This window comes from Procambarus clarkii, chromosome 52 (genome assembly GCF_040958095.1).
Source record: "Procambarus clarkii isolate CNS0578487 chromosome 52, FALCON_Pclarkii_2.0, whole genome shotgun sequence".
Classification (NCBI taxonomy): domain Eukaryota; kingdom Metazoa; phylum Arthropoda; class Malacostraca; order Decapoda; family Cambaridae; genus Procambarus; species Procambarus clarkii.
Window position 1 is genome coordinate 2,261,729 of NC_091201.1, and position 277,500 is coordinate 2,539,228.

The 277,500-nt window shown below is 42.8% G+C and overlaps 8 protein-coding genes across 18 annotated transcripts in view; 4 read left to right on the top strand and 4 right to left on the bottom strand.

Annotated features, from left to right (window-relative positions):
• The window catches only part of LOC138352023 (collagen alpha-2(IV) chain-like), an 8,870-nt gene extending 7,612 nt beyond the window's left edge, over positions 1–1,258 (bottom strand). Inside the window, exon 1 of the mRNA XM_069304194.1 lies at positions 1,168–1,258. Coding sequence (XP_069160295.1) covers positions 1,168–1,258 — 91 coding nt within the window. The remainder of the gene's footprint in view (positions 1–1,167) is intronic.
• A 14,093-nt stretch (positions 1,259–15,351) lies between these two features.
• On the top strand, positions 15,352–15,927 carry LOC138352024 (uncharacterized protein PF3D7_1120000-like). Its single transcript, XM_069304195.1, has 2 exons — positions 15,352–15,501; positions 15,544–15,927. Exons 1-2 carry the CDS (start codon positions 15,352–15,354, stop codon positions 15,925–15,927), a joined length of 534 nt encoding a protein of 177 aa, XP_069160296.1.
• A 15,315-nt stretch (positions 15,928–31,242) lies between these two features.
• On the top strand, positions 31,243–122,313 carry LOC123763782 (spatacsin). 4 transcript variants are annotated; one of them, XM_069304259.1, is made up of 30 exons: positions 31,247–31,524; positions 32,565–32,719; positions 33,329–33,535; positions 36,136–36,324; positions 37,207–37,347; positions 41,157–41,308; positions 42,090–42,213; positions 47,045–47,229; positions 51,767–51,850; positions 54,106–54,189; positions 58,157–58,354; positions 59,507–59,688; positions 62,318–62,451; positions 64,679–65,894; positions 71,801–71,971; positions 73,765–73,909; positions 74,154–76,925; positions 79,499–79,562; positions 79,780–79,869; positions 80,391–80,500; positions 84,165–84,306; positions 87,765–87,929; positions 91,589–91,731; positions 103,036–103,257; positions 103,829–103,929; positions 107,386–107,447; positions 108,664–108,794; positions 109,787–109,941; positions 113,760–113,921; positions 115,705–122,313. In XM_069304259.1, exons 1-30 carry the CDS (start codon positions 31,325–31,327, stop codon positions 115,901–115,903), a joined length of 8,085 nt encoding a protein of 2,694 aa, XP_069160360.1. In that variant the 5' UTR covers positions 31,247–31,324; the 3' UTR covers positions 115,904–122,313. The 4 variants fall into 4 exon arrangements, with proteins under 4 accessions (XP_069160362.1, XP_069160361.1, XP_069160360.1 ...); XM_069304258.1 differs by having other exon boundaries at positions 31,248–31,524; positions 79,499–79,634; XM_069304260.1 differs by lacking the exons at positions 109,787–109,941; positions 115,705–122,313 and having other exon boundaries at positions 31,245–31,524; positions 79,499–79,634.
• LOC123763715 (regulator of microtubule dynamics protein 1) lies at positions 121,966–138,193 on the bottom strand. Of its 5 annotated transcripts, XM_045751015.2 has the most exons (8): positions 138,042–138,188; positions 134,921–135,231; positions 133,459–133,626; positions 132,524–132,775; positions 132,317–132,372; positions 126,915–127,052; positions 125,027–125,205; positions 121,966–123,836 (listed from the first exon to the last, which is right to left on the bottom strand). In XM_045751015.2, the coding sequence occupies exons 2-7, from the start codon at positions 135,086–135,088 to the stop codon at positions 125,052–125,054; spliced, it is 936 nt and encodes a 311-aa protein (XP_045606971.2). In that variant the 5' UTR covers positions 135,089–135,231; positions 138,042–138,188; the 3' UTR covers positions 121,966–123,836; positions 125,027–125,051. The 5 variants fall into 5 exon arrangements, with proteins under 5 accessions (XP_045606971.2, XP_045606973.2, XP_045606970.2 ...); XM_045751017.2 differs by having other exon boundaries at positions 121,966–125,205; positions 138,053–138,193; XM_045751014.2 differs by having other exon boundaries at positions 121,966–125,205.
• A 1,519-nt stretch (positions 138,194–139,712) lies between these two features.
• On the top strand, positions 139,713–152,898 carry Stoml2 (stomatin like 2). Its single transcript, XM_045751013.2, has 8 exons — positions 139,713–139,887; positions 140,616–140,705; positions 142,879–143,026; positions 145,694–145,814; positions 148,561–148,688; positions 149,670–149,779; positions 149,970–150,102; positions 152,342–152,898. Exons 1-8 carry the CDS (start codon positions 139,828–139,830, stop codon positions 152,590–152,592), a joined length of 1,041 nt encoding a protein of 346 aa, XP_045606969.1. The 5' UTR covers positions 139,713–139,827; the 3' UTR covers positions 152,593–152,898.
• An 8,196-nt stretch (positions 152,899–161,094) lies between these two features.
• On the bottom strand, positions 161,095–181,288 carry LOC138352025 (uncharacterized). Its single transcript, XM_069304197.1, has 4 exons — positions 181,136–181,288; positions 180,195–180,367; positions 171,590–171,716; positions 161,095–162,809 (listed from the first exon to the last, which is right to left on the bottom strand). Exons 1-4 carry the CDS (start codon positions 181,286–181,288, stop codon positions 162,738–162,740), a joined length of 525 nt encoding a protein of 174 aa, XP_069160298.1. The 3' UTR covers positions 161,095–162,737.
• Positions 180,228–267,094, bottom strand: LOC123763713 (kinesin-like protein KIF20B). The gene is made up of 32 exons (XM_045751009.2): positions 266,901–267,094; positions 265,604–265,687; positions 265,338–265,488; positions 261,713–261,819; positions 261,391–261,545; positions 257,953–258,167; positions 255,538–255,637; positions 254,141–254,350; positions 251,315–251,498; positions 250,151–250,279; positions 247,531–247,723; positions 245,909–246,063; positions 245,205–245,271; positions 243,145–243,284; positions 238,513–238,687; positions 235,624–235,809; positions 234,797–234,916; positions 232,788–232,898; positions 231,405–231,530; positions 230,803–230,900; positions 229,606–229,891; positions 228,132–229,308; positions 220,161–220,261; positions 218,106–218,249; positions 217,350–217,460; positions 211,374–211,491; positions 205,124–205,259; positions 197,831–197,954; positions 195,891–195,989; positions 194,140–194,238; positions 185,060–185,223; positions 180,228–180,367 (listed from the first exon to the last, which is right to left on the bottom strand). The coding sequence occupies exons 2-31, from the start codon at positions 265,651–265,653 to the stop codon at positions 185,146–185,148; spliced, it is 5,145 nt and encodes a 1,714-aa protein (XP_045606965.2). The 5' UTR covers positions 265,654–265,687; positions 266,901–267,094; the 3' UTR covers positions 180,228–180,367; positions 185,060–185,145.
• A 109-nt stretch (positions 267,095–267,203) lies between these two features.
• Positions 267,204–277,500, top strand: part of Ipp (inositol polyphosphate 1-phosphatase) — a 42,583-nt gene continuing 32,286 nt past the window's right edge. The window contains exons 1-3 of one of the 4 annotated variants that reach the window (XM_069304263.1): positions 267,232–267,253; positions 276,197–276,362; positions 276,975–277,198. In XM_069304263.1, coding sequence (XP_069160364.1) covers positions 276,995–277,198 — 204 coding nt within the window. In that variant the 5' untranslated portion in view covers positions 267,232–267,253; positions 276,197–276,362; positions 276,975–276,994. Of the gene's footprint in view, positions 267,271–274,547; positions 276,363–276,974; positions 277,199–277,500 lie in introns of those variants that run through there. The other 3 variants (XM_045751007.2, XM_045751008.2, XM_045751006.2) reach the window with 3 other exon arrangements.

Consider the following 277,500-nt stretch of genomic DNA (forward strand, 5'->3'; position numbering starts at 1 on the left):
CTCTCTCTCTCTCTCTCTCTCTCTCTCTCTCTCTCTCTCCCTCTGGAATAGTTACAATAAACAAGTCAACAAGCTGTGTGAGTGTTGGCTCACACACATTAGTGAGCAATGTTGTCCCAGCGATAGTCATGTATTTTCATAGCCGTGTGTACATGGTGGGTGGGAGTATATTATATACACCAAGTATGACGAGGTGTAGTGAGGGGTTACACATGTGGGCTGGAGCAGCGGGTGTAGCATAAGCTGACACCGTAATCTTGTTCTCCTGGAAGGTTGAAGGTGGGTGTTAATAGTCGTATGGGTGTGTTTGATATGGTGTGCTTCAGCTAGGTCTAATAGTCTATTGTGTCTATCGATTATTTTGGCGTTTTTGATAAGGATGTCTTTTGGGATGGTCAGCCTGTTGTGTAGAAACAATATGATCTTGAGGGCGCCTTCTTGTTCGTGAAGTGTCACTCGCCCCGAAAGAGATGTTGTCGTCTTGTCTATATATTGAGATCGTTGGGGCTTATAGTCTCAAAGTGGGGATGGAAAGGCATAGATGACATTAGTCTCTTTCAAGGCATCTAGTGTGTTGTTGGGGGAGTTGTTAACGAGCAAGTTCAGGGAGAGCATTCAGGGCTCTTCTGTTTTCTGAGCTGTTGAATATATGTTCCTATACAAGAGAGTCACAGGTGAGACAGCTTCCGTAATGTTAGAAGAGTCTGGAACGATATAATTGGCACAAACCTGACCAGGTGCTGTTAGTGTTGTCAAATTAAACCAATTGCTGTCTAAATATAGTAGTTGTAACTAAACGGAATAATTATTTTTGAGAGTTCATGAAGCCGACGCAGTATACAAGGTGATGCAAAAGTGTTAATATTATCCTAAATTATGATTGGTTGATGGATGCATTGTGCAATAAGACTTGTAGGAAGATGATCTGATTGGCTCGTTCCAATACTGAGTTATAAGACTGACCGGGTAATATGACCAAGTTGTTGATGGATACACTGAATGGTAAGATTTATAACTTACCTTCTGCTCAGTGGCTATACTGAGAGTCGACACTGAGCCTCACCCCTCCTGGAGCTCTGAGTGTCTGCTGTGCTCTGAATGCTGTACTCTGAGTGCTGTACTCTGAGTGTCTGCTGTACTCTGAGTGCTGTACTCTGAGTGCTGTACTCTGAGTGCTGTACTCTGAGTGTCTGCTGTATGGTGCACTGCGCTCACTGATTGCCGGAGAATGCTGATTCTTATTCTTTACAATCCCCATCAGAGCGACGTTGCTATACCCCTCCTCCCCATCTCCTCTACCCCCCCCCCCCCCGTTCTCCTGATGGGCCACACCGTACAGAATACGGCGTGCTAACCCAAGCAAACATTTTTCTCTTTTTCAAAACGTTTTAAAAACATTTCATTATGTTAATCACATTTTAAACTACGTTTTATACACGTTTTTTTGAGAATTTAAAAAATGATTAAAAAAAGTGAGTTCATAACGTTTTAAAAAACGTGTTTTATTAATGTTATGATATAGCATTTTAGAGCAAAGGTTTATAAAACATTAATACTAATTATTAATTATTGGAATTATTAGGTATAATTATCTTTATTTTAGAGAGACAAACAGACAGAAAGAGACAGAAAGAGAGAGGACAGAAACAAAGGAAGGCAAAGAGAGAGACAAAGAGAGAGAGAGAGAGAGAGAGAGAGAGAGAGAGAGAGACAGAGAGACAGAGAGACAGAGAGACAGAGAGACAGAGAGACAGAGAGACAGAGAGACAGACAGACAGACAGACAGACAGACAGACAGACAGAGAGGTAATTATTTAATCTAAAGTTTCACAACCATAGAGGGAGTCACATATATATATATATATATATATATATATATATATATATATATATATATATATATATATATATATATATATATATATATATATATATATATATATATATATATAGGGGGGTACCACCACTGGTGCATTTATAGGGACCCACAGCCTCAGAGAAGGGAACACAGAGCACTCAGGGAAAAACTTGACATTTAACTCTGAATACGAAAGAGTGTTCACTTCTCCTACCACCCCCTTTTTTTTTTTTTTTTTATTTATTATGATGTACACTTTATTATGCAAGGTTATACAGTTACATATCTGATTTTATACAAAAAATAAACATTAAGAGGACACAAGAAAAAGTTCGCTTCCTAGAGGCTGTAGATTTCCTCGAACTCCTCCCACGCCGGGCAGGAACCGAGGACGCAGCGGGCATTTCCCCTCTGGATCGCGACACTGAGGCGCTGAAAGAGAAAACTTGCTGCTCTAGGGTCTCTTGTGGTGTCAATGAGCTTGGAACCAAGATCCTTAAGAAACCTTCTTGCACTCTCACCCCATGGGCCTAGGGTCTCAGACCCTATTGGAACGAAATTGTACCTTTGATCTAATTGCCTGTACTTGACTGACTTTTGTTTTTCTCTGTGTGTTGCTGCGGCTCCCGCCGTGCCGGCAGAGAGGGTGATGTATGTCGTTGCCAGGGTGGATACGCAAGTATAGTCCCATGCTAACTGCCTGCCACCCTTCCACGGACGCAGTGTGATTCCGTCTGGTCGGCCGGCAAAGCTAACAGAGTCACGGTTCAGTAGGTTGCGGGGCTCTCTCTCCGCTGGACACTGAGCAGAGGCAAGGCTTCTTTTAATGATGTCGTTGACTTCGTCGTGTCTAGTGTGCCAACCACCCGATTTTCCACAGTGCAGGCCATGCAATCCATATTCGTCAGCATCTGCCTCGCCGCAAATACACCTGTGAACAGTGTGGATAGGGGCAGCTAGGCGGAGAGCGACTGTGGATAGGGGCAGCTAGGCGGATATATATATATATATATATATATATATATATATATATATATTATTAAATATGACCGAAAAAGTAAGATTAATAATTCTAACACGAATTTTCTCAATCTTTCGCACATTTCTTTTCACTGTTGGAGGTAAATAAAAAATCAATTCTCCAAAATTCATTTTTATTTCTAGTCTGACGCGACACGAGCGCGTTTAGTAAAACTTATTACATTTTCAAAGACTTTAGTTCACAAATACACAACTGAATAGAACTTACGCATCTCCGATTTTATATCTACATTTGAGTGAGGTGGGAGGGGTATATATATATATATATATATATATATATATATATATATATATATATATATATATATATATATATATATATATATATATATATATATATATATATATATATATATATACATGGAGGATGGAACAGTGTCCGCATCTTGCATATGTCACTACTGCTCGGCTTCCGTTGAGTTATAACAGTCCCTGGAAGCTTACACGGTCTGCAGATGTAGACTTGACCAAGTGTAAACTGTGACACCAACACTCCCGCCACACCTGCCATCACCCTCTGATGGGTGTCAACAGGTATAGAGATGACTCTTGTCTTCAGTGTTCAGAAGACGCTTCCATCTTGAGGTACGGCTATCACTAAGCTTCAAGAAATTTTGGCCTAGAATCCAATGTTTGCATTATGTGTGTTGTGTATGGGGTGGGTGTACTGGGTGGGTGTATGGGGTGGGGGCACAGGGTGGGTGTACTGGGTGGGTGTTCTGGGTGGGTGTACTAGGTGGGTGTATGGAGTGGGTGTACTGGGTGGGTGTATGGGGTGGGTGTATGGGGTTGGTGTACTGGGTGGGTGTACTGGGTGGGTGTATGGGGTGGGTGTACTGGGTGGGTGTAAGGGAGTTGCCACCACTGGAAGAGTTTGAGATTACCAGCGGGGAAGTAAGGAAGTGTTTACTAGAGTTGGATGTGACAAAGGCTATAGGCCCAGATGGAATCTCCCCTTGGATACTAAAGGAAGGAGAAGCAGCACTGTGCCTGCCACTCTCCATAGTGTATAACAAATCACTGGCAACAGGGGAACTGCCAGAAATTTGGAAAGCAGCTAACGTAGTCTCGATATACAAGAAAGGGGATAGACAGGAGGCACTGAACTACAGACCAGTGTCCGTAGCCTGCATACCATGCAAGCTGATGGAGAAGATTGTGCGAAGAAAGCTAGTGGAACATCTGGAGCGAAAGAACTTTGTAACACAGCATCAACATGGGTTCAGGGATGGCAGGTCCTGCCTCACAGGGTTACTTGAATTCTACGACCAGGCAACAAAAATAAGGCAAGAAAGAGAAGGGTGGGCAGACTGCATATTTTTGGATTGCCAGAAAGCCTTTGACACAGTGCCCACAAGAGGCTAGTGAAAAAGCTGGAGATGCAGGCAGGAGTGAACGGGAAGGTACTCCATTGGATACAGGAGTACCTAAGCAACAGGAGACAACGAGTCTGTGTGAGGGGTGAGGTCTCAGATTGGCGAGGCGTTACAAGTGGAGTCCCGCAGGGGTCAGTCCTTGGACCTATACTGTTTCTGATATATGTAAATGCAACCTGCTCTCGCACAAGACAGTACATATATAACTAACTTCTTATATTCAGTATTTCGCTTATTAATAACTACGTATGTGGTATATTCCAAGTTATATTTTGTTTTCAAGCTACAAACTCTTCCTACCAAGTTGCTATACACCAGTTTTAATATTAGGAATTTATTTTTCAGTTTTATTAAACAATAGAGAATTTATTCAAAATTTGACAATATCCTGAGTTACTTTACAATTTATTTAAATATTTTAGTTTTGTTTTACTATTTTTATAAAACTGTAATATCAATATAGGTATAGGTTAAGTACTAATTGTAATTAAGAAGCAATAAGATGCTTATCTTAACATACTAAGAAGGTTAGGTTAGGTTGGTATTTTCTATTCAGTTTTTCAAGGTAAACTCAAATATTCACAGTAAATTAGTATGTCACATATGCACTTATTAATAAGCCAAATATTGACTATAAACAAGTGCAAGAACAGGTTGCTAAATGATCTCCCAGAAGGTATAGAATCGTTTCTCTCATTTGTTTGCTGATGATGCACAAATTATGAGAAGAATCAAGACGGATGAAGATAGACAGAGACTACAGGATGACCTGGATAAACTGGAGGAATGGTCTAGAAAATGGCTACTAAAGTTCAATTCAGGAAAGTGTAATGTAATGAAATTAGGCGAAGGGAGCAGGAGGCTGAACACAAGGTCCCATCTGGGAGGTGAAATCCTGCAAGAGTCAAATAGAGAGAAAGATCTGGGGATTGATATCACACCGAACCTGTCCCCAGAGGCCCACATCAAAATGATATCATCAGCGGCATGTGCTAGGTTGGCCAACATAAGAACTGCCTTTAGAAACTTGTGTAATGAATCGTTCAGGACCTTATATACCACTTATGTCAGACCAATCCTGGAATATGTAGCTCCAGCCTGGAGTCCATATCTAGCTAAACACAAGACAGAGTTAGAGAAGATTCAGAGGTATGCCACCAGACTGGTCCCGGAACTGAGTGGTATGAGCTACGAGGAAAGGCTAAAGGAGCTGAACCTCACGTCCCTGGAAAACAGAAGAGTAAGGGGAGACATGATAACCACCTACAAAATATTCAGAGGAATTGACAATGTGGAAAAAGACAAACTCTTTAGCACGGGTGGAACACAAACAAGGGGACACAGATATAAACTTAGTGCCTAAACGGGCCACAGAGACGTTAGAAAGAATTGCTTCAGTGTCAGAGTAGTTAACGGATGGAATGCATTAGGCAGTGATGTGGTGGAGGCTGACTCCATACACAGTTTCAAATGTAGATATGATAGAGCCCAGTAGGCTCAGGAACCTGCACACCAGTTGATTGACAGTTGAGAGGCGGGACCAGAGAGCCAGAGCTCAACCCCCGCCAGCACAACAAGGTGAGACACCAGCAATAAGTGGGAAGACAGCCCCGTTAGTTAGGTCGGTCGCCAGCAGGTCAAGCCAACGTGTACCAGAGGTCAGGCTGACGACCCTCAGGCCACCAGAGGTCAACCAGTCATGACGTAGGCAAATTTGAAAGTCTTGGAGGGGTCGCTGACCTTCCGTGAGACCCCATGATGGAATTCGTGATCAAAGCGATTGTGATGCGATGCTTATTATCATCTTCATATTTGGCTAACGTTAGCAAGTGTTTATGGCGGAGAATTGTGACATTTTTGGCAACTTGCCATACGAGGCAGCTCCTATTGGTCCATACGAGGCAGCTCCTATTGGTCCATACGAGGCAGCTCCTATTGGTCCATACGAGGCAGCTCCTATTGGTCCATACGAGGCAGCTCCTATTGGTCCATACGAGGCAGCTCCTATTGGTCCATACGAGGCAGCTCCTATTGGTCCATACGAGGCAGCTCCTATTGGTCCATACGAGGCAGCTCCTATTGGTCCATACGAGGCAGCTCCTATTGGTCCATACGAGGCAGCTCCTATTGGTCCATACGAGGCAGCTCCTATTGGTCCATACGAGGCAGCTCCTATTGGTCCATACGAGGCAGCTCCTATTGGTCCATACGAGGCAGCTCCTATTGGTCCTGTTACGAACCCAAGGTCATCGTCGGAGCACGGAGCAGCGACGTCAACGCCATCTGTGAGTCCGCTCCCGAAACCCCCCCACAACCTGGACAACGCCATCTAGGGGCGACAGGAATATACCGGCAAGAGGCGCTAGATCCTAGTCCTAGTCGGCTCGAGAGGTTGCCGGTGCTGACCTCTGGTGAGGTGACGCTTAGACAATGAGCGCCATCTATGGAGCAAAAAGGTGTACGTTTGTGGCTAAGCCAGTAAGTGATGTTTCCTAGTGGTCCCATGTAGTATCCCAGTGTACTGATGACGTGTCTGTATTCACAGAGTCAACGTAGGACTCCTGTGATGTACGAGGAGTCAGTCTACCCCAGGCAGCCAAGGTCTCTACATCAGTCTGCTTCACAGAACCACCACCAGTCACCAGGTAAGACACCACCAGTCACCAGGTAAGACACCACCACAGTCACCAGCCAAGCACCAATACAGTCACCAGGTAAGGCACCAGGATAGTCACCAGGACAGGGTTAACACCGTCACGACAACTTTCTCCCGTTAAACAGCGACTTTCTCCTCAGAGAAGAAAGAAAACGGGATGTGAAGGGTGAACATTGAGAGGGAAGAATATTATTGTGTTGTTTTTATGGTGCGGACGTCAACACTTAGTTGTGTTCCAGGGTGTTGTCTTCTGTGTTACCTCTCGGTACATGGCTCCTATTGGTCCATACGAGGCAGCTCCTATTGGTCCATACGAGGCAGCTCCTATTGGTCCATACGAGGCAGCTGCTATTGGTCCATACGAGGCAGCTGCTATTGGTCCATACGAGGCAGCTGCTATTGGTCCATACGAGGCAGCTCCTCTTGGTCCATACGAGGCAGCTCCTCTTGGTCCATACGAGGCAGCTCCTATTGGTCCATACGAGGCAGCTCCTATTGGTCCATACGAGGCAGCTCCTATTGGTCCATACGAGGCAGCTGCTATTGGTCCATACGAGGCAGCTCCTCTTGGTCCATACGAGGCAGCTCCTATTGGTCCATACGAGGCAGCTGCTATTGGTCCATACGAGGCAGCTCCTATTGGTCCATACGAGGCAGCTCCTATTGGTCCATACGAGGCAGCTCCTATTGGTCCATACGAGGCAGCTGCTATTGGTCCATACGAGGCAGCTCCTCTTGGTCCATACGAGGCAGCTCCTATTGGTCCATACGAGGCAGCTCCTATTGGTCCATACGAGGCAGCTGTCTCTATCTCTCCTTCAATATCACTGTTACCTTAGCAGCATGTCAGCGTACTGAAAACAGAATCTCTTTTTATTTATTGTAGCTGTCCAAAGGCACAACTGATGTAACCACTTAGGTGTACTAATGTGACCTTATCTCACCAGGAGGATGGTGCAGGCGAGCACAGAGCCTCCAGGCCCCACAAGAGCACACCTGTCCTCTCTACAGCATGGAACACTCTCTCTGTCTGTAGGAGTAACATTCCTCCAAGTCACCAGCTGACATATCTGGCCCAATACGCTGTTCAATCATGTCCCCTGGAGCCGGATAAGGAGGAAGGGGGGGGGGGTTGTGGTCTGAAGTCAAGGCCTTACTACTGGAGTAGTGCGGATGGTTCTCTAATATAAGAACTGCCTGTTGGAATCTGAACAGAGTCGTTAAAGATAATTTGTGCCAGAACCATTCTGAAATATGAGACAAGGCCAGAGGTACTAGGCCTACCAAGTGCTGGAACCAATCCCTGGCACGATTGGGAGGGATTGTGAAGGTCGGCCTCCTAATCTAACCTAATTATGCATACAAAACTAATCATTTTTTTTATGTATAGGTAGGTTAGGTGGGTTGCTTAGGTTGGGGCGTTTCTGGTTATAATAATAATAATAATAATTTTTATTTAGGTAAAGGTACATACATAAAGAGATTTTACAAAGTTTGTTGGCTTTATAGATAGAGCTAGTACATACAATGCCTAAAGCCACTATTACGCAAAGCGTTTCGGGCAGGAAAAAACACTAATGACTAAAGCTTAAAACTAATGGGTAAAAAGAAAAAAATGCGTTGAGTACAAATAAAAATAGAGGTAAAAGAGGGGGGAACATTGTTGAAAAAAACAGCACAAATACAATTACAAATTATTACAGAAAATTACATTAAAACAGCGTTGATTTGAAAAACAAAAACAAAAAAACATACATGGGTTGACAATAGAAGGGTAAGGTAGGTTACAGGGAATTTATTAGGTATAGCTTCGTTTTTAACTTAAACTGGTTGAGAGAGGTACAGTCTTTAACATGGTTGGGAAGGTCATTCCACATTCTGGGCCCCTTGATTTGTAGAGCATTTCTAGTTTGATTAAGTTTTTTTTTTTTTTTTTTTTTTTTTTTATTTTTATAAAAGAATACACAATGTACAAAACAGACACCCGCCGAAAGAACAAGTTAAGAACATACACAGGACAACAGAACAAAGGAAGTAAAACACGGATACACTAAACATACCCAACAAAAACCAAGAAATAAAACACATGACACAAGGCACAAAAAAAAGAGAACCCAGAAACGGGGACAGTATTTACCACAAAAAACAGAACATGACATAAATAGCACACAATAGAAATAACATAAAACATAGGCACATCCACACAACCTTAAGTACAGAAATACAAAAGGAGAACGCACATACAAGCCCAGCCCAACAACCCAAAACACAGGTGCATAAAAGTACAGAACAACAGGCCTCCGAAACCCCTAAGAGGCAAAATTACAAAACTACATTAAACAAAAAACATGGAAATACAGAACATTGAAAGTCAAACAGAAATAACTGAGTACATTTCTTGTTTCTTACTCCGTTTCCTCATGCATAATTAAAGACATAATACAAAGGCAGAACACAAAACACAAATCAAGAAAGAACATAAATAATACATAAATAGCACAAGGCAAAGTACATGGCACATAAAAAGAGAAATAACAATCAGTAATGGCAAAAAGAACACCCATAACACAGGAACAGTAGTACATGAAAAGGGGGGGGGGAGGACAAAACATAAACCCGGGCACCCCCCCCCCCCCCACACAGAAAATCACAAAAGACAGAAGAGGCACGCTCCAAAGACATAGGAGCATACAAGCATACATACCATAAAGAACAAAAATGCACAAACCATAAAACCCATACAAGGCAAACAAAAAGGCCCACGCAGGAGCCAGGGAAAACATAAAAAACCACACCCACACACAAGCACACCCAAACGAACACACCCACGGGAGCAACCACAACAGAAACAAAACAACCACACACACACACACACCATCCAACAGGCCCAACTGGACCCCAAGATCATTTAAACCACGAACATGCAAAGACGCACAGACAACAGAGGGTGCCATCGGGAGAACCTCAGGACACCCCCAACCCAACGCGTCCCCCAGGGGACACAACCGCACCCGCAGCGGGAGCCACATCCACACCACCAGGCTCAACCCCCTGCCGCACCCTGGAAGACGACCGGCCAGGAACCGCCTTCAAAATCACAGGGGAGACACCATACGAAGAGGGCGCCCCAGGCGTCGAGGACACCATCCACAGTTTTTCCCCTGCCTCCGCCGCCCCGAGCCCGACACCACGCTCAATGCCCCGCTCATCCCCAGATCCCGCTTCCGAAGGGGGAGGAGGAACCACTGGAGAAGCGGAGGGAGGAGCACCAGCCAAAGGCACACCACCCGAAGCCTCGATCCTCTTCCCAGGGGGGCCCCTGCTGTGCGACCGATCCCTCGGAGCGCGCTTTCGTCGAGGAACAGAAGAGCCCAATGCAACCACAGGAGGCACAGCACAAGCGACAGCAGGCGGCTGCGCCACGGCACCAGCATCAGGAACACCGCTAGGCTGGCCGTCAGGAGACACAGTAACAACACCGCCCCTGGCCTCGGGAAGCACACTGGCCACTGCACACGGGTCGCCCGCCGGCACCACACCACACACGTCGGATTTCAAGGAGACACTTGGGTCGCGATGTACCTCCGCCGCCACCAGCAGAGGCGCACCCGAAGCAGGAGCCGCGAGAGCATCAGAGTCAACAGACAGAGCAGAGGACCCAGCAGCAGACGGAGAGGTAGGGACAGCTGGGGACGACGCCTCCAGAGGCACACCCACAGAGCCCGGGCCCACTGGGGGCGCCCCAGCCTCCGGCAGAAGTGGAAAATCATCCGCATGGAAAACTGATGGGTCCTCCGGGCGAGGGGCACGGCAAGCTGCAGCGAAATGGCCTACCTCACCACACCGGAAACAGGAGCGAGTCTGCCCCTGGTAGAACACACGCACATAAAACCCACACACAGCCACCCGAGAGGGAATAGCCCCAGAGAGCCGCATGCGCAAAGTACGGGCACCCATACGGAGCCCCTTCAGGCGCCCACTAAGCAGACAGGCATGACGCTGCCCCACCACCTCACCATACCGACGGAACGCGGCGGACAGCTCATCCTCAGGAAACTGCACCGGCGCACCATGAACGCTCACATACGTCAGGGGGCCCCACGGATCGGAGACCTCCACCGTCACAGCAGAACCTGGAAGTACATGCGTCCGTGTACCCCATCGACGCACAAACAGCTGATACACCTGCGCCGAGGAGAACGTCACCGCCACCCGGGTAGGGGAAAGTTTCTCAACACCGTAGAGATCTTGGTACTCCACACGCATGACGTCCATAAGGGCAACCTCCACCAAGGGCCAGTCAACGGGGGCCGAGAAATCAAGTCGGGCGGTGTCGACCCGGCGAACACGGCCACCACTAGTCGACGCCATGACACCCGCCAGGCCCCGGCCAATGGCCGCACCACACCGTCAACAAGACGACCACCACGCAGCAGTTACAGGTCAACACTGACAGCCCGGGCCGAACGTCCTGGTTTGATTAAGTCGTACTCTAGGAATATCAAAACTGTATTTATTTCTGGTGTGGTGCTCATGGGTTCTGTTACAACCTTCTATGAAGCTTTTGAGATCAGGATTGGCATTACAATTTAGCGTTTTATATATGTATAGTACACATGAGAGGTTAGGTTACCCTGGCTGGCTGGCTGTTTTTTTTTTTTATTAAAGGGCCTCGTTAGTCACTGGACATAGTGCCTAGAATGGTATGACTTTGCTAACAACCCCGCAACGGGTCGAACCATTGCTGGCGGTCCGGGTTGTGTCTACTCCTGTGTCTACTCTTGTGTCTACTCCTGTGTCTACTCCTGTGTCTACTCTTGTCCATGTGTATTTCGAAAACTACAGGTCAGTTTGGCCAAACTCTGATCAATCCCCGTGTTCACTAACTTACATATTCTCGGTATAAAGAGTCATAATATAAAAGTCCAAATATGTGTAATCACCATGAATGCCGCTCTCAAATAACGCCCAAGAGTCATATTTCAGAGAGGCATCGTAGTCTGAAAACTGCAGCTCAGTTTGATATTACCAATCCCAGTCTTGACTAATTTGCATGTTTGCGGTGTAAAAAGTCGTAATTGAAAACTCCAAATATGTGCAGCGAGCCAGAATTCCACTCAAAAATAACATTCAAGAGTCATATTTCTGTCATCGTCACTAACAGCTGATAACTCTCTTGTTAAACACTCCATGGATGACCAAACTCACATTTCAGACATCAGACTTGTTAATTTTCCCTAATAGGAGCTAATCCTACTTAAGGAGGGGCAGGAGGGGGGGGGGGCAACCCCAACTACCCCTATAACACTCACCATATAATTATTATTCATCACGGAATCTTGCATATGGCTAACAGCAACAGTCTGGTCATCTGGCGAGTATACCAGTTGCTGCTGGTGTTGATGATGATTTGGTTGATTTGATGGTTTGGGGAGCCGTCGACCGAGCGGACAGCATGCTGGACTTGTGATCCTGTGGTCCCGAGTTCGATCCCAGGCGCCGGCGAGAAACAATGGGCAGAGTTTCTTTCACCCTATGCCCCTGTTACCTAGCAGTAAAATAGGTACCTGGGTGTTAGTCAGCTGTCACGGGCTGCTTCCTGGGGGTGGAGGCCTGGTCGAGGACCGGGCCGCGGGGACACTAAAGCCCCGAAATCATCTCAAGATAACCTGAAGATAGTCTACTTAGGGGGGCTGCTGGCATCAGAGTTAGGATTAAATCCACGTTCAGGTCTTTCTTGTTTCCTGAGTGATGGGTCCAGTCTTCCCTTCATCCTATACTGCTGCACTGGTCTTCGCTCTCCTCTTCCAATGCTCATAACTTTACACTTGGCTGGGTTAAATTCTAGCGGCCATTTTTGAGACCATTTCTGGCGTATGTCCAAATCAGTTTGCAATGTATCACAATCTATTTGTCCTGACTCTTCTCGTCACTTTTGCATTATCTACCAACATTGATATGAAGGGACCAATTTCCTCTTATCAGGTTGTTGGCATACATGAGAAACAGGATGGGCCGTAGCGCCAACCCTTGTGGTACTCCTCTTGTAGCGCCTCTACACGCTGATGTCTCTGCTCTCACTGTAACACTTTGCTTCCTGCCTGAGAGGTACTCTCTGACCCACCTTAAGGCCCGGTACACCAGCCTGCCTCTCTAGTTTGAGTAGGAACAGAATTAAATGCTTTCTGACTAGAGGAATATGCTCTTCACACTCTCAACAAAGACTTCACACTAGACAAGTAAAAACTACAAAAAAAAATATAAAAAAATCCCCGACAAAGACATTGAGAGGAAGAGTTAAGTAAATAATAAATAATATGTGTTTTACGGTGAGAGTGAGGCAGGTCCTGGGAGCATGTAAGATGTCTGAGGCATCTGGTGGCCGCCATATTGTTCCCAGTAGGCTCGTATACCTCCAAATGTTGTCTTCTTATTCCGCCGCTAGATGGCGGCCGCCGCCACTCACAGCCCGCCAAAATTAGTAAACAGAAGGTGCTCTTGTTTCTGGTTTTATGGCGCATGGGATCAATGTTGGAGTAGTTTGTCGTGCAGCAGCGCTAATACGACCCGCTGGTCGTGTAGGTTATGGTGGGAGTCGTGCAGCAGCGCTAATACGACCCTCTGGTCGTGTAGGTCATGGTGGGAGTCGTGCAGCAGCGCTAATACGACCCTCTGGTCGTGTAGGTTATGGTGGGAGTCGTGCAGCAGCGCTAATACGACCCTCTGGTCGTGTAGGTTATGGTGGGAGTCGTGCAGCAGCGCTAATACGACCCTCTGGTCGTGTAGGTTATGGCGGGAGTCGTGCAGCAGCGCTAATACGACCCTCTGGTCGTGTAGGTTATGGTGGGAGTCGTGCAGCAGCGCTTAATAGTATGGTGGTGGTGTAGCATGGTGGGTGTGTAGCATGGTGGTGGTGTAGCATGGTGGTGGTGTAGCATGGTGGGGGTGTAGCATGGTGGGGGTGTAGCATGGTGGGGGTGTAGCATGGTGGGGGTGTAGCGTGGTGGGGGTGTAGCGTGGTGGGGGTGTAGCGTGGTGGGGGTGTAGCATGGTGGGGGTGTAGCGTGGTGGGGGTGTAGCGTGGTGGGGGTGTAGCGTGGTGGGGGTGTAGCGTGGTGGGGGTGTAGCATGGTGGGGGTGTAGCGTGGTGGTGGTGTAGCGTGGTGGTGGTGTAGCGTGGTGGGGGTGTAGCGTGGTGGTGGTGTAGCGTGGTGGGGGTGTAGCGTGGTGGGGGTGTAGCGTGGTGGGGGTGTAGCATGGTGGTGGTGTAGCGTGGTGGTGGTGTAGCGTGGTGGGGGTGTAGCATGGTGGTGGTGTAGCATGGTGGGGGTGTAGCATGGTGGGGGTTTAGCGTGGTGGTGGTGTAGCGTGGTGGGGGTGTAGCATGGTGGTGGTGTAGCGTGGTGGTGGTGTAGCATGGTGGGGGTGTAGCATGGTGGGGGTGTAGCATGGTGGGGGTGTAGCGTGGTGGGGGTGTAGCGTGGTGGGGGTGTAGCGTGGTGGTGGTGTAGCGTGGTGGTGGTGTAGCGTGGTGGGGGTGTAGCGTGGTGGGGGTGTAGCATGGTGGGGGTGTAGCGTGGTGGGGGTGTCGCATGGTGGGGGTGTAGCGTGGTGGTGGTGTAGCGTGGTGGGGGTGTAGCGTGGTGGGGGTGTAGCGTGGTGGGGGTGTAGCATGGTGGGGGTGTAGCATGGTGGGGGTGTAGCATGGTGGGGGTGTAGCATGGTGGGGGTGTAGCGTGGTGGGGGTGTCGCATGGTGGGGGTGTAGCGTGGTGGTGGTGTAGCGTGGTGGGGGTGTAGCGTGGTGGGGGTGTAGCATGGTGGGGGTGTAGCATGGTGGGGGTGTAGCGTGGTGGTGGTGTAGCATGGTGGGGGTGTAGCATGGTGGTGGTGTAGCATGGTGGGGGTGTAGCATGGTGGTGGTGTAGCATGGTGGGGGTGTAGCATGGTGGTGGTGTAGCGTGGTGGTGGTGTAGCGTGGTGGGGGTGTAGCGTCTCTGCAGATGATAGCTTTGCATGACACATTATAACAATGCGTCAGGAGGATCACGCAACCTTCACCCTGTGAGAGAGAAATACTAGAGCGAGATAAAGATAAGAGAGAAACTGAGAGAAAGAGAGAGAGAGAGAGAGAGAGGGAGAGAGCAAAAATGGAGTGCTATACAGACAGAGACAGATAAACAGACGAAAACAGAGACACAGACCCGTGCTCATGAGCACCAGGAGGCAGGGGTCACGCTGCACCAAGCGCCAATTACCTCAGTGTTGGGAACAGGTTGAGGGCTGTTAGTGGTGCCTCAGGGAACATAAAGGTATTGACAAGCGTAAAACTAAATAACATTCAAGAAATAAGTAAAAGCGAGAGAAAATGCTATGTTGGAAATGTTATAGGTCCGCAACAAAAGATGGTCAATAACAAAGATGGCCGCCTCCACGGGGAAGGTAAACACACCAGCTGATGAGTGTTTTGAAGGCTCCTCAGCACAAGGTGTAAGGAAGGAAGGTGTTCTTGACAGGTTAGAGATTATTGGGGACAGCCTTAAGAAGTATGAAGAAAAGGTCCTTAAATTAGTACAGGAAAATTAAGCTTTCAGGGATGAATCAATTTTCTAGCAAGGTAGGAAAATTTCCACCTTAACTGACAAGGTGAAGATACACGAGGAACAAGTCAAGGAACTATTGCATGAAAATGAGGCATGGAAAGTGAAGAATGGTAAATTTGAAGATATAAACAAGAAAATAGATTCATATAGTGAACAACTCCAAGGGAGCCTGAGGACTAACGTAGCGTCAGGCAAAGATCTTCAACTGGAAACTTCATGGAGAACTAACATAGAGGAGGCTAATAAAGAGCTAGAAAAGTATAAAGAAGAAATAAAAGAGACATATGCACAAGTTGTAAAAGAGAAAGAGACGATTAAGGAATTGTGGAAGTCAAAACCAGAAATGACAAACAAGAAGCGGATCTCAGGCCAGCAGTTAGGCAAGAACTGGTAACCAACAGTAAACTAGTACAAAACAGTGTACATGGAAGTAAGTCCATAATAATGTTCGGGTGTTTAGAGAAGGAAATTTCATCTCGGGTGGACCGAGCAGCAGAAGAGATGAAAATCATAGAGAAAATAGTAGCTTTAGGAGATGGCCTAAATTCAGAAGAAAATGTCAGAAATTTTAGAATAGGAAAATATGAGAACGACAAGAACCGCCCCTTAAGGGTGACATTTAATGGGGTGAAACACATGGCAGAAGTGATAAAAAAGTGCCAGGAAATTGCAATGTGACGAGGATGGCAAACTTTGGTCAATAAGACAAGACCTCTAAGAGGACAGAGAAAAGCTGAAAATGATCCTCATTGAAGCGAAACGTCTAAATATCGATAGAAATGAAGAAGAAAGATTTATTCTACAAAGTGTTAGGGACTGGAAAGCTAGTGAAAAGGGGCTAGCAGAAGGGGGAGTAAATGGAACATGTTCCTGAAAATTGTATATACCAACATAGATGGAGTTAGATGAATAACGTTGGAGTTGAAGGATATAATTCAGCTTAAGGTCCCAGATATTGTCGCATTATCAGAGACGAAAAGTCAAGAAAATATTTTAAATGAGGTCATATACCCAAGGAGTTTATATACCCACCATATACCCATATACCCATATACCCACACAGTTTGGAGACGTGACAGGACAACTAGGAAGGTGGGAGGAGTTGCTGTGCTGGTGAAAGAACACCTGAAGGTAAGAGATTTAATAATAAAAACCATCGAGAAGTTGGCATAATGGCACTGCAGGTCTGGAATCAGGATGATAGGGGGATAATTGTAAATGCCTACAGCCCACCAGCACGCAACACATGGACAAGGGAAGAGCTGGATGACACATGAGAAGGCCTCATAATGGTCATGAGAGAGATTATGGTACGAGTTAACAAAGATAAATCCCGATTGTTGGTACTGGAAGACTTTAACTTTAAGGCAATAGACTGGGAGGCCCACGAGGCAAGAACAGACGACATTTGGACAGGCAGATTCCTAAACCTCATTCTGGAGACATTTATGTAACAACACGTCAAGCAGGAGAGGGAGAGAGAGAGAGAGAGACAGAGGGAGAGAGAGAGAGAGCCTAGAACCAGGACCTGAGGAAGAGTGACGTCAGTGGTGCAGTAAAGATCATGGAGGTATAATGAGGACAACACTGCAGGTGACTATCTCAGGTGTGGTGGGGAGCCTCGCCCCCCCTGATCAATGTTCCCCCTCACCTGGCGCTCCCCCGGGGCCATCACCACACCTGTCCTTCCTCCCCCCGGGGCCATCACCACACCTGTCCTTCCTCCCCCCGGGGCCATCACCACACCTGTCCTTCCTCCCCCCGGGGCCATCACCACACCTGTCCTTCCTCCTCCCGGGGCCATCACCACACCTGTCCTTCCTCCCCCCGGGGCCATCACCACACCTGTCCTTCCTCCCCCCGGGGCCATCACCACACCTGTCCTTCCTCCCCCCGGGGCCATCACCACACCTGTCCTCTTCCCCGGGGCCATCACCACACCTGTCCTTCCTCCCCCCGGGGCCATCACCACACCTGTCCTCTCCCCCGGGGCCATCACCACACCTGTCCTTCCTCCCCCCGGGGCCATCACCACACCTGTCCTCTTCCCCGGGGCCATCACCACACCTGTCCATCCTCCCCCCGGGGCCATCACCACACCTGTCCTTCCTCCCCCCGGGGCCATCACCACACCTGTCCTCTCCCCCGGGGCCATCACCACACCTGTCCTTCCTCCCCCCGGGGCCATCACCACACCTGTCCTCTCCCCCGGGGCCATCACCACACCTGTCCTTCCTCCCCCCGGGGCCATCACCACACCTGTCCTCTTCCCCGGGGCCATCACCACACCTGTCCTTCCTCCCCCCGGGGCCATCACCACACCTGTCCTTCCTCCCCCCGGGGCCATCACCACACCTATCCTCCATCCCCCCGGGGCCATCACCACACCTGTCCTCTCCCCGGGGCCATCACCACACCTGTCCTCTCCCCCGGGGCCCTCACCACACCTGTCCTTCCTCCCCCAGGCCATCACCACACCTGTCCTCTTCCCCGGGGCCATCACCACACCTGTCCTCTCCCCGGGGCCATCACCACACCTGTCCTCCATCCCCCCGGGGCCATCACCACACCTGTCCTCTCCCCGGGGCCATCACCACACCTGTCCTCCATCCCCCGGGGCCATCACCACACCTGCCCTCTCCCCGGGGCCATCACCACACCTGTCCTCCCCCCGGGGCCATCACCACACCTGTCCTTCCTCCCCCCGGGGCCATCACCACACCTGTCCTTCCTCCCCCCGGGGCCATCACCACACCTGTCCTCTTCCCCGGGGCCATCACCACACCTGTCCTCTCCCCGGGGCCATCACCACACCTGTCCTCTCCCCCGGGGCCATCACCACACCTGTCCTCTCCCCGGGGCCATCACCACACCTGTCCTCTCCCCCGGGGCCATCACCACACCTGTCCTCTCCCCGGGGCCATCACCACACCTGTCCTCTCCCCCGGGGCCATCACCACACCTGTCCTCTCCCCGGGGCCATCACCACACCTGTCCTCTCCCCCGGGGCCATCACCACACCTGTCCTCTCCCCGGGGCCATCACCACACCTGTCCTCTTCCCCAGGGCCATCACCACACCTGTCCTCTCCCCCGGGGCCCTCACCACACCTGTCCTCCCCCCCCCGGGGCCATCACCACACCTGTCCTCTCCCCGGGGCCATCACCACACCTGTCCTCTCCCCCAGGGCCATCACCACACCTGTCCTCTCCCCGGGGCCATCACCACACCTGTCCTCTCCCCCGGGGCCATCACCACACTTGTCCTGCTCCCGGGGCCCTCACCACACCTGTCCTCTCCCCCGGGGCCCTCACCACACCTGTCCTCCCCCCCCCCGGGGCCATCACCACACCTGTCCTCTCCCCGGGGCCCTCACCACACCTGTCCTCGCCCCCCGGGGCCCTCACCACACCTGTCCTCTCCCCGGGGCCATCACCACACCTGTCCTTTCCCCCAGGGCCATCACCACACCTGTCCTCTCCCCCAGGGCCATCACCACACCTGTCCTCTCCCCGGGGCCATCACCACACCTGTCCTCGCCCCCCGGGGCCCTCACCACACCTGTCCTCTCCCCCGGGGCCCTCACCACACCTGTCCTCCCCCCCCGGGGCCCTCACCACACCTGTCCTTCCTCCCCCCGGGGCCATCACCACACCTGTCCTCTCCCCGGGGACATCACCACACCTGTCCTTTCTCCCCCCGGGGCCATCACCACACCTGTCCTCTCCCCGGGGCCATCACCACACCTGTCCTTCCTCCCCCCGGGGCCATCACCACACCTGTCCTTCCTCCCCCGGGGCCATCACCACACCTGTCCTTCCTCCCCCCGGGGCCATCACCACACCTGTCCTTCCTCCCCCCGGGGCCATCACCACACCTGTCCTTTCTCCCCCCGGGGCCATCACCACACCTGTCCTCTCCCTGGGGCCATCACCACACCTGTCCTTCCTCCCCCCGGGGCCATCACCACACCTGTCCTTCCTCCCCCCGGGGCCATCACCACACCTGTCCTTCCTCCCCCCGGGGCCATCACCACACCTGTCCTTCCTCCCCCCCCGGGCCATCACCACACCTGTCCTCTCCCCCAGGGCCATCACCACACCTGTCCTCTCCCCGGGGCCATCACCACACCTGTCCTCGCCCCCCGGGGCCCTCACCACACCTGTCCTCTCCCCCGGGGCCCTCACCACACCTGTCCTCCCCCCCGGGGCCCTCACCACACCTGTCCTTCCTCCCCCCGGGGCCATCACCACACCTGTCCTCTCCCCGGGGACATCACCACACCTGTCCTTTCTCCCCCCCGGGGCCATCACCACACCTGTCCTCTCCCCGGGGCCATCACCACACCTGTCCTTCCTCCCCCCGGGGCCATCACCACACCTGTCCTTCCTCCCCCCGGGGCCATCACCACACCTGTCCTTCCTCCCCCCGGGGCCATCACCACACCTGTCCTTCCTCCCCCCGGGGCCATCACCACACCTGTCCTTCCTCCCCCCGGGGCCATCACCACACCTGTCCTTCCTCCCCCCGGGGCCATCACCACACCTGTCCTTCCTCCTCCCGGGGCCATCACCACACCTGTCCTTCCTCCCCCCGGGGCCATCACCACACCTGTCCTCTCCCCCGGGGCCATCACCACACCTGTCCTTCCACCCCGGGGCCATTACCACACCTGTCCTCTCCCCGGGGCCATCACCACACCTGTCCTTCCTCCCCCCGGGGCCATCACCACACCTGTCCTCTTCCCCGGGGCCATCACCACACCTGTCCTCTTCCCCGGGGCCATCACCACACCTGTCCTCTCCCCGGGGCCATCACCACACCTGTCCTTCCTCCCCCCGGGGCCATCACCACACCTGTCCTCTCCCCGGGGCCATCACCACACCTGTCCTCTCCCCGGGGCCATCACCACACCTGTCCTTCCTCCCCCGGGGCCATCACCACACCTGTCCTCTTCCCCGGGGCCATCACCACACCTGTCCTTCCTCCCCCCGGGGCCATCACCACACCTGTCCTTCCTCCCCCCGGGGCCATCACCACACCTGTCCTCTCCCCGGGGCCATCACACCTGTCCTTCCTCCCCCCGGGGCCATCACCACACCTGTCCTCTCCCCGGGGCCATCACCACACCTGTCCTTCCTCCCCCCGGGGTCATCACCACACCTGTCCTCTCCCCGGGGCCATCACCACACCTGTCCTCTCCCCCAGGGCCATCACCACACCTGTCCTTCCCCCGGGGCCATCACCACACCTCTCCTCTCCCCCGGGGCCATCACCACACCTGTCCTTCCTCCCCCCGGGGCCATCACCACACCTGTCCTCTCTCCCAGGGCATCACCACACCTGTCCTCTCCCCCCGGGGCCCTCACCACACCTGTCCTCTCCCCCAGGGCTATCACCACACCTGTCCTCTCCCCCAGGGCCATCACCACACCTGTCCTCTCCCCCAGGGCCATCACCACACCTGTCCTCTCCCCCAGGGCCATCACCACACCTGTCCTCTCCCCCAGGGCCATCACCACACCTGTCCTCTCCCCCTAAGGCCGTCACCACACCTGTCCTCTCCCCCAGGGCCATCACCACACCTGTCCACATTAGGAGACAGACGGAGGGAGACACACCAGACACTAGGGGACAGTCACACCGGACACTAGGGGACAGACGGAGGGACAGTCACACAGGACACTAGGGGACAGGCGGAGGGACAAACACACCAGACACTAGGGGACAGACGGAGGGACAGTCACACCAGACACTAGGGGATAGTCACACCAGACACTAGGGGACAGGCGGAGGGACAGACACACCGGACACTAGGGGACAGGCGGAGGGACAGACACACAGGACACTAGGGGACAGACGGAGGGACAGTCACACCAGACACTAGGGGACAGACGGAGGGACAGTCACACCAGACACTAGGGGATAGTCACACCAGACACTAGGGGACAGGCGGAGGGACAGACACATCGGACACTAGGGGACAGACGGAGGGACAGTCACACCGGACACTAGGGGACAGGCGGAGGGACAGACACACCGGACACTAGGGGACAGACGGAGGGACAGTCACACCGGACACTAGGGGACAGGCGGAGGGACAGACACACCGGACACTAGGGGACAGACGGAGGGACAGTCACACCGGACACTAGGGGACAGGCGGAGGGACAGACACACAGGACACTAGGGGACAGACGGAGGGACAGTCACACCAGACACTAGGGGACAGGCGGAGGGACAGTCACACAGGATACTAGGGGACAGGCGGAGGGACAGTCACACCGGACACTAGGGGACAGGCGGAGGGACAGACACACAGGACACTAGGGGACAGGCGGAGGGACAGTCACACCGGACACTAGGGGACAGGCGGAGGGACAGACACACAGGACACTAGGGGACAGGCGGAGGGACAGTCACACCGGACACTAGGGGACAGGCGGAGGGACAGACACACAGGACACTAGGGGACAGGCGGAGGGACAGTCACACCGGACACTAGGGGACAGGCGGAGGGACAGACACACAGGACACTAGGGGACAGGCGGAGGGACAGTCACACCGGACACTAGGGGACAGGCGGAGGGACAGACACACAGGACACTAGTGGACAGGCGGAGGGACAGTCACACCAGACACTAGGGGACAGACGGAGGGACAGACACTAGGGGACAGGCGGAGGGACAGACACACCGGACACTAGGGGACAGGCGGAGGGACAGACACACAGGACACTAGGGGACAGGCGGAGGGACAGTCACACCGGACACTAGGGGACATGCGGAGGGACAGACACACAGGACACTAGGGGACAGGCGGAGGGACAGACACACCGGACACTAGGGGACAGACGGAGGGACAGTCACACAGGACACTAGGGGACAGACGGAAGGACAGTCACACAGGATACTAGGGGACAGGCGGAGGGACAGTCACACCGGACACTAGGGGACAGGCGGAGGGACAGACACACCAGACACTAGGGGACAGGCGGAGGGACAGTCACACCAGACACTAGGGGACAGACGGAGGGACAGTCACACCAGACACTAGGGGATAGTCACACCAGACACTAGGGGACAGGCGGAGGGACAGACACACCGGACACTAGGGGACAGACGGAGGGACAGTCACACAGGACACTAGGGGACAGACGGAGGGACAGACACACCAGACACTAGGGGACAGACGGAGGGACAGACACACAGGACACTAGGGGACAGACGGAGGGACAGTCACACAGGACACTAGGGGACAGACGGAGGGACAGTCACACAGGACACTAGGGGACAGGCGGAGGGACAGACACACCGGACACTAGGGGACAGACGGAGGGACAGTCACACAGGACACTAGGGGACAGACGGAGGGACAGTCACACCGGACACTAGGGGACAGGCGGAGGGACAGACACACAGGACACTAGGGGACAGGCGGAGGGACAGTCACACCAGACACATAAACACCTACAAAAGGTTTTAAACAATAAATATCACGCCAAGATCTGCTAAATGTTTGACAGCCTAAATAAATATTTGACTCGTAAATTGCTGATTGTCAAAGATCACCTTTAGTTCTGATATCCGGACGTCTCCTTTAAAGCCAACCTTGTCCCGGAAACCCTTTAATATCAAGGTTTCAATACCGTCCCCTTTAACGTGGCTTCCGCTTTAAGGAAACCTTCCTTGCGTCTCCCTTTAGTCTACCCTAAAGTTTACAGAGAACGGCACTGCCAGTTTGGTTTTTAATACTACGGAACAATATTTGTTTATCTTTCTCCCAGGTGTACCATGGTACCTCACCCAGGTGCACCATGGTACCTCTTCCAGGTGTACCATGGTACCTCACCCAGGTGCACCATGGTACCTCTTCCAGGTGTACCATGGTACCTCACCCAGGTGCACCATGGTACCTCTTCCAGGTGTACCATGGTACCTCACCCAGGTGTACCATGATACCTCTCCCAGGTGTACCATGGTACCTCACCCAGGTGCACCATGGTACCTCTTCCAGGTGTACCATGGTACCTCTTCCAGGTGTACCATGGTACCTCTTCCAGGTGTACCATGGTACCTCACCCAGGTGTACCATGGTACCTCACCCAGGTGCACCATGGTACCTCTTCCAGGTATACCATGGTACCTCACCCAGGTGCACCATGGTACCTCTTCCAGGTGTACCATGGTACCTCACCCAGGTGCACCATGGTACCTCACCCAGGTGTACCATGGTACCTCACCCAGGTGCACCATGGTACCTCACCCAGGTGTACCATGGTACCTCACCCAGGTGCACCATGGTACCTCACCCAGGTGCACCATGGTACCTCACCCAGGTGCACCATGGTACCTCTCCCAGGTGCACCATGGTACCTCACCCAGGTGCACCATGGTACCTCACCCAGGTGTACCATGGTACCTCACCCAGGTGCACCATGGTACCTCACCCAGGTGTACCATGGTACCTCACCCAGGTGCACCATGGTACCTCACCCAGGTGCACCATGGTACCTCACCCAGGTGCACCATGGTACCTCTCCCAGGTGTACCATGGTACCTCACCCAGGTGCACCATGGTACCTCTTCCAGGTGTACCATGGTACCTCACCCAGGTGTACCATGGTACCTTCCTCCCAGGTGCACCATGGTACCTCACCCAGGTGTACCATGGTACCTTCCTCCCAGGTGCACCATGGTACCTCTCTCCCAGGTATACCATGGTACCTCACCCAGGTGTACCATGGTACCTCTCCCAGGTGTACCATGGTACCTCACCCAGGTGCACCATGGTACCTCTTCCAGGTGTACTATGGTACCTCACCCAGGTGTACCATGGTACCTCACCCAGGTGCACCATGGTACCTCTTCCAGGTGTACCATGGTACCTCACCCAGGTGTACCATGGTACCTTCCTCCCAGGTGCACCATGGTACCTCTCTCCCAGGTATACCATGGTACCTCACCCAGGTGTACCATGGTACCTTCCTCCCAGGTTCACCATGGCACCTCTCCCCCAGGTGCACCATGGTACCTCACCCAGGTGCACCATGGTACCTCTTCCAGGTGTACCATGGTACCTCACCCAGGTGTACCATGGTACCTTCCTCCCAGGTGCACCATGGTACTTCTCTCCCAGGTATACCATGGTACCTCACCCAGGTGTACCATGGTACCTCTCTCCCAGGTTCACCATGGCACCTCTCCCCCAGGTGCACCATGGTACCTCTCCCCCAGGTGCACCATGGTACCTTTCTCCCAGGTGCACTATGGTACCTCTTTCAGGTGCACCATGGTACCTCTCACCCAGGTGCACCATGGTACCTCTCACCTAGGTGCACCATGGTACCTCTCACCCAGGTGTACCATGGTACCTCTCACCCAGGTGTACCATGGTACCTCTCTCCCAGGTGTACCATGGTACCTCTCTCCCAGGTGTACCATGGTACCTCTCCCAGGTGCACCATGGTACCTCTCACCCAGGTGTACCATGGTACCTCTCCCAGGTGCACCATGGTACCTCTCTCCCAGGTGCACCATGGTACCTCTCTCCCAGGTACACCATGGTACCTCTCACCCAGGTGCACCATGGTACCTCTCACCCAGGTGCACCATGGTACCTCTCCCCCAGGTGCACCATGGTACCTCTCACCCAGGTGTACCACCAGGCCCACCTATCCCCCCCCCACCAGGCCCACCAATCCCCCGCCCCACAACACAGTCACTAGAGACTGTGTGACTATCAAAACTGCAGGTGACAGAGGGAGTCAATGACCCGGCTCATGGTGGGACTCATGGCCCACCTGTCACATATCTCTCATAATCTGTCATAAAACTTGCAGTTGATGGTTCATGGCCGCAGGAACCGCTCTCTGTGATGCCTAAACTGTCCTACCAGGTTGTTGGTGGCTCTGGGGCATGTAACTGTCATCACTGTTAGTGGTGGTGGTTGATAGTCAAGAGGTGGTGCCCAAGAGCCGGAGCTCAACCCCTGAGAGCACGATAGGGTGGCTACACACACACCTTCCGGGACAACCTTCACGTATCTCTATCGCTTTTTCCGCTCCACAAGTTCCAGCAATACGCGAAAGTCTTCCAATAACCTCCCAACTTCACCTGGGCCTCATCTGCATATCCGCGTCTGACTCGTCACCTGATGCTTCCCGTTAACCCGAGGCAGCTTCATCTTTACCTTCTAATCCCCATTATATTTCCACCAGTTATTGCCCTCCTTCCAAACTTGATCTATTGCTTCTTCGCAGATAATACAATATTTCCCTCCACTGTTGTTCCTCCATGCGGTGCTAGGATATATTTCCCTCCACTGTTGTTCCTCCATGCGGTGCTAGGATATATTTCCCTCCACTGTTGTTCCTCCATGCGGTGCTAGGATATATTTCCCTCCACTGTTGTTCCTCCATGCGGTGCTAGGATATATTTCCCTCCACTGTTGTTCCTCCATGCGGTGCTAGGATATATTTCCCTCCACTGTTGTTCCTCCATGAGGTGCTAGGATATATTTCCCTCCACTGTTGTTCCTCCATGCGGTGCTAGGATATATTTCCCTCCACTGTTGTTCCTTCATGCGGTGCTAGGATATATTTCCCTCCACTGTTGTTCCTCCATGAGGTGGTAGGGTATATATCCCTCCACTGTTGTTCCTCCATGCGGTGCTAGGATATATTTCCCTCCACTGCTATTCCTCCATGTGGTGCTAGGATATATTTCCCTCCACTGCTATTCCTCCATGTGGTGCTAGGATATATTTCCCTCCACTGCTATTCCTCCATGTGGTGCTAGGATATATTTCCCTCCACTGCTGTTCCTCCATGAGGTGGTAGGGTATATATCCCTCCACTGTTGTTCCTCCATGAGGTGCTAGGATATATTTCCCTCCACTGTTGTTCCTCCATGCCGCCTGTGGGAGGGTGGTGGTAAATATGCAGTTGTGACACTCATGTTGTAACACCGTGGGGGAGGGGAGTGGGGGGAGTGGCAGGGAGTTATTACCGCCATAAGCCTCGTTACCGGGCCAATGTTTGGCCACTTTATTGGTGGGTTTCACCTTATGTGTGTGTGTGCTGACCTAGCTGTGACAACGGCGCGTCAGAGCCCACTCCTAGCCCTTCATACCTGTGTGTACTCACCTATTTGTGCTTGCGGGGGTTGAGCTCTGGCTCTTTGGTCCCGTCTCTCAACTGTCAATCAACTGATGAACAGGTTCCTGAGCCTACTGGGCTCTATCATATCTACATTATAAACTGTGTATGGAGTCAGCCTCCACCACATCACTGCCTAATGCATTCCATCCGTTAACTACTCTTGACACTGAAAAAGTTCCTTCTAACGTCTCTGTAGCTCATGTGGGTACTCAGTTTCCACCTGTGTCCCCTTGTTCGCGTCCCACCAGTGTTGAATAGTTTATCCTTGTTTACCCGGTCGATTCCTCTAAGGATTTTGTAGGGTGTGATCCTGTCTCCCTTACTCTTCTATCTTCCAGTGTCGTAAGGTGCATTTCCCGCAGCCTTTCCTCGTAACTCATGCCTCTTAGTTCTGGGACTAGTCTAGTGGCATACCTTTGGACTTTTTCCAGCTTCGTCTTGTGCTTGACAATGTACGGGCTCCATGCTGGGGCCGCATACTCCAGGATTGGTCTTACATATGTGGTGTACAAGATTCTGAATGATTCCTTACACAGGTTCCTGAACGCTGTTCTGATGTTAGCCAGCCTCGCATATGCCGCAGACGTTATTCTTTTTATGTGGGCTTCAGGAGACAGGTTTGGTGTGATATCAACTCCTAGATCTTTCTCTCTGTTCGTTTCATTAAGTACTTCATCTCCTATTCTGTATCCTGTGTCTGGCCTCCTGTTTCTGTGTGTGTGTGTCCTGTGGGTGGGTGGGTGTGTGTGTGTGTGTGTGTGTGTGTGTGTGTGTGTGTGTGTGTGTGTGTGTGTGTGTGTGTGTGCGTGTGTGTGTGTAATTACCTAAGTGTAGTTACAGGATGAGAGCTACGCTCGTAGTGTCCCGTCTTCCCAGCACTCTTTCTCATATAACGCTTTGAAACTACTGACGGTCTTGGCTTCCACCACCTTCTCCCCTAACTTGTTCCAACCGTCTACCACTCTGTTTACAAAAGTGAATTTTCTTATATTTCTTCGACATCTGTGTTTAGCTAGTTTATATCTATGACCTCTTGTTCTTAAAGTTCAGGTCTCAGGAATTCTTCCCTATCAATTTTATCGATTCCTGTTACTATTTTGTATGTAGTGATCATATCACCTCTTTTTCTTCTGTCTTCTAGTTTTGGCATATTTAATGCCTCTAACCTCTCCTCGTAGCTCTTGCCCTTCAGTTCTGGGAGCCACTTAGTAGCATGTCTTTGCACCTTTTCCAGTTTGTTGATATGCTTCTTAAGATATGGGCAAATTGTATATGTGGTAATCATGTCTCCCCTAACTCCTCTGCCTGCTTATAATTGCAGTTATAGTCCTACTTTACAGTGACTGTGTATTGTGGTGGTAAGTTTGGAGAGGATCCAAGTATTGTGGTGGTAAGTTTGGAGAGGATCCAAGTATTGTGGTGGTAAGTTTGGAGAGGATCCAAGTATTGTGGTGGTAAGTTTGGAGAGGATCCAAGTATTGTGGTGGTAAGTTTGGAGAGGATCCAAGTATTGTGGTGGTAAGTTTGGAGAGGATCCAAGTATTGTGGTGGTAAGTTTGGAGAGGATCCAAGTATTGTGGTGGTAAGTTTGGAGAGGATCCAAGTATTGTGGTGGTAAGTTTGGAGAGGATCCAAGTATTGTGGTGGTAAGTTTGGAGAGGATCCAAGTATTGTGGTGGTAAGTTTGGAGAGGATCCAAGTATTGTGGTGGTAAGTTTGGAGAGGATCCAAGTATTGTGGTGGTAAGTTTGGAGAGGATCCAAGTATTGTGGTGGTAAGTTTGGAGAGGATCCAAGTATTGTGGTGGTAAGTTTGGAGAGGATCCAAGTATTGTGGTGGTAAGTTTGGAGAGGATCCAAGTATTGTGGTGGTAAGTTTGGAGAGGATCCAAGTATTGTGGTGGTAAGTTTGGAGAGGATCCAAGTATTGTGGTGGTAAGTTTGGAGAGGATCCAAGTATTGTGGTGGTAAGTTTGGAGAGGATCCAAGTATTGTGGTGGTAAGTTTGGAGAGGATCCAAGTATTGTGGTGGTAAGTTTGGAGAGGATCCAAGTATTGTGGTGGTAAGTTTGGAGAGGATCCAAGTATTGTGGTGGTAAGTTTGGAGAGGATCCAAGTATTGTGGTGGTAAGTTTGGAGAGGATCCAAGTATTGTGGTGGTAAGTTTGGAGAGGATCCAAGTATTGTGGTGGTAAGTTTGGAGAGGATCCAAGTATTGTGGTGGTAAGTTTGGAGAGGATCCAAGTATTGTGGTGGTAAGTTTGGAGAGGATCCAAGTATTGTGGTGGTAAGTTTGGAGAGGATCCAAGTATTGTGGTGGTAAGTTTGGAGAGGATCCAAGTATTGTGGTGGTAAGTTTGGAGAGGATCCAAGTATTGTGGTGGTAAGTTTGGAAAGGATCCAAGTATTGTGTGTGTGTGTGGGGGGGGGGTAAGAAAGGCCGTAAACTCAACTTCCGTGATAAGTTTCGGGCTGCTTCAGTCTGTTGTTTGTTGGTGTTTAGCCCTGTCTTAGCCGCGGGGTTGTGGAGGTAGAGTAAATGTCCAGAGGTAGTGCCAGGGACGTCATGTCATCACAACAGTAATGTGAGACTTGAACAGTGCGTGTAGACCTGTTGTGGTGGTGCTGGTGAGGCACGAGACCCGACGTGTACACTACACCTTGTGTGTGGGAGCTGTGTCCCTGGGGGGCGGGCTGCAGTTGTTGCACCTGCCCCCCCCCCCTGGGGGCCAGTTTCACGAAGCAGTTACGCAAGTACTTACGAACCTGTACATCTTTCTTCAATCTCTGACGGCTTTGGTTACATTTATTAAACAGTTTACGAGTATGGAAACTTGCCAATCAACTGTTGTTATTGTTATAAACAGCCTCCTGGTGCTTCGGAGCTCATTACCAGTATAATAATTATAAACAAAGCCGCCAAAGATTGAGAAAAGATGTACAGGCTCGTAAGTGCTTGCGTTTAATAAAACTGAGAGGAAAAGTTAGTGCCTTGAAAAAAATATGGCTTAGAATGTCACATATATACTTATTTAAAAGCGAAATAGTGACTATAAGCATAAGGCACATATGTGACTATAGTCATATATGTGCTGTCTTGTGCGAGAGCTGGCTGTAACCACGGGAGTATATAGTAGTTATTTCCACTGCCTTTATTTGTATTTATTTATTTATATATGCAAGAGTTCTTTCATTCTTGTACAGCCAGCAGCACGCATAGTGTTTCTGGCCGGTCCTTAATCCTAATGTTCCCTGGAACACGACCCGCCATATGGGTTAACAACCAGGTACCCATTAACTGCTGGGTGAACAGGGGCGTATAGTTAAGGATTGGTGCCCAGTCAATCCTCCCCGGCCAGGATACGAACCCCGGTTAAAGCGTCCCACAATTTAAGAAGCAGATGAGAAGCAACAGGGGCGGCGGTCACTCTTCGTATTAAATGACAAACAGTTGGAGAGGCGGGGCCCAGGAGCTGAAGCTGGGTCCAATATAATGTGGCAGGTAGCTAGTGTTAGGAAGACTAAGCCCCCGCCGCCACTCGTCTAGCCATCAACACGTTATATACAGTAATTACTCTATACACTCCATATATAACCATCGTACGCACATAATGGAACCTTACATTGTATTGTCCATATCCGCGGCACATTGTAATATATTAATTTAATTGTATATACTAATTCTGAGACATGTAAAGAAAATTATAAAATGCAGAGATGACAAAAAAATAAACTCATCTAACACTCAAACCGCAACTATAATAATAATAATAATAATAATAATAATAATAATAATAATAATAATAATAATAATAATTTATTTAGGAACAGTACATACATAGTTGCAGAGTTACAGTACAAACATTGTGTTAGATTTATAGCTAGAGGTAGTACATACAGTACCTAAAGCCACTAGTACGCCAGTACAATCTCCAGTCATGGACGGGAGACATCTCCCGTCACGCAGGATGCAGTCGCACCTCCACAGATCTCCAGTACCAGCTCTTGATACTGGTAATGGCTCAAAAGGGCCACCACTTACGGGCTATTCATGCCCGTGCCACCTTTTGGGTGGCTTAATCTTCATCAATCAATTCATCAATCACTAGTACGCATAGCGTGTCGGGCAAGGAGAGGGGGGAAAAAACACTTAGACTAAAACTTAATAGTAATTGAGCTTAAAGTATAAATTGTGCTGAATGAAAAAAAAATAATAAAATAAAAAAAAACGGGGGGAACATGGTAGAAAATAGCCAATATACAAGTTGGTCAACAAACAGATTTTTTTTTTTAATAGTAAGACATGGGTTGAGATTTAGAAGTAAAGTAGGTTACATGGAGTTAATCTACCTTACTTCTGAATGTCAACCCATGTCTTACTATTTAAAAAAAAAAATTCTGTTTGTTCCAACTGTATTGGAATAAGAAATTATACGTTTATTTCAGGCAAATCAACAATCCTCAAGAGCAATGGGGGGACCTCTGACAAACTGCCGGCTTCCTGTCCCGGTCGAGGCCACTAGAGAGATAGTGGTCTTCAGGTAAACTGAGGTAAAGTAGGTGAGAGTGCGGCACCACTGTAGGACAGGTGGCAGCAACGCACGGAGTCAGCTGACCAGGGGTAAACAAACATGGCGGGCCACAGTAACGTCAACAAACTGGTCTTGGTGAAGAAGCTGCCTGACATTGTCGCTCATGTCCAGCATGTCCTCAGAACAGACTTGGAAGTTAACAATAAAGGCTTCTCTATCCTGCTGGATGACGGGAGGTTAATAATAACAGTGTGGGTGAACAAGAAGGTCACCTCCAAGGTTCTCCCGGACGTGTCAGGGTGAGTGACGGTAAAGTGACACGCCCACTCTCAGATAAACATATAGGTTTACTCATACAAAACAGTATTTAGAATTGTAAATTAGTACATATAGATTTAGTTTTTATTGTATATTTGTGGTGACTTATTCTCGGCGTTATGGTAATGTATAGTATTATAACATTTATACTAACAACTATTAGTTAGTCACTGTGGTGTAGTGGTAAGACACTCGCCTGGTGTTCCGCGAGCGCTTTGTCATGGGTTCGTATCCTGACCGGGGAGGATTTACTGGGCGCAAATCCTTAACTGTAGCCTCTGTTTAACTCAACAGTAAAATGGGTACTTGGTTGTAACAACGATTCTTCGTGGGGATCGTATTCCAGGGACCTGCCCGAAACGCTACGCGTACTAGTGGCTGTACAAGAATGTAACAACTCTTGTATATATCTCAAAAAAATATACAAAATGAATATTCATAGGTTATATCACATCATATACATTATACATGAGGATTGAACCCAGGATCCCCAATTGTGAGTCGAGAACAAAGATTACTGTACTACAGGAGAGTTGTTACAATAAATACTATAGTATTTTAAAACTTTAAATAACAGTAAACACAATTAGCTGATTTATGATGAAAGCTATATGAAAGATTTACGGTGTTTGGTGTCTCAGATACATAAATAACTGCATAATGTCAATTGGGTACTTTTCTTTATCTTCTTATCTTCAATTTGTTAAAGATATTACAATATATTATTGCATTTGGATGGTTATTCTATAATTCAGGACCCTTTACTTACATGGTTTTTATGCTTGGTTAAGTCAGACTATTAGAACATGGAACATATATTTGTTTCTCGTGTCATATCTGATTAATTAAGACCTTTCGTCTCGTGTATAATCCGTTTGTTACCACTCACTGAATGAGTATCGAGTGCATTATAAACTAGCCACTGTTAGCAGCAATAGTCAAATAATTATATATTTTAAATTGTTCCACATATTGTTCGAACAGGAGAATTATTATACTAAAATAAGGGAATTGTCTACAGTGCATGCTGGCAACGTGGATGTGAGAGTGAAGTAATTATTACCTGCCAAAATGGAAGCCTGATCCGGTATTCTGTGCACTTTGATACCGGTCTATCCTGCTCACTTCAGTTATCTGCTCCATCTCTTCTCTCCCTCATCAGGGAGAAAGACTCAAGTAAGCTTTCCTGAACATTTTAGTTAATCCATAATGCACAATAAGGCACAAAAGGCTCGAGCTTGTTACGTCATAGTTTTTGCAATAGCTTTGTGTTATACACATATTTCTGTGGTTTATAATAAATCATTGAACAGTATAACTATCCAACATTGTACAATATAACTATTTTACATTGTACACTACACTTTCTTACATGAAACATATGTTTTATCACTGCCATAGTATAGTTACTATGTACTGTACTTGTGTCTACTGTAAAAAGTAGTTAAATGATAGTCATTGATGGTTTGTCATTGGAGGGGGTGGGGTGACCTTTATAAATGGGTAGCTTAATTGTAGCAAAGGTTATCTTTTGTACACACCTAGATGTGTTTGCACTACAAGTTCCATTGAATCTTTAGACTTCAAATAATGTTACTTGGGTATCTTCATTCACTTTGTGCACATATTGCCTCATTTCAAATTAATCACTTCAAAATTCCTTTATACTGTATTAATCCATACAATGTTTAAAACTTTTACTGTCAAATTGATTATCTGCATCCCAGGTTATCTTGAATCCATGAATACTTGATAATCTTTTAACTAATTTTTGATCATATACAGGCATACGCTCAATTCGTAGCCCAAGAGTATGGGGCCACACAGAGTACTTCATTCTACTACAGCCTCAAAGTGATCGTCTAGTGCTTCTTGCCACCAATGCTGGAGGCCGCCCCTCAACACAAGGGGTTCTTCGCACTCCACCTCTTCGTACAGCACATCTCTACAAAAATATGATCTTGGCACAGCCTATAACTGGGACTGATTTATGTATCCTTTTCATTAATTGCTTTCTATTTTTATATGTCACTTCTTTTGGCTGGTAATATATTATAATACTGTAATACATTACATGTTGAAAGTAGTAATTTTAAGTATTTTTCAACTTACAGTGATGCTTTTATATTATGACGGACATAACAATATGGCATAATAGTGGATTTTATTTATATTAATTACATACATTTAGTGCATGATACAATGGAAAATTTGTAGGTTAGAAATACAGTATACAGTACATTACATAAACGCACAAATACGCAGAACATTTCAGTCATAAAAATATAATCAGGAGATTATTTGAAAGTTTAAAGGGATAATAACTTAAATGAGAAGTATGAGAAGCAAGTTCACATTTTTTCATTATTAAAGAGATTTAGCAAATGATTTACAATTTTTAAGTGACATTTAGAAACGGCAGTTTTTAATAATACAAATATAGTAACTAGTGTTCACAATAACGGCAAAATACAGGTTGATATGTAGGGTGAGAAAATGTGAGCAAAATTGGTTACATAATGTTAATTAAGTATTTCTTAGTTTCTCTTCTAAACTGGTTGAGAGAAGTGCAGCTTTTAATCACAATTGGGAGGTCATTACACAGTTTAGGATCACTAATTTGCAAGCCACTTCTGTTTTGGTAGCCATTTCCGTTTTGGAATATCAAATATATTTGTTTCACATATGGTGCCTTAGGGTTCTGTTATAGCCCTCTAAGAAGCGTTTAAGATCGGGATTAGTACTGCAATTCAAAGTTTAATAGTTATAGAGTACACTTTTGTGTGTGCACAGTGAATTTATATTTTAACATATTCAGGGATTTCAGTAAAGGTGCTGAATAATGTTCCCAAGGGGTACATTATTGTACTTATAAATATATTTATGACAACTATTCTAGTCTTCTTGCTTTTGCTGATCAGGTTTTGAGGTATTGGTCTATGTACCAGTAGTGTCTGACACCCAATCCCTTAAGTCTCAGTTTGAGAGAGTTAATGTACCTAAGGGGCCACTATCTCTAGCATCCTTGGTGGGGGGACATGAATCTGATGGCTTGTCAAAGTTTTTCCCCATTATTCAGGATATTTTGGTAGCTGAATTTTAAACTGAAGTACTGTTTTGGCATTTATGGCTTTGGCAGATAGGCAGCTCTATAGTTTTATTACCCAATGGGTCAAAATGCATATCTTGTTTTCTTTTCTGGTTTTCAGTATATTAGTCATGAGACCCTCAACTCTTCTTGATATGAGAGTTGACTTAGTTCTGGGATAATTTTTGTTGCTCTGTGTTGAACTTTTTCCAAAACAGATATGTCTTTCTGAAGCTGAGGTCTTCAACCTTGGATACAGTAGTCCAGATGCGGGTTACCTTGCGATGATTTCAGGGGTCAACGTCCCTGCGGCCCGGTCCCTGGCAAGGCCTCCTGGTTGCTGGACTGGTCAACCAGGCTATTGGATGCAGCTGCTGGCAGCCTGACATAAATCACAGCCTGGTTGGTCAGGTATCCTTTGGAGGTGTTTATCCAGTTCTCTCTTCAACACTGTCAAGGGTCGGCCAGTTATGTCCCTTATCTGTAGTGGAAGCGTGTTGAACAGTCTTGGGCTTCTGATGTTGATAGAGTTCTCTTTCAGCGTACATATTGCACCTCTATATGTGCAGGGATTCTTTTTCAACGGGGGGTGTTCTGCACATCCTGCCATGCCTTCTGGTCTCATTTGATGTTATATCTGGATGCAGATTTAGGATCAGCCTGTCTAATATTTTCCATGTGTAAAATTATTATGTATCTTTTCTGTCTGCACTCTAGAGAATAGAGATTTAGGCATTTTAGTTTATCCCAATAGTTTAGATGCAAGTGCACCAGAGTTGTGCAGCTGAATAGCCACTTTCCTTTTCATGAAGTAAAAGGTTCAATTGATTATTCCTAAAGTTTGTTTGGATTTTTGTTACTGTAGCTCTTACTTTTTTTTTTTTTTTGAGATATATACAAGAGTTGTTACATTCTTGTTACTTATTGAGCAACATAAAATAACTAGTGGTTCATAACTTGTAGGCCCTTTTCATCTTTTCATCATCAATATTTTGCTTGTTCATGTTGTTTATATATATGATATGATGTATATTGCTATACCCTACATGTAAGGTCTTTCATTTTCAATACTGTACTGAAAAGCATTTGCAGTAGTCAGGGCATAGTAGGATGGCCTGCTTCTCCTGGCCCTAGTGTGCTCTATCGCTGGCACCTGGTGCCAGGCAGCATGCTCAGTGGTTCAGAAGGTTGGAGTGATTCTTGGCATTATTGTCTCCAAGAAATGTTTGAAGATAATTTTGCAAGAGTTGAGGTATGTTTAGCACCCTACCTCATTTATAGCTGGAACAAGATCCTGGCAGATTGATGATGTCCTGACAGGCCTAGTATACAAGACTAGGGAAGCTGTCATTGGGCTGCTCAGTAAGAGGAGGGTAATTTCACTCGGTGCTACATTCTTTATCACACTTGTGGTGCCATTGGCCTCTGCTTTAAACTTACCACCCAGGGTTTTGAATGGTGAGAGAGCTTGCAGCAAGATTTTTTCCTTAACATATTGTGTTAGATGAGTATGATACAAAGACCTGCAAGCTTATAGAAGTTGTCAGTCTTGGCTTACAAAGGACAGGATCAGAGATGAGAGAATGGAGTTCCCTTTCCTGTTCCTCAACTGGAGACACTGTTGCAATGGCAGACTCTGAAAGACGTCTTTATGTAACAAATTTTAGGCATCGAACATTTCTTGGGAGAAAAGGTGAGAATTACTGGTATTTATTATTATAAGGAGAAAGCACTAAATGAAGGATATTAAAGGATATGATGACAGAGTGAAGGAACAATGCCCAATCACTTAGATCATCTGGTATTGATTGCCAACCAGGCAAGAAATCAGGCCACTGCCTTGTGAAGCTCTCATGAGGCCATTGCCTTATGAAGCTCTCATGAGGCCATTGCCTTATGAAGCTCTCATGAGGCCATTGCCTTATGAGGCTCTCATGAGGCCATTGCCTCATCTATGTGGATAGACAAAGAGAGAAACTAAACTCTAACCACAAAATGTTTCATTGCCAAATTGCTGTGGAGAGCAGGCAATATGAAGTACTTCATATTGCCTGCTCTAGTACTGTACAATATGTACAGTACTATACTTTTATGTTGGAAAATAATAAAACTGTGAGAGTATACTTCTCTGGAAGGTGGACCATTTCATCCTGTGTAACTTCCCTGGCTAAGCCACTACAAGTAGTAGATATCAAACCAAGTAAATGTAGCATAGATTCTTATTTTAGACTGAATTAATACTGAATTAATTGGCTTAAATTGTGCAGAATACACCTTTTGCATGAGGCATATTATAAAGTGCCGTGGTTTGTGCAGTAGGCTCATGATCAGTTGGTCCTGGGTTTGTTTTCAAAGAGAGAAACCTCAGAGAATTTTTACTTGCACCTAATGCATCTTCACCTAGCAGTAAATAGATACATGAGAGTTAGTAGACAGCACTGTTGTGGGTCATGTCCTGGAAAAGGCCAGTCGTTAGCTAGGAGGGACCTCGGCAACCTTAATTGGCTTTCATGTCCCTGACAATAGAAACCAAATGTAGACAAAGATAAAAATATTTGTGCATGATAACTTACAGGTGGAGTGATCAGGAGCAGAGTGACTCTTCACCAGGTTATATGGCCCACAAGTCTTCAGCCATCAAGAATTGTGGAGCTTACCATAGGATTGTCCGATACTATCCTCACTGTCTTCTGTCGAACTGATGATGGAGACACAGGTACATCTATCTTAATTTTTTTGTTTAAACTGTAATGTAATTCTTAATAGTATATTTAATTACAGTACACTAAAAATTGTATAATAAGGGGGAACCTAAACTTGGTCTCTGATATTCACTTCCCATTCTCTTCCACTCCATTATCCTATCTCTCTCCTTCCCTTCTATATACTGCTTCTTCCTATCCTCTTCCTCCTATTGTTGCTGCCCCTTTCTCATCTTATTTACTTCCCTTCACCTTCCCATGACTTTCATACCCCTCCCCCCCCACAGTCACCAGTCCTTCTCCCTTTCCCTTTAGATTTTTACTGTACAGTATATTTGAACTCTGTTTTAATTCTTACTATTTAGGATGAAAACCCACATTTGTGTATTTGTGAAATTTATGTAAAGAATTTACACCAAGTCTAATGCACTCTTCTGAGTGCTTTGTTAAGGTCTGAGTACAGTATATGATTAGGATGAGACTTACATCGCAACATCTAATCTCAATTGATTAGCTGCTAAGGTGTAAGTCTCGTCCTAATCACATACTGTACTTAGAACTTAACAAAGCACTCAGAGAAGTGCATTAGACTTGGTGTAAATTTTTTACATAAATTTTACAAATACACAAGTGTGGGTTTTTATCCTTTGTTATTATGTCTGTGAGAAGACTTTGCCATTACTTATTATTATTATTAATTATTATTGTTATTATTGAGAAAATCAACAAGAGCGCTTAGGCGACTCGAACCCACAACTAGCAGATTGCCAGCCTCAACCTCTACCACTGTACCACCCTGACCTGTTACAATATATACAACCTGAGATTCTGCTGAATCGACAGAACGTCTGGAGGCTTCTCCTGAAGCCATACCAAGTTTTATGTTTAACCCCCAGGCACCCATTGTTGGTAAAGTAGGTCAACACCAAATGTCCCAACATCAATTACACAGAGAAATCACACAAACATAGTAAATATCTATGAGAAAATCAACTGGACCTGAACATATACAAGTCAGGATGGTACAGTGGTGGAGGTTGCAACTAGCATTATGCTAGTTATGGGGTTCAAGTCACCTAAGAGCTCCAGTCCATTTCCTCATTGATATATATATATCACATTAGTGTGATTTCTCTGCGTAATAATAATAATTTATTATTTATTATTATTATTATTATTATTTTTGAGAAAATCCATAGGCCATGTGCTTGGTCGGCCCATATGTGTATCAACAAACACGAGCACCGAGGCAAATTTTGAGCACCAATTCAAATTTTTCAAAGAAATTGAGCTCGAGAACCGAAAAAATAAAAAACAGGAGCATTCAAAAACCGAGGTTCCACTGCACAGCACTGCACCAATAATAATACTAATAATAATAAATAAATGGTAATCTACAGAGTAATCACACTAACATAACTGCATCAATGAGAAAATCCAAAGGACCCGTGACGAGGATTCAAACCTATGTGCTGTGTGTTCCCAAGCACACACTCTACACGACTAGCCCATGACATGGTCTAGTCATGGTCCTGGTCTAGTTGACCTCAGTTTTCGAATGCCTGTTTTCGAATGCTCCTGTTTTCAATTTTTTTGGTTCTCGAGTTCAATTTCTTTGAAAAATTTAAATCGGTGCTCAAAATTTGCCTCAGTGCTCGTATTTGTTGATATATGTATAGGTCGACTGCGTATGTGGCGCGCTTCAGTTTGCCAGTGTCTCTCGCCTAGTGATGACCACGCTTGAATTCTTTGTGAAGAATTTCATTGTTTTTGTGCCTTTTTGGTTTCTGAACATAAAAGTTCTTATTATATATCACACCATGGGTTCCAAGAAAGTCAGTGGTAAAGTTCAACCCAAGAAAATAGTTGAGGATGACGATAAAGGAAAAACAAGAGATTATTCATTGTGAGACAATATGATGTCTCACTATAGACGTATTAAAACATAGGGTAAAAAAGTGTCTATTGACAGATGAACAAATCCACAAGAGCTGTGACGAGGGTTCGAACCTACTTCCAAGAGTATCCCAGATGCTGCTTTAATCGATTGTGCTACGACATGGTTAAAAGAATTGCAACCAGAAGTTCTACTGCTCTTGTGGATTTGTTCATTTGTTGCATCACGTTATTGTGTTTTCTGTGTGTAGTGTAGTGTCTTTCTTAGTAAGACACGCAAGCAATGAGCCACAACCTGGTCCTAGTGGTATGCCTGCAAAACATAAGAGAGTACATACCCCAGAAATGTCGTCACTGCTGTTATAATGGAAGGGGACTCCCCCTTCCAAACACTAACACCTCTCCTCCTTCCCCCTTCCTCACTGTCTTCCATACACCAACAAGAGTCCTCAATAAAGGTAAGGTAACTATGAATATTATTTTGTATAAAATGTATTTTTTAGTTAATATTGTTTGGGGCGTGGAACGAATTAATTCAATATACATTGTGGGAAAATTCGTTTCGGTTTTAGAATTTTTGGTTTTCGAATCGTCTCTGGGAACGGATTAAATTTGAAAACTGAGGTACCATTATTATTTTTGACAAGTGATTAGTTACTTTAAGATTGCAAGTTAGAACTACAACATTTTTTGTACAGTTAACTGTAGCAAGGGTTTTTGATTTGTTCAAGTGACTGTATTGTTTGGTCACCAGACTGTTGGCACAATACAGTCTACAGTTGTGAACTTGATAGATAGTGAGTGTGATAGATAGAGTGAACTTGATAGATAGTGATAGTTGTGAGTGATAGAAGCATCAGAATTACTCTGTACATGCAAAGGGAACATCAAAGTGTTAGTCACATATTGCACCTTTTATTTGGTAGTTTGTTCTTGAGGGAGGGTCTTCTAGAGAAGCAAAATAGGCTATTTTCAATTTTTGAACTGTATAGAATACACAGACTAGCCACATCTTTTCTGTGTTGGAGAGACTACATGTATAGTACTGGGTCAAGTACATTAACTTTGCTTCTCAATAGATGGCAGATCTATCTTAAATTTTGTGTAACAACTTAAACCTGCAGTAAATCCTCCTCCTGGCCGGGGAGGATTTACTGGGCGCAAATCCTTAACTGTAGCCTCTGTTTAACTCAACAGTAAAATGAGTACTTGGTTGTAAAAACGATTCTTCGTGGCGGGGATCGTAATCCAGGGACCTGCCCGAAACGCTACGCGTACTAGTGGCTGTACTAGAATGTATCAACTTGTATATATCTCAAAAAAAAGTAACCCAAAATTAGTGGCAAGTACTCCATTCTAGATCTGATTTAGGAGTTGCAGTGTTAACACTCCTTAGCCTCTAGGCAAGATGCGCTACCCTTTATAAACAAGCTAGTTTCTTAGCATATTTGGTTGTAATGTTTGTCACATATTCTGTGAAGGACAAATTTTCATAAATTGCCACTTCTAATGATATAATTGAGGGATTGTACATCAATGTTTTCTTGTCTAGACTCATGACAGGATGACTTATTTAATGATGACCAAACCACAACTCAGAAGATGGAGAAGCAATGATGTTTCGGTCCGTCCAGGACCATAATCAAGTCTTGTGATAACTTTATCATCACACAACTTGATAACGTCCCAAAATGGTGTCACTTCTCCATCTCCTGAGTTGTTGTTTGGTCATCATTTCTTCAACTATGTTATTGTGATTCATTGTCTGCACAGCATTTATCTAGTGCTTCCATGAGATAGCTATCAGACATGTGGATATCTACAAATTGAAAGGGTGAGTAAGGTAAAGAATGATATGTGCATAAATATATCTTATAATTTTAAAGATTAAAAAAAAATTGTTTGGTTCCATGTTGACCTCTTCCAGAGACACAACACTACCTCAGTTTTGATGTGAGTTCAAGTAGCATCAGTTGCCACCACAAATTTGCTGAGCAGACTACAATCATTCCTGGCATAATTCATAACCTGCCTGACCTTTTTCTTGTTCCTGATGGTGTTGCAATGTTAATGGATGAGGTAAGCTATTAATTGAACAAATATTAATGCTCTGTAGCATGATAAATATTTTGATGTTCTTAATGCAAGTAGTCGGGCCTCCACTTCCCACTCCTTCAGCTCGACCAAAGCAGAGAAGCAATGCAAATTAAGGATCCCAAATTGTGGAATCACTTCCCAAATGTGACTAAAACATAGATCTCTTAACCAGTTTAAGAGAGACTTAAGAAATATCTAACATCATATAACAAATTCACTTGCATTTCCTCATCCTAAATAAGCCAATATTGTGTTTTTGTTGTAAATATTAAATACTATACCTGTTCTGTTGATAAAACTATAGCATTTATAATCAAGTAGTCTATGCCTTTCTTCATTAAGTATCACTTGTTAAATTTCTTGATTAGTCCACATGTGTTAGCTTGCTTCTTGCTTAGTATTAAGTGTTTACCCCTATTAAACCTATAAATTAATTGAATTTAATTACCTTAAGTCATGCCTGAAATACTTTGCATATTAGTGGCTTTATTAAGTGTACAAACTCTGTAACAATCAATTAACCACTGTATCATGATGATCTTTATATGTTTTAAATAAAAATAATAATAATAATAATAATAATTAATAATACAGTATTGCGTGTGATGGCACCAGTTCTATTGATTGTGCAGTTTATATAAGACATTCCTGTATAGATATTTTAAGTATTTTCCTCTTTGCTCTCCTGTTTCGTTCGAGGTGACTACTCTGCACCTGCGAAAGTATAGGACTGATCGGTGATGAAGATTTTGTTTTCTTACAGGAGGCATCAATTAGTAGCCTGGATTCAGAGTTTGACATTGGTGAGTTGCTGGGAGCCATGTGTGAAGGTCTTGATGAGCAGAATATGGCTAAAATATCAGAAGTTAAAGTGATGGTGGAGCAAGGTTAGTAAAGCTTTACTGTATATAACCTCTGCTTGCTAGTGGTAATATTGTTGAGCATGTAAATATGTAAGATATGTAATTATTAGATGCAAGTACTAATACCTTAATGAATGAAGAAATTATCACCCGGTAAATTGTTGAGAGCTATATTTAGAAAGACATTAACTCTGTTATATGTTAACATTAATGTTAATGTTAACATATAATGTTAACATTAACTTTATATTTAGAAAGACGGAGGCTGTCACAGCAAGGCTGTGACAGCCTCTGCAAGGATAGCCTCTGTGATAGCCTCTTAATAGCCTCTTGATACTCATACATTGACTCTTCACCTTGTAAGTTACAAAAACCTTCAAATTCGGAATGTAAATTTTTTTTAAGTGTTGTGGTTTCATCGAAGCATTATGCGTGTTAGTGCCTTTAGTAAGAATGTGCCAATTAATGACCAAAATCTATTACTGTATTAATTAATACAATTATGTTAATATAATATAATTGTTAATGTGTTAATTCCATTGTATCTTCTATTTATTTAAATATACAAGAAGGTACAATGGGTTGTATACAATCACCTTCTGTGGTTGATTGTTCAATAAATCACTGAATTATACATTTTAACAGATCTCTAACCCTGTCCATGGAGAACAGAAGAAAATGTATACCTATATGCTGGTTACCATTGTAAATGTGTGGCCATGTTTGTGGTAGAAAATAATAATAATAATAATAATACTGTAATAATAAAAGACCTTCTAGTACATTCTCGCACAGCCACTAAGGTAATGAAGATAGGTGTAGGGAGCAGGAGGCCAGATACAAGGTATCATCTGGGAGAGGAAATTCTTCAGGAGTCAGAGAAGGAAAAAGACTTGGGGGTTGATATCACGCCAGACCTGTCTCCTGCAGCACATATCAAGCGGATAACATCAGCGGCATATGCCAGGCTGGCCAACATACGAACGGCATTCAGAAACTTGTGTAAAGAATCATTCAGAACTTTGTATACCACATATGTCAGGCCAATCCTGGAGTATGCAGCCCCAGCATGGAGTCCATATCTAGTCAAGGATAAGACTAAACTGGAAAAGGTTCAAAGGTTTGCCACCAGACTAGTACCCGAGCTGAGAGGTATGAGCTACGAGGAGAGACTACGGGAATTAAACCTCACTTCGCTGGAAGACAGAAGAGTTAGGGGGGACATGATCACCACATTCAAGATTCTGAAGGGGATTGATAGGGTAGATAAAGACAGTCTATTTAACACAAGGGGAACACGCACAAGGGGACACAGGTGGAAACTGAGTGCCCAAATGAGCCACAGAGATATTAGAAAGAACTTTTTTAGTGTCAGAGTGGTTGACAAATGGAATGCATTAGGGGGTGATGTGGTGGAGGCTCACTCCATACACAGTTTCAAGTGTAGATATGACAGAGCCCGATAGGCTCAGGAATCTGTACACCTGTTGATTGACGGTTGAGAGGCGGGACCAAAGAGCCAGAGCTCAACCCCCGCAAACACAACTAGGTGAGTACAACTAGGTGAGTACTAACACACACACAATTTCTGACTAGTCTTAGAGCTCAAGCAAAATTTGCAGTGAAATTTAATTAGTAAATTTTAAACAAAGAAATGTATCTAGTGATTGAGGTATACGATGAAAAATTTAAGTAATTTGAGAGTTAACGTAATTACTATACATGTATATAATATAACTTTACTAAGGTAAGGTGCTGCTGATAAGAATTTATATTGATGGAATTATTTCTGAATACAGTACTGTAGTACTAAAAAGAACATTTTTCAGGATAAATGTTTGTGAAAGGTATCAGAGGATACAAATATGGGGGAATGATAGTTCACAGCCACTATGTGCTTTACACTATAAACAAAAAGCTATTGTGAACGATTCTACAGTGTATGAAGAGGTGAAAATGATTTACTTGAACTTCACAAGTGGCTAGTTGACTAGCATATTCGATTTAGTGTAGATAATACATGATTTCCACATGGAATGTAATAATGCTTATCACAGTTAACAATTTTGAAAATAAAGTAGACTCCCATATCTGTGTGGCATGATTTTGCATATTATATTTCTGTGAAAATCTTGATTTCATCCCCGAAAAATTCATGAAAATTTTGGCCAAAACTAAGAATTCTTTGCAGCGGAATGTGAGCAGACTTATTTTGCTAAATACCTGTACTATGTGAGCTGGCTGTCAGGGGGCCTGACGGCTGAGTGGACACCGCTCGGGATTCATAGTCCTTAGGTTCCGGGTTCGATCCCCAGCAGAGGCGGAAACAGATGGGCAAAGTTTCTTTCACCCTGATGTCCCTGTTCACCAAGTCATAAGTAGGTACCTGGGAGCTAGACAGCTGCTACAGGCTGCTTCCTGGGGGTGTGTAACATAAAGGAGGCCTGGTCGAGGACTGGGTTGCAGGGACGCTAAGCCCTGAAAACATCTCGATATAACCTCAAGATAATAGAAGCTCACTTATCTGGACTACTGTATATTGGAAGGCCTTCCCACCGGATAAGTCAGACATCCAGTGGAGATAAGCAAAATTCCTATCCAAGGAATCCAAAAACTAACATTCACGTTTTTTGTAACACAACCAAAATAATTTGAATTTCCACACATGCACACCCAATATAATTAAAAAAATATACCAGTACTGTAATTTAAAACAGAAATTTCCAACTTACCTTATTGTAGTTCATCATCTTGATTGATATTGTACATCTGGAAATCAATAGTTCTTGAAAATTTACGTAACCTCACAACACTGCTGTACAGTACATGAGTTTGGCAAGGTCAGTTTTGACTGCCAGCTGCTGAAGCATCACTGGTTGAGGCTCTTGGCTTTCTGGTGAGGCTTCACTTTTATTCTTCACAACATTGTGCCTCGGTTTAATCCTGGAAATCCAACTGCCACTTGCCCTGAAATCAGGTATTCCAAGGCTGGCTGCAAACCTGCTTCCAGCATTTCTTATTTCTGCACCGCAAATTGTCACACGCACAGTGGGGTGCTGTGCAAGCACAGCCTCACCCAACTGAGCATAGTGTGCAGGCTTCAAAGTTTTCTATTAAACCCTCAACTAGTACAAACTCTCTCACACTCACTAGTAACTATGTATTTCATGTAGTCACCTATATGTTTCCTTATATATAGAGACAGTACTGGTGCCTATACCAAAATCCTTGGCAACACTTACAGCCAGCCGGCCATTTTCACACAATTCTATAACACACAACTTATCTTCAATGGTTAGCACAATCTTCTTCTTAACACCTCCAGAATGATTATTGCTGCTACCAGACTTGGCAAAAAAAAATGATCAAAGTTACTATGAAAACAAGAAAGTTATTTTAGAAAATGTTTCACTATTTTGTATATATCATTTTTATTCAGGTAAAAATACATTATTATTACTGTATTATTACTACTGTAATAGCACGGCACTGTGATATAACATGAGGGTTGAGAGTGCATGGCCTGTTTAGCTTGACCAGGCCTGGACTGGTCCACTTGTCGTAGGTAGGCACATTACATACGCCACCAGGCAGAAAAAGATCTCAAAATTTTAGCAGTTAACTACAGTCTTCAGCGTGTACACATAGTTTTAAGAAATTTGTATTTGTTATAATATTAGATAATATTTCTTTAACTTTTTACTGTAATGAGTTTTTCTAAAATAATTCTGGCCTATTCTATACAATATAGATCATTGTCCCATCCACATGCCTCTCATTCCTTAAACAGTCCCTCCCAACTCTTCCCTCTCTCCCGACACTCCCTACTTCGAAATCACCCTCCTAACGCCTTGATCCACTGCTGTACAGGATTAATATGGTATGGCCTGTTCCCTGTCTGCGGTATCCGACAAAATCTCCGGTTATCTAGACTGTTATCTGGGCGAAGTTTTGCCGGAAAAATATCTGGACACAATTTTGGCCGGATAACCCAAATATCCAGATTAGCAGAATTTGGATAAGTGAGCTCATACAGTATTGTATGGGTGGCTTTCATATAATGGGTGGCATTCTTAATAGGAACTTAATATTTTTACAGCACTTATGATAAAATCAGTTGGAGAAATGTGTGGGCTTTGATCCTGTGTTCAAGAGAATATAAGATGCATGCTTTAACCCACTCGGCCACGAAAGGACAAAAGCTATTCAACCCAGAACTACAGGGTCCTACAGCTGTTGCCACAACCAGGTTTTACAAACAGCCCGCCTACACTCTGGCATGTGGGTAATGGAGTTCATCAAACCCCTCTTCCTCACTTCAGAACACAAAGAAATCACAATGGTGTGATACATCAATGAAAAAATCAGTTGGAGCAATGTGGGGATTGTTTATTATTATTATTAGTTCATTCTCACACCGCGGACCCCACGCATGTGAGGCTGAAGCTCTATCGAGGGCAGATAGAGCTCTATCAAGCACGGGCAGACGTAGACAGGGCGGACATGTGGGGGTCTGCGGTTCGAGTCTCCTAGAGCCCAGGTAAATGAAATGTTTTTCATGGAAATGTGGATGATAAATTATTATTTATTATCATTATTGTAATTATTATCATTATCATCATTATCATTATCATCATTATCATCATTATCATCATTATCTTCAATATTATTCAAACTTGTGGAACAATCTGCCTGTTGATACTACTGAAGCAAAGATGACAATGCTGTATTTTAAAATACAAGTGGAAAAGCTTACTAAATAATATGGGCGCCCTGCACCTGTCAAACTACTTTAAGATTTAGAAATTGAAATGCTGCTTTTGTGCAAATTCTGAAGTAACTATGTATTCTGTAGGTTTGAGTGTGTTCCTGGCATCATGTAACCACCAAGAGGGTTGGGTCGGGCTGGCAGAGACAAACGCAAAGCAGTATGGTCAGCTCGCAGATTTACTTCTTGGCTACATTCCCCGTTATGCTCAGCAAGAAGAGTCATATGCCACTGCACTGTCTCTTAAATATCTTGCCAAGCATCACTTTACAGTAAGCCAGTAATTTGATAAGTGTGGTAACATTTGCATGTACACATTTATATACAAGTGCATGTTGAGTATATCATCCATCTACATGTATATATACACATGAGCTTGGTTTCTGCAAACATGTACAGGCATAGTAGCATTCCCATATTCAGCTTAAACCCATTTTCCCTATGTTGGGGAAAGGAAGCCTGGAGAGAAGGGAATTAGGGAACCACAGCCCCAAACCCTACACTCCCAGAGGAGAGGGAACTGGTGAACTCTCCACAAGCAGTTCAGCAGCCCCAGTGAGAGGAGCATCACCTCCACCTTCCACTCAATAGAAGTCCTACCTGCCCCAAACCTTACCAGTCCCCCCACTAAATGCCCACCCAGTCCACCCTCCCCCACTCTCCAAGTTTTCCCTTCTCCCCCCCGCCCCACTCCCAAGTCCTCTCTTCTCTCCCACCCCCTAAAGCCCTCCATTCTTCTCCCCAAAACCCTTCCTTCTTCCCCACCCCACAAAACCCTTCCTTCTTCCCCACCCCACAAAGCCCTCCTTTCTCCCCCACCCCCCAAAGCCCTCTCTTCTCCCCGCCCCCAAAAGCCCTCCCTTCTCCCCCATCCCCCAAAGCCCTCCCTTCTTCCCCATCCCCCAAAGCCCTCCCTTCTTCCCCATCCCCCAAAGCCCTCCCTTCTTCCCCATCCCCCAAAGCCCTCCCTTCTTCCCCATCCCCCAAAGCCCTCCCTTCTTCCCCATCCCCCAAAGCCCTCCCTTCTCCCCCATCCCCCAAAGCCCTCCCTTCTCCCCCATCCCCCAAAGCCCTCCCTTCTCCCCCATCCCCCAAAACCCTCCCTTCTCCCCCATCCCCCAAAGCCCTCCCTTCTCTTCTCCCCCATCCCCCAAAGCCCTCCCTTCTCTCCTACCCCTCCCCAAAGCCCTCCCATCTCTCCCACCCTCCAAAGCCCTCCCTTCTCCTCACCCCCCCCAAGCCATCCCTTCTCCTCACCCCCCCCCCCCCCCCCAAGCCATCCCTTCTCCCCCACCCCCTTGAACCATGCCCCACCACAACATCCTCTGAACCCGTGTTAAGTATCGCACAGCATATCAACCCCACCTATGCGTCCCAGTCCATGGAGCAACTGTCTGCACCAAAGGAACAGCCAGCATGAGTAACTGAGGATGGAGAGACAAAAATAAGCTTGAAAGTGCTGTACATAAACATAGATGGGATTACAAACAAAATAAGAGCTTGTAGAAAGAACACAAAAGAAAACCCCGATATAATAGCACTCGCAGAAACAAAACTCTTAGGCATCATAACAAATTCAGTGTTTCCACAGGACTACTATTCAGTAAGGAAAGAGAGGGAGGGAAGAGGAGGAGGAGTGGCTCGGCTGATAAGGCAGGCATAGAATTTCAAAGTGATGGACATCTCAGGATGTGATGATTTCAGAGACTATAGAGCAGGCACTATGACAATGGTAGGACCAAGGATAATGGCAGTAGTAATATATAACACCCTGTTAAATGACAGAAAACCCAGACAGGAGTATGACAGGAACAACATGGCAACTAATAACATAATAGAGAGCGGCTTTTATTGCTTGCAGGAAGAAATCTAAACTGTTGATCATGGATGACTTCAACCCTGAAAAGATAGACTGGGAAAATAGAGAACCACATGGACAGAAACATGGAGAGCTAAACTATTAGACATGACAACAAGAAACTTTCTATGCCAACATGTGAAGGGGCCCAACTAGAATGAAAGGGAATGATGAACCAGCCAGACCTGATCTGATATTCACCTGGAACAAGTCAGACATAAAGGAAGTCAAATTAGCACTCCCATAGGCATGAGTGACTACAGTGTCCTAACATTTGAGTATCTGGTGGAAGTAGCATTAACCCATCCAAGGAATGGACCGAAAGGTAAAAGGCTGGAATACCGAAGGGGAAACTATAAGATTAGAAGATTTCTAACAGGAATACCATGGAAGACAGAACTCGGTGGAAAGTCTGCACAAGGCATGATGGACTACATCATCCAGAAGTGTCAGGAGGCAGAAAACAGGTACTCAATAAGATTCCAGGAAGTCTTTACAATACAGTAAGGGAAAAGACTGAACTAAGAGGGGCGGCAATAAACCAAGCAGTCTTGGAAGATATTGAAATTACCAGAGATAAGGTTAGGAGGTATCTGCATGATATAGAAGTGACTATAGAACAAATAGAGATATTCTATCTCTATATATCTGACTCTATCTATAGAGAGAGAGAGGGTTCTATCTCAAATAGACACTAATTAACAAATAGAATACTTCTGTATGTATATAAGTGACTGAGGTTGTTGGACCTGATGGAATCTCACCATGTATGCTAAAAGAGGGGGAGGGGGGAAGTAGAAGCACTTTGCATGCCACAGTCTATGATATATAACAAGTCACTGGAAATGGGAGCCCTACCAGAGAGTTGGATGCCAGCTAATGTAGTACCAATCTACAAAAGGGGATAGGCAGGAGGCCCTGAACTACAGGCTGGTGGCCTTAACTTCTATACCATGCAAGATGATGGAGAAGATCATGAGAAAAAGCCTGGTAGCACATCTGGAGAGAAGCGACTTTGTAACATGTCACCAGCATGGGTTCATGGAAGGCAGGTCGTGTCTCACATGTTTAATAAAATTCTATGACCAAGCAACAAGCATTAACCACTGAACTGCTCTGCCTCCAAATACTGTATGGCAACCTCCTGGTGCGCAGGAAATAAATTCTTCCCCAAAAATTATTTTCTCTTCTTATATTGTTAAAATGGGAAACATCTGATCATGGGAAACTACCAAAAAAATATTGTATGTGACATACTTTAGCTGCAATAGAGCTGGGAAGTTCATCGTTTTTTTTAAAGGCTGAAAAAAAGGCATATGCCTTTTTCAAAGGCGTATGCAAGGCTGGCGAACATAAGAACTGCCTTCAGAAACTTGTGTAAGGAGTCATTCAGAATCTTGTATACCTCATATGTCAGACCAATACTGTAATATGAGACCCAAGCATGGTGTTCACATCTAGTCGGACACTAAACGAAGTCAGAAAAGGTTCAGAGGTATGCCACCAGGCTAGTCCCCGAGCTGAGGGGAATGAGCTATGAGGAAAGATTACTGGAACTGAACCTCATGCCATTTTAAGACAGAAGAGTTAGGGTAGACATGATCACTACCTACAAAATTTTCAGAGGAATTGACAGGGTAGATAAAAATAAACTGTTTGACATGGGTGGTATGCGAACAAGGGGACACAGGTGGAAACTGAGTACCCAAATGAGCCACAGGGACGTTAGAAAGAACTTTATCAGTGTCAGAGTAGTTAACGGATGGAATGCATTAGGCAGTGATGTGCTGGAAGCAGACTCTATACACAGTTTCAAGTGTAGATATGATAGAGCCCAGGGGCCAGATTCACGAAGCAGTTACACAAGAACTTACGAACGTGTACATCTTTTCTCAATCTTTGGTGGCTTTGTTTACATTTATTAAACAGTTTACATGCATGAAAACTTCCCAATCAACTGTTGTTATTGTTATAAACAGCCTCCTGGTGATTCAGAGCTCATTAACTGTCTAATAATTGTAAACAAAGCCGCCAAAGACTGAGAAAAGATGTACATGTTCGTAAGTACTTGTGTAACTGCTTCGTGAATCTGGCCCCAGTAGGCTTGGGAATCTGTATCAGTTGATTAACAGTTGAGAAGGGGGGATCAAAGAGCCAGAGCTGAACCCCCATAAGCACAACAAGGTGAGTACAACAACTAAGTAGGTATAAATTGCCATCCACACTTCCGTGGAAATAAACATTCCATTTAACTGGGCTGTATGGATCTTGAACCGTGGACCCCACGCATGTGAGGCCGAGAGCGTCGGCCTCATTGATAGAGAGTCGGTCTCACACGCACGGGGTCCACGGTTCGAGACCAGCCCAGGTAAATGGAACTAGGTGAGCACTTTACAGACAACTGGAGGATTCACAGAAAACAAGGCCTTTAAATTGCCAGAAGAGTACAAACTTGTCTTTTAAGCTAGTTTGGAACATGGGAGTATTAAGATGCCTATTTTGAGGGCTACTTCAAAGTTCAAGCCTGAGAGGGAGAGGGTGCAAACACTTGGGGTTTGTAAGTATGACATCATAATATAATTATGCCCTGAATTATGGGTAAATGATAGGGGAGTGTAGGTAGATGTATTACATAGGTTAGTAATGATACTGTACCTGTAAAGTGAACATTCACTTAGATCAAAATCCAAGACCCACATGAATTACAGGGATATCAGAAAGAACTTCATTGTTAGATTTGTAAATAAGTGGAATTGATTAGACAGTGGTTAATGTTAACCCAATACACAATTTTAAATGCAAATATGAAAAGAAAGAAATGCATGAGAACTAAGTTATTGCATTGAACTACAAAGATACAAATGAACATAAGATAATAAGAGGTTGAGTTACAAATGGATGAGGGTTGCATTTCCAATTTATAATTGTTAAATGTGATTTTTCTGTTTCAGAATGTACTAGAAGAGATGAGTAATGTTCTCCAGTACATCGACTGTGACAGCATATCTCAAATGGTATTACAGATGACAGAACAGGTGAGAAATATATTCTTAAGGATGTTGCATAAATTTGACTTTACTGTATCTGTTGAATAATGAAGATTATAGGAGTTTGGAGGGGGGGTGTAAAGTGTTGAGCTACTTTACTCTTCACCCGAGTGCTTGGGGGGTCTTACATAAAACTTGAACTGGCTTCAGGAGAGACCTCCAGACTTCCTGTGATTTCAGTAGAAATCTGGTTGTATGACTTTTAACAAGTCAGTGATAGTACAGTAGTAGAGTATGTGGCTGGCAATGCCTTGGTCACAAGTTCGCATCACCTCACAGCCCAGTGAGTCCCAGAAAATCCCGGTAGATTTTCTCAATGATGTATATCACGTTAGTGTGATTTTGTGTGTATTCCCATTATTTTTTTATCTTTGAGTGACCATCTCTGGTGGCCATTATTTTTTTATCTTTGAGTGACCATCTCTGGTGGCCATTATTTTTTTATCTTTGAGTGACCATCTCTGGTGGCCATTATTTTTTTATCTTTGAGTGACCATCTCTGGTGGCCTTACTGATGACAGGAAGCTTGTGAAAAGTCCCTTCATTATTCCTGAAGATTTTTTCCTGCTGCATTTACAGCTTTGTTGGGTAGGCAGTTCCATAAGCTTACCCTTTTGGCAGAAAACAGCATCATCATTCCTTACTCTGGCCTAACAGAACACAACATACTCTGATTATCCATTTCTACCAAATTTACTCAAGATTTATCATGCTTATGTATCACCTGTGTTTTGTTGATTTTGTAATATTAGTACATGTATCCTCTGTTTCTAAATGTAGCAGTCATTGAGGTAATGAAGAGGGAGTTGTGGAGGCTAATAAGAGGGCTAGTTCAGAAATAGAGCATCAAGTGTAATGAAATGCCTCTTTCAGGGTAGCACCTCAGTTGCTCCCCCATTTCTGCCTTGTGTTCCCAAACTTCTCTATACCGTATCAACAGATTTTTCTTTGTCTCTGGAGTGGTGTCCACCTTACTCCTGAACCTAAGAAACAGATGACTTCTAGCTTATGTTAACAGGCCGAGAGCTTTCCCTTCTCACTGCTCATGGTAAGCCTTACCTACTAGTTTTCCCTGGAACCATGACCTGCCAATCGATTAACAACCAGGTACCCAATTACTGCTGGGTGATCAGAGGATTGTGAAAAGTTAAGGATTGACACCCAGACAATCCTCCCTGGCCAGGATAAATTGCTTGAACGTCAATCCTTAGCTGTTTGTCTCTGTTCACCTAGCAGTAACTGGGTACCTGGCTGTTAATTTTATTTATTATTTTTATTTATTTATATATACAAGAGTTCTTACATTCTTGTACAGCCACTAGCATGCATAACATTTCAGGCAAGTCTTTAATCCTAGTTTTCACACACACACATCCCCAGGAATCAGCCCGTAGCAGCTGTCTAACTCCTAGGTACCTATTTACTGCTAGGTGAACAGGTGCATTAGGGTGAAAGAAACTGTCCATTTGTTTCCACCTCCACCTGGGATCGAATCCAGACCCTTACGACTACGAACCCAAAGCACTGTCCACTCAGCCATCAGGCCCCAGATTGGCAGATTTATCGATTGGCAGGTCGTGTTTCGAAGAAACTAGTGGGTAAAGCTTACCAGGAGCTATGGGAAAGGAAAGCTCCCAGCCTGCTATCAGGAATCAGAAGGTGTCCATTCCTATACTCACCTGTGCGTAAAAAAAAAAAAATTAAACTGCCTCTAGATGGAGGCCTGAGGGAGGCTTGTATTTATTTGGCAATTCAGTGGTACTGATTATTACTGTTTTTTATTTATCTGCATTTTAGCAGATGGTTCATCTTGGTAGTGAGTTGATTTTAGATTCTTACATTCTCCCTTCTCCATTAATGGGGCAAGACAGTTTGTAAAGGTCTTTGGTCCTGGTGGGTTGAAAGTCACTAGGAGTCTGGCATATTCAAGTGTCTTAAATGTGCCAGTGACAAGCTATTGGGAGACTACTGAGGGCATGCCCAAAGGTATTTTGATTACACTTAGTGATCTATTTGTACCGAGTCAGTTTGATTAGTTGAGAATTCCTTGAAAATCCAGACCCCCTTATCCTGATGTAGTTTTGTCTGGTGGCAAAATTGTTTCAGATTTTTCAGATTTCTTCAGTATTGAAGTCTGTATTTTAAAAATACTGCACTGTACTGTATGTTAGTTTTTGACTGAATTTGCATCAATATTCATGTGCAGTTCTTTCGTAAAATTTAATAGTGTATACATTTTTCAGGTGTCATTTTACCTACACAGTGTAGAGCAGGTGCAGTTGCCACAAGCAGGAATCAACAGTGATGAACTTGTTCAACAACATGCAGTAAGTTTTGGAGTATTGACTTTACTAATTCAAGTATAGGTTAGAAAAACATATGAATGAGTTTGGATGATACAGATGAGGGCTGTCACATGGGTCAATAGGCCTTCTGCAGTTTACTTTATTCTTGTGTTCTTTTTCATTGACATTTCTTTTATTCAATAGTTTTTTATTTTTGGCTAAGGTAAATTAGCATTTTGTCTTCAATGGTAAAAGTCAATGATGTGTTGTTATCATGTTTAGAATTCTTTCTCTCCCTAACCCTCTTTCTTTCCTCTGCCATTTCACATTATCTTATTCCTCTTCCTTTCCCCAGCTTCTTCCATTCCATTTTGGTCTCTTTACCCTCTGGCTCTGTCTCTTCATGTCTCTTTCCGACATGCCACGTTCTCTTTTGTTCCCGGAAGTGAACGTGTCCCAGTTACTTGCTGCTGCTGCTGGTGAAACCTTTTAACTGCTGAATTAGGGTTTTGTTATAGTGTGGCTTCTTCCATGCATCAGCACCAAAGGTCTGATGTGTGTAGTCTCCTGGTCAAGGTCTGGTGGTGCCTATATCTTGGGCTGTGGCACTTCCTTTGATGTCAGCTGCTGCTTCTTGGCAGCAGCAATCCTGTTCCATACTTTGAAGGGGAAAGCCCATCCTGGCTTTTACCATGGGCCCTTTCATGGTACACTCTCTCTTGATAATGGGATGAGGGGATGGATGGCCCAGTTTTCTCAGGCTTTGTCTCCCAATACCTGGAAATTCCAGGTGGTGTTCAGAAGCCTTCGGTGTTGGTGGTCCTCCCCAAATCTTTCTGGTGTAGTAGGTCCTGGCTTAGCCATCTGCTCTGCACCTCTGTTGGGTCCTCACTGACGTTGTTGGATGTGGTTGTGGTTGAGATGACCCTGTCCTTATGGTGGGCATCACGCTTATTAGGAGTTTCTGCGAAGGACTTGTTGGAACCACATTTCATTCTTGACCTCTTGGCTCTGAATCTCTTTATTTTCTGTCACTGTTCCACATGAGCACCCTTCGTAAGGTTTGTTTGGTTCTATTGTCAGGTATCTGGCTGGTGTTCTTGGACTACCTGGGGGGACAAGTCAATTGACAAACCATCTTCACCTAGAGTTCAGGGACTAGCTGGGATTTTGTTTCGGGCATCCATTGTTTCTTTCCAGGCCTTTCCTGTCCAACTACTTGGGCTGGATGGTAGAGTGACGGTCTTGCTTCATGCAGGTCGGCATTCAATCCCTGACCGATTAAGTGGCTGGACACCATTCCATTTCCCCGTCCCATCCTAAATCCTTATCCTGACCCCTTCCAAGTGCTATATAGTCATAATGGCTTGGCACTTTTCCTTGATAATTCCCTCCTTCCAGGCCTTTTCTATGGGCTAGTCCTGACACCTGGTAATTTTCCCATTGCTGGCACATGTTGTGGTTACTCGCCTTACTCTTCAGGTGTTTTCGCATCTTGGCATACCTTGATTGCAGACTAGTTTGGTTTTTTACTTATTGGGAATCAATTTCTTCCCAGTTCTTAGAGTTTCAGGTTTCTTATTGACTGGTGAGCATACAGTTTGGTTCCATCACTTTTTCTGGCCAAGCAGGACTTGGTTTGGAATGTTTGGATAGTTGTTCCTTTTTTCCTTGTGCTGGTAAGTCAGCTATGCCTGGGGTCTTGCATCTCTCTGGCAGTGTGGAGTCTGTAGAATATTTGCAGTCTTTTGGGTGTCTGTGCAGTGGTCTGTGCTTTGCTTGCCTGGTTTCTCCACTGGGAAGTATTTGGCTGTTTGTACTCTTCCAATTTGTCTTGGGTCGTCTGTTCTGCTGTTAGTTGGACCATTGAGTGTGGTCCCCTTGGGAGTCAATGAGGGCTTCTCTGACTCCACTTTCCTCTTTTTTTTTTTTTTTTTTTTTTTTTTTTTTTTTTTTTTTTTTTTTTTTTTTTTTTTTTTTTTTTTTTTTTTTTTTTTTTTATATAGATATATACAAGAGTTGTTACATTCTTGTACAGCCACTAGTACGCATAGCGTTTCGGGCAGGTCCCTGGAATACGATCCCTGCCGAGAAGAATCATTATTACAACCAAGTACACATTTTGCTGTTGCGTTAAACAGAGGCTACAGTTAAGGATTTGCGCCCAGTAAATCCTCCCCGGCCAGGATACGAACCCATGACAAAGCGCTCGCGGAACGCCAGGTGAGTGTCTTACCACTACACCACGGAGACTGTAAAAGAGACTCTTCTAGCCTTTGGGACCATGGCATCCTCCCCCTCCTAAACTCGTGCTTTTCACCGATGTTTCAGCTCCCGTTGGGACTGCGTTCTTCACGTTTGCTTTTCTGGTCAAGGATGTTGGCTGCATCATCTACAGTGAGCTCCCATCTCAGTTTGTGTAGTGACAGCAGTTTGGTTTGCACTGCAGGGCTTTTTTTTTCTGAGGGACTTCACAGTTCCTGGGATCCCTCTGTTCTTCAGTGGTTCCTTGTCTCCCTTTGGTCATTCTCTTAACCTGTGGCATTGTCCTCTGCAGGTAGCCCAGCTTTTGGCATTTTGGAGTTTTGTTATATAAGCTTTTCCTTGTGGGGGGGGGGGCCTCTCTCCTTATTGCCTGTCTTGGTACTTGGTTCTTGGTTCATCGCCAATGCATCCTTCTGTTGGGTGTGTGCATCTTTTGGCTGCCTGCAGGTTTATGGTACTGGTTACCAATGTTTTTGTACTCACTGCCCTCTTTTCTAATACTCAAAAGACCTGTGGCCTCCTGCCACACATCAAACATAATGTGTTCAATTGCCTCCATCCTGACAGTGTTCTAAGGAGAGCTAAATCTTAACTGACCCAGTGGTTGGTCCCAACCAGTTGGGAACTGACGGTTTATGGGTTGTAGGGCATTCACAGTTAGCACGTTTCTCCTTGGCTAGTTTTGCTGTTTTTGTTTTGTTTTTTTATCCTCTCTTCCCTCCCCCCCCAACCCCAATGTTTAAACGGCTTCTCACATTCTTTTCTAAGGTAATGCCATGTCAGTGGGGTTGTTCTTTTGGCTTTTTAGTGGCTGGCCCTGCTATGGTTGTGGGTCTTTAGGCTCATTGTCTCATCCCATGCATCCTTCTGATGTTCTGCCTTTCCCAGCTTGGGTGTGGTGGTGCCTTCTCTTCTTGGTTTTCAGGTTTGGTCTCTCCTCTTCCCTGTTTTTCCCATTGTCTATGACCTTCCTTCAACTCCAGTGAGCTCCTTATCCTTTGGCCCTTTATATTCTTTAGATCATGTTATTGTATTTTCCTTATGTAATCTTCATATTTGGCTTTCCCTGTCTCTTCTGATTGTGTTCTGCTCAGTTTTGTCTCTTCAGGTTCAGCTTCCTTCTTCTCTTCTGGCAAAGAATGTGCCTTTGGCTGTTTGTGAGGTTTTGTGGTTGCCTGGTTTCTCCAGCCAGCTGTTCATTGTTCTGTGATGACAGTGTAATTACCTAAGTGTGTGTGTTACTCTTTGCATGCCCTTCGTAGATTTAAGGTGGCCATGGTGTTTGTTGGCCTCTCTCTTTGTCTCTCTCTCATGGGGTTTGGATGGCTGTGATGTTGGTAGGTTAGCTGACCCTGCTGTGTAATCTGATTGACATCTGGTTGTGATAGATAGTTGTTAAGTAGTTTGCATTGCTTTTATTAACTATCCTTGTGTTGCCAATTATCAGTATGGTGAGATTAATTTCTACTCTTAATAGCTCCCAACCCATGGATTTCATGGAGAGACCATTTTAAAGATTATTTGTCATGATTGGGCTCAGTCGACAAATGGCAGGTGTGTGAGCATTGCATTGAGTGGACTATGGCTAAAGAAAAAACTCGGGGGTCTGCTCTGAAAGGGGCATTTTGGTACTTTTTACACGTTATTTACTAATGCCTGTATTTTAATCTAAAAAGTATTATTTACCTGGAAATCATTTGTGTTCTACTGTGTAAATGCTATACACTACTGTTTCTTTAATTAGAACTGGGGTGATAAACCACTGAAGGAAATTATAGAAGATGCCTTGACCCGTGGGTGTGTGAAGTCTGCAGAAGGTTATCTTCAGCTGAAACCCTGGGTGTATGGCACAGTGTCCACAACTTGTGTTATTGCCACTTGCATCGCTATTGCAAGAGAGAAAACATCTGAAGATGCTCGACTCAAATTTATGTTAAATATTGTAAGTTTCCACTTCCACTTTAAGTGGGCTTTATAGTTATAAATTTTGTAGAATAACTTTTGAGACTTGAAAATATATATTGTTAACAATGAGACAAAGGTAAAGTGAATAGATGTTTAACCTTTTGTTACAAACTTTAACTGTACAGGGTTTAGATTTAGTTAAATTCCAGAGAGTGAGCTGTCTCGAGCTGAGACCTGACCCAGAGTGTGAATACCCAATGAAAGGATCATTTTGTAACTTGGGTTTGTTTTTTCATAATAATTAAGATGCAGGTGAGAAGGGGTTGAAAGTGGCCCATCCTAATAACAACTGACCTGAAACAGCTCCATTTAGTAGTCACTTCCCTGTTTGGGAATTAAATGCACAATATTTTCCATAACTCTCAACTGATAACATTTAAGCTTTTCTGGAAATAATTTTCCTTTACTTCCAGTGTTAAAACTGCACTTCTCAAAATTATTCATGCATTTGAAATCTAATTATACCATGAAAGGTTATGTTGTTGTTACCTGAGGGGGCGATGATGATCGAGGGATCGGATGCGCCCCAATAAAAGATTAATGAGTGAAATTGAAGGATACAGTGACCCTCAACATTTGAAAATGAATACTCTACACACAAATTTGGAATGTGCATTGACAGCACTTGGTGGGAGAGGACATAAATGTGACCGGAGAAACATGACTCTTATGATGAATCAGCTAACGTGCAGTGAATAATGATAAAAAGACTTTGTTGTTTGGAAGACATCAACAGGATTAAGAAGCATTATTGTGTTGGAACCTTCACATTAGTATTGCAGTGTTCTTACTGGTATAGGCACCTTTATTGAATTGGAACCTTCACATTAGTATTGTAGTGTTCTTATCAGTATAGGCACTGTTATTGTATTGGAACCTTCACATTAGTATTGTAGTGTTCTTATCAGTATAGGCACTGTTATTGTATTGGAACCTTCACATTAGTATTGTAGTGTTCTTATCAGTATAGGCACCGTTATTGTATTGGAACCTTCACATTAGTATTGTAGTGTTCTTATCAGTATAGGCATCTTTATTGTGTTGGAACCTTCACATTTTGTGGTGAAGTAGGTCTCCAGTTATGAGAAGTGATGCAACAGGTTGTTAAATGTTGTTTATTCATTTACAGGATAGTGGCTACAATGAAGTATTGAGACAGATGCTGAACTCGAGTGATGATCAGTTTGAGGTGTTGTTTCTAGGAAGAGTGCTAGACATTAGAGGCCTACTGAGTGATGTTGAAACCCTGGCAGTCAAGCTGGTGGTGACCATACATAAAACACTGCCAGATCTTCTTACACTTCCCCCTCAGTAAGTAGCGCCTCAGTGAGTAGTTCCTCGATGAGCCTATGAATAGTGCCTTGGTGATTTATGCCTCGTTGAGTATTGCCTCAGTAGTTCATAAGTGAGTAGTTCCTCAGAGATTAGTAATGCTGTGATTAGTGCCTGTGTGAGTTTGTGAGTCGAAGTATGTTTGAGAGTTAGTCGCAATTCAGGGTAGGGTAGATTATGGTATGGTAAGGTAGAGTTAGGGTAGATTATGGTATGGTAAGGTAGAGTACATTTAGTAACATGGGGTTAATGTGTACAAGGTTAGATTAGGTTGGGGTAAGTTAGTTGAAGATGGGTTCTTATGGTGTCATATTTTGTATTTTTACATCTGAGATTTGATTACAGTGGTCTTCTTTGGTGTGCCAGTAATACACTGTTGAATATGTGAGTGTGTGGTTTATGAGTTTTTCAGTCAGTGCCAGGTCATTGGGAGGTTTGTACAGCTGGGGGGGTTTGTACAGCTGGGGGTTTCTTACTCTTGGTACCAGTGGTTGGAGTTTGTGGCAAGGCAGCTTGGGGAGTGACTTTCGTGAGGTGTACTAAGGAGTCATTTAGGAATTTTTCCATCATCAGTTCAAATGATGTGTATCCAGCAATGGTAGCTGTGTTAGGGCAGATTTCATTGTCTGTAGATGTCGATGGGGTGTCTGTTGGGTCAGCCTCAGGAATGGGTTAGATTGCTTGTCCAAAGAATTTAGTTAGGAGTTGGTCCAGCATCTTCTAGTGCATTTTCAATGTGAGTGACAAGAGCGTCAACAAGATCGGGACTCAGTTGTACATTTTTGTGGAAGAGGATTGGACTCTGGGGGTGTAGGATTGTCAGTGACAGACATATCAGGAACAGGTACGAGCAAAGGTTGTGGTTGAGCGTGAGGTAGTGGTTGGCGTTGGACTGAGTTAGGTTGTTTTAATGCACTACTGTATTGCAGATTGGTGGTAGGGAAAACCTTAGTTTTTGCTGCTATGTATGGAGTATATTGTTTGAATGTAATGTCATGATTGCCACCACAGTTTGAGCAGGTGAGTATATCTGATGCACAGTCTTGTGTGTAATGGGTATCAGAGCATTTCCCACATTTAATGTCATTGGTGCAGCCTTTTCAGGTATGGTTGAAATCTTTACATATGAAGCACTGAGTGGGACGGGGTACGTACACCTCTAGTTTATGGAGGAAGCCGTTAAACCAAACCTGATCAGGGGGAAAGTAGTCTAGAAAAGTAAGCAGGGCAGTGCCTGTATCACTCAGTTCTCAGTTTGTTCTTCGCATTCATTTTTTCACTCCGAAGATTGGAATGCCATCTGCCTTAAGTTGTGCCTTGATGTCCTCTGCACTAATGTCTACAACATGTCGGATTACATGTTTCGCTAATCGGTTACCTAGTGGTTTGTAGCATTTGACTTTGTATCTACAGATGTCAGTAACGCCTGAAAGCTCTAGTTCCTTGCTGTGTTTGTGGTCCACTGCGATTAAGTTCCTATGTTAGGTCTAATATCATGTACTTTGGTCTTAAATATACAGTGTTGGGAATGGCATGTGTCCTGCTATTTCCTAAAACACTTTTATCTTCGTCATCAAAAGCAATGATGAAAGCTTGCAAACCAGGAGAACTTATCCTACCTTGGTTGAGCAGTAGATGTTGATACTCAGGCCACATGGGGTCGTGGTGGTCTCTGTTTACCTCTGTATGATGGCAGCATTGTGCCTCTAATCTGTTTGCCTAACTGGGATGTTTACTGTCCAGGAAAACTTCCTTTGGATTCTCCTCTAAGACCGTGTGCCCATCTCGATATAAATGTGTGCCATAGCCATGGTAGAGCGACCATGGCTACCATCCCATTCCAAATCTTTATCCTCATCCCTCCATTCCAAATCTTTATCCTCATCCCTTCCAAGTGCTATATAATTGTAATGATTTGGCACTTTCTCCTGATAATTCCCTTCTCTTCCCCCATTCCGTCCTGTTTGTCCCAACCTACCCTATGCTTCTCCTAGGGCACGTTGGGTTAAAAGTAAGGTAGGATCACTGACTGTCGCCTCCTGAACTACACAGCCAGAGCTTTCACCTAGTTACAGTTTGGAGTAGCAACCAGGCAGCCAACTATTTATTCAAATTTATTGGTGTCTTTAAAACTGGGTTTAAAGGTTTCAGTTTAGGCAAAACCACTGCAGATTTGACACTTGTCAAATCTTGTCGAGTGATAACGTCTCAGTCAGGTACATTGTAGAGGATATGAATATACAGATAAAGCAAACAAAATATATTAACAAATAGTAACAAGCTCTAGCTCATAACCAAGAGGTTATCCTTGCCTGATATAGATTGTACAATGATTGTAGTACAATGCAGATGATGAGTCACAATAATGTGGCTGAATAAATGATGACCAAACCACAACTTAGAAGATGGAAAAACGATGAAGTTTTGGTCCGTCCTGGACCATTATCGAGTCGTTCACACGTTTGATAATGGTCCAGAATGGACCGAAACTTCATTTCTCCATCTTCAGAAATGTGGTGTAGTCACTGTAGTACAGTACATGTATTTCACATGTTGTAACTTGTCATTAGAAAGTAACATATTACTAGTACTTTCCCTATTTCAATAGGAGGTGGACAGAACTGGTGGCTATGGGTGATGCTTCTTCAGTCGTGTCGGCTCCAGTGACAGTGGGACAAGTGACGCAATGGACACCACTGGCCATAATGCTGATTCTCACTGATCTTTATGCTTATACTGGAGGTCAGCTACTATCCTTATGTAGGCCTACTAGTGCTAGTACTGCATGTATATAATATGTTCAGCAGTGGAGCATTTATTTACATGCCAAATCTTAATCTTTTTAACTTTCTCTTCTGAGTTAATGTTATTGTACTTGCTGTTGGTTATGAATTATATTTTATATTGTTCCTCTCTCTTTTTTTCTGAGCTGATTCTTCCCCATCCTGTGAAAGAAAGCAAGAAATGAGGTTTATGATTCATTTATGTACTGGCATAACTATTTCAAATACAGTACTTAAGATGGAATTACATTGTGGTATGGTAATGGGTAGTTATAGCTGATTTTGAATTTACATAAATGAAAGAGGCATTTTCAGTAGAAATATCTTTCTTCTATCTTTTATCAGATTTTTGTTCAGTATATTGAATGCCTCATCGTTTAGGCTTAAAATCGATAACACCTCTGCTTTATCACATAGTAGTAGTTTCAGAGCATTATATGACTGAGTACTGGGAAGATGGGACACTATGAGCATAGCTCTCATCCTGTAAAAACACTTAGGAAATTACACACACACTCACACACACACACACACACACGCATGCACACAGGGAAAGGGAAGGTACTCCATTGGATAAGAGAGTACCTAAGCATCAGAAGACAGCGAGTCACTGTGAGGGGTGAGGTCTCAGATTGGCGAAACGTCACCAGTGGAGTCCCGCAGGGTTAAGTCCTTGGACCTATACTGTTTCTTATATATGTAAATGATCTCCCAGAGGGTATAGAATCGTTCCTCTCATTGTTTGCTGATGATGCAAAAATTATGAGGAGGATTAAAACAGAGGTAGATAGTAGGAGGGTACAAGATGACCTAGACAGACTGAATGAATGGTCCAACAAATGACTACTAAAGTTCAACCCAAGTAAATGCAAGGTAATGAAACCAGGCGGTGGAAACAGGAAGCCAGACACAGGATACAGAGTATTAGATGAAGTACTTCATGAAACGGATAGAGAGAAACATCTAGGAGTTGATATCACACCAAACCTGTCTCCTGAAGAGCACATAAAAATAATTACATCTGCTGCATATACGAGGCTGGTTAACATCAGAACAGCCTTCAGGAACCTGTGTAAGGAATCATTCAGAACCTTGTATACCTCATATGTAAGACCTGGAGTATGCGACCCCAGCATGGAGCCCATACCTTGTCAAGCACAAAACAAGGCTGGAAAAAGTTCAGAGGTATGCCACTAGGCTAGTCCCAGAACTAAGAGGCATGAGTTACAAGGAAAGGCTGTGTGAAATGCACCTCACGACACAGGAAGACAAAAGAGTAAGGGGAGACATGATCACTACCTACAAAATTCTCAGAGGAATTGACTGGGTAGATAAGGATAAACTGTTTAACATGGGTGGTACGCAAACAAGGGGACACAGGTGAAGACTGAGTACCCAAATGAGCCACAGAGGCGTCAGAAAGAACTTTTTCAGTGTAAGAGTAGTTAACAGGTAGAATGCATTAGGCAGTGATGTAGTGGAGGCTGACTCCATACACAGTTTCAAATGTAGATACGATAAAGCCCAGTAGGCTCAGGAATCTGTACATCAGTTGATTGATGGTTGAGAGGCAGGACCAAAGAGCCAGAGCTCAACCCCCACAAGCACAACTAGGTGAGTACACATGCACGCATGCACACACACACACACACACACACACACACACACACACACACACACACACACACACACACACACACACACACACACACACACACACACACACACACACACACACACACACACACACACACACACACACACACACACACACACACACACACACACACACACACACACACACACACACACACACACACACACACACACACACACACACACACACACACACACACACACACACACACACACACACACACACACACACACACACACACACACACACACACACACACACACACACACACACACACACACACACACACACACACACACACACACACACACACACACACACACACACACACACACACACACACACACACACACACACACACACACACACACACACACACACACACACACACACACACACACACACACACACACACACACACACACACACACACACACACACACACACACACACACACACACACATGCACACACACACACACATGCACACACAGACAGAGTTAATTAACTAATCTATACCAATTTTACAGATGCAGAAATTCTGGAAAATGTGGATACTAATGTAATGTGGCAGTATCTTCTCTATCAACATGACCTGAATAACCTCAAAAGATGGATCTTCAAAGAATTTTGTGGGCAAGAAATGGAAGTACATGAAAGAGATCATGTGCAAAATGAAGAGCTTTTATGGTTAGATCTCAATGTTAGGTTACCAAAAAGTCTGCAAGCAAGGTCTTCTGTTCCAGAAAATAGAGCATCTGATAAAAATGAGAAATATGAGAATATTTCAGATTCAAAATACTCAGGTCTCACTATGCTGAGTGGACCACTGTATGCCAGTGATGTGGAGTCTTCTGTTAAATCTCATGATTCAATTGAGTCTTCATCTTTAGGCGCTGGTGATGAAGATTCCTGGAGTGTGCAGAGCTTTGAGGCTCATGATCGCAGGGATACGGTATGGTCAACACAACTTTTTAAACCTATAACACAAACTATGATAGATCTGGTTGCAGATGCCAAAGAGCCATTTGTGGAATTGGTGCTGAATGTTTTAGCCAGATGTAGAGTCTTCATGACCAGTGAAAAAAATAGAGCTGAGCTACTCTTGAAAAGGCTGCTTGTGTCTGGAGCTCTAGAAATGGTAGCCGATTTCATGGGTAATCATTCCTGCCAGATCTCGGACAGTGACATACATACAGTACTCATGGAGTTCTTTGGTGCCCATGATCTTCTGTTACCAGCTTATGATCATGTTAAAGACTTCTCCTTAGATGCCTCTGATGGCAAGGCTATGGAAAAACTAAGGCTGCCCTCTTGGGCAAGTACTATTGTTCCCTTTATGAAGCTTCTCAAGACAAAATCTAAGGAAGTTATTTATGATCTATGTTTAAAAAATCTTGCATCCTTGAGTGACAATTGTAAAAATCCTCAGGAGCTTCAGTTTCCAGCTTTTCTCACCATGCTGTTTGCTCCTACACAAAAATTACAAGATTTTATTAATTTTGATATAAACAGTGAACCTAATGTTGAAGCAAATGAGATACATTCATTTTGCATGATCCTTGATAAGCATAATCTAACACCAAAGCAAGTAGCCAAGGGTGTTGTACAGAATTTCCCTTATCTTCAGAAGATGTTTGCAGAGCCACAAAGTGGTACATCAATAGACGTTACCATGTATGACCTCCTCTCGGGTACTGTTTCCTTTGACCTCAGCAGAATGTTTGCATTTCAAAAAAATAACAGGTATGTTATTTTATTAATTTTTATATAAATTTTCAGTCTTGCTATAAATTTAATATTTTTATGTAGTATTACTTTAATTAATTGTCCTTATGTTCACTCATTGATTTTGCTTCACAAGCTTATTGATTATTGTCTAATTAACTTATTAAAACTGTGTTTCCCTTCCAAATTAATAGCATAAAATTCACTCATATACAATGCACTCAAGGTTCCCATGACATCTCTCCACACACACCAGGTGTGAGAATATATTCTCTCTCCCTTCTCTATATCAAATTTGACATTGCCTTAAGTGCAAAGGTTGTGCACCTCAGGAGCAACTGAGTGGATTTCTTCTCAGGGTGCACTACATGTGCACAGTCCTTAACTGTGCAATGTTTGTAGTTTGAGTGACAAGACTCCTTTCATTTCCAGCAGTCAAATGTTGGAAATGAAATGACATATCATGATAGTTGAGACAAGGATGCTTGTGCGAGGCCTGGAGCCAAAAGCAAAGAGCTTGAATTAGGCTGGGGGTAGAGAGCTCAAAGGGCAAGAGCATAGAGCTTGAATGTGAGCGGGCTTGGTGAGCTTGAATGCGGGACAAGAGCGGGTAGCTCTAATGTGGGGCAAGAGGGGGGTTAGCTCGAATGCGGGACAAGAGCGGGTAGCTCGAATGCGGGACAAGAGGGGGGTTAGCTTGAATGCGGGACAAGAGCGGGTAGCTCAAATGCGGGACAAGAGGGGGGTTAGCTCGAATGCGGGACAAGAGCGGATAGCTTGAGTATAGCCGGAATTGCTGTCTGCTCTGTAGCAAGGCTACAGCATCTTGTGAGATAATTAGAACTAGACTCATCGAGTGTTATACAGTATTGTTGCTGGTGATTGTCGATAGTGTTGGAGAAGATCCGCAGTATATCCAGAGCATTTGTCTCTGGACCACTATTGGAGTTAGACTGCTGATTCCACGTTCGTGGCTGCTTATATTCCATACTTCACCTGACCACGTGTTGGACAGAGTGTATCTGGCAGGTTAAGCATCTTGTTGGTTACTTTTGGCTGTCCTAAATGTTTCCTGGAAACCTTGGGAACAAGTATCAATTGTAATTAGTGCACAAAAGATTATTGGAGAGTGTTTGTCATAGAACTGCTTGGAATGTTGAAATCTTAGGGATAAGTTATATAGAATTAACAGGCACATCTAATTACCTGCAATGGACTTTTGAAAACTTTGGAGCAACTATATTACTGTACTCTTAATATAATTGTTACAACTGCTTTATTATGCATTTGGGACAGTCATGTCTGTTATCCATGGGTAGGGAATGACATGAGCATTCAACTGATTTCAACCTGATCTGCTCCTTGGGTAACTCAATGTGGGGCTATTGCAAGTGCAAGATGCAATTGCAGGTCTCCATATGAACCCAGTCATTACACATTACACAGGGTACAAACTCCTTAAAAAAAAATTGACAACTTGCCCTCTCTGTGGGACAGGGAAAAAACATTGGGATTTAAGATCCACTCACTATTGAAGTGAACCATCCTTTAACATTTATAACACAGTCACAAAATACTCTTCCTCCCTCCAAATTTTTTGGCAGCACTGACATTGCCAAACAAAACTTGAAAACCACTAAACAAGATACTTAAAACCTTCTCTCCACCACAACCACCACCACCACCACCACCACCACCACAAGGTGGCAGCTCAGGCAAACCAGGTAACTGGTGAGGTGGTCCCTTTACTCTTTGGCATTGCATGCTATGATACTTGCCAATGGTTCTTATTTTCTTATCACATAAGTTTTCTAGATTACCATTGGACTTAAGTATCCATGTGAAAGGTGCCTTTTTACTATTGAAAGATTAGATGAATATGTGTGCTAGTTATTCAAGTGCACTTCCTTAAAGCCTGGCCTAAAGCACTCAAGCCTGGCCTCGGGCCGGGCTTGCGGAGTAGAACAACTCCCAGAACCCCATCAACCAGGTGCATAGCTAGCTTTGACTTCTACCTCAGGTTAAAATTCCTGGTACAGAGCACCACTTGGTTTCCGAACCCCTTGGGGACGAGACCCGTCGGTTAACATGTAAGTTCGTATACGAGAAATAGAGGGGAAAAAATAAACTAGAAATGTAAAAAGAAATTTTTCAGAAAAATTTATGAAAAAACTCTAGGGAAAAAAATCGTCAGGTTCATGGCGTAAATGCGACCGTGTTTTGTTTGTACTCATCAATAAGTGAAGTCCTGATCCGCTTTATAAAAGTCCTTAATTGTTCCTAACTGATTATTAAGACGTCTGGCAAACATCCTCTGGATGTTTCCTGCCAGCCTGCAGGAACATCCTGCCTAAAATATACGATGATGTACTGTACATTTAAGAAACAAATCTGGGTCACAGGTCTGTGGAGTGTGGTTAGGCTTACGGAGTCAGCCGGTCCCTCCCCCACCACCGACACACCTCCCCCTCTCCCCCCACCACCGACACACCTCCCCCTCTCCCCCCACCACCGACACACCTCCCCTTCTCCCCCCACCACCGACACACCACCCCCACCCCCCACCCCAAACCCATACACACACACACACACACACACACTCTCAAAGGTCACGTGGTTCACGGTTCACTTCAACACCCATATATCGCTTCCTGCCTGCCTGCCTGCCTCCTTCCCAGCCTGCCTCCTTCCCAGCCTGCCTCCTTCCCAGCCTGCCTCCTTCCCAGCCTGCCAGCCTGCCTCCTTCCCTGCCTACCAGCCTGCCTCCTTCCCTGCCTGCCAGCCTGCCTCCTTCCCAGCCTGCCTCCTTCCCAGCCTGCCTCCTTCCCAGCCTGCCTCCTTCCCAGCCTGCCTGCCTGCCTGCCTCCTTCCCAGCCTGCCAGCCTGCTTCCTTCCCAGCCTGCCTCCTTCCCAGCCTGCCAGCCTGCTTCCTTCCCAGCCTGCCTCCTTCCCAGCCTGCCTGCCTGCCTCCTTCCCAGCCTGCCAGCCTGCTTCCTTCCCAGCCTGCCTCCTTCCCAGCCTGCCAGCCTGCTTCCTTCCCAGCCTGCCTCCTTCCCAGCCTGCCAGCCTGCTTCCTTCCCAGCCTGCCTCCTTCCCAGCCTGCCAGCCTGCTTCCTTCCCAGCCTGCCTCCTTCCCAGCCTGCCAGCCTGCTTCCTTCCCAGCCTGCCTCCTTCCCAGCCTGCCTCCTTCCCAGCCTGCCTCCTTCCCAGCCTGCCTCCTTCCCAGCCTGCCTCCTTCCCAGCCTGCCAGCCTGCTTCCTTCCCAGCCTGCCTCCTTCCCAGCCTGCCAGCCTGCCTCCTTCCCAGCCTGCCAGCCTGCCTCCTTCCCAGCCTGCCAGCCTGCTTCCTTCCCAGCCTGTCTCCTTCCCAGCCTGCCAGCCTGCCTCCTTCCCTGCCTGCCAGTCTGCCTCCTTCCCAGCCTGCCTCCTTCCCAGCCTGCCTGCCTGCCTCCTTCCCAGCCTGCCTCCTTCCCAGCCTGCCTCCTTCCCAGCCTGCCTCCTTCCCAGCCTGCCAGCCTGCCTCCTTCCCTGCCTACCAGCCTGCCTCCTTCCCTGCCTGCCAGCCTGCCTCCTTCCCAGCCTGCCTCCTTCCCAGCCTGCCTCCTTCCCAGCCTGCCTGCCTGCCTGCCTCCTTCCCAGCCTGCCAGCCTGCTTCCTTCCCAGCCTGCCTCCTTCCCAGCCTGCCAGCCTGCTTCCTTCCCAGCCTGCCTCCTTCCCAGCCTGCCTGCCTGCCTCCTTCCCAGCCTGCCAGCCTGCTTCCTTCCCAGCCTGCCTCCTTCCCAGCCTGCCAGCCTGCTTCCTTCCCAGCCTGCCTCCTTCCCAGCCTGCCAGCCTGCTTCCTTCCCAGCCTGCCTCCTTCCCAGCCTGCCAGCCTGCTTCCTTCCCAGCCTGCCTCCTTCCCAGCCTGCCAGCCTGCTTCCTTCCCAGCCTGCCTCCTTCCCAGCCTGCCTCCTTCCCAGCCTGCCTCCTTCCCAGCCTGCCAGCCTGCTTCCTTCCCAGCCTGCCTCCTTCCCAGCCTGCCAGCCTGCCTCCTTCCCAGCCTGCCAGCCTGCCTCCTTCCCAGCCTGCCAGCCTGCTTCCTTCCCAGCCTGTCTCCTTCCCAGCCTGCCAGCCTGCCTCCTTCCCTGCCTGCCAGTCTGCCTCCTTCCCAGCCTGCCTCCTTCCCAGCCTGCCTGCCTGCCTCCTTCCCAGCCTGCCTCCTTCCCAGCCTGCCTCCTTCCCAGCCTGCCTCCTTCCCAGCCTGCCTCCTTCCCAGCCTGCCAGCCTGCTTCCTTTCCAGCCAGCCTGCCTCCCTCCCTGCCATCATGCTAACGGGTAGTGTTAGGCTTATCTTCGGGAATGAGCCGGTCTCACCCCCACCACCAACAAACCACCCGCCCCCTACATCCCATCTCTCAAGGTCACGCGGTTCAACCGCGTGACTACCACTCACTCCCTGCCTGCAAGCTAGCCTGCCTGCCTGCCTGCCTGCCTGCCTGCCTGCCTGCCTGCCTGCCTGCCTGCCTGTCTGCCTGCCTGTGCCTGCCTGCCTGTGCCTGCCAGCCTGCCTGCCTGTGCCTGCCAGCCTGCCTTTCCCTCCCTAATTCTCACTACTTCCATCCCTTCCTGCCTACCTCCTAGCATCTCTCCCTACCTCCCCCTCCCTCTTAGCATCTCTCCCTACCTCCTAACATCTCTCCCTACCTCCCCCCCTCTCTCACTAATTCTCCCCCCCCCTCATTCATACTGCCTCCCACCTAAGCTCCATCGTCCATCCACCCACCACTGACGCAATGCGTGCATTTGGAGCCAACATGGTGCACAGATGTTTCTTGATTGTGCAGATATGTAAAACAAAAGCACAGAATGAACATTCCAGCCTTATGGCAATTCAAAATAATAGGAATAATAGGCCGTGAATCTGTGAAGTCACAGTGGGCAAACTGGACCATCGCCCACCCACCACCACAAGCCGGCGTGACGCTTGGCGGACCCCTTCCTACCCGAACTTTGTTCGGGTAGCATGACTCCCCAACCCCAATCGGGAAACTGGAAGTTTCGGATAACTAAAGTTCGGAAACCAAGTGGTGCTCTGTATACTGTATGTGTTGATATCAAAAACTATTTAACACTAGAGGTATCTTCTCTGAGAATTTTGTGTTCTTCACTTGGGCTGATATTTTGAGTTGGCCCTGTCCCAAGTAATGTGTAATGTGTGGTAATGCTGTTGTTCCATCACAAGTGAGAGTTGAAATACTGCACTGCTTGCCGGGATGTTACTCGAGAGTCATGTTAAATGATAGATTCGTTATTTTCTGGAGCTCTTTACACCTTTTTCATCTGTTTGGAATAAAGTTTACTGTCCAGCAGCCATATATCCATTCTATTGTTTGTTGTTTCCTTCCAAGTTTCATTAGGTGTGAATGAACCACCTACACACCTACCTACTGTATTTCCAACACCCTCTCTAGACACCCACTTCCAACACCCACTCCAAACACCCCACACACTGATGCTCACACCGACATCCAGAACTTTTCATTCATTTATACAACATAAAATAATGGCGAATATTCCCCAACAAATTGTTGATTTTCCCCCCTTAGATTTTCTAGATGACTTGCAACTTATCTGGACACAACCAGTTATTCATTCAATCTAGATCCCAAGGCATCCGGAAGCATGTAGTCCTCTGGTACTAGTACAGTAGTGTGGAAAATTCATACATTTTTTTTTTTAAGAAGAAATAATTAATAACAGTAAATTATAATTGGTGGGTCTACAAGATTGTTACATAAAAAAAAAAAATTACTTATCCTATGCTGTTAATATTTATATAAGTAACGGTTAAATGTATTTTACCAATGGGTACTGTAGTAAATTATCAGTTGTGTGGTATTGTCATCGTATACCACATGGAACTACAGTATTTGTAATATTTGGCAGGTATGGTTATGATGTGAATGCTGAAATTGTTAGCTTTACCAATGAAGAGTTGGTGAAGAAACATGGTATTCTGCATTCTTTGGAATACTTGTACTACCTAAGAGAATGTCGACCCACCTACGCATGTGCAGCAATTCTTGCAAGTGTTTGTGTCAACAGAAACAAAAAAAGGTAACCATTCTCTCCTTCCTTTAGTTTATATACCAGTAACAGCAGCAGCAGCAATTGTAGTAGCAGTAGTACCTGATTTACCCGAGGGCCACTCACCCTAGTGGCCTTGACGAGGACAGGAAGCCGGTAGCTTGTCGAAGGTCCTCCCCATTTACCTTGATGATCTTGGCAGTATTAGCAGCAGCGGTAGTAGTAGTAGATGCAGGACTGATGAACATTGTTCTGATAATTATACAATTTTAGTAAACATTAGCATATCTTGTAGGTGTTATTTAGAGCAGGTGTAACACATGAAAATAATAGTTCAGCCATTTTTGTTTGGTAGAAATATTATGGAATCCCAATATCTAAATTTGTTTTCTAGATTCTCAGGTTATCTGGACATAGAAATATCTGATTGTCCTTCCCCATTAACATTATGGACATCCAGTTATGCATGTCCAATGACATTAATAGGGAAGTCTTATTGCCACATGGAAAACAAGCCTATCCAAGCCATCTTAGCTTAATACTTAGTGAATACTTAAGAAATATAATGTGTTTGCAATGTAGTGCTTTGTTTTTAGATTGTGTTAGATTTTTTTAGATTTTTTTTATTGTTATGTAGTACCTGTTCTGCAAAGGATGCAAAGCATATCATCCTCAAGAGGATTCTCCAACAGAATATAAAACCTACGCAACCTAACCCTATGTGACCTTACCTTCCCTTACATAATCCAAATCAACCTAACCTAACCCAACCCAACCTAACACAACCTAATCTAATTTTATTTTATTTATATAGACATTCTTGTAAAGCCACTAGCACGCATAGCATTTTGGGCAGGTCCTTAATCTTAATTTTTCCTGGAATACGACCCACCAAATTCTTTAACAACCAGGGTACCCATTCACTACTTGGTGAGCAGAGGCATACAGTTAAGGATTGGCACCCAGTCAATCCTCTCCGGTCAGGATACGAACCCAGGCCAAATCACTAGTGAAGCGCCGGGCGAGTGTCTTACCAATGCACCACTGGGACTAATGATATATACTGTTTTGGCAAGCTTTGTAAAACTGTCTTCTGTCCCGTTTGACCATACTTCCCTGCTAACTCTTGAATTTTGTTGTTGAATACAGTACTGGTAGACTATATTTACACAGTACTAGTACAGTACAGTATATCAATATTCAGTAAAACATTCATTTAGGAATTAAAATTTTCATTTTTTTTACTCTAATTCACATATTTTATTACAGTATGTTGTGGTTAATTTAAATTTTGGCTTTGGTTATACAGGTGTAAAAGGTTGTGTTGTCTGAGCCAGGTGCTTGGACTCATGGTGGCTGTAGCAGTGAGGTTACTTCAAAAGTCATTTCAAAAGAGCTGTTGCCACTATTAATAAAACTTTCTTTGCGGGCTTTGTTTGAGAACAATAAAAGTATTCGTGGTTTAGTGTGAGAAGAATCTCATCTTGACCCTTAGGATGCTAATAATGCTTATAAGACTTTTTCAGTAGTCAGACATACTGTACTTTGCTAACTATGCCTATAAGCATTGAGTGGCAGTGAGCTAAATTTTGTTCTGTTTATGAATTTTTGAAATCAACAGGTATACACATCTGCGATTGCTATAACTTCAAAATATGTGCATATGGAAAGACATCTCCCTAAGTGTAAAATTACATTTTATTCTGTAGTCTAAGGCTTAAATAATTAAATTTTATGATAAGGAAAATTTAAAGCATTACAAACTTACTTAAACAACAAGGCCTTTTTTTCTCATTTAATTTGTTTTGTTCTTTGCTACATAGGATTGACGAAGTGAAGAATAAAGTGTATGGATTTGCTCTCAGTAGCTGGCCTAACCGTGCTGTGTGTTGTGCGTGCATTTCTGTACTCCTCATGACTAACCTTGAGGCCGACCCTCTCCGGATAGTCTTAACGGCTGCATTCTTCGTACGTTTTTCACACTACAGTTTTTTTTATTTTTATAATGATTATTTTAAAATACAGTACTGTATATGAAAATATACTGATAGTCTTTGTTTATATTTATTTGGACAGTACCATTTATTTAATGTATGGTAATTATGACTGAAATGTGCATTATGATGTGTATGTTACATATTGTCTATTCCATAAATATTCATATATAGCATAAGGTATAGTTTTGTAGTTTTATTTACACGTTTTTCCACAGATCTACGATGTACGAATTGCTTGGTGTGTAAAGCTAACATCAGAGAAGCGAAAGGGACACGAGACACTCATTGAAATGGAAATCAGAAGTATTCTTCAGCAAGTTTGCATAATAGAAACTAGATCTGAGGCTGCAGCAGCTTTATTGGAAATGCTTGAAAATTGTGTAATTTTGTCTGTTACAAATAATGTAGTAAATATACGTGGAACAGTTGGCCCAGGGGAACTATTTGAGTTGTCACTTCCACTGAACACAGTCGTGGATATGATGGGCAACATTTTCTCACAGGAAATTCCCCAGAAACACATGCATATTTTAATGGAAGGTATGAGATTGTGCGTTGAACTGTGTTTGCTCTATGGCCTCCCATGGCCAGTAAAGCTTCTGACCAAATTGGTAGAGTCAAACCAGTGGTTGCTCTTCCTTGTCATAGTACAGGTATTTAATTGCCCAAAGAATGAAGTGTTAAAAGTGGCAGAGTCTTTCCAAAGTACAGCATTAAAAGAACACATGATGTTTGCCCTTACTCATATGTACTACTATCGTGAATCCCATCAATCAAGAGACAGAACAAAAGCAGAACATAGTAAAAGATCAACCTTGTATTCAAAAATTGGAATTCACAGTAGAGAGGGTTCACAGTCTCCAGTGCAGAGTGGTGATGAAAAGCAATGTAGCTCTAGTCCAAGTGATGGTGAAATGTCCATTATTGATGATGCTCTATCGTGTACTACAGCAGAAACCTCTTTTGATGTAGGAGTTGATGCCTGGTTATCATATATGCCTAAAGATCTGTATTCTATATTATTAACGTGTCATCAGAGGGAAAATCCTGCAAATGAGTTAGTGACAGCGGCGGTAGCATTAAGCACTCCAGTATTAGCTGTATTTTCTGCTTGTTATGAGAAGCACAACCCATCTCTCTGCCTGTCTGTGTGGCTATACACACAGCTCTCACAGAGTGCCCAACACACTTTGCACCACCAACTAGCAGCAACTCAAGTTCACCAAGCAGCCAACATTGAAAATATAGAGAATAAGAGAGTTTATCCTCCAAGGAGAAATTGCTGCCGAGCTTGTGATGTCTGCGTGTTGCAGTGTAGACTTGAAGAACAAAAATGGTTTCTTCTGTCTCATGTTTCAGAAGGATCGCTTGATGTTCCCATTGAAGGTCTTAAGGTATTTGATCCACATTCACCCCTTCTTCCTCTTCTTACAGCTATCAAAGAAGTGAAGGAAATGTGTAATAAAGAAAAAATAGCTGAATTGCTCTCTGCCTCTGCTTCTGCTGTAAATGATTCACAGATAGCACAAGATATATCAAGTGTCAAGAGAGAGTGGATCATGGCGACAACTCTTGATGTTATTGGTACGGCACTTGATACCTTCATTGTGAATAGCCATTTGCAATATCAACTACTTTCTGTTCTCACGACTGTCAGTCAACTGCCTCCATTTTGCAGCCATTCTGTAAACTGGAGTTTGGTAAGCCAGATCTGCAAAATATTAGGAGTAGTTAAGCATCAAGTAATTTTCAAAGAACTACTTTGGAGTTTTGAAACTGGAGAAGTAAATGAAATAACCGAGAGGATAGTGACAAGTTTATGCCATGAAAGGTGCTTTACCGAAGCCCTTCACATGTGTCAGTTAACGGGTCTTCCTGTATTTACTATTGTTTGTGCGCAGCTAAGAGCAGAGTTTGACAAGAATACATCAAATATCATCAAAGATTTTTTGTCATTTAAAGAATTTATGTGCAGAAGCCAAAATAAACTACACCAAGAATCTGTGCCTCCAAAACATGCAGCAGCATTTTTTATAGCCATAAGTAAAGAGCTTCCATCAGCTACCATAAAGTATCTCTGCCTGCAGCATGCCTTGATGTGGTCTTACAAAACCCATGAAAATACTGCTTTCAACCGCCTTAAATCATTTGATAACAGCACGAATATATCTTGGGAATTACAGACTGCAGAATCTTCAATTGCAGTTTTATCAAAGCTTGAATATGAAATGTGGCAAGCATGTGTTAAAGCTTTTCATTGCAAAGAGGAAGGATTTTGTAGCCTTACAATTACACCACCAAGTTCTCTGGGCAACTGGCCATGGGAAGGGGAAGATGGGACAAGTCCACTGGACTTGGGTCTTATAATGAAGTCAGCTGGTCTTGCACATCCTTTTTTAACAAAATCTCATGTTGAAATATACAGTTTATCTTCAAATCATAATATAGAGGATAAAGAAACAAGCCACAAAGATCAATTTTTGAATGATGAAATGAACCAATTCGGTAACTTTGGCCAGAATTTACATACTGAAAGAAAGACTGAAGAGGTGGCTCACTCTGAGATGGTGCAGTGTGAACCATCTTTTTACACAGAACAAAACAATGAGATTCAGTGTGACCAGTTAAGTGTTGAACAAAATAAAGAGAAAATGCACACTAAACTAACTTCTCATGATGAAGAAGAAGATGAAAGGATGGTGGATGAAAAAGCAAGTGGTAGTGAACTAGACACGGTGAATATAGAGTATAAAGAAGCATGTTTGAGGGGACCTCAGAAAGTGATGATGGGTCGAGAAGCAGCACACATGGTAGAACCAAGCAAAGACAGAATGGAACATGAAGAGAAAAAGCAAGAAACTAGGCAAGATGGTCAAAAGGATCAAGCTAAATGGCAAACCATTCAGTTCTTGGTGAACCTTTGTGTAAACAAGGAGATGCTTGTTACTGCGTGTCGGATACTTAGGCTTCTAAAAGTAACCAACAAGGTTTGGCACTACAGTATTTATTTAAATGCATAATATACATAAATATGTGTCATTACTCTATTTCTCACTTCATGGCACGAGGAAGCATAGGCTCAGAGAAAAAAGGTGAGTAATATGGTGTAGTGAAAGAAGAAATAGATTTTAAAATTTTAAAATGTTACTTATCTATTTATTATTTCATTCACACTATATTGAATCATGGATAAACAAGTGCACATGTGTACACTATCAGTCATCCACAATGACAATCCACCGTTTCAAAAGACCTGATGTGCTTACCGATCAGTGATTACAGGGGGAAGTACTGTATAGTTCTTTATGCCCTGACTCCTAGCCATCATGCCTAGTGTTCTAAATGCCCCTCTCAACATTAACATTTTCGTTACTGTATATTTCTTTTTAAAGTAGTGGATGGAATCTCTTACAATAAACTCATCCTTCAATGCATTCCACCTGTACAGGGAATGAGAACTTCCTTGCATCTCTTCCACCTAGTTGCATGTCTAGCCTCTACGCATGTCCCCCTTGTTCCACCTCTTTCTAATTTAAATAAGCTTCTTTTATCTGCTTTATCTATTCCCCTCAATATCTTGTATGTAGTTATCATATCTCCCCCCCCCTGTTTCTTGTCTCCTATAAGGTTGTGTGGGTGAGTTCTCTCAACCTGTCCTAATAGCTGAGGCCTCTTAATTAAGGTAATCTAGTTGCTAACCTCTGAACTTTCTCAAATTTGTTTATTCTTCAAAAAGTATGGGTTCTATGCTGGAGCTACGTACTCAGGTAATGGTTTCACTTAGGCATTGTGTATGAACTCGAAAGTCTCCTTGTTTATATTCTTAAATGACATTGTCTTGTCTGCTAACCTTCCCTATGCCAGTGATATTATCCTCTTCACATTGGCTTCTGGTATTAGTGTTGGAATAATGTTTACTCCCATGTCTTTTCCTTTTATTGTTTCTTGTAATTGCATTCCCCATATGGTGTCATTAAATATAGGTCTCTTGACTCCTTTACCCATTGGTTACAAATGGGTATTTGTTACTTGTTATTCATGTGGGTTTCGTTTTAGTTCCTGGAAGTGGTCGAGTAGGGGAGGGGCTTCACCTGGGGCATCAGGTGTCACCACTTTCACCAAAACAGTCGGGTGAACTAGATACTTTTACTCTTAGTCTTGGCATGTGCATTTCACCTTGCTAGTTCTCAGTGGCCTACCTTGAGGTTACCTTGAGGTGCTTCCAGGGCTTAGCGTCCCCGCGGCCCGGTCGTCGACCAGGCCTCCTGGTTGCCGGACTGATCAACCAGGCTGTTGGACGCGGCTGCTTGCAGCCTGACGTATGAGTCACAGCCTGGTTTCACAGTGGCCCATTAAATTAGATTTTATTTTGTGAGTTTTCCTTCGGATTGTTTTCTCTGCATAAGTGGTTTTCCAATCTTTAATATTAACTGTGGGAAACAAATCTTGGAAATAATGGGGTTGAAGTTCTGGGGCACAATTTTCCCCAGGCCTGTGAAGCTCCATCCAGATCACATCCCTGCATCCCAGCAAGAGCATTTTCAGTGCTTGCCCCAGTCTGGCAATCGGTAGGTTTCCCTACACAAGCCCCTTTATGGTATGCCTGGTGATGGAGTGGGGTGGGGGGGACATCTGAGCACCTTTTGGCATGCTTGGACCCAAGATGTTTGGGAATATCATGCTGTATCTCATGGTCATTGGTGGGTGTAGTCCTCCCTATCTTTGGTGTCTTAGGGTCCTTCTCTGCCATCTGCTCCACTCTGCTGCTAAATCATTCACATTTTGCTGGACTAGTGGGGGTGATGAAGGTGACATAGTCCTTGCAGCAGGTGACTCATCTGTTCCCCTCATTCCCATGTAATATATACCAGGTCCTTGCTTTATTCTCGACTTATCAGATCTCAACAGGTAGCTTGATTCCTTGACCAACTTCATTGTTCCAGGTTTGCCAGGTACTCTTGCATGGTTCTTGGCTCATTTCCTTAAATTTTTATTGATGGTAATTGGCATGTTCTCATCCATCCAGCATTTTAAAATTGGTTTGGGTTCCTGATGTTTAGGTTGAAACTAGCACTTAAGATGCTCATCCTCCATAGTCACTGATATATATTTGCTACTGAATCGCTGAGTGCTTAATACGAATCTGCATGTTTTTGAAAATTATTTAAGTGGAAAATTTAGTATCTGATCTCCTCAAAGCTGTTTTACAAAAGAATCTAACATGAGTAAACAATTTATTCATGTTTTAATGAATGTTATACTCGTTACAGTAATACAGTAATGAGTTGCTCTCCACTTGTTGACAGGATGAACTACTGTTTGACAGTGATTGATGTGAAGTTGTTTACTAATTATAAAACTGTTATCAAATGAATGATAATATCATAATCTTTTAAGAATCTGCATTTTTAATTGATGCTCTTTAATGCTTGAATAAATTACTGATTTAAATTGTTTCTATTGATGTAATACTTACTAAAAGTGTTAACCTGAAAAACTACCTGAAAAATTAACCTAATATAACCTTACCTAATTTAGTTTGTACGCTGTATGATTTCAGAATGTACAATCGCTGTTGCTGTTGCTTGGAATGGCTGACGGCAGCAAGGTGCTAAGATTGGAAGGTGAGGAGGCTGTTAAAGGGGTGTTAAGCAGAACATCAATAGTTCAAAATGCAACAACACAGGAGCACAAACGTATGTTATATATGTTGCGTTGAGACATTACTGAATAGATTATTATATCTATATACAATATATATATATATATATAATGAAAGAGGGGGGGGGGAGATGGAGCATGCCTTTGCTTTTCAATCATATCATGCATTTCATTTTTCAGGTAGAAGTACCATTAGTAGGAGCTTCAATACGATATCACTTGAGAAAGAACTTGGCGTGCAAACTTCAGCCATGGTCAAAGTTGCCTCAGGTAATGTACTTTGTGCTGCTATTAACCCTTAAACTGTGCAAAACGTATATGATGTGTGACATTGAAGGGGGTATAATTCAAAAAATATTTGAATTATGTAAAAATTACTTTAAAATGTTAAAACAAATCTTCAACTTATTGGCTTCAACTTTGTGAAACTTTCATCAAAATATTTTTTAGAAATTGATTTTAGACGAATATTTAAAAAAAAAAACGTTTTGTTGATAAAGAGAACAGCTTCTATTAACTGGAACTGATGAATAATGCAATAATAAAGAGATGCAAGCACCTGTCCGACGCACAAAGAAGAAGAAAAGTAGTAAGAAGTGTCCGCAAAGTGGATATGCAGCTGGTGCCTTTATAGTTCCTTCTATATATATATTTCATACATGTTTTTTTTCATTTAAATTTATCATTATCCTAAATATATCAATTTGTATAATTCTTTTGATACTTTAATTTGCCCTATTTATGTTCATTTGTTTTTATAATTTATTGATATACAGTATTTTGATTTACAGAACTGACAATGGGCAAGAAAACTGCTGAGCGAATTATTATTCTCTACAAAGTTGCAGCTTCTTTGGATCTGTCGTATCTTTATCTTGTCCATCATTCTAATCCTATAACAGTGAGTGCAGAGTGCAACATGTATATTCTTTTATCAGTACTTCAGACATAACTCACATCCTAATCTATAACAGTGAGTGTTTCTGGGAGGGACAATCAGTCACTCTCTGAGTTTAGATACTGGTACTGCAGAACCTTGCCTAATTACACCAGGCCTCTTGAGACCTGTCTTTGCCGACGAGACGCCAGGACCAGAATCTGGCTTTCTCTCTGAGGCAATGGGAGCTTGGGAGTCAAATATCTATCTAATACTGAGAAAGCCAATCAAACAGGTTAGGCATAAAAGGATTGCTTGTTAGAAATTAAGAACATAAGAATAAAGGTAACTGCAGAAGGCCTATTGGCCCATATGAGGCAGCTCCTATTTATAACCACACAATCCCACTCCTATACATGTCCAACGAATGCTTCAAAACAATCAAGAGACCCCACCTCCACCACGTTACGTGGTAATTAGTTCCACAAATCAACAACCCTGTTACCGAACCAGTATTTACCAAAGTCTTTCCCTAAATCTAAACTTATTAAATTTATACCCATTGTTTCATGTTCTGTCTTGTGTTGATACTTTTAGTGCCCTAATAATATCCCCCTTTGTTATGTCCATTCATCCACTTGAACACCCTCTATCATGTCACCCCTAATTCTTCGCCTTTCTAGAGAATGTAATTTAAGTTTTGTCAATCTTTCTTCATATGACAGGTTTCTAATTTATGGGATTAACTTTATCATCCAATGCTAGATGTGTTCTAGAGAATTTATATCCATTCTATAGTACGGCGACCAAAACTGAACTGCATAATCTAAATGGAGCCTAACCAAGACAAGTTATAGCTAAAAATTAGTAACACTGACATAAACAAGTCGATTGTTGATGCAGTTTGAAGGAACCCATTAGGGTTCCTTCAAACTAGGGATCCAGCTCAGGAAGCCACCAAGGAACCCACTAGGCAGGTAACTCTGGCAGCCACCAAGGAACCCACTAGGCAGGTAACTCTGGCAGCCACCAAGGAACCCACTAGGCAGGTAACTCTGGCAGCCACCAAGGAACCCACTAGGCAGGTAACTCTGGCATCCACCAAGGAACCCACTAGGTGGGTAACTCTGGCAGCCACCAAGGAACCCACTAGGTGGGTAACTCTGGCAGCCACCAAGGAACCCACTAGGTGGGTAACTCTGGCAGCCACCAAGGAACCCACTAGGTGGGTAACTCTGGCAGCCACCAAGGAACCCACTAGGTGGGTAACTCTGGCAGCCACCAAGGATCCCACTAGGAGGGTAACTCGGGAAGCCACAGATGGTCCCACTAGAAAGAGGCACTTTGTTACATTCATCGGTGGATTTTGTCTTATTTTGGTCACAGAAATACCCTTGCCAATTCTTGAGACTAGTGGATGGACAAATAAGTATGAATATCTTGAGAATATAAGCCTTTTCACCAGGTCTCTTCTTCAGGCTGTGATCATAGGAAGAGCTCCAATTACCTGTTCTCGGGATGTCACCAAGGATTACACGTTATTATGAAGCTTGTTCTCCTGCGATATACGTAGTAACTCTTGTGACTTGCCTCATAAATGAGCCTACACCTGTTTATGTTCAATTACAGCATTTAGAGTAATTACATCAGCTGTGCTTACACCTAATCTTGTAGCCCTAATAGATGTAGCTGGCCACACTGTGTTACTGTGGGATAGAGCCTTTACCTCCCTTTACCTTTGTGGTTACACCTAGATTGTGCTGCAGGGCGGCTATCCTGGGACATGTTCTAGATTTTCACAAAGGATTTCATATTTTTGAAAATTTGCCCTTCTGTGGTGTTTACTTTTGTGACTGACTCCAGGATTGACCCCACACCTGTTAAAGCTAACTTCCAACAGAGTGAAAACACTGTATTCACTCCACCAGTACTGTATACCTCAATGTTGCTGAGTCTTGCCAGCTATCCATACAGCAAGGTTTAGCCTTCTTCACAATAGACAGAGCTCCCAGGATGTATCTATTTCCACTTAACCCTATATCATGCTCCTCTAGCTAGTTAAGCCTACCCAGTGGACATCCATGATAAATTAAGGTATGATCATCGACTGGGGTTTATTTACCCGTCTGTCAACCAGATGGTCAACTCGTTGTTTGATATAGGTGGGTTGTTTGTCTTTGGATGAGCAGGAGTTCTCACAAAGAGTCATCCTGGAACAGTAAATGTGAAGGTCATTCTGGCTAAGGTACGAAGGCCCTGGAGACTGCACAGCTTCCAAAGAGGAGCAACTGAGTAGCTTAGGCTCAGAAAAAAACATTTAGAGCCCCAAAACTATATTTCATGGGAACCAACTGGAAAAAAAAATACATAGCCAATGAATTAAAATGGAAAATAGCGTAAAAATGATCATTATAATAATACAGTATTGTAATGGAATTTGTGGCATTGGTTTATAAAGATTTATAGTGCATTATAGAGTAGGCAACATAGAGGACACGGCAAACCTCCAGTCAGATGTAGATCAGGTCTTTCTATGGGCTACAGAAAATAATATGGTGTTTAACGAAGATAAGTTCCAGCTCATGCGCTATGGAAAAAATGAAAATATAAAAACGGAAACCACGTACAAAACTCAGGCAAATCATAACATAGAACAAAAAGGCAATGTAAAGGATCTGGGTGTACTCATGTCAGAAGACCTTACCTTTAAAGAACACAATAAAGTAGCCGTCACAACTGCAAGAAAAATGACAGGTTGGATAACAAGCCAACACAAGCTTTTCACACTAGAGATGCTATACCGATGATGATACTTTTCAAAATGCTTGTGCTCTCTAGAGTGGAGTACTGCTGCACAATGACAGCCCCTTTCAAAGCTGGAGAAATTGCTGACCTGGAGAGCGTGCAGAGATCCTTTACTGCTAGAATCCACTCAGTAAAACATCTAAACTATTGGGACCGACTAAAGAGCCTAAATCTGTACTCCCTTGAGCACAGGCGGGAGAGATACATAATAATTTACACATGGAAAATATTAGAGGGGCTGGTCCCAAACCTGCACACAGAAATAACATCACATGAGACCAGAAGACATGGCAGGATGTGCAGAATACCCCCGTTGAAAAGCAGAGGTGCAACAGGTACTCTGAGAGAGAACTCTATCAACATCAGAGGCCCGAGACTGTTCAACACGCTTTTCCGCTACACATAAGGGGCATAACTGGCAATCCCCTCAAAGTGTTCAAGAGAGAACTGGATAAGCACCTCCAAAGGATACCTGATTAACCAGGCTGTGACTCATACGTCAGGCTGCGAGCAGCCGCGTCCAACAGCCTGGTTGATCAGTCCGGCAACCAGGAGGCCTGGTCGACGACCGGGCCGCGGGGACGCTAAGCCCCGGAAGCACCTCAAGGTAACCTCACGGTCAAGGTAACCCAGCATTTTTCCTGTTCTGCTCATTGTAAATACAGGATAAGCTATTCTGAAACATTTTTCTCTGATCCTCATACATATTATGTCATTCTGTTTCTCTCCAAAAATTCATACATTAGAGAGATATTATGTGAGGCTGTTCATCCCATTCAAAAGTAGATGCCATTTAAACAATTTTACTGTACATGTATGGTTAAAATTGTGAAGCACAGAAGTTGTCAATAATTGTGATTAAAATTTCTACATTTCTTTACAGCTTGTATCTATGGTACTGCGTTTAAGACGAAGTGGGGTTGTCCAGCTGGCTCGTGAATTAATTCATGCTTTTCCTGTGCCTCAAAGTGCTGTTTTGAATTTTTTGTGTGAAGAAGCAGTGGCTACTATTACTGCTGGGCCTGGTATGTGTTAGTGTGAAGCAATAGTGGCTACTGTTGGGTTTGGTATGTGTTGGTTGTGAGATTATCCCTTTTTAGAGGTGAATAGGTTACAAGAAACCTCAGTCAGGAAAGTACTGAACTAGCATCAAACATATGCTGAGGGCAGATTATACTTTAATGACTGACCAGGGATGCATAGAGCAGCTGCAGGAGTCCAAATCCTTGGCACTCCCTATCCACTAGGTCGTGGAGCTTCTGGGACCTCAGAAGGAGGTCGTCAGAGTAGCTCAAACGGTCCTCACAACAAATTAGTATTTATATTTGATGTGTGTGGCCATGAATGCAGTTCAAATCCAAGTAATCCAGGCAATGTAAAAAGGATCATGTTAAAAATTACAAATAATGGCAAAGTCAATACTGGGTACAATGGGTCTGAAGGTGTGAACGTAAAGACACTTGTACTTAACAATTAGCTTATTCATAAAACTTAATACTAACGGTACATGGCAAGAACAATCTGACGTTACGTTAATGTCGGACGTGGTGCTTGACAAGGCTAAACTAGCCAGAACATTTGCTTCCGGTTCGGACTGCTCGCAGTAATGCTGACCCTGTCTACACTTAACAATAGTGGACAACCACTCCAGACGCAATGGCAGCTTGACGTGACTGTGGCAAGTAGCAATAACATACAATGAAAGACAATGGGCCACGTTGGTGCCAGATGTGAATCTGGGATCAATGAGGGGTGATTATAGATGCAACAATGCACGGCCCATATTGGTGCCAAATGTGAGATCCGTAACCAGCGTGGGGCGATTGATGACTGAATAACAACAACTGACAGACTTGTCACTGAGACGAGTCTTCCGTGCAACACTCAATTGATTACGTTACTTTACTCAGTAAATATATTTACATTATTATGTCACCAAGACATGCAATCAAAACAAATGTCAGTGAAATCAACAGTGGCTACGGGTAATTAGCAATCCCTGAGTAATCGTACCAAGATCTGTCAAAGCCTGACAGCTCACTTAATTCACGAAGAATTTACGTTAAAGCTCGGCGTCACTAAGACTGCTTGACTAACAGCGATCAGTCAATACGATTACTGATCACCACGTATTAAATCAATTGATAATCAATCACTTTAATGAATACAATGACGTATCAAGTACAAAACAATTAACACACGGATATCTCAAATGATATGGAACACGAAGTTACACTGACGTCTCAAGATACTGAACACAAGTTTAACTGAACACTGAGTATACTGATATCTCAAGTTAATGAACATGAAGTTAACTGACTTTAAGATACTGAACACAAAGTTACACTGACGTCTTGAGATTTATAGAACGCAAGTATACTGACGACACTGAGTCAACACAACATGGTAATGATAATATTGTACACACCAATAAGGGTCACTGAGACCAACAACAATACACTAAACCAAAGTACACCCGGTCACAGAGACCACATAACATAGTAAAACACAACACACCACACTGACACACTCACGTGTCAATAAATCAATAAACACAAAGTAAAATAATCTTACTTGGACTTACAGCATGTCCTCTGGAAATAAAGACAGAACGGCATAGACATGGGTTAACACACAGTGATGGTATATATTGAAACCACGCTAACCATGGTAGACACAGTAAAATACACACATCACAATGACAACTAAATGTGTAAAAACTGAATGTGTAAGTTGACAATCACACTGAAGATCTAGCTACAGTATTCACACAGAAAAGCTATAGCAAGTCTTTACCTATCATGCTTCCCTGGGGGAATCGAACTCGGTCCCATAGGGGAACTAGTGAGAGCGAACACCAGACGGCTAAATTAAATTCAACACAAGGAATTTGCACAACAACAGAAGATACAGAGAAAATAATGTTTGAGTACTCACGTTAATTTATACCGGTATGACACACCCATAAGCAATCAATCACACTAGCCCCAGCTGTTGATTGAAGCACGAGCCAAGGATGACGGAGTGAGGTGGAGGTTTGAGGTGGGACACTGCGCTAAGAGGCAGTCAGGCTGGACAGTGAGGCGGGGCTAGCCTCAAGGTGGCAAGATGAGGTGGCCGCGCGCTCATCACTAAAGGAGAGAATGGCTAAACTCCCACACCAATAAAATGGGAGAGTGCGCGCTCAGTACAGTATAAACACCAGTTTAAACACAAGCATGATATATTGCTGAAGGCTGAATGTAAGCATGCTGGCACAGATTATGTATCTATATATGTATGAATAGGGTGCCACGAGGGACGCCGGGAACACAATGGCGAGGACGGGAAATAATCTAAGTCCACATTTACAATATCGAAGATTTACACACGATCATCACTCAAACACACAGAATCGCTTCCTGATTCTTATTTCTCACAGTTACGGAGTAATGAAATGACAGATTGCTCTAGGTGAAGCCGATGATCTGTGATCACTTTGAAGCAGTCAAGTGGCACCTGCGGGTAGCACATGTAACGGCTATGACTTCATAATCTTCCTTTTCTTTACCACAAGTGGTGTTCCTTCGTAGCGGGATTCTGTGACTACAACGGGGAACAGCGTAGGGTCGATTTAGGCTGGCTGGAGGTTGATATAAATGGGAAAACCAAGGTCTTGGCCAGGACTTGATTTCCCACGTCGTGACAGCACAGCTCTTCAACACAGAATGTCGCCTAAGGCAGGAAATCTTGGGGCCGCAGCTCTCCTGGTGCCAGGAATTTGACCAATCAGGTTCGAGCATCAGCGGAGGCCTCGTGCAGCTACCAATTGGAGGAAAGCCGGCAGGAGACGCTGATGACATTACATCACCGGCAAAGGGGGAACCGTGGGTACTTGAAATGGTACCCCCTCACCTCCTCTCTCTCTCTCCCTGTTGCCAGGGGGCCAGAGTTACAGAATTCAGGGAAAACCTATAACTATTCACACAGAATACTTACGGCAACAAGAGTTACTTCTTTGGAATGCTGAAGGCATCCCCATTCCTTCTACTACCTAACAGATGTAAGCTAGCTGAGAAGTGGGCAAAAATCCAACTCCTCATATTGGTGTGAAACAGCAATGGCTACTATTGCATCTGGAATGTGTTAGTGTGAAGTAGTAATGGCTACTGTTGGGCCTGGTATGTGTTAGTGTGAAGCAGTAATGGTTACTGTTGGGCCTGGTATGTGTTAGTGTGAAGCAGTAATGGCTACTGTTGGGCCTGGTATGTGTTAGTGTGAAGCAGTAATGGCTACTGTTGGGCCTGGTATGTGTTAGTGTGAAGCAGTAATGGCTACTGTTGGGTGTGGTATGTGTTAGTGTGAAGCAGCAGTGGCTACTGTTGGGTGTGGTATGTGTTAGTGTGAAACAACAATGGCTACTGTTGGGCCTGGTATGTGTTAGTGTGAAACAATGGCAGCTTCACATTATAATTTCCTAATTGATTTGAAATCTTGCTACCAGGTACGTCAGGGACAATCAAGAGAGATCGCCTGTTGCTTTGGGATGAGCTGGAAGCACAGTGGCAAGAGCTGCTTACTCTGTGTGATGATCCTACACTCTTGGGTAATCAGTTACTAGAGATTGGTCAGCGGATGGGCTCATCGCACCCGGACCAAATGGAGAAAGGTCTCTACAGTTACTTTTTTCGTAATGTTCACTAATTGTTAGGAGATACAGTACAAGTCAATGGTTAGATATTAATTTTTCTTTTAACGTATGTTTTGATCATTCTGGTTTGTATATTTTCAGCTTAACCCTAGCTTTCTAGCCATAAACTTAAATCTCTTCATATTGCAGTGGACTTATGTTGGTTGAGGCTTGGTTTGTCTATGCTAGCCAGAGGCTTAGGGCCTGGGGAATATCTATGCAAAAAATAAGTAAATAAATAAATTAATGATCACACTCTTTGTCTGGTGGCAACCTTATTTCATTATCTCCAAGTCTCTAAGCAGATTGAGGCTACATTTCTCCTTCTTAACACTTTGGTGCACCCCGCTCGCCACCCCTCAACTGTGCGATATGGGACCCAGGGTGTCACGGGAGTGCGCGTAAAATCTGAAAAGTGTATACTCTCTTCAACTTTGTCACCTTAATTCTCGTCCTACGAGATTAAGTTTGGTATCATTGTGTTCGCAATAGAATTCTCTACAGCACTAAATGCATATAAACTGCAAAAGCTCGGCTAATTACCCGCAGCAAACAGAGAAAGTGCGAACGAGTTACCCAGGAGCGCGCAAATGCGATAAAATGTTTTCACTATTTTCACTCTGGTCACCTCAATTTTTATCCTAGGTCTTTCATTTTGGTCTCAATGGGTTCGCAATAGAATTCTCTAGAGGAACATTAGCATATCAAATAAAAAACCTGGTCACGCTCCAACCGCCGACGAGTTGAAGACGGGCCACGCGTTAGCCGCGAGTGAGTGCTCAGCCGCCTTCCACCTACACTCCCAATTCCCGCCCTTTTCAAGTCTTTCTTTCGCAATTTTCTTCTTGGAAGGGCCTTGTTCATGATCACTATCCATCGTGGAGTAAGCGTAGATAGTTTCTAAAGCCGCAGTAAGAAATATAGCCACGGAAAATAGGCGAAATGTTCACACGTTTGAGATGCGAGGGGAGGCGACATTGGTCACAACAGTGGAGCGAAAGCAATGGGCCCACGGCATGTGCCAAGCCGCCTGAGGGCCACGAGGCTCAACAAGGAAAATGGGAAGACATCGGCGCGCATTTTAAAACTAGTCCCAAAAAAATTGGATTAAAACCTGATTTTTGGAGATTATTTAAAGTGGATGACGCAATGCTGCGTCATCCCCGGAATTACCGCCAGTAAACGGATGACGCAATGCTACGTCATGCCCGGGCGAAAGTGTTAATTCTATTTGCATGGTTACCTTTACAACATTTCTGCTGCTTCACAGAGGTGCAAGTTACATCAGCTATAGATGTACCCCCAGGTGCGTGGTCTTTGAAAGTTCGTCACTCCCGAGGCATTTTTCTGTTCTGATGGGTATTTAGGAGGCAACAGATTTGATGAGGAAAGTGATATTTAATAATAATATACAGTAAAAGAAAGACTGTCAGGAAACCGTCTAGTTCATCAAGCACATATTGGAGAGCTAACAGGACTGCAAAAAGTTTGTGGTTGATCAACAGATAAGTAAGCCATCTATAGATAATAATACTCTTGACCTGATCTTCACAAATAGTGAAGAAGTAATCAGGGATATTATGATTACAAATACGTTGCGTTCTGGAATTATTTTCTTTGCCTCCCCCTCCTTTCCTTACAAGTGCATATCCAGGTTCCAGTGGATCCTGCAGATTTGTATCTCCTTGTCTTTTTCTGGCTGCAGTACGAGTGGATCTGCTTCAGCTCCTGCTTTAAGGCTGGGTCCTCGTTCACTGAGTTGTTTGTGCCTCGTTTGTGGTTGTTCTGGGTCTCCTCCCTGACTGGTGTTTAAAAGTCCAGATCTCCTCCTGGCTAACAGACATTACTCTGTCCCATTTGTTTTTGGCACATTTTCTGTGGGGAGCCTCTTCTGCTCCATGGAGCTATCAGGCTAATATGCAATTCATTAGACGAGGGCATTAGTCAAAGGAGTTCAGCCTACTGGGGACTACGAGCCAGAACCTGGCCCCCCCCCTCAGACCAGGCATAGGGAGCAATGGCCCTGGAACCCTCCCCTCCCCCCCCCCCATCATGGTTGGAGGGGTTTTCCTTATCTATGCTGGGGTTAAGCACCCAGAAAGGTGGGCATAACAAAACAGACCTCAAATGTTAAGAAAATTGCAACCGAAAACCAAACAGAGAGGCAGAACTCCCTCCAATCCCAATTAAACAAGCAAGCAAGCAAACGTCACACTCCACTGCTGTGCCGCTTGTCCGCGCAGCACCCCCAATCCCCCATGGGAGGGCGAGGGGAAGTCCTGGACCCCCACACTGGTGACCCAGCCATTTCAGTAATCATTTCACCTGATTACCATTATGGTGATCAGGTGGCTTCATTGATAGTGTCCGACCTGAGAGCTTCATTTAGGCGATAGTATGAAGTCTTTTGCCATTCTTTCTCCCATTTTCTCTCTCTTCGTAACTTGTCTTTTATTTCTGATCGGGTTATCTTGTCCTTTCTTTCTTTCTTGGCTTTTTCAGGACCGTCATTTGATGCCGAATACTGTCGCCTTATATTGTGCCTCTCTGGCGGAGCCGCTCTAGTTTGCGATCGGGGTGGATGTCACTTCTACTCTGTTTTGTAAGCTTTCTTGTGCTTTGTTTATTTGTGTACCTTGGCCTTGGTGGTCGGGGACACGCTTTGGGTTGATCTAGTTTTCCTTGTTTCCTGTTCCAGGGCTCGGGTCTTCCAGGGTGTCTGCAGGGTTATTAAGTCTAGCTAGCCTGTGGACTATCCTCGTCCTCATGACGTCCTCGCTGCTTTGGCTGCCGTCTTAGGCAACATGTTTTGGGCTGACATTCAGGCGTGGGGATTTTGGAGGTCGAACAGAGTCCTGGCCATCTGTTACCTGGTCAATATTCCTGGTCTTAGTTGTTCGTGTGTGGCTTTGGGTCACAGGTTGCAGTCAGTTGTCTTGACTTCAAATTGAGGAGTGAGTGGCGGCTGCCTCCCAGATAAGTCCCTCTGTTACTTGTCTTTGGGTTAGGTAGCTCGGCTCCCCACAGAAAACCAGCATTGAATGTAATGAAACACCATTTTCTGGGTGAACCCCAGAGGCTCGCTGGCACCTTCCATCCCTCTGGTTGGCATTTTTTGCATTATTTTGATGCTCAGCCTCTGAACTGGTGGTATGAGTAGCCAGCATGGGAAGGGAAGGGCTGTGCGGACAAGCGGTGCGGCAGTAGGATGTGACGTTTGCTTGTTTGCTTGCTTTTTGGGTTGGGGAGTTCTGCCTCTCTGTTCGGTCTTCGGTTACAATTTTTCTTACCATGTGGAGTCTGTTTTGTTATGCCTACCTTTCTGGGTGCTAACCCCGATCAATGACAGACATGAAATGCCCCAAAGTACAAGGGGGTTTTCATAGGCCATTGCTCCCTTTGCCTCTCTGAGGGGGGCCAGGTTCTGGCTCGTGGTCCCCAGAAGGCTGAACTCCAATTGACTGATGCCCCCCAACTAATATATCACACATCATCCTGATAGCTCCAGAGAGCCTCCAGGGTTCAACCAGAAAATGGCGTTTCATTACATTCAATGCTGTTTTTTTCTAATTTATCCATACATTTATTAATCTATAAATTATTTAAAAGATAAAATAATAATTCCTTTATATTTGCAGTACATAGCATGAGTGTTGAACTGGTGATCCGAGCTCATGACTGTTATACTGGAGCGTCCAACATGGAGGGAATCGGTACAGTGTTAAGGACAGCATTGTCTCTCACCACCTCACTCATACAACACTCACAGTGGTCACTTATGGTAAATTAATAATCATTTTAAATTATGTCATTTTTAATTGTATTAATGATTAGAGCATAGTTTTCTTTTAACAGATAAAAATAATAAAAGATGTACAATTAATCCTCACAATATAAATTAAATGGTAGTCATAGTGTCTGAGAAAGGCTACTCGGTTGCTCTCCCGAGTCATGACCATGGCTTCACTCGAGACATTGCCAGTATGGCAGGCCCTGCGCTAATTTAAACCCACACCATGAAATGTAACTTTTCAGATGGTTTTGTCCCATAGTCCAGGGGCAAGAGGCACAGTGGAGAGCATACGTCAGACTACCAATGAGAAAAACTGTTCACTATGATAACAAAAAACACAACAAACCACTCAGCACCTGTCTTCTTAGAATGATCACTGGAACCTCTGGAATAGATAATAATTCTAAAACAGTCTAACTATTAACTATTCACCTAGATCAACCACCACCAGGTGGCAGCACTAGCCAGTACAACCTGGTTGAGAGAGATAACTGTCCTCACTTTGTGCCTGGCATCCACCAGCGAAATATGCTGCTCTGTAGAGCTCGATACTCATGAACTTTGCATTATTCTGGACCCGTCTGTTCTCATTTGGCATATTCCTTTTCCCAAATTCCAGATGACCACCTTGTCCCAGGTTTGTCAGGTGGTTTTGAGTGGGGTTCATGGGTTTGCTACTCAGGTTGTGGTAGATGACAGCTTATTTGTCAACTCCTTGTTCCAAGGACTACCTCACTCATGTCATCCAGAAGGTTATCAGCCTAGCCATTCAGTGATTTATCCCCTGATTTGCAGAAGCTTGCTGCTGTGTCAGTTTTCTTTGTCGATATGTCCATGGCTAATATTCTGGGCCCCCCCAGGCTTCTGGCACTTTATTAGGGTATTGGCCTCTTTCTGCTTGGTAGGTGTTACTCATTTTTGTCTTCCTTAGCCAATGGATGAGTATTTATGACTATTGTGTTGGCTTCAGTATGATTATGTCCAATGTGTTTAACAGCAACTTCTGTGCTGTTAAATCTCGGTTGTAAACTTAATTAGTTTGTAGCTCTGCACTGTTTCTTTTTGGACATTTCTGCAGTGCTGACATTTCATGACACAGTGCTGCAGGTCCTGATAGTGCAGCTACTGTATTATGGTCATTGTACATCTTCTGCATTGGTCTGTGTTGAGACATCCTGGCCGACAGTCTGTCCTGTTTCCATCCATTTTCCAAGGAATAGACTGTCAATGCTGATTCCTTTCTCTGGCTTTGCCGGACATTCGGGTGGCAGAACATGAATCTCTTTGCGTTGGCATGGTCTTGCCGTCTGGCCCTTTATGTGGCACCGTTCCATGACTACGAGGCCTTTGCAGTCGACGCATTTTGGCTGGACTTGTCGAGACAGGGTGGGGGGGGGGGTCTCTCTTTGCCTCTCCCCAGGTCCTGCTATTGCTTGGAGTGCTGATGTGTTCTGGCTCCTTTATGGCCAGCCCAACCTTGATTTTGTTGCATTGCTTGCTCCTCTGCCTCTTTCAGAGAGTCCGGCAAGTGACATACATTGCTGGTTTGGCCATCTCTTCTGCTCTACATGTATGGAGTTTTTGATGCATATTTATCATCTGTATGGTGATCAGGAGACTAGTTAAATGGTGTCTCACCTGTGGTCTTCTTTTGCAGGTGAAGTTAAGTCTCTTGGGGATCTTTTTGCCGTTTTTCTATCGCTTCATCATTGCTCTTCGGTTTCCAAGTGGGTTGTTCTGTTCTTTCTTTCTTGGCTGTTTCTTGATTCACATCTTATGCCGAATACTGTTGCTTCATATTATGCGATGCTGGCGGAGCCACTCCAGCTTGCGTTCAGGGTTGATGCCTGTTTGGCCTCATTTTATACGCTTTCTCACACTGTTTCATATCCGGCCTGCTTATGTGCCACCTGAGCCAGCAGCCAGCATTGTCTCTTGACTGGGTACTTTCTTTTCTTCTTTCTGTCCCATTTACAGTGACCCCTTCAGTCTGGGACTGTATTTTTAAGGCTGTTATTTTTATTGATTTTCCTCCGGTTGTTGGGTGGGTGAGTTTCATTCTCTTCTCCGATGCCGGGGGTTTTGTGCTTTTGGCCCTGGTTATTACCTAAGTGCAATTAATGGTAGGCAAAGAATGAGTCAGGCTTCCAGAGGGTTTCTTTGGTTGGTTCAGCCAGTGGCGCATCATACGCTTTGTCTAGTGGCAGCTTTATGCCGCTACCTTCATGCCACCAGTTCTGCTTCGGTTGACTCATTTTGGGCTGATCCGGTTTCCCTGGTTTCCTGTTCCAGGGCTCGTATTTCTCAGGTCACCTGCAGTGTCATTAAGTCTAGCCAGCCTGCGGTCTACACTCATGCTGCCCATGATGTCTGGAAGTATACCACTCTGACAACTGTGTTTGTGAATGTTTTGGGATGATATTCGGGCATGGGGGTTTTGGTGGTTGAACAGGCTCTTGGCGGCCAGGTACCTTGTGTGGGATTTCCCAGCAGGTCTTTATTTATATTAAGATTACAGTAGTTATAATTGAATGGACGGTAAAGAGTGGACTGTATGATTGATTTATATACCTCTTGGGTGTTGCCACTTACACAACCTTGGGGGGTTGATTTAATATGGCTAAATCCTCCATATATTCTTATGTAATCATGGGATTAGTAAATCATGGTAATTAATAAATTTTTATAGAGTTAGTAGACTACAACTATCAATGAATAAGTTTAGAGGGCTTATCTATCGAGTAGGTTTCGAGTTTCCTGCCCAAAACGCTGCGCGTGCTAGTGGCTTTACAAGACTGTAATTACCATAATTGTATCCTCACATTCCTTATGTACATTCTTGTATATGCATAAATAAATAAATAAATAAATAGGTATGCGTATGAAATGTCAGGGGGAACTTCTCGAGAGTCAGTCAAAATTATAGCCTGGTTAGTTGTGTCGAGCCCAAGTGAAACCCATAAGTTGAAGCGGCTTCCTCCCGGCTGACTATCTGCACTCTGCAAAAAACATACAACGTAATTCCTGCAGTGCTAATATTTTCCCAGTTAATCTCAAGTGAATGGAATAACTTCCTGTTTGGGCCTAAACTTACTCTGGATGTATAAGATCTCCTGTGGCGTAATGGCCTGCTAATTCTAATACAGTACAGGTAAATATGGCCATAAATCCCAATAAATAACTGACCGGACACAATTTTCCTTGTCTTGTGAAGCTGGCAGCAAAGTCTGGGAGCCGTGGTATGTCGGATGACTCAAATATTGGATGATGCTAATTGGCTTGCTCCAGCAGGGATCAGATCGAGCTCGTGTTGTCGTGAGACTCTGTGCACAAGTGACGCATCCTCCTTCCTCGATCGTGGTGAACGTCCAGGAAATTAGCCACACTATTTAATTTATCTCGTTCACTAGCAAGACAGTATTGACGTCATTTTACACCCTAATATTATACTACATCAAAGTTCAGAGAACAATTTTACATTGTTCATAACACTGGATCGAAAGGTTTTTCATGATTTAAAGCACATTTAAGAAATGCTGAATACATGACTTTATTATTATTCTGCCTATGAATCAACATGTCACGGATGTGGAAATTTACCTTGAGACGGAAGTACACTTTAATTCTTGCCAAATTCAATTACTGTAATTTCAACTCTAAATAACAACTGTAAATGAAAGTAAATTGCAAACTGGTTTTAATAAGAATTAGATAAAGGTCTCATCACCGCGTGAGATGTGGTGGGTGACGCAATAGCCCACCATCAATACTAGGAAACTTTTGGCACTTCCTCACTAAAAATTAATATTGTTAGTAAACTTAATTTCCTAACACAACACATTTATCGTGCTGTGCTAGGGGTTAATGCAGTACTTTGTGTGTCAGAAATTTCCGACACTTGTGAACGTTCTTGGCCCTCAGCGATCCTGTGTTACCTTGGGACAAGTGTCGTGGCCGAGTGTCTTGTCCTCATTTTGATACTTACAGTGCTGCCTCCTTACTGGTAAGTGCCCTTTTCTTTTCATTCTCTGTGGGTTGTTACCTTCAGGAAGCCTCAAGAGGCTCCCCACAGAACACCAGTGTTGAATGGAATGAAATGCCAATTTCTGGGTGAACCCTGGAGACTCCCTGACACCGCCACTTCCCCAGGGAGTTGGTGTGTTCCAGCATCATAAGAAATGAGAGTGGAGCAGGCTGGCTGACCAATTCCGTCTCCCTCCTTTTTCCAAAGAGGGAGGGGAAGAAGTGGGCAAACAGGCTCGTGCTACTTTTGACAACATTTTGGTTATTTGTTTTCATTGTTGGAGGAGTTTTCTGCAGGAAGCCCCTTCAGTTCTCGAGCTATCCTGGCTGATGTGACCGTATTAGACCCTGGCATCAGTCCAGCGAATGGAGTTCTAGGCCTACCGGGGACCACAAGCCAGAATCTGGCCCCCTCAGAGAGGCACAAGGAGCAATGGTCTATAGAAACCCCTATGTGGTTGGAAGCATTTTATGTCTGCCATCGGCCGAGTCAAGCACCCAGAAAGGTAGGCACCTCAAAACAAACCCCCTATCTGGTAAAATATTGCTACTGAAAGCTGAACTGTTGGACAGAACTCCACAAACGATAAACGAACAAACGGGCATGACGTTACAACTGTCACCACGCCGCTGTCTACACAGCTCCCGCCTCTCCGGGAGGGAGAAGGGGGAGCCCCAAACCCCCGCACCGGCTATCCAACCCATCAGTTCTGTGGCTGATGTGAGACCTGGTAGTCGTGCGACTCCGACTCCAGACAGTACTCTATTCAGTGCTGTACCTTGTGGTGTGGTCCTGTCCTGTGGTGGTGTGCGAGCCAGAAGTAATTTCACCAGTACGCGGACTGCATGTGCCTAGGGTTACTCTCCCTAGGTGCCCCTGTAAGTACTGCCCCTTGTGGCTTGTGGTTCTCTTCCACAAGTTGCTTGGGGGCTACTTCTGCTGAGGTCTTTTAATGATCGGTAATTGCCTGCCCTTGGAGTCAGCTGTGGTGTTTCTTGCATCTCTGCCTCTGGGTAGGTGGTGGTTTCGTTATTGGTAAGGGTGCGAAGTATTGTGCAGCTGTTCTTCATCGGATATAGCGACCAGCTCTGTTCTACCTAGGTACATTGTACTCATATGGGGTTTTGCATTTTGTTTTTGTTTTTCTGCCTGATGGAGGGTCTGCCCTTAGTGTTGTTGCCACTTGTATATATTGTAGTCTTGGTGGTCCTCCACTAGGTTTCTATGTGTGTGTACACATCCCCGGGGTTCAGCTAGTAGTTGTTTGCTTGGTATTTTGGGGTGCCAGTTAACAGTACCTTGCCTGGGGCTTTCCTTAGCAGATGTCAAAGGGGCCCTGGAAAACCCCACTGGGGCTCAAGTGGTCTGATGGATGCATCCTCTGGGTCCCATCTCGCTTCGTGCGAGTTTGAAGGTTGCCCTGTCCCCTTGTCTCTGGGGTGACAATCAACTGTTTTACCTCTGTCATGCTGCCTGTTGCGTCGGGGACACATTCGACCCAGAGTCCTGTGTGTAATTACCTAAGTGTAATTACCTAAGTGTAGTTACAGGATGAGAGCTACGCTCGTGGTGTCCCGTCTTCCCAGCACTCTTTGTCATATAACGCTGTGCTGGGAAGATGGGACACCACGAGCGTAGCTCTCATCCTGTAACTACACTTAGGTAATTACTCACAGGACTCTGGGTCGAATGTGTCCCCGACCCAACAGGCAGCATGACGGAGTGGTGTTGCTTGCTTGTTCTCCAGATCAGCCAGTCCACTGATATTGATCTTAGAGTGCAGGCAGCTTCGGCATTGCATGCACGTTATAGGTTGCTGCAGTACGCTAGGTTGGTTGTTCACCCGGATGCCACGAGACTGCCCAGTTTTGGTTATAGGAACCCGGACTTGGAAGTGTTAGTCACTTCAACTTTGGTTTCATCCGCTCCCCTGGGTCCTTTCCCCTCCCCTCTTCCCCCCCTGCTTCCGGCTTCAAAGCGTCTGAGAGTTTTGGATTCTGGGCTGGGTTTAGTTGGTAGCGAGACTTGGGCAGTTTCGGGGGATGCCCCCTTCCGGTGTGACGATGGAAGCATTTGAGTCCGTTCTTCCGGCAGGTGCTTCTGGGTCTGACCAGTGGGCCCCCTTTCAGTTCAGCTTTTCCGGCGGCTTCTACCATTTCTTTTGAGGCAGAGGGGTTTGGAGGACGACTCGGGTCCTGATGTAGAGGTTCCCTGGGCTGGGGAGGGGTTGACTTGGGGGGCCTGGGGGGCTTTGGCCCCGTTTGGTCCCTCCTGGGTTTTGGTACCCTCTGAACGGGGCTTGTTTTTGCATGGAGTGGAGTTTTTTTATCCCCACTCCTTGCACGAGTTTGATATGACTTCGACCCCTCCCTGGGTTCTTCAGTTCCGGACAGGTCGTGCCAGGGCTTGGGGTTCCACCTGTCATGGTAGGATAGTGGTGCCAGTTTTGGAGCCAGCACAGCCTTCGGAACCAGTGACGAGTGGTCGATGCGGTGATCGCTCTGCTCGTAAGTCGGTTTCTCATAAAGGGCATCGGCCCCTTCGCGGTTCGTCCCATTGATGGGGCAATTGTGGGGGGGAGGGTTATGCTGTTTGCTCCTGTCTGGACCCTCGATTCATGGGAGTTTCAAGTAGTTTCTTGTGGCCTGCAGTAGCGTTGGGTGGTCCCTCCTCTTTCAGGGGGTTCGAGGCTGGCAGGGCAGGCTTCTTATCCTGTGTTCTGTCAGGTCATCTTGGAATAGATTCGCTTGGGCTTGGTTGAAACGACCTCGTCCCTCAGGTGGGTTTCCCGCCTGTTTCCAGTTCCAAACTGGGACTGCGCGGACCTGTCGTTCATGATGGATTTGTCTCGTCTGAATCCCTGGGTCCATTGCCCCTCCTTTCATATGACTACTCTGTCCCAGGCCTGTCTTCTATTGGAGCTGGGGGCTTGGATGGTGTCCCTGGACCTCCGGTATGCTCATTGGCACCTCCCAATTCATCCGGGGTTCAGGAACTGGCTCGGATTTGTTGTGGGGCGTCAGGGTTACCGCTTTTGTTGCTTTCCATTCTGCTTGAGTCTGGCACCATGAGTATTTACATGCCTTACCCAAGTCGTGGTGGCCCGTTTGTGTGCCTTAGGGGGTTCAGGTTCTCGCCTACCTCAATGACTATCTGGTGTGGGCTCCCAGCCAGTGCATGTATCTGCTCACCAGGGATTTGGTTCTTTCTCAGCTTGCCGGGTTCGGGTGCCTGGTGAACTGGAGGACATCCCATCTGGGTCCCTTTCAGGTTCAGTCTTGGCTTGGTCTTGTGTGGGACTCTCGGATCCCTTCCTTGTCTCTCCCTCCGGTGGCTCTGCTGCAGCTGCAGTCCAACCTTCGCATGTTTCTGGGGGCTCCTGGGTCACGAGGCAGTTGCTCGAGGGTTTGTGCAGGAGTCTGAACTTTGCTGTGATGGTCTACCTGCCAGGTCGGGTTTGGCTTCGTTGGCTGTTCTGGTTCCTTCGGGGACGTCCCTTCCATTTCTCTTGCGATCGCTGGGATCAGCCGCAAGGTGCCTTACGTTGCCTGCTGCATTGCCAGCTTCCTCTGAGAGTTTTTCAGGGTTCAGTGCCTTGGTGCCTACCTGAGCCTTGCTCGATGTATTCATGAACGCGTCGTCTCTTGGCTGGGGCTTTGTGACCAATGATCACCTGGCCGGCCAGGGACGGTGGGGTCCCGTTCTTCCGTCAGGCCCACAGAACAATGTGGGAGTTCGCAGCAGTGTGGCGGGCGCTTCAGAGGGTTCGGGTCACTCTTGGATCGATAATCCGGTTCCATTCGAACTGGTCCCCGGTGGTTCATTGTCTGAACTGTGGGGGTTTGATGTGGTCCTTGGCTCTTTGGGGTTGGTTCTTCCGTGTGACTCTTCTGCTGAGTTTTTGGGGTTTGGCTTTCCTGGTCGTTCACATTCAGGGAGTGTCCAACGTCCTGGTGGACGGCCTGTCTTGGTTCATTCCCATGTTCACAGAATGGACAGTCAATGCCAACTCCTTTAGTTGGCTCTACCGGATATACAGGCTCCCGGAGGTGAACCTCTTCGAGTTGGCATCGTCGAGGCATTTCCCAGTATATGTGGCACTCTTACCCGACTGTGAGGCCGTCAGGATCCATGCCTTCAGGCTGGACTGGTCGACATAGGATTTCCTGTACCTCTTTCCCTGCGGTTCTGCTGTCGCTCATGGTCTTAGATCGCTTGGAGACTTACCAAGGAAGAGTAGTCCTCTTGGCCCCTTGGTTTCAGGTGCGGCTTGCTTGGTGTCCGAACCTGGGGTCTTCCCGCAGCTCCGCCTCTTTCAGCAGATCGGGCCAGTCTGTTACATGGCTGGTTCGATCTTCTCCTTGAGTCTTTGCATTTGGTCTTTCTGACGCGGGTCTATCACCATTTGTATGGTGAGCAGGTGGCTTCATTGATGGTGTTTCACCTGCGTGTCTTGTCTTGGCAGCATTATGAAGTTTCTTGTCATTCCTCTCATTATTTCTTGTCCCTTCGTAAGGTTTCATCTGTTTCGGATTGGGTTATCTTGTCCTTTCTGTGTTGGTTGTTTCGGGACTCATCTTATGCCGAATACTATTGCCTCATATCGTGCGGCGCTGGCAGAGCTGCTGCAGCTTGCGTTCATGGTGGATGTTACTTTTGCCCCATTCCTCAAGCTGCTTCTTTGTTTCACCTCTGGCCTGCTCATGCGTCGCCTGAGCCGTCCTGGTTGTTGGACCAGGTGCCCTCTTTTCTATCTTCTTCTCAGTTTGTTGTGGCCCCCTTTGGTTCAAGATTGTTTTGTGAAGGCTCTTTTCCTGTTGGCATTGGTCACTGGGGATCGGGTTGAGGAGCGTCATGCTCTCCTCCGGTGTAGGGGTTTCTGCTCTTTTGGTGTTGGTGGTGGGTTTGTTCTTTTGCAGCCATCTCCTTTTATGGCGAAGAATAAGATCCTTACCTTGAGGTGTTTTCGGGGCTTAGCGTCCCCGCGGCCCGGTCATCAACCAGGTCTCCTTGGTCTCATTCCGAAACTCATTCTTGGTCTCGAAGAATGAGGTCTTTGGGTGGTTGATGCTTGGTTGATTTGGCTGGGGTGCATCATTTGTTATGTCCAGTTGCGGCTCTTCAGTGTTACCTGCATGCCAAGGACCCGGTGGCCAGGGCGTGCTTTGGGTTGACTCGGTTTTCCTTCTTCCCTGTTCCAGGGCTTGGGTCTCCCAGGTTGTCCACAGGGTTACTATTTGGTCCAGTCAGCCTGCAGCCTATCCTCGTGCCCATGACGTACGTAAGTTTGCTGCTTAGCTGCAGTCTTCGGTAACATGTCTTGGGCTGACATTTGGGCACGGGAATTTTAGAGGTCGAACAGGGTCCTGGCCGCTTGCTACTTTGTCAATGTTCCTGGCCCTAGTCGGGCATGTACTCACCTAGTTGTGTTTGTGGGGGTTGAGCTCTGGCTCTTTGGTCCCGCCTCTCAACCGTCAATCAACAGGTGTACAGATTCCTGAGCCTATCGGGCTCTGTCATATCTACACTTGAAACTGTGTATGGAGTCAGCCTCCACCACATCACCCCCTAATGCATTCCATTTGTCAACCACTCTGACACTAAAAAAGTTCTTTCTAATATCTTTGTGGCTCATTTGGGCACTCAGTTTCCACCTGTGTCCCCTTGTGCGTGTTCCCCTTGTGTTAAATAAGACTGTCTTTATCTACCCTATCAATCCCCTTCAGAATCTTGAATGTGGTGATCATGTCCCCCCTAACTCTTCTGTCTTCCAGCGAAGTGAGGTTTAATTCCCGTAGTCTCTCCTCGTAGCTCATACCTCTCAGCTCGGGTACTAGTCTGGTGGCAAACCTTTGAACCTTTTCCAGTTTAGTCTTATCCTTGACTAGATATGGACTCCATGCTGGGGCTGCATACTCCAGGATTGGCCTGACATATGTGGTATACAAAGTTCTGAATGATTCTTTACACAAGTTTCTGAATGCCGTTCGTATGTTGGCCAGCCTGGCATATGCCGCTGATGTTATCCGCTTGATATGTGCTGCAGGAGACAGGTCTGGCGTGATATCAACCCCCAAGTCTTTTTCCTTCTCTGACTCCTGAAGAATTTCCTCTCCCAGATGATACCTTGTATCTGGCCTCCTGCTCCCTACACCTATCTTCATTACATTACATTTGGTTGGGTTAAACTCTAACAACCATTTGTTCAACCATTCCTTCAGCTTGTCTAGGTCTTCTTGAAGCCTCAAACAGTCCTCTTCTGTTTTAATCCTTCTCATAATTTTAGCATCGTCCGCAAACATTGAGAGAAATGAATCGATACCCTCCGGGAGATCATTTGCATATATCAGAAACAAGATAGGACCGAGTACAGAGCCCTGTGGGACTCCACTGGTGACTTCACGCCAATCGGAGGTCTCACCCCTCACCGTAACTCTCTGCTTCCTATTGCTTAGATACTCCCTTATCCACTGGAGCACCTTACCAGCTACACCTGCCTGTCTCTCCAGCTTATGTACCAGCCTCTTATGCGGTACTGTGTCAAAGGCTTTCCGACAATCCAAGAAAATGCAGTCCGCCCAGCCCTCTCTTTCTTGCTTAATCTGTGTCACCTGATCGTAGAATTCTATCAAGCCTGTAAGGCAAGATTTACCCTCCCTGAATCCATGTGTCACACTGGGTTGGCGGTTGCAGCCAGTTGTCTCGACTTCGAGTTGAGGAGCGAGTGGCGATCGCCTGTATTGTTTTTATCTTTGGTTAAGTAGCTCCAGGGAGCTGAAAGGGCTTCCCCCAGAAAGCCAGCGTTGAATGTAATGACACACTATTTTCTGTGTGGGACCTGGAGGCTTCCCGGCAACCTTCCCTCCAACCGGTTGGCACTTTTCATGGGTTTTTGGCATCCAGCTTCAGAACTAATGGGTTGGATAGCTAGCGCAGGAGGGTCTGGGGCTGCTCCTTCCCCCTCCCGGGGAGGGGGGAGCTGTGCAGACAGCAGTGCAGTGACGGTTGTAACATCATGCTCATTTGTTCGTTTATCATTTGGGGACTTCTGTCCAACAGTTCGGCTTTCAGTGGCAATATTTTTAACCAGATAGGATTTGTTTTAGGGTGCCAACTTTGCGACTGATGGCACCTGGTAGTATGGCACTGAATCAGTGATAATAGCTTCAGGGATCCTCCGGGGCTTGCCCAGAAACTGGCGTTTCATTATATTCAACACTGGTTTTTGTATTTTTAAAAACAATTGTTACATGTTTACACTTTTCCAGGTGCGCCTTCTGATAGGGGTGGGACGATATATTGAGATGTCGTATATCATTGATGCTCTCAGAGAAAATGATCAATTTGAGCATTTACTGGGTCGTGATTCTGACCCTAGAGGAAAGGAAACAGGATTGGACCGAGCCCTTGTGCATTACCTGCATTCCAGACACCCTCTAGATAAAGATACACTCAAGCTTGTTGCACTTCATTTCCTTCTTTATTCTGAGGTATGATTTTGCTTTAAAAACAACACACACACACATTGGTTAAGTAGATGAGAATGTAGATGATTTTACTTAGTTGAACCCCAGATTCACGATTCAACTGGACTGCATAGTGCAAGACAGTTACAATGATGATGATTTGTCCACACAATATAATATATCCAGTGTATATTTTATTTTGTATAAATAAATATTTTTGTTATTTTTTACACATCACTAGTTGACATTTACTATGCAGTTTGCAAGCTAAGATGACACATTTTTTCTACAGTTATACTAATACTGTACAGATAATAATTATTTGTATTATTTAATATCATTAATAATAATAATAATAATAATAATAATAATGTGTATCAATAATGTGTAATACATGTAATGTTAGAATTCTATTGATATAATAATATATACATTTTTACAAAGAAAAACTTGCATGTGATGTAGGGGTAACATTCATGAACTTAGCAAGTTTTTTCTTACCTGAGAGTCCCTCGATTATTTTTCTTAGCTGGACCCATAAGATCAGAACGAGGATGGACATGCTTATCTCTGAGCTGAAACTTGTATATTTCAGGTTGCTGAAATGTGGGTTGAAGATGCTGAGAAAGCTGTAGAGCAAGTATTGGAGGCCACTGTTGATTTAGGGGTCTCATGCACTGCCGCCATCACTCTTAGGTCTGTTGTCTCTTGTTTTACCACCAGCTGTGGTTGGAAATTCATATGCATGACTTCTATCATGTGAGCTTCACATATCCTAAACTATGACTCCATACAGCATTATTAAGGAATTTGTGAGTGTAGCTCTAGATCCATAACAGACAAAGAGAGTACCCACATTCAGTAGGGCTCCACTGGTGATCGAGGCCAACTGCTCCGCTACCGTTTCAAAACAGAAGTTTGTGCAGTTATGCTAACCCATACAATTATATTTTTTATATATAAATACAGTGGTACCTCCATTTACGAATTTAATCCGTTCCCAGAGACAGTTCGTAACCCAAAAATTCATGAATCAAAGCGAATTTCCCCTATAAGAAATAATGTAAATAGAATTAATCCGTTCCACACTCCCAAAAATATTAACTTCAAAGTAAATTTTATATCTAATTCATCAAATCTTTAGTACTAAAGTATGTACAAGTTATTGCTTACCTATATTGATTGACCCTTGTTGGTGTATACCACTTATACCTGCATACCACTAAGCCCTGCTTGTGGCTCACTGTTTTTTCTCAGTAAAAATCTATCCATAGAGGATTGCTTTTCCCTATGTTGTAACACTCGGCTGTAGTGAGGCATCACAGTGTCATTAAAAAGGTTAATGCAACGGCCTACTTCAGCTTGCTTTGGGCGAGTCGTTTCAACAAAAGTTTGCATTTCTTCCCACAGTCTATACCACTTCCTAATTGTTGAGGAAGGGACATTCTGTACTGCCTCCTCCTCCCCTGAAGACATTTCCTCAGCTGCCTCTTGTTGCTGCTCATTGTGAAGGGCTAGGAATTTTTCGGTGATCAGTTCTCGGCTGTGTTCCTCCGCCAACTCACAACATATAATACTCACAACACTATGAATGCCACTTCTTTTTCTAAATTTCTTAAACCATCCCCTGCTCGCCTTAAACTCTTTTGTATCTGCATCACTCGTTCCAGGGGTTTTCTTTAAAAGGTCATCATGCAATTGCCTTGCTTTCTTACAAATGATAGCCTCTGAAATGCTATCACCTCCTAACTCCTTGTTGTGTATCCAAACTAATAACATCTTTTCAACATCCTCAAGTGTTTGTGTTCTTTGTTTCGTGATTATTGATGTCTTTTGCCACTTTAGCACTCGTAATGTCCTTTTTCTTAGCAATTACAGTGCATATCATTGACATAGATTTGTTGTACTGCCTAGCTAGTTTAACAACTCGTATACCGTTTTCATGTTTGCGAATGATCTCTTGTTTTTCCTCTATGGTCATCCTCACATGTGTTTTCTTGGATTGAACCTAACCACTGGCTTTCTTGTGACCCATGGCGAGATATATAATAACTGATATGTTCAAAACCCCAAAATCCGAAAAATATTGAAATTCTTTACAAGGGGTTAAAGCGCGATTGTCACTAGGCAAGAGGCACTGGTAAACTGAGGCGCGGTCGCTGTGCCACCATGTGCTAGGTCAGCCATACGCGTATCAACAAACTTCGTTTCTTGAGGCAAAGTTCGTAACCCAATTCGGATTTTACAAAAAAATTGGGCTCGTAACCCGAAAAGTTCGTAAAGAGGGGCATTCGTAAGCCTAGGTGTCATTGTACTATATTTGATTAAAAAATACCCAGTTTCATTAATATAAAGTTTCATTTTTGCTCACAAGTGGGTAAATAAATTACAGAATCAGGCTTTTTGAGAAATTAAATGGTATTTTGTGAACAAGATACTCAGATGCTCCCTAAGTCAGAATCACTAAATGTCCAGTTGAAGAGGATAAAGAAAAAGTACACTACCTGTGCAGTTGAGAGGCGGGCCGAAAGAGCAGAGCTCTTTCTGCACGAGCACATGCAAATTTCTCTAACATCAAAACTGCCTTCAGGAACCTGTGTAAGGAATCATTCAGAACCTTGTATACCACATATGTAAGACCAGTCCTGGAGTATGCGACCCCAGCATGTAGCCTGTACCTTGTCAAGCACAAGATGAAGCTGGAAAAAGTTCAGAGGTATGCCACTAGGCTAGTCCCAGAACTAAAAGGCATGAGTTACGAGGAAAGGCTGCATGAAATGCACCTCATGACACTGGAAGACAGAAGAGTAAGGGGAGACATGATCACTACCTACAAAATTCTCAGAGGAATTGACAGGCTAGATAAAGATAAACTGTTTAACACGGGTGGTACGCGAACAAGGGGACACAGGTGGAAACTGAGTACCCAAATGAGCCACAGGGACGTTAGAAAGAACTTTTTCAGTTGTTACATAGTTGTTACATTCTTGTACAGCCACTAGTACGTGTAGCGTTTCGGGCAAGTCCTTAATCCTAAGGGTCCCTGGAATACGATTCCCTGCCACGAAGAATCGTTTTTTCATCCAAGTACACATTTTACTGTTGTGTTAAACAGAGGCTACAGTTAAGGAATTGCGCCCAGTAAATCCTCCCCGGCCAGGATACGAACCCATGACTTAGCGCTCGCGGAACGCCAGGCGAGTGTCTTACCACTACACCACGGAGACTGCCTCTCCGTGGGCAGTCAGAGTAGTTAGCAGATGGATCAGAGTAGTAGGCAGATGGATCTATTCCAGTAGTTATCCATACACAGTTTCAAATGTAGGTAAGATAGAGCCCAGTAGGCTCAGGAATCTGTAAACCAGTTGATTGACAGCTGAGAAGCGGAACCAAAGAGCCAGAGCTCAACCCCTTGCAATCACAACTAGGTGAGTAAATATATACATACATAACATTCATGCATATATACATATATATATACTGTACATGTATATACATATATATATACTGTACATGTATATACATATATATATACTGTACATGTATATACATATATATATACTGTACATGTACATACATATATATATACTGTACATGTATATACATATATATATATACTGTACATGTATATACATATATATATACTGTACATGTATATACATATATATATACTGTACATGTATATACATATATATACTGTACATGTATATACTGTACATATATATATACTGTACATGTATATACATATATATACACATGTGTAAATCATGAAAATTAACACGTGATGAAAAATGTGACAGTGTCAGACCACAGAGGAAGAATTGAAACAGGAATTTCCTTAAGTACTTTCGTATATTAATACATCTTCAGAAGGAATGAAGATTCTTTCTGAAGATGTATTAATATACGAAAGTACTTAAGGAAATTCCTGTTTCAATTCTTCCTCTGTGGTCTGACACTGTCACATATATATACATATATATATACAAAAAGGTACAATAGGTTTTGCACATTCTGGTGATTAATTAGTACATTCCTGCAAAGCCACTAACACTTGTAGTGTTTCATTTACTTAGAAAAACACTTGAGGTATCATACCATTGGGATTTGTTTGATTTAATTTACTGTTGATTTTATTTGTTCCTCATCCAGGTCTGGTCCTGCTAAGGTTTATGTACAGGAAGAAACATCAAGAAAACACTCTTTAGTTAAAGGTAAGAAACTTTTTTTTTCTGGGCTTTTGCATTCAGCTGCCCCCCTAAGGGAAAATCTGCTATGTTGTCTGCACAAGAATCGTGGACAATCAATCAGGTGACAATTTGGGCACTGGTGCCTGGAGAACTTTCAGCGTGCTTTTGGGTCAATAGATAGGTTCAATCCGGCCCAGAATGACTTGACAGAAACCATGTAAGAATTGACTTTATGAAAACTTGTGATTGTCAAAATAATGCCTCCACCTAATACTTCACTCTCTGCTTGGAAATCTGATGACATAAACCAAGCTGTCACCAGATGGCATGTCACTACAATACAGTCCACAGTCCCCTACTCTTCATATTCTTCCTTGTGAAGAGTATGAAGACTTTTATCTTCAAAACATTTTGCTAGGTGTAGCTGGCAGGCAATGCTAAAAATCATCATGGGGTCAGAATGTGACCCTCTTGAATTCTGGTGACCCTGACCAGTTTGTTTGTTTTCCATTCCATAGACCATCCCTCCTGTAAAGTTGGGTGAAGCTAACACCCAAACATCTGGCCTCCAACCCTGGACAGACACATACACACACACACACACACATTCTCTCGTGTAGAGGTGCAAAAAATAATGGCAATTGAAATTTTGGGTTTAGGGGGAAGCTTTGTTTCTTGTTAACAAGCATATTTAGAACACACTACATACATACAAACAGGAGGCAATTGATGTTATTGTTCTTAAGTGTCAAGACAAATATGAACTGTAACAGGTTCATTGAATGAACATAAAAGTATTAGGACTAACAATGCAGTGTTATGGGTTGAACAACATGACCAGATTCGGGTCCATGTCTCTGGTAGGTGTTTGTGATTCACTAGAGCCTGGTCTGATGCTTAAGGTTTGGAAGGTTCCGCTTAGACCCACCAAGGGGCCCACCATAAAAAAAAAAGTCTCTCAATACATTTAACACTGAATTTTTTTTTTTATTTTTTTTTTTCATACAGGGCTGGAAATCTCACACTGTATTTCTGGCAAATCTTAAAACTAACAGCTGGCCAAGTCTTAAAATGAACATATATATTTTTTTTATTATTTAATAAAGTTGAGCTTTCATGAGAATTACTAATATATAGAAAAGTTGCTGAGAATCTTAAGTGTTTAATAGAGTGGAGTATGAGTTTGAGTTCATCATTAACTGTGATTTATATAGGTAAATTTTACTTTTTTATTTGACAGGAACTCAAAGCTCAGTTGCTGGTTTCCAAGGTACTGATGAGTTTGAGCCAGAGTATTTGTATAATGCAAACACAGAGCTGCTTACCCAGGCAATGCATAGCTATGCACATGCTGCTCAATATTATATGCAGGTTAGTAAATACAAAAGACAGAAATAATCTTTGGTGAAGCTTCAATGTTTATGCTATAGTACTGTACATGTATATCCATGTATCATTGTGTTCAATATGCTTGACATTATTTATTACTAACTGTTTATAGTAAACATGATAAACTTTTTATACTGTTATAACGGTACAGAATTGTAAGGAATGGGTACGAGAGCTTGAAATAGTTGAAGGTTTGTGTAAGGATAGAGAATCTTGGAGAGGGTGGGGGGGGGGGTATACTGTAGTACCAATTTATATCCAATTACAAAAGTGGCCACACAATTACACTGGTCATTAGAACTAGCACATCTATAGTACATGAAGAACAAAACAGAATAGAAATAAAGCTTTCAGTAGCAATATCTTAACCAGAATAGGGATTTGTTCTGGGTGCCTGACCCGGTCGATGGCAGACATAGAATGCTTCCAACCACACGGGGGTTTCTATAGGCCATTGCTCCTTGTGTTTATGAGGGGGCCAGAGACACAAGAAGTTTTGGCTCGTGGTCCCCGGTAGGCCTAGAACTCCATGTGCATTGACTGATGCCAGAGTCTAATATATTTATATCAGCCCAGTTAGCTCTGGGGGAAGTCTCCTGGTCTCACCCAGAAAATGGCATTTCATTACATTCAATGCTGGTTATTTTTGCATGGTAGCAAGTTGGCCTCTCTGTGATAGTTTGAGTTAGATTGACCACTCTGTTCCCTAAGCATGTGCACAGAGTGGTCATGGTAGGTTATCAGGTCATTAGAGCCTGACAGGCATGAAGTGTGTGTGTGGACCTATATAAGTCCTTGGCTGAAAGATGCAACCTAGAGTCTTGCTGAGAAAAGTGTGTGTCATTTCACTCAACACCCTATTTTGATGTGTGTATGTTCAGAGATACTGTACTAGGATAGGTGATTGAGCATACCTATCTTGATCACCCATTCTAATATAATTTAACCACATCTACTTTTTATTAATGCACCAGGACCAACAACTGGCTACAGCTGTCGAGTACAGTCGTCAAGCTGAGCTTGTGGCCTTACAGATTGCATATGCTAGAAGAAGCACTTCAAGTTCCTCTCTGAGGCTCCTCAGGCTGACTCCTGTAGCAGTCAAATATATCACTACAAACCTTTTAAGGTTAGCTTTAAATACCAATAAAGTTTCATTAACAGCTGGCCTTGACAGCTAGCCATTATGGTTTTGTCCTGGTAATTTGAGTTATTACAACTTTCAGTTGACATGACAATCAGGACACTAATTCTGCTCAATGTTTTGGTTACTAATCATTTTTTAGCACATTCATTTTATTACCATGTATTTAGTACTTTGCATAATTTTGAGGTGGTGATACACCTTATTAACAGATTTAGTATTTTATTGTTAGTTTTTATGCAATGGTGTTTATTTCATGATATATTTATAATAATAGTATTTCCTACTTAACCAGTTTTCATAGTAGATAGCAGCACTGATGGCTCCATACATGCTCATCACTTTTCGAAGTCCTTCTTTATTAATTATATCATATACTGTTCCTAGGTCCATAAATGTCATGCACATTTTGCATTCTTTTTCAAGTGCATTGTCCATGAGCTGTCTCAAGGCAAATACCATAACTACATATGCTCTTACACTACACACTCCCACTTGACTCGCTATCCCGCGCTTTCTGCAAACTTATCCGTACCATTTCTTTTTCTCCACATTTAATCACTTCCTGCATATACAGCATCTTATCAATACCTCCATCTTCCTAGATTGTCTCACTGATGTATTCATCTCTTCCAGATGCTGTATATCTGCTTTCATGCTCTTCTCATACCATCATCACCACCTTTTATTATAATACTATTCTCTCCACCTTCTTATCATAATCACTTCACCATATGGCATTCTACCATGTCTGTCTCAACATTCCCAAGTACCTTTCCACTAGTCTCCCTGCTGCATTTCCCTATTTCTTTCTATATCTGCTTTTTGTTTTAGAAATTGTTTTAATTTTTATCCCTATATGCATTCTAATTTGCTTTCATTTATTTTATTTATCATTCACATACCTTTTACTCTCATCATATTACTTTTTCTTTCTACTTTGTTCACTTTGCATCTATAAAATCTATTTTTCTTTTTTTATGAACTGTTCTCTGCATTTCCTCATCCCATTAAGCAGTTGCTCTCATTATTCTACCAGTTTATGCAACACCACACATTCTTAAGCAAACATTTCTTGTATACATCCCACCTGACACTAATGTTCATTTGTTCATAATATTTTTCCTCAATTTCACTATCGACTCCTTCTTTTGTATTTATCTACAAGTTCTGTCTCCCTCAGCTTCTCAACTTTTAATGTTTTACTTCTGGGAAAACTTTTCTGGATTCTCACTCAAACCGAAAGGATTCCTCACCAATATCTCAGGAATCATAATAGATGTCCCTAGGCAAGGCCAATTAGCTCTTATCAGAAGCAGAGGCTGGGAGGAAGTTTGAGTAGATGCCAGCAGAACAAACTAAACCCATTTCCCAGTAGGGGGAAACAGGGAAAGTTCCAGATTGAGCACACAAGTCTGCTTCACAACGCAGGGCTCCCCAAGCCTCTCACGGGCCACTCAGTGAAGCTAATTTATTTATTTATTTATTTTTTGTTTTTTTTTAGATATATACAAGAATTGTTACAGTCTTGTACAGCCACTAGTACGCGTAGAGTTTCAGGCAGGTCCCTGGAAAACGATCCCCACCGCGAAGAATGTTACAATCGTTTTTCGTTTTCTGAGTTACCTGTTGGGTTATAACTCTCATAAACGATAAGAGGCTCACCTCCCACAGCATAAGCCATAGATGAAGACTGCAAAAGCTTGTATTATAAGGCACATACATGGAGAGGTAGAAGAAGCCTGATTGGCCACCACCCAGGAGGATGGCTCAGTCAACACAGGTGTCCAGTGACAACACATGCTGCCTACACATGGATGAAAAACCCTCGAGCCAAGCATGCAAAGTTGATTAGTGACCCTTATGGTCCCCTCTTATAGTGGTCCTGGTGTTTGAAAGACCTGTGCAAGTCCAGAGGCCTGGTAGTTTTGAGGCCATCTCCTTGATACCTGAGTCAATGCACTGGGAGGTTACCGAGGCTTCCCAGGAAATGTAATGGCTAAAATAGAAACGGTGGAGACATTACTAAATGGCTCCGAAACCTAAAAGAAAGAGAACTATGAGGAAAGGCTGAAGGCACTAAATACTGTATATCAGAACTGGTAGAAGAAAAATGGGTGGTTTGAATATTACGTACAAATTTGAGAGGTATTGACCAAATTTATAAGGAGCATATTTTTAATACCTGCAACCTAAACAACATAGATATACATTCAAATTGCAAAAACAAGGATACAGAAAAACTCGAGTTAATTCTGTCTTGAAAACAGTGGTAGATGAGTTAAATAAATTAAATGAGAAGGTAGTATAAGCCAAGACCATTGGAAGCTTCCAGACTCTTAAAACAAAGATTTTAGGGATGACAGAACACTATGAGTTTAGCTCTCATCCAGTAACTACACTTGGCTAGTTAGACACTTATCTCACTCAACATAAGCCCAACCACTCGGGCTAGACGGAAGAGCGACGGTCTCGCTTCATGCAGGTCGACGTTCAATCTCCGACCGTCCAAGTGGTTGGGCACCATTCCCTCCCCCCATCCCATCCTAAATCCTTATCCTCATCCCTTCCAAGTGCTATATACTATAGTCGTAATGACTTGGCACTTTCTCCTCATAGTTCTTAACTCGACATAATAGTTGACACAATACCCAAGAACAATACCAATGCTGAATTAATGTTATCAACATTTGGAACTTTTGTTCAGCATGGAACCGATGCCACTCATGGATATTGTGCCCACTGGCATTATCTTCATACACAACAACACTCCCGTATTTATATGCTTCATGCTCGTACTTATTCACAAATCAAAATCTTGTATTATACTATGCCTTCACTTGCCCCATACACATTTGTCTGCAGCAATATAACTCTCACAGAATACTTATTAACACCTATTGGTAGTCCATCTTCTCCCCGTGTTCTGAACTGTAAATGTTCTGGGCTCCCTGAGCTACTCTTGGGCAATTTAGCAATGCTAAAAATGTTTACAATCATTTTATGTTTTCTAACATAAAATTGTTGGGTTGTAACCATAAATTTTGAGTCAAAATGTTTGCAAATGGATTCTCTAGGGAATAGATGAAAATTAAAAGTGTCTTTATAGTATATTATGCACAATAACTATGAATATTTATGAATAACAATCAGATAATACATTTTAGTCATCGAAAAGTTTACTATCGGAGAACAGATGACACATTTCAGTCACCAGAAAGTTTACTAATTGGAGAACAGATGAGACATTTTATCATCTTCAGAATGCAAGTGTTATTAACAGCCTTTCACTCTTTCCATACTAACCTTCTGTAGCTTAGGTAAGTAATTATCACAAGCTATATAACCAGGATGGCTATGTAGCACTGTCTGCAGTGCAAAATATTAAACTAGCATCGTATCAAACTTTCAGCAATTTTTAAATTTTATATTAATGCAGATGCTGCTGCTATAAAACTCAATGACATTCTCATATTCTCACTTGGCAACTTCATTCAGCCTTCTTATCAAGTCTTATGCATCTTAGATGCTTCATGCTCTTCTTGACACCTCACAAGTGCATCCCTACTGACAAACTTTTTGTACACGTGTCTACAGGATCGTGGCTCTCATTTTCTCGTTCATGAAAACATCCTTTCGTGCATTCATCCATATAAACCTCTCACAGTAAAGTACTTGTCTATACTGACTGTTACACATCCATATACAGTATTCTGAAACACTCTTAATGTCGTGAGAAAAACATTCCTTAACATTGTGTTACCTGTACTGTAACAAATCTCACTAGTGTTTACATACTGCAGGGTGACTGAAGCTCAGCTGGTGGGACGTGCCTATAGCTCCCCTGTGGATTGGAGTGTAGCGCTCTACCAGCAATATGTCAATAATGGTGATGAATCTTACCTTACTGAATATCTGGCCACATTTAAGCTCTCCCCTGAAGTTATGCTTGATGTGGTGAAGAAGTAAGTACAGTAATGTAAAGTCAGTTTATTTTTACAGTATTAAGTTTACAAAGTTTTCCTACTCTTTCACACTAGGGAAAATAATATACAGGAACATTTCATCTCTAATCTGTAGCACTGATGCATTTGTTAACTTGAGAAACTCAGCCTTATTAGCAAGCATTGATACTTTAGTCCCCTCCAGACATTCCTGTTACCGTCAGGGATTAAAAGCTAATTGAGAACAGATGAAATATTCTCCAAAGAATTCCATACCTAACTTGGCTCCGAGTCATCACAGCCTGGCACTGGGAAGGAATAATTTAGGAAAGCAATGAAGGTTTCCATGAGAGGTATATACATGTTCAAGTGAAAATGTAAGCAAAACACATGGCAATAGAAAAACAATTTTTGGGGAAAAAAAAGGACTTGAAGAGAATTCATAATACTTTACCTTACAGTAATACTGGATTGTAAAGACTACAAAGTTTACTGGGCGGGAGTCCTCCAATGGCTTCCTGAAGCTATCTGACTGAGATTGATCTATTGTAATGGGTCACGTCTTGGCAGGAGTTGGGTTTGGCCTGCCGGGGACCTGAGCCAGAGCCTGGCTTTATTCACAGTGGTGCAGGCAGTGAGTGACATTCCATCACCCCACTGGGAAAAGCATCCAGAAAGTCAGCCAAGCTTTACAGACAACTGCAAGCTTCACAGAAAACAAAACCTTGAAACCAAACAACTCTACAAACAATTCAAGATGTAACAATAGATTCACTCAAAACTAACTTGAACACATTAATACCAATAGGTAGCATCAGGCAGCCATGCCCTGACCCACAGCTGGCTGCCTGATCTGTTCTGTTGCTGTTGTGGTGGTTACTAATACCTTTAGTGCTCCACATCCATCAGCTCATGGTGAGCCTCTCTGCTTTAAGCCAAGTTCTGCCCATCCTTGCACTTCATCATGTGGGAGCTGTTTGCTTCCACACAACATTTTGGTGAATTTAATTTAACTATTTGAATAGTAAATGGAATTTACTTAACCCCTAACTGTCCACCCCTAAATTAGGTCGCTTTCCATGATGTGCACAAAAAATCTTAAAATCTTTTTCCTTTCTATGTCGTAAAACATTGGTTTCTGATATCGGGAAAATACAGTTCAACAAAAATATAATTTTAATTTGGCTATAGTGAGGTGAAAAAATATTGATGACCTCATATTCTGATAAATTATTTCCAAGTCAATTGTTTATGATGGATTTCTCATCACTAATGTCTTCCTGGCTCATTAAAGTAGTTGAAATTTTGCATGTCATCAGTGGCTCCCAGCACGTGCAGTCAGTCAGTGGATGGTGATGCTCCTGACATGGTGCCTATAGTTTTACTATTTTACTATGGCCCAGGATGGAAACAAGGTTTTCCGGATTTTTTATCCAAAATGGCAAACATTTGACAGAGGTCTCTAGTGTTGAGTGATGTCCACATAGAATATCTAAGACTTGAATATTACAAACCACATCTAGTCTTCCACAGGCAAATGGCATAGCAGCCCCTATCACTTGATGGTGATGGGAGCAGTTTAAGGGTTAAGACAAAGTAGCCAAAACAAAGGCAAGTAAACATTAAATGGCATCAGTGTGGGGACTTGCATATATGAAGAGCTTTGATAGCAACAACATATGATGTGGGAACTCTAGAAGTTCCCAGGTCAGTAATTCCTCTCTGCTTCACAAGATGATTGAAATACTGTACAGAAACTTGGCATTTCCAGTTTTTTGCCACTGTCATCAATGTTCTTTTCCAGATTGGAGCACGATGGCATCACTAAAGACCGTCGGGCAAGAGTTGCCTCCATGCTGTCCCACGTTGAAGAATCTGATATAGTTTATCGAGTAGCTAGTCAACTGGGTCTTAAGGACACGATAGATAAGTGCTTGGCCTCGGCATGTGCACCATACCTTAAAGATAATATCTTTGTTAAGGGATGTACTTCAGGTGATTGAAAAGAATAGTAAACAAGCCCCTTACAATATGGGGAAATACAATTAGAGCAATACACTGTGTGTGTTGGATAATACAGTACTAGAATGATTTATCTGCTTCACACACATGCCTTTCATAATGGTACAATAAATTTGTCATGTCTTACATTGCTTTGATATAAGTAATGAAGAAGTACTGTACATAGTACTTCATGATAATGTACCTATTAACCAAAATAGGTAATGAATATGAAAACAAAAAATATATAGCAACCTTTCCAAAGATTATTTTATCTGATTAAAACAGACCTCGTAGGCAGGTATGCAGCTTCCTTTTGAACTTTTCATCATATAGTACTATAAGGTATTTAGAATTTGCTAGTTTTTCCTGTAAGGGTAGTCAATATTCTTCTAGCATCCATAAGCATTAGGATTATAGTGCCTTATTAAAGCCTATTGTAATGAGGGTGTGAAACAATAATAATTGGAAATGTGGCTTTATATTCTTGGAAATGAATTATTCAAAGAATGTTTGTGCCATATTGCTTCAAAATTAAATTACATTTTATGCACATTTTACAGACTGAGTATGTATGTGATTTTAGTAGTTTGAGTATCTAAGAACAGTACTGTACAATATACTAATTATAGCAGGATCCTGATTGTATACATAGATGATATACCAAAGATCTTGTGAAGGATCAAATTGCATAAAATAATGTTAAGAACATTACATTCCTGATCAATAAATTTTGGTACATAAAATCAAAATACAGTGCACAGTACTATAATGTCTGTAGCATAAAATTAAGTAATGTATGAATGCTTGTACACACTAAAACACATTAATTAGTATGGTTGAAAAATATAATGTGAGGCTGCCACAGTTTATGCACTGGTACCCCAGGACAGTGCTATCTCACTGGGAGCACAAACCAATCTTGCCCCCACAAGGAGGCGGCAGAAACAAATGGCAAACAAAACTCAAGAACTATACTATTATATCCTATGCCATATTCCGCAATAGGTACACTGAGAGAGAACTCGATCAACATCAAATGACCAAGACTTTTCAACATGTTTCCCTTACACATATGGGGCATAACTGACCGACCTCTAGCAGTGTTCAAAAGTGGACTCAATAAGGACCTTCACGGGATACCTGATCAACCAGGCTGTGACTCATATATCAGGCTGTGAGCAGCCACATCGAACAGCCTGATTGATCAGACCAGCAAACCTGGAAGCCTGGTCAGAGACCGGGCCACGGGAACATTGAACCTCAGAATCAACAAGTAGTTTAACTTTTATTTCGGTATTAATTTTGAGCCATGTTTTGGCTTGTTTAGTGGAGTTTTCCTGTGTATACTGACTTATGACGCCTTCAGTTCTCTTGCCTCTGCGGGCAGGATTTTGATCTTTGCTTTCAGTACATGATGATATCGAGATACTGGCAAGATTGTATTGGCTCTGGAATACTAATGCATAAGTTTCAGAGAGTCACTGAGGGGCCCCCAAATAGGGTGGAAACGAGTGAAAACTTTCTAATATTTTTAGGGCACCTTGGTTTCCATGGCTCGAATCTGTGACCTCTTGTTCGTGAAGTGCTGGTTTTAGGAATTCCTCTGTCAATTTGGTCGATTCCTGTTAGTATCTTGTAAGTGGTGATCATATCTCCTCTTTTTCTACTATCTTCTAGTTTTGGCATGTTTAATGCCTCCAGTCTCTCCTCATAACTCTTGTTTTTCAGTTCCGGAAGCCATTTTGTAGCATGCTGTTGCACCTTTTCCAGTTTATTTGTGCTTCTTGATATATGGGCACCATACAACTGCTGCACATTCCAATTTTGGTCTCAAAAAAGTTCATAAACAGTTTCTTTAGTATTTCACCATCCATATAATTAAAAGCAAGTCTGAAGTTGGAAAGCGATGCATATGCTCTTCTCACAATGTTCTTTGTGTTCCTCTGGTGACGGCTTACTATCCAAAACCACCCCCTAGGTCTCGTTCTTTATTAGAGTTCTGTAATTCCTTTCCACATATTTTGTAAGTTGTGTGTGGTCTATTTTCTCCAATTTCACATTCTATAACATGGCATTTATTCACATTGAATTCCATTTGCCATTTATTGCTCCAAGCACTTATTTTATCTAGATGAATTTGAAGTGCATTACAATTGTCTACATCTCCCATCTTCCCCAGTATCTTAGCATCATCTGCGAACATGTTCAAATAATTCTGTATTCCTTCTGGTAGATCAATTTGAAGGGCATTACAATCGTCTACATCTCCTATCTTTCCCCAGTATCTTAGCATCGTAGGTTACCTTGAGGTTACCTTGAGGTGTTTTCAGGGCTTAGCGTCCCTGTGGCCCGGTCGTCAACCAGGCCTCCTGGTTGCTGGATGCAGCCTGATGTATGAGTCACAGCCTGGTTAATCAGGATATCCTTTGGAGGTGTTTATCAAGTTCTCTCTTGAACACTGCTAGACATCGACCAGTTATGCCCCTTATGTGTAATGGAAGCGTGTTGAATAGTCTCGGGCCTCTGATGTTGATAGAGTTCTCTCTCAGAGTACCAATTGCACCTCTGCTTTTCAAAATCATCTACAAACATGTTCATATAATTTTGTATTCCTTCTAGTAGAGCATTTATGTAGGCGATGAATATTATTGGTGCAAGAACTGAACCCTGTGGTACTCCGCTAGTAATACTCTTTCAGTTAGATACATTCTCTGATCACTGCCCTCATCTGTCTCCCCTCCAGCCTGTTCCAGTTTCCAGAGCAGTCTCTTGAGTGGGACTCTATCAAAAGCCTTTTTTAGGTCCAGATAGATACAGTCAATGCAAACACCTCTTTCCTGTAGTATTTCTGCGGCTCTATCATAAAAACTAAGATGATTTATTACACGGGATCTTCCTGTTCAAAAACCATACTGACAGTCCGTTATTATGTTATTACTCTCCAGGTGTTCAACCCATTTGGCTTTCTATTTTTTTCTAGTGTTTTGACTACAACAGCTTGTTAACCCTTAAACTGTGCAACACTTCATATGACGCGTTGAGTAACTGACGTGAAAGTGCACACCACTTCATATGATTTAAACGACCCGCGGGGTAAAGGGGGCCCCCCATACGCTGAAGCCCACCCGTATACGGGCTTCAGCTCCTAGTCCACGGTATGCAATGATTCATCACCATGGTGCCGCTTTTTCGTCTCACAGGACAGCAGGTGTACTTGTGTGGAGTGAATGGTGACGATCTTGTTCCACTAATTCCTGCCTTTGACAATAAAGATGTTGGGATTACAGACCTTTTCCCTGAGACTGGTGAGGACATGTGTGAAATAGACTTTTTTACTGCATATTTTGATGAGCCGCACATGGAACATATTATTCAGTAAACGAACATTCATGCAGTTCATCTCATTGAACATGAGTTAAGATTTTTCACGATTAAAGCATTGAAAAAACACTACTGTAGGTGAAATGTATTTTTTGCACTATGTATGTTGATGAAACACTGTTCCAACACCTTTGTTCGAGAAATATATGTCTTGAGACAGGTTTCAAGTACTCCTCAGGTGTCTTCATTTGCAAGTAATGAAGACCAGACACAGGATGATAACTTTGGTGTGTGAGGCATGTTCTGAATGAACTGTTTGGAAAGTTCAGAGATTTCTACGTACCAGCACAGAAGCTGGTGATTGACGAATCCCTTATGCTTTTCAAAGGACGTGTTGCCTTCAGGCAGTATATTCCCTCCAAACGCAACAGATTTGGATTGAAATTGTTTGTTCTCTGTGACTGTAATTACCTAAGTGTAGTTGGAGGATAAGAGCTATGCTCGTGGTGTCCCGTCTTCCCAGCACTCTTTTGTCATATGAGTGCTGGGAAGACGGGACACCACGAGTGTAGCTCTCATCCTGTAACTACACTTAGGTAATTACATTTAGGTAATTACAGTCACAATTTCACATCAGACTGTGAAACGGGGATTGTGTTACACATGATTCTGTGTTCTGCTAGCAATGTAGACATTCCCAGTAATGACCAACATGGTTTCTCAGGTAGTGTGGTGAAGACAATAATGGCACCATGGCTGAACAAAGGTCACATTTTTAACACAGATAACTATTATACAAGTCCCTTGCTAACTAGGTTCTTGCTTGAAAATAAAACTGAAGTGTGTGTGGCACAGTAAAGGCAAGAAAGGAAATGCCAGTGTTTGACAATAATATTAAAGTAGGTGACTGCCAGCTAAGAAAAAGTGATCAAATACTCTCAGTGCGGTGGAAAGACAGGTGAGACGTGAACATGTTGACAACCTTTCACGATGGTACAATGCTGCACAGTGGCAAGGTGAACCGAGCAACGAAACTACCAATATATAAACCAGATTGTGTTCTGGACTAGAATATCAATATGCGTTTAGGTTGATAAATGTGACGTGATGGTGGGCGCTGTCGAGTGTGTACGGAAAACATTGAAGTGGACGAAAAAAAGTTTTTCCATCTTACTGACGTAACCATGCTGAACAGTTTCAATATGTATCCGGTGAAAACAGGTCGTAAACCAACTTTCCGTATGTTTAGTTTTACAGTTGTGATACGGTTACTAACAACGTTTGTCAAAGACATTCCTTCCATACAAAGATCCATTCAGAACCCAGTATTGCACTATGCACCACTTACAGGGAGTGCTTTCAAGTACACAGACTAAAATATTTGCCACTAGCTGGAAAGCGTGCAATAGGCCAATGTGAGTGCATAGTTTGTAAAGCCCACACAAACGAGACCACAGAAATGTAAACAGGTGCAAACATGGTGTGAAGCATTTGCCGTCTCTTTGTATGCTGTCAACTGCTTCAACGACTACCACTGTGTCAAGGACCTCTAAATGTCCAATAATGGTGTAAAAACCTGTAAATATTGATCGAGTGTGTGTGCATATATATTGATGAAAAATCTGAATACATATTATATATGGTGTAATAGAAAACATTTGTGTGCGCATAATTGTGACACTTATATGGAAGAGTATATTGAGTGTATACAAGTCAAGCTCCGTTATATGCAACACAATTAGTGAAAAAAAAATTGTGGTAAAATACGCCTAGACACTGTAAATAATGCAGCGAAAATAAATTTGTGGCAACTCTGGCTGCTTGAAAACCGCGCACGACACCTCCGGGACGCACATAGCATGAGTGAGCATGTCGAGTATGACGTCATCGCTCATCTTCTCGGCTCACTTATGTCATTGGTAAATACAATTAAAAAATTTTTTTCATTGTCAGGGAACACAAATTAAGTTTTATAAGAGCAATTTTTTTTCTTTTTTTTTTTTTTTTTTTTGCTTGTGGGTGTTGAAGGCCAAATAGCCCAGAGCAGTTTAGGGGTTAATGATACAGGTCTATAATGAAGAGGTTCCTCTCAACCACCATTTTTATTGATTGGTACTATGTTTTTTCCATGTAATGTATCTGCTAAGATTCCTCTGCACAAGCTGGTATATTAATTGGAGTGGAATGCTCAGCTTGGTTGCACATTCTCACAGCACCCAAGGTAAAACTCCATCCTTTTTCACAATTTCTATTGAACCAATCCTGTTTCCTGGTCCTGCATCTCTGGGTGTGAATTTGTTCCTTAATTATGTATTTTGCAAAATTTGGCTTACATCTCATTTACTTCCTTGCCTAGTAACACGTCTGTTCAATTAAACTCAGTGTGTGTGTTTCACAATTGTTTTGTGCACACATTCCAGGCTTATTGATCACACCACAAACCAGGTAACTGATAGCTAGTATGGGGGGTACAGTATTTCATGAAATCTAATTTTGTATTGGCTAGCAATGATCCTACTTTAATGAATTTCCATACTCGTTACTGGCAGCTTGCCTCACAAACTCCTACGATTGAGGAATTAACTCCACAAATTATTTGTAATGATCTCTATTTTCCTCACATGAGATTGTCACTGAAATATTATTGTATAAAATCAGGAACTTTCTGTATATTACTATGAATTCACACTAGAAAGAAGTATGATTTGTTATACGAGTCGGTATATAATAAGCAGCCGTGTTAAATATTTAAAGATTTATTTTCCACATAGTTTTACAAATATATATATATATATATTAGAGTATATCAGAGTTCAAAATTATTTACAATGGCAGTTATACTGTACATAGAAAGTAATCACATTTGTGCGAGTAGCATTTCTGTGTCGACCAGATTTGTATATACTATACATTTCTGAATACGCTTCAGTATATAGATAGGCATATTTATTGATACATTTTGGAGTATTACTTTTAAGAAATTATTTACAAAAGTTTGATTGATGTGAATTTAAAAACCATTTACATTTTTTTTACCAATTTATATTTCTCAAACTATACTTTTAAATAAACACATTTAATGTTGGTATATTGTACTATATTTTACCGGTAAATTAAGTAATCAATTATATACTGAATTGGCAGCTATAAATTGTTGGGCCTATAAATCAACCTGTCCTCTTAAAAGTAACGTTGCTTTTGGCCGTTTTCCTGTATGGCCGAAAGTGGACGTAATTTGAAAATGAAAATAAATTTGAGATTGAGTAAATATTGAGAAAAATAAAATTTCAACAACAGTTAGTTAAGCGTCCTCTGATAGGTTAGGTGGGCAGGAAATTCTGAAAGTTTCAAAAACGTTATGAAAAACGTTAATTGAACGTTTCCTCTCCTAACCTTTTTGAGTAAGCCAGACAACTCAAACAGAAAACGGGACAGTACGTCACTTTCGTGAGCCGATTTCATTTCAAATTACGTCCACTTTTGGCCATAGCCGCGCATACAAGCCCAGAGCGACGTTATTTTTAAGAGGACGGGTTGGTTTAATACAGCATGCAGGTGTGTCTTATCATACACATTTATGCAACTTAAGAACAAAGTGGAAAAATCGATCTTAAATATGACAATTTCCTCATCATTCATACTACAGTGGAACCTCGAGTGACAAGTGACTCCAGTTATGAGCATTTCGAGTAACAAGTGAGCCACTCACAGAAAATTTGTCTCGATTAACGAGCCATCGTTAATGTGCTTCCTAGCGTTCCTGCTGATTCTCAGACGCCTCCGACGACAGTGTTGTTTTTGTTTCGCAAGACGAGCGTTTCACACGAATAGCTCGGTGCCAGAACAGATTAAATTCCCTAATCGAGGCGCCACTGTATATCCATCTTCCAGATAATATTGGTTATAGTGCAATTACCACATAACACATTATATACCATCCATCCATGCTTCCTCTCTCACACCCTGGCCTTCCTACTTCTAATTACACTTATCATTAATTCAAGCTGGCCAAACCATCTCTGCAAACTCATCAGTTACATTATTTGCCATTTTTGTAGTATGTTTTCCTGTCCTCTGAACACAACAAATGGTGTTGATTATGTCTACTGCTCTAGCTTGTTGTACATGCAGTGCCCACACTGTATACAAGAGTTACCATTCAACCAATCCCCACACTTAATACACCACAGTTTTGATACTAACTACCACACCATCAAGTTTCCTGTGCTTTAGTGAAATTATAAGCACTGCCATGTTCATTACTCTGAGGTAGCATTAATATTTGCCTCAAAAGGCTAGGCTGGTTGCCTAGGTTGAAACAATCCAACTAATTTATTCCACAAATCTACAACCCTATCCATAATCACATTTTGTAAACAAGCTCTTAATGTATTGAATACAGTATGCTGGTAATGTCTAAGAAATTGGCTCGTATTCGATTTTCTTATTACAGCACGTTGATGTGATTTCATTGTGCATCAATTTACGGGTACTTAATGTGAGACTAATATATTAACTAGATCCCCTAAACATGATGTTGGACTTAGCTCTCACAACTGAAGCCTGGCCCCAGGCTGGGCTTGGGGAGTGGAATAATTTCCAGATGTCACTCTGAAGGAAAAGAAGAAACATGCAAATAAATTCTAATGGGTTTGACTTAGTACATTAGTGTTGTACATACAAGTGAGAGTGTAAATAGAAAAGCATCAAGCTCAAAGTCTTTAAATTTTTGTTTTTTATCCATTCAAAACAATTTTTCATGAAATGTTTTATTAATCACCCGAGAAGTCAATAGTCCGGATAAATTTTTATCAGATATTACCTGTTTTTATATAATTGTTTGCCTTGTATACATGTGTTTATTGTTTGAGCTTAAAATTGAACACTCTCCTATACGTAGGTACAGTATGTAATTGTGATTTTTAGTATTTCACACGTACTTTTAAAATAGTTTAATCTTAATATTGATCATTCAGCATTTTGTTAAAGGCCATACAACCGTAACACTACAGGGTGTCTCACTAAACTGTATATACACTTAAGTAACATTGGAGTAACATTGGCCTAATATTGGATCAACATCAGCAATAGTGATCAAATGATACTCCACAGTCCTGGACTTCATGATTCCTAATTCACTTCATACATTTCTGAAAAATTTTAGGCAAATGGTGTCATGTTTATATTATACATTAACACTTTCAATACCCGATGCTGGTACATCCATCAAAAAACAAAACTACACAGTGAGCGGCATGATGCAAACGGCGTCAATAATTTAAAAATTTGTAAAAATTTCATTTATTGTCCAAATACTATGGGACTTGTTTTAAAATGCACGCCAACATCTTCCCATTCTCTTTAGACCCCACGTGGCATCCACATGGAGTGAATAATGACTTGACAAAGAAGAAAAGGCGTTTTTACATGACACTGTTCTTTATCTTTTGGTATTGGTTACGTTTTTCTAATATTTGTTCTTGTATGCAAATATTCATTTAGAGCATTCTATTACGAACAATTTGATACCAAATTGAACGATGTAGCATGACAATTGAGGTCAGACAGCTGAAAGAGAGCATAAACATTTGTGGGTGGTGGCGAGATCATGCTCATCATTCTGCCTACCTTGTGGTGCACGGCAGGTCACCCACCGGGCCACCAATAGTGTTAATAAAATATACAACTTCTATATTTACGGTATAGACCAATGATATTTAGAAGGCAAGATTTAGCGTTATTAAAATGTGTACCATTTTTTTTTTTTTTTTAGCCCCTCCCCACATTCGTTGGTTTCTTACTTTCACTGGCTATTATATAGAAAAATCAGAGCCCACGAAGAATAGTGACTGCTTCTGCTACTGCTTCTTTATCGTCTTCAGTTTTTATTGGGTAGTTTGTAGTACGTAGGATATATTCTTTAGCTTCTGCATTTTGCCCAAGCATCTGATAGCACTTGCCAATCATCAGTAAGTTCTTACTGTAAATTTAAGACAGGAAATTTTAAATATACAAAAATATATAACATTTATATATAATAAAAATGAACAAATATCCCATGATGGTGTTCATTATAGACATGTGGATATTAGAGGTTGTAGTATAAGGTATTGGTTAACCAACAACACTTTCTATGCTCATAAAGTAGAGCAAGTTGATTCTCCAAGAGATTAAACAAGACAATACAATACTGTGAGCCATGACCAATACCTCTAAATTTATAACACTTGTGAATATTTAGCAATTACACAACTATCATTAATTTGCATAAGGAATGAACTGAAATGTAAATATAGTTTAAACCTTAAAAGGGCTGAATATTCTGGTCTAGGTTACTACAGTGTGCAATTCATAAAATTCTTTGCAGACAAGTTAAAAATATTGTTAACAGAAAAATTGTTATACAGTGATGGCTTGGCACTCAAACAGCTCCAAACACAAAGGGAAGAAATACACTCGGTAGTTGACCATCTTCTCTGCACCTGACTGTATAAACACGTCACAACACGGGGAAGCTGAGGAGTTGTCTTCAGAGAAGGGAAGGATGTTCCTAACTATGGCAACCAATGTTATAAACCTGCTGAGTGAGATTGTTTTTGCCTCACTTCAGAAACATTTTAAAATGCAAGCCAAAAACAAATATCACTGGACAAGGGACTCCCCTGCCCCCTAGAATAATATTCTCTCCTCGCCACCTTCCACACATGCCATCAACTCTCCTAAGTATAGTACAAGCAAAGTGAGAATAAATTGGCATTTATTTTAAATATTGATTGTGTTTACGTTTTCTGTATGATTTATGCATGCTAGGCTTATAAACTGGCATAAAGGCATTTTTACTTGAATTTAATAGGTGTATTTTTTGGGGTCTGCAGCAGATTAATCCAGTTGGAATTATTCCTCATGGGAAAAAATTATTCAGTATTCGAACAGATCGAGACTCGAAAAGCGTTCTTGAACAAATTAAGTTTGAGTCCCAAGGTATCACTGTAGCTTCCTTAAATACAGTGTAAAAATTTCAACGTGTGTCAACCTTAGAATTTAAGTTTATGAAATTGACATAAAGAGTTTATGTTATTATGCTAACTTTCTTGTAATTATTTTGTTCATTCATGAACTATAAACTTTATAACTTTAATAGGTACTGTAGTAATAATAGAGATGTCAAATCTTGGTAATTACAGGGACTAATAAACATAACTTTGATCAAAAGCATCATGTGATGAGTCGTCCTCAACACCGAGCAAAAATCCAAATTAAGTCATAGATGTAAAGCAGCATTTCTCAACCATGGCTTTGCAGAAACCCAAGCTAACTAGGGGTCCCATAAGAGATGGTAATAAATAAGCTAATTCTAATCATATGTAAATATATTTTGAGTTATTTTTGTTTAATTTTTCTCATTTAATCAGCATCAAGAGCAAGGACAGAAATAATAATCATTCAGTTGTTAATGAAATCTGTGTGTGTCTTATGTACAACCTGCAATTATTTCAAGGCAATATTGCACCCTGTTGACAATGGCAGAAGTAAAGCATTGCTAAGGGTATCCCTTTGATTACTATATTATGCTGATTTTTTTTTTTTTTTTTTTTTAAGTACATGGGGTACAAGTTCTAAAGAAGCATAAAGTGAGCATTAGCTATGCTTGTAAACTTTCTTTTCAGCAGACACCAGCTTGAGATTTACCTGTAAAAACTGGGTGCCACTTGTTCTGCATGAAGAAAATACTTTAGTGCCTCTTCATACGTGCCTTCTGGAGGTGTTGCAAACACCACTGAAGCAATCTTCCGCTGGTACCACGGGATGTTAGCAATGCTATAGTACCTAATTCAAAGACAAAAAAGTTTGAAATTAAGGCATACAATATTTTTTTGAGTGTCCCTTTTGCTACATAATAAAAGGTCACATCACTTGCAAAGTTCTGGCCTACCGGGGACCAATGCCAAAATCTGGTGCCCCTCACATAGGAACGGGAAGCAGGTGATAATCTGCCACCCTAATGAAAAAAGCCTCCAGAAAGTCAGTGAGACTTTCAACCTGTCCTCAGACAAAGTCCATTCCATCCAGTGGTCAACCCCCAAAGACACATTCATCAATATTAACATGCTGTTTATTCAAAATAGTAATTTTTCTCAAATCTAAGTTAATATTGTTATATAGTATTAGCATATTTAGGCATTGGTTAGGTTAGGTGTTTAGGTTCTGTTGGCGATTATTTGTATTACGTGGGTGAAGCATTTACAGCGTTGTGGTTTGAACAAAAGTTGCCAGGGAAGCACTTGTTCCGGAAGTGTTCGGACATCATCAGTTGCGAGTCGTGTAGAAGCTGTTTTTCATTTATAAACGGGGTTTATAAATTTATAAACAGTCTACATTTATAATATTTATAAACATTTATAAACAGTCGATTAAGGCAGCGTCTGGGATGCTCTCGGACGCAGGTTCGAATCCTCATCACGGCCCTTGTGGATTTGTTCATTTATAAATGGGGTTTGGCGGGTGCATGGAATGGACTTTGGCCTTTGTTTATGAGGATGGGCTGAAGACTTTACAGACAACTTAAGGTGTAACAGAAATCAATGTGTCGAAATTGCCAAATAATTCCGCAAATGATTTATACAAAACAAGGGATTCACTTAAACTAGCTTGAAAGTCGTTAGCACCGATTACAACCACCAGATGCCCGGCCCCAGTCCTCAAATGTACTCGGCACTTCAGTTGTGTTGGTGATGTTGCATCTACTGGTACAGCTTGTTTTGCTACCAGTCTGTCAGATCATGAGCAGCACTTGCTGCTTCAAGCTAAGTGCTGGGAGCTGGGGTACATCATTTGTTATGTTTGGTGGTGGCCCTTCCTTGCTCCCTGCATGCCACTGCCTCAGTGGCCATCTTGTTGGTTATCCCTGTTTCGTTGTTTCCCTATTTAAAGCCACACATTTCTTAGATCGACTGCACTCATTAAGTCAAGCCAGCTTGCTCTTGGGCCCCATGATGTTCACAAATATGCAGCTTTAGCCTAAATCTTTCCTAACACGTCTTGGGTTGATATTCGGCCTCGGAGGTTTTGGTATTCTAACAGGGTTCTGGTGGCCCGGTATTTAGTCAAGTATTCCTGGTCCTCAGATGTTTCAGAGTGGGGGTTGGGGGGAAGGGTGGAACAGAGGCAGGGTGAACCACGCCCATAAAGGAAGGAAGAGGCAGTGCACATGGAACCAAGGTGGAATCCACCATTATCTCTTATTCTGGGTCCTTAAACATCTTATAGACCAGCTCCAGTGCATCCAATCGAGCAAAGAACTACAACACACTCAACATGGGCAAACCTATCATGCAAGGCAGCTACGTCTTGATATGCTTCCCCTCAGAAGCAGGATTAGATAAAATAGAGGCCCCCAGGGGCACAAATACTGTACCACAGGACTCAGGGTCATAGGTGTTACTGACCCAACAGGCAGCAGGCAGATGGAATGATAATGGTAACATAAAAACGGTGATGAACATCTCGCATACAGCAAGTGCAGGTTTGACGGGCTGATCAATAAGAAGCATGTCAAAATACCACAGGTGAATTACCAGGGCCTGAAAGCATCTAGCCAAACAAGACACTCATGCAATGGGATGCTCACCAGAAGAATAGTCATCCCACAGCCACAAATACAGGGCTGTGCTGGGTGGCTACAGTGTACTATATGAACAAGCTCATGAACTCTAGTGCACCCCATCCCAATTAAATATAAATGTGTGCTCATGAGGTACTTGCCTCACTGTGTGAGGTGATTGACCTACATTAGATCTGAGTGACTGTAACTTCAATCATTAATCTGGTGAGTGAGAAAGAGCCTAAACAGAGGCACCAAAGACACTCTGAAATACCCAAGGTAAGGCTTCCACCCTTGGTGGCCTGGCACCCAAAAGGGGTCCACACCCAAACAAACAAAGAGAAGTAACTGTCAGTGTAGGTTAAGTGCTAGCGAGCATCCAGGGAAGCAAACTGAACCTCTTGTAATGACTGGTATATAATGTTTAGCTTTTGTTATTATTAATGTAAATGTTTCTCTTAGTTAAAATATCAGTTTGTTTTGTGAATACAGAGAACATATACGGCACGCATAGACGCAATAAAGCACCTAAATTATTGGGATCGTCTCAAAGCCCTCCAAATGTACTCACTAGAAAGAAGACGAGAGAGATATCAAATAATATACACCTGGAAGATACTGGAGGGCCAAGTACCAAATCTACACAGTAAAATAACAACGTACTGGAGTGAACGATATGGAAGAAAATGTAGAATAGAACCAGTGAAGAGCAGAGGTGCCATAGGCACAATCAGAGAACACTGTATAAACATCAGAGGTCCGCGGTTGTTCAACGTCCTCCCAGCAAGCATAAGAAATATTGCCGGAACAACCGTGGACATTTTCAAGAGGAAACTAGATTTATTCCTCCAAGGAGTGCCGGACCAGCCGGGCTGTGGTGGGTATGTGAGCCTGCAGGCTGCTCCAAGCAACAGCCTGGTGGACCAAACTCTCACAAGTCAAGCCTGGCCTCGGGCCGGGCTTAGGGAGTAGAAGAACTCCCAGAACCCCATCAACCAGGTATCAACCAGGTAACCAGGTAACCGCTCGTTTTCATGAGGGTAGCGTCCCTGCACTCCACGAGGAGAGAGACGGCTGAGACTCCACACACGCACACGGTGTGTGGTGTGCTAGTGAGGCACTCGCCTCACTGTGCGAGATTATTGGCTTCCATTAGATCCGAGTGACTGGAACCTTTAATCGTTAATCTGGCGAGTGAGAAATTATTCCTTGTTAGTGTATTGTCCCATTTCCTGTGTTTTAATAAATGTAATGCATGCACTTTGATTGTTAAGTTCTACCAATTCAAAAGTATGGTACCGCCCCACGTGGTTACTCGTGTCTGAAGTGTTTACAAATGCATATTGGTTCTACATTCCTGTTTTAAAGTACCATGTCTATACTGTAAATATGAAAACCTATGGCCTATGAAATGGCGATGACCTATGAACCCCCCTCCCCCTTGTACTTTGAGGCATTCCATGTCTGCCATCAACCGGGGTTGGGGTTGGCACCCAGAAAGGTAGGCATAACATAACAAACCCCACTTGGTAAGAAAATGCGACTGAAAACCGAACAGGGAGGCAGACCTCACCCTACAACTTAAGGAAACAAGCAAATGTCACACCTCACCCCCATGCCGCCTGTTCACGCTAAGACTTCTCCACCCCCCCCCCCAAGACGGCTACCCAAGCCATCCAGTTCGGAGGCTGAGCCTCAAAAAGGAAATGGAACCGCCGACCGGAGGGAGGGAGGGTTGCCAGGGAGCCTCTGGGGCTCGCCCAGAAAATGGCGTTTCATTACACTCAAAGCTGATTTTCTGTGGGGAGCCCCTAAGGCTCCCATCACCAAAGTGAAGGAATTTGGGACTTACCAGGGAGGTGGACGCCACTCGCTCCTCAACTTTAAGTTGAGACAACTGACTGCAACCTGCGACCCAAAGCCATACATGGATGACTAGGACCAAGAATGTTGATGAGATAATGTGCAGCCAGGACCCTGTTTGACCTCCTAAATCCCCACACCCAAATGTCAGCAACTGTCAACCGGCAGTCAAAGCAACACACTTATGAACGTTGTGGGCACGAGGATAGGTCGCAGGCTGGGTAGACTTAATGATGCTGCGGATAATCTGGAAGACCCGAGCCCTAGAACAGGAAACAAGGAAAACTGGATCAACCCAAAGCGCATCCCCAGCCACAGAAGCCGAGGCGCGCAAGTAATGGCGAAGAGCCGCAACCAATACCACATGATGCACCCCCGGCCTGACCAACCAAGCATCAATGACCCAAGGACCCCCCTCCAGAAAGCTGCCATCTCATTCTTCGCTAGAAAAGGAGAAGGTTGCAACTGAACAAACCGACCACCAGGACTGAAAAAGCAGAAACCCCTGCGCTGAAGGAGAGCATGAAGCTCACCAACCCGACCCCCAGAGGTCAATGCCAACAGAAAGAAGGACATGGAAAAATAATCTTGAACCGAAGAGAAGACAGCACCCTGTCCAAGGACCAAGACGGCTCAAGGCAGCACATGAGCAGGACGGAGGTGAACCAAAACATGAGAAAGCTTACGAAATGGGGCCAAAATGACATCCACCTCAAATGCAAGCAGGAGCGGCTCCGCCAGTGCCACACGATACGAGGCGACAGTATTTAGCATCAAATTACGGTCCTGAAAAGGCCAAGACAACCTACGAAGAGAGAGAAAATGGCGGAAAGAACGCCAGGAAACTTCGAGCTTCGTCTCGCCGACAATATGAAGGTTGGACACCATCAATAAAGCCACCTGATCACCATACAAATGGTGATAAGACACGTCAAAAAGGTAATTTTCTTACCAAGTGGGGTTTGTTTTGTTTTCCATATCTTTCTGGGTGACAACCCTGGTCAATAGCAGACATGGAATGTCCCCAACCACAGGGAGGGGGGGGGGGTGTCTATAGGCCATTGCTCTCTTTGCCTCTGAGGGGGCCAGGTACTGGCTTGTGGTCCCAGGTAGGCTGAACTCCATTGATTAAAGCCCTGGTCTAATGTATCACATATTAGCCTGATAGCTTCAGGGAGCCGTAGGGGCTCCCCACAGAAAACATTGAATGTAATGAAATGACAATTTCTGAGTGAGCCTTAGTGTCTCCCTGAAACTATACCCTGAGAAGGTTCCCATCTGCTAGGTCATATCAGCTGTGGAGCTCTTAGGGCTACTGGGGACCTTACCCCCCTTGGACACAGAAAGTGACACTAGTTCCAGATCTACACACACAAGTAACACCACATGAGACCAACAGGCATGGTAGGATGTGCAAAATAGCCCTCAATTATGAATTAACTTCAGAGAAAGAAAAATGTTTTAGAGATAATAGTGTTCAAAAGAGCCTCAAGACAGAAGTCAGCAATGGTGGAAGGCTTATGATAAATGAGCAGGAGATCATCTTGAGTTACACAGCCATGATGCAGCACCAACTCTTCACATACTGTCAACATATTGATTTCAAACAAAATTCAACAGCACTTACCAAAACCCTAGCAGGTACCATGATGTTCCATCTGATGGATTTAACTCACAAGCTTTCTGTAAAGATGTAAAACAAATATAGCTAGACATGTCATTGCTTCTGAAACTCCACACAGTTCACAATATAATTGACAAATTCAAAACGGTGCTCTGTTCCAGCTTTACGTTCCAGAGAAAATAGCAAGTTAAAGGAATGTATACACTTTACCATCATGTGATTCTTCACATTGTATGACTGGGATATTCTAGCCTTGTTCCCTTCATATCCATACACATAGTCAATAAGGATTGCCATCCACTTGTGCACAGCAAAATTCTCTGGGTTGATTGCCAGAGCTGCTTCTACGTAGTCCAGAGCTTCACGATAAAGCACCTTCCTCTCGGCTTCGGTCTTGGTAGATTTTGCTTTCTCATATGTTGCTCGACCCAGTCTCCAGAGGATCTCATCATTTTTTATGTCCTGATAAATCCAAATTGAAATATGAACACAGGAAGATTTTTTGTAATAAAATATGACAATAATAATAATGTATAAACATTTTGCCAAAAATATCAGCCAGAAAAATTAGATAGTGTACTGCTGCATCCTGCAGCCTCCTGCGTGTATGTGTAATGATCCTGTGTGTAATGAAGTAGGAGCGAAGAGGGAGAACGGCCTATTGACATAGCTCGAGTGCATTGGGGAAGTTGTGTAAAACCTTGGTTTGTGCCTCAGAGAGGCTGCAGGATCCAGTAAGTTCAGTAGAACTTCGGTTTCAACTCCTTTTGACCATGTCGTAGCTCAGTCGATTATGGCAGCATCTGGGATGCTCTTGGACACAGGTTCGAATCCTCGTCACGGCCCTTGTGGATTTGTTCATTCAGATTTTAAAGTAGACAGTATATCACACATTTTTTAAAGAAGCTATGTTTAGTGGTGCCAAAAGCAGACTTTGCATGGTTCTTATAAATATAGGGAATGGTTAGCTGCAGTGAAACAGTTGCAGGATCTTTGAGTCCTTTGCTACTGCAAACAAACTTTGGAGCAAGGACCATCCAACTACGGTTTAAGGACAGAAAATGAGTCAAGAAAATAAAACTGGCTAATTCTTCTTACCACTATGGGTGCAGTTCACTAATCAAAGAACCAGATCATTAACTTACCTTGTATACAATGAGAAGGTTATAGATATCCTCGTACTGCATCAGTTCATAAAGTCTGTCAGCTTCAGCCCCCAATCTTTCTGGAGAAGGCACTGCAGCTGTAATGCTTGGGAAATCAATTGCCAGAAATCCAACCAGAAGACCTCCAGTTAATCTTAATAATCCTGGCTGATGTAAAAAAGAAAAAGAAAAAAACATTTACTTGCAACCAAACTTAGAGAAGCATTTAAACTTAATATCATATACCATTACAAGTTGGATCGTATTAAACAAAGATAGAATTTTGAGTGTACAACATGTTTCTAACGATCATTTTTATGCTCCCTAAGGTATAGTATACGATCATCTCTCTGTTGTGTTGTTGACTGTGCAACCAAATGTGACATATGGCACCTGCACCACAGAGATCTTTTCAAACATTTCTGCAGGGGTCATATATGGTGCAAGGAGTCACTCTCAATGAGAGATATAGCTCTGGAGAAAGTGCAACACTGGGCAACAAAAATCATTCCAGAGCGCGAGAGAGAGAGGATCTTGCATCTCAGGAACGGTTGAGGGCCACAGGGCTAACAACACTGCAAACCAGGCATGACAGCAGATCTCATTGAAACTTTTAAATAGACAGAGTTTTAAACAAACTCAAGTTTGGTTAAACTTTAAACACAAGTTTAAAACACTATCATACAAAACGTTTTAAACAAACTTTTTCATCAGACTGAGAACATATTTTTTCACCCACAGGATTATAAACCCATGGAACTGCCTTCCTGACAAAACCATAAATGCAAGACTTTTTTTTTTCAAAATCAAACTGGAAGAGATTATCAAGGCAAATGGGTGGGGGGGAGGAAGGGGGACTTTTGACAAGCCACCAACTTCCTGTCCTCGTCGAGGCAACTAGTGATAGTGGCCCTCGGGTAAATTTCTGTATAAATTCAGAGCATTTACAAAAAGAAATATTGTTTCTTTGCATGCAGGCCCTGCCTAGCACCTCTATATCACTAAAGGATTGTACAGTATTTGTTTTTAATCATTGTAATGTAAAGGTCTAAGGATTTAAAATGTATGTGTGTAATTTGTGGCCTTTGACTTAAAAGATTAGTGTTGAAATGGCCCATAGTGTTATTATACAGTAAATACATTAATGACAAATTATTCATCCAATAAATCTTATTAACAAGTGCTTTCAAATGATGCTACTTATAGAAACATACAATGAATAGCATAAACTGTACTCTGCATTAAAATTTGATGGAGTGCGTGTTCACCAAGAATTTATTAATTAATTAATCAGACAATTCTCCAATTACAGTACTTCTGAAAAGGCGTTACAATCTTTGTGATATAGTCCACTCTCCAAGAGTCATGAAACCATAAAGTTATGTTATTTTACATCAAAATCTAACAGAGAAAATACATAATATTTTGTGCAATACTATTTATTAAGTGAATGACATCTTACCTTCTTGACTAATAAGAGTGTTGATGCTTGAGACACTAAGTAAGATCCTCGTACAGCCCTCCAGGCATCAGCAGTAGTTCTCTCACAAGGTTTCTTAACATATTTTAATGTTTTGGCAAATTTAAGTAAAGAGCAGTTTTGAAACACTTTTAAAGATATCTGTGCCATTTGGGCTAAAATATTCCAAAAGCAGAAAGAAAACTGAGAATAATTTTTATTACACTAAATTGAAAATATTATATGCTAGTCTCTCTTCTCATTGACAGCTAGACCACTGAATTCTTGAGCAATCACTATATTTACTTCAAGCCCTGAAAAGTAAATAAAATCCAGTTTCAACAACAAAATAAAACATATGAACAATTGCAATGAATGCTTGATATATGAAAGATAAATTGAGTCAATATGATGCCCTTTAGACCTTTCTCCACTACCATATAACTTTGGCCTTATGGCCTACCTGGCTACATTTTTGTATAAACTAAGGAACACGGCATGAATGATTTATCAGTGGATATATATTAAAATATTCTATGTATGCAAGCAGTTGAAGTGGGTATCAGATCGAGTATTCCCATCAAACAAGCCTTACTTCTTGGACATTTTTAACGAGTTAGGTTTGGACATGTTGGGCCAGGTAAGCCAAGGATATATTTGGTTAGGTATAGGCTAGGATAAATTAAATTAAGTTTGGATATGTTATATTAGTGTGGTTAATTTGGCTTGGAACATAATTGGAAAAATATACAACTTGTCCTGAAACTGCTATAGTGATAAAGGATATCAATAATTTCCGTGTAATGCCTTAATGGAGTTCACTTCGTACACAAGATGGTTTGCCAGCTTTTTTTTATTTATTAAACCTACTTAAACTATCCCAACTACTTTAGTTTTAATTGATCATTTATAATCATTTAAAAATTAATTATTTAATTACACACTGCTCAGAAAACATCACTTGGACATGTCCATGAATACTTCAGCCATATTTGCACACAAAAATGCAAAGAAGTGATGTCTTCTGAGCAGTGTGTAATTAAATAATAACTGTACATTTTTTATTTTTTTATTTATATATATATATATTGTACAAGAGTTCTTACATTTCTTGCAAAGCCACTAGCATGCATAGCATTTCGGACAGGTCCTTAATCCTATTTTTTTATAGAATACAACCGGCCAAATGGTTCAACAACCAGGTACCCATTCACTGCTGGGTGAACAGAGGCTACAGTTAAGGATTGGTGCCCGGACAATCCTCCCCGGCCAGGATACGAACCCAGGCCAAAGCTCTTGTGAAATGCCGGGCGAGTGCTTTACCCTTGCGCCACGGGGACAGCAGTTATGGGACTGCATAACTAACATGAGTTCATGTTGGTGTCATGATAGCACAGTTGCCCAGCACCTAGAGAGCAATTTCATTTGGGTACAAGCCCTAGCCAGGAAGAATCAACTGGACACCAATCTTTAATATAAAGGAACCTCAGGTGACGAGCAGCCCCATCTACGAGCATTTCAGGTAACAAGCGAGCCACTCGCTGAACATTTGTCTCGATTGACGAGCTTCCGCTTAGTTAATGAGAAAGCCACATGGTGCTTCCTAGCGTTCCTGCTGGTTCTCAGATGCTTCCGACGACAGTGTTGTTGTCGTTTCGCAAGACGAGCATTTCACATGACGAGCTCACAGATTAAATTCGTTAACCGAAGCACCACTGAATATGTATTTAATTATTTTATTTATATACAATAAGGTACAGTGGGTTGTGAAAGTACTGTACATACATTGGGACTGAGTGTTACATTCTTGCAAAGTCACCAACACACATAGCATTTTGAGCAAAACATACAGCATAATTGATTGTAGTGTTGAATAATTACATCGTGTTTCAAAGTGGTGTCGGTTAAATAATGTATTGTGATTGTGGTGTCCATAAAATAATGTACAGTATTGTGATTGTGGTGTCCATAAAATAATGTATTGTGATTGTGGTGTTAAGATAATTAGTGCATGTCTGATTTTGCTGTTGGTAAATAATGCATATTTAATTGTGGTTGGATAATTAGAGTATGTCTGATTGTAGTGTCATAATTAGATTGTCTGATTGTGATGTGGGATAAGTGGAGAATATCTGATTGCAGTATGGAATAATTCAAGTACAATATGTCTTTGGTTTTGGTTAAATAAAGTACTGTACTGTATTTTAAATGAAATGTCTAATCAAATCCAAATTCAAATATTTATTCAGATAAAAGTACATACATAAGAGACGAGTTACAAATCGTGATGTCGTTAAATAAAGTACGTATCTGAATTACCAGTGAAATCGTTCGGTGTGAGATGCAGGTTAAATAAGACGTGTTGCCTCCCGACAGCTTCGTTACTTATTTATTTCATTATTTATATACAAGAAGGTACATTGGGGGTTAACAGATAACATAGAATTTAAGTTGAATTATATTGTTAGGTACGTACAATCTGCGGGCGTCTCCCACCAGTGCCTGCAGGAAACTGAAATAAGTTTATTGAGGTATAAATGCACTCAAAGAGATGAGACAGCTCCAGCTATTCTTACTCCGTTCATTACAACGTGTTCATATACAGTGAGTGAGTGGGTTAACATGCAGTGTGTTAAGGGTGCCAGCAGTACAGTCGGATGTGTTAAGGGTGCCAGCAGTACAGTCGGATGTGTTAAGGATGCCAGCAGTACAGTCGGGTGCCTTCTTGACGCACAATCGAGAATTCCGGGTTCGAATCCCAGGCAGGACAGAAATGGTTGGGCACATTTCCTCACACTTAATATCTCTGTTCCACCTAGCAGCGAGTAGGTCCTCAGGAGTTAGTCAACTTTTTGTGGGGTTGGCATCCTGGATAGGGACTGATTCAGCCTGGAGGGATGGGGGGGGGCCTCGATAAAAGCCAAACGTGTATAAATACACTCTGGCATCCCGTTCCTTGACACAATGAATCATTATAAATATTGTGCGGTGACAAGACACTTGAGAGTTTGTTATCTCCTCCAAGGAGCCCCGAGGGAGCATGCACACTCCAGGCCCAGAGACACCTCAAGACGGTACACGACCAGAGCCGCACATTCACTCCCAACATCTACCAACTACTCACGCCCGCACCACCTCTTATGATCACTTAATCTTCCTTCACCAGTCACTGAGAGGGAGCATCAGGGAGTGTAAGGTCGTGTGGCGGTGCTGTTGTCACTGGTGGCGTCGGACACTCGCATACACTCCGCGTCACCACTCAAACGTTTTCTTTGGTTACTGACCCTTTTTTTTTTTTTTTAATTGAGGTAAGCTTCTATATCTATTTTCATACAATTGTGTATTTACCTGAGGACCACTAGAACTCTAGTGGCCTCAATAAGGACAGGAAGCCGGCAGCTTGTTAAAGGTCCCTTTATTTGTCTTGATTTATTTATTTATTTATTTATTCATATATATACCAGAAGTTACATTGGGTTGTGATAGTACATAATATCGATGCTCTTAAATTCTTGCAAACCCACTAAGAGGCACAGCGTTTCGGGCAGGTTCTTTAATAAACAGATTAAAGGTAAGATTCTTAATAGCTACATTGTAGCAAAATTTGAGTTCAACATAATAACTACAATATAATTTTAAAATTGACAGGGTTTTGGCATTTACGACTTCAGCGGGTAGGCCGTATCTTTTTTTTCAGTCCTACATTGCGGCTTGTTGAGCTTGAAACTGGATAATTAGTTTTAAACTGGTAACAGAAACTACTATCCAGATAACAGAAACTGTTATCTGGATCAATATCCTTCACGTTGTTCAACATTTTAAGTTTCGATGAGATCAGTCCTGTCATATCTGGTTCCAAGTGTTGTTAGCCCTGAGGCCCTCAACCGTTCCTGGTATGAGAGTTGACTTAGCTCTGGAATAATTTGTATTGCCCGGTCATGAACTTTCTCCAGAGCAGCTGTGTCCTACTGTAGAGGGTCTCCATGCTTGGATACAGTAATCCAGGTGGGGGTATACTAGAGATTTACTCAGTAGGACACAGCAGCTCTGGAAAAAAGTTTATCACGGACAACAACAATCATTCCAGAGTTAAGAAACCACTATAGTCTCTGTGTTTTATGAGCCAAATACGTACACGTTAACACACGTTACAAACCCATGGAACCGCTTACCCGCCAAAGGCGTAAATGCCAAAAACTGCTCAATCTTCAGATCCAGCTCGATAAAATCATTAAGACAAAGGGGGGGGACTGTTCCAAGCCGCTGCTTCCTGTCCCTGTATTCACCTAGTTGTATTCACCTAGTTGTGTTTGCGGGGATTGAGCTTTGCTCTTTCGGCCCGCCTCTCAACTGTCAATCAACGGTTTACTAACTACTTCTTTTTCCCCCCACACCACACACACACACTCACCCCAGGAAGCAGGCCGTGACAGCTGACTAACTCCCAGGTACCTATTTACTGCTAGGTAACAGGGGCATTCAGGGTGGAAGAAACTTTGCCCATTTGTTTCTGCCTCGTGCGGGAATCGAACCCGCGCCACAAAATTACGAGTCCTGCGCGCTATCCACCAGGCTACGAGGCCCCCAAAAGGCCTGTGGAGGACATTGTTGTTTTCAGACAAATTAAATTCATGAAATGCAGAGCTACAAGTTTAGTAATTTTTTCAATCCCTAGATGGCGCGAGTAAAGGACTATCACATGGCACTAGAAATATTAAATATTAGAGTGGGTGAAGCGGGAGAGTGTCGCGTCTGGGGTGGTTGTGGCTTGTTGTGGGGGGGGGGGGATGGGGTATGGGGGTGTGGGGGGGCTGCTGGGATGACAACATAGTGGCTCAGGAGCCTGGTGGTGGTGGTGGCGGCGCTGGCTACAACACACACACACGAGGGTGTAATATACCACGGCAGCCATGACTACCATGTTGGCCACTGCGCTGAGAGGAGCGGCGCGCCCCGCCAGGACCTTCCTGGTGATAACACCTTCTTCATGAGTTGTGTAGTGGGGGCGCTGGCCCCTCTGGGGTCGTGTGTGGTCGGGGACGCTGGCCCCCCTGGGGACTTGTGGGGGTGTTGTCCCACACTCCTGGCCCTGCCACTTTTTATTTGGGCTTAAATGCATTAACGTCTGTTCTTCTCCCACTAACCTCTACCACATTCCTCCCTCAGTCCTCTCCCGTGTTTCTCCCTCGCTCTTATAACCCAGTTCACTGCATGTCTGCTCTATCATTACTCGCTTAATCTTCCAGCTTTCCTTTAAGCTGGTAGGTGCTTTAGGGCGCCTGACTGCCGAGTGGACAGCACTTCGGATTCGTAGTCCTGAGGTTCCGGGTTCGATCCCCGGTGGAGGCGGAGACAAATGGGCAAAAAGTTTCTTTCACCCTGATGCCCTTGTTACCTAGTCGTAAATAGGTACCTGGGAGTGAGACAGCTGTCACGGGCTGCTTCCTGGAGGTGGAGGCCTGGTCGAGGACCGGGCCACGGGGATGCTAAGCCCTGAAATGACATCAAGATAACCTTTTCTTACCCATGAAACCCTATCTAACCCATTTTTAAACACTAAATAATGTATACATTGCAGTAGTATTATTAATAGTGATTAAGATACACTAGTCATTACTCAAAATGTTTACACCATATGATAAGAAGTTCCTGATTTCAAAATTTATAATACATACTGACTCTGGCTTTTCCTTTACAGACGGCCCGAGGTCGCCCAGCACTGGATGCCGCTCGGTGGCGGTCGCACCTGCCCTTGAACACTGTAGTGTTGTTTGTGCCTCAGCAAGAGGTGTGTATTAAAGATCATTTTAATATTTAACATTGATGTAATTACCTAAGTGTAGTTACAGGATGAGAGCTACGCTCGTGGTGTCCCGTCTTCCCACCACTCTTTGTCATATAACGCTTTGAAACTACTGACTGTCTTGGCCTCCACCACCTTCTCACCTAACTTGTTCCAACCGTCTACCACTCTGTTTGCGAAAGTGAATTTTCTTATATTTCTTCGGCATCTGTGTTTAGCTAGTTTATATCTATGACCTCTTGTTCTTAAAGTGCCAGGTCTCGGGAAATCTTCCCTATCGATTTTATCAATTCCTGTTATTATTTTGTATATAGTTATCATATCACCTCTTTTTCTTCTGTCTTCTAGTTTTGGCATATTTAATGCCTCTAACCTCTCCTCGTAGCTCTTGCCCTTCAGTTCTGTGAGCCACTTAGTAGCATGTCTTTGCACCTTTTCCAGTTTGTTGATGTGCTTCTTAAGATATGGGCACCACACAACAGCTGCATATTCTAGCTTTGGCCTAACAAAAGTTGTGAACAATTTCTTTAGTATATCGCCATCCATGTGAATGAAGCATGATTTTTGTACTTGTAACTAGGTTGAAATTCTGTTGATTTTCACTGGATTATTATTACTGTATTATTATTATTATTTTTTTTTTTTTTTGGATGTCCCACATGGTCCCTAAATCAATATCTTTTTGACCCTTTTGTTAGGATCTTGTACAGTCTGATCTTGGTCAAGATAGGTCAAGATTGGTCAAGATTATGCACGTTTGCTGCCTATTCAAGACTCCTATGTATTATAGATGACACACACATTGAAGAATACTTGATCCAATCCAAACTGTAGCTAGTATTTCTTTTAAACAAATCTGAAAGTTGCATATTGCCTATATGTTCCTTTTGAGTTTCTCAGCCTCTAGCCTTGTTCCTTGGGACAAAGGACCTATTCTGTGACTGTGAAAGATGCTGTATTTTCCACCATTATTTATGCTAAATTCCTCCTCCTTCCTGCCCAACTCTCCTTGAGGCTACCTTGAGGTACTTCCGGGGCTTAGTGTCCCCGCGGCCCGGTCGTCGACCAGGCCTCCTGGTTGCTGGACTGATCAACCAGGCTGTTAGACGCGGCTGCTCGCAGCCTGACGTATGAGTCACAGCACTGCACTCTCACCCGAGTGCATTTTTCCAGATTCCCAGTTTGATTCATCCCTGCCTTGCAGGGTTTCTTTGTACTGTTTGGCCTTGACACAAGCTTGGAGTGTTTCTCAATCTCCAAGTTATTGTTTCTCCTACCAATCCACAACCAAGCATCCAAAATAGTCCTGGGGTTAAGTATTTAGTTTGATTCTGCATTTGCTTTCTTGATTGTGGTACAAGGTTATGGCTGCCTGGCTAACAGACAATACATTGTTTTTGCTAGGGAAGTTACAGAATGTTTGTTACAATTAATTGTTAGGATGTTTTGAGTTCTGTGCTCTTGTGAAGGTCCTCTTTGATACTGTGAATAGGGCTCTGTCTTGGTATTATTTCATGAGTGTTTCTTGATGAGTTGAGCTCCTTCTCTCCCAGACAAGAGGGAGAGATGAGGCCGAATGAGTTCACGCTAGTTTTGAGAGACTCGATTGTTTACATAGTTGGGGAGTTCATTAGGTGGGTTCTGAGGGTTTGGTTTCACTTGAACCCAGCACTGGTTTGTTTTGACTCCCTGACCTTCTGGATGCCTTCCCTGGTAAGGTGACAAATGTCACTCCTCCCTGCAACTCTGTGAAGGGAGGTCAGGTTCTGGCTGTGGTCCCCAGTAGGTCTAAGAACTTGATGGTTGGTGTATAGTTTCACTGGATTTCAGGGAGCCACAAGGGGCTCCATGAGAAATGCTTGATTCTTCAGATTCCCTTTACCGATTCCAATAAATTGTCCCATCACTAGTACAATATTTATATATATATTTTTAAATTGGCAGAGACTGCATGCATTTTTAGTATTGTATATACTGTATTATCTTTGTTAAATATCTTCCTTTTTTTTTTTTTTTTTTAACTTTCTCACATTGCTTTTATCTTCTTTGGGTAAATGCCTGATTACTTTATTGAAATAGGAAGTGAATAAATTATGATCTTCAAATACGTGCCAAATTATTGGCAATAAATGTTGTTCCTTTTTCTTGTTGATCACAGGCTTGGGTGGTTGAGAGGATGGGCAAATTCCACAGAGTGTTGGACCCTGGCATAAACCTGTTGATACCCATATTAGATAAAGTGAAGTATGTACAGAGCTTGAAGGAAATAGCAATTGATGTTCCAAAGCAAGCAGCGATAACTTCGGGTATGTGTTTTGTTTATTACCTGTCTTTATTGGCTGTATCGCCTTACTATAGTAAATGAAGTGAGCCAGACACAGCTGCCCTTTAACTCAATAATGAGGGCATTCTCAAATGGGAGTTTTATGTGAATATATATAAGTATTCGATGCTGCTAGTGTCCCTTTATTAATCGCCATAGAGTATCAATATTACTGGTTTTCCATAGTTGGGGACAGGAAGCCTGTTAGGAACATGAAGATTTCCCCCAAGCCAACTACTGACCTCTTCAGGATGCAACCCACAACAGTTGCCTAACTTCCAGGTACCTCTTTACTGCTAGATGAGCAGGCATCATTTGAGGGGGAAAAAAAAAGCGAACGTGTCCTGTGGGAATTGTACCCAGAACCTTTCGGCTGTGGCCCGACAGCAACGACTGCTGCATCATAGGATCCTATGCTACATGTGTCCCCTCCATTAATTACTGATACTCTATACCTACCATACGATCTCAAAGATAATACAGTGGTACCTTGGTTTTTGAATGCCTCTTTTAGAATTTTTGTTCTTGAGCTCGAGTTTGTTGATACACATGTGGGCCAACCGAATACGTGGCATGCATCAGTTTACCAGTGTCTCGCCTAGTGATGACCACGCTTGAATTCTTTAAGAATTTCATAATTTTTGTTTTTTTTGGTTTCTGAACATAAAAGTTCTTGTATATCATGCCATGGGAACCAAGGAAGTCAGTGGTAAAGTTTAACCTAAGAAAATAGTTGAGGGTGACGGATAGAGGAAAAACACGATCATTCAGAGACAATGTGATGTCTCATTACAGACACGTGTTAAAACATAGGGGGAAAACAAGTGTCTATAGACAGATTCTTAGTAAGACAAGCGAGCAGCGAGCCACAACCAGGTCCTGGTGGTATGCCTGCAAAACGTAAGAGAGGTGTCATCACTGAAATATCATCACTGTTGTTATAATGGAAGGGGACTTCCCTTCCCAACACTCACACTCCTCCCTGCAAACACACAACGTAACGGTCCCCTATGATTCCCTTATTACAACTTAAACAAGATGTAACAACTTTATTACAACTTTTTAAGACGTATTAGAATGTTGTTACAACATGTGTCAAAACTTGTTCAGTCGTTGTAGCAATGTCAAAGTATCGTCGTGTTTCACAGGCTCCATCCCCCTTTTCTCACTATGTTCCATATGCCAACAAGTCCTTAATAAAGGTAAGATATACTTGTATGTGACACAATCGACTTGAGAATGGTCCAGGACGGACCGAAACGTCGTCGTCCCTTCAATTTCTAGTGTGTGGTCTGGTCAACATACTTCAGCCACGTTATTGTGACTCATCGCCTGCATATACTTGTACATACTGTAGTACAAACTATAAGTAGTATATATAAAATGTATTTTTAAGTTAATATTTTTGGGGGTGTGGAATGGATTAATTCAATCTATATTACAGTATTTCTTATGGGAAAAATTTATTTTGGTTTTCGAACCCTCTCTACGAATGGACTAAATTCGAAAACGAAGGTACCACTGTACAGTATTATGTATTAACTTCCTACCTGCTTATACAGTACTGTCATTTTGAAAGCCTTATCCTTTAAGACAAATCAAATTGAAGTTCATAGTGATATGAAGCACCAAATTATGAAATACCTGTATATATATATATATATATATATAGTTTTCTTGCCTGTGCTAGAGTTCCACTATTATATATATATCAACCTATGCTCTATCTTGCCAATATCAGGCCTGACTTCATCTACGGTTTCTGTTTATCAGTCTAATGTTGCCGCCAGTGTTAGGAGGAAGTTCTATTCAGAGAAACGTTTATAAATTTGTTTCCAGATGTGATTTTTCCTACTCATTTACAGGTACAGTACTTTATACTACCATACTGTACTGTGCTAGTGTTTCTTACTTACTCTTCCTTCATTCTGTCCTCCTTGAAACAGACCTCTATATTTTACAGTACAGTATTGGTGTACAATGTAATCCTGGTTGAGCATAACATGGTTCAATGAACATCTTTTTCAAGAGAAATATAGCTGAAATGCCCCTTTTAAAGCAGTGCCTTGGTAGCTCCCTATTTCCTTCCCTTTGTTTCTTACCAAATTGAGTTGTAACATAATGCGAGTAGTAAAATAGTTGCAGACTTGCCAAGCCCAATTGAAAATACACACCACCGAACTGTCTGCCCCTGGAAGAGGGGGCAAGACACTTTCAAATGGCACTTGTTTTGGCACTTGGTTTCCTAGGTGATAGGAGTCTCTAGAGCCTGGTGAGCCCGGAGTCTACTAGGGGCTACAAGATTGAGCTCTGCCGAGCGTCCGACGCATTACTCGTAAAGGGGAATTTACCTTTACTTGATGCTTTAATTTTTGTTTGTACCTTTTTGTTTAATTCCCATTTTTGTCAGGGTTTTTATTGAAAGTGTTAGTCACCTCAAAAGTGCTTCATATAATAGATTAGGCATTGTATGTGCTTTTTGTATTATTTTAAGTCTCATGAAATTTTTTTGTTTACTTGTTTTTAAATTATTGTATATTATTGGATAAAAAATGCTATGATAGCAATCAGCTGGCAGTAGCAAATAGTTTATAATATTTTAATGTGAAAGAGAAATACGGCATGAGTTAATTAAGTAATTTTATTTTAGATAATGTTACCCTGAGTATTGATGGCGTCCTCTACTTACGAATCCTTGACCCATACCGAGCAAGTTACGGAGTAGAAGATCCAGAGTTTGCCATTACTCAGCTTGCCCAAACTACTATGAGGTAGGCTTTTATTGCAAGATATTCTTCCATGTGTGCTTTTATTTAAACAAGAATTAAGTTTACAAAACCTGAATAATTTGCAATTCTATTATACGTTCCTGTTGTAAATTTTAAGAATGAATGTCCCAGCAGTCTTGATCAATTAGGCTGTTCGATGCAGCGGCTCGCAGCCTGATGAACGAGTCACAGCCTGATTGATCAGGCTGTGATCAGTCAGAAAATAGGACAGTACAGTATGTCAATTTCGCGAGCTGCTACCATTTTCTAATAGTGTACGACAGTTTTTGTCGTTAGGTAAAGTTTACGTCAAACTACAAATGTTCTATTTGGAGGATGGGTTGGATCATTTGCATATGACAATGTAGTGATTAATATGAAAGTGTATGCAAATTTATTTAGAGGAAATAAGTGTGTGAAGAGGCTGCAATGTAATCTATGGCTAGTCGTTTTAATTTGTATTAAAGTTTCCACGAGTTGTTTTTTGATGTAAACATCATTTATTGAGCCCATCCAGGGGCCTGACAGCTAAGGGGACAGGGCTCGGGATTCGTATTACAAAGATTCCGGGTTTGATCCCCGGTGGAGGCGGAAACAAACGGGCAGAGTTTCTTTCACCCTGATGCCTCTGTTACCTAGCAGTAAATAGGTACCTGGGAGTTACAGCTGCTATGGGCTGCTTCCTTGGGGGGGGGGGTGACAAAAAGGAGGCCTGGTCGAGGACCGGGCCATGGGGACGCTAAGCCCTGAAATCATCTAGAGATAACCTCTCGAGAGATCCTCACAGCAAATCCATTACCTTGAGAAACCACACCCCCATACACCTTAAACCCCCTGGATAGTTATCTAGATATTTGTGATGGTCTGAAAGTATATTACAGTTCTAGCAATAGTCTACATGTAAACTAGCAGATGAACCTTTGGCCTGAACGGAGATTATTCTCAAGTTATAACTTTGTGTTATAAATTGTTGGCTTAAAATATCAAAAGTATTTGCTGAAAATGTTTTCTTTTAAGAATTCCATTTACTGTAACCGGAATTCATGGGAACGCTGAAATGGTTTTCTAATTCCATATTTCACGGTGTCAGTGATACACTACATTAACATAACCAAATGTAATGAAACCTAACCAAACCCTAACGTAAAGTAACCTTAACCTAACTCTAACCATGGATAGAGAGTAGATATTAGAACTAATTTTGTAGTTTTGTAGTATCATAACTGGGACTACTGTAATTATGTAGTATCCATTCCCTTGAGCATATTTCCTCCTGTCCTCTGGGGGAAAATACATTATATATTTCAATAATTGAATTTCTCTGATTCTATAAGAAGAATTGGGTAATTTAGAATGTAGAAAAGTATGAAAAGTCGGTTTGGATAAGTTTTCATGGAGAGAGAGGTGAAAACCAGGTGCAAATCAGTATTGCCATCTCAACCATTTTTATATAACCCCTGCGCTGCTCAGCATATTAAATTTGACACCTGTGGTGCAACCTGTCCTCTTAAAAGAACGTCACTTTTGGCCATTTACCCGCATGGCCGAATATGGACGTAATTTGAAAATGGAAAAAATAAAAATAAATTTGGGATTTTTTTTTTTCAACAGTATGTTAAGGGTCCTCTGATAGGTTAGGTGGGCAGGAAATTCTCAAAGTTTCAAAATGGTATGAAGAACATTAAAGGAAAGTTTCCTCTTCTAAGCTCGCCGAGTACGCCGGATGACTCGAACAGAAAACGGAACAGTACTGTCACTTTTGTGAGTCGATTTCATTTCAAATTACGTCCAAATTTGGCCATAGCCGCGCATACGAGCGAAAAGTGACGTTATTTTTAAGAGGACGGGTTGTGTGGTGTGCCCAAAAAAGTTGTCCTGAATTTTTTTTTTCCATGTCATTGTTAATTATCATTCAGGAAGTACAAAAATCAAATTACTGTAACAAGTTGCTATCTCTTGTGAGTTGTAGTGACCCTGAGAATGTGACTTTTACTGTAGAAAAAGAAATTGTATGTAAATGAGTTTTAATATTTTCTTCTCATTGGTTTGAATATATAAACATGTGCAGAATATCTAAAGACATTTCATATTTAGTTTCGTATAATATCCACAGAAAAAATCTAATGATTTAAGAAAATATTAGAACACTAATCATTAAAAAAAATACCCTTTAATTCCAAAAACACCTTTGGGGTTTATGTGACTGATCCTGATTAGTTTTATTTTGGTTAATTAAGACTCTTGGATACATTTGCTCCAGTTTCATATAATAAAAAAAAATTCTAGTATACAGCTGACACACTCTGAACAAAATTGGAAAAGTGCTAATTTGTCTAAAAACCTGTACACTTTTTTGTTAACAAAAATTTCAGTTGCTTGAGTGTGGGTTGATGTGTATAGAAGTGGGTGTGCAAGGTTCACACAATTTAGTTACTGTTTTGGTGTACATCACCCAAATGCCACACATTGATCTCTTGACACCTCATATTGAGCGTTTTTCACTTTTTGGATTAAATTATTGCATCATTTCAATTATTGTGCACTGTATTTGTAGCTGAAAAGTGGTAGAAATACTTGGCAAATAATGTTCAGAGGTGTTTCATTGACAGGAGTAAACAATACTTTAAGAGCACTTTGGAATACATTTGTTTTCCCATAGAAAGATGTTTGCTCTGTAAAAGTTTCCCAGGAACACAGTCCTTGTGCAGATTAAAGTTTCCTGTATATTAGAAAATAATTTTATTTTCAGGTCTGAACTTGGTAAGATCTCTCTGGATTATGTCTTCAGAGAGAGAGAGAACCTGAACATGAATATTGTTGAGGTAATAAACAAGGCCTCCGAGGCCTGGGGGATTACCTGCCTTCGTTATGAAATACGTAAGTAGAGTTTGGCTTGTTACACAGGTTGTCTAGGCTTTCACAGAGATGGCTGGTGGCCACACTTGGAAAAATATACTGTAGTATCTTATCTTGAGGTAATCTTGATGATTTCGGGGCTTTTAGTGTCCCCGCGGCCCGGTCCTCGACCTGGCTTCCACCCCCATGAAGCAGCCTGTGACAGCTGACTAACACCCAGGTACCTATTTTACTGCTAGGTAACATGAGCATAGGGTGAAAGAAACTCTGCCCATTGTTTCTCGCCAGCGCCCGGGATCGAACCCGGGACCACAGGATCACAAGTCCAGCGTGCTGTCCGCTCGGCCGACCGGCTCCCATTATATTTTTACATTTTATATTTTTACATTTTATTAGTGGTACTCAGATGCTCCTGAGCTATTTCCACTGTTAATAAAGGTAAAGAAGTGGCCCCAAGTCTCTTCTCATAGTGTTTTCCAAGCAAAATGGTTTGCATATATTAATGCAGAAACATTATTGCTGAATTAGATATGGGAGCTGGATTCTACATTAGTTGAATAGGTTTACTGACATGGTAAATCAGTGGTTGCTTTGTGGTTCATGAAGGCCAATAAAATTCTTAATACAAAATTCAAATTAGTAGTAGAGGAAATTGTACATAGCTCATGTACAATATCCCTGAAGTAATTTTCATAAGTTGGTGTGGGAATGTATGGCTGTAGATATGTAAGTGTGGGTACATGTGTACAACTGGTACTTACCTTGATAAGAGTATTTCCTTCACTTTGGGTCTAATTTACTGTACATTAAATACATTTATTTGTAATATTGCAAATACAGTTTTCAATTGTTATAAGTATTCTAGAATTGACACACTGTTGTGTGGTTTTGAGTTGTTTTTCAGGGTGAATACTCGGTATGAATTTGGGTTAAAAATAAGTAGTTAATTTTTTTATAACTAGAATATTTTAATTTCAATTGACAGTTTATATTACTTTCCAGGTGACATTAAATTACCACAGCGTGTACAAGATGCAATGCAGATGCAGGTTGAGGCTGAGAGAAGAAAACGAGCAACAATTCTTGAATCTGAGGGAGTGAGAGAAGCAGAGGTAAAGCACTCATAACATACTTGTTTTGTGGGACGGCTTCACCATTGGCCCCCTGTAGCTAATCACTTGAAAACCTCTACCCTGTGTTGTCACAGCTAAATATACATAATTACATTGGTGTAATTACTAAAACAAATGAAAAATAATTTTTAATACTTCAAATATTAAGAGTATGTACTGTGATTTTCAGATTAATGTTGCCGAGGGAAAACGACAATCCCGAATTCTTGCATCAGAAGCAGACAAGATTGAACAGGTCAACAGTGCCAAAGGTCAAGCTGAAGGACTTAATCTTCTCTGTGAAGCATTAATTCATAAACAAGGTAAAGATTAAATTAACCAAAAAGAATGTTTTTAAATTAATTTTTGTACTGTGTATATTTCCCTCTTATTCTAGGGGTGGGTACCCAGCTGCACCCTGGTATCTCTTCCCTGTCCCCCTAGATCAACTGGTTTCATATCCACCACAATCTTAATTTTTCTTAAGATTAAAATCTTTAATTTTTAAGACTTAATTTTTCTCTCCCCCCCCCCCCCCTCCTCACACTATCATATTTAGCTGCTAATTTATCAAGAATTATTAATGAAATGCTAAGAAATCTTAAGCATGATTCGTATTTATAGTGAAGGACTTGGCCAGCCATCTTTGACAAATTGATGGCATCACTATTCCCCCCCCCCCCCCCCCTCTCTCTCTCATAATAGGACCAACCCCATCCATCCTGTGTTCCATACCCCCAAACCATTCCCCTGCAAGGTTGGGGGTGGGCTACATAATGTTTGAGGCCAACCTCCATTCACTCAAACATTCCCTATATTATTTACCAGCATGACCCGATCAACCAGGCTGATTTATATGTCCGGCTGCGAGCAGCTGCATCCAACAGCCTGGTTGACCAGTTGAGCAACCAGGAGGCTTGGTCAGGAACGGGGCCATGGGGACGTTGCAAGGTAACCGCAAGATATGGCAGCAAATTTAAAGATTGCATAGCAAGTTATTTCTGGCAACACCTCAGTAGGATACTGACGTACACCAGACTCAACTCCAGACACAGTACATACAACTGTACAGATACACTACAGGCACCTTACTAGAGATATGGGAAAAATAATGAAAAGAACTACATATAGACACTGTATATGATTAGTAGAAAGTCATCATTCCATTTCCAACTTTAAAGGGAAGGGGCATCATTATGGAAGAAACAGTATAGAAGTACTGTATTGAGAAAGGGGCAAGTAAGGCTCCATTCTTAAAATGTTCCACACTAGACACTGTATCATAACAGAATAAACACAGCTACACTCCAACAAAACATCCACAACAACACCACATTATTACTCCATAAAGCTAGGAGTAAAGTGCTTTTCATATGTCATTTATGCTAAATATATGTCGGTCACTTTCTCTTTAAACTTGGTCTTTCTATTCCCTACCATTGGTGTATGTTTATATATTTACATGCATGAAAAGATATAATGGGTTATATTATTACAAGTTTTGGTCTTGGCTTTCCGAGAATATATAAATTAGATGCAATGCATTTTGGTTGAGCTTTGAAACGAAGACATCACAGTTTGAAAGTTATAACTTTGCTGTAATCATCATGGGGTGGTGATCTATATAATCATCATGGGGTAAAAAAAAAAAAAAAAATATTTAAAATGCATGTTTTATTTTTATTATACTGTATATACACAAAGATGTGTTCTATGATTTTGGAAAGGAAAAAGAAAGGCAATATTGATGGAGCAGAATCCTTACTAGAAGAAAACTAGTTTGTTAAATTTGTTAGGTACATATAAATGGGGAAGGTCCAAATATGTTGCCTAGTATCCAGTAGTTAATGGGAGAGGTTGTATCATTAATGACCACACATTAGCGTCTTATCTTGAAATGATCAAATTATAGTTCAGCGGGGCTTCAAATTATGTAGTGCTGAAATTTAAGTGGGAGGTAGTGAAGGTTTCTCTAAATTAAGAGAGGTATTTGGGAATTATTTTAGCTCCTGCAGCACCATATCTTCTTGAGGTTATCTTGATGATTTTGGGGCTTTAGTGTCCCTGCGGCCCGGTCCTCGACCAGGCCTCCACTCCTAGGAAGCAGCCCGTGACAGCTGGCTAACACCCAGGTACCTATTTTACTGCTAGGTAACAGGGGCATAGGATGAAAGAAACTGCCCATTGTTTCTCGCCGGCGCCCGGGATCGAACCGGGGACCACAGGATCACAAGTCCAGCGTGCTGTCCGCTCGGCCGACTGGCTCCTTCACTCGAACATCCTTCACGAGCAGTGTTTGAATGAACACCCAGACCCTTGGCGAATCGAATACCCTTATTATATATTTAGCATTACTGTATATCCACTACTACAGTATTGTCTGATCCTAGACAGTATTGTGGTGTATTTTCACACGAATAATTTTTTTTTTTTTTTTTTTTTTGTAGCTGGAAGACTACCAAGTTATCGAGACTATATAGATTATTTATGTGTTCATGACTTGCACGCTGTGTATCATTATGAATGGGAACACAACTACAACAAATGTTTTGTTTATTCCAGGTCTAAATGCAGCCTCCCTCTCTCTAGCCCAAGCATACATTGCTGCATTCCAGAACTTGGCCAGCAAGAATAATACTCTCATATTACCATCTAATGTAGCAGATGTCACTGGAGTAGTTGGGTCTGCTGTCAGTGTCTATCAGACATTGGCAAAGTCTTTAAAAGTTAATGCCAGTAGCAATGTTAATGCTAGTAGCAATGTAGAGCCAGAAGCTCAGGTTAAGCATTATGAGGAAAACGAAGAAAAATAGAAAATTACTGTATTGGAGATATTTACTGTTGTAAATGTCTCATATTGATTGTATTCCTATAAATATTATGCCTCCATAAGAGTGAATGATATAAAACTATACAAGAAAGAATAATGGATGAGACATTGTAAATGATGGTAATATCTCATGAATCATTCATGTACAATTCTGAGATCCAGGATAGGTTAACTTTCTTTACTATACCAGGGATACCATAGAATGGGTGAGCCAGGTTAAGTTTATTATTGGTTATACTGAAATATTTCAAGAAAACCCTTGTTAACTATCAATAAAGGATGTGCAGAACCTTGTACTTAATACAAGAAACCTAAACCAATCAAACTAAACTAATGGTGATATCTTATACAAAAGTCTACCCAGTTATTCAAACCTCCATCCTTACCTACTGGCAGGCTTGTTGGTCTTCTGTAACTGATAACAAACTGCGTACTCTTAAGAGTTGTGTGTCCTCGTGGCCGTCCTCCTACCACCGTAACCGGCAATGGGAAACGGCTCTGGTGAGGTTGCATATTGGCTATACACGCTTAACTCACGGTCTCTTAATGGAGCGCCGCCCTGCTCCTTATTGTCTAAATTGCATGTCCTGGATTCCGGGACGAGCGTGTGTCTTGTTTTCTGGCCATCCCCTGCAGTCGCTTGTCCCTCGATAGAATTCTTGGTGAATCGGATTCTTTTGATATTGTTCACCTTATGCGTTTCTGTTCTCATATTGGCATCCTTGGTGATATTTAGTGCCCTCATTATTCTGCACATTTGATGGTGCTACATAGCCTTCCCGGTTTGGTGCCTTTTGATAATTAATTACTTGTATAAAAGTGTATTGGCATCCTTAGTGATATTTAGTGCCTTTTTAAATATCCCACACATTTGATGGTGCTATGTAGAAGGCTTGGTGCCTTCTTTTAGTAATTGCTTATAGAAAAGTGATCAGGGCAGTCTACAACCAAATGATCCTTGCTTATATTCTTAATGTGCCCAAACAGCTTTTCATGATTATGCTCATTCTTCGTCCTTCTTTGTTGCTTTATGGTCGCCGCCCTTGTGTACAAGGATTCCGCTAAGCTTTTGGGGTTAATCTTCGACACTCGTTTGTCTTGGTCACCCTATATCCCTTACATCCGCGTTGAATGCTCTAAGGCCCTTACCCTCCTTCAGGTATTGTCCCATACTTCTTGGGGAGCGGATAGGCGCGCACTCCTCACTTTACAATACTCTCTCATCCTGTCTAAACTCTTATGGTTGCCCTGCTTACTCGTCTGTTTCTCCTCCTACTCTTCGTCTTGATGCTTTGCACTATACTGGGTTGTGCCTCAGTTCTGGTGCCTTTCGTTCGTCTCCCTGTCCTCAGCTTGTATGTTGACACTGGCTTCCTATCTCTCTACGATCGCCATGATCGCTACTGTCTTTGCTATCTTGCGTGGTCCTGGCAACATCCTTCCTCTTGCCTCTGTCGTGCTTTAACTTTTACCCCCCCTGTGGTTCCTGTTCCTCTTACCACCTCTCTTTCTGTCCAGTTATCTCACTTACAGGATTCTTTTAGTATTTCTAATATTTCTCATGTTCCTTCCTTGCCCCCATGGGGAGTCCCCTTCCGAAATTTTGTGCATCCTTAACTCGCATCACTAAAGCTTTTACCCCTCCTACAGTTCTGGAACACCTTTTCCTTGAGCACTTTTCTTCACACTCCCGCTCCGTTTTCATCTTCACCAATGGATCTAAGTCTGCAGACGGTGTAGGCTACTCTGTTGTTTTTCCTGACAGCACTTGTATGTGTTACCTACCTCCGGAGATTAGCATCTTCACAGCGGAACTTTATGCTATTATCTCTGCTCTTCGTCTCCTGCTTTCTCGTTGTCATTGACTCGTAGTGCCCTCATGGCTCTCAGGTCCCATGGCTCTCCGGCCCATCCAGTGGTTGTCGAGATTCAGCATTGGTTGTTTCTTATTTCCAGTAAATTTAAGTCAGTTGAGTTTTGCTGGGTTCCCAGCCATATTGGTGTGTCTTTAAATGAGCGTGCGGAATGCTGCCGCTAGGGAAGCTGTCCTCTCTTGTCCCATTTCCCGTAAAAATATTCCTTATTCAGACTTTTACCCAGTTATTCATTTGTCCATCCTTACCCGTTGGCAGGATTGCTGATCTTCTGTTACTGGTAACAAACTGCGTACTCTTAAGAGTAGTGTGTCCTCATGGCCGTCCTCCTACTATCATAACTGGCAATGGGAAACAGCTCTGGGGCCAGATTCACGAAAGCACTTGCGCAAGCACTTACGAACGTGTACATCTTTCCTCAATCTTTGACGACTTTGGTTACATTCATTAAACAGTTCACAAGCATGAAAACTTCCCATTCAACTGTTGTTTTTGTTATAAACAGGCTCCTGGTGCTTCGGAGCTCATTAACTGTTTAATAATTGGAAACAAAGCCGCCAAAGATTGAGAAAAGATGTACAGGTTCGTAAGTGTTTGTGTAAGTGCTTTTGTGAATTTGGCCCCTGGCGAGGTTGCGTATTGGCCATACACGCTTAACTCACGGTCGCTTAATGGAGCGCTGCCCTGCTCCTTATTGTTCAAATTGCATTGTCCCTCTTACGGTCGTGCATATCCTTGTTGAATGTCCTGACTTCAAGGATGAGTGTGTCTTGTTATTCTGACCGTCCCTCGTGGTCACTTGTCCCTCGATAGAATTCTTGGTGAATCGGATACTTTTGATATTGTTCGCTTTATGCGTTTCTTTTCTCGTATTGGCATCCTTGGTGATATTTAGCGCCCTCTGATTATTCCACATATTTGATGGTGCTACATAGCCTTCCCGGTTTGGTGCCTTGTTTTGATAATTACTTACACCAAATCTTTACCTGCAGGTAATCATGAAAGTATCTGTTCACCTTGTGGTAAATAGGCACGTGGGAGTTAAGATAGGTGTAACCCACAACACTGAGGAAGGTCAGTCATTGGCTTAAGGTTTTCAACTGGGGATCCAGCCCGTCCTCGCATACAAAGATCATCCAGTCGCCAAAGCCCCCGTTTATGAATGAAAAATGGTTTACACACGACTCTCAACTGATGACGTCCGAACACTTCTGGAACAAGTGCTTCGCTGATGTCCTCTGTTCGAACCACAATTCTATAAATGCTTCACCCACATACTTCAAATATTTGCCAAGAGAACCTAAACACCTAACAACCTATGCCTAACTATACTGTACATATAATTTTGATGTTTAATATTAATTTATGAGAACAAACCAATTTTTAATACACAGTATGTTAATTGATCAATACGTCTGGTGCTTTAAACAGCATAGTGTGAGGATGGGCTGGGGATTCTGAAAACTTTCCTTGGGTTCAGTGGGGGAAAAATACTATATACCACCTGCTCTCATCAACAAAGGCCAAATGCTCATTAATCCCACCACCAAACCCCCATTTATGAAAGAGGGTTTACACACGACTCGCTGATGCCGTTTGAACATTTCTGTGACGACCTCTTAAAATAGCACCACTTAAATGCTTCACCCACATGACAAATACAAATAATCAACAGATCCTAAATATACAAAGAACTATAATATGAATATATAAATGAGAACAAACCTATTTTTAACACAGTATAGTATAATGGGTGAATGCATCTTAGGGCAGGACCCCTGCTTTGAGCCTGGCCTGAGAACAGGTTGCTGTATAGCAAAGAGAAAATTAAAATAATTTTGTGATATAGAACTGAAATACAATAAGCAGGTAGTCGGACATCAATCAGATGGCAACACAGTAGCGGGCTAAGGGCAATAAGGGACCAAACCCAACAGTCACGGTAGCAGCATAAGAGGTGGAACTGGAGAAATCAGAACAGGCCCCAAAGCTACTCGCAGTCCAGTGGAAAAACCACACAAAGTACTGGCACCCACACAATCTGAGCAGCAACTGCAAAGTCACCTGGGACTGCCACAATACCAGCAGGTGGCAGCACTGCAGATGAAGCAGTCACCGTAGGATAGAAAAGTGATGCCAAGAGCGAGTTTCACAAGAGGCCCAGCCAAGTCCTGACCTGGGACGGAACTAACTAGGACTTCTGCCGGATCACCAGGAACCTGAACCCAATGAGCTGTGGAAAGAACCAGATTCCTGGCTAGCAGATATGCAAGCTGAGTGAGAGGCCCACCTAGCCAGTCATCAAAGTAGGCCAGAACATGACCCCCTAACAAACGAAGACGAGTCACCACATCCCAGGCCAAACTGGCAAATTCACTGGGAGTCAGATTAAAGCAAAGGGAAAGAAACCCATAAGCGGTAATTACACCCCATAATAAAACAACCAATCCCTGAACCCTGGACAAATAGGACCATGCCAGTACAGCCCATCCTCCAAACAAAGACCCAAAAGTGATTCCATGCACCCGCCAAAACCCTGTTTATGAATGAAAAACGGTTTACACACGACTCACAGCCGATTTCGTTCGAACACTTCTGGAACAAGTGCTTCACTGACAAATTTTGTTCGAACCACAACGCTATAAATGCTTCACCAACGTACTACAAATACAAATAATCGCCAACAGAACCTAAACACCTAACCTATGCCTATATAAGCACAATATATTAATACAGTATATTATAATATTAATTTTATATTTGAGAAAATTTGTTTTGAATGAACAGTATGTAAAAATTAATGAATGCGTCTGTGGGGTCGACCACTGGATGTAATGGACTTGAGCCGAGGACGGGTTGGCCAGTATGCATCCCAGAAGTTCAGGGAAACCAACTGAATGTGTCACTAATACGAGGTGAATCTGGGCTAGAACCTAGTGATCAGTCAGCAAATGGGGCAAGGGATGAACTGGTTCTATCTTGACAGGTCATAGATGAACCAGAGCTCCACCAAATCCTGTTTTGGACCCAGGAAGAGACAGGATATCCATCAAAGTGACATGGTCATTTTGACATCGGAAGCAACCCACCCAGAAATGACCTAACAAGGGCAAGGTAAAAAGAGGTCTGCCCCAAAAGGGACAAGGGGCTGACCAACTCTACTGCAGACCATAAGAAATCCAAAAATTCCACAAATCATGGGACCTCCCCCCTCAACCCAACCCCCCCTGCATAGTTATCTAGATATTTGTGATTGTCTGTAAGCATATTATAATTCCAGTAATAGTCTACATGTAAACTGGCAAATGAGAATAATCTGTTTACAACAATGGTTCAAGTTATAACTTTAATGTAATATAAATTGTTGATTTAAAATAAGAATTTTCTTGTTTTCTTCCCAAGAAATTTGGTTTTCTGAAAAATGGAATTTGAGGGGGCACAAATAGTTTTCAATTTCCATAATTTACATTATTGTCAATAATACATTGTATTAATGTAACCAATAAAATTAATCTAACCTAACAACCATGAATAGAGAGTAGCACAAATTATGTAGTCATCCCCATCTATTCCCTTGAGCAAATCTTCTCCCTGAAGACAGATTGCCCAACCACACTGCCATGTCAAAGGGGTGAACCACAACAAGCATGAGCCCTCTGCAAAGTATGAGCACGGTGCTAACTATCAGAAGACAACAGTAGATTTATCAGAATATGAAATATCAAAACATTTGGCCCATGTAAGTGGGCCAAACAAATCCTGGAACACAGGTGTGCAAGGGAATAGGGCGAGACTGAGTAGGCTCACAACACTGCACCCCTATGGCAGAGAGGGGGAGGGGGTATAAGATACCATTGTAACAAACAACTAATCACCATATGTGACACCGAAGATGAGTTTCAAGGTACAGGAGAGGATCAAGAGGAATCGCCAGACTGGGCCGACAAAACCAGGAGCCAAAAATATAAGTGTATTAAGGTCGGAAATCATAAATGGTGAATATAAAGAATATGCTTGCCTGGAGTCAAGGAACACCACTTAGTACGGCAGTGAGGGAGGCCAAGTGCAGTTTAGTGTACAATGTCCCAAGCGGTTATCTCCCCGTTTAACATGGCAATCCTATTTGGATTGTACCTAGATCAGGTTCTGAGTTCTATTTCCCAGGGAGTAGCTGTGATAACATGGTCCAACAGGCTGTTGCTTGGAGCGGTCCACATATACACAATAGCCTAGTTGGTCCAGTACTTTTTGCAGAAAACTGTCCAGTTGTTCTTGAAAACTTACATAGCCTTCCCGGCTTGGTGCCTTCTTTGATAATTATTTACTTATTTCCACTTTTGTTCCGGCAATATTTCTTATACTAGCTGGGAGGATATTGAACAACCGTGGACCTCTGAGTGTGCCTCAATCACCTCCACTCTTCACTCTGTTTTTTCTGCATTTTCTTCCACATCGTTCATTCCGGTATGTTGTAACTTTACTGTGTAAATTTAGGACCTGTCCCTTCAGTATTTTCCATGTACACTATACAATATTGTTGCCTCTTATCATATCCTTTCTAGAGTAAATTTAAGAGCTTTGAGATGATCCCAATAATTTGTGCACTTTATCATGTCCATGCATACCACGTGTTCCTTTACTTCTAGCCTACACTATATTTGCTTAGTTATGCTCCCTAAACATTAAGTCTTCAGACATCATTATTCCCAGATCCTTTACATGTTGCTTTTCTATTATGGGCAGATTTAATTGTACTTTAAGGTTTTAATTTTTACCTTAACAAAAATTTTTACTGATAAACATGTTATTTTCTGCTGCCCAACTGAAAACTTTATTAATATCAGCTTTAAGTTTTTCAATGTCTTCTGTAGAAGTAATTCTCATGGTGATTTTTGAGTCATCTGCAAAATGACAAAGTTGTGATTTGTATTTTTCTCTTATCTGATATTGAGAATAAGGAAAAGCAGTGGTGCAAGGACTGTGTCCCGAGGTACAGAACCTTTAACTGTACACGGACTTGATTTTATAGATTGATCATTACTCTATTTGACAGAATTTGATATCCATTGCCCTACATAACCTGTTATCCCTACCCATTTTAAGGACTTCTAGTACAGGCATACCTCAGTTTAAGAGATTAATTGGTTCCTGGAGACGCCTCGTATTCCGAAAACTCGCATTCCGAAGCTAATTTCCCCATAAGAAATAAAGGGAAATGAATTAATCCGTTCCTGACTACCCCAAAAACCCCACATCAAACTAAATTTTTATACCTAATTCATCTAAATAAACCTACAAAACTATGTTCAAGCTATTACTTACCTTGCTGTTGAATGCTGTAGGCGTATGGAAGATGGTGAGGAGGTGGGAGGAAGAGAGGAGTTACTGTTTGGAAGGGGAGTCCCCTTCCATTATCACATCAGGCAGTGAGGACTTCACTGGTATGCACACTCTGGCACATTTTGCCTGCATACCACTAGGACTTGCTTGTTTTACTAAGAATTTGTCTAATGACACTTGTTTTTCCCTACATTTTAAGCACTTATCTGTAGTAAGAAATCACATTATCATTTAAAAGGTCAATGCAACTGGCCTGCTACAGCTTTATCTGGGTGAGTTTCTTCAACAAAACTTTGCAGTTCTTCCCATACTTCACACATTTTCTTAATCAAGAAGGGACATCCTCTACTGCCTCTACTCACAGCTATTTTCTTAGGTTGAACCTTACCAATGGCTTTCTTGAGACCCATGGCAAGATATATAATGACAACTTTTATGCTCAAATGGCCAAAAAACCGATAAAAAACTGTAAATCCTTGTGAAGAATTCAGGTGGGATAGTCACTGGACACGAGACACTGGTAAACTGAGGAGCGATCGCCATGCCACCACGCGCCAGTCGGCCTGTACACGTATCGACAAACTCGCGTCCCGAGGTAACCCTCGCCTTCCGAGACATATTTTTGGAGTAAATCCTGCTCGTCTTCCGAAAAACTCGCATACAGGGACACTCGCATTCCGAGGTACCACTGTATATTCTCGTGTCGTCCAGGGTCGAGTGCATGGGCATATTGTCAATTTCTGTTTCAATATCTGCAGATTTCATGTTGATATCAGTTATGTTTTCAAGGGTTTGGTTATCATGCATAAAGAAGCTGTCCACTAACATTCTGTTTATTGGAGTGCTAAACATGTCCTCGTATTGCTTTTCTAAGTTTTCACTAATTTCTTTGTCATTCTCTTTGTATGACCCTTCACTTGTAAGTTTGGTCCAATATGGACAGGTTTTTTATTTCAATTTCACACATGTGAAGAAGTATTTTGAACTTCTGTGCAGAAAGAAAATTAATGTTACTATATATAGCTTACTGGTAAGCAAGTGAATATATAAGTATGGTATATGCCAATTCTATCCATGGTTCAAAAAGTATGATAGTGAACTAAATTAGCAAAACATTTAAAGGCACCAGATACCTAACGATAAGAGAGTGGGACGTAAAACCCAACTTCTCCCCCGTGGAGACCTTGATAGACAAAAACAGGAAACTTTCATTCATTTGCAGCATTTCAAACAAAAATTTTTAGGCTTTATTTTAGGTTTTAAAAACAAACTTTTGTAAACATACAAACATTTATTAAAAAAATTAAATAAAATGTACTTCATAAATACCTTGTACTTTCATTGGGTACATAACGTCTCTATCATAGGACAAAAAATGAGCATTGAATGTAATAAAATAATTTTGTGAATGTAAACTCAACAGCTCACCAGACCTTTGGCACTGGAACAGCAAGGCCACACCACCACTATCAGCTCCTAAGGTACAGTATTCTCACACCCTACCAGCAACTACAACAAATCTGGCTCCCTGAAAGAGGGAAGCCAGATTGTATTACCCATATTTGGCTCATGTGGATCAAATATTGACCTTTCAACCAAAGTAAACTGCTAACAAAGTCCAAGGAGCTGTACAGTAAAACAAGCAACTGCTATATGAGACAGAAATGAACAGTGCCAATATTTGCTACCCCAGGCATCCACCAGATGGCAACTTGGTCACTCTAGTCCCATCCAGCCACCCCAGACAAAGCCTAGAGTCCAAGAGACAGCTTGGGCACCCATACCAGCTCCAGAGCAAACAGCCTGGCACCAAGGCACAAGATCAGGGACTTTATATACCGAGTCTTGATCAGGAAGTGAAGTTGGTAACTGACTGCTGCTGCTACCTGGTGGTGGCCGGTGCAAGTTGAGATGATGTTTGTTTACTACTGGACATTATCAGTTTATTTTTACGTGTTACCATCTGGTGTCTTTCATTTCATTCATTTCCCATAGAGCAGTAGCTTGTTTCCTTGTATTTCCTTGTTTTATAGTATTGGCTTTCTGAGCAACTTGTTTGATTATGTGATTGATCTCCACATGCCACCCTTACCTCTTGGACCAGAATTTGGCTACCACCTCGTATTAGCCAAATTCTGGTCTTGATTCTCAGGACAAAGCTCTGGTCAGTTATTAAGGGAGTCAGCACAGAAAAAAATATGCATCTTGCATGACAAAGGTATTTGTAACATCCATTTCATACATCTACACAAGACCCCCAAAATCAGGAATTTAACATATCTTACATCTAAAAATATATTTCATATAACCTAATATTATGTTTAATTAGGTAAATTTAGTAATTACATTATGTGCATTAAATGGTGAAACAAACATTGCACTTATTACAAAAAATCTCATAATAATATATTACTCGATTACCTGTATATATTATCCCCGATACCACATACATGACCAATTGGATTGCTCATATTTATGAATACTTGAAATAAGTCTAACACCGAGATGTTTAAATTACTTTTACCCTAGTCGATCATTTCTGGACTATACCTATAAACCACTCGTAGGCATTATACTTTCAAGGCGTTTCAAGCATCGTATTATGCTGTGAAATAGTGTTCATATACACTAATTCCTTACATGTATGCATGTGTAAATCACAAAGAAATTATCATGATAACTAATGTGAAACATGTAACCACAAATAAAAATAAACCATGAAATACTTTGAACACTTTCATTTTCATTTCAATGCATCTAAAGATGTATTGAATGAACGCGAAATAACTCGAGAATTTCGTGTTTCATTTTCCTTCATGGTCATACATTTTAACACGTGTACACACACACACACACACACACATTGTATATACAGTATAAAGAAAAGATATATGGAAGAGTATTTAACATTTATTTATTTATTTTTGTTTCTCAACTGCCGCCTTACAATACTATGTGGACTGTCAACTGCTGTAGGAGGTTCAGCCTGGGAAGCAAACAATTGAATGTCAAATAATGTCTATACTTGTATACTGGGAACTGTACTAATACACATGTACAGTACCAGGTACTGTATAGTACTTGTATGAATATACTGTAAATGCAACAAAACATGCATGAAAATAATAATAAATGTGGTCACAATGGCAAGGAGAGCCAGAGGAAAGATCTTAATATTTAGGTATTTTAACCACCAGAAATAAACTGGCCAACAGAGGATCCTCACAGGGGAGATGAAACATGGAGAGAGTAAGATTTGTGGACACTACACACAAACACTTCCTGTAGCAGCATATCTAGGACTTAACAAAAGAGGTAAACACCAGCTGCCTTAGACCTGGTGTTTACCCGAGATGAAGATGATGTTGAAAACTTAAACTCTGAGGTACCTCTAGTATCCACCGACTACTGTGTTATAATGTTTGATTACATTACAGAACTGAGAAAGCGAGTTGGAAACGGGACAAGGCCCAACAGAGGATACGAGAGTACTTCAGGAAGGTTAGGGATTATCTACAAGAGGTTCAATGGGAGACTGAAATAGAAGAAAAGTCACCAAATGAGATGATGGAACTCATGAAACAGAAACACAAAGAAACAACAGATCACTTCATATCTTTCAAGAGGGAAATGGACAAAAGAAGAATGGGTAACCCGTGGTTCAACAATGAGGAAAAGAAAAAAAATATGAAAAAAGCAGATATGGGTACAGAGGTAAATAGGACAGCAATGAAGAAGGTCAGGAATGATTACACAAAAATAAGAAGGGCAGCAGAACTGCAGCTTGAGAATGACATTGCAGCAAAACAAAGAGCCAACCTAAACTGATACACAGTCATAAACGAATGTAAACAAAAGTACGAGACCATATGATTAGGACTGCAGGGACAAGGCAACACACTTTTGGAGAATGACCAAAAATGTGTGAAGAACACAAGGGGTTCCAGGTCTTCAAACCAGAAACAGACTGGTGTCAAAGTAGGGGTGACAACAGAACCAGAAACAATAGAAGAATTGTAGTTAATGTAGCAGGGATAAAAAGATACCTGGAGAAATTGGATGTGATAAAAGCAGCAGAACCAGACGTACTGGTTTGGTAGTATCACCATGGGTACTGAGAGAAGCTGCAGGGATGTTGTGTTACCCGTTAACTATTGTGTTCAACAATACACTGGAGATGGGTAAGAGCTACCAGAAATCTAGATAAAGGCAAAGTACCAATATTCAAGAATGGAGATAGATATGAAGCACTAAACCAGTATCATTAACATGCATTATAGAAAAAGACACAAAGAAAAGGATTGTAGAACATTTGGGGAGAGTAAATTTTATAACAGAGGCACAACATGGCTTCAAAAGGAATATTATGTTTAATAAACTTGATTGAATTCTAAGACACGGTCACCAAAATAAAACAAGAGAATGAAGGATGGATAGAATCCATCTTCCTAGATTGGCAAAATGCTTTTTGATATATTTGTGATGAACTTCAGTTCATGAGTTCAGCACAAAATTCTAATACACAACTACAGGCTAGATTCCCTAACTTGTATACCATGCAAGGTGATGGAGATGATCGCAAGGAAAGGGCTCATAGGACATCTAGAGGAAAAGAGCTTTGTAACACACCACCAGCATGGCTTCAGGGATGGCAAATTGTGCCTCACAGGCTTAATAGAATTCTACAGCCAGGCAACAATAATTAGGCAAGGAAGAGAAGGGTGAACAGACTATTTTATTGGACTGTCAGAAAGTCATTGACACAGTACCCTATAAAAGGCTGTTACAAAAGTTTGAGAAACAGAGGGGGGTAAAAGGTAAGGGTCTCCAGTGAATAAGGGAGTATCTAATTGACAGGAAACAGCGAGTAACTGTGAGAGGGAAGACATCAGAGTGGCGAGATGTCACCAGCAGAGTCCCACAGGGCTCTATACTTGGACCCATCCTGTTTCTAATACATGTAAGCGATCTTCCAAAGGGGATAGACGCATTCCTCTCAATGTTTGCCAATAATGTAAAAATTATAAGAAGAATCAAGACAGATTAAGATAGACAGAGACTACAGGACAACCTGGAGAAATGGTCTAGAAAATGTCTACACTTTCCTGAGTTGAACTTTTAGTAAAGTGTAAAGTAATGAAATTAGGCGAAGGGAGCAGGAGACTAAACACAAGGTACCATCTGGGAGGTGAAATCTTGCAAGAGTCAAATAGAGAGAAAGATCTGGGGTTTGATATCACACTGAACTTGTCCCCAGAAGCCCACATCAAAATGATATCAGCAGCAGCATATGTTAGATTGGCCAACATAAGAACTGCCTTTAGAACCTTGTGTAAGGAATTGTTCAGGATCCTGTATACCACTTATGTTAGATCAATCCTGAAGTGTGCAACTCCAGCCTGGAGTCCATACCTAGTTAAACACAAGACAAAATTAGAGAAAATTCAGAGGTATGCCATTAGACTAGTCCCAGAACTGAGAGGTATGAGCTACGAGGAAAGGCTACGGGAGCTAAACCTCACGTTCCTGGAAGACATGATAACACCTACAAAATTCTCAGGGGAATTGACAGGGTGGGCAAAAACTATATAGCACGGGTGGAACACGAACAAGGGGACACAGGTGGATACTTAGTACCCAAATGAGTCACAGACACATTAGAAAGAATTTTTTAAGTGTCAGTAGTTAAGAAATAGAATGCATTAGGCAGTGATGTAAACTCCACACTCCATACTGTGTATGGAGGCAGACTCCATACACAGTTTCAAATGTAAATTTGATAAGAGCCCAATAAGCTCCAGAATCTATACAACAGTTAACTGACAGTCGAGAGGCGGGACCTAAGAGCCAAGGCTCAGCCCCGCAAGCACAACTAGCCGAGTACAAGAAGGTGAGATAAGCAGGGATAACACGAGAGGTACTGGACTGGGTACAGGAGTACTTGACAGACAGGAAACAAAGGGTAATAGAGAACATGTCAGGCTAGAGATCAGTGGAAAGTGGTGTTCCACTGGGCTCTGTACTAGGGCCATTGCTGTTTATAATTTACGTAAATGACCTGGCAGAGGAGGTGAGCACGGACATGTTGAAGTCTGCGGATGATGCAAACTTTATGAGGAGAATAAGAACTGAAGGAGACTGTAGAGTGTTGCAAGGAGACCATAACAACCTTCAGGGGTGGCAAATATGTGGCTACTGGAATTCAATCTCAATAAGTGCAAAATAATGAAATTGGGTAAGAGAGACAGGAGACCTATATTTATACCTTAAAGGAAAGGCAATTACCGGCAATAATAAGAGAAAAAGACCTAAGAGTCGATATAATCTCAAAACTAACACCAGAAGCTCACATGAACAGGATAACATCTGCAGCATATGGGAAGTTAGCATACATTAAAATGTCATTTAAGAATCAAACAAGGGGGCTTTCAAGTTCATACACACTACCTGTGTAAGACCATTACTTGAGTATGCAGCTCCAGTATGGAACCCCACACCTTGTGAGGCATAAACAGAAATTTGAGAAGTTCAGAGGTTTGCAAGTAAATTAGTACCAAAATTGTGAGCCATCATCTATGAGGACAGGTTGAGAGAACTCATCCTCACAACCTTAGAGGAGAGAAGAAATGGGAAATTGATAAGGCGATAAAAGAAATCTATTTAAATTAAAATAAAGTAGGATATGGGGGAAATCAATGGAAGCTGGACATGGAACCGAGTTGAAGAGATGTAAGGAAGTTCTCTTTCCCTGTACGGAGGGTCGGCAAATGGAACACATTGAAGGAAAAGGTTGTTGAAGCCAGTTCCATCCACAACTTTAAAAAGAAAAATAATGAAAATGTTACTATTGAAAAAGATAATTATTGAGCCAAGTATAAAGAGCTAGGAGGTGGGAATAAAGCCCTAGATCACACTTCCCCGTTGTCACTGATACGTAAGCACTATATAACACACATTGGCTTCCTTATAAGCCTAAGGCTCAATTGCTTTTACAGGTTCTATCTGTATCCTTTCATTATAATTCTAATGAGAAACTGTATCTTGGTACATTTCTCGACCACGTCTCTCGGTATCTTGTATGTTGTGATACTGTCTACTCTACTTTTGTACTGTATTTTCTTTGTTTACTGAGGTGTGGGTTCTATGCCAGTCCTGCATACTTCAAAACTGCTCTAATATACACTTCTTTGCTTAAATTTCTAAAAGATGTTCTGTCTATTACTCTCGCACATGATGGCAGTTACTTCTTAAAGCAGCACAAAATGCAAACAACCCAGAGCAGGATATAATGAGGATAAAATAAGCTTCCCCAATACAAGCCCATGACCACTGCATCATAGTATTTGACTGAACAATTCACCTGATAAAAACTGGTCCATTAATGGGTCCAGGTAGGAATGAGAAGACAGTCTTTCTTCAGATACAGTAATAGTGTAAAAATTAACTAGAGGCAAAGAGATTTATGATGTATTATATACCCCATTAAAGCACACAAGCCACAGAAAAATACACAATTCTTAGAAAATGTGAAAGGAGAAGAGCAAGATTAACACATGGATCAAACAGAAAAATAAGAAGTCGAGGATAAAGGTAAGACAGTACTAAAGAAAACAATGAGGAACCGAGAAGGAACAGAAATTAGTACCGGTATACTATACTGGAGTCAAGATAGAAATGGAGAGAGCTCAAGAATGACAGCAACAAAATCTAAAGAAGGTCTGCAAGAAATTAAAAAAATAAATTCCGAAAGTCTTTCCTCATGAAGATAACAGTAGAAACCGCTAATAAAGCTAAAACCCCAGCATTGAATGTAATGAAATGCTTCTTTCTGAAGGAGCCCTTGTGACTCCCTGAAGAAATGCACATGAGCCATCTGAGCATCCCCTTGCTCAGATGGCTCCATACTAAAATTGTCACATCAGTTGTTAAAGGTGTATTTGGCTACCAGGAACCAGAGCTAGACCCTGACCCATCCCCCTTGCAGAGACGCCGGGAGTAGATGATAATCCACCACCCGAAAAGAAAAAGCCACCAGGAAGATCAGTGAAGCTTTACAGACAACTGGATGGTTCACAGAAAGGCCTCAGAACTGCCAAACAACTCCACAGACAAATCACACAGAACAAGGGAGTCGTTCAAATTGCTTGAAAAATCACTAGTACTAATAACCACTACCAGGCAGCTCCCATTGAGTCAAGGTTATAACCCCATCCTCCCCCCCTCACGACGAACCCAGAGGGAGGGGAGGGGAGGGGAGGGGAGGGGGAGCTTTCTCTGTTTGACATGGGTCATGGTTGTTATTTTCATTTGTTGTGGATCTACACCTTGGGCTAAAGGGGTGCCTATAGACCACAATCAGAGAACACTGTATACAGAGAACTCTGTATGGATCAGAGGTCCACAGTTGTTCAACCCTCCTAGCAGGAATAAGAAATATTGCCGAAACAACCGTGGACATCTCCAAGAGAAAACTAGATAGTTTTCTTCAAGAAGTGCCAGACCAATTGGGCTGTGGTGGGTATGTGGGCCTGCGGGCCGCTCCAAGCAACAGCCTGGCTCCAAGCCAGGCTTGGGGAGTAGAAGAACTTCCAGAACCCCATCAAGCAGGTACCACAATGACTGGCTGGTTTGGGTTGCCGGCCAATCTGTCTGCAAGCATGGGTCTGGTTCTCGTCCAGCTGACCAGGTTTGGGTTCCAGTCACTGGACAGAAGTCTCGGTAACATAACAGGCTGGGTCTCATTTTGGATGGTTCCCCATCCAGGCAGAGGATGATGATATTCTGCTAAATTTCAGTTCTACCTGGTGCTGGCGAGTGTTTGGCTGGGTCTGTTGAATGGGCGGCTCATTTGGCCCTGGCCCTTTAGCGACTTCTGGTTTGCCACTTTTTTTTTTTGGGGGGGGGGGGGGGGGGGGGGAGAGGTTATAACAGTAAAGTTGTGAAGGGTCTCTCTAGCTTCTGTCCCATTGTCTCAGGGTGGAGAGTCACCAACACATCCTTCTGGAGGTTTTACATGACACACAGGTGCCCTCCGCTGGACCTCTTTACATGGATGTAATCCCAGCAGCTTCTGCCTTTTATTTCTCATTCCCAGAGTACAGGCTTCATTGTGGATGCCTTTCGGCTAGATTGGAATCAGTGGATGTTTCTTAATCTCTTAGCTCTGATTCGGCTATTGATCCTGGTGCTTTCCAGGCTGCAGTAGTTTGCCAGCAGGGTGTTCCTTCTGGCTCCTTAGTGCCAGGCCAGTCGAGGTTTCTGGCTCGTCAGTCTGTTTTCCAATCGTGCATGCTTCTCTGTGGCTCTGGCACTATCCAAGGTTCAGTCTGGAGTTGCTCCTTAATGGTTCAAAGCTCTCCTACATTCTTCAAGTTTGGATGTTCTCTGTTTGGTGTACTGCCATTTGTGAAGTCTGCTGGTGGTAGATCTCTGAGACTCACTTTTGCAATTTACCCCTCATTGCTGGCATGTTGTTTACTGGCATTATTGCTGGAGTTTAACATCTACACTTTGTCTGAATCATTTCACAGGCTGCCTCATAAATTGTTTGCCTCCAGCTTGCTCACTCTCCTCTTGATCCTCTTTGGTCTCTGGATCAGGTTCCGAGTTTCTTTTATCTACCCAGTTCTCTGTCACCCCATTGGTCTATTATATAGATTTTCAATTATCGTAGAAGCTCGCTAATCTAGATTATATAGGAAGAACTCCTTGCCGGATTAACACGTTTTCCGGATTAACGTACTTTTTCACTGCGGAAGTCCAAAAGCGAACATTTCCAACAATGTTTATACCACAAACAAAATTTGAATTGCCACATATAATTATATAAAAAAAAAAAAAAAAAACTTTTTTTTAGTAAACTTTAGCCTGTGCAATTTTTTTTTAGTAAACTTGTATATTTGTTATAATACTGTATTATATATTACTGTATTTCTTACGTTTTTGACAGTGACGAATTGTTCTAAAATTATTGGTAATTACTGTACTGTATCGACCCTTCTGCATGTCCCTTATCCCCCTGGCAGTCCATTCCAACGCTCCCCACTCTCCCGACACCACCCACCCACCCCACCCCTTACACCATGCGCCTCGAGCCACAGCCGTACGGGATTACTAAGGTAAGGCCCGATTCCTGCCTTTCTGATCCAGAATAATCTCTGCTTATCCGGTTTACTGTCTGGATTGGGCAACATCGGTAGCAACTTATATGGCTCAGATTTCAACTCTAACAGTATACGCTGATCCAGCCAAATATCTGCTAGTCTGTCTTCTATGGACAGTTTTGCCAGATAGGGAGATAACTTTATCCGGACACGATTTTTGCCAGATTAGGGCTTTTCCGGATTGGCGGGTCCTGGATTAGCGAGCTTCTACAGTACACACACAAATCACAATAGCGTGATGCATCAAATAAACAAATCCACAGGGGGGTTGCGAAGAGGGTTCGAACCTACTTCTACAGCATCGAGCTTCTACAGTACTGTATTGTTTTTCACTGTCTTTTGCTTGTGGGCGCATGGTTGGGGACTTTCTTGCTCTCCCCTGGAAGTGGGGCTTTCATTCTTTTGGTCCTGGTGGGCAATTTTTTCACTTGCAGCCTCCTCCTTTCTAGCTGTAAATAGGATGGCAGGTTTCCAGTAGGTGTTACTTCCTTATTTATTCTTGATTTGTTCAGTCAGGGGTGCATCACTTGGTGCATTCATCAGTAGTGGCAATCCATCATTCTTTATGCTGCCCACTGCTTCTCCAGGTGATGCATTGTCTGTTGATTCTGTGTCCTTGGACCCCCTGTTCCTGAACATGTTTTCTCAGGTCATCTGCTGTGTCCTGCTTAAGCCCATGATGTTTGTAGGTTTACAGCTTTTTCTGTTATCTTCTCTGATGACTCTGAGTATAGCACTGGGTAGGGTTATCTGCATTTGTCTCCATCTTGTTTGGTGGTTCTGGTTTCTGTTCTTCTCCACCCATGGTGAGTACCCATTTGTTTTGTTTCTATGTAGAGATAGCTACAGAGAACCACCATGGGAGCCCTTCCAGAAAGCCAGTGATGAAGGTGAATATATAGTGAATACTTTGGTGGCTGCCTGATCCGTCTCTTACCCTTTCATGTGTGTCAGGTTTCTTTGGTAGGTTCATGGCTGATGCATGACCCCACTCAGACTGGGGGTCTACCAGGGCTGCCACATGGCAGTGTGGGGGGGGGGGGGGGGGGTGTTATCTAGCACTGAAGAAACACAGTAGCATGTTGACATGATTACTGTGTTCTTAGTTGTTCAGATTTTCTATACTTTTTTGTTATGTTTAACTCCCTTTCTGGTGGCTTGTTCTCTAAGTTAGTGATCTAGAATCTCTTGCTTCTTGTGCCTCTTTGAGGGGGAACTAGGTTTTGCCCTCTGGTCTTTGGTAGGCTTTAATGACTCGCAAGGCTTGATGGGACACGTGTGGAGCTGTCCAAGTGGTTAGCTACAGGGAGCCACAATAACAGCCATTTCCCTCCATTCAACACTGGATATATGTGGTTGAAAGTAAGAGAATACCAGGGAAATTTCTAAATATTCTGCAGTAGTAAACTTCTTTACTCACAATAACACTGGAGTTAATGGTTTAAAAGCTTTAAAACTATGTACATGTGTGGTTTCAATTTTCTACTCAATAATTGGAATGGGTAATATAATCTCAATAACCACCTGTTCAATTTACTTTGGAATTGAATAATTTAGATAAAAATTGAAAATTCATACAATTACCAGTTTATGAAATACTAACCAAATTAGGAGATCCTTGGTATGGTTCACAAACAGCTGATTTGTATAACTGACGTTTGCGTCTTTGTACTCCAGTTCTCTCACTGCTATCTTGAGGGAGCTGGGTGTCATCAGCCTTATTTGCCACACTGAAAAGAAGACTGAAATTAGTTTTTCATAAATTATCGTTTATATGTTTGTCGTAAAAGGACGAATCAAGAATTCACCAGAGGCAGACAACCAGTATTTTGGAATGTAATAAGATCATTAGTAATTAATAAAACAATTAATGTAGAAACCTTTTGTGCATACAAGATCAAATATACAGAAACTAAAGAAAATGAGTTAAAATGTTGAGCACTAGCATATGGTTGGTGCGTTGTGTACAGTGTGGCGTGTTTTCTCAATAAGGGCCACAACTGTCAAGCAGGTGACAATCTCAACACTGTCACCCCAACAAACTTTTAAAGTGGTTCCTGCAGGGTCATTAAAGGTGCATTGTGGGTCACTTCAGATAACCTCAATTGGGAATAAAGTGGACAAAAGAAGTACTGTACATTTAAAGTAAAAAGACGTACAACAAGGAAACATCAGTAGAATCTGGACATGCAATTGAGGCACAAAGATATAAGGTCTCATATGCTATAAAGGTGGTGCAGCATGTCCTCTTAAGGATTCCCATTGTCAAGAAAATGGTAAATTTAAAGTGTCCTCTCCTAACCTACCAGAGGACCCAAAACAGAAAATGGGACAGTAAGTCACTTTTTGCAAGCCGCTTCCATTTTCTAGCACAACAATTTTTGGCCTTTATTTATACATGGAGCATACCTGGAGAGGGTTCTGAGAGTTCATCTACTCCCCGAGCCTGGCCTGAGGCCAGGCTTGACTTAAACGCATACATGTGAGATGCGACGTTCTGTATTCACCTAGTTGTGTTTTGCGTGGGTTGAGCTTTGCTCTTTCGGCCCACCTCTCAACTGTCAATCAACTGTTTATTTTTTTCCCACACCACACACACACACCCCAGGACAGCCTGTGACAGCTGACTAACTCCCAGGTACCTATTTACTGCTAGGTAACGGGGGCATTCAGGGTGAAAGAAACTTTTGCCCATTTGTTTCTGTCTGGGGCGGGAATCGAACCCGCACCACAGAATTACGAGTCCTGCACGCTATCCACCAGGCTACCAGGCCCCCGTGTTCCAACCTGTGTAGGACAGGTTGGGGTGGTAGGCAAGTGCAGTGCATTGAAGGAAGATGTTGCTGTAGCTAATATCATATACAACTATAAGAAGACATATGATGAAAAGTTAATGCTGAAAGAGGTAATTAGCACATTAGGTATAAACAGCAAGGAGGCATGGCATGAATACCTAGATCTCACTTCTCCTTAGTCATTAATAAGCAAGTGCTCAAGTTACATACCACTAAGAAAAAAGGAAGATGCAAATTGGAACATGAAAGGCACACACTACACATCAAGAAAACAAATTACAGAACTACTCAAATGCTCCACTCTATCCCAAAAACAAGGCAAGCTACGAACACAAACACAAATGATCGAGTTACAAGACTCTTATAAAGTCCAGATTTTATATTCTGTTTCCAGTGAACCCCTGGACACACTAAACACCAATATTCCAAACGATTTCTTCCTGAATGTAACACCATTGTGTATCAAAGGGCACTCTAATAACCCTCAACTTGGAAGTGGGTATAGACAGTATGCCACTCCACAAAGGAAGACATAAAACTGATGGAAAAAAATACCAACTGAACACACAAACATTACACATTATAAATATCTCTGAACGAGTGTTAAGATGTAAGATTCTTTAACACGTGCTGTGACACCATTTCTGTAACACTGGCCAACATGGGTTTAGAGCAGGATGCCCCTGCCTCTCTCAAATGTTAGATCATTATGGACGTGGCCTTAGATTCCATGCAAGACGAGCACAACCCCCCATTCTAACACTCAGATTTCATGAAAGATTTTGACAACTGTGACCATGGTGTTATTGTGCACAAAAGGAATTACAGTACTAGCAAAGTAGGAAGACGAATCTCCAATTTCCTAAAGAATAGAACCCAAAGAGTAATAATCAACAAAGTAAAAGCCGGACCATCCACAGGGAAAAGCCCAGTCCCTCAGGGTACTGTGCTTGCTCCACTACTTACTCAAACTCTCATATCAGACATAGGCAAAAAACACAAACTATAGTACTGAATCATCCTTTGCAGATGACACTAGGATTTTGATGAGAGTAGACAATAGTTTGGAGGTTTGCAGTGTCCAATATATTGTCTACTCTCATCAAAATCATAGTGTCATCGGGTACATCTTGGTGTCATCGGGAAGACCCGATGTCCAATGGGCCGCAGACAACATGGTGTTCAATGAAGCCAAGTTCCAACTACAACCACTATGGAATAAACATCACTATTAACATAGAAACCACATATATAATGTTGTCAAATCACACAACAAAGAAAGTGACAAAAGACTTGGAAGCAATCATGTTGGAAGACATTTTGTTAAAAGGACACAATAAAGAAGCAGTAACAATTGCTAGAAAAAGGATAGGCAGGGATAACAAGTACCTATCAAACAAGATAGATACTAAACCATTGTTGGTACTTTTAAGACACTACTGTTCTCTAGGATGGAATACATTTGCACAGCTTCACACAAATCTGGAGGAATTGCTGGCCTGCAATTTCAATAAATTTCAATAAAAATCCACAAATCTTTTTACTGCTTAAATTCACTCAATAACCCATCTGAATTATTGAAAACTGAAAATTCCTCAAACTGTTTTCTTTAGAATGCATGCAAGAGTGATATATAATTATTTCCACTTGTAAAATATTAAGTGGGACTGGTTCTGAATCTACACACGGAAATAACACCTCATGAGATTAGGAGACACGGCAGGAAATGCACAATTGCCCCCTATTGAAAAGCAGTGTTGCAGTAAGTACACTACGAGGCATATCTATCAACATTAACCCTTCCATGTTGAATCATATATATATGCTTTTGGCCCTGACTGACCGCATTGCATGAATCATATTATATATTATATATTATATATTATATATTATATATTATATATTATATATTACACACACACACACACACACACACACACACACACACACACACACACACACACACACACACACACACACACACACACACACACACACACACACACACCTTTAAGGGTGTTTAGTTTAAGGGTGACCTTTAATGGAGTGAAAAACATGATGGAAGTGCTAAGAAATGCCAGGAATCTGCAGAGTGATGAGGTTGGCAAATCTTGGTCAATAAGACAAGACCTCTCCAAGGAAGACAGAGAAAAGCTGAAAATGAACTTAATTGAGGCAAAACGTCTAAATGGGGATAGAAATGAAGAAGACAGAAATTCTTTTTTTTACAAAGTGACAGGGACTGGAAAGCTTGTGAAATGGTACATAAAAACAAAGCAACAAGATCAGTAGTGGAAGGGGGAGTAAAGAGCAAAGGAAAAGGGAACATGTTCCTGAAAATTGTATATACCAACATAGATGGAGTGAGGTCAAAAACTTTGGAGTTGCAAGATATAATCCAGCTTAGGGTCCCAGATATTGTTGCATTATCAGAAACGAAACTTGAAGGAAATATAATAAATGGAGTCATATTCCCAAGAGGCTACTCAGTTTGGAGACGTGACAGGAAAACTAGGAAGGGAGGAGGAGTGGCTGTACTGGTGAAAAAACACCTGAAGGTAAAAGAGTTAATATTTGAAAACCCTCGAGATATTGACATAATGGCATTGCAGGTCTGGAATCAGGATGATAACCTGATAATTGTAAATACCTACAGCCCACCAGCAAGCAACACGTGGACAAAGGAAGAACTGGATGACAAACGAGAGGGCCTCATAATGGTCATGAGAGATATTATTGTACAAGCAGATAAAGATAAATCACGACTGTTGATACTGGGGGACTTCAACTTTAGAGCAATAGACTGGGAGGCCTATGAAGCAAGAACGGAGGACTTTTGGACATGCAGATTTGTGAACCTCATTCTGGAGACATTCTTGTATCAACACATAAAGCAAGCCACAAGAATGAGGGAAGGAGATATACCGTCAGTACTGGATCTAGTATTCACCAGGAAAGAAGAAGAGATTTTTGACATCCAGTACCTTCCTCCCTTGGGAAAGAGTGATCACGTCCTGTTAGACATTAAATATGCTTTAAGATATCATCTAGAAGAAAATGGGGACATTGAAACAGTTGATAAACTCGATTTAAAGAGAGGCAACTATGGGGAACTTCGAAATTTTTTTAATGAGTGTAATTGGACAGAATTGTTGCTAGGCAGGGAAGTAAATGAAATGTATGCCAAATTTTTAAAACTATACGAGGAAGGCACACAAACATTCATACCAAAACAGAGATGCAGGACCAAAAAACAGGATTGGTTCGACAGAAATTGTGAGAGGGCAAGAGACCAAAAGACACAAAAATGGAATCAGTATAGGAAGAGGCCAAACCCCCAAACATACCAGCGATACAAAGATGCGAGAAACAATTATACAGCAGTAAGGAGAGAGGCAGAAAGAAATTTTGAAAAAGGGATAGCAGATAAATGTAAAACAGAACCGGGCCTATTCTACAAATTCATAAACAACAAATTGCAGGTAAAGGATAATATCCAGAGGTTGGAAATGGGAAACAGATTCACGGAAAATGAAAAGGAAATGTGTGAAACATTAAATGAAAAGTTCCAAAGTGTGTTTGTACAAAATGAAATCTTCAGAGAACCAGACACAATAAGAATTCCAGAGAACAACATAGAGCGGATAGAGGTGTCTAGAGATGAAGTGGAAAATATGCTAAAGGAGCTCGGGAGGAACAAAGCAGCTGGCCCAGATGGCGTTTCACCATGGGTTCTGAGAGAATGTGCATCTGAGCTCAGCATTCCACTTCACCTGATCTTTCAGGCATCCCTGTGTACAGGAATCGTAGCAGACGTGTGGAAACAGGCTAACATAGTTCCAATCTACAAAAGTGGCAGCAGGGAAGACCCCCTCAATTATAGACCTGTATCATTGACAAGTGTAATAGTGAAAGTATTGGAAAAGCTAATCAAAACTAAATGGGTAGAACACCTGGAGAGAAATGATATAATATCAGACAGACAGTATGGTTTTCGATCAGGAAGATCCTGTGTATCGAATTTACTCAGTTTCTATGATCGGGCCACAGAGATATTACAGGAAAGAGATGGCTGGGTTGACTGCATCTATCTGGACCTAAAAAAGGCTTTCGACAGAGTTCCACATAAGAGGTTGTTCTGGAAACTGGAAAATATTGGAGGGGTGACAGGTAAGCTTCTATCATGGATGAAAAATTTTCTGACTGATAGAAAAATGAGGGCAGTAATCAGAGGCAATGTATCGGAATGGAGAAATGTCACAAGTGGAGTACCACAGGGTTCAGTTCTTGCACCAGTGATGTTTATTGTGTACATAAATGATCTACCAGTTGGTATACAGAATTATATGAACATGTTTGCTGATGATGCTAAGATAATAGGAAGGATAAGAAATTTAGATGATTGTCATGCCCTTCAAGAAGACCTGGACAAAATAAGTATATGGAGCACCACTTGGCAAATGGAATTTAATGTTAATAAATGTCATGTTATGGAATGTGGAATAGGAGAACATAGACCCCACACAACTTATATATTATGTGAGAAATCTTTAAAGAATTCTGATAAAGAAAGAGATCTAGGAGTGGTTCTAGATAGAAAACTATCACCTGAGGACCACATTAAGAATATTGTGCAAGGAGCCTATGCAATGCTTTCTAACTTCAGAATTGCATTTAAATACATGGATGGCGATATACTAAAGAAGTTGTTCATGACGTTTGTTAGGCCAAAGCTAGAATATGCAGCTGTTGTGTGGTGCCCATATCTTAAGAAGCACATCAACAAACTGGAAAAGGTGCAAAGACATGCTACTAAGTGGCTCCCAGAACTGAAGGGCAAGAGCTACGAGGAGAGGTTAGAAGCATTAAATATGCCAAAACTAGAAGACAGAAGAAAAAGAGGTGATATGATCACTACGTACAAAATAGTAACAGGAATTGATAAAATCGACAGGGAAGACTTCCTGAGACCTGGAACTTCAAGAACAAGAGGCCATAGATTTAAACTAGCTAAACACAGATGCCGAAGAAATATAAGAAAATTCACCTTCGCAAATAGAGTGGTAGACGGTTGGAACAAGTTAAGTGAGAAGGTGGTGGAGGCCAAGACCGTCAGTAGTTTCAAAGCGTTATATGACAAAGAGTGCTGGGAAGACGGGACACCACGAGCGTAGCTCTCATCCTGTAACTACACTTAGGTAATTACACTTAGGTAATTACACACACACACACACACACACACACAGCACGTGCTTTTGCTTCTGCATAAGTATTTCAAAGTCCTGCACATACATCAGGCTCACATTTGCTCCCTCAGGGGTCCAGTAACCAAGCCCCATCTTAAAAAACTTCCAAGTCCCTTATTTTCCTTCTAAGGGCCATAGTAAACCGATGAGGATCACGTCTGGCACATCACCATCCAGTGATGGTGATGCAGGACAAGCAGGGCAGGACTGCTCTGGACAAGCAGGGCAGCCATACTAGGAACAATCAAATTTTAACAGCAAATGAGCAAGTATCATGTATATATAAATATATATAGCGTAAAGGGGCGAGTGTAGCGTCAAGTCAACTCCATTGGAGTGGATAACAGACCTCTGCCTACCTTTGGAGTGTCCTCCAGCCTAGTTAAGAAACAGACGTGAAGAAGCCTTGCATAGAGCTGGATACCTATTAAGAGGTTATCTATCGTGAGGTTATCTTGAGTTGATTTCGGGGCTTTAGTGTTCCTGCGGCCCGGTCCTTGACCAGGCCTCCACCCCCAGGAAGCAGCCTAACTCCCAGGTACCTATTTACTGTTAGGTAACAGGGGCATAGGGTGAAAAACTCTGCCCATCGTTTCTCACTGGCGCCCGGGATCGAACCCAGGACCACAGGATCACGTGTCCAGCGTGCTGTCCGCTCGGCCGGATGGCCCCGGTATACCCCACAGTCTACTGCATTAACAAAGACCACCAACCATAAGTACTAAGAAGAGCGGTGGAGTGAGTGAGGTCCTTAAGTGAGAGTGCAGTCCCAACCTGTGATGGAGCCGGCAAGGACAATCGACTTTATAATGGTGCAGGACAAACAGAAATGTCGTCTCTTCATCTTCTGCCGTGTGGTGTGGTCATCAAAGACAGTGACCAGAGGCATCTTCACAGCGCCAATGTGTAGGTGGCCGAGGACATTATAGTAAAGAGTCACAAGTATGACCAGTGATTATGTGCACTGGAGCTCAAGTGAGGTGAGCCAACAAGTGACAGTTTTTGCCGATGGTCAGTGAAGCGAGTGTTCACCTGTTGAAACGAAGGACTATTGTGATGACCGAGTTAACATCTGCAGTGAACAGTGGCAGTGTTGGTAGACACTGGGTGATATGGTGTTAGGCGAGTAGCGTGTGAAACCGCTACCTGAAATTACGATTGCTTGTTTCATTACCTCTCTCTACCTAATTTTCTACGAGCAGTTTCTTGTTTTGTTGTATTTATAGTTCCTGGTGGGATTTATTTGGATGGACCAACACTTACCTATGAGGAGCTACTGAAGGAGCCCTCCCAGGAAAGTAATGAGTGAGGCAGATATAGCACATAAGAGTAATTGATGCATTAAACAAAGAGTTTCCAGGGAACATTTAAAAAATACCTCTCATCTAACACTTTTAGTACTGTATCTATAGTTACTATGATTGGAAGTACAAAATATAGACTGTTAGGCCTAGGATTGTTTATTTAGGCTAGTGACAGGTTAGGTTTATATGTAGTTACCATTTCACTCTTGATATTGTCTTTAGAATTCCAGTAGTACAAAAAGTGAATTTCCTTTATATACAAGAGTCCATATAGTGTACATTCCATCCACAGTAGCTATAGGTTTTATCATTTGAGGAAGCTGGGGTGAAATAATGGTTGAACACAAATACCCAACATGAGCTTAAAACCTTAAGCTAATTTATGTTCTTCTTAAGAACAGATAAAAAGATGGTAATCAAATCACTTGGAAAGAAGCTTCATGAAAGAGTCATGTTATAAATCACTCGTGTAGAAATCAGGTACACAGCTATTTGGAGAAAAAAATCAGCAAAACATTTTTGTATTAACAAAATAAAGTGGTCAATTGTTAATTGGTTATAACTCTGTTTAGCAACAAGTGAAATCAGGCTGACATTGTTCCACCCCATCAGTACAATGGCTAGCTGGCACTATGGAAGACATTGAATACCCATGTCCTGTTATTCCTGCAGCAGCTGCATATGTGAAATCAAATAAACTAGGGTCAATGCTCTGCACTTGTACTTCCTTCAATACTGTTCACCACTGTTACCCCGACTGTTTGGCCCTCAGCCGGCCTCGTCAATAAACAACACAGAATACAGTAATTTATTTGTCTTGGCTAAAAATAAGAAATATTTATAATTATAAAGGATATAGAGACCTGCTTTTGTTCTCTTGATCTTTTAAATGTGGGTTTGGAACTTGTGACCTGGACTTGTTTCCCTTGGGTTTACGAGCGCTCTTTGGAGCTCTCTTCATGGGGATCGAGGGTTGCCATACATCATCATCGTCGTCGTCATCGTCGTCACCCAGACCCTTTGCTTCAGCTTTGTCCTATTACAGAAAAAATATTTTGTTACTGAAATACACACTTGGATTTGTCAAATGTTCTTTAACTTACACTTCATATGATGCAGAAAGCTGCCAAATATTAATGTCTATCACACTTGATGAACAAAACATATTTCATGCAAAACATACACTAGTCATTTAGTGTTTCCTACTTAACATTTAATCTGACCTCTGATATTCCCGACTGTCCCAATCACCATAAATTTACTCAAATGCTAGTTAAATAACACCCACCCAAAATTCACGAGCCAGTGTTCTTCCTGCCCAAGATGAAGGGAATCTCATCAGGCTGTGTCAACATATGCCCCACAGAAAAAGTTTTCAAATTGTTTGGCTCCTGTCAATTGTGGAGGAAAGACAGATGTAAATTGAACACCAAGGAGACTTCACTCTATGACAAAGACAAAGACAAAGAAACTCCAGCCCTGCCACCATTCGTGGGTCGAGAGTACCAGCAAGCTAAGCTTGTTGGTTGGTGCCCGAGTCTCTTCCAAGCTCTGCAGAAGCAAGTCTCGGTTAAGTAATACGGGAGTGCCTCGTGATTGTTTTTACAGTGTGAGCACAATCTTTTGCATCCCTCAGGCTCTTGTTTATCTCTTTCAGCTGGGTATCAGGGGTTTCAGGGTTAAACTCCTCCAACACAGATGGTCAAGGTCCAACAGTTCAGATATCTATACACACAGAAATCACAATAATGTGATGCATCAAATGAACAAGTCCACAAGGGCCGCGATGAGGGTTCGAACTTACGCCCAAGATGATCCCAGAATGTTCCGCCACCTTAGTCATCCTCAACCTGATCCCAAAGTGGTTTGCCACTTGTTGGAGCTGAGCTTTGGTACACTCCTCCAAAATTTTCTCATCCCTCGTCTCAATAAATTTCTTTACTTTATCCTCCTCCATCTCTAGAAGTCTTATAGATGCCTTAGTCAACTAGGCCACGACATGGAAAAGAATTGCAACCGGGCGTTCCACGGACCTCACACGGATCCTGCAGCCTCTCCGAGAGAAAAACCAGGGTTTTACACAATTCTCCTGCAGTCTCGGAGAGGCTGCAGGATTCGTGTGAGGTTTTCTTTTCCAGTGGACAAGTGGACAGCGCTTTGGATTCGCAGTCGAATCTACGGGGACTACGAATCCGAAGTGCTGTCCACTGAATTCGATCTACGTTCTGGGTTCGATCCCCGGTGGAGGCGGAGACAAATGGACAGTTTCTTTGACCCTAATGCCCTTGTTACCTAGCAGTAAATAGGTACCTGGGAGTTAGACAGCTGCTATGGGCTGCTTCCTGGGGTGTGTAATAAAAAAAGGAGAGGCCTGGTCGAAGACCGGGCCACAGGGATGCTAAGCCCCGAAATCATCTCATGATAACCAGTGCCTCCCGCCTAGTGATGATAGTTCTTGAATTCTTTGTAAAGAATTTCATTTTTTTTCTGATTTTGTTGGTTTCTGAATATACTGTATAGAAAATTATTATACAGTATATCATGCAATGAGTCCCAAGAAAGTCAGTGGTAAGGTTCAACTAAGAAAACAAATGTGAGGATGAGAGGAAAAAAAATAAAAAAGTTCATTCATAGTGAGACAATGTGATGTCTCACTACAGACAAGTGTTAAAACATTTATTAAAAACAAGTGTCTATAGACAGGTTCTTAGTAAGACAACCAAGCAGGGAGCCACAACCAGGTCCTGGTGGTATGCAGGCAAAACTTGGGAGAGTGCCCCCAGAAATGTCAACATTGCCTGATGTGATAATAGAAGGGGACTCCCCTTCCAAACACTATTACCTCTCCTCCCCCCCCTCACCTTTTTCAATATGCCAACAAGTCATCAATAAAGGTAAGATATAACTTGAACATAGTGTATTACTAAATATTTGTAGTATTATGTAAGAAATGTATTTTTAAGTTAATATTTTTGGGAGTGTGGAACAGATTAATTCAATTTACATTATTTCTTATGGGAAAATTAGTTTCGATTTACGAACCGTCTCTGGGAACAGATGAAATTCGTAAACAGAGGTACCACTGTAAAATGGAAAATTAAACTAAAATGTCAAATAACACTACCATACAATTTATTAAATAAATCAATAATATCCTATTCTTCAGGGACTAACAAGTGAGAGGCAATAGGGACGATTCATAACATGCTGTGTGATACCATCTTGTGACGTGTGAAACGGCTGGGCAGAGATACAGATAACGGAGGGACGGGAACATGAGCCTAAAGGAACGGTGGACATGATAACACTACGGGAAGATAAATTCCGAGACCTATTACAAGTAGGTACCCCCACTACGATGTTGTGTAAATCACACACTAACACCATCATCCAGATAGCAATACTTACTTGACAACAATATTTTTCTATCACTACTACTTCCATTACCAATTTCCCTCTTGCTACTGTAACAAATTTCAGGATTTCCTTCCTTCACATTTTAATATCTGAAATAGTAATACCTGTACTGCCAATGCCATACTTCTCTGCCAACCATTTGCCAATTTTTCTATCTTTCTAAGTATTTTATTTTTAATACTGTATAACTAAATAATGCATTTATATTTTATAAAAATTTATCTAAGAATGCAGAATACTGTAAATTGTACAAACAAATTTGTGACATTTTGTTCCCGAGACATCCAAACCTGCTGTGTGGGCATGGGTACTGTGCTCCTGTGGGCATGGGTACTGACCTCCTGTGTGGGCATGGGTACTGACCTCCTGTGTGGGCATGGGTACTGACCTGCTGTGTGGGCATGGGTACTGACCTGCTGTGTGGGCATGGGTACTGACCTGCTGTGTGGGCATGGGTACTGACCTGCTGTGTGGGCATGGGTACTGACCTGCTGTGTGGGCATGGGTACTGACCTGCTGTGTGGGCATGGGTACTGACCTGCTGTGTGGGCATGGGTACTGACCTGCTGTGTGGGCATGGGTACTGACCTGCTGTGTGGGCATGGGTACTGACCTGCTGTGTGGGCATGGGTACTGACCTGCTGTGTGGGCATGGGTACTGACCTGCTGTGTGGGCATGGGTACTGACCTGCTGTGTGGGCATGGGTACTGACCTGCTGTGTGGGCATGGGTACTGACCTGCTGTGTGGGCATGGGTACTGACCTGCTGTGTGGGCATGGGTACTGACCTGCTGTGTGGGCATGGGTACTGACCTGCTGTGTGGGCATGGGTACTGACCTCCTGTGTGGGCATGGGTACTGACCTGCTGTGTGGGCATGGGTACTGACCTGCTGTGTGGGCATGGGTACTGACCTGCTGTGTGGGCATGGGTACTGACCTGCTGTGTGGGCATGGGTACTGACCTGCTGTGTGGGCATGGGTACTGACCTGCTGTGTGGGCATGGGTACTGACCTGCTGTGTGGGCATGGGTACTGACCTCCTGTGTGGGCATGGGTACTGACCTGCTGTGTGGGCATGGGTACTGACCTGCTGTGTGGGCATGGGTACTGACCTGCTGTGTGGGCATGGGTACTGACCTGCTGTGTGGGCATGGGTACTGACCTGCTGTGTGGGCATGGGTACTGACCTGCTGTGTGGGCATGGGTACTGACCTGCTGTGTGGGCATGGGTACTGACCTGCTGTGTGGGCATGGGTACTGACCTGCTGTGTGGGCATGGGTACTGACCTGCTGTGTGGGCATGCGTACTTAGCATGTGTTTTTCCTTGTATAATGTACAAGAGCAATGTGACCTCTCATTCTCAAGCTTTCTCACTGACTTTTTTTCTAGTTTAACATTATTTGTGGGCTCAAACTGTTCAGCAAGAGAACTATGAGTAGATGTTTCTGGATCAGAGAAACTTCCTAAGCAAGATTAAGTAATAAAACATGATTGTGACTGGGAAGGCAAAAGAATAGCAGACAAGTTTGGCACTGGTGCCGGCACAGTCTCTTTGCATAATAAATTAGAGGAAGCAGCTCTTGGAATGAGTAAAATGGCGAGCAGTTATGTTACGAGAAGTGACATGCATTGAAATCTTCTAAGCACGAGGGTTAGGATTCTGGAGTTTACTATGATTTACAGAGCAGTGTAGTCTGGGGCTGGCTAGTTCATGGTGCACAGTTAGTCTGTAGGTGAATAAAATGTCACTAATCATGGGCATAGATGACTTGAAGGTCAGTTTTAATTGAACAGATAGTATGACAGTACTGTACTATTAACACACTTCTCTGCCTCTTGGTTGTCAACACCAGACAATGTTACAAACAGGCAAGTGAACAAATTTTGTTTCATATTTTGTCATTATAATTTATCCACAGAAAAACTCTATATATATTTGTATGTCTGAATATGCTGAAGTTTTCAGCATTTGCAATGAGAATAGTCCCCAGAATTTGCTAGACAAAAAAGTGGCAATTTTCCAAAATCCATTATGTCATATCCGGATAGTCTGGAACAATATAGGAGCACAATCGACTTGAGAATGGTCCAGGAACTAACCGAAATGTCGTCGTCCCTTCACCTTCTAGTGTGTGGTCTGGTCAACATACTTCAGCCACGTTATTGTGACTCATCGCCTGCATAGGAGCACTATATACCTGTATAGTATGTTATTTGGAAATAAAAATAAAAAGTATATATTTTTCCTGTCTCAATTGCATATACTACATAGCATTCAGAGCAAATATGTAATGCTAAATTTGGCATACCTCATATTCATAGCATTCGTTACGTGTAGTACGCTGTGACAAGACGTCTTGAAGCTCTCTGTGGTCTAGAAGACATCCTTCCTGAATTAGCAGCAGAACAAGTCCTTTGTGGAAGGAAGACTTTCATTTCCCACCGAGTCATCAAAGATAGGGTGCTCAAACTCCTGGAAAACAAAAATATCATATGTGAGGCCAAAATTAGAATAGCCAGCAATTGTATTGTCTATACAGCATCTCAAGAAATAAAATAGAAAATATTCATAGACCTATTACTAAATGACTCAAGACATAGACAGCAAGATCTATGAGAACCAGCTGGAAGTGATATGTTTAAACCAGTAAATAATAGAAAAAGAAGTGATATGGTTACTATCTAAAAAGTATGACAAAAATTTACAATTTACACGTATATGACTTTCTATTTAAATGGGCAACATTGAGAACAAGAGCATATAGATTAGAGCTAAGAAGACAAAAGTGCAATAGAACTAGTGTTGAACCTCATAATAGTGTTGAATGTAATGAAATGCCTTTTTGTGTGTCCCCCCTACCCCAGTGGCTCCATAAAGCTATCTCGCCAAGATGATTCCCAACTACTTATTGTACACCCACTAATCAAACCTATTTGGAAAACGTCCCAATTCCTAATCTGGCAAAAATCGTGGACGGATAAAGTTATCTCCCCATCCAGCCAAAATGTCCATGGAAGCTGGACTAGCCCAAATTTGGCCAAATAAGAAATCTGAGCCGGTTAACTTGCTGTCGATGTTACCTAATCCTGACAGTGAGCCAGACAAGCGGCGAATTGTTCAGGCCAGAAAGCCAGGCGTCGGGCCGTACCGTATTAATTCTGTACGGCTGTGGCTCAAGGCCTGTGGTGTAAGAGGGGGGTGGGTGGGTGGTGTCAGGAGAGAGGGGAGTGTTGGGCGGGACCGCCTGGGGGAATAAGGGGGGATGTGGAGGGGCCTATACACTACAGGAATTACCAATAATTTTAGAACAATTCATCAGTCAAAAACAAAAGAAATAATTATATAATAACAGATATACAAGTTTCCTGAAAACAATTTGTGCACGCTGAAGTTTCCTCCAAAAATATCGAGTTTTTTCTGCGTGGCGGCCTACGTAACGTGCCTGCCTGCCCCAAGTGGACCCATCCAGATCTGGTCAAGCCAAACACCACATGTGTTCCCGTCCCTGCGTTATACCACAGTGCTGCATCATTAGCGAAATATTTTTTAAATAACGTTTTTGTTTTCATAGTAACTTTGAACATTTTTGGCCAAGACTATGTCTGGTAGCAGCATCAATCGTTCTGGAGATGTTAAAGAGGAAGAAGGACTACCCTAACAATTAAAGACAAGATACGTGTTATACAACTTTGTGAAAGTGGACGGTCGATTTCAAGTGTTGCCAAGGACTTTAATATAGGCACTAGTACCGTTTCTGATACAAGAAAACAAAAAGAGCAATACCTGAAATACATTTCAACCAGTGAGAGTGAAGGTGCAAGCACTAGCAGAGGGTGTGGTAGAACAACTTTGAAAACTTCGAAACATGTACAGTTGGACAAGACTGTGTACAAGTGGCTTGCTCAGCATCGCACAGCTGGCATGACAATTCGCAGCCCAGAAATAAGAAATGTTGCAAGCAGGTTTGCAGCAAGCCCTTCGAATAAAGAATTTCCAAGCAAGTGAAGGGTGGGGTTGCAAGGTTCAAAGGGAGGCACAATATTGTGAAGAGGAAAATTGTCGGTGAAAAATTGAGTGCAGATACAAGCAGTGTAGAACTATTTAAACAAATTAAAAACATACATTGTCAAATAACTTATATTCTTATTAAATGTATAATGCTGATGAAACTGGGCTGTATTGGAAGAGTTTATCAGAAAAAACTCTAGCTATGAGGGGTGAGGGTTCTGTGCCAGATCAACTGTCAACCATAATGTGTGCGAATGCCAGTGGCACAGACAATCACGTGTGCAATTGTTGGCAAATCAAAGAAACCAAAAGCCTTGCAATATTGCTTGGAAAGACTGCCTGTGAAATATTATAATTCTAAGACTGCATGGTTTACACAGGAGATCTATCTTTCTAGGTTTCATGACATGTTCTGCAAGGAAGTTCGTGACCATCAAGTTAAGAAACTCAAAATGAGGTAAATTGCGAAGTTCAGGTTTTGCTGTTGCCTGATAATGTGCCTGCCCACCCCAGAATTGACACGTTAACCTCACACGATGGCAAGATAACGTGTATGGCACTTCCTCTTTAATACAACCTTTCTCATCCAGCCTATGGATCAGGGAGTTATCTGTGCCACGAAGAGGATGTACACCAAAAAGATGCTCAACGAAGTTTTGGTGGGTTTGCCTCTTGAGGAAGATATGAAACTCGGCGTGGATAACAGGGATAAAAGAACCCTTGAGAATTTGAAGAACTATTCCATCAAGGAAGCCATCTATAACTGGGCCAAGGTGTGGAGTGAAGTATGCTGGCCAAAATTTAGAAAGACATTATGTGGTTGATTGGGTTGAAAGAGATGCAAATGACCCAGGATATTGTGTGATGAGTGAAGATGAGATTCTCCAGTCTATTACTGGTGAGGTCGACTAAGAGGCGGAGGATGAAGAAGGCAGTGAGGAACCAATACCACATGACAACAAAATACAGTTTACACATGTCTTCTGTTGACATGTTAATTAATTTTTCATCCAACTGTGCTAATGCAGAAGTTGGAAACATAAATCAGTACCTGACGTGAACCAAAGAGCTGATTATAAAAGAGGCCAATGAACACAGAAGGCAAGCTAAACTTGATTCATATTTTGCAAGAAATGCAACCAAAGGCCCTTCAACCAGTGAGGCATCACAGGCAAGCCAAGCACCTTCAACCAGTGAGGCGTCACAGGCAAGCCTAGCGCCTTCAACCAGTGAGGCGTCACAGGCAAGCCAAGAGCCTTCAACCAGTGAGGCGTCACAGGCAAGCCAAGCGCCTTCAACCAGTGAGGCGTCACAGGCAAGCCAAGCGCCTTCAACCAGTGAGGCGTCACAGGCAAGCCAAGCGCCTTCAACCAGTGAGGCGTCACAGGCAAGCCAAGCGCCTTCAACCAGTGAGGCGTTACAGGCAAGCCAAGCGCCTTCAACCAGTGAGGCGTCACAGGCAAGCCAAGCGCCTTCAACCAGTGAGGCGTCACAGGCAAGCCAAGAGCCTTCAACCAGTGAGGCGTCACAGGCAAGCCAAGCGCCTTCAACCAGTGAGGCGTCACAGGCAAACCAAGCGCCTTCAACCAGTGAGGCGTCACAGGCAAGCCTAGCGCCTTCAACCAGTGAGGCGTCACAGGCAAGCCAAGAGCCTTCAACCAGTGAGGCGTCACAGGCAAGCCAAGCGCCTTCAACCAGTGAGGCGTCACAGGCAAGCCAAGCGCCTTCAACCAGTGAGGCGTCACAGGCAAGCCAAGCGCCTTCAACCAGTGAGGCGTCACAGGCAAGCCAAGCGCCTTCAACCAGTGAGGCGTCACAGGCAAGCCAAGCGCCTTCAACCAGTGAGGCATCACAGGCAAGCCAAGCGCCTTCAACCAGTGAGGCGTCACAGGCAAGCCAAGCACCTTCAACCAGTGAGGCTTCAGCAGCAGCAGTCAAAACTAATTCTGCCTCATGAACTGTGTATTAATTTAAAGTGTTAATTTTAGCGATGTGTTAGAATCGGTTACGTAAATTGTCAAGAATTCTTAATTTCAAGATGTGTGGCATCAATCAAGACGACAAACTACAACAAGATAAGATGAGGTTTCTAGTTGAATATTTTATAATTATATGTGGCAAGGCAATTCAAATTATGTTCTTTGTGGTATAAAAATAGTTGGAAATGGTCACTTTTGATCTTCTGCAGTGAAAAAGTATGTTCATCCGGAAAACGTGATAATCTGACGCTGAGTCCTTCCCGTATAGTCCGGATTAGCGCGCTGATACAGTACCTACTATGTTGCATCAGCCACGCAGTACTTACTGCATGTCTTACTGGAGATCAGAGCCAGAACCTGGCCGCCAACCCCCCCCCCCCCCCCCCACCGAGGTGCAGAGAGCAGGTGAGACTCATTGAGGTACACCAGATCATGAACATCCAGCAGACAAAGATGGGCCACTATGACCTGAAACAGTCTAGTGAAAACACACACACACACACAGATTCAAGCCAAAGGGAAGGACCCTGAAGTGGTAAGTTGCTGCCCCCACAATAAAAGCAAACCAATCCCTGAAACTCTGATGTAAGGGAATGTGCCAATAAGTTTCCTTCAAGTCCAGAGAAACCATCCATGATCCAGCCTCCAACATGAAGGAAAACTGGGGCAGGGGATGAACACGTTCTTTCCCAAAAGATCGAGGATGAAGCAGAGATATGCTGAATCTCATCTTAGGGATCAGGAAGAGATGAGACACCCAATGAAGAGACCCAGTTGTTTCGACCACACCAGAAGCCACCCACTCCACAATGACCCGTTAGAGGCAAAGGTCTCAAAAGCCCAGACCAACTTCACGAAAGGCCTCGAGAAATGACCTGAAAAGCAAATTGTGGGACCAGGAAACAGCAAGTCATCTCTCACCACCCCAGCAAAAGGGCAAACAGGGAAAGGGCTGGTACAAACCACAAACAACGATGTCATTTTGCGAGATGCGAGACCAACGCCAATGAGCAGAAGAGGAACTGACAATGAGAGGTGCACGTGATTCTGAATCTGGCTCTAATGAAGGTTTAGCCTGACCAGCAGTACATACAGCCCCAGCCCTACCAGACTGTCTCCAAAAAAGAGGCAGAGATCTTCAAGTACACTATTAATGGAAAATAGGCCGGCATGAAGCCAATGCCAAGGACAAAACAGCCATAACATCCTCAAGAAAGAGAGGTGAAAAGGGATAGGTGGGCAAAAGGGCCAAGGACCAAGCCGAATCTAACGACTGGGTCAACACAGCCTGCCAACACTAGAGACGGCCCAAGTAGAATGTGGCAACCACCTCCCAGAGAACGGGCACATACAGCTTAGATAAAGTCGCTGAAGCCACCACAGCAGGCAAGAAGGCAACCCGCACTGACCCACAGCAGACCGAATCATTGTTCTCATGAAGCCAGTCAGGATATAGTTCCACGAGAACAAGAAAGTAGACAATCATAGCCAAGTGCGAGCGTAAATGCAGCATTGTGAATGCTGCAGACAGTATGGGCAACTGGGCATGCAGATACATCAATCCTGTATCCTGGGAAAGAGTGGGAGCACACCGGGAGTCAGTGAACAGCTATAATGAGGTACAGCCAAAAAAAAAATTCTAAAACACGTTTCAAACCTCATGTCACTTGAGCGTGCAGGAATGACAGATGCTGTGCCAAGCCCAAGGATAAAAGCAAAGAGGATTGTCTGTGTTACGGTATCAACACTGTTGCTGGAGTGTGGGGTGGCGATTCTGGCACCATCTATGGACCTGCACTCCAACTCCCAGGTATTAGGAGAGACGCAGACAACGCCATCTGTTGGCGGTGGTATGGGTTACGTGAAAGGCTCCTGCTTCATACCTCAATTAAGAGGCGAGGTCGATGATGATGACCTCTGGTGGGTGGCGTAACTGTATCGGCACCATCTAGGTTGTGCATGCAATTACAATTTCAGTTCAGCGGTGAAGGGTGTTATTCTAAGGTCACCCAGTATACTGTCTGGCTAATGACGTTTATGGTCACAGAGGTGACATGATGAGGCGATTGTGCTGTGGAAAGCAGTTCACTTTGGGCAGTCTAGAACTCCTGACTTGGTCCTGTGAGAGGACAAGTGGCCGCCGTTGGTAGTAAGCAATGAGTTAGCCCGCAGGACTTGTGTAGTGTTGTATAGCCCAACGTACCCGGGATTTGGCCAAGAGGAGTTACGAGACGACAGTAGTGTTCGTCTGCCGAGAAGTACTGCTAGTGTGTTGCTAGAGACTTCTGCCAGGGTGTCAGCTACCCCAGTATATGATTATTTGTGACCCCTGTCAGTGTGTTGCTGAAGCCCTCTGCCAGTGTGTTTCTGAAGAGCAGATGTCAGGTATTGGGACATTGTGATGATACAATGTGTGGATTGGCCCATGTTGAGGAAGGTGAACTCGCTGGTGATTACCATCGAGTGTGAATGACGTGTACTTGAAGATAGTGCACTCACCAGGATTTGAAGAACACTGCAGATCTATTGAGTGTCCTGGGTGAAAGCAACACAGTGTACATATGTGTAGTTATATTTCTATAGATAATATATTGGTGAAGGTGTAATTGCATATTGTTTATCCTCCCTTCTATTCCTTGAACTGTTATTTGCTACTGCCAATTCTTCAGAACTTACCATTGACATGGGGCAGGATCATAGAGGCTATAAGGCACATTAACAGAAAGAACCTGGTTACTCGCTTAAGCTGGCCGTAACAGTCTGCTACGCAGGAAGGCTCTGGAATCTCGTAGCGCAGCCAGTAAGGCAAGAAGACACAAATTTGAAAGAAGCAGGGCTGGTACAAGCCATAAACAACGATGTCTTTATGCGAGACAAAACAGAAAGAGTTTCTGGAACCAACTAGAAATTAAACTATTCAAGATTTGGTCATCACAAACAATGAAGACAATCAGGTACATTACGATCTCAGATACCACATACTCAGATCACAAGCTAATTGAAGTGCAAACTATCATTAATACTCAAAATAGACATAAAACAATGATCAAGCGAGAGGGGTTATTCAGTAAATTAAATGTTAATAATACAATAAAAGGATAGACTGGGAGAAAATAAACAGGGAATTTACAAACATTCCTTGGCAAACTGTTCCAAGTAATAAAAATCCTAGAGAAAGAATAGAAAAACTGAACAAATCCACAAGGGCCGTGACGAGGATTCGAACCTGCGTCCGGGAGCATCCCAGACACTGCCTTAATCGACTGAGCTACGACAGGGTTAAAAGGGTTGAAACCGAAGTTCTACTGAACTTATTGGATCCCGTAGCCTCTCTGAGGCACAAACCAGCCTTTTACACAACCCCCCCCCTGCGCCCGAGCTATGTCAATAGGCCGGCCGTTGACATAGCTCGGGTGCAGGGGGGGGGGGGGGTTTGTGTAAAAGCCTGGTTTGTGCCTCGGAGAGGCTACGGGATCCAGTAAGTTCAGTAGAACTTCGGTTTCAACCCTTTTAACCATGTTGTAGCTCAGTCGATTAAGGCAGTGTCTGGGATGTTCCCGGACGCACACGGAGATACCAGATGCCTTCCTCTCTTTTCTTAAATCTGCAGACAGCCCCTTCTACACAAGCTCACAAGCTACACAAGCTCCCCTGAAGCCCATATCAAGAGGATAACATCAGCAGCATATGCCAGGTTGGCTAACATAAGAATGGCATTTACACTTGTGCAAGGAATTGTTCAGAATTTGTATACCACATGTGTCAGGCCAATCCTGGAGTATGCAGCCCCAGCATGGAGTCCACATCTAGTCAAGCATAAGACCAAACTGGAAAAAGTTCAAAGGTTTGCTACCAGACTAGTACCCGAGCCGAGAGGTATGAGCTACGAGGAGAGACTACGGGAATTAAACCTCACGTCGCTAGAAGACAGAAGAGGTATGGGGGACATCACCACTATGATCACCATGATTAATGTGATAAGGTAGATAAAGACAGGCTATTTAACCCAAGGGGCACACACACACAAGGGGACACAGGTGGAAACTGAGTGCCCAAATGAGCCACAGAGATATTAGAAAGAACTTTTTTAGTGTCAGAGTGGTTGACAAATGGAATGCATTAGGAAGTGATGTGGTGGAGGCTGACTCCATACACAGTTTCAAGTGTAGATATGATAGAGCCCAATAGGCTCAGGAACCTGTACACCAGTTGATTGACAGTTGAGAGGCGGGACCAAAGAGCCGGAGCTCAACCCCCGCAAGCACAAATAGGTGAGTACAAGGGAGAGAGCAAAACATTGGCAAACAATTATAGACCAGTTGCACTAACATTCTACATAACAGAAGTATTTGAGTCATCAGGAGCCAGGTTACCAGTTTCATGGAGGCGATGAGTCACAATAAACGTGGCTGAAGTATGTTGACCGTCCTGGACCATTCTCAAGTCGATTGTCACACAATCGACTTGAGAATGGTCCAGGACGGACCGAAACGTCATCGTCCCTTCACTTTCTAGTGTGTGGTCTGGTCAACAGTTTCATGGAGACCAATGACCTCCACAACCTAGGCCAAAAGGGATTTACAGCGGGAAGATTGTGCCACTCACAGTTACTTGACCATTACAACAAAGTCACTGAGGCATTAGAAGAAACACAGAATGGAGATGTGATATACACGGACTTCGCAAAGGCATTCGATTAATGTGACCATGGAGTGATAGCACACAAAGTGAGATTAATGGGAATAACCGGGTTTTCTGTCAAACAGAACACAGTAACAGTCAGCCATATAAAATTGAGTCCAAACACAGTTAAAAGCTCTGTACCTCAGGGTACAGTCCTTGCACCACTGCTTTTCCTTATTCTCATATCAGATATAGACAAAAACACAAGTCACAGCTTCATATCATCCTTTGCAGACGACACAAAAATCAGCATGAAAATTACCTCTGCTGAGGATATTGAAAAACTTCAAGCAGATATTAATAGTTTTTGACTGGGCATCAGAAAATAACATGATGTTTAACAGTGATAAATTCCAGGTACTCAGGTACAGTAAAAATGAGGACCTTAAATGTAATACACGGTACAAAACAATTAAATTTGCAAATAGTAGGAAAGCAGCATGTAAAGTATTTGGGAATAACGATGTAAGTATTTATGGGGGATTAGTTGATCATTACAGGTTTGATTAGTCAAGTATCCATAAAGAAATAATTGAGCAGAAAAATATATTACAAATTAGTTCAAAATTTAACTGCCCCAAATTTGGAATAGCACTGTACTGTAATTTAGGATATGCATATAATTTTTCAATGCATCTTCCTTATTAGATGAACAATTCTGCAAATTGAATGCTACAGGTTATATTACACATGACAATAATAAACTGAAAGTATTTACACTTGGAGCTGGTGCAGGTTTTCGAGGTTTCCTTCCTCTCCTTTCTAATGCTGGGGTTGTGGTGTCTGCATCTGATGCACTTGTATCCCTTAATGTGCTCTACAAGAAATAAAATAATCCAGATTACTGTTAACAAAGATAAAGGTAGTAGTGTACAAATTAATGACAAAGCAGATATGCTTAGAAACAAAATCATTCATAACTTTTTAATAAGCAATTGTGTTCATTAAGGTAGTATATTCCACCAACTTCTATTGATTTCTTCAAAATGTAAGCATTTTCCATCTGAGCTGTCTGTCCAAACTGCTTAGGGTGAGATGGCAGGACACAGTGCCAGATACGTACAAACTTTCTTGCACAGGCTGGCATGACAAGCATCCACACCAAGCTTTATAAGGCACAGCTCAGATGTTGACAGCTCAAGTAGGTCATGTGTGTATGAGGTATGACTAATGAACAACTGCTCAAGATGATGATCTATGATGAACTAAAACAGAGAAAATCGACTCTTGGATGATAAAAGAGAAGAACACCCTCAAGGGTTCACTCAAGAATTGCAGCACTCTCAAGACTGGGAGTGCATCACTGAGAATTGTTCTACCTAGGACACACGTTCATGCTGGTGAACTTGTTTGAACTTGAACTTGAAGCAGACTACAAACAAGAGAGACTCAATGATGCTGCAGAGAAACAATCTCTTCACAAGTCCAGGGACAGTGGCTCCCCTTGTCAGGAGCACACACTTCCATGTCCACACTGCAACTGGAAATTCTGGGCCAGGATTGGACTAATCAGCCATCTCCAAACCCACTACCAGAGAAACTAATGGCAATGAGTGTTTTTCATCTTTGATGGATGAATATCACATTCCTAATAAATTTAACAAAATACTCAATATCCCACAGTACAGTACCATACCCAAGTACCTGGAATTTATCACGGTTAAACAGCATGTTATTTTCTGTTGCCTAATCAAAACTTTGTTAGTACCAGCTTGTAGTTTTCAGCGTCTTCTACGAAAGTAATTTTCATGCTGATTTTTGTTTTTGTGGCAGTCTTCAACAGCCTAATTTATCAGCCCATTAACCAGGAGGACTGATCAGAGAGCGGATTACGAGGGCATTGATCCTCGGAACCAACTCAAGGTAGATATTTAGCAGTCTCCGTGGTGTAGTGGTAAGACACTCGCCTGGCGTTCCGCGAGCGCTATGTCATGGGTTCGTATCCTGGCCGGGGAGGATTTACTGGGCGCAATTCCTTAACTGTAGCCTCTGTTTAACGCAACAGTAAAATGTGTACTTGGATGAAAAAACGATTCTTCGCGGTAGGGGATCGTATTCCAGGGACCATAGGATTAAGGACTTGCCCGAAACGCTACGCGTACTAGTGGCTGTACAAGAATGTAACAACTCTTGTATATATCTCAAAAAAAAAAAAAAAATGCTTAACTTTGGTGTGCTATGTATTTTCCTGCCTGACAGCACATCCTGTGTCAAAAGACATGGCCACATCTTATACGGGAGAGCAGCCAGTATAGAGCTCAGGAAGTGGACTCTGTGGTCTCTAGAATGAATATCTAGTTCCCAAAAATTCACAACAGAGTGGCTAACTCTAGTACTAATTTTAATATTGACTCAACTGGATTTATTTTTATTCATGAAACGTTTAATAAATTTCTTCACATCTCCCTAACCAAATTTGTTTAAACTCATGTGACAATTCACAGTAAAATAATAAATTAAGATTCTTACACTTGGAGTGACAGCCAGTTTAAGTGGTTTCCTTCCTCTTTTTCCTAGCGCCGGGGTTCTGCTGTCTACATCTGATGTGCTTGCATCTAATATAGTGCTCTACAAAATAATAAAATATCTCTGTATAAGTAATACAAATAGATAAGCAAAAATGCTTAAAACCCCTGGCTAAAGATTTTGCACAAGTACAGGACTATGCACTAAGTTAATGCAGTCGATGCTCAGGTCACCACAATTATTAATTATTGAACTTTGCTGTTTTTCATTGGACCTGGAATAGTGTGTGTTTGAGCCGACCCATTCCTAGCCTCACGGCAGGCTTCAAGTATCATGGAATACAGATTGTTTCATATCAACAATTACATATTCAGATACATCCAGCAAATAACAACATTAAATAAAAGTTTATTAATATGAATTAGGAATACACAATATAATGTACATACAAGTACATACTGTACATTATTAATGAGTACAAATATTGACAGCATAGAGGCTAGCTGCCTCCTCACCCTTCTGAATACATTCCCTTATCATTGACACCACCATTTATTATGAATATTTCATTTTGACTACGGAATATGATCTTATCTTGAGGTTATCTTGAGATGATTTCGGGGCTTTAGTGTCCCCGCGGCCCGGTCCTCGACCAGGCCTCCACCCCCAGGAAGCAGTCCCGTGACAGCTGACTAACACCCAGGTACCTATTTTACTGCTAGGTAACAGGGACATAGGGTGAAAAACTCTGCCCATGGTTTCTCGCCGGCGCCTGGGATTGAACCCAGGACCACAGGATCACAAGTCCAGTGTGCTGTCCTGCTCGGCCGACCGGCTTCCATGATAGAGCGATGCATTACAAGCAACTGAAATGGTAAAATGTTCTCGGCTAATTTTGTGAAACGCTGCGAGTGAGTTTAGTATTGAGGCAGCAACAGCGCCACCCACGTAGTGCAGTCAGGTGATCACTCCGGCCAGACCTGGTGGAGGCGTCTTAGACTCTCCCACTGACACCACCCCACCCTTCCTTCCCTGACACTCCCCACTAACACAACCTGCCTCTCCTGACAACTTCCACCACTGTCACCACCTGCCTTCCCTCACACCACTATCACTATATGCCTACCCTCACAACTGACACCACTGCCTCCCTTGACAACAACTTTCACCATTTGACTCTCCTGACAACTTCCACCATTGACACCACCACCTGCCTTCCCTGACACCATTAACACTACCCACCTTCTCTGACAGCTTCCACCACTGACACCACCTGCCTCCCCTGACACCACCAGTCTTCTAACAACACCTTCCACCGCTGAAACCACTAGTCTTTTCTGACAACACCTTCCACCGCTGACACCAAAAGTCTTTTCTGACAACACCTTCCACTACTGACACCAAAAGTCTTTTCTGACATCTTCCACTGCTGACACCACTAGTCTTTTCTGACAACAACTTCCAACACTAACTCCACCTGCCTCCAATGAGAATAACTTCCACCACCTGCCCCCTGACAGCACTTGACCCCTGACTCCAACCCTCACCAATGACACCACCTGCCTCCCCTGACACCAGTTTATCATCCTTCAACCATTTCTCCCTGTAAACAAAGGGTAAGCAAACTGAAAACACTGTACAACTGTTTACACTTTGGTGAATCACAGTTGATGACAGCCACCTCCGACACTCGCTTTCGGTGATCGCTCGGACAAACAATCCTCGCTTAATCGAACATCTGTACGCTCCACTGAACATTTAGCACCGAATTCAATTTGTTCGGTACCATCTGGGAATTCGATAGAGCGTGGTTCGTTAGTGTGAGGAAGCACTGTACCACAGTATAGTCATTCTATCCCTGAAATGCATTTCATCTAACTACAAGAATTGCCTGGAGCCAGTTATGTATTTCTGTTGTAATTTATAAAAAAAAATTTACTTACCACGAGTGATGCCTTAGTAACCGAGCACTGCATAATAGAATTTTCTGAGATGAGAGACATTTTTCTTTGATTCTTCAGCTCATTTATTTCTTGTAATAAACTATCATTTTGAGCTTCACTTTGTCTGGAAAAATAATCAGCAAATCAGTATTACCAATATTTTGAATATATCACAATCATCATTCCCTTTTACACACACAAATCCATAATATAATGGCACAGTGTTGTTATTTTGCTACAATCAAATTTACATGTGAAGCAGAAATGCATATACTGTATTTCTCTATATCACTCTTGTCCCTAATTTCTCCCATAAACCAGCCTGTTCTAACACTTAATGCACCATAATTCAGACGCTCTCGACCAAAGCATTACCATTCCTGTTTTATTGAAAACAGAATTCCCATAATATTGCTGCTATCTTGGACTAATAAGCATTGACCTTATTTGAAAAGATATTGGTTGTGGAAGTGCAACATGTTGACATTCCCTGACTGTGCATATAAAATGCAGTCAAATCACACTGTAGAAAAATAACTAATATAAAAGATTTGTGAGCAACCATATCACAAGACCTTATTTTAAAAACACAATAAAGTAGCTGTCAAAACTGCAAGAAAAATGACAAATTAGATTACAAAAACCTCTTAAACAAGAGATGCTATACCAATGATTACAGTTTTCAACACTAGTGCTCCTCAAAATAACGCAGTGCCCTGAACTGAGGCACCGCATTACTGTGGCAAAAAAACCAAAGTTGAATGTAATGAAACGCCATTTTCTGGGCGAGTCCCGGAGGCTCCCCGGAACTATCCATGGCTGATATGGATACCCTAACTATTTTGCATCAGTCGATGTGGGTGGAGTTCTAGGCCTACCGGGGACCACGAGCCAGAACCTGGCCCCCTCAGAGAGGCACGGGGAGCAATGGCCCATAGAATTGCACATGTCATTTGGAGCATTCTATATCTGCCATCGACCGGAACAGGCACCCAGAAAGGTAAGCACCACAACACAAACCCCTATTCTGGTTAACAACAAAAATCGACAAACGCGTGGACACAACTCCCCCAGAAAAACGAACTAACAAGCATGACGTCACACGAGCCGCGCCGCATGTCTGCGCAGCTTCCCCCTCCCCAAGAGGGGATAGGGGGAGCCCCAGACCCCCGCGCCGGCGATCCCCGCCCCAGTTCTGAGGCTGGATATCAAAACCGCGAAAAAACCCACCGACCGGAGGGCGGGAGGGTGCCGGGGAGCTTCCGGGACTCACCCAGAAAATGCCGTTTCATTACATTCAACGCTGGTTTTCTGGGGGAGCCCCTATGGCTCCCCGGAGCTACTTCACCAAAGACTACCTAAGAAAACAAGGAGACATACCTGGGAGGCGGTCGGTACACCACTCCGCAACACGAAGTTCAGACAACAACCCAAGGACCCCTCCGGAAAGCAGCAGGCACATCATGCGCCAGAAAAAGGGAGAACGGCTGCAGATGAAGAAACCTATGAGCACGGCCATAGGAACTAAAAACCACTGCACCTGAGAAGAGCATGAAGCGCTGCCACACGATCCCCAGAGGCCAATGCCAACATAAAATGAGAGCCGAAGCAAAGCAAACCTGAACCGAAGGAGCCACAACAACCAAGGAGAAGAAAAACCGAAGAGCACCCTGTCCAAAGACCAGGACGGCACAGGCAGTGCATGAGCAGGCCGGAAGTGAAACCACACACAAGACAGCCTGCAAAACGGCGTAGAAGGAACATCGATACCTAAAGCTAGCAGCAGAAACCAAGGTGCCAGACCCAGGAACGGCCCCAAGTGCCTCCACATCCTCCGCAAGCCAATCCTATGACAGCCCCAGGAGGGAAAAGAAACGCAGGACCAAAACCAAAATGCCACAAGCGTGCAAGTCCACTGCCACAAATGCAGCCGACAGGGAAGGAACCCGCATAAGGAGCCGCCCCGCACCAACATCCCGCAGAAGGGTAGGAGCGAAAAGACTCATTAAGAGGAGCAAAAGCACCCCCAGGAAACGAACAGCGCCGAGACAGCGCTATGAGAAGAGATATGAACAAAAGAACAAGAAGCAAACACCAAGGACGAAGGCACAAAAACCCCGTCGCACCTGAGATCAAAAGTTATGCAGAACCCCAAGAAGAAGCGGACGTGACGGAGAAGGCCCGTCTCAAAAAAAAAAAAAAAAAAAAAAAAAAAAAAAAAAGAGGGGGGGGGGGGGGGCGAAGACCGTAGAAAAGCACCCACCGACAGGACGGAAGCAATGGGTACAATGGACAAGGAAACCGAGCCCAGGGAGGGGCCGATGCCCAAAAAGCACATGTGGAGAGGGGGAATGGAAAAACCCTACTCCACAAAACCACAAGCCCCGCCCAGAGGGGTAGAAAAAACCCCGGCGGGGACCCACGGGGCCTGAGGCCCTCCACGTTAGCCCCACCCCAGCCCCGGGAACCCACCCTGCAGGCCCCGGGGCTGAGCTGTCCTCCCAAAGCCCCAGTGTCTAGAAAAACCCCGGGGCAGCCGTGAAAAACACTAAGGAAGGGAGCCCACAGGGCGCTGGAACCTAAACTGAAACCGGAGGATAGGCGAGGGGCGAGACTAAGACCCCAAGCCCATCCCCAGCCAGCACAACGAGGCGAGGACAACGAGGACAGGACAGAGAATCCAAGGAACATGGAAAAACCAGGCCCGGCAAGGAAGGAGGGCCCTTACAGGCGGAAACCGAGTACCCAACCGAGCCACAGGGACGGTAGAAGAAACGTGTGCAGTGTAACAGGCAATCGAAGGAACACATTAGGCAGCCCAACTTGGGCTGACCCCATACACAGCCCCAAGAGCAGAGACGAGAGCGCCCATGAAGCATAGAATCCGCTCGTCAGGCGAACGACAGGGAAGAGGCGGAACCAAAGAGCCCGAACCTAGTCCTGCAAGTACAAGTAGGCGAGCACAAAACACCCACGACACAGGAAAACGGACCACTGAACAGGCACTCCCACCGTTGCACCGTGGAACAAGGTGGAGGCGCGCCCTAAAATATGCAATTTAATACGGAATATGAACAGATGCCTAATATATTATAAATTGCCAGTGTAAAGTGTCAGGACGAAGGAGACGCCAGAACGCACCAACTCACCTGCAGAACATAGGCGCTGAAGGGCCATGACACAAGCCTATGAAAACGTAGCCGCCGGAGGCGGCCAGGGCGCCCATGCTGGAGAGGAGGAGAGGAGCGGCGAAAGAGGCTCCCCACCCTAAAATGCAGGGAAAACCTCGTGACTTCCCCACAGCGGCACTCCAGAACACCCCCAAAGCAACAGGGCACGGATTGGAGAAAGAAAAGAGCGAGAGGTGACAAGCAACAAAGCTCGCAGGACTCGGGGTCGAATGTGTCACCGACCCAACAGGCAGCATGACGGAGGCAAAAGCAAGGGGAGTCACCCTGAGACAAAGGGACAGAGCAACCCTCAACTCGCACAAAGTGAGAGGGGACTGCAAGGGTCTCCACTACCAGACCCGAGAGCCCCCGGGGGGTTTCCCAGGGCCCCTAGACTGGGTCTGCTAAGGGTTATCCCAGGCAGGGCACTGCTAACCGGCACCCCAAACTACCAAGCAAACTGCTAAAGCTGAACCCACGGGACGTGTCCACCCGTGAGGGCGAAGCAGGGGGTGCCACCACACAAACGACCCTAATATAAGGGGGGGGGAACACAAGGCAGACCCCCCCTACCAGGCAAAAACAAATATAAAAGAAAAACCACACAAGTGGACAACATACCCAGAGGGAACAGAGCCGGCCGCTGTCATAGGTGAAAACTAGCTACGCAGTACCCTGCGCCCCACCAGTGCTATAACTACCACTTACCCCAAGGCAAACAAGGGAGGACAACCCCCAAACACTCGGGGCGGCCAAACGCCAAGCAGCGAAAAGCCAACAGCGGTAGACCCAAGGTGACTTGTGGAAGGCAATCCCAAGCCCCAAGGGCGGTACTTACAGGGCACTCAGGGAAGGTGACCCTAAGCACATGCAGCCCGAGTACAGGCATACCTCAGAATAAGAGTTTAATCCGTTCCTGGAGACGCCTCGCCTTCCGAAAACTCGCATTCCGAAGTTAATTTCCCCATAAGAAATAAAGGGAAATGAATTAATCCGTTCCTGACTACCCCAAAAACCCCACATCAAACTAAATTTTTATACCTAATTTACCTAATTCATCTAAATAAACCTACAAAACTGTGTTCCAGTTATTACTTACCTTGCTGTCGAGTGCTGTAGGCGTATGGAAGATGGTGAGGAGGGGGGAGGAGGAGAGGAGTTACTGTTTGGAAGGGGAGTCCCCTTCCATAATCACATCACATAACCCCATGCCTTGTAACACTATGGATACCACTTCTCTTTCTAAATTTTTCAAACCAGCCCCTGCTTGCCTTAAACTCTTTTTCTTATCTGCATCACTCGTTGCAGAGGTATTCTTTAGAAGGTCTTCGTGCAACACCCTGGGTTTCTCACAAATAATGGCATCCGAAACACTATCACCCCTCAACTCCTTGTCGTGTATCCAAATTAATAACAACTTTTCCACTTCTTCAAGTATTTGTGGTCTTTGTGCCGTTAATGTTCTTACTCCTTTTGCCACTTTAGCACCCATAATCTTATTTTTCTTCTTAAGTATAGTGCATATTGTTGATGTGGCTTTGTTGTACTGCCTACAAAGTTCAACAACACGTGTACCGTTCTCATGCTTCCGAATGATCTCTTGTTTCTCCTCTATTGTCATCCTCACATGAGCTTTCTGGCCTTTATCCTTATCACTGGCTTTCTTGGGACCCATGGTGAGATATATAATAACAAATTGTATAGACAAATCACCAAAAATCCAACAAAACACTGAAAATCCGCGAGAAGAATTGATGTGGGGGTAGTCACTGAGCGCGAGACAATAATAAACTGAGGGGCGGAGGGGCGACGAACGCGCTAGGTCGGCTGTACGCGTATCAACAAACTCGCGTCCAAACTCGCCTCCCGAAGTAACCATCGCCTTCCGAGACAAATTTTTGGAGTAAATACACCTCGCCTTCCGAAAACCTCGCATACAGGGACAATCGCATTCCGAGGTACCACTGTACCTGAGAATACTACTCCCAGCTCACACGACCACCGTAAGAGCAGTACTGCAAACAAGTCACAGCACTGAAACAAGACTGGAGCTGGAGCCACACGACCATGCACTATCCCATCAGCCGAGGAACTGAGGCAGGGATCGCCGGCGTGGGGGTCTGGGGCTCCCCCTTCCCCCTCCCGGGGAGGGGGGAGCTGCGCAGATATGCGGCGCGGCTCATGTGAAGTCATGCTTGTTAGTTCGTTTTTCTGGGGGAGTTCTGTCCACTCGTTTGTTGATTTTTGTTGTTAACCAGAATAGGGGTTTGTTTCGTGGCGTTTACCTTTCTGGGTGCCTGTCCCGGTCGATGGCAGATATAGAATGCTCCAAATCACATGTGCAATTCTATGGGCCATTGCTCCCCGTGCCTCTCTGAGGGGGCCAGGTTCTGGCTCGTGGTCCCCGGTAGGCCTAGAACTCCACCCACATCGACTGATGCAAAATAATTAGGATATCCATATCAGCCATAGATAGCTCCGGGGAGCCGTAGGGGCTCCCCCCAGAAAAGAATGATGTTCTTGTGGGTGAAATACTTTAGACAAAGTAATGCAGCAGGCACTTTATGTAGAAGTATGTCTCGCTACCCTGTGGCGTACCCAGCAGCAACAGTCAATAGCCAGGCAGCTGTCACAGTGTGGGGTTACTTTGTGCATCTTGCTCTCCCACATAGCTGTACTGGAGTGTTTTATGCAGTTATTTGTTTTGTTGGTGGCATTACACTATTCATGACAGTGGGATTTAGGCAAGCTTGTTGTACTTCCTAAAAACTTAAGAGTGAATCGAGCAGTTTACCTGGAGCTGCTTTGTGATTATTTGCTGGAGTCTTTTGAGCACACACAAGCTACAGTGTTCCAACAAGACTGTGCACTAGCCCATACCACCAAACCTGGCTCTAAGTGACTTGATGACAGCATGGTACCCTTCATGAAAGGTTGATAACAGCCCGAATCTCGACCCAAATGAGAACCTCTGGCACATTGTCAAGAGGGATCTGCAGGGCAAAGATGTCATCCATACCGAGGCTGGAAACAGGCATACAAGAGTCCTGGGACAGAATCACAGCTAACCAATAAAGAATTAAGTTTTTTTTTGTTTGTTTTTTTACTACACTTGTCACCTATTGTGTTGCACCTTGAGCAGGGAGACATTATTTTGACTAGCACTTAGTGCAAGTGTTATTGTAAGTGCCCTTTGACAGGTGTAATTGAAGAGAAAAAAGAATTACCACTAGTTAACCAGTACACCACAGTACACATGTTGATGCCAGCCTCAACCACTAGGATTATTTGGTGTGATCATCCTTGTTCAGCACTGGTGGACCAGCCCTTGGTGGACCAGGCCCACTATATACAGTATAGGTCAGGCATATATTATTAACAGATAGTTAATAATATATGTAGTCTAATACTGTAGTGAATGTCTACTAACCAATAATTTATACTGATGACTACATAAATAAATCATAAACCTCCCAGAATGTGTAAGGCTAGCGATTTGTGAGAATTTTAAATCAAACAGTCCACTTTAAACATCAAAGTTTGTTATCAAAATATATAAATTAACATAAAATATAAATTACTACACATTAATATAAATAAATATATAAATCTCACAGGTCAATTCCCAACAATACTAGAGGGACTAGTTCCAAATCTGCACATGGAAATTACACCAATGAAACCAAAGGCATGGCAAGATGTGCAAAATAGTGCCAATGGAAAGTACAGGCGCATTAGGAACACGCACAATTCAACATCAACGGCCCAGGACATATATATACACACTCTCCCTCTAAATATAAAAGGGACGTAACAAGCCAACATATGGTATTCAAGAGAAAACTTGATAAAATGTCTCCAGATGATACTTGATTAGCCAAGCTGTGATTCATACATCTGGCTGTGAGAAGCCACATCCAACAGTCTGATTGACCAGACCAAAATTCGGAAGGGCTGGTTAAGAGACTGGGCCATATGGACATTGATCCCCAGAATCAACACATGGTACCAGCGAGGAAGTCCAGGCCCGGGGAACATCAGGACCTTGCCTAAGGGAGCAACAGGTGATACAGCAACATAACCCAAAATATATCCCTGTGGAGAAGATATAGTTCTGACTTACCTGAGCTGCTCCCTCAAGACAGTGGCATCTATGTCTTGGTCTAGTGTTTCTCTCTTTGCTATTGATGCCTCACTGACCATCGACTGGTTGGTAGTAGCAATGGATACCAGTGACTGTTGCAGGAGTTTCTTCACTTCTGTCAAAGAAAACAGGGATAGTGAGATCAAGACCAAAGAAGGGGTAAATGAGGAAGGGGGGAATGAGGGGAGAGGGAAGGACAGGATGGGGGGACAAGTGGAAGAGGGAAGGAAAGGAGTGGGAGAGGGAAGGAAAGGAGTGGGAGAGGAAAGGAAAGGAGTGGGAGAGGGAAGGAGAGCATCAAGAATGAGTGAGAGAGGGAAGGAGAGCATCAGGGATGAGTGGGAGAGGGAAGGAGAGGACAAAGGATGAGTGAGAGAGGGAAGGAGAGCATCAGGGATGAGTGGGAGAGGGAAGGAGAGGATCAAGGATGAGTGGGAGAGGGAAGGAGAGGATCAGGGGTAAGTGAGAGAGGGAAGGAGAGCATCAGGGATGAGTGGGAGAGGGAAGGAGAGCATCAGGGATGAGTGGGAGAGGGAAGGAGAGCATCAGGGATGAGTGGGAGAGGGAAGGAGAGCATCAGGGATGAGTGGGAGAGGGAAGGAGAGCAGCGAGGATGAGTGGGAGAGGAAGGAAGGAGTAATTATACAAGTGTAGTTGCAGGATGAGAGCTATACTCATTGTATCCTGTCTTCTCAGTACCTTGTCATATGACACTTTGAAACAACTGACAGTTTTGGCCACCACCTTTCAACCATCTATCACTATTTCCAGTGAACTTTCTAATGTTTTAATGGTAGCTTTTTTCCTTAGTTTGAACCTATGTCTTCTTGTTCTTGAAGTTGCAGCTTTTAAATACTCTTATTTTGTATAAAATTTGTCGATTCCTGTTACTATACACAAAGAAATCACACTAATGTGACATATATCAATGAGAAAATCAACTGGAGTGCTGAGGTGACTCAAACCTGCAACCAAGGCACTGCCAGCCGCAAACTCTACCACTATACCACCCTAACTTGTTAGAAGTTGTACAAGCTGAGATTCTACTGAATCAACAGGAAGACTGGAGGCCTCTACTGAAACCATTCCTAGTTTCTCTGGACTAGGAGAGTCCAGATCGTTTGATGTCGGGGCTAGTAGCGTGGCATCATCAGCAAACATATTCATATATAGTTCATATAATGGAGGAGGATAAAAGAGCACTTAGCAGGGTGGAGGCAGCACTGCAGGTATGAGAGCGAGGAAGAGACCTTCAGCCGCAACACAACCCAAGGCCACCGAGGACTGGGGATGTTCACGAGATACCTGGACACCAAGACCCTATATGTTCGACCATCAAAACACCCAGTACCCGAATATCGGTCCAAGACATTTTGGTAAACACAGTAAAGACAGAGCAGCATACTAGCATACAACATGGGCACAACAGTAGACCGCAGGCTGGCTGAACTTAATGACACTGCGGACAACCTAAAAAATATGAGCACTGAAACAGGGAACCAGGAAAACCAGATCAACTCGTAGAGTCCGCCGAAGCAGAACTGGCGACACAAAGGTAGCAGAGCCAAGCCGCCACTGAACGAAGTACATGATGCACTCCCGGCCAAGCCAACCATGAATCCACGACCAAAGGATCCCCTCCAGAAGCCAGCAGACTTATTCTTTGGCAGAAAAGAAAAAGCCAAATGCAGACGAATAAAGAACCCACCAGGGCCAAAGGAACAAACCACCCCTATCAAAGAGCATGAAGCTCACCCACCCAACAACCAGAGGTCAGAGAAATAAGAAAAAGCCTTCATGAAACAATCTCAGAGTGTAGGGGCCACCGTAAACCAAGCAGGAGAGAAAAATAAATAAAATATCTGGTCAATGGGTCAGGCAGGCTCAGGCAGTGCATGAGCAGGCTGGAGATTAAACAATGCATGAGAAAGCTTGCAAAATGGGGCTAAAGAAGTATCGATCCTGAAAGCAAGCTGGAGCAGCTGCCAATGCCACGTAAGAGGTGACAGCATTCGGCATAAGAGGCGATCAAGAAACGGCCAAGGACAGAACAACCCGCTCGCAAACCGAAGAACAATGACGAAGGGACAGAAAATAATAATTCATTGTGTTGAGGGACAGGAAGCCACAGTTAATTTATACATGTTTTGCTTATTTTTTTTAGTCAAGGTCCCCAAGGCCGAATTACTGATCAACGAATTACTAGGATACGACCCCAAAACGAGCTGACTAACTCCCGAGTACTTACTCACTACTAGGTGAACAGAGGTATTAGGTGAAAGGAAATATGCCCAACCCTTTCTATCCCGCCCGGGATTCGAACCCGGACTTCTCGATTGTGCGTCTAGAACAAACCCCAACTGTACTGCAGGATGGATGTGAATGTGCCAATACATATCCTGGAGGTCCAGAGAAATCATCCCAGCACCAGGCTTGAGAGCAAGCCAGACCTGGGATAAAGTGGTCATCTGGAAGGAGGACTACAGGATGAACCGGGTTCAACTCGGAAAGGTCGAGAATGAACTGCAAATCCAAGGAATCCAGTTTCAGGACCAGAAACTGGCAGTTGTTTCGAGCATGCCCAAAGCTACCCACTCCGAGACAACCCAACGAAGGCAGAGGGAAGGAGCCTGCCCTGAAAGCCCCTTAACGTGGCTGGAATGACCAACTCCACCACAGGCAATGGGAAAAACATGAAAAACCCACAAATAGCGGGACCAAGAGCTGGCACAACAAGCTAGCCTCCCCCTACCACCCGACCAATGGTGCGACCTGTGAAAGGGCCAGCACGAACCTTGAGAGCCAGCCTGCCAAGCAGAGTGATCACAGCACAGACCAGATGAAGGGAATGAGGGCCAAGGATGCACATCCGACCAGGCAACTGGCACCATGGTGGACCCACCTCGACTGACAGCAGATGATGCCCTGGCTTGACCAAACCACCGGGAAAAGCGAGAACAACCACCCCAAAAACATGACAAGAAGTCCCCACAGGCCAACAAGCAGCAGCCACGGTCAACAAAAACTGAGAAACCACATCCTCTGGAAACAAAGGCAAAGAAAAGGGAGAAGCAGAAGTGAGAGCCAGGGGCCCATGGCAAGCCCAAAAATCAGGCCGGCACAGTTTGCCAACACGAGAGAAGGTAGGTGAAAAACAAGACCGCCTCCCAGATGATCGGTGGATACAGCTTAAGGGGGCGGGGGAGGGCAGACAATGTTGAAGCAGCAAAGACCAAGACCCCTGCAAGAGGTGCCTCATCGAGTGTCAAATGTCCTCCGAGAGCCAATCAGAATGAAGTGCTAGGAGGCTTACGAAACGCACGACAGATGCCAAGTGTGAGTGGGTATGATCATCACCAATCAAGGGAGCGTACAAGAGGGGAACCAGAGCATATAGTTGCACAAGACCCACATCATAGGAAAAGGCAGGAGCAAAGTGGCATGCATTGAAGGACTCAAAACAACCCCCAGAAATACCTGCAACACTGTAGACACCTCCAGCCACCAAAGCGTGCTGGTACAACGGAAACTGTGCCAAGCCCTAAGCGAACACAAAGAACAGTCTGCCAGCCAGGATGACTCCTGAACCTTGTAATGCACCCAATAAGGGGAGGAAGAACAGAACTAAAAGAAAAGCTGGGTCCATAACCAAGGTGTAAACAGAGTCGTGCAGGAGGTACATACACAGGGCCTCTCAAGCCTCCACCGGGGGAATGCGGAAAGAAGGAAACTTCCAGAAGGACAAACCCGAAGAGCCTAAAGACACTCTAAAATACACCCTGGGAAAAGTCGCACCCAACTGAAACTCATACAGAGAGGGGGCATAAGAAAAACCCCCTCCCCCTACAACACAAGACCCTCCACAGAAGGCACTAAGATCCACAAAGGATCAAATAGGACCCAAGGACCCCAGTTGTACTCGCTGGAAAGACCTAGAAGCCTTGGCATGAGCGAGAGGGTCAACTCCTTCCTGGCCCAAGTCGGACAGGGCAAACCCCAGATCAGCCCAAGCCACATCCTGAGGTAAACCTTTTCCCGACTCCAAAATCCTAAGATATTTCGGAGGCGGAAACAGGGGAAGAGGAAAAGGACGAACCATGCCCACCAGGGAAGGAAGAGATGAGGACGGAACCACAGTTGAATTAACCAACCCCTTTAACCTAGACCGCTGAAACACACGAAACCTCAACTGCAAAGCAGTCCCTGTCTGATATCTCTAAACTTCTAGATGGGAGTGGGTAAGAAGTTACATGTGGGGATCAAGAATCGCATGTGGGAAACAAGTCTCGCATGACTCGCTGTTGAAGATGTCACCGATCCTGCAGGCAGAATGGTAGAGGCAGAACGTATGAACGTCACAAGGTGGCACAGACGACAAACGTCCCTCAAATTCGCACAAGGCAGGAGTGAGCTCAGAAGAGGTATCCACACAAGGTATCTCACAAGCCCAGCCTGGCCTCTGGCTGTGCTTGGGGAGTAGAAGAACTCCCAGAACCCAATCAAGCAGATCAAGCAAGTCAGACATAATACAACCGAATCCATCTGAGATTTCCAGGGTGAGTGTTCCCTGCAGAAAGCCCAGGCACTGGGAACGCTATATCGGTATCTCCTGGACAACTGAACGGGTAATGCTGACCACCCGAAGCCAACAGAAAGGCCTAGGGAGCAACAAGGGGTTAACTGCACACAACCCTAGATGAAACCTAATACTGTATGGTAAAACAGATATGCCCCCAAGCAGACAGGGCAATCACAAAAATTTTAGAAAAAGGAACAAGTGATAGCCCAAAGCACCCTAGGACCAAAATGTAGAGAACGAACAACCAGGGCCCACCAACCAGACATATAAGCTGGAGGCCCATTTCGGTGCACCAATCAGTCGCAAGAACCACAATGTGCTCCACCAGCAATAAACATTCCCAACCCAAGGAAAGACAGAGTCCAAGACAACGTGCTACCCTTAAGAGTAAGGGCTCACATGCAAAGAGACTCCCTAAGGAAGTATATCCGAACACACCAGGGAAGACGAGGGGAGTATGGGTAGTAAGGGGTAGACCACTAATCACCACCTAAAATAAATTCTCAAAGGAATTGACAGGGTGGACAAAGAAACTATTTAACACGGGTGGAACAAGAACAGGGGGGACAAGTGAAAACTTGGTACCCAAATGAGCCAGAGACATTAGAAAGAATTTTTTTCAGTGTCAGGGTAGTTAATACATGGAATGCATTAGGCAGTGATATGGTGGAGGCTGACTCCATACACAGTTTCAAATATAGATTTGATAAAGCCCAATAGGCTCAAGAATCTGGACAACAGTTGACTGACAGTTGAGAGGGGGGGGGGGACCATAGGGCCAAAGTTCAACCCCTGCAAGCACAACTAGGTGAGTACATCCCTGACAATGTAAGGGCAACACTTAAGGAGCACCCAGGGAAGGGAACCCTGAGCACATGTAGCTCCAAGCACACTGAACTCCTGGCTCACACTACACCAACATGTACAAGAACAGTCTCAAAGACAAACACCACTCAAAAGAAAATGGGAGACTGGAGCCAAAGCAACTTGAGGGAGCACGACCGGGCACGGGATGCATCAGAATAAGAACTGGTGGCAGAGCAGCCGGCTGACCCGGCCTGCCTCCCTCCTCCCCCAAACGAGGGGGAAGGTGGGGCGAACTAGCTCACGCTAGTTTCACGAGTTTTCAATAGCTTGTTTACATTGTTGGGGGGGGGGAGGGGAGGGGCTCTTTTAGCGGTTTTGAGGCTACAGTCTCATTTCCAACTAAAGAGTAGTCTGCTTTGTTTCACTGATGTTCTGGGTGCCTTACCTTGGTGGTGTCAGATATGAATAACTTTACACACAAGTTTTTCATAATGCCATCACTCACTGCGCCACTGGCTCGTGGTCCCCATTAAGCCAACAAGAACTCCGTGACTTATGGCACTATCAGTGTGGCAGGTTCAGGGAGCCACAAGGGGCTCTCCCCAGAAAACAGGCTTCTATTAGACATCAGGAACACATCTTTACTTTAACCATAAACTTCATGTGTCCATAATTGTCCTATGACACATTCCCTGTACAAATCGAAGGCCTACTGTCTGTGGAGTCATTTTAATTTGTGAGGATTAATGCACAGATGTCATTACAATAGGAATATGTTATGGATGAAAAGATAAAACTTTATAATTCATGTTGAGAACAATTAATAAATTTCATGGTTCTAACCTTGTTGTAGGGATGAGATTTCTTCTTCTTTTTGCTTGAGAAGCTCCTCTTGCTCTCCAAGCTGACGACTGCACTGAGATACTTCCTCCTGTCGAGCCTCTCTTACTGCTCTTATTTCCTAAAACACCAATAAGAAAAACAATCTGCATTGTTACAATCATTTAAAATATGAGGATATTTTCCTCATCTTTAGAGATCAATCCCAACAAGTCTCACTCTGCCAACAGTTGCACAAAACCCTTCCTCAGCCACATGATGACCTAGAGATCTTTGAGGCAACTAAATGAAACTGCTATTCCTTTATAAACAACGAGTTTTGATAGAATAACTGGCTAAATACTTGGGATTAATGACCAGGTATAAAAAAAAGTTTTTCAGCATAGGGGTCATTCTATCCCAAATCACAAAAAGTGGACATTTCAATACGACCATCACGTATTTTCATGAAGTTTGGTAGAAAGGTGGTAGACACGAAATAGCTTACCTAAGTGTAATTACTGAACATGTAAAATTTTAGTGCTCAATGATACACGATATTCAAACAGCATGGTTCCCAAGCAGATCCCAACGAGGAAGCGAGCACCACCTGCCAACACGCGAGACACGAAGCGAAAAAACTGCGATACTGCATCCCGCAGGATCGGCGCAAACAGCTTCAGCAGTGCAGACGCTAACGCGCCGCCAAGACCAAGGCACGAGACCCAGGAATGACCCCAAGTGCCTCCACATCTTCCTGAAGCCAATCCAAAGACAGCTTCAAGAGGGAAAAGAACCGCAAGACTGAAGCCAGCAGACCACGAGCGCGCAAGTCCTCCGCTACCAATGCACCCGAAAGGGAGGGAACCTGCAAGTGAAGCTGCACCATGCCAACATCTCGCTGAAGGGCAGGGGTGAACAAACATGCATTGAGGTGCTCAAATTTGCCCCACAGGAAAACCTGAACCACCATGAACACCTCGCACCACTCAAGCGTGCGGGTACGACGATATATATTATATTATCGATTATATTATATTATAATATCTTTATATTATCGGATTCATTATAGAGGCATAATCCGAGTCACGCAGGAGTTAAGCCACAGTGGCCACCCGTACCTCAGTAGGCGAGACGCGGGAAGCTGAAAACCTCCAAAAGGACAGACCCGACAGGACAAGGAACTGGGGAGGGGCCGACACCAAATCCAACTCGTACCCAGAGGGAGGAAGGGGGGGGAGGGAGACAATCCCACTCCTTGTAACAGTAAGTCCCACTCAGAGGGTAGGAAAACCCAGGCTGGGTCCAATGGAACTCAAGGGCCCCAAGTCAGCCCCTCCCCAACTCCGGGAACCTCCACATCAGGACCCGGGCCGAGTCGTGCTCCAAAGCCCCAGCCTCACAAGAAAAAGCCATGGCAGCCGAAAAGGCAGGAAGGAAGGGGGCCCACTAGTCAGACCCTGTCACCACAGCTGGAGGAACCGACTCGAATGCCTCTGTCGCCCCCCCCCCCCCACCCTCGGGAAGGGGCAACCTTCTAAACTGACTCAAGTCTCAGAACCTGCTAAACCCTGCCCCGACCCTGAAGCCCTCAGACGCTTTGGAACCAGAAGCAGGGGGAAAGGGGCACCAGAATGAACCAAAGCAGAGGAAGAACGAGGGGTTTCTTCTCGTTCTCTCAATGTAAAGACTGAACCAAGGTTGAAACGACCAACACCTCCAAGTCCGGGTCCCAATAAGCAAAACTGGGCAGCCGCAGGGCTACAGGGGCAGCAATCAATCGAGCGCATTGCAGCAACCCTATATCTAGCATGCAACGCCCGAGTCACCCGCACCCAGATAGTGTCATCAGTGGACTGGGTGAAATGAGTCGCAAACAAGTAGCAAAACTCACAGGACTCTGGGTTGAAGGTGGCACCAACTAAACAGGCAACATGACGGAGGCAAAAACAGTGAGTCACCCTGACACAAGGGGGACACAGAGCAACCCTCAAACTCATACAAGGTGAGAGGGTACCCAGGGATCACATCCATAGGACTCCTTGGGCCCCCGCGGGGTTTCCTAGGGCCCTCAGACTGGTATAGCTAAGGGTAAGCCCAGGCAGGGTACTGCTAACCGGCACCCACGTCTACCAATCACACTGCTAAAAGCTGAACCCCCAGGATGTGTCCATTCAGGGGCCTAGCAGGGGGTACCACCTAGAAAAACACATATATATAAACCTAAGTTACAGATAGGGGGGGCAATAAATCAAAGGCAGACCCCCCCCAGCAGGCAGGGGAAAAAAAAAAAAAAAAAAACCGCAAGAGGGCAACGTGCCCAGGTGGAATAGAGCTGGCCGCTATAATGGGTGATAACTAGATGTGCAGTACCCTGTGCCCCTACCAGTGCAAACTACCCCTTACCCTAAGGTAAACAAGGGAGAAGGAAACCCCACAGTACACTCAGGGCAGTCAATTACTGAGCAGCAAAAGATCAACAAAGGTAGACCCCAAGGAGACTTGTGGAAGATAACCTTAAGCCCCATGGTCAGTACTTACAAGGAACTTAGGGAAGGGAACCCTAGGCACATGCAGCCCAAGTACCTGTGAAGATTACTCCCAGCTCACGCACCACTCTGAAGGTAGCACTAGGACACAAGGCACAGCACAGAGAACAAGAAACAGGAACTGGAGTCACACGACCAAGCCCCAAACACATCAGCCGAGAACTGGGGTGTGGGTAGCCTGCACTGTGCTGTGAGCCCCACAGAGGGACGGACCCTACCGCCCCTGGCCGGCTTGGTGAGCACTGGTCACAAAGACCCAGCCAAGAGACAGCGTGTCCGTGAACACACCGAGCGAGGGTTCAGGAAGGCGCCAAGGCACTGAAGCCCGAAAACCCCCGAAGAGGAAACCGGCGACACAGCAACCGACGGAAAGCCCTCGGAGGCCAAACCCAGTGGTTGCGAGAGAGGCAGAAGGGAAGTCCCCCAAAGGAACCAGAACAAGCGATGAAGCCACACCCGACCAAACGGGTAGATCATCATGGCAAAGTTCAGTCTCCCGCACAAACCCTTGAGCAACCACCGTGTGACCTGGAAGCCCCTCAGGAACAGACGAGGGCGGGAACGCAGGCGAAGAAGAACCAAGGAAGCGGTTCGAGCATCCCACACAAGACCGAACCAGATGGGACTTCCTTCAGTTCACCAAGAACCCGAACCCGGCGAGCTGGGAAAGAACCAAATCCCTGGCTAGCAAACACTCGAACTGGCTGGAAGCCCAAACTAGCCAGTTGTCGAAGTAGGCCAAAACCCCGAACATCTAACAGATGCAGGCAGGCCACCACAACCCGAGTAAAGAATGTGAAAAAGCGAGGCGCCAGATTCAAGCCGAAAGAAAGACAACGAAAGTGGTAACCTTGACGCCCCACAGCAAAACAGAGCCAGTCCCTGAATCTCAGATGAATTGGGACGTGCCAAAACATGTCCCTGAAGTCCAGGGACACCAACCAAGAGTCCGGCTCTAACAGAAGACAGACCTGGGAAAGAGGAGTCATCCGAAACGAGGGGCAATAAACCCAAGGGTTCAGATGAGACAAGTACAGAATGAACCTCAGGACCGCGCAGTCCCTTTTCACGAATGGAAACAGATGGGAACCCACCTGAGGAACGAGGTCGTTTTGACCACGTCCGAGATGACCCAGTTTATACGTGAACAGGAACATGTACAAACAACAAACGTCGCACGACTCCGGGTCAAAAGAATCACCGACCCGACAGGCAGCATGGTGGTGGCACAACCGGTGAATATCTCCCCAAGACGAAGGGACAGAGCAACCATCAATCTCGCACTAAGCGAGAGGGGACTCAAGGGTCACATCCATCGGACCACAGAGCCCCCCACAGGGTTTCCCAGGGGCCCTTTACCTTGGTAACATGCTAATGGAAGCCCAGGCAAGGTAATGTGAACCAGCGCCCAAGACTACCAAGCAAACTTCTAAACGCTGAACCCACGGGACGTGTCCACTCACGGGTGCCTAGCAGGGGGTACCTCCAAATACACAGATATTTATATAGATACCCTAATTATAGATAGGGGCAACCAACCAAAGGCAGACCCCCACCAGGCCGGAAAACAAAAACAGAAAAACCCCCCGCAAGAGGACAACTTACTCAGGCAGAACAGAGCCGGGCACTATAATAGGTGATAACTAGCTGTACCCTGTGCCCCTACCAGTGACAAAAACTACCCCCTACCCAGAGGCAAACAAGGGCAAACAAAAACCCCAGCTTATTCCAAGGGCAGACAAGTACCAAGTAATAAAAGACACAGTGGAGGTAGATCCCAAGGTGACTTGTGGAAAGTGGCCACAAGCCCCAAAGGCAGTACTTACAGGGCACCTAGGGAAGCAAACCCTAGGTGCATGTAACCCAAGTACAGAAGAATAATACTCCTGGCTCGCACACCACCTGTAAAGACAGTCCATGCCACAAGGCACAGAAACAGAGAAAATCTGGAGCCAGAGGCACATGACCTTCCAGTATCACATCAGCCAAGAACTGAAGGGTGGATCTCTGCCATGAGTGTCTGGGGGCTCCCCCTTCCCCCTACCTGGGAGGGGGGAGTGCACAGACAGCGGCGCAGCAACATGATGACGTCAAGCTCGTTTGCTAATTTTCATTTGGGGATTTCTGTCCACTCGTTCGGCTTTTGGTAGCAAAATTTTCACCAAAATAGGGGTTTGTTTTGGGGCGCCTACCTTTCTGGGTGCCAGACCGGGTTGATGGCAGACACAGAATGCTTCCAACCACACAGGGGTTTCTATAGACCATTGCTCCTCGTGCCTCTCTGAGGGGGGGCCAGGTTCTGGCTCGTGGTCCCCAGTAGGCAAGACCTCCATGCACACTGACTGATGCCAGAAAGCTAATATATCCCTATCATCCTTGATAGCTCCGGGGAGCCGACAGACTCCCCCCAGAAAATAATACCAGAAATAATACCAGAAAATAATAAAATAATACCCTAAATTATAGACCCATACTACTGACAAGTTTGGTAGTCAAAACACTAGAAAAAATTTTAAAACCAAATGGGTAGAATTCCTGGAGAGAAATGATACAATAACAGACAGTATGGCTTTCAAACAGGAGGATGCTGTGTAACAAATCCACTGAGTTTCTATGATAAAGCCAGAGATTTTACAGGAAAGAGATGGTTGGGTTGACTGTGTTTAACTGAACCTTAACCCTTCGGCTGCTCAAGCGATTTTAGCATGCAACACTGGTGTGCATAAAATAAATTGTTCTGAAAAATTCATCTGTTCTATTGACATTGTTAATTAGCATCCAGGAAGGAAAATAGTGGCAATAAGTCTCCCCATGTCTTATGGTTCAGCCGCAGTGGGCCGGAGAAGTTGCATTTTAAGGAGTAGAAATGAGGCAAGGTGCCACACAGGAATAACTTTGACAATTTATTTTCATTGTTTCTCCCTTTATTTACATTTTTTTGGTTCTAACAAGTTGTATTGATGTGTCAATGATGGGGTTCATTAGGTATAACTTTTAAAATATAGGTATGTACAGATACATGTGTATAAATATATGTACACCATGTATTTATTCATAATAATCTATGCATATAAGACTTAATCTTATAATTGCACATAGCCCACATTTTGTCTGAAATATGTAATGGTAATCACTAATTTGCTCGATAAAAGTTCAGTGGATGCTAGTACGGTCCCCCCTGCACGCTCACACACCGCATCATGTTGCCACATATGGGCCTCACTTTTCTTACATAGAAAAATTGCTCTAAGAATTTGATTGTTACATCACTACTGAATTGTAGGCCTTCATTTGTAATGAGACAGTTAATCATCTTTCTGAGGGACTCAAATTATTAAACAAACCTTCCTTTCCTTCCCAATTTAATCCTATCTTATAAAAGGTACAAATCATTTGCTGTTTAAAACCCACATAAAATAATTGTAATAATTCACGGAGACTGCACACTCACCTTCTCGGAAATGTTGCACTTTTCCCTTAAAGCTTCTAATTTGACGTCTTCATGTCTCAACTCTTCCATCTCTCTGTCTGCCTTCGCAAGTCTATAGTCCAGTGATTCAACCTGTACATATAATATGCATCAATGTTGGCTAGTATACAACACACATTTGTTAAATAAAATATCTAATTCTAACACTACATTCCACTAACATGTGAAGTCTTGGGCTTCAGAAAAAGAGCAACTCTATACATGTTATAATTACCAAAGGCTTTAACAACCTGCACATGCACACCAAGGAGCCATTGTATTGTACTGTACACACACAAATATACTGTACAATGATGACCACTGGTGCTTGCTTCTCTTGGAAACTCCACCTGTGAGGGAACTACCAGATTTAAAATTTACTCAAGACACTCAAAAGATTTGCCAAATGTTTTGGGTGTCTTGAGTAAATGCTGATTTTGCTATTGTAAAAGAGAAGCACTTTGCCTATCCTAATAATTCAGAATACAACTAATTCCCAAGATAAAAGTTTATAAATAAAGAAAAATACTTCTAGATAACAAAGCTACACCATAATACACATTAAATGTTTAAATACAGAACTGCACCCAGCAACCAACTCTTCCACCCCCACTTTAATGGATATAACACTGGAAAAACAAGCAAAATGGGAAACAAGCAAGCAGAAATACCCTATATTTTATTTTAAAGCAGCAATAGTGAAACATATTGAACTGTTTCTATAGTGAATTATGTTACCTTTGAGTACAGAGATGAAATAAGGTCTTCCTTTTCACTAAGTTGACTAGTTAGTTTACTGCAGAGTTCTTCAAAAGTCACACATTTGCTTTTTATTTCTGCATTTTCTTTATTGAGGGTCATTACACAATCTTTTAGCTCATCCTGTAAAATAAAATTTTAATAAATAAATAAGGAAACAAAAATCAAATCTGGCATTTCAAAAGCAGATGACCAAGAAACACGGCCACAATCCCTATACCTAGCACCTCGCTCAAATAAATTTAAGAATACAGTATTTATAAACCACAAAAATGTATTCTCTCTCTCTCTTCTAAACAGGTACAAAAAAAGAACGAGCGTAGGTGGTGACCAAACCACATACCAGAAGATGAAGAGACAACGACATTTTGACCTGAAAATGACTTGATAATGGTCCAGGACGGACTGAAACATAGTCGTCTCTTCATCTTCTGATGTGTGGTTTGGTCATCACATCTTCACCCAGGTTACTGTGACTCATTGTCTGCAAATGAGTGTCGGTAGTATAGTTTGTATATACCTACCTATATGTGGGTAGGTAGATATAAGAGTTGTTCAAGTTTACTATTGAAGGATGTAGATGTCTTCTACAACTACTACTTTTGATGCACCTCAAAAGATGACCACCAGCACGTTTGAAGATTATGACCTTAGATTTTGAACCAAAGGTTTTTTTTTAATTTACACCCATATTTCTGGTCTCCTTAACCCTTCAACTGTACATAATCAACCATGGCCATTTCATTGGTGGTGCGCATGTCAACTAGGGCAGATTTTAGGTCTAATGTAACATGTAAAACTCCCATGGGTACATGGGGCTCACACTGGCTTTCTCAGACCTCCAGTAGACAAACAATATCTTCAAGAAAAAAATATCATGGCACCCCTCTTGAGTGTGAGGGGCCTCAGTACTAACACTGCAACCATGGATAGTGCATGTAGCAGCAGCCCACAGTACTGCCATGCAGCTCATGACCACAGCATCACTTAATATTGATGAAATAAACAGCTGCAATTATTTATTGATGGAAGATAAAGACACCGATGAAGATTATGTACACGTTTCAGATACAGTATCGGTAAACCCAATGTTGGTGATGATGTTACCAAAGCAAGCACAAAGTTGCAGAACACAGCCGCAGTTTGGTGCCTCTACGTATCATGTAACAGGACCTCATCTTGTTTAGAAAAGGAACATGTGAAAAATTATTCATATTCAGGATTTAGTAACCAGGATTCTAATAATGTGTGTTTTGGCTAGTTAGCAATGTGCGTCATATGTAGGACAGCACTGTTTTGTCAGGTGCTGTTGGCAACTGGAGAGCGTGTGTGACTATGCTCTTCATGGCTTAAAGGTTTATGAGATTATCAGATTCACCAGAACAGCTGACTGGTTTGCAACAGTGCATAAACATGTAGATATTTATATCTAATGTGTGAATACAGTGTGATAACTGCAAAAAACCAGTGTTGAATGTAATGGAATGCCATTTTCTGGGTGAGCCCACAAGGTTCCTTGGAGTTATTGAAGTGATATACGCTACATTAGTCTGGGGGCCTCAGTCAATGGAGTTCAGCCTACCGGGGACCACGAGCCAGAACCTCGCCCCCTTAGAGGCACACAGGGAACAATGGCCTATGGACCCCCCCCCCTCCCCCATGTGTTTGGGAGCATTCAATGTCTGCCATTGTCCTGGGTTATGCACCTAGCAAGGTAGGCATAACAAAACAGACCCCACCACTTGGTAAGAAATTGCAACCGAAGACCAAACAGAGAGGCAGAACTCCAACCAAAACAGGCAATTGAAACAAACCCACCTGATTATCGTGGATATATCCAATAGGAAATTCAGTAAACTACCTTTTGGGAGCATCTAAATGCCACGCTCAGATTGGATACATCGAAGGGTCTGGGACCCACGGTTCTGTTTGAGTGGTAATCCACTACAAACAATTGATATTATAATAACCACTGCATATGCATCTAAAGTGTCATGTAAATATTCAATAAATGTTAAAATAAAAGGAACTTACTTCACGATGATCTCTGTTACTTTGATCCATCAGCTTCATCTCCAATTTCCCTTTTTCTTCCTCCAAATTTTTTAACTGTAGTTTCAAATAGTTCTTGGAATCTGTAAAACAAGAAGTGTCAAATATTCCATTGTCCAAATACAATTGTATATTACTATTATGCTTTAGTAATGTGCAAACTTGCACAACTTCACATACCTAGATAACATGCGATCAAGTATGCCATATCCATCTTTGTAAACCGTGATAGATGGTTGTAACAAGGTGGTGGAGGCCAAAACCGTCAGTAGTTTCAAAGCGTTATATGACAAAAAGTACCGAGAAGAGGGGACATCACGAGCATAGCTCTCATCCTGTAACTACACTTAGGCAATTACGAGCTAATAAACCATCATATGACAGATCACCGAATAGGGAAGACAGGACACCACTAGCACATGTTCAAACATATGTGCATGGTTATATCTATAAAACAGAATGTCTACCAATTTGTCCATAGTAGGAAGTCAGACACTTGGGGCTAGACTCACCCAACATTCCAACATGAAACATGGCACGTAAGCAAAATCTAGAACAAAAACTACATCTATCATTGGCCCTTTGAACAAGGGAGATTTCACAAAAAAGAAAATTGTACTGAGAATACAGTACAATTCTATTTTTTGTGAACCCCTGAACACAATTAAGATCAACAATCCAAACAAATTCTTGATGAATGTACTACCAACATCAAATCATATATCAGATGTCACACTAAACCCACTAGACTTTGAAACAGCGATAAGACAGTACAGTATGTACATACACTCTGCACCAAGCCCATATTCCTAGAATTTCCATATACATTATGAATTTAAAAAACCCTATCACAGGTCCTTAACATTACTTGGAGATAAGAGTCTACATACTGGTGTTATGCCCTACATACTTAAAACCCCAGAAATAGTGCCACTCTACAAAGTGGAAAACACAAAGCAGAGGAAAACAATTGTAGACCAAAAGCACTAACATGACATCATAAAATCCTTTGAAAGAGTGCTAAGAAGCAATATCACAAAACACACGTAAACACAGCATTTACATAACCTTGGATGACGTGGGTTCAGAACAGGGCACTCCTGCCTCTCAAGTACTAGACCACTATGACATGCCCCTAGCTGAGATAAGCAAAACTCTGATCTTGAATACAAAGATTTTGTGAAAACTTTTGACAATCGTAACCATGATGTTATTGCACTCAAAATGCTCAATACACAAAACTCAGGCTATCCGACCACCACCACCACCCAAGAGAAAGATAGTGTGGGAAATAGTTATCGCTGTGTAAACAAATACTATAGCTTCATTTAATTACTGTACTCTTTAAAATAAACTCTTTACGAGAAGCAAATTTTGTTTCTAAATGAATAATTGTCGTAAATTCTATTTGTATAGTGAGCCCACCAAGACTACTCTTTCTTGTCCACTACGTCACTCATCATTATAGTCATATGTTACGAACCCGACTCCATCGTCAGAGCATGGAGCACCGACGTCAATGCCATCTGTGAGTCTGCTCCCTAAACCCCCACTAAATGAACGACGCCATCTGATGGTGGCAGTATGATACCTGCAAGAGACGCTAGATTCCTGTCCTGGTCAGCCCGAAGAGTCGTTGTTGCTGACCTCTGGTGAGGTGGCGCCTAGAAAATCAGCACCATCTATTGTGGGAGGAGTTGTATGTTTATGTCAGAGTCCGTAAGTGGTATTTCCTAGCGTCCCTAGTACTGGCCAGTTTACTTATAATGTGTCTGTATCCACAGAGGTGACGTAGGGCTGCAGTGGTACGAGAACAGTTCAGTCTACCCAGGGCAGCCTATTATCTCTCTACTTCATTCTGCTTTACGTGAGCAGTGAGCAATCGCCGAAGAGGAACCAAGTAGTATCTGCTGTATGCCTGTGAAATGGCAGTGACAGAATTTGGCATATCCCGGGACTGGCTAGAGGAAGAGACGACCAACAGTGAGGTGCTACGGTGGAGTGTAACTAGCTAGTTGCAAGAAGCTCCTGCCAGGGGTTCGCTATTTGTTCGTGTAGAGGCCCAGCAGCGCGAGGCCGATGTTCTCTGCCAGCACCAGGCTGGAGAGTGATTGTGGGCGTTCACAAGAAGCACCTAGTGATATTGTAGACAGGCTGGCCCGTGGCCAGGGTAGACTCGTTGGTGTTTCCCAGGACTGGTTGAAGACGGTACTGTGTGTTGAGGAAACACGGAAGTTGACAAGGCTGCATTGCATGAGCATCGAGGAGCGTTTAGTGTCCTATGAGAGCGACATGTGTATATATCAGTGTAGTAATACTTCGTTTATGATTCTATTTAAGGTGATGGGAAAATGATAATATGTGAATATATTGATAATTGATGAAGTGTTGTATTCCTTTCAACTCCCACCTTGAATTTACTTGCATTACCAAGCTTACTCCTCGAAAGTCACTACCGACTTGGGGTCAAATACTAGTACTTTGGTTCCTCCAGCAAAGAACCCGGTTGCGACCTATCGTGGCCGTAATATAATTGGCATTCCCAGCGGGATCCGACCTCTTGTCAAGTGCATTTGATAGGGGGTGGTGACGTAGTGCAACCCCCTGTGAATAATTCCCGTTCGTTATTTGTCAGGACGCTACATGTCCTGTGCGGTGCCCAGCGTGATTAAGTGCAGTATTGGCGAGTGCGGTGCTCAGAGTTATTATAAGTGTTTAGTGTTAAGTAAAGTGGTGTGTTGTGTGCTCGTGCACAACTTGGTGACAATATGGCAGAGAGAAACCATTGACAATCTAGACGATGTTCAGGAATTTCTGAACAAGGAGGACTGTCTTGCTAGATTGAAGTATCTGGGAAAGCAGGAACTTGTGCTAGTAAGTGCCTATTTAGGGATCAAAATACGTGAGAGTGATTCCCAAGATGAAATCTTGTCGAAGGTTCATAAGCACTTAAAGGCCGAGGAAAAGCAGGAAAGTGAGGCACTGGGTGCAAAAGAAACTGATATGGCTTCCACTGAAAAGGAAGACAAAGACAGTGATGGTGAGAGTGAAACTAGTGAATTGAATATCAGCCTTCTCACGGTGAAAATGCGTGCATTAGAGGTCAATCGTGAAATAGTGGAAAAAATTTGAAATAGAACAGGAAATGAAAGAAAAAGAAATAACTATAAAAGAGAAGGAAATGGAAATGAAACATTTGGAATTAGAGCGAGAATTACAAGAGAAAGAGAAGGAAAGAGAAGAAAGACGAGAAAGAGAAGAGAGAAGAAAGAAGAGAAAGGAAAAGAGAAGAACAAGAAAGGCAAGAAAACAAGAAGGAAAGACTACACGAGTTAGAAGTACTACGATTAGGTGGTCAGAGGGAAACAAAGAAAACAAGTCGTTTTGATCCAGTGAGAATATCAAGATGGTCCCAAAGTTCAATGAAAAAGTCTCAAAGTTCTTAGCTGCCTTTGAGAAGGTTGCTGCCTCTTTGGATTGGCCAAAGTAGAATTGGGCCATCATGATTCAGTCCATCTTGACTGGAAAGGCCCAAATTGCATACTCCGCGTTGTCGCTTGATGATTCGTGATTACGACGCAGTGAAGAAGAGTGCTCATGGCTTATCAGTTGGTGCCAGAGGCTTATAGGCAAAAGTTCAGGAACCTGAAGAAGACCTCGGAGCACGCGCATTTACGGAGTTTGCAAACATAAAGGAACAGCTTTTCCAAGAATGGTGTGCGTCTCGAAAGGTGAAGACGAAAGAACAACTCTAGCAACTCATATTGTTGAAGGTGTTCAAGGAATGTCTGTCTGGAGATCTCAAGACATACCTAGAAGAACAGCAGGTTGAGACCTTGAGTGCAGCAGCCATCATGGCTGAGGAGTACATCCTAACTCATCGGCCCTCTACCAGGTTTGTCCCGAAGAGTTACCCACGTCTGTTTGGCAAATCTCAACCAAAAGAAGAGAAACCCGTCCCACAAAGTGCTTTGAAGATGCCCCCAGGTAGTCCTCGAAGGACTAGTCCTAACAGACCAACACACCGTAGTCCAAGGAGGAACATAGTGTGTTGGACTTGCGGGCAGCGAGGGCACGTTGCTGCCAGGTGCCGAGGAGGGACAGGTAACAACCCGCAGAGAGAAGTAATGCTGATGGGTTGTACGACACCACCAGTGGGAACCCAGTCTCTAATAACGAGTAGAGGACCAGGATTCTTTACTCTCACACTTCAGGTGGGTATGTAGCGAGTGATCATACTGGTAGATCAGTTGTAGTGCTCAGAGATAGTGGAGCAGCCCAGTCCTTGATCGTGAGAGACTCGTTACCCGAGGGAGTGTGTGTTGCCAGGACACAAAGGGTTGTTCTAGTTGGGTTTTCTTCGACGAGGTATGTTGCCCCTTAGTGCAAGTACACCTAGACTCGCCCTACTTCAGTGGCACATGTGCGTTGGCAGTAGTTGATACCCTGCCTATAGCAGGGTATCGTTGCAAAGGTCTTTGCACCTTTTCCAGTTTGTTGATGTGCTTCTTAAGATATGGGCACCACACAACCGCTGCATATTCCAGCTTTGGTCTAACAAAAGTCGAGAACAATTTCTTTAGTATTTCGCCATTCATGTATTTAAAAGCAATTCTGAGGTTAGAAAGTGTAGCATAGGCTCCTCGCACAATGTTGTTAATGTGGTCCTCAGGTGACAGTTTTCTATCTAGAACCACCCCTAGATCCCTTTCTTTGCCAGAATTCTTTAAAGATTTCTCACATAACTTATAGGTTGTGTGGGGTCTATGTTCTCCAATTCCACATCCCATAACATGGCATTTATTCACATTAAATTCCATTTGCCAAGTGTTGCTCCATATACTTATTTTGTCCAGGTCTTCTTGAAGGGCATGACAATCATCTAGGTTTCTTATCTTCCCTATTATCTTAGCATCATCAGCAAACATGTTCATGTAATTCTGTATTCCCACTGGTAGATCGTTTATGTAGACAATGAACATTACCGGTGCAAAAACTGATCCCTGTGGTACTCCACTTGTGACATTTCTCCAATCCGATACCTTGCCTCTGATTACGGCTCTCATTTTTCTGTCAGTTAGGAAATTTTTCATCCATGTTAGTAGCTTACCTCTTACCCCTCCAATATGTTCCAGTTTCCAGAACAACCTCTTATGGGGAACTCTGTCGAAAGCCTTTTTTAGGTCCAGATAGATGCAGTTAACCCAACCATCTCTTTCCTGTAAAATCTCTGTGGCTCGATCATAAAAACTCAGTAAGTTCGTTATATAGGATCTTCCAGATCGAAAACCATACTGTCTGTCTGATATTATATCGTTTTCCTCTACAAGCCTCAACACTATGTGTTAATGCTTGCCTGTGCTTCCTGCCAGCTAAGCCATTCATTTTAAAAACTAATAACCTTGATTTAATGCTGTCTAGTTGTTACTAATAAATTAAATTTATATTATAATAAACTAAATCCAATTATTTAACAATATACCAGACATTTTAAATCCCAATTAAATAAATGAAATTAAACTAACCCCAATATTATGTGTACCCAAAAAGTTTAAAGTAATATACAGTCCACTACTCACCACAATTAATAACAAATTCACCACAGATAAGAAGGTTGGGCATTCTGCAACACCAGATGCTGAGAGCTTTAATCTTTGTTAATATTACATTCAGAGATAAACTGTCTGCAGGAGCAGACAGTTTATCTGTCATAAGATAATCTGCAGCAGGGAGAAGGAGCCTGTTCAGGTATCATAAACCAGGTCCAATTAGCCAGAACCTGAAAAAACACCAACTAAGACACTCCCCAGGAGATGAGAAACTCAAAGTAAGCCAACTGAGAAAGACCCTAATACTTGGCTGGTACACAAGCCAGCCGATTGGGAGCCCAAACCAGCCAGAGAAGACGGAATGCAGACCCCCCCCCCCCATACAGGTGAAGATGTTAAATGACTATCAAGTCAACCTAGTAAAAACCTTGGGTCCTACATGGAATCCAGCCAATCCTCTGAACACTGGATGTACTGAATATGACATAAGACATTCTAAGGGTTGAGGGGAATAAGCTAAGACCTACTCAAAAGTACCTGGAACATGGTGGACAGAGAATGTACCTGTTGATACCCAAGAAGTCAAGAATAAAGAGAGGCTCTGATGTGTATCACTTGGGAACAGGACACAGCCAGAACTACTGCCACAAGGATGTCATCACTACAACCACCACTTTGCCCACGCATCTCCGAAGTTCAGAAAATACATTAAGGCACCAATTGCCTAAATAATGAAACACGCAAGACGCACACCCCCTTTATCCTGGTGAAACGGTATAGGACATCACTTGGTCATACCACATCAAGTTAACCGAGATCAATGTAACACCACACAAGGCCCAAATCAGCCTACACACTTCCTGGCAATATTCAGAGTAATTGTGGAAGAATCAACTCTTGTAGCTACTAATAGCTGGAAGAGACAAGTTACCATAAACCTGTGAATGAGCAAAGGTACCCATTTGTGTGCGAATTCCTGATTTCACTTGCCTACAACCCAGCTAGGAAACTGCCGCATACAATCTTGACCACACAATTGATAAATTCCACACAGGAATTGATAAAATCGATAGGGAAGATTTCACGAGACCTGGAACTTAAAGAACAAAGAGGTCATAGATTTAAACTAGCTAAACACAGATGCCGAAGAAATAAGAAAATTCACTTTCGCAAACAGAGTGGTAGACGGTTGGAACAAGTTAGGTGAGAAGGTGGTGGAGGCCAAGACCGTCAGTAGTTTCAAAGCGTTATATGACAAAGAGTGCTGGGAAGACGGGACACCACGAGCGTAGCTCTCATCCTGTAACTACACTTAGGTAATTACACAAGCCTCTCTTGTGGAAGTCAATCGCCACCTGTAGTCTTACATTGCACCTCACTGCTCCTCCCAGCAACTTGTGTGCTCTAGAAGCCACATGCAGGTTATACTGGGTGCACAACGAAATCCCAAGAACATGATTTTTATGAGAAAATATTTTATGATGACCAACCACACACCAGAAGAGGAAGAAACAATGACGTTTCGGTCCATCCTGGACCATTATCAAGTCTCATGTCACATATGACTTGATAGTGGTCCAGGACGGACCAAAACGACGTCGTTTCTTCATCTTCTGGCGTGTGGTTTGGTCATCATGTCTTCAGCCGTTATGTGACTCATCATCTGCAAAATATTTTATTATGCAGGATATCTGAGGTGTGTATCTTCATAACAGCAGCTACCAACATGGTAATTTGAACAATGTACCTTCACTTGTATTTATTTGATCTCGTGCCAGAGACACGAGTGTCATCCAGTTATAGTTCACCATCAGTTGTACTAGTGGCCACAACCTTCCATACAGATGAACCTGCCTTTTTGGCATGGCTTTTCCTCAATATTCATTACACTCGACTCATCCAAATCTGAGGACTAGGGATTCTGGTCTGTGTGTCTGGTAGAGCAATGAGTCTGGGACACCAGGTAATATGGTACTGGTCCTGGAGTGACAATTTATATAGTTGGAAGCCATGGAAGAAACCACTCCAGAAAACTAGATCAGTGAAATTTTACATCACACATTTTATGCTGAAAAAAATATTTTCTCCTAATTTTCTTATACATGTATAATCTGGATTTTTTTTTTTTAAATTATCGTAATTCCGTTCGTAAGTACATTTCACATTTTAATATGTCACTGCAGTACAGCATATTTGAAGTTATTGTACTGACATTTATCGAGTTTCGTCTTATATGACGGTGAAGGTTTTATGGTTGTAGTGGCTGAAAAAAATGGGCTGCCTACTGAGGACCAGTGACCTTTCTCTAAATAAAAATTAAACAAAATTATCAAATATTTTGGCTGTTCTAGAAACGTTAAAATTTCATTAGTGTCTATGAACATTCACGCTAACATAAATTTACCTTTCAATTCTGCGATGTCAGCTTCCTTTTCTATTAATTTTGTTTCTAGTGTAGTTTTGACTACTTGAAGCTCCTGGAGCAACTTTTGATGATCTGATAATTCTTTATCCATAATTTCTGTCTCTGAGCACTTATCTTTATACTCAACAAGCATTCCATTAGTTTTTTCTAGCTCTATGTTCAGAGCGTCATGTTCACCGATTAATTTATCCAGTTCAGTTTTCATGGAAACTTTCTGAGCCTCAAGTTCACTAATTTGCATCACACTTTTACTATTGAATTTTTTCTCAGCATCACACACTGTTCTAAGTATCTCTAGTTCCAGATTTTGTTCATCAGATTTTAGCTTTATTAATTCACATTCCTCTTCTAACAATTTCTTACATTTAAGTTCCATCTCAATTCTTTCATGTAGCTTTATTTCAGATTCTATTCTTCTGTCAAGAGTGCTCTTAATTTTGTCAAGCTCCTCATGCAACACTTCATTTTTACCCACCAATTCTTTAATTTCAGAGTTCTTTGAAAGGATTTCTTGTGAAAACTGAAGTTGTATTGATTCATTCTCAGATTGAAGTTTATTATTCAGCAAATTATTATTATCAATGGTTTCTTTGAGGCTGGAAATTGTAATTTCTTTATCTGCTGTCACTGCTTCAATTTCAGTTATTTTCTGTTTGAACTCTTTTTTCATCTGTGAAATTGAGTTTTCCAAAGAGTCTATATTTTTCTGCATCTGTGTTGTGTTAACTTCAATCAAAATCTTATGCTTTTCTTCCATCTTATTTAACTTGTCTTGCAAATGTTCTTTTTCCTTTTCTGTTTCTTCTTTTTCTCGCTGCATTTTCTCCAGAGTTTCAGATAACTCATGACATCTAGTTTTTATACTTGTGTACTGAGCATTCTCTACTTCTGCATCCCTCAATGCAGCTTCTAAAGTAACCATCTTATCTTTCAGTTCAATTGTGTTCTTCTCAAGTTCTTGTACACAACTATTCTCAGCCAACGTTAGCTCCTGAACTTGCATTTCCAGAAATCTAATTTTTTCGTCACTCTCTAGTAACTGACTCAGGAGAGTATTTCTCTCATTCATGGCACTTTCACTGTTAGCTTTCAAGGACGATAAGTTCAGCTGCTCAGCGGCTCGCTCCTCCTGCACACTAATCAACTTGTTGTTCAGCTAGAAAAAAAGAAAACATGGCATTTTAGAAATAAATGCAGAAAATAAAGTTTTCATTCATAACCTAAAACGTAATTGATTTGAAAACGGGAAATCATTTGAAATGGCATTTATACTTCACAGTATTTATATCTTAAATCACATAATTATGCACATGCTAGTTTCCTAAAAGCTGCTACCACAATAATAATGAAAAAATTATCAAATTAATACTTATTTCTGAATTACTTAATTTTCATCAACAAATTACATGCTACATTTTTACTTGTAATGCACTTAACTGGGAGCAATAATCACCTCATTGATATTATCCTTTAAGTGATTATGCTCTCTCTCCAGCACACCATAATCTTTCTCCAGCTGAGCATTGACTTGTTGCAAGTGGGAGAACAATGATTTAGATTCTGCGAGCCCATTACCAAGACGGTCTCTTTCCTCACTTAATGCCTCTTTCTCCAGCTGCAACTCCATCACTTTCAATTCAGCTGCTCTCAGGTCTTTGGGCAAGTCAACTGAATTGGAGGAAGTTTGGGCTCTGTTTGATTTAAGTTCAGCAATCTCCAACAGCAACCTGCTTTTATCCCTGTCAGAAGAAACACATTTTCATTATAAATTCCTAAATTGAAAACATTTATAACATACATATATAGTGTAATTATATCTATGAGAAGTTCAAGTACAGCACTTGGTAAAACAATTAGCACTTCAGTGTTGTGATGCATTTTACCATCACCTGCACTCTGATGCTGAACGTTCCAATGATGCTAAACACCTCATTCATCTTGACATTACTGAAAATTACTCTTTCATTCATTTTTTTATGGAGTACAGAACGGTATAGTTCATCAGGGGATCAACCAAAGCACTGGGACCATCTAGAGATCACATCATCCAACCACTTATCACTCAAAACGATAATTTACTTAGATTGTGAATATATTAGCAATTCATTGCAAATTAACTGCCATAAAAGTATGAAAGTTATATTTGATTTATTTTAACCGAGATACTGACCGGTAACGTGCGCACATTTCCATATTTTATTTTTATTTATGTTAACAGATGAGGAATGCTGAAAAATATAAGACGAATGTTGAAATGTTTATAAAACTTTTTATGTTCAGCACTGTCATGCATAGTCTATTATAAAGACCCATTTTGTATTGCATCTATACATACTCTATCAAATTCATTTGCAAGCAGACACCAAATTTATAGTTATAACTCAAAACTAACCAAGAAACAAAAATAGATTATCAACATTTTTGGCATCACTGAGCAGGACCAAAAATTTCAGTCCTGCTCGGCAGGACCGAACATTTACGGTCAGGAACGTGCCGACAGGCCAGAACGCTAGTGTTAAGGAAAGCAAATCTTAAGCAATCTCCTTTTCACCAGTAATCATTTAAGTAGAAAAGAAATGAGGAAATATATAAATAGCATTTTTCTTATCATTTGTCTTTTCATATTATAAAAATATAATATAAAATATACCTGAGATATTCCTCTTCAAGTTGCTGTTTTTTCACCTCCAACTTCTCCAACTGCTTACAGCATTCTTTATGTTCCTTCACCATCATGCTAGATAACTTCTGAAAGTCATGCAAATAAATATTAAATGTTATGAAATACATTGTAGCATGAATCCTTTAAATATGACACACTGCCTCTACAAATGAGTGTGTACTGCATTACCATCTTACTTTATGAATGCTAAACTAAACTGTTTTAACCCAAGGATTAATATTGTACATATATTAATGGCTGGAACAAGTTAAGTGAGAAAGCAGTGGGATACCAAAACTGTCAGGAGTTTCAATTAATTTCTCTCTAATCACACATGACTTGATAATGGTCCAGGACAGACCAAAACATACGTCGTTTCTTCTTCTTCTGGTGGTGTGATTTAGTCATCAGGCAGGCTTTTGTTCCCTGTGCTTGGTAGGTCATGGTAAGGTCATGAGATGGTTATGGCCCCAGGTTTACTAGTGCATGCCTCTGGGGAGGGGGAGGGGGGGCCACCTCTGGGGAGGGGAGGGGGGGGGCCACCCTAGAACAACAAGGCATCTTAACCAAGCTATGCTACGAGTCCTTACCTGTGATGACAATTGTTCCCGCAACTCGTCAATATGCAGGTCCCTATCATCTACCTGTGCAGCCCGCTGACTCACTATTGCTCTAGCTGCTTCTAATTGATTTTCTAACTCATTCAAGCTCATCATCTGAAAAAACAATAAAACTTCTCAATAAATATTCTCTCCAAAACATCCTCACAAAATTAAAAATAAATACTGTAACTTACCCAAAGTCACGTAAATTTATTTTTGGTTATCTTACCCAGTAATTAATCTTCCACGTTGAAACTACAACTGCACACAAGTGTGTTGGTGCACAGCACTTTCCTGAGACAAATATCTCACGAGCACTCTTGCCGTAGTACAATGAGTGCTTTCTCTTTACTGTACTTAGTTACCAAAGTATACACAATGCAACAGGCAACATGTACACTGTTAAAAATATTGTCAACACTAAGACTTCCATGCAAGTTTGAGTGAGTGAGCGAGTCGAGTTGAGTTGAGTGTGTGTCACATGCCAACATGTAAGAATAAAGAAATAGCTGTTCATTTGTCTATGAGGATGGAATATTAATTACAGCTTTACAATAAGGTGTGAAGGATAAATGAAATTGTTTATGTAATAATCTAAGATGAGGTCTGATAAAGACCTTTTGTGCCCTCTGTAATGCTTTTTGCGCTACCGACTCACAGGAAGAGTATGGGGTGCACAATAAACTAGCCGCCTCCGGCAGCAACAAACAAGAGCTTCACAATTAAGTTCAATGGGTGTCCACAACAACACATCAGCTAGTCCCCGTTTATGGTACTGTGTGGCAGATCATCCAAGCACTTAATAAAATGAAGTGTATTAGAAGAAAAAAGTTTGACAGTCAGTAGCACAATGCCTGCCATTTATTAAATCTAATAAAATTAACTATCATAATAAACTATACTTTAATTATATATACTACTGATAATGTACTATACTTTAATTATATATACACCAAATATTCAAAACCATGAAAATCAATAATAAAACATTGTAATCAAACATTTAAAGAGGTAAAACACCACATGTAGGTTCACTAACTGTACCATTCAGATATTCTGAAACATCTAGATTCACTAAACTGGCATGGCATTCTTATATATTCACAAACTAATAATTAATGCACAGTAATACAGTATGACTCCCAGCCTTTACTAATATTTAATGAGCTTTGTGACAGTAAACAAAAAACTAGTAAATGAGCTTCAAACAAATTCTTCCACCGACAGTGAAAACTAACGACGATGGTTTTCTATGATACAGCGGCTATTTGGTCAGCACTTTGTCTAGGGTGGAGAACCTCCAAGATACCCTGGGATGGCAAACCACACCAATGCTCTCCTACAAATTATTTAAATAAATTTCACACTCACCTGATTGGTAGTTATCTTTTCGTTCATCTCCAGCTTCTTGGTCAAACTATCACACTCCTGATCCTTGGCAATATATGCTTCAGCAGCTTCATACAACATATCCTTTAATTCCTGTTTTTTGGAGCACAACAAATTAACAAGTTTAATACATTTCAAACAGGATACACAGTAAATTGTTTTCTCCTAGACATTAATGATTTAAAGGAGTTTTAATGTTCGGACATATAACAAAATAGTGACCATTTGTATCTTCCACTAACACAGTCCTGGCATAACTGGAATGTATTTGGTTTTTGTTCAGGCAATCAAACAAATACATTATTTTCCACTTGCTTCATGAAGGCAAATGAACATGGGGAAAAGAATGTTGTTTGACTCACCAGCCCCACACACGGTTTTCAGGACCAGTCAAAGCTCAACCCCCGCAAGCACAACTAGGTGAGTACACGTGGGAAGGTAGAAATGACGGAAGTACAAAGACACGCACAATGGAAAAACGTTTCAGTAAGTATTTTAGATGATGCCATAATACCACCCAACCATGGATGAACATTGTAACACTGCCAAGTGCAGCTCAATTAATGGTAATATTAGAGTGGTACAATATGGACAGTAGGTAAGGCATAGAGCTGTACCTCGCCACCATACTTCCCAGAAGTGAATTGTAACGAGAATGAGCCTCGGATGAAAGCTAAACAATACCTCCTAATGAGACCTAATATTCTACTAGCTTTCTTGATATCAGATCATCACACACTATCACTATGTAAAGTGGATTTTCAAGTCCAATCTTTTGAATGGTATAAACTTGCTTATGGTTGCAAAGTGCTTACAATAATCAAATTCTTTAACCGCAATCTGATTATACTCTAATTGGATATCCAAGAGATCCCCCTTCATCTAGTTAAGGTGGTCTAGGTTCGTCTGTCCCATTTGGGTAGTATTGTAGGGAAAGTGGGAGGGTAGGGGTATTTAAGCTATAGGATGTGTAGATGTGTATTTTGGGTAGGTAGAAAGCATGAGAACAAGATGTAGTTGTCTCTTTTCTGCCTAAACCTGTGGAGAAGTCCATGGCACCATGAGGCCTAGCAGCCGATCTATGAATTATATTCTAGCAGGAAGGAGACAGTGGTGCCTCTATCTCCTTCCTGCAACCACATCTTGTTCCCATGCTCTCTGCATTAATTGCTTTGAACCCAGAGGAAGTACTTGTCTTCCATTTCAACTTCTGGAAACAACGCTTCCCTTAGTTCAGCATATTTAAGCACACTATATAATGAATAGTCAAAACAAGCTGAATCATCTGCATACCATTCGTCATTATTGGAAACCACAGATAGCAGAATGGGGCAAAGACATTTGCTCCATTGCCAGGTGTTGAATTAAGTGATGCAGTTAAATTAGCACTTTGGCATCGTGATGACGTTCACTGCAGGCAATAAAACAATACACGTAGTTCGGGACATGACGTTAATGCCGGCATAAATTAATTTTTGCTTATTCTTATTAGCAAGTGTAAACATTGGGCTGTGTGCTCACGGCCAATGCCTGGCCTACCTTGTGGTGCACTGCGGGTGGCCCGCCGCGCCAGCAAGGTGTTAAAATGTGAAGTGAACCACATGGGTTTGAGGTGGAAGCCTGCAAGAGCATTATTAGTAATGCTATACCTCTCTTTCCATTGCCAGTTCCACTAGTGAATCACATAAGGGACACTTAATGAACCAAGGAGTCCATCATGTACTCAGAGGTTCAGCATGTCATTAATGCCAGGAACAGTCAGCCTGGCTGTATGTGGCTCCAACTAGTGACCCGAGGAACGTTGCGCCAGAACAACCTGTCGTATTCCACGATACCACATACTTGTGCCATGGGAGGAACATGTATTTATTGTGAGCAGTGCTTTGTGTGTGAGAAGTGAATGCACAAGTACTGTATTCTAATGTTATTTGATATGGGAAGCTCAGAATTATTGAAATTAATACAACAAAACTTATATATTAATTACAAACCTTTATTTCATTATCTTTAACTTCCAACAATGCCATCTTGTCATCTAAACGATGTTGAAGCTCTTGAATAACCAGGCTCTCCGTGCCAGAAGAGGCCTGACTCACACGTCTTGTCTCTTCCTGGAGAATCCACAAATTGTTATACAACTTTATACTATACACAATATTCATATACTAAAACCCTTCCATTTGAAAGACACCCCATTTATAACTGTCACATGATGGAACCATTTACAAGAGAACTATGCATTACACAATGAACTCTGAATGATTCTACACTATAAGCAGACAGGTGAAGAATTCACAACGTACTTAGACAAAGAAATGACATTATGTGGAGTGAGATATCAGCCTCAGTAGGCCTAAGTATAGTTCTAAATTTATAAATAAAAGCAGAAGCATGAGAGAACTTGTGTAAAAGACAACAGTCAACTGTAATGCAGTACTGTACTGAAAAGTGTAGCCACAAGTAACTTACATGCCTGTATGAACACAGGAGTGCATGCAGAATTACTCCTCATATCCAAAGTGAGGATATGCCAATTATTGCTTTCATTCTGGCTCACATTGTAAGTCGTGCATATTATTTTAAATTTATACCAATTAAATACTGAGGCAGTTTATTTGTTCTAAATATATCAGATTTACTCCTAACAAAGCTGGTCCATGACAGCTAGATTGTAGACAAAATCAGCATTCACTGGACAGTCACTATAGAATTTGCTAATTTACTGTAAAATACATAAATTATCTTGGTATTAATTTTCCTTCCCAGTCTGCATATCCTGTATGTTATTACAACAAATTTCAAAACAAAAAAATCTCACCAGTTCCTTGGTGACCTGGTCAAATTTTTGGGTCAGTTGTGCAAGTTGAAAAGTAAGCTTGGAATTTTCTCCTTGACATTTGGAATTTAGCTCTGTAGTCTTCTTCTGAACATTCTTTAGTGCTTCAACTTCATCCATCAGATGTTTCTTCTCAGATTCCAGCTCTGTGATATATTTGGACTGTTCCTGTTGAGCAAAAAAATCAAGGTGGAACTATATATGATAATTCTACATGAACTTTTATAGGTTTTGGAAAAATACCATAGCTAACAATTAAAATATATTCTGCTTATAGTCTACTGGTAGCCAAGATCCAGAGTAAATCATCCATCTATCAACATATGTTTTTGGAATGAACTCTGTGTAGAAACATGCTAATTGTGAAGTGACCAGTCATACAGGGTGTGGCAGTGACCAGTCATACAGGGTGTGGCAGTGACCAGTCATACAGGGTGTGGCAGTGACCAGTCATACGGGGTGTGGCAGTGACCAGTCATACGGGGTGTGGCAGTGACCAGTCATACGGGGTGTGGCAGTGACCAGTCATACGGGGTGTGGCAGTGACCAGTCATACGGGGTGTGGCAGTGACCAGTCATACGGGGTGTGGCAGTGACCAGTCATACGGGGTGTGGCAGTGACCAGTCATACGGGGCGTGGCAGTGACCAGTCATACGGGGTGTGGCAGTGACCAGTCATACGGGGTGTGGCAGTGACCAGTCATACGAGGCGTGGCAGTGACCAGTCATACAGGGCGTGGCAGTGACCAGTCATACAGGGCGTGGCAGTGACCAGTCATACAGGGTGTGGCAGTGACCAGTCATACAGGGCGTGGCAGTGACCAGTCATACAGGGCGTGGCAGTGACCAGTCATACGGGGCGTGGCAGTGACCAGTCATACGGGGCGTGGCAGTGACCAGTCATACGGGGTGTGGCAGTGACCAGTCATACGGGGCATGGCAGTGACCAGTCATACAGGGTGTGGCAGTGACCAGTCATACAGGGTGTGGCAGTGACCAGTCATACATGGTGTGGCAGTGACCAGTCATACATGGTGTGGCAGTGACCAGTCATACAGGGTGTGGCAGTGACCAGTCATACAGGGCGTGGCAGTGACCAGTCATACAGGGCGTGGCAGTGACCAGTCATACAGGGTGTGGCAGTGACCTGACCTGAGGTAAGGTTGTATTAAGTGAGGTCAGCTCTCCTCTACCACCCAGTAAAGCCATTACCGTCATCCCCTGCTCAATTCAGTTTACATACAATGACGTAAATAGGATTTAATGACATAAATTAAAAGGTCATTATTTTATAAATATAAAATGTGCAAAATCAGGGGACTTTTTATGGCTTTTATTAAGATCATGAAGGTAACATGGCAGAAATAACCAAGTGCCACACAGAGCCCTTATCAAACAGACTTGCTTCACCTAGAACAATGAAAAGATAAAGAAAAAGAATATCAACAAAATAAATCCCAAAAGAACTATTAACAAATAATATGGCAGACGAAGGAAGACCCGATGTTGGAACAAAACAATTTAAAAAGCAGCAGTCAACTCATTTTAGCCCGAGTCGGCAGGGGCTGTTCAGATGTCAAAAAAATTTCAAAGAAAACACAAACAGCTTAGAAAATCTCAACACAAATCCCTACAAGGAGCTTGGGTACATTGTTGTTATCTTTCTCGCCGAGATGAAACTGAACACGCACGGTCCTGAATCTGTCTCGGTAACTATTCAACTGCTGCCATATCTTAAGTATCAATGTATTGTACTGATCTGCATCCTACCACACTTATCTTGTGCATTTTGGACAACTTTTTTTTTCAAGGAGCACATTACTATATTATATGTACAATCTTAGAGAGAAATAGGTTTTGATTTGAATAAAGATTTGATTTAGTTTACATTTATATTTTATTTTATTTTATTTTAAAAATTAAATTGGATTTAAGACACATTCGTCATAAGCATAGAGGGTTTATGGTATTAAACAAAGTATTAAAATGGCATTAAAAAGCATTGTAAAGGACCTTGGATAATCATGTCAGACGACCTTACCTTTACAGTTACAGAACACTATAAAGTAGCTGTCACGACTGCAAGAAAAATGACAAGTTGGATAACAAGGACCTTCCAAACAAGGGATGCCATACCAATGATAATACTTTTTAAGACACCAATGCTCTCTGGAGTGGAATATTATTGCACTTCAACAGCCCCATTCAGAGCCGGAGAAATTGCTGACCAGAAGAGCGTGCAAAGATCCTTTACCACTGGAATCCACTCAATAAGTCACCTTAATTATCGGGACTGTTCGGACGTAGGTTGCAATTTTTACCACTTGGTTGATTCATATTGTTTTGCCTTCCCCGGTCCATGGCAGACATGACATACTCTAAGTGTAGAGTGCTCATAATGGTCATTGCTCCCTGCACCTCTCTGAGTGGACCATGTTCTGGCTCTGGTCTCCGGTACGCATACTGAACTCCCATGACTGATGAATCCAAACCAATATGGCACATGTCAGTTTTGATCGCTTCTGGGAGCCTCCAAGGCTCACCCAGAAAATGGCATTTCATTACAGTCAACGCTTGGCTTTTTAAACCGACAACTTCAAAAACAAGCTAAAGAAGGAAAGAAACAAAAAAAATATTAGAAAGTTTCCTTTTGCAAACAGTGGTAGACAGTTGGAACAAGCTAAGCAAGGTGATGGACGCCAAAACCATCAGTAGTACCAAAGCACACGACGAGACACCACGAGCGTAACTCATCCCGTAACTACATTTAGATATTTACTAAACGGAAAGAAATCATACGCAATGGAGTCATTTATATACAGTATTTAATATTTTTTTTATTCCAGTGAAATGGTCTCTACATCAACTTACCTGAACTTTGTGCTGTTCCTGAAAATAGGTGAGTGAAGAGACATATTCCTCATCAGGATCATCATCTGGTCTAAACCGTTTGTGGATGTTGATCTTTTTGGCCGACTTCAGAAGCGCAGTAAGTCTCCATTCTGTCAACTCTTCAGATCTTGCCTGTTGATCTTTCAGACGTTGGCTAATGAAAAATGACTACTTAATTATACAAGTCCATCATATTTAACTGTAAAGAAGTCTTACAAAACTATTCACACTAATTTTATCTTTTTGTGTTATCCAGTCTCCAGGATCATATAATAATCCACAAAAGTCCAATTATCTGACAACGTTGAACACAGAGTGTAAGATACCCAAGAAAGCTAGGTACCTGGATAAGTTATCTGGAAACCAGATGGTTTGCATTTTCCAGATTAGTAGAACCTCGCAGTACTGTAGTTGAGATATCATCATACCTCTTTTCTCGTAAAAATACAAAATTAATTTTTTTCCGAAATGAATGATAACTTAAAAAAAAAAGCACTGAATGTAATGAAATGCCCCTCTGCTAAAGCATATGTGGCTTCCTGAAGCTATCTTGCTGAAATGGCTTCCAACTACCGAGTCGCATTAGTCATACGAGTTCTATTTGGCTTACCTGGATAGAGCCAGAACCTGGCCCGCCTCATAGAGGGGCAGTGCTCCAGAGGAGGAGGACCAAAGTGATGTCCCCATGGTTCAGGAAATGAAGCACCAGGGAGCAGTCAAAATGGAGCCGAAGGATGAAGCCCATAGAAAGGTGAAACCTCAGAAGGGCCTGCCTCATTGCCCCAAACTCTCGCCCAGTGCTGTGCACTCGACAAAGCGGGCTTGACCATCTACCTTAGGAGGCCTGGTGAGTGCTGGTCACAAAGCCCCAACCCAGAACTAAAACAACTGTGAGTGGGGGAGGATGCCACCACAGAACCAAACCCAAAAAAAACTCAAAGAGGAAGCTGGCTAGCTAAAGCTGATGAAGGACATGCAGGTAGCAATCAGATGGTTCCAAAAGTGGGGAAAAAAAAAAAGGTCAGAACCAGCATGAAGACCCCATGAATAGAGCCTTCATTCCAAGATGGATAATGTCAGCAACAACCAAAGGAAGCTCAAGAGTGAGAATCAAACTTTGCTGGAGGCTTACCCAGACCAACAGTAGACTGGGCCACGACCCAGCCGGACTCTTCTGCAAAAAGAGCCTGATGGAGGGCTAAAACGCCAATGCAGTGGGGCCAAAAGAACTTCGGAGATGGCCTCCTCAGGAAAGAGAGAGAGGTGGACAAAAGGGTTAAGGACCAGGCCTGAATCTAAAAACTTGGCAACACAGCCTGCCAACCTGAAAGAGGGAAGGAGGAGCAAATCTGGCAGAGGTGCCCAAGCCAGAACTGCAAGTAACAAAGCAGCCATCAAGAACAGATACCAGAATGTTCAAACAATCACAGCTGATCCAATAACAGCTCTACAACTGCCCAAACATGGAAAATGGCTGCCAAGAGGGTATAAGTTCATGTGGTCCGCTGCAGAAAGTGATCCTGAGAGAGCATAGGAAGCTGCACAAGCTGCTATTTGCCAATGTTCTTGGCAAGCACTTGAGCAACAAGCAGTTCTCAAGCATTGCAAAAGGAAGCACGCCCAAGAACACCTAAAAAACAGAACTCGATTCCCACCACTCAAGTATCTGGGCTCTACAGAAGCCATACTAAGCCCCTAAAAATAAAGAAGGCTGTCAGACAGCCAGGATGAATCGGAAATCTTATACTAAAGCCAAAAAGCAGCAGCAAACTCAGACAAGGCTAGGTCCACCAAGGAAGCAACGTCTGAATTCTGCATGAAGAGCCGATAAATGTCTGTCCACAATAAAGAAAGTGCAAGATAATTGAGTTGTCAAATGATGGACTGAAGAGTCACACCACTAATTCACACGGAAGTTACCAGAGCTTAAAGGATCTTAAAGCAGAACACCCAGTAACTAGGAACATTCCCCAAAACAAACAATGAATGCAATCTCAAGACTAAACTGTGCTATGAAGGGTTTTCACAGCATTCCACATGAATGACAGTACAGCAGAAGTGCTGTAGATAAACAAATATTAAAAATCAGGAAGGATAAACTAGCAAATGCCCTACACAAGATAAAGTTCGAAGGATGGCTGGCCCTTACCCAAGTAAAGAAGTGGGATTTGTTATGATGAGGCAATTCGGGTCCAGGCAACACTTATACATCAGCTGACTACAGGGCTGACTACTAGTTCAAGCGTAAGACTGGTGTTCTCGGGGCGCCACCATTTGCACTAGGTGGTTCGAGCTAATTTAAAGTAATCAATTGTTTTCAAAAAGTTGTTTGTGGATTCATTTAGCTGTTTTGGTGTTTTATTTTCTGTTAAGCTTGTAGGCGTTTGTATCGATTCACTTACTTGATGAATGCTCTCTTAAGTCTAGATGATCGTAATAATCATCAGCTCTCGGCGCCTTTGAGTGCGCACCAGGTCCTGGCTCTCAGTCTCCATTAGAAGAAACAGGACTCTAATGACCGAGTCAGTAGTGGGAAGCCATCTCTGAGATAGTTTGAGGGAGCCACCAAGAAATCCTATAATAGCCCAAATACAGCCTAATTTAAGCAATGATCCTAAACTCTGAAATGCAGATACAGAGAAACACAAAGATAGTTGTATGATAATTGCTTCTAAAGTGCTAATTTTCGAATTAATTTTACTCGCAATTTGGAGTGTATACACAGCATGAATGCCAGCGCTCTGTCATTATTATTATTATTATTATTACTACGATATTCCCACCATCATGTGGTGAGGAAGCATCAGCGCAGACAAAATAGGAGAGCAATACTGTGTAATCCCCTTATTTAATACTGTACAGTACTCAGTACCTGGAAAACCATACATCTTGAAAACTGAAAGATCATGCAACATAACTGAAGCTAAGCAACGCTGGCCGTGAGGCAGCTTCAGTCATCTCTCCACACCAAAACTACTTTACATGACATTTCCCAGATTTACTTATTTGATTCTCAAGTTAATAAGAATTTTTTTATTAAATCTTTTACTTTATTCAAGGTGACACAGCATGGATAGTTACATTTAACAAGATTATGAAAACACTACCCAGCAGAGGATGTTGTGATCATCTGTACATCACAAACAAACCATTTCCTTGATTATTAACCCTTAGACAGAAATTATTGCCATATTGGTTCATGGGGTAATGTAGTTCTAATACAAGATAGTTATGTAGGTGGCGCATTGGTGACTTATGCTGTTGTTTCAAGCTATAATGTTGTCAAAATGGTGCCGATTAAGCCCCTGTGTTATCACCCCGAGCTCAACACCCATATATGCTAAGTTTAAATGGCTTAGACTACTCTATATGATTATAATGAGGTATACCAGGTAAACTAATCATCAATTTAAACATTATCAAGCATTATGTGGTTTAAGAAGTTATTCAACACACACACACACACACACTTGTAAATAACAAGACAAATGACAAAGATTGCTGGAGTGTTCGAGGAGAACACAGGAATTGCTTTCCCCCATACTTCAGTGTCCGCAAAGTCAGCATTGTGTGCCGAGACACACCAGAGCACACGGCAACCATGCAACCTTCAGTACACCTCCATCCAGTATAAAAGCAAATATTCACTTTTTGTTTTAACATACAAATTGATCATTCTATAATCAAATATTTGGGGAAGGGGACGAGTGATTTTGCACATAGGCAGATATGACCATTTTTCCAAAGCCGACGTCCAAGGGTTCATGAATTTGGGGTAATTTATTTCTCCAAGTATTAGCAAAGCTATGTATTTATTATGTGTATACCTTTATGTCCGGTAAAATAGTGTGAAGAGGTTGACATATAGCTGAGTGAGGGAGCCAGAACTGGCATAGCTCACCAGCAGATAATGTAACAGAATTCCTAGTTTCCAACACTACCTTTGTTATGTGATGCACATTTACATTAGTAAATTACACAGTTTAGGCATGCTTAAATCATTTAGTTATACCTTGACAAAGGCAGTGTGCGCGCGCAAGTGAAACTGAGGACAGAAGGGGGTAAGCCAAGAATACGGATAGATAGGCAATAAGGGCACGACAAGTGGTGGGGAAATAGATGCTTAATACTTTTAGTTAGACCAATATGGGAAGCATGCATCTATTAGGGGCAGAAGGTGGCAAGCTACTACTCTAGGGGAATTGGTCTAAAATAATCTTATGATTATTTTACCATAATTTCCTATATTGCACTTTTATTTCTAATTTTGTTTAAATGTATATTTTTATAATATTTAAAATATTTAAATCTGACTAATGCCTCCTCATCCTATGAAAATAAGAAACTGGTAGTAATATTAATAATATAATAATAATAATCACAAAGAAATCACATTAATGTGATATATATCAATGAGAAAATCCACAACTTTGGCATTGCCAGTCACGATATGTGTAGTTGGAATCTGGTTGCATGACTTTCACAAGTCAATGGTGGTCTAGTGGTAGAGTACACGACTGGCAATGCCGGAGTTGTATCTTTGCGCCCGCCCACAGTCCCCGTGGATTTTCTCAATAATATTATTATTAATTAAGATTACTAAGCTCTAACCTCCAAGAACTTTCAATCTCAACTAATTGCTGGGAGAACTCGGCACACAATTCTTCCCTCAGATGGTCCTCCAATTCAACCTTCTCTTTATAAATTTTCACCAATTCATTTTTGAGACTGGCAATAAGTTGAAGAAGTGCCTGAAAAGAAACAACTTTAATATAATAAAACACCATCTTCTATATTAAGGTTAGAATAATGGAATTTGTTTTCCCCAATACATAAACTGTACACATTTGTTGCCTTAAGATACAGTACTCGAAGGAATGATGCACGATAAAATATTACATTAAGGTGGTTTAATGGGATGAGGTAGGGAGAGGGGCGGAAGGTGTAGTAGGGAGAAATAGGGAGGTAGGGAGAGGGGTGAGGTTTGGTGGGGGTGAAGTTAGATGGGGGGGTAGGTTTGGTGGGCGAGGTAGGGAGAGTATACATACAAAGAAGTGTTACATCATTTGCATTATAAAAAACATAAAAGAATTACCATAAAAAACTGTAATACATTTAGTGACCCCAGAAGATTGTAGTTCCCAATAAGTGTGCAAGTAAGGTGCCTCTGTACCTTTCAAAATTTTGGATCATATGACGAAACACCTTTGTTAACACTTTGGCGTACCCCACGCGCCACCCCTTAACTGTGCGATATGGGACCCAGGGTGTCACGGGAGCGCGCGTAAATTCTGAAAAGTGTATACTCTCTTCAACTTTGTCACCTTAATTCTCGTCCTACGAGATTAAATTTGGTATCATTGTGTTCGCAATAGAATTCTCTACAGCACTAAATGCATATAAACTCCAAAAGCCCGGCTAATTACCCGCAGCAAACAGAGAAAGTGCGAACGAGTTACCCAGGAGAGCGCAAACGCGATAAAATGTTTTCACTATTTTCACTCTGGTCACCTCAATTTTTGTCCTAGGTCTTTCATTTTGGCCTCAATGGGTTCGCAATAGAATTCTCTAGAGGAACATTAGCATATAAAATAAAAAACCTGGTCACGCTCCAACCGCCGAGTTGAAGACGGGCCACGCGTTAGCCGCGAGTGAGCGCTCAGACGCCTTCCAGCTACACTCCCAATTCCCGCCCTTTTCAAGCCTTTCTTTCGCAATTTCCTTCCTGGAAAGGCCTTGTTCATGATCACTATCCATCGTGGAGTAAGCGTAGATAGTTTTTAAAGCCGCAGTAAGAAATATAGCCACGGAAAATAGCCGAAATGTTCACACGTTTGAGATGCGAGGGGAGGCGTCATTGGTCACAACAGTGGAGCGAAAACAATAAGCCCACGGCGTGTGCCAAGCCACCTGAGGGCCACGAGGCTCAACAAAGAAAATGGGAAGACATCGGCACGCATTTTAAAACCAGTCCCCAAAAAATCGGATAAAAACCTGATTTTTGGCGATTATTTAACGTGGATGACGCAATGCTGCGTCATCCCCGGAATTACTGACAGTAAACGGATGACGCAATGCTGCGTCATGCCCGGGCGAAAGTGTTAATTGAACTCGGTGGAATATAGCAGCTAAATTGTTTGATAAAATAAAAGTATCTAGACTGAAGCACCAGCCTAAAATAGTGAAAACCCTTTCCAATACCACAATAGAAAACTATCTCCACTTTTATAACAAAAATGTGAACAAATAAGCAATGAGATCACAATAATGTTATATATATGATAAAACCTTTTGATCAAACCAGTATCCAGCTCCAAAGATTATTTCATGGATATACTGTATCACGTTATTGTGATTTCACCGTGTATTTCAGGAGAGTGTTTGGTGGAGAACTCCATTACCTACACCAGAGCATATGCGGGTTATATATAAAATTTGGATTGGCTACAGCTCGGTGCCTCCAGATTGCAAATGGATCTTGGCGGCTCTAGTTATGTAACCTTTAGCATATCGTGGTCCACGGGATAAGGCGCGTATCTGGGGTCACTCGGTGCACAGGTTTGATCCCTATCCAGCTCCAAAGGCAGCCAGAGGCTTAGGGCCCACACAGGAATATACTCCACCAAAAACGTCAACAGTTTCTTATTGTGAACTAAGAAAAACAAGCTAACCTCGTATCTTTCATCTTGATCATCTTCCTCCACAACATCAGTCTCGTGTTCCTCAGGAATGTCATCACTGAAACAATATTAATTGCAAGGAAATATAATGAGTGATATTATAAATATTGTTTATTTACAGTATCATACATGAATGCTTGTAATCTTATTGGATTTTTTTTATATCAGTGTTTCAAACCCTCAGGTTATTGTTTAGTTGATAAAATCTTCTGAAAGTCATCCTACACATTAGTAACTAATATATAGTCCATTTTGTGCACATTTGTAGCAACCTTAGGGGGAACCTGAACACCAGTCACTAACTTGGTCAGGATAGGGCAGAGCAGACCTTATGTCTGCCCACAAGCACTTCACCTTTCAGCTCTGGATACTTGTACACAATAACATTTACCTCCCCCCTCTCCAAATTTAAAGCATATTTTATGGTCGATTTAAATTGTTAGCTCGATGTAATGTATTCTTTTGGTAACCGACTCAATACCATGTAAACTCATGTGTAACTGAGAACTGACCAAATAAAGAGTAGAAAATTGTGTGAAGTCTATTGAAGTGGTAAACTCAATTGAAAAAAAGTTTATCTTGCTAAATCTCACCACAAGATCAGGAGACTACTGTATGTATGTATGTATGTATGTATGTATGTATGTATGTATGTATGTATGTAGTGAACATTACAAGTAAGAGATCTGTCCTACCTTGCTCCAAATGTGACATCACCGGCACCTTTTACCCAGGGAACAGAAAGGCGTCCAGAGGAATTGAGAGACTGGCGAACAAATTTGGAGAATTGACTGATTCGTTTAGGAGGTTGAATAGAGCAGCGTGCCTCCTTCACTTGACTTATAGCTATCTGAAACCAGAATACACAATGTAAGAGACAAGCACACTTTTTACAAGAAATATTGGACTAAGACAAATTAAATATATAACGTATTGATATATTTGTAATGATTTGGTGAAGACATTTAGTCAACATCTAAAAGAAGGGGTAGGGATGGTTCACATGAATTTCAAATTTGTTGTATAAAGTAAAGTATTACAGGTTGGCTCATTGTGCCATACAATATTTACACATCTCGGCAGCTTTGTTGTCACTTTTAATGTTCAACATTAACAAACTAGGGAAGTAGACAATTTTAAACAGTATGATGTAAACTGTTCAAAACTTGACCACATAATGAAAAAGTTCATATCCAGTGGGAGGAGAACATATGGACATCAGTAAGACAAAGAATTACCAAGAACTACTTACAATGAAGTAAAATACTGTGGGCAAAATAATAAATAAATATTTAAGATATCATACAAACTAAAAAGTGTTGAATGCAACAAAATGTCAATTTCCAGTAGGCCATCAATATATTCCAACTACTAAAATACTGGTAATGTAGTACTAAGCTTTAAGATCATGCAAAGCACCTGAGACCCATGAGACCAAGAGCCAGGAACAGAATTTGACTCAAGAGGTTTTCCAATTCAAGCTTTTCCCATACCTTCCAAGTTGGAGCTTTTTATCTGGCCACATTGCTCTTCTGAAGCCTTTATAAACGGTACACCCATGACTTATATTTATTGGTTTCAGACGATTCTTTTTTCCCGAAATCACATCTCCAAAAGGATATACAACTGGTGTCTCTGCGAAGCTCCATCCATTTTGCTGTGGTGAGCTTGCTTTTTTCTTTAAAGCTTTTTTGTCATGGTCACAACCTGCACGTTGCATCACCAATCTCATGTTTCTGGAGAACCTGCTTGGTACCTGCTTGATGGGGTTCTGGGAGTAGTTGTTCTCCCCAAGCCTGGATGACTTGTGAAAGCTTAGTCCAACAGGCTGTAACATATCCACCACAGCCCGGTTGATCCAGCCCTTCTTTAAGAAAATTATCTAGTGTTCGCTTGAAGATGTCCACAGTTGTTCCGGCAATATATCTTATACTTGCTGGGAGAATGTTGAATAACTGTGGACCTCTGATGTTTATACAGTGTTCTCTGATTGTGCCTATGGCACCCCTGCTCTTCACTGGTTCTATTCTGCATTTTTTCCATATCGTTCACTCCAATAAGCTGTTATTTTACTGTGTAGATTTGGGACCTGGCCCTCCAGTATTTTCCACGTGTATATTATTTGATCTCTCTCTCCCATCTCCTTTCTGGGTGAGTACATTTGGAGAGCTTTGAGACGATCCCAATAATTTAGATGCTTTATCGTGTCTATGTATGCCGTATATGTTCTCTGTACTCCCTCTAGTGTGAATCACTGTATGAACCATCGCCACCCTTCCTAACATCACCGTATATCAAATAAGAGTCCTTGTCATACCTGCTTAGCAATTGCTGAGAATTTTAAGACTTGAAGAGTTTCATCAAAGAGAAGTGGTGTCTTTGAGATATTCACTATCATTGCAGCCTTACCACGACCCAAAAAGAACGTTTGGAACAATCTAGTGAGTCTGCTGTCACGATAAGGAACAGGAATTTCACGCTTCTTGCTCCCTCTGTGAATTTGATTCCGCCTGTTAAAAAAAAAATTATTATTATAGACTAATTATATGCAATAAAAATACAATCTATATTTGAATGCAATACATACATCATCAATAATTGTCATCTCTGAGGAAAGGAATGAAATTGGTTGTGACAAATAGTAAAACAATTTTTGCTACTCTGTAGAGTATGGTAACAAATTGTTCCTAAAAGCAAAGTCAATCTATAAAAATGACAACCATGAATTAAAAAATTACACACAGAAATCACAATGCATCAAATGAACAAATCTACAAGGGCCGTGATGAGGGCTCGAACCTACATCCGAGAGGATCCCAGGCGCTGCCTTAATCGACTGAGTTACATGGTAAAAGAATTTGTAACCGGGAAATCATCCTGACCTACCACGGATCCTGCAGTCTCTCCGAGACACAAACCAGGGTTTTACACAATTCCACCCTGCACCCGAGCTCTGTCAATAGGCTGTTCTACCTCTTTGCCCTTACTTCTGTGTGTAATGAAGTAAGGGCGAAGGGGTAGAACAGCTTATTGACAGAGCTCGGGTGCATGGGGGATTTGTGTAAAACCTTGGTTTGTGTCTCGGAGAGACTGCAGGATCCATGGTAGGTCAGGATGATTTCCCGGTTGCAATTCTTTTACCATGTCGTAGCTCAGTCGATTAAGGCAGCGTCTGGGATCCTCTCGGACATAAGTTCGAATCCTCGTCACGGCTATTGTGGATTTGTTCATTTAAAAAATTACATTACAGGCCAACACAGGATTGGTCAACAAATCATTACAAGGTATATCGGTAGCTTTCATAAGATCTCATTACGAATGTGAACATTAAGCGACTCCAAAGTTGAAGGCCATTTAATAGACTTCAGTAACTCAGGAATACTGTAGTGGTACATGATTGCACATTAAATGTGGTTAGTCACAGAACTACACTTGGTGTCTAGTTTCCTCTACAATCTTTGTCCTATAACTTTTTAAAAATCCCTAAATTTTTAGCACATACTAGCTAGAATTTATGGCCTCTTATTCTCAATGTGATGAGAATAAGATAACACTAATCCTCTTCATCAATTTTGTCGATTGCTGTTACAATTTTATGCATTGTGTGTGATCATACTGGCTCTTTACCTTGTCCTGTAATGCTGGAATATCTAATGCATCATCATAATGCATAACTTTTGAGATATGGATACCATACAACTACCACATTCTAATTTAGGTCTCACATATACAGTATTGCACTTTTTTTAAGAATATCTCCATCCATGAATTTATAACAAATTCAGAAATTTGCCAGAGTGCTGAAGGCAACTTACTATATCTTATTTATTTATTTAGTTATATATACAAGTTCTTACATTCTTGTACAGCCACTAGCAAGCAAAGTGTTTCCGGCAAGTCCTTAATCCCAATGTTCCCATGAATACAACCCACCAAATCGTTTAACAACTAAGTACCCATTTTACTGTTGTGTAAACAGAGGCTACAGTTAAGGATTGGCGCCCAGTAAATCCTCCCCGGCCAGGATACGGACCTAGGCCAAAGCGCTTGCAAAACGCCAGGCAAGTTTGACGTGATCTTCTTGTGATAGTTTATTATCCAATACCACACCAAGACCTCCTTCCTTGCGAGAGTTCTTTGGTGCCTTTGTGTATAATTTGAAGGAAAAATGTAGTGTGGTTTCACTCACTGCCTTTCATTAGACAATATTTATTCACACTTCTAGGCGCTAAACATTATAAATTGTCATCCACACTTCCGTGGATGCCAAGCTGGAATTTTCGACTTTCCCCAACTAAAAAATTTCCTGCTTAGCAGAAGTAGTTGCTTCTGTCATCTTTCCTTATTAAGACTACTCATAGCCCAGTCGATAGAGCTTCTACCTCACACACGTGGGGTCCACAGCTCGAGTCTCCTAGAGCCCAGGTGAATGAAACCGCTAAACATTCTTTGACCCCCAACAACAACCCACTGCATAGGGACAAAGACAAAAGAAAGCCCATATCAGCTGAGTGCTCTTCTAAGATAGGACCTTTATATGTATACTGTACAGTGCACTACAGTGCACACTACAAAATCCAGAAACCAAATTAATAAATATTTGACTACTGGAAGTATACTTCCTAGAGAAATTCTGGTTAACCTTGCATCATTAATACAGTAGTATTTTATGATTCAGACCTCAGTAACTCTCTAGTTAATTTGGCTAAAATTAAGACAAAGATTCAGCATCATTTTATAAGCACAGTATAAAAATCCAAATCACAAAGCCTCATTCTTTTGAATACGAGGTCATTTTACTATCAGAACCTATCCCAATTTTGCCCAAAGGTCATAAATATTAACATTTGTGGTTTTGTCATCCACATATGCCCATGACCTACCCCCTGCAAATAGCTAGGTCTGCTCTACTGTCTACTAAAATATCATTCAATTACCTTAAAGCTTCAATACATCGACTGAGCACCAGAAGTGAAGTGTTTATGTTACCAGCTTCTTTCAGGCGATCCTGATTACTTAGAGTTTTTCCAGCCCGCTCTGTGCCGGCAAGATCACAAACAGAGAGCCTGGAAACAATAAAATAATGCCTAAAATATTATGCTCCTTTTTTCCACATTCATACTTTTTTTTTTTTAACTAAGACTAGGGTTCAAGGGACACTTAATTGACATGCCTAATGCAACTGCAAGCAAGAGCTGTTATCCTACCACAGCACATCTGAAGCCTGCTCCTAGACTCATTTATTTCATGAGAATGTACTTTTGAAACTATCACATAGGGAACTACCATACAAGGAACCTGGTGAACTGCTTGTGCTCTTCAACTAACATTTCTATGTCTCCCTCATATATACAACCCCCCCCTCCTACACTCTCCCTCATATATACTATATACAACCCTCCCTCCTACACTCTCCCTCATATATACTATATACAACCTTCCCTCCTACACTCTCCCTCATATATACTATATACAACCCCCCCCTCCTACACTCCCTCATATATACTATATACAACCCTCCCTCCTACACTCTCCCTCATATATACTACTGTATATACAACCCTCCCTCCTACACTCTCCCTCATATATACTATATACAACCCTCCCTCCTACACTCTCCCTCATATATACTATATACAACCCTCCCTCCTACACTCCCTCATATATATATATATATATATATATATATATATATATATATATATATATATATATATATATATATATATATATATATATATATATATATATATATATATATATATATATATATATATATATATATATATATATATATATATATATATATATATATATATATATATATATATATATATATATATATATATATATATATATATATATATATATATATATATATATATATATATATATATATATATATATATATATATATATATATATATATATATATATATATATATATATATATATATATATATATATATATAACCTCCACCCCCTCATACACTCTCACCCTCTTATATACTGTATACAACCCCCCCCCCTCCTACACTCGTTCTGCTCTATAACTTCTGCACACTAACAAGAATGAATAACAGCAGTGATGAAACACTTACATTGAAACTCTTGCAACATGAGGACTGTCTGCATTGGCTAACTTTATCATTTTAATTGTAAAAATACAGTGTGACCGAGAAGAGTTATGATTGAGGCGAGTCGCAGCAAAATGAAGGTTCTGCCGGCCGACCTCTAACAGTCTCCACGCTTCCTCAGCACTTCGTACACGTACCTCCTGCAACCCTGGGATTAACAAACAATTAGATGAACTAGATCCCTAGCATAGGCTCGTATCTACTGAAAACATGTGGAACGATGGATTACACAAATTCAATTCAAGAAAACTATTATAAACTATTTATGCTTCAAACAATTTGAAGTCTTTTTGAGAAGTGTGATTGGAAAATTATAATAAAGTGGACCCCCCCCATTATTTTGACATGGCAATTCCTTATATATATATATATCACCTCCACTAAATGGAACACATCTGGTTGACGGGAGTTAACCTCTCTATATACACGAAGTCTCACATAGCAGTCTGGTAGTGAAGGACACATTTATACAAAAGCTAATTAGTTTCCTGCATACATATTGGTGCCTTCCTCTTAAAACACCATTACAGATAAACCAAACACCACACACAAAATTAAATAAAAATGATGTTTTTGTCTCTTCTGTTATGAGAACAAGCTGTTGTTTTGGCTTCTGTATTATTTGTTACTGTTTAAGACATCTTTGGTGTTTACTTTCTACATTACCAAATTGAATATGCAGGGGAATTAACCCTTAAACTGCACCAATACCCTGGTTTGGTAATTTACAATTACAATTTGTTTTAATAACTGGAAGATGTGTATGCAAAGGTAAGGAAAATACCAACAAAATTTCACAGTATGCACATCATTTAACCTTGTGTTGACCTGATGAAGCATGGGCTTCTGTCAGCATCGTGTGTTTGGTATAGATCATGACAGTTCGTAAGTGACCAAGAGGTGAAGTGTGTACATCTCCCATTATAGTGGTTTGATAATACAGAACATGACATTTTGTGGCGGCCTACCATGACTGCCAAGCAATGCAACACACATTTACAGGCACCTTAGCATTCAAACAGTGGCACATAAAATATTTATGACAATCACCATATTGCCCAATACATAAAACTTACACCTTACAGTTAATGAAGGAATTAGTGATGCAAAGTATTAGCATTTGTCTTCAAGGCATATAGTTTCAGGTTGGACTTAAGGTTTATCAACCTCTTGAAGGCCATCACAAGAGCTTTCTGACAACCAGCAAATATACTTTACTACCTGTTGAAGCTTCTGATTGCTCAATATACCCACTGCCTGGTCTCTGACCAGGCCTCCTGTTTGCTTGTCTGATTAATCAGGCTGTTTGATGCGGCTGCTCGCAGCCAGATATACAAGCCACAGCCTGGTTGATCAGGTTTCCTTTCAAGATGCTTGTCAAGTTCTCTGTTGAATACTGCAAGCGTGTTATGACCCCCCAGGTAGCCTCATGAGAGAGGTCTGCCTCACAGTAAGAGTTATTCCCCACCAGACCATAGTGAGGAGTCAGGGAATTAAAAAGTTCAAGCAACCGTCATTGTATGCGACCAAGGAGAATATAAATTACGGTTGAACATCTTTGATAAAATTAGGAGGCGAGAGGTCAACTGCATGTGACCTGCCATGTGAAAAATAACGTCATTGCAGGAGCATGTTGTGTACAAAGGTCTTAGGACGTCACTTGTCGTGAGAAAGTCTGAAGCGAAGGACGCACATCGACGCTCATGAGGAAGAAAGATATTTGTGGCTTATGGAGAAGAATTTGTGAAAAGTTTCGTAAGTGAAGCACGAGGAAGTTGTGGGAGGGCGATTTGGTGATATCTCTTAAATGGTGGCAACAAGTAAGGGCAACCCGAAGCCAGTTGGGTGGTCGTGCCCTGAGGAACCACGGTGGCAAATCCTACATGAGGATTGAGTGGGCAGGTGTACCCAATTGGCACCTATCCCATGACCTTTCTCACACAAGTCAAGATTGAGAGGAGCCAATTAGTGGCAGTCAAAAGAAAATTGTGTGGGCGACTTAGCAGAGCACCAAATTTGGATGTCGTGTGCCGAGCGTCGCTATCACCATATTTTGCAGCAAGAGCTTGGTATATTGCCACATGTTGCTTCATGCAGTGAAATCATGTGTCAAGTTAGAAAATCTGGGCATATCGTATATGCTCATTTCGTATTTAAAATCATATTTAATCATATTTAAGTTCATTATTGGGTGACTCCAGTGTGTGCTCCACTCGTATTAGTAGTAGAGGTGGTGATTTTTTTTTTTTTTTAGTTTATTTTATCGGCGGCTCCCTGACGAGGTGAAAGCCCATAGTAAAAATTGGCGACACCTGAGTGAGTTCAGGGGGCCCCTGATAGAGGTGTCGGGCAGTTATGACCCCGTTTGTGTAAGGGAAGTGTTGAAAAGTCTTAGGCCTTTGATGTTGATCAAGTTTTCTCTCAGCATGCCTATTGTGCCTCTGCTCTTCAGTGGGGCTATTTTACTCATCATTTACTTTAATTTATTTAATTTTTAATTTATATCGCTCACAAGAGCACTAATGTCTTAAATTATCATTGGCGTGGCATCTCTTATTCGTGGCTTCTTATTATCCAACCTGTCATTTTTCTTGCTGTTGTTACCACAACTTTGTTGTTTTTTAAAAGTAAAGGTCTTCTGACATGATTACTCCTATAACTTTTATGTTGCTTTTCCTTCAAAATCATGATTTGACTGTAGTGTTCCATGATGGAAAAGTCACAGATGAAAGATGAACCAGCAACCCATAAATTTTGTCAACAAAATAAAAACTTATAGGCAGCACTTACCTTTAATATAAATAGAACCATTCCGATCCTCTCCCAGGACAAGGGGATTCCGTTTGTTTTTCTTAGAAGTTGGCATTTTCTCTAGGAGGTCATATATGTATTCATTGTAGATCTCAGCAAATGACACAAAGATAGCATACTTCATACTTTCAGTATCTCCCAAATCCAAACTTGTGCTGTCATGATACTGACTCTCCATACCAGAAGATGCTGAAAATATTACAAACGCGACACTTTGAAGTACATGTACAACATTAATTAAAGCTCAGTATGTAAATATATTAAATATATTAATATAATATACTGTATTAATATAATATATTAATATATATATTAAAGCCCCCAAGTTTCAGTCACATTAACCCTTAAGCTGCTAACTTAATAGCTGATATCCCCCATGTGCTCAAGACAAAAATCGTTCCAAAATTTTTTTTCCCCCAAGACATTGTTAATTAGCCTTCAGGAGGCACAAAACTCCAAATAAGAAGTCTCTAGCTCTTGTGGTTTAGCTGTAGTGGCCTGGAGAAGTTGCATACCTGCATTTTTAGGTGAGGTGCTCTATGGGAATAACTTTGTTGATTTATTTTAATTGATTCTCACTTTACTTATTTAGTTTTTCATGCTAACAGGTTGTATTTGTGTCAAAGATACTGTCTATTATGTATAACAATGAAAATATATGTATGGATATACGAGTATAGATATTCAAACATCCACATACTTATTCATAATAATATATGAATACCAGTATATATATGTTATAAGCCTAAATCTTAAAATTGCATATAGCACACATTTTGCCTCAAATATATACATGGTAATCACTCATTTATTGCTAAAGATTTAGTCTCCTCTATGACTGCCCTAAACATTCAGACCCATGGATGGTGATGTTGCCAAGCAATGGTCATCATTTTCTTACTAAGGCCCTAGAAGGAAAGTGAGGGACTTGAGATTTTTTTCAAGATGGGGGATGGTTACTGGTGACCTGAGGAAGCAAATGTGAGCCCTATGTATGTGCAGGACTATTTTAAATATTTTAAATATGCAAATCGTATATATATAATGTGCGCCTATCCGTAACAGTACTCCAATCGCCTATGTATGTTTTGCACAACTTAAGGGTTAATATGTAACACAGTTTAAAATTTCAGCTGTCTGAGCTAACTGCAAGTAAGCCAAAACTCCTAGGTTATGCAAAACGACCACGGTACATACCTGGAGTGGGTTTCGGGAGTAGTTCTACTCCCCGAAGCCCAGCCTGAGGTCAAGCTCGACCAAAACCAGGTGTGCCAGTGCAACAATAACCTAACATACAATCCCTTAGAATAATAATGTTCTAGCAAAACAAATCTAAACGCTACCAGTCTACATGACTATCAAAACAATGTACCTACCTCTGCTCACTTCATTAAAGGGCTGAGACATCCTGCTTATTTCAGTCAACTGATGAGAGGAGTTAAGGCTGTCATCACTTGTAGACAACTTTGACAGACTCTGAAATTAATAAGACCAGTATATCTTACATTAAACTAATTGCATGTTCTTGACCAATATAAATCAAGTGGCAGGTTTAAGGAAAATTATGTTTTCGAAAAATCGGCGTTGAATGTAATGAAACGCCAGTTACTGGGTGAGCCCCGAAGGGTCCCTGAAGCCATCTTACTGATAAAGTGCCATACTACTATAGTGTCATCAATTGCAGAGTTCTTTGTAAACCTACCAGGGACCACAAGTAGAAACCCCCACCCCCCCTCAGACACAAAGAGAGCAATGGCCCATGAACACTTTACATTTAAAGTAGATCATCTTGCCATCTACCAGGGAAGACTCCCAGGAAGGTACGTGAATCAAAACAAACTACTGTACTGCCTAGTTGAAAAGTGTGACCTACATCCCCACAAGCGCAAAAGAACTCCCAAGAAAGCAAACAAACAAGCAAAACCTCGTCCAATTAAACGGCGGCTCATTAGCTCCACCTCCAGCAGAGGGAAGGGGGGGGGGGGTTATCTTGAGATGATTTCAGGGCTTTAGTGTCCCCGCGGCCCGGTCCTCGACCAGGCCTCCACCCCCAGGAAGCAGCCTGTGACAGCTGACTAACACCCAGGTACCTATTTTACTGCTAGGTAACAGGGGCATAGGGTGAAAGAAACTCTGCCCATTGTTTCTCGCCGGCGCCCTAGGATCGAACCCGGGACCACAGGATCACAAGTCCAGCGTGCTCTCCGCTCGGCCGAACCGGCCGGGGACAGGGGGTGCCAGCCTGGGTAAGTCAGGCCACCACCATTCAGTTCTTTGAATGATGAAAACTGCCGACTGGAAGGAAGAGAGTGTCAGGGAGCATCCGGGGCTCACCCAGAAACTGGCTTTCCATTACACACAAAGCTGGTTTTCTGTGGGGAGCCCCAGTGGCACCCTGAAGCTAACAACACACAGAAAGAAAACGGGGAAGAACCCGAGAGGCAGCAGCCCCCACAAAGCACATCCTGACAAATACAGCCGGCCACTACAAAAGCCCCAAAGCAACACAAAGCAGCATAGGGCCCAGGACAGTCATGAAACCCCCGGAGGTCAGGATCGTGACTAACACTGCCATTGTTTGGTGCATCTAAAGCAGCACAACCTCGTGCTCCTTTAGAAATTAAACGTGAGCAAAATGATTAATATGGTAGATTTGATAACTAGGAAGCTGAGCTTCCTAGCTCAGCTCCTAATAGCAAGTGTGTGCCTGGAGTTAGCGAAGGGTGTGTTATACTGGAGGCATTGTGTCAAGTCAGGTGGCGTTGTCAGGCGACCACCAAGCTGATGCTACGCTGAGTACGTGGGCCCATCTCACCAGCTTAGTGGTTCGTTATGGTGCACAAAAATGTAGGTAGATATATATACTGTATGTATGTTGTATCTAATAGCCAGACTGCCCTATTTGGCCTTCTATGCAAGACCCAATTTGCCTAATAAGTCAAGTTTTCCTGAAGTTATATATTTTTCTAAATTTATTTCTTATAAGAAATATATAACATAGAAATATGATCAAACATAACCTAACCTACCTTAACCTAACCTAAACTAACATATCTAAGTCAGGTAATTCATGTTCTTAATATAATAATATTAATTCAAATACTGTAAACCATTTGGAAACAATTTTTTTTTTTAATAAAAAGCAATCTGCCTATTAGGCAAATCGGTCTTGCACACTAAGCCAAGCAGTGCATTCTGGCTATTAGGTTTATCCAAAAGGCAAATCTTGAACCCCAATAAAAGGCAGAGAGCAGAGGATACACGATCACCCTCACCAAGTATTCAAGCCCCAAGGAAGAAGCCAAGTAAAACAGACAACAGCAAGGGTCAAATAAGAGCAAACAAAGCAAAATGCCTCAAATTATCCACACAGTACTTAGGTCACACCTGCCCTAGTTATTGCTGCTCACCACCAGACAGTAGCACCACTGGAGCTGCTGGCTCCATGTCAACAAGCCTTCAGCCATAAGCCAAACAAAGGCCAAACTGACGAACCAGGGAGGGAGGCCCTCCCAGCGAGAGGCATTTCATTGGATTCAATGTTGATTTTCTGGAGGCAGAATGGTGGCTCCCTGTTGCTAATTAACCACAGAGAAAAGCTAAAATGAGAGCCACCAGGGACAGAGAACGAAAGACCAAACCTCTGAACTATAGACCCAGATCAAACAATGCATCGCCAATGGCAGCGAACAGGTCGAGATAGACAACCGATACTGGACATCAAATGATGCATCCCCGGAAGAACAAACCACATATTAATGACTAAAGGACCAGTTTGGAAGGCACATTACCATTGTGGACTGAGAAAATGTAGAACTAAGCTCAGAGCCAATCTTGAAAATTTTATCTTTCCTCTCTTCTTCTCTCTGAATATCTCTCTCATCCAGGCGCATGATGCTACAAAAATATTGGGGCTTCAAGTCATTTTTCTGGTACTGATGTTCTCCTACTGTGTTGAAGACTACGTCCAAAGTTCGTGGCAGAATTCCTTGGTCAGTAGGAGTACCTGCCGGTGGAGATAAATATAGCAATTAATTTGCAACATCTATTTAATCAATATTCCTTATCACTATCCACATGATTTAAGAGCCCCAGTTCTATGCTTAGTAACCAGAATCAAATACAGCCAGCCCCCGTTCAAGTTAGCTGAATTTCTTACCAAGAATGTCCAATAATTAATTCACAGTTTTTTATACATCCCAGTTACCCCTGCTATTTATCCACACACATTCATCATTTACCTGCTTACTCCTGCCATTTATTCAGAAATGATGAACCATCAAAAATTATGGTAATCCAATTCATTTAGATTACCAAGCTCTTACAGAATATTTATTTTAAAATATTAGCTTAAAGATTCTCTACATTTCTATTTTAAATACATAGAACTAACCAATTTCAATTTGTTAACAACAGAATACAGAGTACCCTTACAAAAATGAATTACATGTACATTAGGATATACACGTAATCGACTTGCGAATGGTCCAGGACGGACCGAAACGTCGTCGTCTCTTCACTTTCTAGTGTATGGTTTGTTCAATACATGTATATTATAATGGAATGCTTGGTGGAGTGGAAACAATCGACTAGCGAAACAAATCTTAATTCAAGGTTATACGGTATGCAGTCCAAGCCATCATGCTTGGATAAGCTCAAATGTCTTAGGACTGTACCTGTATATTACATGTGTTATAATATTTTATTATTCCTTTTATTCTTCTTCACTAAGAATAAAACACATTTGCTTTCCTACACCTATCCTAATCCATTTAACCTCTTGGCTAAAACAATAGATGCCGGATCAACAAAAGAACTTAGAATGCAACAACAAACCTCAGTCCACATCAGTAGTTAAAAAGTTTCCATGTTATGTAATGTTTTATGAGGTTCTCTGACTCCCATAATAGATCCTCAACCTGGTAAATGCTTCCTTCAAACTATCAAACATGCACACACCTAAAACCTATTTATACAATTTAATTTTTACATATTTAAAGTTCTGTATGTTATTTTGAATGTTGTAATATGTTGTGTACAATAAATATATACTGGATACTGTATATTAAAGTCCATTCAAGTCAATTTACAAACCTGGAAAAAGCTTTCTTGTGTGAAAATTTTTCAATAGTCTTGTTCCAAACTCTTTCATTATTTGTCCTAAAATAACCAAAGGAAAATATGAAAAGACCATACCTTTCCCGATTACAATGGTAGAAAAAGTTAAAAAAAAAAATAAAAAAAATAAGTAAACAAGAAAACAACGAAGTAGCACAAATTATAAAGAATTTATAGGTTTTCTAGTAACTTGTTACTGAAACATACACAAATTTATTACTAAGTGTGATTATTTGTTGCATTTAATATATTATATACATCTGGAACACTTATGCCTTGATATTGACTTGTTTAAAAAAAAAAATTATCTAATGACAGTTAAAATCTATTTAATTTTTACTACCTAAAAACTGTTTAATGATTTTTCATGGTACAGTATATATGTAAATACTACATTAGTGATTAGACATGTAAAACCATAATAGAATAACAAAACTTTTATGATTAAGATTATTGGTGATATTTATTGAACATCTTGGAAACACACAGTACTTTGGATTAGGTTACTATAGAAAGTGAAGACAAGTTTTGGGGGGTTTGGTTTAGTGGCACAGCTGCACTAGATATATATTATACAATATTTAAATTAAAAATTTTTGCTTTTTTGGGGATGCATTTTCATGCTCCTCTTTACTCGATTTTGAATTATTCTACTTCTCTGGTGGTTGCCTGGTCCGAGCTGCTGTTTATCTTCTTATCCCAGAGGCTTACATAACTTACATCCTGGCTGTTCCAGTAATCCCCAAGCAGAAACTTGTTCAGTTCTCACTTAAAAACTTCCACTATTGTTCCAGCAACCTTATTAACTTTTGTTGACACAAGATTGAAGTGGTGGGCCTCTGATGTTCACAATGTGATGTTCACAGAGGTGGGCCTCTGTGCGTATGGCACTCCAACTTTTCATTAGATTTATTTTGCACTTTCTACAGTACTGTATCTCTTACTCAATTGCCAAAAGGGGGCAGCCTCCTGGGCCCTTACCAGGAGGGTGGGAAGGTGGGGTGAAGAGGTCATGCAAACTGCCCCTGGTGGCCCCAGGCCCCTAGAAAATGACTAGATATGAGTGTGTAAATGGCGACACCTAGGATATATAGTGCCCCACCTCTACACATAAAAAGACGAAAATGCAGAACACCTTATTTGGAGAGTCCTAGCTTGACCAGGGCTAACAAAGTAAAGACCCAGCAAGCCCTGAACTGCAAAACTGTTTCCTGCCAAAAGGGGTTGGGCCATCAAACACCACCACACCAAACACTAACAACAAAAACACTCTCTTACCAGCCTAGAGACTGGCAGAGACAAAAAAGGTGGCCAACATCAAACACAAAGCAGTGAAACAGCCAGAGAAGCCAGACTCAGATGGAAGACCCATAACTTTACCCAGAAACACAACATAGCAGATAGCGGTACACAAGAAGCTGGTCCAGTAAACACCCATACACACCATAAAGCAAACCATTAAGCATGAAAACTTCAGTGCTGAGATAATAAAAGATAACCTATGTACAAAATTATCTTAATGGCCACCACGTAGCCAAGGTCAGGGTTGGGTAGACACTAGGGTTGCCAGTCCTGCCGACAACGTTATAATGGCAGATGCTGCCACCTAATGGTGGCATACTTGTTTCCAATTATTACCTTCCATGTGTTGAGAGTAATGCTCACTTGGGTATTACAATACATTAATGGGCTCAGCAGTGGTGGCTGAAACTGAACTCTCCATTGTCTTTTCCTATATTATCTTTATAAGATATTTGGCAAAATTTTCTAGTCATGGTTGGAGACACAGTAAGGTCAATGCGAGCCAAGTAGATGAAACGAGTCCCGGGTGGACCATAATAATTGCCTTAGAAAATATTCAAAGGGCCTCAGCTCAGACATATATAGGTACAGTATATATATATATCCATATCTATGAGTAATATACTAAAGTTAATCTATGTAAGCTTACAATATAAACACTTATTAAAAGAAATGAATGGCAAATGAAATAGGATGAATAGGTAGATTGGTGGAATGATGGCTAAATAAAATACTGCAAATGTGCTGGGCTAATGCTCCAAGGTACAAATAGAAGTTAGGGACAGAAATTTGTAGCCCAATAGACTTACCTTGTACGGTGTACGTTTTGCCAGAATTGGTGGCTCCATATGTGAAAAGCAAGCAGTTCTGGCCACTAATAAAATCCTTAACCAAACCCAAAGTTGCATTATCAAACAATTCTTTCTGGGTTGTGGAGGGTCCATATATATGGGAAAAGGTGAACCTGGAAAATTAACTTTTTTTAATTATGCCTCTGCACAACAGAAAAATTTTAACATATAAAATAAAAACTTATACAGTAAATGCCATATTCATTGAAGTCAAACAAATTTCTAAATTGCCTTTATTCACTTTTTGACAAAAATATTTGTAAATATATACTCTACTTACTTTTGGCTAAGTTTTGCAATGCCATGGTTGCTATTTTTGAAGGTATTGGAGGAAGCAGGGGCAGTAAGTATAATGCTGTGCTTATCCAGAATATCAATATGAATATCCTGAAAACAAATGTATTTCATTATGCCAAAGAATATTAGAGCATTACTGATTACACAAATTTGTAATACTGAATATAAGGAGAGTAATACTGAATAAGGAGAGAAAAAGAATGGGCACGAAAGGAATTATAAGGAGAAAGCACAAAGGCATTACGACTATAGCGCACTTGGAAGGGATCAGGATAAGGACTTGCGATGGGATGAGGGAAAGGAATGGTACCCAACCACTTGGACTGGTCGAGGATTGAATGCCGACCTGCATGAAGAGAGACCATCGCTCTACCAACCATTCCAAGTGGTTAGGCAGAATGAGTATGAGTAATGGGTAGATTCTCTTGGGCTGAAGAAATAATTTAAAACGAACTTCTGACACTATTATGAGGGTTTTTTTAACACCAGATCATCACTGGAAATCTTAGATTGAACAAAGAAGGGGAGTAGCAATATATCTTTGAAAACTTTAACCATAACATCAATGAGGGGATCAAAACTGAGCCCCACATGGAAATTATTTGGTTAGACAAATGAAAATAATATTAAGTAACAATAATTACATACAGGCCACCAAACAACAGATTGGAAGCAAACCATATATGGGATGAAATATCTAGAGCTATCATGGTAAAACAGTATTTGTGTTATGACTAAATTTAATCAAATCAATTTAAGTAACTAAATTGCAAATGTTGAAGCAGACTTTTTATTTTTAAGAGTTGGTTGACGAACAAAAAACATAATAAGGACATTATGATATTTAAGGACTTCCTGAAACAATATAATAAGGAACCAAAATGGGAAAATATTTGAGACAGTATCACCAAAACGGGAGAGAAATAAACAACACAGAAACAGGGACCGGGTTACGGAACAGTGATCACGAAAAAATCAGATTTTACATAGCATGGAAAAGTTATGCAATAGAAATCTATTTTGATACTGGACTTCCAAAATGTTTATTTTTAAAAATTAAAAGTTTCTTGAAAAGGATAGATTGGGTAGACCTAAACATACATGGTGGGCTCTTCTTGGGACATGATGGGGATAGCAGCAGGTGATGTGACAGGGATTATAATAGATTTAAATTACAATTTGTTTAAAATATACTGTATTCTTAATATGGCCCACAAACATAGTATACCAGATAGATTGATTAGGTCTAATAACCCTAAATTGATAACCATAGGACTAAAGAAGATTATTGGTAAAAAAAACAGCAATGAATGCAACGAAATGCCTCTTTCTGGTAGAGCCCCAGTGGTCCCCCGAGCTATCTTGCCGAGATTGCTCCTAGTTACTAGGTCACAGTCGCATTTCAGTTCTCTGGGGACCAGAGCCAGAATCTGGCCTTCACAGAGGCACAGTGTGCAACAGTCTAGCACCCCACCAATAAAGCATCAAGAGTGTCAGCAAAGCACTACAGACAATAGCAAGGTTCACAAAAAATGAAACCTTGAAACCATCAAACAACTTTCCCATATAATTAAAAGACCATCATTGAATGTAATGAAACGCCATTTTCTGGGCAAGACCCTTCGGCTCCCCGGAGCTATCCAGGCTGATATGTATCTAGTAGCTTTCTGGCATCAGTCAAAGTGCATGGAGTTCTTGCCTACCAGGGACCACGAGCCAGAACCTGGCCCCGTCAGACAAGCAGAAGGAGCAATGGCCTATAAAAAAAAAAAAAGTGTAGTTGGGAGCATTTTACGTCTGCCATCGACCGGGTCTGGCACCCAGAGAGATAGGCGCCCCAAAACAAACCCCCTATTCTGGTGAAAATATTGCTACCAAAAGTCAAACGATTGGACAGAACTCCCCAAATAAAAATTAACAAACGAGCATGACGTCATCACGTTGCCGTTGTATATAGTGATCATATCACCTTTTCCTCCTACCTTTTGCTTTGGCATATATAACATCTCTACTTTCGTTTTTCAGTTCCAGAAGCCATGTCGTAGCAAGTTTTTGCAACTTTTTCAGTTTATTGATGTGTTTCTCAAGATATGGGCCCCATAAAAGAGTTGTATATTCCAATTTATTCTCACAAATGTCTTGAAGTTTCTTTAATATTTCACCATGTACTTAAAAGCAATTCTGTACTTGGAAAGCATAGCATATGCTCCTTGCACAATATCCTTTGTGGTCCTCTGGTGGCAGTCTACTGTTCAGAACCACCCCTAGACATTACACACAAATCACAATAGCGTGATGCATCGTATGAACAAATCCACAAGGGCCATGATGAGGGTTCGAACCTACGTCCGAGAGGATCCCAGACGCGCCTTAATCAACTATGCCACAACACGGTCAAAGAATTGCAACCGAAAGTTCATCTACCCTCACACGGATCCTGCAGTCTCTCTGAAACACAAACCAGGGTTTTACACAATTTTCCCGTGCACCTGGGCTCGGTCAATAAGCTCGGGTGCACGGGGAAATTGTGTAAAACCCTGGTTTGTGTCTTGGAGAGACTGCAGGATCCGTGTGAGGGCAGATGAACTCCCGGTTGTAATTCTTTGACCGTTTATTGACAGTCGATTAAGGTGCGTCTGGGATCCTCTCGGGCGTAGGTTCGAACCTTCATCAAGGCCCTTGTGGATTTGTTCACCCCTAGACATTTTTCATTGGTTATCTTGAGATGATTTCGGGGCTTAGCGTCCTTGTGGCCCGGTCCTCAACCAGGCCTCCTTTTTGTTACACCCCCCAGGAAGCAGGCCATAGCAGCTGTCTAACTCCCAGGTACCTATTTACTGCTAGGTAACAGGGGCATCAGGGTAAAAGAAACATTTTGCCCATTTGTCTCCGCCTCCAACGGGGATCGAACCCGGAACCTCAGGACTATGAATCTGAAGCCCTATCCACCCAGCTGTGAGGCACCTATGTGGTGAAGTTCTTTACTGCCTTTCCACATAATTTGAAGGTTATGTGGCACTTATTTTTTCTCATTCCACATTCCATAACATGACATTTGCTGACATTGAATTCCATTTGCCATGTGTTGCTCAATACACTTATTCTGTTCAGTTCATCTTGAAGGGCATGACAATTCTCTCTTCTCTTTCCTAGTAGATTAGCATCATCAGCAAACGTATTCATATAGTTCGGTATTCATCCTGGTGTGTGGAGCCCAGCCCAGTAAATTAACTGTCTGGTATCATCACAAGTGTATGACTAGGAAAACTACCCTGGGACCTGTTGACCAAACAACACACTAGGAAGTGATGAGACAACGACGTTTCGGTCAGTCCTGAACCATTATCAAGTCGACTGTGATACCCTGGGGCCTTTCTGAATTTACCTGAATTTACCCGAGGCCCATTAACACTAGTGGCCTCGACGAGGACAGGATGCCAGACGCTTGTTGGAGATCCCCCCATATGCCTTGTAAGATAAGGAGAGTAAGATTTGCCTTGCCTTGTAAGATTTCTCAGGAGAATGTCCATAAGGTATCCCTAGCAAGGAAAAAAGGTATCCCTAGCAAGGAAAAATAATTATTAAATAAAATATAACAAGCCATGTACCTCATCATTACACGTTTCCTCTGGAAGATTTGGACGCACCCTCAAATATACCTTCAGGGTCTCTACGTCAACATCCTCAATAGGTATGGACTGGAATACATTATTTAAATTCTTGCAAGGGTTAAAATTATTTTCTTGATCCACAGTGTAACTGAAAAAGGCAATTATGAAAAATAAGTTTTAGAAAAATGTCACTACAGGTATTGTAGTCTTCATATTGCAATGTTTAGAATTCCACAGCAAACACCAAATATCCCGCAGCTTACTCATTATCAACAGCATGAAGGTACGAGAGGCGGTCATCCATACGATTCATTTTCCTCGCTTGCAAACATGAAAATTTAGTCTCCCTGAAACATGAATGATTTGATTAATTACTAATATCAACATTATGGAACTCATGCTGTAGAGGAACATTTAGAACAAATATCTTTGAACTAAACAAAACTAAGCATTTTTTTATAAAACAATTAACTTATTTGTTTATTGCAACCAACTGAAGAAAGCCCCAATGGTTCCCTATGTCTGTAATGTCAGTAATGTCCCCTTTTCTGTTAAAAAAATAGGAAATACTACTGTACAGTATATTCATTAACAAGCACTTATGACACACTTGGGTATAGTAGTGTTCTCACAAACCCAAGGACCCCAACTATCATCAATCAATCCCAGTCCTCAAAATATATGCTTGAAGGACCTTGTGGATGTTGGGTACGAGTGTGGCTTTACTGTGCCATGTTTGACTGGACAATGTCCCTCATGAAGTTAGCGAGCGCGGGCCCCAGCAAGGCACAGTGCCAGCACTCCCTACCCCTGATGGACTGAAACACTGGTCCGGTAAGGAAAAATGAGCCAAGATTGCCTGAAGGTGTATACCTGGAGAGCACACCCAAAGTGTACTGTATACTGTACTGTACATATAATCATTCTACATACATCATTAACCAGAGTTACTGGCACTCAGTACTGCAAGATCACCCTCAAACATTCAGCTCCAGAAACATCACTTCATTTCCTGCAATGTTCCTGGTATGAGTGACAGGAATGTGGAATGCTTTAAACCAAGAGGAATGTTGAAGCCAATTCCAGCCACAACTTTAACAATATGATGAAAACTGTCAACATTGAGTCAGTTAGGAGGCCAGATATACACAGTACAGAGGCGGTTCACGGAGCTAGAGCTCACTCCCCCGTAGTCAGTGGTGGGCAAGCACACCAAGACACAGCTGGACATGTAGCACAAGAGGTGAGGAAAACTCTCACAATGTTAATTAGGTAGTTCTTTTTTTCTTTCTAAATTGGTCGAGAGAATTACAGTTTTTAATCTGGTTAAGAAGGCCCTTCCGCAGAGTGGAACACTGAGTCACTTGTACAGTGCGTCCTGATACATCAGCAAATATTGCACGTGTGTGAGAGTGCATGTAGCAGACTGCACATAGACATATAGGCCCAAGAGGCCTACGGTGACGAACTCCCTCACAACACTTCTCCCGCCAGATCACAACTAACACACACTTCCCCCATATTCCGCCCACGAGAGGAGCCCCTGGGGGCAACACGCACCACGGGGGTGACTGGAGGGCGTGGCGGGAGAGGAGGAGGCAGGAGAGGAGGTACAGGAGGCCAGGAGGCAGGAGGAGCAGCGGCCGCCCAGGTTCAAACTGTGTGTGTGTGGACCAATGGGCGGCGGCGGCCCCTCAACACCCCGGCATATATGTACCGCCTTCACTCTCCCTCTACACCCTCCCCTCTACCCTCATACACACACCTACACCTATATTATTATTAACAAAATATTTTACGGGCGTTTACATGTGGTTGGTGTTATTTATTGGCACTTGTGGGAAATCAGCTGATTACCAACGTCAGTGTGTTTTGTTATTATTTTTTTTTTGTGCTTCAAACTTTGGAGAGTTGTGAGTGTGTTGTGTTGGTGGGTAGCTGGGTGCTTCCAGTGGTGTTGCTTCATGCTGGTGTTGTGTAGCAGTGTTTCTTGGGGAGTAGTAGATAACCTTGAGTGTGTGGTTAAGTGTATGGGTTGTTCCTGAGTGAGAGAGTAGCGGAGGTGGTGATCCCTCTCACTGGTGAGAGGGACCATCTCACCGCCGCTCACAATACCAGCCTCGCATACTCTCACTCCACATTATTTTGTTATTTTATTTGTATATACAAGATTTCTTATATTCTTGTAACGCCACTATCATGCGTAGCTTTTCAGGCAGGGCCTTAATCTTAATTTTCCATGGAATACGACCTGCCAAATCGTTTAACAACCAGGTACCCATTCACTGTTGGGTGAACAGAGGCTCCAGTTAAGCATGATGGCGCCGGCTCTCAGGTCCTCCACTCTGGCGGACCTCTGGACCTCTGGCGGTCCGTGGACCCCGCGTCCACGGACTGGTCATCATTCTCAACTTCTCGACACTGCCATCACTCGTCTCCAGATTGGTCACACCTGCCTGGCAGCACTTCTCCATCGTCTACGGCTGGCAGATTCTCCATACTGCCAGTGGTGTCCGACCCAAGATGGTACAGTGGAACACCTTCACTGCCCTCGATTTCATAGCGCTTGCGTCAGACTACAGAGTGCCGTTCGTAGGCTGAATTTTCCCTGCCTCACGGTTCCTGTCCTTCTTGACGGGGCAGGTGCGAGAGATGAAGTCGTCCGTTATGACATCTTTCTCCATACCTTCCACTTCATCCGTCATGTCTGTGGCCTGAAGAGACCGTAAAGTATGTGGCCTGAGGAGATTGTAGGGTCTGTGGCCTGAAGAGACTATAGGGACCCCATCCCTCTGCTATTTCCCGGTATCGGGCAGTCGGGGCGCATCCGATCCCACGATCGTCGTCGTCCCTAAATCAACAACAACAACAGGTAAGGATTGGCGCCCAGTCAATCCTCCCCGGCCAGGATACAAACCCAGGCCAAAGCGCTCACAAAGAGCCGGGCGAGTGCTTTACCACTGTGCCACGGTGACTACTTATAGTAGTGTACAGTACTTTATACTTGTGCTTCCTCCCACTCAGTTCTGTAATATTTCTTATAATAACCTTAATGCTGACCTGGTCCCAACACCAGCAGTTGAGACCTCGACAAGAACAGTCTCATAATGCCACTGTAAAGTATCAGGTTAGATAGATTAGTTTTTGTTCATTATGTTAATAATATCCTTCGCCATACCTTCTGCTTCATCCGTCATGTCTGTGGCCTTCGCCATACTGTGCCACAGCACTTCACCTCATACTGTCAATATAGCTGTAACTGTTAGTAACACCAAACTGGTAATTGTCAGCAAGCAAAAGTGTTGATTATTGGAGCTGTCAAGATGTTTACTGGGGCAGAGTTACAGTATTTGAATAATACATTTTTTTAATAAAATACAGAAGATCAGATTGCAGGGATTGCTTAGTAGGAAAAGCATTTGTATTTCTATAAAGCCAGTAAATATATGCTTCAGGCATACCTAATAATGAGTACAACATAACTTTTTAGGCTAACGCTTAATACATTGTACATGCTGTAGTACAGTCGGGTTCATTCTCGACGCACAATTGAGAATTCTGGATTTGAGTCCTGGGCGGGACAGAAATGGTTGGGCACATTTCCTTTCACCTAATACCTCTTTTCACCTAGCAATGAGTAGGTACTCAGGAGTTAGTCAGCTTGTTGTGGGGTTGCATCCTGGGCAGGGTCAGTAATTTAGCATTGGGGGGGGGGAGACCTCGATAAAAGCCAAACATGTATGAATACACTCTGGCTTTCTGTCCCCCGACACAATGAATTATATAATACAGTAGCTATTTTCCCCACGATGCCTATATTTTTGGGCTAGAATATAGAATGGTTGATTGTGTGCAGTCAAATGTAAAATGACCTATTGTCTAATGGCATACAGTACATTTTAGAGAATGGACGAAGTTAGAGAAAGTGCAGCAATCACTTCGGAGTAATTTTTGCATTTTCTGTATGGGACATTTTATTTGGTGTATTATGGTTTGCCATTGTTGGGAACAGGAAGCTTGTTAGATTCATCAAGGTCCCCTAGGCCAACAATTGACTTTCCTCAGGATGCAACCCACAACAGTTGACTATCTCCTGGGTGTCTCTATATTTCTAGTTGAACAGCAGCATTTGGTGTAAGGAAACTTACCCAACCATCTTGTCCTGCTCATAAATTAATCTAGGACTATTAAGTTGAGCCAACTGCACTGACTACTACTCTACATACCAACAAATTTGACCTGAAACTCTATCCAATATAAAAATTACCCTTAGGTTAATGTGGGGGTTTTCTTTTTTGCTTTCATGACTGCAATGCGTACATCGCCAATGTACATGTGGCAGGCACTTCACGAAGCTGTCGGAATTAGCAGAATAGAAAATACGAGAGCAACCGTATAGGGCCTGGGAGCAAGGTCAAGTTAGAGTCCTTGAGGGTCTCTTCTCAGACTAGTCTCACCTGGTCCTGCTCCACGTTGATCGTTGGAATCTCCTCAATGATTTAACACTTTAAGGGACTCCTAGGGTCCTCATCACATTTATAGTTTAGTGAATATAAGCAACTCGGTGTTGAAGACAGCTAGAGCTGAAGGCTTGAGTAATGTTGGCAGTATTCAGAAGTGGTTTAACGGAAACACCGCATAAAGCTTAACAGTAGTTTATTTACTAACTTAACCACTAATACACAGGGTGCTTGATTTACTTTAGATTGGCATCAGCAAAGCTATGGTTATATTAGCGAGACTCTCGACGTCTGGCTAATCGACTCGTATCCACTCGTGGAGAAACACCTAACTTAACACAGTTGACAGCCAATCATTAACATGGCAACCTAAATGCCGGTATGCAAAGGGATCACAAGAGTTCCAACCGGATACTCGGTAATGATGATATGCAATAAATCAACAAATACACTGTCAATGGGACAGGCAATAACATGCACAATAATGATGTCACACAATAACTAAATGTGTGGTGTACTGTATGTGAAGGTCACATTCCCAGACTAGTGAAATGCCACACAGATAAACACGCATACGCAAGTTGATAGTCGGTGACTTCAACTTGAAATCCATAGACTGGGAAGCATATGAAGCTAAAACAGAAGATTTTTGGACCTGTAAATTTGTAGACCTCATCCTGGAAACATTCTTGTATCAACATGTTAAACAAGCTACGAGGATGAGGGAAGGGGACGTTCCCTCCATGCTAGATTTGATATTTACCAGGAAGGAGGAAGAGATATTTGACATTCAGTACCTTCCTCCCTTGGGTAAAAGTGACCATGTCTTTTTGGGAATAAAGTATGCAATGCGTTATAAGCTGGAAGAAAATAAGGAGGTTGAAGCAGTTGAAAAACCAGACTTCAGGAGAGGACATTATGGTGACCTTAGAAATTTTTTTAGTGAGTATAATTGGACAGACTTGATGCTAGGCAAGGAAGTGAATGAGATGTATGGCAAGTTTTGTGAAATATATGATAAAGGCACAAAAAAATTTATACCAAAACAGAGATGCAGAACTAGGAAACAGGATTGGTTCAATAGAAATTGCGAGAGGGCTAGAGACCGAAAGACACACAAATGGAATCAATACAGGAAGAGGCCGAACCCCCAAACATACCAGCGATACAAAGATGCGAGAAACAACTACACGGCAGTGAGGAGAGAGGCAGAAAGAAATTTTGAAAAAGGGATTGCGGACAAATGTAAAACAGAACCAGGTCTATTCTATAAATTCATAAACAACAAATTGCAGGTAAAGGATAATATTCAGAGGTTGAAAATGGGAAATAGATTCACGGAAGATGAAAAGGAAATGTGTGAAACACTAAACGAAAAGTTCCAAAGTGTGTTTGTACAAAATGAAATCTTTAGGGAACCAGATACAATAAGAATTCCAGAGAACAACATAGAACACATAGAGGTGTCTAGAGACGAAGTGGAAAAAATGCTCAAGGAGCTCGGTAAGAACAAAGCAGCTGGCCCAGATGGCGTTTCACCATGGGTTCTGAGAGAATGTGCATCTGAGCTCAGCATTCCACTTCACCTGATCTTTCAGGCATCCCTGTGTACAGGAATCGTAGCAGACGGGTGGAAACAGGCTAACATAGTTCCAATCTACAAAAGTGGCAGCAGGGAAGACCCCCTCAATTATAGACCTGTATCATTGACAAGTGTAATAGTGAAAGTATTGGAAAAACTAATCAAAACTAAATGGGTAGAACACCTAGAGAGAAATGATATAATATCAGACAGACAGTATGGTTTTCGATCTGGAAGATCCTGTGTATCGAATTTACTCAGTTTCTATGATCGAGCCACAGAGATATTACAGGAAAGAGATGGTTGGGTTGACTGCATCTATCTGGACCTAAAAAAGGCTTTCGACAGAGTTCCACATAAGAGGTTGTTCTGGAAACTGGAAAATATTGGAGGGGTGACAGGTAAGCTTCTATCATGGATGAAAAATTTTCTGACTGATAGAAAAATGAGGGCAGTAATCAGAGGCAATGTATCAGAATGGAGAAATGTCACAAGTGGAGTACCACAGGGTTCAGTTCTTGCACCAGTGATGTTTATTGTGTACATAAATGATCTACCAGTTGGTATACAGAATTATATGAACATGTTTGCTGATGATGCTAAGATATTAGGAAGGATAAGAAATTTAGATGACTGTCATGCCCTTCAAGATGACCTGGACAAAATAAGTATATGGAGCACCACTTGGCAAATGGAATTTAATGTTAATAAATGTCATGTTATGGAATGTGGAATAGGAGAACATAGACCCCACACAACCTATATATTATGTGAGAAATCTTTAAAGAATTCTGATAAAGAAAGAGATCTAGGAGTGGTTCTAGATAGAAAACTATCACCTGAGGACCACATAAAGAATATTGTGCAAGGAGCCTATGCTATGCTTTCTAACTTCAGAATTGCATTTAAATACATGGATGGCGATATACTAAAGAAATTGTTCATGACTTTTGTTAGGCCAAAGCTAGAATATGCAGCTGTTGTGTGGTGCCCATATCTTAAGAAGCACATCAACAAACTGGAAAAGGTGCAAAGACATGCTACTAAGTGGCTCCCAGAACTGAAGGGCAAGAGCTACGAGGAGAGGTTAGAAGCATTAAATATGCCAAAACTAGAAGACAGAAGAAAAAGAGGTGATATGATCACTACATACAAAATAGTTACAGGAATTGATAAAATCGACAGGGAAGACTTCCTGAGACCTGGAATTTCAAGAACAAGAGGTCATAGATTTAAACTAGCTAAACACAGATGCCGAAGAAATATAAGAAAATTCACCTTCGCAAATAGAGTGGTAGACGGTTGGAACAAGTTAAGTGAGAAGGTGGTGGAGGCCAAGACCGTCAGTAGTTTCAAAGCGTTATATGACAAAGAGTGCTGGGAAGACGGGACACCACGAGCGTAGCTCTCATCCTGTAACTACACTTAGGTAATTACACTTAGGTAATTACACCGTCGATTCACCTATGACCTGTGACAGGTATGAGGTGAGAACTGTGGTTGATATCTCAGATCAACACAGACACAATAAAACAATGACAAGATCTTGTACTTACAGATAGGGTACCATTCCTTACTCACTCACTCACTCAGGCACATTTATACAAGCACTCATAGGTGGCCTGACAGCTGGTTTCACTCGTAGACACGGAGGGTACTTGCAGTAGGGTGTGCTGTATGCTTAACAGACAGACACACGCACACACACTGGCACTGGCGATGAGTAAGGTGGTGACATCATGTAGTAGTGAGGGCGGCGGCGGGCGCTCGAGGTACTGAGGTACTGGGACGAGTAGCGGCTGGCGGCGGCTGTGGTACCATGCAGGTACACTTGTGGTAAAGTCACACACAGGTTACTTAGGCGGCGGCACTGCCTTAGTTCAATCTAAGTCACTCACAACGATCTTTGTCACCAGGGGTTACCTGATACCAGTCTGTTTCGCTCTGGAGATTTGTCACTTTAGGCTTCTGAATAATATATCCACACTCGAGATTCTGGGCGAGTGTGTGGTATAATCTTCAGATGCTGAGTTAACTTGACGGTGAGGAATGGACGGTTGTTCAGTCTATTGGCCGATAGACAGAACAGCTACACGTCCTCTTTGCAAGAGATCCCTCACAAGAATGCTTTTGCCTGAAGCTCAGGGCATCTTGTTTGGCACACACAAGGGGATTACAATTTGACCAGTAGCATTGCAGCAAATGGGCGGGAACCAATCATATTAGCTAGTTCGATGAGCAGTAGCAGGAGTGACGTCATGAACACGTCACGACCACGTTATAGCTGTTATTCACCATCGCGCCGGTTGACCTCAGAGGACAGACGGTCTGGCGTCTACCCTCTGTCTCTCGCACGGGCAACAGCACATGTACTCGCTGACCCTTTGGTGGCAAGTATGCTTAATTCCCTGTATCTACTTCCTGCCTGGACATACGGCGGCCTCCGTATTATGAAAATGTTCCTGGTTAAGTGGGCATTCTGGAGATACCCAACATGCCAGGTCACTATCCAGGGTTAAGAGAGATAGGCTTGTGCACAAAGATCAGTGCACTGTGCACTGCAATGAGCCATTCAAGTCAGCTGTGGGAGAATCTTGAGAGACACTCTCTCACAGTTAAATAAGGATTCATTATTCAGCATCAGGTTAACTCGTCACTTTGAGGTAGATGGTAGAGCAGCGGTGGTCTCGCTTCATGCAAGTCGACGTTCAATCCCCGACCATCCAAGTGGTTGGGCACCATTCCTTCCCTCCTGTCCCATCCCAAATCCTTATTCTGACCCCTTCTAAGTGCTATATAGTAATTACCTAAGTAATTACCTAAGTGTAGTTACAGGATGAGAGCTACGCTCGTGGTGTCCCGTCTTCCCAGCACTCTTTGTCATATAACGCTTTGAAACTACTGATGGTCTTGGCCTCCACCACCTTCTCCCCTAACTTGTTCCAACCGTCTACCACTCTGTTTGCGAAAGTGAATTTTCTTATATTTCTTCGGCATCTGTGTTTAGCTAGTTTATATCTATGACCTCTTGTTCTTAAAGTTCCAAGTCTCAGGAAATCTTCCCTATCGATTTTATCAATTCCGGTTACTATTTTGTATGTAGTGATCATATCGCCTCTTTTTCTTCTGTCTTCTAGTTTTGGCATATTTAATGCCTCTAACCTCTCCTCATAGCTCTTGTCCTTCAGTTCTGGGAGCCACTTAGTGGCATGTCTTTGCACCTTTTCCAGTTTGTTGATGTGCTTCTTTAGATATGGGCACAACACAACCACTGCATATTCCAGCTTTTGTCTAACAAAAGTCGTGAACAATTTCTTTAGTATTTTGCCATCTATGTACAGTATTTAAAAGCAATTCTGAAGTTAGAAAGTTTAGCACATGCCCCTCGCACAATGTTCTTAATGTCATCCTCAGGTGATAGTTTCTCCTCCCTTCCTAGTTTTCCTGTCACGTCTCCAAACTGAATAGCCTCTTGGGAATATGACTTCATTTATTATATTTCCTTCAAGTTTTGTCTCTGATAATGCGACAATATCTGGGACCCTAAGCTGGATTATATCTTGCAACTCCAAAGTTTTTGACCTTACTCCATCTATGTTGGTATATACAATTTTCAGGAACATGTTCCCTTTTCCTTTGCTCTTTACTCCCCCTTCCACTACTGATCTTGTTGCTTTGTTTTTATGTACCATTTCACAAGCTTTCCAGTCCCTGTCACTTTGTAGAAAAAAGAATTTCTGTCTTCATTTCTATCTCCATTTAGACATTTTGCCTCAATTAGGTTCATTTTCAGCTTTTCTCTGTCTTCCTTGGAGAGGTCTTGTCTTATTGACCAAAGTTTTCCAACCTCATCACTCTGTAATTTCCTGGCATTTCTTAGCCCTTCCATCATGTTTTTCACTCCATTAAACGTCACCCTTAAGGGGCGGTTCTTGTCTTTCTCATATTTTCCTATTCTTCTAAAATCACTGACATTTTCCTTGGAGCCTTCTCCTAAACCTACTATTTTCTCTATGATTTTCATCTCTTCTGCCGCTCGGTCCACCCTAGATGAAATTTCTTTCTCTAAACATCCAAAAATGATTATGGACTTAGTTCTATCTGCAGTGTTTTGTACTAGTTTACTGTTGGTAACCAGTTCTTTCCTAATTGCTTGCCTAATTTCTGCTTCTTGTTGATCATTTTTGGTTTTGACTTCCGAACACACTTCTTTGATAGTCTCTTTCTCTTTTACAACTTGAGCATATGTCGCTTTTATTTCTTCTTTATACTTTTCTAGTTCTTTATTCACCTCCTCTGTGTGAGTTGTCAGTGAAGGTTCCAGTTGGAGATCCTTACCTAACTCTATGTTAGCTCTTAGGCTCGCTTGGAGTTGTTCACCATATGAGTCTATTTTCTTGTTTATTTCTTCAAAGTCAACACACTTCACTTTCCACGCCAGTGACCTGACTCCTGATCACTCTCTCAACTACTTTTATTATGTGGAACGTTAGTGCAACTGGTCTATAATTCTTTGCCAATGCTTTGCTACCACCCTTGTGTAGAAGGGCAATGTCTGCTGCTTTAAGCGCATCTGGTATCTCCCCCGTGTCCAAGCTCTTCCTCCACACTATACTGAGTGCCTGTGCTACTGGCACTTTGCATTTCTTTATAAATATTGAATTCCATGAGTCTGGACCCGAGGCTGAGTGCATGGGCATATTGTCAATTTCTCTTTCAACATCTGCCACACTCGTGTTGATATCAGTTTTATTTACAGGTGTTTGAGTATCATTCATAAAGAAAATGTCCGAATCTTCCACTTTCAATTGCAGTACAATTGCAACCGGGAATTACACTGACTTCACACAACTGGGACATCCACTGACTTCACACAACCGGGAATTCTACTGACTTCACACAACAGGGAATTCCCAGTTGCAATTCTTTTACCATGTCGTGGCCTAGTTGACTAAGGCAGCGTTTGGGATCATCCCGGGCGTAAGTTCAAAAACCTCATCACGGCCCTTGTGGATTTGTTCATTCTATATTTTGTACTTTTCTGCTACTTCCATGGCTCCAGTTCACCTGACCATGAACAGTGTACTCGTTCTTCAAGTTGGGATACAATGCTTTTATTACAGCAGTTTCTCACATTTAATGTACAGTACAGTATAAGACATTGACTTTATAGTAGAATGTTTAAAAAATAAAAATAAATTTACTTTAAGAGATTTTCTACCTTTTCACTCTGCACTAAGACAAGGCTTCCTTGATTGTTTGATCAGTCAGGTTATTGATGATTACAGATGCATGCTTGCATATTCATTATTGTCCTGTTGACCCAGTGGCACCTGCAGGTGCCTACAAAGACCTTCCTTTACACTTATCTTTATACCTGCAAGCTTATGAGTCTTGAAGATGTCTTGAAAGTATGGTTAGGCTCTTTTCCATTTTCCTTTGAGTTTACAAGAGTATATATATATATATATACAGTATATATGGGAGTACCCAGTATACACATACACTGTACTGTACTTTGCTTATTACTGTTTCCATTCCTTAAGATGCATATTATATTAACATGTTATTAATGACTTGTATCTTTGGCAGGTTTACGAGCATTTATTGCAATGGCTGAATTGATAAAGATTTTACTGGATTTCTCTGAACGTGCTGGAGAAATTGCCCGATCTATTCGCCAGGAGCCTAAGCTATTTGCTCTGCTTGTTGAAGAAAAGGGTGAAGCTGAGAAAAATCAGCGATTTGATCATGACTTCAAAACTTTAGCAGATGTGTTAATTCAAGAAGCCCTCAGACACCATCTTATTCATGTGGTTTGTTACATAAGTTTATATTTAAATCTATCAAATTATCCATGTACCATAGACTAGTCAGAAAATATCTAGTTGTTTTTAATCTTTTGTTGACATTCATGGTTATATATTTCCCTTTATCATTTTCAATATGCAATACTTTTGTTTATTATGCACACCATACCCATCCCATGGGCGGTGGTGAAAAGGGTTACAGAGGCACATAATCGGTTCAGGTCTAGTGCTATTGAGGTCCTGAAGAAAAGTTCAATCCATATCAGTGTAACTGTGTACTTAAAGTTTATTCATAAAAATTCAAAATA

Bases quoted from the DNA above. Each gene is read 5' to 3' on its own strand.
- LOC138352024 (XM_069304195.1), top strand. From the start codon at position 15,352: ATGGCCGCCTCCACGGGGAAGGTAAACACACCAGCTGATGAGTGTTTT. The intron at 15,502-15,543 runs GTACAGGAAAAT...TCAATTTTCTAG, and splicing joins AAGAAAAGGTCCTTAAATTA to CAAGGTAGGAAAATTTCCAC.
- Stoml2 (XM_045751013.2), top strand. From the start codon at position 139,828: ATGACTACCATGTTGGCCACTGCGCTGAGAGGAGCGGCGCGCCCCGCC. The intron at 139,888-140,615 runs GTGATAACACCT...TTTCCTTTACAG, and splicing joins GCCCCGCCAGGACCTTCCTG to ACGGCCCGAGGTCGCCCAGC. The intron at 143,027-145,693 runs GTATGTGTTTTG...ATTTTATTTTAG, and splicing joins GCAAGCAGCGATAACTTCGG to ATAATGTTACCCTGAGTATT.
- LOC138352025 (XM_069304197.1), bottom strand. From the start codon at position 181,288: ATGGAGGAGGATAAAGTAAAGAAATTTATTGAGACGAGGGATGAGAAA. The intron at 180,368-181,135 runs GTAAGTTCGAAC...TTTCTGTAATAG, and splicing joins ATTCTGGGATCATCTTGGGC to GACAAAGCTGAAGCAAAGGG. The intron at 162,810-171,589 runs GTTAGTATTTCA...TTTGCTTCCCAG, and splicing joins ACCAAGGATCTCCTAATTTG to GCTGAACCTCCTACAGCAGT.
- LOC123763715 (XM_045751017.2), bottom strand. From the start codon at position 135,088: ATGGCACAGATATCTTTAAAAGTGTTTCAAAACTGCTCTTTACTTAAA. The intron at 127,053-132,316 runs GTAAGTGCTGTT...TCTTTGAATTAG, and splicing joins TGGTACCTGCTAGGGTTTTG to GTACTATAGCATTGCTAACA. The intron at 125,206-126,914 runs GTAAATCTCAAG...TTAAATTTACAG, and splicing joins GTGGCACCCAGTTTTTACAG to TAAGAACTTACTGATGATTG.
- LOC123763713 (XM_045751009.2), bottom strand. From the start codon at position 265,653: ATGAATCGTATGGATGACCGCCTCTCGTACCTTCATGCTGTTGATAAT. The intron at 261,820-265,337 runs GTACATGGCTTG...ATTTGTTTTCAG, and splicing joins AGGAAACGTGTAATGATGAG to GATATTCATATTGATATTCT. The intron at 235,810-238,512 runs GTAAGTTGATGT...TTTGCTCAACAG, and splicing joins AGGAACAGCACAAAGTTCAG to GAACAGTCCAAATATATCAC.
- LOC123763782 (XM_069304258.1), top strand. From the start codon at position 31,325: ATGGCGGGCCACAGTAACGTCAACAAACTGGTCTTGGTGAAGAAGCTG. The intron at 58,355-59,506 runs GTAAGTTTCCAC...ATTCATTTACAG, and splicing joins TCAAATTTATGTTAAATATT to GATAGTGGCTACAATGAAGT. The intron at 107,448-108,663 runs GTAAGAAACTTT...TTTATTTGACAG, and splicing joins AAAACACTCTTTAGTTAAAG to GAACTCAAAGCTCAGTTGCT.